Source organism: Macaca thibetana, chromosome 12, assembly GCF_024542745.1.
Source record: "Macaca thibetana thibetana isolate TM-01 chromosome 12, ASM2454274v1, whole genome shotgun sequence".
NCBI classification, from domain to species: domain Eukaryota; kingdom Metazoa; phylum Chordata; class Mammalia; order Primates; family Cercopithecidae; genus Macaca; species Macaca thibetana.
Genome location: NC_065589.1, coordinates 35,981,892 through 36,230,856, shown reverse-complemented (window position 1 = coordinate 36,230,856; position 248,965 = coordinate 35,981,892). Strand labels below are relative to the sequence as shown.

The 248,965-nt window shown below is 38.6% G+C and overlaps 1 protein-coding gene, 1 long non-coding RNA gene and 1 pseudogene across 4 annotated transcripts; 1 reads left to right on the top strand and 2 right to left on the bottom strand.

Moving 5' to 3' along the window:
- Positions 1–32,448: 32,448 nt before the first annotated feature.
- Positions 32,449–33,404, bottom strand: LOC126932003 (heterogeneous nuclear ribonucleoprotein A1-like; annotated as a pseudogene).
- A 23,743-nt stretch (positions 33,405–57,147) lies between these two features.
- On the top strand, positions 57,148–229,307 carry ADAM23 (ADAM metallopeptidase domain 23). Of its 3 annotated transcripts, none has more exons than XM_050752826.1 (26): positions 57,148–57,704; positions 58,928–59,145; positions 94,450–94,526; positions 139,153–139,216; positions 151,204–151,286; positions 152,459–152,522; positions 156,460–156,532; positions 157,307–157,380; positions 159,426–159,491; positions 166,740–166,811; positions 169,247–169,410; positions 170,419–170,503; positions 171,493–171,583; positions 174,300–174,348; positions 176,492–176,591; positions 179,995–180,066; positions 180,659–180,748; positions 182,045–182,125; positions 195,506–195,556; positions 196,276–196,339; positions 197,586–197,691; positions 200,767–200,886; positions 202,870–203,038; positions 204,188–204,299; positions 218,062–218,152; positions 225,761–229,307. In XM_050752826.1, the coding sequence occupies exons 1-26, from the start codon at positions 57,491–57,493 to the stop codon at positions 225,807–225,809; spliced, it is 2,499 nt and encodes an 832-aa protein (XP_050608783.1). In that variant the 5' UTR covers positions 57,148–57,490; the 3' UTR covers positions 225,810–229,307. The 3 variants fall into 3 exon arrangements, with proteins under 3 accessions (XP_050608783.1, XP_050608785.1, XP_050608782.1); XM_050752828.1 differs by lacking the exon at positions 218,062–218,152 and adding an exon at positions 213,932–214,022; XM_050752825.1 differs by lacking the exon at positions 218,062–218,152.
- Positions 86,066–95,594, bottom strand: LOC126933182 (uncharacterized). The gene is made up of 3 exons (XR_007718441.1): positions 95,449–95,594; positions 88,874–89,028; positions 86,066–86,319 (listed from the first exon to the last, which is right to left on the bottom strand). It is a non-coding gene; the product is annotated as an uncharacterized LOC126933182 (long non-coding RNA).
- Positions 229,308–248,965: the final 19,658 nt, after the last annotated feature.

Sequence of the window (248,965 nt, the reverse complement as noted above, 5' to 3'; positions counted from 1 at the left end):
GTCTCAAAGGATCAAACTGTTTCCAAGTAATTTAATTACAAGAACAAAGCTCAAGAATATTTACAGAAATATAGAAAAAATCCAGTACCTAACAAGATAAAATTAATGATGTCTGGGATCCAATAAAAATATTACCAAATATGCTAAGCAGCAGGAAATATGAGCCATAATGAAAAAAAGCAATCAATAGAAAGAGACTCAGTAGTAATATAGATGACAGAATTAAATAACATTAAAACAGATACTGTAATTATATTTCTTATGGTCAAGAAGGTAGATTATATCCTGAGTATGTTAAAAAGGGACATGAAAGATATTTTTTAACTGTATTTTTTAAACTGTTGTTTAACTATAAATCAAACTTCTAGAGATAAAAATATAATACCTGAAAGAAAAAATACATTGGATGGAATTAACAGCAGATTAGTCACTTTAGAAGGAAAGATTAATGAACATAAAGGCAGAGCAATAGAAACTATTCAAAAGGAAGCAAACTAAAAAGACCAATAAAAGTGAATACAGCCTCAGGGAGTTTAGGGCAAGTTTAAGCAGCCTAATACACACATAATGGGAGTTCCCAAAGGAAGTAAGTGGGAACAGGAAAAAAAATAATGGCTAAAACTTTTCCAAGTCTAATGAAACCTCTAAACCACACAGATTCAAGTAGCTCAGTCAATGCCAAGTATGAGAGACATGAAGAAAACTATGCTAAGTCACATCATAATCAAATTGGTTAAAACTAGTAATAAAGAGAAAAACAATAAAAGCAACCAGAGAAAAAGGACACATATGGAAAAAAGAATGAAGATTAGAATTATCACAGACTACTAACCAGAAACAATGCATGTTACAAGACAGTGTACAAACATCTTTAAAATACTTAAAGAAAAAAACTGTCAACTTAGCATTCTCCAGCCAGCAAAAATATGTGTCACACAGTAAAGGTGTATTGAACATATGGTTACCATGACATATCAATTTTATTCCTAGGTTTGTATTCACACAAAACTTGTACACAAATGTTCATAGCATTCCTAATGATTAAAAAGTGAAAACAATTCAAATGTTCATCAAGTAATAAATGAATAAGCAAAATATGGTACACCCATACAATGGAAAATTACTTGGCAATAAGAAGAAATGAAGTACTGATACATGCAACATGGATGAACCCTGGAAAAGTTATGGTAAGTGAAAAAAACAGTAAAAGATGACTGACTATTTTATGATTCCCCTTATGTGAAATATCCAGAAAGCAAGTCTGTAGTGACACAAAGTAGACTAACAGTTGTTTAGGGCTGGAGGTGGGAGGAGAAAATGGAAAGTGACAGATAAAACAAGTTAGGATTTCTTTATGGAGAACAGAAATGTGGCAATGGATGCATAATCTTGTGTATATCCTAAAAATATTGAAATATACATTTTAAAAGGGTGAATTGTATGGTATTTGAATTATATCTCAATAAAACCATTAAAATGATGATAAAGGTGAAATATTTTTTCAGATATAAAAAGCTGAAAGATTAATCAGCAAAAGACCTGAACTAAAATATTAAAGGAAGTTTTCAGGTAGAAGGAAGATGATACCACATGGAAATCTGAATCTACACAATGGGATAAAGAACACCAGAAATGATAAATAATGTGGGTAAATATAAATATCCTTTTCTTTTTTCTTTTTTGGAAGACAGGGTCTCACTTTTTCACCTAGGCTGGAGTGCAGTGGCACCGTGTCAGCTAACGGCAACCTCTGCCTGCTGGGCTCAAGTAATCCTCCCACCTCAGCCTCCCAAGTAACTGGGACTACAGGCATGCACCATCACATCCAACTAATTTTTGTAATTTTTTTTTTGTAGAGTAAAGGTTTTGCCATTTTTCCCAGGCTGGTCTCAAACTCGTGAGCTCAAACAATCAGCCGGCCTCAGCCTCCCTAAATTCTGGGATTACAGGCGTGAGTCACAGCACCCAGCTTCCTTTTCTTTTTATTTAAAATATTTCTTTTTCCTTTTTCTTTTTTTTAAATTTTGAGATAGAGTTTCACTCTCGTTGCCCAGGCTGGAGTGCAATGGTGTAATCTCGGCTCCACAACCTCCACCTCCTGGGTTCCAGTGATTCTCCTGCCACAGCCTGCTGAGTAGCTGGGGTTATAGGCATGTGCCACTATGCCCAGCTAATAGTGTATTTTTAGTAGACCCAGAGTTTCTCCATATTGGTCAGGCTGGTCTCGAACTCCCAACCTCAGGTGATCCTCCCACCTTGGCCTCCCAAAGTGCTGGGATTACAGGCATGAGCCACCACACCTGGCCTTAAAATATTTCTTTAAAATATGACTGACTAAAGCAAAAAAAGTATGATGGACTTTATAACAATACAAAAGTAAAATGTGTAAAAACAAGACCAAGACCAGAACGGGAAGAGCTGGAACTTTACTATTGTAGCGTTTTAATGTTATACATAACATGGTATAATATTAGGTGTAAATATTTAGATGTAAAATCTAAAGCAACCACTACAAAAACCATACTAGAAGTTATAGCTAGTAAGCCAACAAGGGATATAAACTAGAATCATAATTAATCCAAAAAAGGAAGTAAAAGAGGCAAAAGGGGACAAAGAATAGGTGGGACTACTAGAAAAGCAACAAAGAAGGTAGATTTAAACAGTCACATCAACGATCACATTAAATGTAAATGTTCTAAATTCTCTAATTAAATGCAGATAGTCTACTTTTTTTTTTTTTTAAAGCAAGACCACACTACATTCATGCATTGCTTAACAACAAGGATGCATTCTAACAAATGCCTCATTAGGCTATTTCCTCATTGTGTGAACATCACAGTGTGTACTTACACAAACCTAGATAGTATAGCCTTCTATATACCTAGGTTATATGATATAGCCTATTGCTCCTAGGCTACAAACCTGTATAACATGTTACTGTACTGAATACTATAGGCAAGTATAGCACAATGATAATTATTTGCATATTTAAACATAGAAAAGGTACAGTAAAAATGGAGTTTTATAATCTTATAGAACCACCATTGGTTCCATATATAGCCCATCATTAACTGAAACATTGCTATTTGATACATGACTTTATATGCTGCCTACAAGAAACTCACTTTAAATATAAAGACACAAGTAGGTTTGTGATGGCCTCTTATTGGGTTGACTTGGATTGACTTAACTAAATTTCCTGTAATTCCCCTTCCTGTATATACCCTATTAGAGTAGACCACAGGAAAGATTCTTATGGGCTATTTGAAGGGTAGAAGCAAGACAGCAGCCATTTGGTTGCTCACACACATTGTCTTTTATCTGCTAACTCACCACATTTATCCTGAAGCAGGGCTTCACCTGCAGTTGCTCTGCATTCTCCTGAATCATTCAGCTTCTCTGATTTCTTGGCCAGCTCTGTGTTGAAGAACCTAGCTTCTGCAGGACATCCATACCATCAAGAAACTTCAGAAACTAGTAAAAGAAGAGCAAACTATACGAAAAGGAAGCAGGAGAAAGGAAATAATAAGAAAATAAATGAAATAGAAAATAAGCAAATGGTATAGAAAAATCAGTGCAACTAAAAGCTGGTTTTATAAGAATATTAATAAAGCAAATAAATCTCAAACCCAACTGATCAGAAGAAAATAGAGAAGGTAATAATAAAAAAAAGAAAATAGAAAAGATATAAATTACCATAAGCATGGGTGAGAGAGTTGACATCACTATAGGTCATACAGATAAGAGAGTAATATATAAATATTGTGAGTAATTTTATGACAATAAATTCCACTTACGAGAAATAGACAGATTCCTTGATAGACTCAAACTAGCCAAACTCACTCATGAAGAAACAGATAACCAGAGCAGTCCTCTATCCATTAAAAAAATTGAATTTGTGGTTAAAAGCCTTGCTATAAAGAAAACTGCAGTGTTAGCTGCTTTACTAGTCAAGTCTACTAATAATTCAAGAAAGAAATAACACTAATTCTTCATGAACTCTTCCAGAAAACTGTAGAGGAGGAACTACATGACAACTTATTCTGAGGCCAACATTACTTTGACACCAAAATTAGACAAGGACATTGCAAGAAAAGAAAAGTTCAGACAAATACACCTCATGAACATAGATGCAAAAATTCTTAACAAATTTTAGTAAATTGAATCCAACAATACATGAAAGGACAATATGTCATAATGAAGTGGGACTTATCCATAGAATGGAAGATTGGCTGAATGGTTTCAAAAAAAAATCCAAGTTATTTATCTTATTAACTAAAAGAGGAAAACCATGGATCATCTCAACTGACAATAAAATGTGTTTGGAAAAATCCATCATCTGTTCCTGATTTTTTAAAAAAAACTGTCAGCAAACTCAGAACAGAAGGGAATTTACTCAACCTACAGGTCATTTCCAAAAACCTATAGCTAACATCATACTTAATGGTAAAAGACTGGATACTTTTTCCCTAAGATGAGGATCACATAAAAAATATATGTTCTTACTACTTCTATTCAATATTATAGTAGAGATTCTTCTTGCCAGTGAAATAAGGCAAGAAAAGGAGCTAAATTTGTCTTTATTCACAGAAGAAATGATCCTTTATGTAGAAAAAAAGTACAAAATATATTTTAAAGGCTATTTAAACTAGTCTGTGAGTTTAGTAAGATCAATTCATAATATTATACGATGAAATCATTTGTTTTTTTACCAATAATGAATAATCACACATTGAAATTTAAGAATACCACTTATAATAGCAATTAAATATATGAAATGCTTAGTGATAAATTGAACCAAGGATGTGCATGGATTGTAAACTGAAAATTATAAAGCATTACAGAGAGAAATTCAAGGAGATTTAACTAAATGGAGACCTATGCCATGTTCATGAATTAAAAGACTAAGTACTGTTAAGATGCCAAGTTTCCCTAAGCTGTAATCCCAATCAGAATTCCAACAAGATTTTTAAAAAAGTAATTGACAATCTAACTTTCAAATTTATATGGAAATACAAAGAACCTGAAATAACCAAAAACTTTGTAAAATAACAGGAAAGTTTGGGGACTGATTTCAAGACTTATTATAAAGATACAGTAATCCAGGCAGTGTAGTATCACCATAAATTTAAAAAACTAAACCAACGAAACAATATAGAGAGCCTGGAAATAGACCCATACATATATATGGTCAATTGATTTTTTGACAAAGTTGCCAAGGAAATTCAGTGGGGGAAAGGAGAGTCTTTCAACAAAATGGCACTAGAAAAATAATATAAAGTAGGGCATGGTGGCTCATGCCTGTAATCCCAGCACTTTGGGAGGCTGAGGCAGGCAAATCGCTTGGGCTTAAGAGTTCAAGACTAGCCCAGGCAACATGGCGAAAACCCATCTCTACAAAAAAATACAAAAATTAGCCGAGCATGGTGGCACACTCCTGTAGTCCCAGCTACTTGGAAGGCTGAGGTGGAAGGGTCAACTGAGCCCTGGAGGAGGAGGTTGCATTGAGCTAAGATCATGCCACTGCACTCCAGCCTGGGTGACAGAGCAAGTCCCTGTCTAAACAAAACAAAACAAAACAGTTGCATGGATACCAAAATAAACCTCATCCCTTATGTCATATCATACAGGAAAATAAAGCTGAAATTGATCATATCCCTAAATAAAACAATAACATTTTTAGAATAAAACATAAGAGAAAACCTTGGTGATCTGTTTTTGTTGAAGTTTTTAAAACATAGCATACAAAGCAAGGAATAAAAAAGGAAAGTTAATTATTTGAACTTCACCACAAAATTAAAACACTTTGTGCATCACAGGCATTGTAAGAATGTACAAGGGCAAACCACAGAATGAGAGAATATCTTTCTGAAAGATATCTGACAAAGATTACAGTATAAAAAGAACTGTTACAACTTAAGAATATGAAGACCAAAAAAAAAAAAAAGAAAAAAGAAAGAAAAAAAAAAGCCTGTGAAAAATGGGCCAAACGCATAAAAGTTGATATAAGAATGGCAGATAGGCCCATGGAAAGATGCTTTATAGCCTTACTTACGAGGGAAATGCAAATGAAAACCACCTCACACCCACTAGAATGGCTAACGTTATAAAACCTGGTAAAATTACAAAGTACTGGGAGGGATGTGGATTAACTGGAACTCTCCTATATCGCTGGTGTAAAATGGCACGATGTGCTGGGGAGACATTTTGTTGGTTTCTTAAGAATTTAAGCCTGTACCTACCATACAACCCAGTCGTTGTCCTCTATGCATTGATCCAAGACAAAATAAACTTATGTTCACAAAATAAAAGCCTATGTAGTGAATGTTGATAGCAGCTTTATTTATAATAGATAAAAACTACAAGCAATGGCCAGGTACGGTGGCTCACGCCTGTAATCCCAGCACTTTGGGAGGCCGAGGTGGGCGGATCATCTGAGGTCAGGGGTTTGAGACCAACCTGGCCAACATGGTGAAACCCTGTCTCTACTAAAAATACAAAATTAGCCAGGTGTGGTGGTGCATGCCTGTAATCCCAGCTACTCAGGAGGCCGAGGTGGGAGAATCACATGCAACTGGGAGGAGGAGGTTGCAGTGAGCCGAGATCACACTATTGCACTCCAGCCTGGGTGATAAGAGTGAAACTCCATTTCAAAACAAACAAACAAACAACAACAACAAAAACCCACAAACAACCCAAATGCCCTTCAGTGGGTGAATAGATCAACACGCTGTGATTCATCCATGCAATGGAATACTTTTCAGCAATATAAACGGATGGACTGTTGATCCACGTAACAGAATGGATGACTCCCAAAATAATTATGCTGCATGAAAGAAGCCGAAGATGAGTGCATACAGTGTGATCCCATTATATAAAATGCAAACTAATCTATGGTGAGAGATAGCAGATCAGTGGTTGCCTGGGAACACAGAGGATTATTGTGGAGGGGGGCAGGAAGGAGAGATTACAAAAGGGCATAGGAAGCTATTTGAGGTGGATGATATATTAATTATCTTGACGGTGGTTATGATTTTATGGGTATATACATATGTCAAAACTCAACATATCGTTCACTTAAATATGTATAGTTTGCTGTATATCCATTATACCCCCATAAAGCTGTAAAACAAAAGCCATTAGGCAGATCCAAACAAGTTAAGCAGTGTATAGAGGCAGGTTCAAATTAGAGTTTTGGGTGAGAGAAGGAGGGGGATGTAGAAAGATTGGACATTTACAGGATGATTCACAGAAGAGGAGCCAGGTTTTTCACTGTTGGAGTTGAGTACAATTACAGAAAAATAAAAGGAGACCAGAATGAACTTTGTGTTTTAGACTTTGTGGTATCAGTGTGAACCTCATGGTTTTTATGTGTGCAGATACAGAAATACAGAGAGATTTGATGTGTGTATACATTCATATGCATCCTAACTGTATTCACAGAAAGGGACTGGGAATAGTCATGCCCCAGCTATAGTAAGCACATCTAGCATCTAGATTTTGACTTGTTAATATCACTTTTCAATGAAAGGAAGGAGCGCTTCTTGGAGAAACATCAGATTCCAGGGCTGAGGCAGGGAATGTACAAGATGAACCTGAATATGCTTCTGTGCTAGGAAGCAAAGAAATTCTCAAATAATAATGAGGAGATAACAAAAGTTCTCAGAAGCCAGTTTAAAGAGGCTTTCATTGGCCACATCTGGTGATTTGAGCATCAAGATAAATAATGACAGTCACAGATTCTAATCTACTGAATAAAACACAAATATGTGGCTCCACACTGATAAAAGAAATAAATGAATAAATAAATGGGAAGGCAAGAGAAGCCTCCCTTACAGTAGAAAGCCAACTAATAAATGTAGAAAGATTGATGATATCAGAAAAATCTCCATTTGACAACTATCACAGCAATAATTAACATTAATGGATACCCAAACTAGTCAGTGAAAGTAGGGTTTAAATGAAATTTTACAGTCTCAAATTATCTCTCCAGAAAAATTTGCTAATTACAAAAGGGGAAAAACATGATTTTCTAGTTTTAGAAGCCTGGCAGACACTGTCTTGACCAAGAAAAGTTACCACCACCCGTAATGAGACTTTTATAGGTGCAAGATGGACCACCCCTCACCTCCAAAATTGGTTAAGATTTGAGACTGATGATGATACACACACACACACACACACACACACACACGCACTCACACACACACACACACCCCAAGAGGATAAAAAGAGATGTATTTATTACTCATATACTGAGGCTTCTGGGAAGAGTAGGGCAGGCTCCCAAACAAGTCTGGAAATGGCTGAGAAAGCACAGAGGGTGACTGGTTTTGATATTTTTATTGTGGTTAATGGGCTCTGGCTGGGGTGAAGGTTACCAGTTATGAGACAGGGCTCATGTACTTTGAACCTGCCATCAGCATCAAGCAACGAATCACCCGGGCTTTCTTATCAGCTTGCCAGGATGTAGGGCAGAAGAGAAAGAAAGAGGAGTGGGGCTTGAAAGCTGTCAGCAGTCACACGTAAAAGATAGAATCTGACTAGAAACAAACAGATGCCATGCTCCATCCAATCGTTGCAATGAAAAGAATACAACATCTGTGATATCCCAGCCAAAAATGTATTACCTGGGTCTAATTATGAGAAACATCAAACAAATCCACTGTATAGACAAGAATTAACATAGCAGGCCTGGGGCTGCTATCCTTAGAAAGGCCTCCTTGCAAGGTTGCCAGTGATTGGTATCCGGGAACTTGGATTTAAGGAGTGTTCCCATCACACAGTGAGTGGCTCACTCTGTCTAAACTGCTTGTACAAAGAATGTGGATTGTGTTGAATTCTGCTTTCCTTTGGGGAGTCTGGAATTTTGGTACTTGCTGGACAGACAGTGCCTCTGTGACCAGTCGCAATAAAAACCTTGAGCACTGAATTTCTTTTTTTCTTTCTTTCTTTCTTTTTTTTTTTTGGAGACAGAGTCTTGCTCTGTCGCCCAGGCTGGAGTGTAGTGGCACGATCTCGGCTCACTGCAAGCTCTGCCTCCCGGGTTCACGCCGTTCTCCTGCCTCAGCCTCCCGATTAGCTGGGACTACAGGTGCCTGTCACCAAACCTGGCTAATATTTTTTTTGTATTTTCAGTAAAGTTGGGGTTTCACCGTGTTAGCCCAGATGGTCTCGATCTCCTGACCGTGTTATCCTCCCGCCTTGGCCTCCCAAAGTGCTGGGATTACAGGCGTGAGCCACCGCGCCCGGCCAGCACTGAATTTCTAATAAGCTTCCTGGTAGGTAACGTTTCACATGTGTTATCAGAGCTCATTGCTGGGGAAATTAACACATCCTGTATGATTCCACTGGGGAGGACTCTTGGGAGCTTGCCTGGTTTTCTCTGGATTTTGCCCATCGTGCCTTTTCTCTTTGCTAATTTTGCTTTTTATTCTTTGGCTTTTTGTGGCCATCTGCTGAGTCCTGTGAGTCCTCCTAGCAAATCATCAAACCTGGGGTGATCTTGGGGAACCCAACACAACCACATTGAAAAATATTCTACTAAGTGATTGTCCTATAATCTTTAAAAAATGTCGAGGTCATGAAAAAGAGTCATAACAGCTGTAAACAATGTGAGATCTTGAACTGCATTCTTTTCTGTAAAGGATGTTTCTGGACAGTTGGCTAAACTTGAATGGCATCTCTGGATGATGGGTCCATGAAAGTTCTTTATGCCAACCTTGCAAGTTTTTGGTAAGTTTAGAACTGTTTCAAAATAAGATATGTATTTTTTTCTTTTCTTTTTTCAGGACAGGGTCTCATTCTGTCACCCAGGTTGGAGTTCAGTGGCAAGATCTCAGCTCACTGCAGCCTCAACCTCCCTGGCTCAAGCAATCCTATCACCTCAACCTCCGAGTAAGTAGCTAGGACTACAGGTGTGCACCACCATGCCACACTTGCCACACTTTGTTGTTGTTGTTGTTGTTGTAGAGACAAAGTTTTGCTGTGTGGCCCAGGCTGGTCTTGTACTCCTGAACTCAAGTGATAAGTGATCCACCCACCTCGGCCTCCCAAAGTGCTGGGATTACAGGCATGAGCCATCATGCCCGGACCTAAAGTATGTATTTTTTCCAAACTCTGAAAGCATTTTTTTATAGGCTGCATAATATTCTACTGCATGAGTGTCTATCATAGTTTCTTTAGCCTAGTGGTTTTCAACCCTGGCTACACATGAAAGCCACTTGGAGACTTTTTATACATATATGCCTAGGTCTCAGTCCTAGAGATTTTGATTCAGTTGTTCTGATATGAGGATTGGGCATCATTATTGTGAAAATATAGCAACCCAAGTGATTTTAATATAGAACCAGAAATGAAAATCAGTAGGCTAAGAAAAACTGTAATAGTAACCAATCTCTTAATGTTGATTATTTAGGTTGTTTCTAGCCATAGTATGTCAATAAAAATATTTGTGCATTGTGCATTTCCCTTATTTTGTATTATGTTCTTGGTACTAACCTCAGAGGTCAAAGGGTATGAATATTTTTAAGGCTGCTATTGGTATTTTTTCAAATCGATTTTAAAAGCAAATTATCCGGTGTCTATTCTATTGTATGTAGATAGAACATTCTCCATTTTAAATGTCTTTGTTAGTATGATAGAAAAAAGGTGTAATATTATTCTAATTTGCATTTTTAAACTTTTTTTAGAGGGTTAAGTATTTCCAAATTTTGTTGTGCATTAGCGTTTCCTCTTTGGGAAATAATTGTTATATTCTTTTATGTATTAGGAAGGTAGTCTTTCTCAGATAGTTTTATGTAAGAGCTTTATCATATATAAGTGCAATATTTCCCCAGTTTGTGGTTTGACTTTTAATTTTGGTCATTTTACTCTTTAAGAGAAAGAATATTTTCTTGGGAATGAGAAAATATGCTGCAGTAGCAAGAAGAGTTGGCAAACTCAAGGCTTGTTCTATATCTGGAAGAAGTTCCTAAGACAGAGGAGGAAAAAATACTGCAAGCTGTGGCCAAGAAGTTCTGTGTTTTGTATTCCTAAGGTGTTTTGAGGGTTGAGGAATATGTATCAAACCCAATAGGGTTTATTTTATTCTTATTCATAGGACTACGCGCCCCATTTTAAGTACCACCTTAGAGAGAACAACACATGTGAGAGTTATTTTTCTCCTTGGTCATAGAATATTTGGAAAATCAGATACTAAATTAGTTGTAGCACAGCCCTGAAAATAAAAACTTGCTAAAAAAAAAATGAGTTCACACAAAAAGTGTAGTGTAGGTTGGCAAAAACAGATAGAAACAAACAGATCATACTGTCTATTATGGAGAAGATATTCTGGGCTAACCCCACTCACAATCACTGCAGTATTCAGTGTAATAGGGCAAGAAGTCTTATCACAAAATGTTATTTCAGAAAAGAAGATAAGTGAATCACACATAGACCTGAGAAATCTAGGCTAGTCTGCAAGAAACCATTCACCCCTTCAGGGTTAGTGGAAGGCTTCCGCCACGTGGGGGAGCTCAAATCTCACGTCCCTCAGCTATTACTCCACCCACAAAGTAGTTGATTACTAATACTGGATTGGTCAAGTCCAAGAACATGGTTTAGGTCACTGTGCTTGGGCCTGGAACTTTCTCTGTGCTAAAGGAAAGGTTAAATATGGTTTCTAGTGGCAAAATTTCTTTTTTAGCTCATTTTGTAGGTTTTCTCCCCCCCTTTATTGGCTTTTTAGGAAAACTGGTTTCCTATTCAACCGGATGATGAAACACTTTGAGGGCTTTGCTGAGACCTTTGTGCCCTGCTGCCTCCTGGAAGGTCTTGGGGGGCAATGGATGGTTTCTAAGAAGAAGAAAAACTTTTCCTTATTTCCTTGCTTTAATTGCAATTTGATTAGAATTGCCTTTTCTTTCCATTAGAGCCAAACAATAAGGATGACTGCAGGCCAGGTAACATCCTCCGGGTAATGAGACAGAACTGATTGTAGTAGATTAGGAATTAATTTCAAGGGCAAAGGAAGGCTCATCTCAAAACAGACAGAACTTCACTGTCGACAATTTTGGACTGGTGGTGCTAGCATTGATGGACAAGAAGGACAATCCCAGGGTTTTGTTTTCCTTCTTATCTCCTTTTGTTCCACCTGGACTGAGATGAATCCTGATAATGGCAGAGATTTTTGAGCACTAAATCGATTCAATAAATCAGAGTTATAAAATTCATCACTAAACAAATGAAGATCTGTAAAAGCCATTTCTTTCTTTCTTCTCTTTCTTCCTTTCTTTTTGTTCATTCATGCTTCTTTTCCTTTTGGAGGTGGTTGCATTTAAGATTTATCAATAATTGCTTTTCCTATTTAAAATTGATTTTTAACTATATAAATGATTCCCGAATACTTTCTCCTTCCAAAAAACTGGACATCTACAGCTAAAGCTACCATTAAGTCCTCTTTGAGCACCATCCAACTACCCTGATGCCATATCCCAGGCATTATGATAGAGTAGTAAGGGAGGGTTGGAGCCAGATTGCTTAGACTCAAATTAAACTAATTAAACCCTGTGCAACTTTAGGCAAGTTACTTCATCTGACTATGCCTGAGTTTTCTTATCTGGAGAATGGATATTAATGCCTACCTCATAGAGTGATTTTAAGGATTAAATGTAATAATATTTGTAAAGCACTTAAATACCATATGGCATATAGAAGCACTTAATAAATATTAGCTATTGTTATTCTACTTCCTACTTGTAATATATATTTCTTCCCATAGATCATGCAGTGAGCTATGATCTCACCACTGCAGTCCAGCCTGGGCAACAGATTGAGCTGCTGTCTCAAAAAAATAAAATAAAATAAAATAAAAATAAAAATAAAAAAGTAAAGAAAAAAAAAGAAAAAGAAAAAAGAGAGAGAGAGAGAGTGATATGGTTTGGCTGTGTCCCCTCCCAAATCTCACCTTGAGTTCCCACCTGTTGTGGGAGGGACTTAGTGGGAGGTAACTGAATCATGGGGGCGGGTCTTTCCCATGCTATTTTCATGACAGTGAATAAGTCTCATGAGATCTGATGGTTTTAAAAGGTGGAATTTCCCTGCACACTCTCTCTCTCTCTTTGCCTGCCGCCATCCATGTAAGACGTGACTCGCTCCCCCTTACCTTCCATCATGATTGTGAGGCCTCCCAAGCCACATGGAACTGTGGGTCCATTAAGCCTCTTCTTCTGTATAAATTACCCAGTCTCGGGTATGTTTTTATCAGCAGTGTGAGAGCAGACTAATACAGAGACAGTGAGAGAGACAGGGAATCCTTAGGGGGAAATGGATATGGAACAACAGGAGTAAAGAGTTAGATTGTGTTGCTGAAGAAAAAGAGGTCAAGAGATAACCAATATTAAGAGTTTTCAGAATATCATTTTAGTATCATCTGTTTGTGTGTTTGACAAAATGGTGTTGTATGCATATTATTCTACAGCTTGCCTTTTTCAATTAGCAATGAGGTTCTGAGATTTACACATGTTGATACAAACAGATCTAATATATTCCTTTTAACTATTATTGCTACTAATACTTGTCTGTTACAAACAGTGCTGCCTGGAACCTTTGAATAAGTGTCTGCAAAGTGAATATGTGCCAGAGTTTCTCTCAAATAGAAATCTATATGTGGAACTGCTGGGTTGTAGGCTATGTGCAAATTGCTTGAACCAATTTATATTCCCACAGCAGTATCTGAGAGTACCCAGTTCCTGAAAACCTTGCAAAGACTCATAAATAAAATTAAACCTTTGTGCCAATCTAAGGGAGAGAAACAGTATGTCATTGTTTTACTTTGCATTTCCCTGATTTCTAGTGAGATTGAGCATCTTTTCATGTTTATTGGCCATCTGCATTTTCTCTTTTGTGAATCATCTGTTTATAATCTCTATTCAGATTTCTATTATGTTGTCTGATATTTTCTTATTAATCTATGAGATGATCTTTTGTTAAGTATGCTGTATATACTTTCTCCTAATCAGCTTTGCTTAGCTTTCAGCTTTTTTTTCGTGGAGTCTTTGGTCATACAGGCCTAAATATTAGTGCAATCAAGTTGATTGGTCTAGTTTCTCATTTTTGGGGGCTTGTTTTTCATTTTGCTTTTTGATTCTTATTTAAGAAATCCTCTTTACCACATATTTGTAAGAATATTCATTTATATTGATCTAAATACATCTCTTTCTATACACACACACACATACATATTTTAAGTGGACCCTTTCTATGCACGAATTTGTCATCTTGGAAAATATAAAGGCTTCTGGTGCCAGATCACTCTGGCTATAGATATCATATTTGCTGAGAGGCAGAAGAAAAACTACAGATGAAGAAGAAAGATTCAAAATCTGATAGATGATCAGAAAAGTATTGTTTGGGCTTTGGAAGTGGTGAGTCTGAAACATGAAGGCAAACGGGACCAGCTTTAAGAATAGACTTTTTTTCTTGAGGTTAAGTGGAAAGAGAACATACTGGGAAGGATGACATCAATCAGACAAGTGACATAAGCCTACATGTTGTAGAGAAGGAATGAGATTACTTCAGGAATAGGTAAAAATATGTGGGAAAAGATGTGAATCTACCCGAAAGAGATAGGGAATCTTAAATTAACTGGGAGTGGTAATGTGTGCCTGCAGTCCTAGCTACTCAGGGGCTGAGCAGGGAGGGTTGCTTGACCCCAGGAGTTGGAGGCTGCAATGAGCTATGATTGCTCCAGTCTGGGCGACAGAGCAAGAATGTGTGAGAGAGAGAGAGAAAGATAAAGAGAGATAGGGCATCCTTGGGGAAGGGGGGAATAGATACGGAACAACAGGAGTAAAGAGGTTGTGTTGCTGTAGAAAAAAAGGTCAAGAAAGCAGTATTTCTGTTGGTCTGAACAGAAGCTAGAAAACACAGAAGAAGACGTGTTGTTTTTTCCTGCACCGCTAAAGACTTGGGAAACATCACCAACAGTAACTCCACTTCAGAAATGTGTTGATGGAAGGATGCTCCAGCTGGCATAAGTGTGGAGGCAGAGGGAAAATCTAACCTAGGGAGGAGGATTGTTAGGATGAAACATTTCCAAGGTGTAAAACAGTAGCTTCTTCAGCATAAACGACATCGTCAGACTTAAAACAAACAAACAAACCATCAACCCAGCCAACCATGGTATCTGGTGGGAGTTAGAGAAATAGAGAGAAGCAGGAAATTGGGTCTAGGGGAAATATAAGGTCCAGAACATAGGGTGCTTGGAGATGCCTCTTCTAAATAGGCAAAGCACTGTTGCAAGAAGGCAGAGCCTGCACTCTTGGGGCTCCAGCTCAGTTTATATGTTGTGCTGCATTTGGGCACCAGGAATATGAAGATAAATATAAAAGCAAATGAAGAAGTTTTTAAAATGCAGAATGAACACAAATAGGAAGAAAAGAACCTAAGAAATTCCTGGGGATTGGTGAGACCCTCAATGCAAATTTCTGAATTGTGCAAGAAGAAGCACCAGTGTGTATAGGAGTGATAGACTTTTCAATGAAATCTGGAATTTAGTATCACAATTAATCTCCTGATCACGTTCCTTCTAACTGGGTTTAAGATCATGAGAGTTGACAAACAGGGACCCTGGACAACTGCATGGATTGATTGACATCCTGCAATCCTGTTTTGTCTCATTCCTCCTCTTCTTTGAATATCAGTGTATTAGAATCTTACAGTGAATATGTGTTTGTACATCATTCATTCCTTAGCTGACATACCTGCTACCTTTGATTAGATAATTTTTGTGTCTTTGAAAGTGGGGCTATCCTTAAGCAAAACTATGATGTTCTTCAATTTCTGACCCCTGATCTACAGATTTTTCTATAGCTACACCCTTCTTTATCTTCTTTCTATACCTCCCCATCAAGTGGTGTGTGTATATCTTTAAAATTTTCTTCTCTGCTCCAAACTTAAAAGACATAGCTGTGGAAAAAACCCCAAAGCTAAACATTTTCATGGGCCAGAAATGGAAACACTCAGTGGTAAGCTGGACTGCAGTATAGGCCTGCTGGGCTGTAGGTCCAGAAATAGGCAAAGTGAGGAGGGTGACTCCTACAGGGCAATGAAAACCAAAGTGGTGCACATGTGGTGGGGCACCAGAGCCAGCATCACTGTGTAAAACCAAAGGCTAGGTGGGCCTGCCTGACCATGAAAGGAGGTTGAAACCACTCTGATCACTGCTTGAAGCTGTGGCTTTATAAAGCTGAATCTCTGTAGGGAACGGGAGGAAATAGAGCAAGCCAAGCAGCAGGATCTATTTGGCTCAGTAACTAGATCTACAACAGTCCCATCACTCTGGGCTAGGAGCACCATATCTCCAAAGCAAGACCTGTTTCTGGATTTGCATGCTAAAGTTCTCCCTAGGGGCTGAGTGGAGGCAATTGCAAAACTTATACATAAGGAGAGGAGACCAGAGAGCAAGTAAACAAATACAACAAAAACAGCTCCACCCAAGATGAGTCTACCAACCCAAATATAAATAGTTCCATTAGGAAAACTACTACCAAAAAAGACAGTAACAAAATCGTCAATCAAGAGAATAATCCACTCCTAATGAAATACAAAACAATATACAACTATCAAGTGATTTAAAAATTGTGTTTCAGGTCTTTAAGGAGATAAAGAAGAACAAGAAGTGATTATTTGGACCTAGCAACAAAAGTTATATGTCAATGAATAATATTTTAAAAATTTACTGGGGAAATGGAAAAAAACTGAAATCTCTCAAGCCCTTATTGTATACTTAGATTTGACTGGCTAATTCTCATTCATTCAATCAATCAATTCTACTTGAGATGTGTAATGTGCCAAGTGCCGTTCTAGGTGTTTGGCATACATCAGTGAAAAACACAAAGAATCTCATGGCTCTTGAGCTTATATTCTAGCAAGGGTGCACAGTGAACAAATATACATAATTAAATCATCTAGCATTACGTTTCTAAAAGTGATAGTGCTGCAGGGGAAAAAAGAAAAGAAACAGGGTAAGAGAAGTGGGGAGCTCTGGAGTGGGTGGGTTGCAAATAAAAGTCTTATTTTATTCATTTAAACAGGTTCTACAACATGCACTGGAGCCTGTCAGGAGGGTGGGGAGAGAGAGTATTAGGAAAAAGAGCTAATGCGCTAATGCATGCTGGGCTTAATACCTAGGTGATAGGTTGATAGGTGCAGCAAATCACCATGACACACGTTTACCCATGTAACAAATCTGCACATCCTACACATGTACCCCTGAACTTAAAATAAAATTAGAAAAAAAAACCAGGTTCTAAAGAACCTGTATCTAATAAAACGTTAAGCCTGATTTAAGTTACTATATATATATTAAAGCAAAACATTTCATTTAAAAATGAATTCCATATTTTCATTCATCATGTAGGCTGTATTTAGCCCGAATTAGTGTCGTTTTCATGTTTTTCTGCTTTTCAGTTGAGAGGAAGTTTGTTGAAATCATTTTTGCTTTCAGAAGAATATGTGCATGGCTCACTAATGTATGCTTGTGTTTTTCTTAGCTTGGTAGATTCATAGCAAGGCAGGACTTGTCAGGCAAGCCATAGTGCTTGGAGCTGAAGGGAACCAATTACCACAAGACAGTGTCCTGAGAAATGGCCATCAAAGCTGGAAGTCCACCCGAGCCAGCAATCTGAGGAGACATGGTAGAGAGCGAAGGTCCACATGGAAGCCCCAGGATGGGCAAAAAATATCAAGAGATTTGGAAATAAAGAACGGAAATGTCAATGAAGAGTTCAACTCTTTGTTGTGACTGGTGGTTGACACAGCCCCCAGGAGATCCTGAGAACATGTGCCCAAGGTGGTCAGGCTACAGCTTGGTTTTGTACATTTTAGGGAGATACAAGACATTGATCAATGTGTGCAAGATGTACATTGGTTCAGTCCCAAAAGGCAGGACAACTCAAAGCAGGGGCTTCCAGGTCATAGGTAGATTCAAAAATTTTCTGATTGGCAATTGGTTGGAAGAGTTAAATTATTGTCTGAAGACCTAGAATCAATGGAAGGCAATGTCTGGGTTAAGATAAAGGGTTGTGGAGACCAGGGTTCCCATTATGCTGATAGCATCAATAGAAGGGAACAGACTGTGAATGTTTCTTATCAGACTTAAAGAGTCTGTTCTGTCAGTCTTAAGGTCTCTGTGTTGATGTTAATGCTGGTCAGCTATGCCTGAATTCCAAAAGAGCGGAGAGTATGATGAGGCATGTCTGACCCCCACTTCCCATTATGGTCTGAACTGATTTTTTAGGTTAACTTTGGAATGACCTTGGCTGAGATGAGGGGTCCATTTAGATGGTTTGGGGGCTTAGAATTTTATTTTAGATTAAAAGAAGCCAGAAAGTGGGAGAGAGAAAGAGAAAAAGCCATCTGTGACTGCTATTTACAGGGTCCTGTGGCCTGGGGTTTTGGTAGGGAAAAAAAGAGCTTTGCCCTGACCTGGATGTGTATATTCCCTTCTTGTTTAAAAAATAATACATAATCATCTTTCTGATGCAACTTGAAAGCAAGAATTTAAAAAAAAATCCACAAAAGGATTGCTCTAAGCATGGTCAGAAAAAGATGAATTCTACAAGGAAGGTGGATGCTTCAATTCTCTTGAGGCTGCTGCTTCTCCTGCTAGATCTTGATCAATAACGCTACCTGATGGGCAAAGCTGGGGCCAGTGGAATATACACATACTTCTGATATGATTTGAGGAGCAGCCAATGTCATCTCTGTCCCCAAAATTGCATCTCTGTCACTTTCCATCTTGCCTGAAATTCCAATTCATGTAGATTAAGATTTTTTCTTTAGAATATCACATTAAAATGCAATTGTGTCACATAAGAATTCATCTACAAATTAATTTGGCAAACAAAGAACAGAATCTAGAGACCAAGACATTGATCAAGAAAAAATTGGGGAAAGAGAATGGAAAAAAGAGACAAAAGTAAAACCAGAGCGAGCAGCCCAGAAGATGTCCCTTCCTGGGGAATTGTGACGAAGCCTTTTGGGACCCCGGGAGGATGTAGAAAATTATCCAAAGGGGGCATATAGGGAAATCTTACTAATACTTATTTCTGAACTGAACATTTATAGAAACTTTTTAAAAAATGTGGCATCAGTTTATAAACATTATTTTATTTTGTTATTTCTAGGTATTAAAAATATGTACTATGGAAATAAAGATAGAGTAGGCCTTAGAGATCCAGGAAGGACTATCGTATTTAACTTTACAACTTGCAAGAGAAGGTGCCAAGATCTTTGTTAGCATAACTTTAATTCCAGCTGGTCATAGAATGTTCCACGGCTTGGAAGTGTTTCTGGGACAGATTCAGCATTTAAATAAAAGGAAACTTACAGATCAGATAATCACTAGGGGGTATGGATGTTGGGAGGTTGGGAGTGATCAGGGAATGGGGATGATGAGTTTTTTCTGAGATTTTAGGCTGAAGTGCCCAGTAGCCAGTTTGGAAGACCTTAGCCTCAGGTAGAACCATGAGTCAGCAAAACATATAAATAGTAGACCAGTTAGGAATCAGATGATGGCCATTTCCTGAGGAATGATAGATGACTTAGTGTACTTTCAGCTAACGCATTCTTTGGAGTTCACAAAATGGTGAAATGTCAACTTAAGAAATTGTTTAAGTAAATATCCATAAGTACTTGAAAATCATTAACTTTTTTTTTTTTTTTTTTTTTTTTTTTTTTTTTTTTTTTTTTTAGACAAGGTCTCCCTCTGTTGCCCAGGCTAGAGTGCAGTGGTGCAATCATGGCTTACTGCAACCTCTGCTTCCCGGGCTCAAGAGATCCTCCTGCCTCAGCCTCCTGAGTAGCTGGGACTACAGGTGTGTGCCACTATGCCTGGCTAATTTTTGTATTTTTTGTAGAGATGGAGTCTCACTGTGTTGCTCAGGCTGATCTGGAACTCTTGGGCTCAACCAATCCACCCATCTTGGCCTCCCAAAGTGCTGGGATTACAGATGTGAGCCATCATGCCTGGCCACATTTTTTAAATGTAAAAATTACTACTTTTTTTTTTTTAATGGCATGTTTCCTTGACTTGGTCTGCTTATTGTCCATTACCCTGATTAAAGGTGGCTATGCAGGTGGAATTGGGAACTGGGTACCCAGAGTTGGCAGCTCATGGATACCTCAGCATTTATCCTCTTCCTTTTGTCTTTGTTGGGAGGAAAAGACTTCCTCTACCCTCTTACGTTCAATAACAGGGGCCTGCAAATTAAACTGACAAAAGACAGACAAACAAGAGGAAAAGGCTTGTTATTCATATACATATAGAACTAACAAAAGAAGTAGCTAGCTTGATAAATAATTGAAGTTTACATACCCCAGTAGGAAAAAGGGAGGTGGTAGAAAATACTTCTATGAAAAGAACAAATAGATTTCTTTAGGAAAGAAAAATGGGTTTTAGGAGAACAAGTAGGAGATAAGAAAGTTTATGATCACGTTTGTTCATGCAGGAACTCTTTTGTCTTCTTCATGGCCGTGAAACTCCTCCAGAGAGGAGGAGGTAGATGTACTCTCAGTTTTCTTCTTGGGAGTAGACTTGCTCTAAAGAAGGAGTATATGGAAGCCTCTTTTCCCACAAGTTGCTGCTTCTAGTAATGTAAGGGAAGCTCCTAGAAGGCTTCTTTCCACATCTGTTAAATCTCAAATATCTTCAGCTTAAAATAATTTTCATACCAACTGTGGGGTTCCAAGTGCATCCCCATATCCCTTTTATATCTTAGACTAATCCATAGCAACATCAACATTCCTCCATGTCTTAAAAATTTTTAAACGTCTTTATGTCAGAAAACTTTCAGTTTTAATCATAGAAAACCCAACTCAAAGAGATTTTAAGTATAAGGGAGAATTTCTTGATTCACCTACCTGGAAAGTTCAAGAGTAGATGTTACCAAGCTCTCTTTCTTTAGTTATCAGCTTTGCTTTCTTCTATATTGGCTTTTTTCTCAGGCAAAATCCCTCTTATGGTGGGAAGATGGGAAGGAAGCCCCTCTCTCAGTTGCTCTAGCAAATGTGTAGAATTAGCTTCAGTGTGTTTAAGTGAATAATAGACCCATCAATGGACCAATTACTGTGGCCAGTGTGGTTCCAACTAGCTAAGCCCAGGTTATATGCCCACCCCTGGACCACACTGTGGGCTCAACTCTTCTGAAGCTCCCCTATTGAAAGTAGGAGAAAGATGAGTTCTGAAAAAAGTTCACTTACCAGAAGAAGGTAAAATGGATTTTAGTGGCCAACACCAACAGAAGCTTTTTATAGTTTTTTTATTTTTATTTTTATTTTTAATGTTTGGTCTATAGTTAAATAGTGTCCTTAGGATTTATGTAAAGTTAGTATTTATTGGATGTTGGAGATGCAATATGATTCAGGCCGTGTGAGGCTATAGACCTGTCTGGGATTTTCTCCACAGCTAATGGGTAAGTACAAGAGCCTCCCAAAAGAAAACAATGGATAAGACTCCAAAAGATGAGCAAAACTGAATTGAAGGAAAATAAGTTCCATACGTCTAATACACAGCATGGTGACTAGGTGACTATAGTTAAAAATACTGTTATTTTATACTTGAAGTTTGTTTAGGAGTAGATCTTAAATGTTCTCACTACAAACAAAAAATCTATGCGAAGTGATGAGCATGTTAATTAGCTTGATTGTGGTAGTCATTTCTCAATTAGATACATATCAAAACATCGCATATACTGTAAATATATGTGTATATATATAATTTTTATTTGTCAGTTATACCTCAGTATAACTGGAAAAAAACAGGTGTGTTCCCTGAACACCTACCCACTGCCCTCCCAAAAAACCCAAACTGAATTGAAGGAAATTATATTTACAGTCTCTCCTAACAATAGTCTTCCTAATTATTATTGGGTGTGGTTTGAATGATGACAGAGTTACTGGAAAGGGGTCCAGATGCAGACCCCAAGAGAGGGTTCTTGGATTTCACGCAAGAAAGAATTCAGAGCAAGTTGACAGAGTAAAGTGAAAGCAAGTTTATTAAGAAAGCAAAGGAATAAAAGAATAGCTACTCCATAGACAGAGCAGCCCCGAGGGCTGCTGATTGCCCCTCCCCCCACTTTTTTTTTGAGATGGAGTCTGGCTCTGCTGCCCAGGCTGAAGTGCGGTGGCCTGATTTCGGCTCACTGCCAACTCCACCCCCCTGGTTCACACCATTCTCCTGCCTCAGCCTCCTGAGTAGCTGGGACTACAGGGGCGTGCCACCATGTTCGGGTAATTTTTTTTTTTTTTTCTTTTTCTTTTTTTTTTTTTTTTTTTTTAGTAGAGACAGGGTTTCACAGTGTTAGCCTGGATGGTCTCAATCTCCTGACCTTGTGATCTGCCCACCTCAGCCTCCCAAAGTGCTGGGATTACAGGCGTGAGCCACCGCGCCCGGCCCTGGTTGCCCATTTTTATGGTTATTTCTTGATGATATGCTAAACAAGGTCCTAAATTGGGCCTCTAACCCAATCTCATAATTTACCCGGGTACCCCACCACTTACCCCAAATCGGCCAATCAGTGCTGCAGTCTATTTCCTTTGGGGCGGGGGGTGGGCAGTTTCCTTCAGTATCATCCCCAACATGGTTCGTCCTAAAGATGTTACCGGACCCCACCACTCACTTTAGTCCCTTCAGTGGTTCACCAGAAAGAGGTTACTGGACCCACCACTCACCCAAGTTAGCCTTTCGGTCGGGGGTTTCCTTAGTATTGTTGCTTCATGTCCACACCGACCCATGGGGTCTGGCAACATCCTTCTGATGACAAGGAGGCGACAATACTAAGGAAACCCCCGAGCCAAAGGCTAACTTGGGTGAGTGGTGGGGTCTGGTAACAATAGGAGGGAGAAACTGAACTGGGCAGGAATTGTGAAAAGTACTGTGCCACGGGCAGGGACATATTAGGTTTCTGCAAAAGTAATTGCGATTTTTTTCCATTAAAAGTAATGGCAAAAACTGCAACTACTTTTGCACAAATCTAATTCTTCATATAACTGTTATCAAAGTTGAGTCCTGGAACTTGGTATCATGAAATCAATAAAGTTTCTTAAGTATCCATCAGTCAAACTAGGCTCTGACTTCCTCGTGTTATCCTAGTAACCTCAGGGTGTTTATTAAGGAAGGTGTCAGGAGAAGTAACACAATTAACAGGACTTTTCTGTACTGTGTAAACTGGTTCTCAGTAAGTGTGTGTTTTTTGTCTTGATCTGTCACTTTCTTAAGGAGATGGTATTATTCCCCTTAGATTTCTGCACATGGAAGGTGATTGATGAGACAAATGGATTCCTCTAATAGTAAAAAGACTCATTATCACACCTCTCTCTCATCACCGATTGACTATATTTCTGGACATCCTCCCTTCGGTTGAGTTATAGCCAATGTTAATTGGGATGACTCATATTTTACTCTTAGTATTTACCAGTGACTTTTCTACCTGACATACGGCAACTGTAGTTTGACTTAAACACAAAGGGCCATTCCAAATAATAACAGATAAATCCAGAATGCATATTTGACTCCAGTTCAGGTCATTATAACTTTTTCATTTCTTTCTTTTTTATTATTATTATACTTTAAGTTCTAGGGTACATGTGCACAATGTGCAGCCTTGTTACACATGTATACCTACATGTGCCATGTTGGTTTGCTGCACCCATTAACTCGTCATTTACATTGGGTATTTCCCCTAATGCTATCCCTCCCCCAACCCCCCACTCCCTGATAGGCCCCAGTGTGTTATGTTCCCCTCCCTGTGTCCTAGTGTTCTCATTGTTCAGTCCCCACCTATGAGTGAGAACATGTGGTGTTTGGTTTTCTGTCCTTGTGATAGTTTGCTCAGAATGATGGTTTCCAGCTTCATCCATGTCCCTGCAAAGGACATGAACTCATCCTTTTTTATGGCTGCACAGTATTCCATGGTGTATATGTGCCACATTTTCTTAATCCAGTCTATCATTGATGGACATTTGGGTTGGTTCCAAGTCTTTGCTATTGTGAATAGTGCCACAATAAACATACATGTGCATGTGTCTTTATAGTAGCATGATTTATACTCCTCTGGGTATATACCCAGTAATGGGATGGCTGGGTCAAATGGCATTTCTAGTTCTAGATCCTTGAGGAATTGCCACACTGTCTTCCACAATGGTTAAACCAATTTACACTCCCACCAACAGTGTAAAAGTGTTCCTATTTCTCCACATCCTCTCCAGCATCTGTTGTTTCCTGACTTTTTAATGATTGTCATTCTAACTGGCATGAGATGGCATCACATTGTGGTTTTGATTTGCATTTCTCTAATGACCAGTGATGATGAGCCTTTTTTTTTGTATGTCTGTTGGCTGCATAAATGTCTTCTTTTGAGAAGTATCTCTTCATATCCTTCGCCCACTTTTTGATGGAGTTGTTTGATTTTTTTCTTGTAAATTTGTTTAAGTTCTGCGTAGATTCTGGATAATAGCCCTTTGTCAGATGGGTAGATTGCAAAACTTTTCTCCCATTCTGTAGGTTGCCTGTTCACTCTGATGGTAGTTTCTTTTGCTGTGCAGTAGTTCTTTAGTTTAATTAGATCCCATTTGTCTATTTTGGCTTTTGTTGCCGTTGCTTTTGGTGTTTTAGTCATGAAGTCCTTGCCCATGCCTATGTCCTGAATGGTATTGCCTAGGTTTTCTTCTAGGGTTTTTATGGTTTCAGGTCTAACATTTAAGTCTTTAATCCACCTTGAATTAATTTTTGTATTAGGTGTAAGGAAGGGATCCAGTTTCAGCTTTCTACATATGGCTAGCCAGTTTTCCCAGCATCATTTATTAAATAGGGAATTCTTTCTCCATTTCTTTTTATCAGGTTTGTCAAAGATCAGATGGTTGTAGATGTGTGGTGTTATTTCTGAGACCTCTGTTCTGTTCCATTGGTCTATATCTCTGTTTTGGTACCAGTACCATGCTGTTTTGGTTACTGTAGCCTTGTAGTATAGTTTGAAGTCAGGTAGCATGATGCTTTGTTTTTTTTCTTGCTTAGGATTGTCTTTCCAATGTGGGCTCTATTTTGGTTCCATATGAACTTTAAAGTAGTTTTTTTCAATTCTGTGAGGAAAGTCATTGGTAGCTTGATGGGGATGGCATTGAATCTATAAATTACCTTGGGCAGTATGGCCATTTTCACGATATTTATTCCTCCTATCCATGAGCATGGAATGTTTTTCCATTTGTTTGTGTCCTCTTTTATTTTGTTGAGCAGTGATTTGTATTCTCCTTGAAGAGGTCCTTCACATCCCTTGTAAGTTGGATTCCTAGGTATTTTATTCTCTTTGTAGCAATTATGAATGGTGAATGGGAGTTCACTCATGATTTGACTCTCTGTCAGTCTGTTATTGGTGTATAAGAATGCTTGTGATTTTCACACATTGGTTTTGTATCCTGAGACTTCGCTGAAGTTGCTTATCAGCTTACGGAGATTTTGGGCTGAGACGATGGGGTTTTCTAAATGTATAATCATGTCATCTGATTATACTAAATGTATAATCATGTCACAGGGGCAATGTGACTTCTTCTTTTCCTGATTCAATACCCTTTATTTCTTTCTCTTGCCTGATTGCCGTGGCCAGAACTTCCAACACTATGTTGAATAGGAGTGGTGAGAGAGGGCATCCTTGTCTTGTGCTGGTTTTCATAGGGAATGCTTCCAGTTTTTGCCCATTCAGTATGATATTGGCTGTGGGTTTTTCATAAATAGCTTTTATTATTTTGAGATACGTTCCATCAATACCCAGTTTCTTGAGAGTTTTTAGCATGAAGGGCTGTTGAATTTTGTTGAAGGCCTTTTCTGCATCTATTGAGATAATCAAGTGGTTTCTATCATTGGTTCTGTTTATGTGAAGGACTACGTTTATTGATTCGTGTATGTTGAACCAGACTTGCATCCCAGGGATGAAGCCGACTTGATCGTGGTGGATAAGCTTTCTTGATCGTGGTGGATGTGCTGCTGGATTTGGTTTGCCGATATTTTATTGAGGATTTTTGCATCGATGTTCATCAGGCACATTGATCTAAAATTCTCTTTTTTTGGTTGTGTCTTTGCCAGGCTTTGGTATCAGGATGATGCTGGCCTCATAAAATGAGTTAGGGAGGATTCCCTATTTTCTATTGATTGGAATGGTTTCAGAAGGAATGGTAGCAGCTCCTCTTTGTACCTCTGGTAGAATTAGGCTATGAATCCATCTGGTCTTGGACTTTTTTTGGTTGGCAGGCTATTAATTATTGGCTCAATTTCAGAGCCTGTTATTGGTCTATTCAGAAATTCCACTTCTTCCTGGTTTAGTCTTGGGAGAGTGTATATGTCCAGGAATTCATCCATTTCTTCTAGATTTTCTAGTTCATTTGTGTAGAGGTGTGTATAGTATTCTCTATGGTAGTTTGTATTTCTGTGGGATTGGTGGTGATATCCCATTATAATTTTTTATTGTGCCTATTTGATTCTTCTCTCTTTTCTTCTTTACTAGCAGTCTATCAATTTTGTTGATCTTTTCAAAAAACCAGCTCCTGGATTCATTGATTTTTTGAAGGATTTTTTTTTGTGTCTCTATCTCCTTCAGTTCTGCTCTGATCTCAGTTATTTCTTGCCTTCTACTAGCTTTTGAATTTGTTTGCTCTTGCTTCTCTGGTTCTTTTAACTGTGATGTTAGGGTGTTGATTTTAGATCTTTCCAGCTTTCTCTTGTGGGAATTTGATGCTATAAATTTCCCTCTACACACTGCTTTATATGTACCCCAGAGATTCTGGTATGTTGTGTCTTTGTTCTCATTGGTTTCAAAGAACATCTTTATTTCTGCCTTCATTTCATTATTTACCCAGCAGGTTGTTCAGTTTCCATGTAGTTGAGTGATTTTGAGTGAGTTTCTTAATCCTGGGTTCTAATTTGATTGCACTGTGGTCTGAGAGACAGTTTGTTGTGATTTCTGTTCTTTTATGTTTGCTGAGGAGTGCTTTACTTCCAATTATGTTGTCAAGTTTGCAATACGTGCTATGTAGTGCTGAGAAAAATGTATATTCTGTTGATTTGGTATGAAGAGTTCTGTAGATGTTTATTAGGTCCACTTGGTGCAGAGCTGAGTTCAAGTCCTGGATATCCTTGTTAACCTCTGTCTCATTGATCTGTCTAATATTGACAGTGGGATGTTAAAGTCTCCCATTATTATTGTGTGGGAGTCTAAGTCTCTTTGTAGGTCTCTAAGGACTTGCTTTATGAATCTGGGTGCTCCTGTATTGAGTGCATATATATTTAGGATAGTTAGCTCTTCTTGTTGAATTGATCCCTTTACCATTATGTAATGGCCTTCTTTGTCTCTTTTGATCTTTGGTGGTTTAAAGTCTGTTTTATCAGAGACTAGGATTGCAACCCCTGCTTTTTTTTGCTTTCCATTTGCTTGATACATCTTCCTCTATCCCTTTATTTTGAGCCTATGTGTGTCTTTGCACATGAGATGGGTCTCCTGAATACAGCACACTGATGGGCCTTGACTCTTTATCCAATTTGCCAGTCTATGTCTTTTTAATTGGGGCATTTAGCCCATTTATATTTAAGGTTAATATTGTTATGTGTAAATTTGATCCTGTCATTATGATGTTAGCTGGTTATTTTGCCCATTAATTGATGCAGTTTCTTCATAGCATCGATGATCTTTACAATTTGGCATGTTTTTGCAGTGACTGGTACCGGTTTTTCCTTTCCATGTTTAGTGCTTCCTTCAGGAGCTCCTATAAGACAGGTCTGGTGGTGACAAAATCTCTCAGCATTTGCTTGTCTGTAAAGGATTTTATTTCTCCTTCACTTATGAAGCTTAGTTTGGCTGGATATGAAATTCTGGGTTGAAAATTCTTTTCTTTAAGAATGTTGAATATTGGCCCCCACTCTCTTCTGGCTTGTAGAGTTTCTGCTGAGAGATCCGCTATTAGTCTGATGGGCTTCCCTTTGTGGGCAACCCGACCTTTCTCTCTGGCTGCCCTTAACATTTTTTCCTTTATTTCAACCTTGGTGAATCTGACAATTATGTGTCTTGGGGTTGCTTTTCTTGGGGAGTATCTTTGTGGTGTTCTATGTATTTCCTGAATTTGAATGTTGGCCTGCCTTGCTAGTTTGGGGAAGTTCTCCTGGGTAATATCCTGAAGAGTGTTTTCCAACTTGGTTTCGTTCTCCTCATCACTTTCAGGTACACCAATCAAATGTAGATTTGGTCTTTACACATAGTCCTATATCTCTTGGAGGACTTGTTCATTCTTTTTGCTCTTTTTTCTCTAAACTTCTCACTTTATTTCATTAATTTCATCTTCAATCACTGATACCCTTTCTTCCACTTGATTGAATCAGCTATTGAAGCTTGTGCATGTGTCACGTAGTTCTCGTGCCATGGTTTTCAGCTCCATCAGGTCATTTAAGGTGTTCTCTACTCTGTTTATTCAGTTAGCCAATCATCTAATCTTTTTTCAAGGTTTTTAGGTTCCTTGAGATGGGTTCAAACTTCCTCCATTAGCTCGGAGAAGTTTGTTATTACCGACCTTCTGAAGCCTACTTCTGTCAACTCGTCAAAGTCATTCTCTGTCCAGCTTTGTTCTGTTGCTGGCGAGGAGCTACAATGCTTTGGGGGAGAAGAGGTGCTCTGATTTTTTGAATTTTCAGCTTTTCTGCTCTGATTTCTCCCCATCTTTGTGGTTTTATCTACCTTTGGTCTTTGATGTTGGTGACCTATAGATGGGATTTTGGTGTGGATGTCCTTTCTGTTGATGTTGATGCTATTCCTTTCTGTTTGTTATTTTTCCTTCTAACAGTCAGGTCCCTCAGCTGCAGGTCTGTTGGAGTTTGCTGGAGGTTCACTCCAGACCCTGTTTGCCTGGGTATCACCAGCGGAGGCTGTAGAACAGAAAATATTGCAGAACAGAAAATATTGCAGAACAGAAAATATTGCTGCCTGATCCTTCCTCTGGAAGCTTTGTCACAGAGGGGCACCCACCTGTATGAGGTGTCAGTCGACCCCTACTGGGAGGTGTCTCCCAGTTAGGCTACCTGGGGGTCAGGGACCCACTTGAGGAGGCGATCTGTCCGTTCTCAGAGCTCAAACACTGTGCTGAGAGAACCACTGCTCTCTTCAGAGCTGTCAGACAGAGACGTTTGAGTCTGCAGAAGTTTCTGCTGTCTTTTGTTCAGCTATGCCCTGCCCCCAGAGGTGGAGCCTATAGAGGCAGCAAGCCTTGCTGCTCTGCGGTGGGCTCTGCCCAGTTTGACCTTCCCAGCCACTTTGTTTACCTACTCAAGCCTCAGCAATGGCGGATGCCCCTCCCCCTGCCGGCTGCTGCCTTGCAGGTCAATCTCAGACTGCTGTGCTAACAGTGAGCAAGGCTCCATGGGCGTGGGACCTGCTGAACCAGGCACGGGATATAATCTCCTGGTGTGCTGTTTTCTAAGATGGTTGGAAAAGTGCAGCACTTGAGTGGGAGTGTCCCATTTTTCCAGGTACAGTCTGTCATGACTTCCCTTGGCTAGGAAAGGGAAATCCCCTGACCCCTTGCACTTCCTAGGTGAGGCAACACCCTGCCCTGCTTCGGCTTACCCTCTGTGGGCTGCACCCACTCTCCAACCAGACCCAGTGAGATGAACCAGGTACCTCAGTTGGAAATGCAGAAATCACCCGTCTTCTGGATCGATCACACTGGGAGCTACAGACTAGAGCTGTTCCTATTCGGCCATCTTGGAACAGCTCTCTTTTTTTTTTTTTTTTTTTTTGAAATGGACTCTCACTCTGTTGCCCAGGCTGGAGTGCAGTGGCACCATCTTGGCTTACCACAATCTCTGCTTCCTGGGTTCAAGCGATTCTCCTGCCTCAGCCTGCCAAGCTGGGATTACAGGCCTGCACCACAATGCCTGGCTAATTTTTTTTTTTTTTTTTGTATTTTTTAGTAGAGTTGGGGTTTTACCATGTTTGCCAGGCTGGTCTCAAACCCCTGACCTCAAGTGATCTGCCTGCCTCAGTCTCCCAAAATGCTGGACCACACTCAGCCACTTTTTAATTTATTTCTGATTGCCATAATACTTCTAAGCCAATACTGACTGAGACCTGTTCTGTACCAGCCATGGTCCTGGGAACTACAGATAGAAAGATGATTAAGAATATGGTATTTGCTCACTGTGATAAGTCCAATAAAGGATTCACATATGTAACCCAAATGTCTCCAACAAGTTTCTGGCTTCTGGATGTGATGATTTCAACTGTTTTTCCCTATATGCATGTTAATTAATAGCATCACTCACCTTACCTTCTCACCTTACCTCAATCTTTCTTCTCTCTGTGAATCTACAAAAATGGGAGTTTATTTCTCATATAGTTTATGTCAACAGCCTATGTCTGCCAGCCTTCTGTTTCGGCAGCTTCCCTCATTGTCCCTCATTAATTATTATTAACGATTGTCCACATTGTCCACATTGATAGTGCCTAACTCTCTATTACTGTACTTGGAGTGTGTACCCAGGGGAACTAAACTGTTTGCCATCTTTGGTGTTCACTCCTTTCTCTGGTTTGTTGGTTACATTTTTTTTTTGGCTCCACTCTTCAGTAGGGATTGGGACAACGGATGAGAGTGAGGTGGAAGAGAAAAAAGTTATCTTTCTGGCAGAATTGCTTAGGCTCATGATGATAAGGTTTTTTTTTAACTTTTTTTTTTTCTGATAATCTTGCTTTTTAGCCCCATAGTATATAGGGAACCAGGTGGATGGATGAGTGTGGCTTAAGTTGAGCCTCATTTGAACTCAGAACAAATGTTTCCATCTAGTCAACACTTATCCTCAGGCCTGGCTCACTGTGGCACACTCCTCTCTGCAGTCTGGCTTATGGTGGCCCTCTTCCCAAGCCCACTGGACATGCCTATATATTTCTGAGCCTTGGTTGTGGATAGGTTCAAACTCATTGCCATGGAGTCCTCAGGAGTCATGTAAATAAGTATGTTTTGATCATCTTTGCTGTTAACAAGTCTCTCTAAAACCTAGTGGCTTAAAATAAGCATCATTTTATTATCTCTCATAGTTTCATGGGTTGACTCAGGTGGGCAGTTCTGCTTGTTTCACTTGGAGTCTCTCATGTGGTTGCCGTCAGTTGGTGACTGTGGTTAGAGTCATCTGGGCTTTACTGGGATCACTGTGCCTGTTCATTCTCTAAGCAGACTCAAGACCTCTTCTGTTCTTATGACCACTCCATATGGCCTCTGTCGCAGAACTTCTTACGCGGCAGCTTAGGGTTTCTCAAAGCCAGCATTCCAAGATGCAGGAAACAAAATCAGTACATCCTTTTAAAGACTAGGCTTAGAAATAGTGTAGCATTACTTCTGCTTTATTCTACTGGTTAACTCAAGTCACAACCCAGCCCAGATTCAATGTGGGAGGGCTTTATGCAAGGATATGAATACCAAGTGCCATGGTACGATGGATGGCCATCCTTAGAGACTAGCCACCACAGTCCACCCTGTGTTTCTCAATGATGTATGTCCTTCCTCCATGCAAAATACATTTTTCTCCCTTCCAAGGCCATTAAAGTCTACTTATATCATGGCATTAGGTTTGAGCTTTAAATCCAGGATCATGTCACCTCAATCATATCTAGGCAAGCTTAAGGTTTCTTGGGTTTGGCTTAAGGTTTCTAAGGTTCTTGGGTTCGGCTACCGTGAACCTGAAGATTGATGAAGTAAAAAGACAAAGAATCTGCTTCCCACCCAACAGACAAATACAATGGCTAGGCAGTGATGAAAAATTGAAATAGAAATCCCATTCATGAAAGGGAAAATAGGAAGCATAGAGCAGTCGCTTGTTCATAGCAATTCTGAAATTAAGTTGAGAAAATGTTGCCAATTCTTTGACCAAATTCATTTCTACTCCCTAGAGTGGTCCTCTGTGGCTCTTGGTTCCACCACTTGGGCTTTTGTTTTCACCCTCTGAGTCATCTTTCCTTTTGCATAAGAAATGGCCTATATTTACAGCTGAGTAGCTTCCTCAGCTTTCTATCAATATAAACTTAGTGCCCAGCGACTTCTTTTCATTTTTTTAAAGACATTTATTCAGCATCATTATCAGACTATTACATTTAGCAATCAATCACATGGGTGCAAAAAAAAAAAAAAATCTACATTAAAATCCTTTGTTGGAATGCTTTACACTTTCCACAGAACAGAAACTAAAATAACCTGTTCTACAATTAGTTACAAATACAGTCCTCGAGTTTTTTGCCCATACACATGAGTATTTGTCTAAACCATGTCTTCTTTGTAGCAGCTAGACCATGCCACCACTGTGCTTGGCTGAGTTCACAAATCTGTTGTAACCTGTAGCTTCCCTGTCACTTCTCTGGCTCTCCTCTTCTGCTAAGCTTTGTTTCCTAATTAAAATCTTCTGCCACTGCCATAGTTACTGCTGCTACTGGAACAGCCATAGCCACCTTGGTTTCATGGTTTGGCTAAGTATTGGTCATCATCACCACAGGGGCCAGAGCTTCTGCCTCCAATCCTTCCTTCATGGGTCCAAAATTTGAAGACTGATTGTTGTAATTGCCAAAGTCATTGTAGCTTCCACCACCTCCAAAATTGCTTCCATCATTACCAAATCCATTATAGCCATCCCCACTGCCACCATATCCACCACCACCATGGCTGCCACCAAAGCCACCACAACCATTGAAGTTTCCTCCATGACCAAAGTTGTCATTCCCACCGAAACCACCTCCACAACCACCACCAAAGTTTCCAGAACCACTTCGACCTCTTTGGCTAGATGAAGCACTAGCCATCTCTTCCTTTGACAGGGCTTTCCTAACTTCACAGCTGTGGTCATTCACAGTACAGGTATTTCTGAATGACAATCTTATCCACAGAGTCATCGTCGTCAAAGTTACAAAGGCAAAGTCCCTTTTCATGCCACTGCCTTGGTCAGTCCTGATTTCAATCACTTCAATTTTTCCATCTGTTCAAAATAATCTCTAAGGTGATGTTCTTCAGTATCTTCTTTAATGCCACCAACAAATATCTTTTTCACAGTAAGTGGGCACCTGGTCTTTGAGAATCTTCTCTTGAGACAGCTCTCTTTGGTTCCACACTCTTCCATCCACCTTGTGTGGCCTTGCATTCATGGCTGCATCCACCTCCTCCACAGTGGCATATGTGACAAATCCAAAGCCCCTGGCGTGCTTGGTGTTTGGATTTCTCATGACCACACAGTCTCTGAGCATTCTCCATTGCTCAAAATGGCTCCTCAGGCTCTCACCAGTTGTTTCAAAGCTCAGCCCTCCAATGAAGAGCTTCCTCAGCTGTTCGGGCTCTTTGGGAGACTCTGATTTAGACATGACAGCAGGAAGAAGAGAGACTTTAATGATGCTTCTTTGGTGGCATCCACGGGCGGAAAGGAGCAAGCCGATGAACATATCTCAGACTTCTTTTCATTTTAAACTATGTTTGCGTCTTTTAGTCCAACCTGATGGTACCTTATGAGTACAGATTTCTTAAACTGTGCAAGTGTGCTATAAATCTTACAGGGTCACTTGATTAGACAGAAGCCACATGCACAATTGTTTTTGAGACAGACCCCCCTACCTTGGCCTGGGAATCAGGGTACTGTGGAACAACGTCTTAATATTCTCAGGAGCTCTATTGTCTGGGTGAGATTGTGTATAAGACATGCCATTTAAGGTTCTTAGAAGTCTTTCTGTGTAGATAAAAGAGTCTATGAGGAATATCCTCAACACTTCCTAAGGTCTCAACAAATTAGCCACCTCACTGATGCAAAATTACTCTTGGGATCATGTTTTGCCAGAAGGGTCCTGGATTTGGTCTTTGCTCTCAGGTCATCTCTTCCAGGATCTTTTGCTGCCTGGAGGAGCTAGAAAAGAGAAAGTTTTATTTTTGAATCCAGAAAGCCCTAAATTCTGTATATTTCTCCTAATTTTGTTTAAAAACTGAAGAATTACTTTTTTAGTTCATTTTGCTCCTCTTGTATGTTAACACAGGCAGCCAAAAGAAACCAGTTGGTGCTTTCGATACAGTCGTATGTGTGGGGAGTTGGTTCCAGGAACACTGCAGATACCAGAATTTGAGGATGCTCAAGTCTCTTATATAAAATGGTATAGTATTTGCATATAAACTATGCACATCCTTCCGTATACTTTAAAACATCTCTAGATTACTTATAATACCAGATACAATGTAAATGCTATGTAAATAGTTGTTGTACTGCATTTTAAAAATTTGTATTATTTTTATTGCTGTACTATTATTATTTATTTGAATATTTTCCATCCGTGGTTGGTTGAACCAACGGATGAGGAACCCATGGAGGCAGAACCCATGGATACGGAGAAGTTGACCACATTCTGACTGAAAATCTCCTAGCCAGAGCTATCTGTTTATGACATATTCTTCTTGTCTTCATGCTACAGGAGATAGTTTTGCTAATTGGTCTGCACATAATTCAGGTCATGTTCTCCAGTTTCCAATAGCAATTTCTTCGGTGTCCTTCAAGCCTTCCCTATTCATCTCCTCAAGGAGCTTTCCAGCTTCTGCCTGCCACTGAATTGCAAAGCCCATGCCATATGTTTTAGGGTTTTGTTATGGCAATACCCTACTTCTGTGAATCAAATTCTGTTTTGGTTGTGTATTGCTGTCTAACCAACTACCTTAAAACTTAGTGAGTGCTTTAAACAATAACCAGTTTATTAGCTCTCATTGCTCTGTGGTTGACTGGGCACAGCCATGAAGTTCTACTGGTTTAACTGGGGTCTTTCTTGTGGCTGCAGTCAGATATTGGCTGTGGTGGAGGTCACCTGGTGGCTGCAACTGGGCTCCCGAGACAGCTAGGTCTCTATCCTTCTCCATATGGCCTCTCTGTGTGGTCGTTCTAGTCACGCAGCTGTACTTCCTTCTTTCTTTCTTGAGACAGAATCTCACTCTGTCGCCCAGGCCCAGGCTGGAGTGCAGTGGCACGATCTCAGCTCCCTGCAGCTTCCACCTCCCAGGTTCAGGCGATTTTTGTGCCTTAGCCTCCCGAGTAGCTGGGATTGCAGGCATGTGCCACCATGCCCGGCTAATTTTTGTATTTTTAGTAGAGACATAGTTTCACCATGTTGGCCAGGCTGGTCTCGAACCCCTGACCTCAAGTGATCCACCTGCCTCAGCCGCCCAGAGTGCTGGGATTGCAGGCATGAGCCACTGCGCCCGCCGTAGTTACATGGCTGTACTTACACTGTGGCTCTGGACTCCACAAATTGGATGTTCCAAGAGGGAGGAAGAAGCAGCAGCCAGTTCTTTTAAAGGCTGAAATTGGTGCTCTGCCACTTCGAACACACTTGATTGGGAATCTTAAGTCAGTGTAGGAGAGAACCACACGAGGGCATGGATACCACGAGGTATGAAATTTGGTGTCCATCTTAGGAGACTAGTTACCACACAGTATACGTGGCTAGATATTTGCAATTTGAAGTCAGTAGGAATGGAGAAGTTTTCCTTAATTATGGATACAATTGTATTAGAGGATCTGCTGCGGTTCAGCTAGGAACATACCTACATACATTCAGGTATGTTTATGGATGTATGTGTGTGTGTGTGTGTGTGTGTAGACAGATATTAAAAATTTTGAAAATGCATGCAGTCATTGCCTAATAACAGATAATTTACAAAAAATACTTTGCTATGTGAATTAATATGGAGGAAAATGGGAAAGACAAGAAACAGCCTGGAAGTGAAGGAATTCCTCATCTAAACCAAAGATTGCTACAGTATAGTAGTGTGACCTTGGACAAGTTCCAGCCTCTCTGGCTCTTAGTTTTCTTATCTTATGAACCCTTTCCTGTTTAAAATTCTTGGACACTAATCACATGTTTTGCTCTTTCTCATATTTCAAGATTGAGCTGAAGTGCTACCTCTTCTGTGATGTCTTACTCCATATCTAAATCCAATCACTTCCTATGCAGAGTGATGTGATGTTCTCAGATTGATGGCCACCAAGTTAGCAAAAACGTTTTAAATGTTTCACCACATCTAGAGAACAAGGGATTTGTAAAATCAAACAGTAATTTGAATTATTTATCTGTGGGCTGAAAACATAGATTTGTCATTTTTTAAGCTTCTGCTTTTCATCATGGACATAACATAGGTGAAGTTCTCTATGTGGATGGCTGTTTCAACAGTTGTTTAAATAGATGTAATTATGGTCGTAGGGTAGACTAACTGCTGAAACAAAGAACCTCAACATTTCAGTGGTTTAATATAATAAAAGTTTAGTTTTTGCTCATGTAATAGTTCAATATGAGCATTTGTGGACAAGCAGTTCCTGGGTAGCTCTCCTCTGTTATTTCTTCACAGTTTTTCTTTTTCTTTTTTTTTTTAAATGTCATTGAGGACTTCTCCATTCAACTGGCAGGTGAAGCAAGAGAGACAGGATTGCACATGGAGGTTCTTCTGGTCCAGGTCCAGAAGTGATGTCTCTCTCCTGCTGGCATTCCATTGGCCAGAACATAGCCGTGTGACTGACTGCTCATAACTTCAGGGGAGGCTGGGAAATGTAGTTTACCTGTGTGCCCAGGAAAGAGAGCAATTAGACATTGGTGAGCAGCTAGCATCCTCTGCCACAATATCCTTTCTTCTGTTCTTCATATTTTACTCCACAGCCTTTTGACATTTATTCACCTGTATACACATTCTATTTTTCACTTTAATATTAGAGAATTTAGAAAATATAGAAAGGTAAAGAGAAGAAACCAATAATTGCCCATAATAACTCAGTGTTATTTGGTTATTTTGGGAATATTCTGGTTGAAATTATAATTTTATATCACTTTGTATTCTATTTTTAATCATCTAATAGTGCAAGAGAAGTACTTTCCTATGTCAACAAAACTCTCCATAAATGATGTCTAAAAAGCTTTATAAAATTCCATCACATGATAATTTACTGTATGAGTAGAAAGAATAGAGAGAAATGTTTGGACAGGTTTCAAAAGATCTAGTGTATCAATGAATCCCTGTGTTAATGGTAGAGCAACTCAGTGTTATACCCTCAGGGTGGGATGAGGGGAAGGAGACTTCTTGATACTTTCTCTGATACACTGCATGCTCCATTAGAAAAAAATCTTAGTTTCAAATGGATAATTCATTATCAGCTAAAATGCTGCTTCAGATTAATTTCTTCTTTTCACTGTCAGCACATTAAAGCACAAAGTGATTGGCAGATTATATTCCAAAAAAATGGAAGAGATTAATTTCGCCATTTGAATTATTTTGCATTTTGATAGCCTTCTTGGTTTTTTTTTCTGTTTCTTTTCACCCGTAAGCAGTCAGAATTGTCATAAACATGGAGCTGCTTATGTTCCAGCCCACTAGAAGTAGTGTCGGACAGTAACAGGGCTTCCTGATGCTCACACTATCAGATTTATGAAGCGGAAGAAAGATATTCCAGTAACAGGGCAAATTCACTTCCAGGGAGGAAATGCCAAGCAACCATATTGCTAGTTAACGTCAACATGGATCAGCAGAAAGAAATTCTCCCTGATTATATGCTAAAGGCTGTGTCCTTTTTTGGTAAACTCTCCACATCTGTCACTTCTTGACAAATGAATCTTAGTAAAACACGTTGAACATGAAAAAGACAATAAGGGGACATTGTATTTTTATTGTCTTTATGTCTGTTAAACAGTCTCTTGTTTCCAGAGATGCTTTAAATTTAAAAATTGACATAGCTGTGAGTTGTTGGAATAGAAAGAAAAGTCAGAGTGCCGAAAATGTCAAAGTTTAACTGCTGTTCTCAAGTCTAACAGTGACTGCAAGCTAGATTATGAAAATCGAGTTGAATGGGGTCTTTTTCAGCTACAATGAGACTGTTTTAACCTCACTGATGTTTTTGCCAAAGAGTTCTTTCTCGGATAATAATTAGGTCCTCCTCCAACTTAGCTTTCCTTAATCTTCTACTTTGAAAATTCTACCAAAATAAGCCTGAGTTAAATTTTGAACTAAAAAACACGGAATTTTATTGTTGTTATCATCATAAGATCAATACATTTTCATTGTTTGAAATTGAAAAATGCAGAAAAGTAGAAAGGAGAATGAGAATTGCTCAATCTTATTATCCAAAAACAACCACAGTTATTATTTTGGAGTTTTCCTTTCTAAATATATATTTTACAAATGTTAAATGTTGTAGTCATGCTATATATACAATTATGCATCTTAATTTGCTTACTGTTATAAGCATTTACTATCTCATTACAGATCCCATAAATATGATTTTACTAAAATATTTTATGATTATACAACTAAGGCAGCATTACTGTAGAAAATTTAGAAAATATAGAAAGGTAGGCTGAGCACGGTGGCTCATGCCTGTAATCCCAGCACTTTGGGAGGCCGAGATGGGTGGAATTACCTGAGGTCAGGAGTTCGAGACCAGCCTGGCCAACATGGTGAAACCCCGTCACTACTAAAAATACAAAAAAATTAGCTGGGTACACCTGCCTGTAGTTCCAACTACTTGGGAGGCTGAGGAGGGAGAATCACTTGAACCTCGGAGATGGAGGTTGCAGTGAGCTGAAGTTGTGCCATTGCACTCCAGCCTGGGTGACAAGAGCAAAACTCTGTCTCAAAAAAAAAGAAAAAAGAAAAGGGAAGGCAAAGAAAAGAAACTAAGAAACCAATAATTGTCGATAATGCTATCACTCAGTGATTATTTGGTTATTTTTGGAATATTGATGTGTATATATATTTTTTAAATGGTTGAAATTATAATTTATATACCACTTTGTATTCTATTTTCAATCTCCTAATAGTACAAGAGAAGTACTTTCCTATGTCACCAACACTCTTCATAAATGATGCCAATAAAACTTTATAAAATTCCATCACACAATTTATCTAATGCCGTATTGTTGTGCAAAATAATGCTATAATAAATATCTTTAGGTATAAATTTTTATTTTCAAGTCCAAGAGTATGAAAACATTTAGGTTTATAGTTCACATTTCCAGAATAGTGGCACCTGTTTGTGTTTCTACCAGCAATGAACGTGTGCCTGTCTGACACTGTCACCTGCATTTTATTATGTTTTTAAAAAATCCATGCAAATGACACATGAGTATTAACATCAAGTTTCTCTGATCAAGCTGATTCTGAATAGTCAGTACACTATTCTGAGGACTTCGGCTATTTGAATCCTGCACCTTCCATTCCCTGGGGTTAGAAGGAGCCTGTGTGTTCATGTATGTCTTTCTTTTTTCTCTTGAGACGGACTCCGGCTCTGTTGCCCAGGCTGGAGTGTAGTAACGCGATCTTGGCTCAATCCAACCTCCACTTCCTGGATTTAAGCAATCCTCCTGCCTCAGCCTCTCGAGTAGCTGGGATTACAGGCACTCCCCACCATGCCTGGCTTATTTTTTGTATTTTTAGTAGGGTCAATGTTTCACCATGTTGGCCAGGCTGGTCTCGAACTCTTTGACCTCAGGTGATTCACCCACCTCGGCCTCCCAAAGTGCTGGGATTACAGGCATGAGCCACCGTGCCAGCCCATGTCTATCTTTCAATAAAGATTTTTGAGTGCTAGAACCCTCTGCTAGATTCTAGAGAAAGAAATACAAATAAGCTCTGGTCACTGGACTTAAGGCAGAGTTTTTGAGCTGATGTGCATAGGCACATGGTTGTGCTAAGACACTGAGTTTCTTGGCCTTTGAAGCACCTAGGTAAGGACTGAGGTGGTTAGAACCACTGGGCTGGTCACTTCTGTCAGAGAGTGAGTGGACTTTGTTGTTTACCCCAGAGATTCATAGAAGTATTGTCATTCTCTATGCGGGCCCTGATGTGACAAAGGAGGGAAACACTGTCTCCCGATCATCTGGATGTTCTTCTAGGTCTTTGTCTTTCTCAGAACCACAGATTTATGGGCAAGAACAAATATTTTGTGAGTCAACTAGTCTTTCTTCATTGCCCTCCAACACACACACATCCCACGCTGCTGATGGTGGTGAGGGCACAATCACATTCTCTATGACCTACATACAACCTGGTAAAATACAATATTTCTTACTACGGGCTTAATTAAGCTCTTTGAAAGGCTGCAGGACTACCTTGGGCAAGATTAAAGGCACTACCTTTTATTTATTTATTTTTTAAATTTTTTTATTATTATACTTTAAGTTTGGGGTACATGTACACAATGTGCAGGTTTGTTACATATGTATACATGTGCCATGTTGGTGTGCTGCACCAATTAACTCATCGTTTACATTAGTTATATCTCCTAATGCTATCCCTCCCCGTTTCCCCCACCCCATGACATGCCCTGGTGTATGATATTCCCCATCCTGTGTCCAAGTGTTCTCATTGTTCAATTCCCACCTATGAGTGAGAACATGTGGTGTTCGGTTTTCTGTCCTTGTGATAGTTTGCTCAGAATGATGGTGTCCAGCTTCATCCATATCCCTACAAAGGACATGAACTCATCCTTTTTTTATGGCTGCATAGTATTCCATGGTGTATATGTGCCACATTTTCTTAATCCAGTCTATCATTGATGGACATTTGAGTTGGTTCCAAGTCTTTGCTATTGTGAATAGTGTGACAATAAACATACGTGTGCATGTGTCTTTATAGCAGCATGATTTATAATCCTTTGGGTATATACCCAGTAATTGGATGGCTGGGTCAAATGGTATTTCTAGTTCTAGATCCTTGAGGAATCGCCACACTGTCTTCCACAATGGTTGAACTAGTTTGTAGTTCTGCTAACAGTGTAAAAGTGTTCCTACTTCCCCACATCTTCTCCAGCATCTGTTGTTTCCTGACTTTTTAATGATTGCCATTCTAACTGGTATGAGATGGTATCTCATTGTGGTTTTGATTTGCATCTCTCTGATGGCCAGTGATGATGAGCATTTTTTCATGTGTCTGTTGGCTGCATAAAAGTCTTCTTTTGAGAAGTGTCTGTTCATATCCTTCACCCACTTTTTAATGGGGTTGTTTGATTTTTTCTTGTAAGTTTGCTTAAGTTCTTTGTAGATTCTGGATATTAGCCCTTAGTCAGATGGGTAGATTGCAAAATTTTTTTTCTCATTCTGTAGGTTGCCTGTTCACTCTGATGGTAGTTTCTTTTGCTGTAAAGGCACTACCTTTTAGTTGTAATGATTTGTGGGATTTCAGACTCTCCATAGCTGGGAAGGAACATGGTGAATTGCATTTTTCAGAGGGCACAATAAATAACTCCTCAGTTCCCTACCTAGGTTCTATAGAAGTTAAAAGACAGGTGGAGGCCAAAATATCACTCTTACTGATGGAGGACTTCTATTCTCTGTGGGTATCTCAATCCCAGTAGGAGAAAGGAAATTCCAGGTAGGAGAAAAGAAAGCTGATGTAAGCATGCCCAGTTTATTATTCTCAAATTTACCCATCAGCTAAATCACTTCTGTATACCAGAGACAGGGACAGTACAGGGACAGAGAAAAGCAGGAGTAGACTGCAGTAGACTTCCACCTCCTTGGAAAGAAGCATCAGGAATGGAAGAATCATTTCCTGCCAACAATATGTTAGAGCAGAAGGTACAAACTGGGAGATTTAAATAGGTAACCGTGGGCCAGACCATAGACACACTAAAAATGAAAGGCAGTAGAGACTTACTGTAGATACTTGAGAAGGGGCAAGATGAAGACAATTTAAAGAAAAGCATAAAACAGCAATAGATAAATTCAAAAAGATAGAGAGCAATAACAGACTGCATGTATTAGCAAAGGTAAGAGTAAAGGTAAAGGCTTAGGCATTGTTTCTAGAGGACATTTCAGGAACAAAAAGGAAATACATACAAAGAGTAGGGTTATTCTGTGTTGATCCATAGGACAGAATTATATAATCTAAAGTGGAAGTTGTGCCAATATGAGCTTTGGTTCAGTGCAGGGAGAGCTTAGGATTAGAGCTGCTGAAATTCATATTGGGCTATTAGACAGGTTTTTCAAGAGCAGAAGTCACTATGATGAGCCAGGTCTGGTCCACTTTCATGTTTTCTTTGACTTCAGGCAGTATTTAAAAACAGTAGAATGAGTAAATGCTGAAACATTTTAAAGTTATTCAAAGTCTAGATTTCAAGTTTCTCTTGAAAAATGGGAAAATCTAGTAGCACTGGGCCCATTTGCCTGAAGATGACAATTGAATAGAGCTGTGTAAGGGTGGCCTGATGTAGAAAGGCATGTGTTTTCTTGTTTGCCACAGTCTTCACCATTCCTTATTGCCTGGTACTTTTACTTTTTAAATTACCTGCCTAGTCCCTATAGGAATTCAACTTTTCAACCCTTGTTTTACAGGGAGTCTCCTCCGTTGGGAGGGAGGATGAATTCAGTGACTCTTGACTCAGAGCTTCTGTAACTATATAACCTTAGGCCATTTTATCTAACTTTATCTATTCTTAAATATGACCATGTTTCTTTTGTGATATGCTGTGTTTATTATACACATTTTATTCTAGTAATATTTCTTCTTGCTTGGGAACAACCATGTGAGGTTTTTTATCAGGCAATAAATGCAAAAATGGCCAACAGAAGCTGCAGACAGGCCTGATCCCAGGCCAAATGGAACATGTCCAAATTTGTTGGAGGCATTGTTTCTCTGACTCAGCACTCCCCTCGCTGGGAAGGAAGGGTCCTTTGGGTACTTAGGAGTTTTGTTATTCTAGTTTGTTCTCATTAGCCACAACTTAACATGACCTCACATCACCCTCCATGGCTCCTGGTTGGCCTGTTGAACTGCTTGGCATGGCTTAATTGATGAGAAGTGATCCCAAAGCCATTGGAGATGAGTGTATTCCCCATAGTCAGCCAAGGAAATCTGAGCCACAAGAGAGTAGGTAAGTCATATGGTTCTAGAGAATGCTAGGAAGAGATGCAGAGGATGGTGAGGAGACAGGAGCAATGGAGGAGGGCATGGAGGGCCAAGGGGGATGGTGGTAGGGAAGGGGAGGTACTGATAGGGGTGGGACAGAACAAAGTGTGAGTGCATTGCAGAGTGGGTGCAGGATGAACTTTGTCAACAAGGGATTCTGATCACTGTTGTCACCTTTATATAAAGTTTGTACTAGACTGGAGGTGGGTTACTTTTGTGTTTGCCTCACCTTGTTGACTGAGCATGGCTTGTATCTCATTTCTTTATAGTGATTGACAGCCAATAAAACATAAGAACCTTTGCTATTATGTTACAGCAACAAGGGGCCTTAGATGCTCCTTTATGCCATAAAGAATATGTATGTTAATAATGATAAAACCAGTACAATATAACCTAGATATATGCAGTGCTTTACTTCACAGGATGAAAGTTAGACTTACAAATGTTGCTGCATCTCTGGGAAATGTTCCAGAATAGGATATGCATCCTTGGATATCACCAAATTACAGCCTATGATCTGCCCGAAGGCTCATATTACAATAAAGCATAGTTTTCTTCTATGACATAAACATCATCAAAGATTACAGACATATGCCACACCTATTTCCATTTAATAATTTATAGTAACTAGCAAACAACATTTAACTAAATATAAATTCCCAAATATAATAATGATCATTTTGCAGTATGTTGCATTTTACCAAGTGCTTCCACATAAACCACTTTTTGAACTCCTCATAAGACTGATCCTGGACCCTTCGGTCCTGAGTTGCCTGGTCCTGCCACTGCACTTCACTGCCTTTCTGCTGCTCTCAGCAGTTCTCAAGTTTTGCTGAAATGCATTTCTTGTAAATTCTTTAATAAAACAAATCATCATAAAATGGATTGTGAATTCCCAAAAGAACAATGTTATAATGGAGGGTTGCTTTCTTGACTTAGAACATGAAATCTCATAACAAATAACAAAGATTTACTACCAATATTTCTTTTTAAAAGATAATAAAATTAAGTTCCATAAAGAGGAAAGGAGTATATATACATGTTGATTATGCAGTGGCTCAAATATGTTGTAAAGTTTATATAAAACCCAGAAAAGCTCTAGCTCTAATGATTTATTTAAAGTGAATATGTTTGCTAAAATGTGTTCTGCTAAATATGCAAGATAGACCTACATATCTTAATGTAACAGTGATTTAATTCAATAATGATAAAGTTTCAGGTTTTATATCATAACTAACCTTTAAGAAACTGCCACTTGGGTAGTTTTAGTTTGTGTTAAAGATGAATATCTACAATTATATGGTATTATAATGAAAAGTTTACTTTTTTTCATATACTTCAACCAAAATAACAAGTTAAATGCATGAGCAGATATGAAAATCCACCAGTCTTGTAATGAGACACTCAAGAAAGCAACTTGCAAAAATTTAAAATGTAAAAGAATCCACTCTGGCCGGGCGCGGTGGCTCAAGCCTGTAATCCCAGCACTTTGGGAGGCCGAGACGGGCGGATCACGAGGTCAGGAGATCGAGACCACCCTGGTGAACACGGTGAAACCCCGTCTCTACTAAAAAATACAAAAAACTAGCCGGGCGAGGTGGCGGGCGCCTGTGGTCCCAGCTACTCGGGAGGCTGAGGCAGGAGAATGGCGTAAGCCCGGGAGGCGGAGCTTGCAGTGAGCCGAGATCGCCACTGCACTCCAGCCTAGGCGACAGAGCGAGACTCCGTCTCAAAAAAAAAAAAAAAAAAAAAAAGAATCCACTCTTTTCACTATCCTTTTTCTTTTGCAAAATAGTTATTTTCATGAACATATATTATTTGTATTATTATATAATGGTTATTAATATTCAAAATCAATCAATACTTTAAAAAAACTATTAAAATATAACCATCAATAAAATATTTAGTAATCATTTTCTTGTCATTTTAGACTTCAAAAAACCTTTGGGCTATTGTTTTTATAATCTGAATTTTTTAGGGCAAAACAGAAAGTTGGTGCCTTTGTGGCAGGTTCTCTGGGAAGCAAACTTTGAGATGGAGTTTCACATACAAGATGCTTTATAGGGAATGGCCTTGGGAAGGAAGGAGGCAGGGGGAGAAGCTAGCTGATCTAAGAGCTATTTGGCACACCCCACAGGGAGCTCTGGGGTGAGAATGGCCATCAGAGTTGTGTTGCACTGGGGCAACATTACGGTCACCAGAGAAAATGCCGCACATTTGAATTCCAAATTCAAATTTTGAATGAGGTTTACTTAGAGTAAAAATCATTTATCGTTTATGTGAAATTCAAATTTAAATGGGCATCCTGTAATTTTATATGCTAAATCTAGTAAGCCTACTCAATATGGCTGGGCCTTTATATCCTCACCTCAACTGGTTATTAGCTGTGGCTCATCCCAGAAATGGTATGACCCTGGGGCATCATTGCTCTCTGCTACTGAAATAACCCCATACAAAGGCTGAGAGCTGAGGGCTGTCTGCTGACAACACTCCCCACAGCTGTGTCAATGAGCCTTCCTTTAGGGGCATCTGAGCAGCTCAACTTCATGTTCATCACACCATCCTGGTGCTGTTGTTTTTAATAAGTTTCTCTAGCAACCAGAAATATTAGCAACCAGAAATATTTTAAAAATCATTTAATTAACCTTATTACTATAATTAAAGTAGAGACTATTCTTTTTCAAAACTAGTCTCTGTAATGTTCAAATACTAGATACATAAATAAATACATAAAACAGCCATTGTCCAATCCTTGCATTGTTGTGTCTTTCAGGGACTCTTTATTGGTAAGGACTAGAAGGATCACACATCTGAGTTTGTCTGAGATATTTTTAGTTTATGTATCTTATCCTTGTCACTGCAAAAGCGTCATGGTTAGGTAAATAATTTATCTGCTCTTCCTAGCCAGAACCTTCTTAGTGCCACTCACTGCAGTAGATGTTATCCTCAACTTTTGTAGAATGGGAAACAGCAGCTGAGCTTTATATCCCATTGTATCCAGTTAAAAAAACAGTCCCATTGCACTCCAGCCTGGGGACCCAGAGTGAAACTCCGTCTCAAAAAACCCCAAAAAACAAAAAAACAGTCCCCAGTAAGGACTTCGCCCTAACTGAGCCAATCAGTTGTGGCTGGAAGATGAAGTGCCACTGTGAGTGGTTCAGCTTGTATCAGGCTCCTGACCCTAAATGAATGAGCTGTGATGGGTGGGTTGGGGGAGGACCTGGGGAACAAGGTTATGAGGGATAGACATGGACATGGGGACTTACTTTCTTATTTTTATTTTTTACTTGGTGAAAATAATGTTTATTATGTACATTATCTTGTATCACCAGACATCTAGACATTCTTTTTCAGCTATACTTAGAAAACTGTTTCACACAGATTAAATTACTACCCACTAGAGCTAACGATAAGGAAAAAATTAAAGTGGGATGTTCACAAATAATGTCTAAGTCTGTTATGGGAAGATCATACTTAATTAAAGGAAACAACACATGTAAAGCTATTCGCAGTAATCAGGAAAACAGTAAGTGTTCAATATGTCAGCTAATTATTATTATATTTAAAGAACTTCTGAGCTGATAATTTTGAGAGTTCACCTGAGTATATCTATGACTTTTCCATTCAGTATTTAAGGAGAAAAACCTGGGCCTACTTGTGATCTCTGAGCAGGGCGGGTTCCCCAAGAGAGGTCCACTACAAATTAATTCAGTACTATGTGCAGTATTGCTTGTTATTTGCTCACAGTATCTCTCTCAAATTTCAAATGCTACCCCTTCATTAAAATAGTTCAGGATTTGGATTGTTATGTTCACCTTATCTACACTGCTCATGATTATAAAGCCCTAGATAATATTCTCTCTCATTCTTTATCTTGCCAGATGGTACAATTCTTATCTTTTTAGATTTTCATCTGGCAGCAGCTTGTCGTTTAGAATGATTTTTCCTGGATTGCATCCAATTCTTTTATATGGCTTGTACATCAGAGTTTGGTGTAATTTTGATATTTTCTATTTTGTTACCAATGTTGTAATGTTGGCATTTTTTAGATGAAGTTGTTTTATCCCATTCAAGGAATAGTCAATATTAACTCCACAGTCTGTTTCCCATATTAGAGCTGACTGTGTGTGTGTGTTTGTGTGTGTGTGTGTGTGTGTGTTAGTGCCAGTTGTAATTTGGATAATAATCTATGTGTGCAGTGATGTTTCAAGGTGGGAATAATGGCTATTTAGATATGTAAATAGTTTAGACTACTTTTTCCAAAACTTACTTGTTATTAAAATTCTTTTATCAGCTTTTCCTTATGTCCTAAAACCTCAGAAAATCTGTTTATAGTTCATCCCAGTTCACCCAAACATTTGAAACCTGGAAGAACTTAATGTTTTTTTTGCATGACTGGGCATTTTAACATACAATCTTTTAGGTAATTTATCAAAATAGCAAATAAAAAGTCTTAGATCTAGAGAATCCTAGAGTTTATCTTTTCCTTCTGGAGAAGTGACTATTAGTCTCTCTCATTTGATGCCTGTCTTTAAGCCATGTCCAAACCCATGTCATGAACAGTCAAATCCCATGACAATCCAACAGAAATAATACAGATAGTTCAGCATTGGCCTATGCACTGGAATGCACTAAATGACATTAGGTGTATGAAAGCATGTTGTGTGGTTTAAGGAGCCATACAAATGTTAGCTGTTTTTTTCCTTAGGACAACAGCAGAATAAAAGTATTTAATTACTTCTATTCAGGACCTAAACTTTTACGATTATGTCTTTAGAAATCTAAACATCTTAATATGACAAAAGCTAATGTTATCTGATATGGGGAGGTGGTTAATAAATGTTGCTATTATAATTGATCCTATTAAATTTAATGGGTAGCTATATTGGTTAATTTAAAATTTAGAAAAAAGTAAATTATCTGGTAAGTGGAGATCTTGGTCTTCTCTTGCAGAGAGGTATTCCAATGTAAGAAACAAATTAGGTTTTGTTTTGGAATTATACAAATAACTGTATAGAATAGCTGCATTCAAAAATCTTTAATGTGAAGTTAGGAACATAATTCAGAACAGTTCTGTGTGGGGATGAATGTGTCAATGTTTTGTTTTGTTTTTGTTTGTAGACAGAGTCTCACTCTGTTGCCCAGGCTGGAGTGCAGTGGTGCAATCTCGGCTTACCGCAGCCTCTGCCTCCTGGGTTCAAGTGATTCTTCTCCCTCAGCCTCCTGAGTAACTGGGATTACAGGTGCACACCAACACGCCTGGCTAATTTTTGTATTTTTAGTAGAGATGAGGTCTCACCATTTTGGCCAAGCTGGTCTCAAACTCCTGACCTCAAATAATCCACTCATCTCGGCCTCCCAAAGTGCTGGGATTACAGGTGTGAGCCACCGCACCTGGCTGTGTCAGTGGTTTTGAACAGATAAAAATAAAGTGTAAAGTTGGTGTATAGCCAAGAACCATGGTTTCAAATGTTATATTTCCTTTGAAGACACTGTTTCAGGTGGTTTGCTTTGAGGCTGCAGTCAAATAGATTAGACAACATCAGTGTGTGTGTGTTTTCTTAACTCTAATTTTAAATGAAATTTATCACTAATGAAATGTGGAATTGGTAGAAGATTGAATTTTGCAGTTTTTTATGTGATTTTTATTATTACACTTGATAGATTGATAGTATTTGTGAGTCATTATGGTATGGTTGGGAGTTTATTCTTCAGAGCCAGGCATACACGGATTTCTGACCCAGCCCGGCTTGTTAGACTTTGGACAAGTTATTTACCTTCTCCAAGCCTCAGTTCTCTCATGAGTAAAATTGAGAGTAACATTAGTAGCTCCCTCATAAAGTTGTAAAGGGACTAAGTGACATCATCCAGCTAAAACATTTAACATAGCATCTGGCACACAGTAGGTGCTAGATAAACGATTCCTTTTCTTTCTCTGCCTTCTTCTTGTTATTTTATTTTGATTATTTCCTGCATTCTTTTGTGTTTCTCACCAAATTTGGTACTACCTAAAATAGGATTTAAGAAGCTGCAGTTGTTGAGTTTGTAAGCCATAATAAGGGTAATATAAGAAACTCATCTGATAAGAAAATTGTTCCTTGGAAATCACCTTGAGATCTTTTGTATTTGAGATACAAAAGACAAGAGAAGTAGGAGAAAGACAGGTATTTTATTTGGGTGGATTACCTCCAAACGTGGGAACTTTCCTTGCATACTGAGCTTTCTTCATGCTGCAGAATAAGACTATTTTATCCTGCCAAGTTGTGGAACTGGGCTTACAGGAATCAGTGATGTAGGGACCCAGACCTCACAGCTGTATCCTTCTTCTCTTTACAAAGCAGTGTCATGTGGAGTCACGTGGAAGACTGGAAGTGGATTACATGGCAGACTGACTGGGATTTTTCTGAGTCAAAACACTTTTTTAAACAAACCTGGTACTAAACACTATGGAAAGTACTGGAAAGCCAGAAAAAGGTTTGAATGTTAGTCCCAGCTCTGCACAAACTGTTGTGTGACCTTGGGAAACGAGCTGAAACTCTGAGCCTTTGTTTCTGTAATTGCACAACAATGAGTTTGGACTCCTAGATGATCTCGGAGGTAACTTCTGGCTCAAATGTTTTCTAATTCTATATATATATTTTTAGGTCCTCCAGCAATTATATTAAACTTGTTTTCTATCTTTCTTTATCCAAGGTTAACTTGTGATAAAAGTAGAAATAGGAAAGAAAACCTTGGGAACAGCACAGGATTCCAATTCAGGGTTTGAATTCCAGTTCTGATGCTGAGCAGCTATGTTACCTCAAGGAAATCTTTTTACCTAGTGTATCTTGACTGTGGTTGCACATTTTATTAATCTGGGAGGATTTTTAAAAACACTGATGTTGAGCCCTAGTCTTGAACATCCTAAACACTCAGGGATTAGTAGACTATCAAAGCTCTCTAGGTGCAAAATAAATTCACAATGAGATATCACCTCACGTCTGTTAGGATGGCTACTATCAAAAAGACAGGAGATAAATGTTGGTTAGGGTGTGGAGAAAGGGAACTCTTGTACACTATCGGTGAGAATGTATTATGTTGGTGTAAAAGTAATTGTGTTTTTTGCCATTACGTTTAATGGCACCATTACTTTTTTTGTTGTTGTTGTTTTTTGAGACGGAGTCTCGCTCTGTCGGCCGGGCTGGAGTGCAGTGGCGCCACCTCTGCTCACTGCAAGCTCCGCCTCCCAGGTTCACGCCATTCTCCTGCCTCAGCCTCCCGAGTAGCTGGGACTACAGGCGCCCGCCACCACGCCCGGCTAATTTTTTGTTTTTTTAGTAGAGACGGAGTTTCAGCGTGTTAGCCAGGATGGTCTCGATCTCCGTCCACCTTGGCCTCCCAAAGTGCTGGGATTATAGGCCTGAGCCACCGCGCCCGGCCGGCATCATTATTTTTAATGGCACTTTGGCACCAATCACATAGATTAGTGCAGCCATTGTGGAATACAGCATGGAAGTTCCTAAAGAAATTAAAAAGAGAACAACCAGCCGGGCACAGTGGCTCACGCCTGTAATCCCAGCACTTTGGGAGACTGAGACGGGCTGATCACCTGAGGTCGGGAGTTCAAGACCAACCTGACCAACATGGAGAAACACTGTCTCTACTAAAAATAGAAATTAGCAGGATGTAGTGGCACATGCCGGTAATCCTAGCTACTTGGGAGGCTGAGACAGGAGAATCACTTGAACCTGGGAGGCAGAGGTTGCAGTGAGCCAAGATCGTGCCATTGCACTCCAACCTGGGCAACAAGAGCAAAACTCCATCTCAAAAAAAAAAAAAAGGAGAAAAAAAGGACAACCATATGACCCAGCAATACCTCTTCTGGTTATATACCCAAACAAAGTGAAGTCATCATCTTGTAGTAATATCTGCACTCTCCCGTGGTCATTGCAGCATTATTCACAATAGCTGAGATATAGAAACAACTGAGGTGTCTGTAAGTGGATGAATGGATAAAGAAATTATAATTGTGTATGCATGTAATTTTTTTCTTTCTTAATTGCTGCACAACAGATGCATGTATTTCAGGGTACATGTGATTATTTAATACATTCATATAATTTGCAAAGATCAAATCAGTTATACAACGAAATTTTTATCAGAGTTAAAAAGCAAGGTGATCCTGCCATTTGTGACAACACGGATGAATCTGAAGGTCATTATGCTAAATAAAATAAGTCAGACACAGAAAGAAAAATACTGTGTGATCTTGCTGATACGTGGGATCTAAAAAAAAAAAGTTGAATATATGGAATCAAAGACTAGAACTGTAGCTACCAAGGGTGGAGGGCAGCAGAGGGCAGGATGGGAGGGAGACTTAGGGGAGATGTCATCAAAGGGTACAGAGTTGTAGTTATGTAGGATGACTAAGCCTAGAGAGCTAATGTACAGCATGAGGACTATTGCTATTCATATTGTATTGTATACTAGAAATTTGCTATGAGAGTAGATCTTAGGCTTCTGCTACACATACAGGAATGGGTAGCTATGTGAGTGATGAATATGTCAATCTGCTTGACTGTAGTAATCATTTTACTATGTATATTAAAGCATCACATTGTACACCTACAATGTATAAAAGTTTTTGTAAAAAAGCTCTCTAGGTGATTTGAATGTGCAGGGATTGAGGACCCCTGCAAAGAGCTGTGAGTCTTAGCATTCTTACCTCTTAGCTGGGAGAGCTCCTAAAAACAATAACGGTAACTGCCCTCTCTGTGTCACAATGTTGAGGATCACGTAAAATAATATAGATGAAAGCACTCTGCAGTGTGTAAGTGCACAGAATAATTAAAGCAAGCGCTGTTAAAGGACTTAGCCATTGCTATTAGGCAAGCGGAAGGGATTACATTAGCATATTAATTCTGTTTGCTGGGGTTCTAACCTTTTCATATGAAATTCAGCTGCTGTAGTTTAGCCCCCACCCCCACCCCGAGTAGGATGTGGTAATTTACTTCTATGGAAACTCCTAGCGCTGCTCTGTGACCCAGTGAGGACTTAATGATTACGTGTTGACTCAGTGATTACTCCTAATAAACACAATTCTTCCAAGTTTTGCAGAGCACATATTATCACCACGAATCACAAAGACATGCTCGTGTAACCCTTTGTGCCCAGCTTATAAACACACAAAACTGTTGGATAAGCAAGCCTAATGTTTTAGAGTGGGGGAAAAATTAACTGTTTTCAAATTTATCTTATACTATCTGAATTCCTAATTAAACTCTGTTTAACATAATTTCCTTTAAGAACTTAATTTTAGGTTTCTTAAGTGGTTATCTTTCTTCGGATATTTTCATGCTTGACATTGTAACACATTTTTGTCTGTTCAACTACTCCCCTAGAAATGTCTGTTGCCATTATTCCTTTGGTATTGAATACTTCTTCTTTTCCCAGTAGTGTTGAAATTAGTCACACAGTGACTTTTGAAATTGTCCCACTTTGGCCTGGTCTTCAGAATGAGCAGTGGTGTAATTAACACAGACCTGCAGACTTGCAGATTTATTTTCATGAACTTGAAGGTTGCCTATAACATGAGGTGTGGCTCTGTGTCAGGAGTGTGTATTCCCTGCCGCGTGGCCACTCTACAGGATTGAGTTTGAGGAACACAGGCAGATCCCAGTGTTGACAGGCTCTGAGAAGGACTAGAGTGCATGTGTTACTCCATTCTCTGACCACTCATGCTGTAGCATCCATTCAGCATCCCCTACTCACAAGAAAATATAGCTTGGAAAACAAAAGAAATGTCTAGAATCTCTTTGACATCTGTATTTTTTTGGTGAATGATTTCTGACTTTTCTCCCATTATCTACATCTGAGAATTGGCTCCAAAAGAAGAAACACTTCTTTCCTAAGGAATCCCTTCAAATGATGACCATCTTTTGAGAATTTAGTGACTACTTACTGATTAAACAAATATCTAAATTACAATGGGGAGCAATCTTTTCTAGAATTAGAGCCCTCTATATTGTGGCACATGCTTCCTTCCCTTTTTCTGCTTATATGCATAGGACATAATACAGTTGATGAAAAAAATTTAACCTTAAATATATATATTTAATTAATATATATTGATAGATATTATATATACACCTTAAATATATATTATATATTTAATTAATTTATTTAATTTAATATATATTAAGGTATATATAATATATTAATATATTTTATTATATACTAATATATATTAATATATGATATAGAATAATATATAAATATATAATAATATATAATATATAATTATATATATTTAAGGTGTATATATGGTATATATTTAAGGTATATTTAAGGTAAATATATATACACATATATGTATGTAGAGAGAGAGAGAGAGATTTTAAAATGGCTAGCTGACCAACCAGGTCCTGTAGGCTGCATGGTTTTCACATCCTTAAAGGTTTGTAAAGAAAAAAAAATGCAGCAGAGACCATATGGCCCACAAAGCCCAAAATGTTTATCATCTGGCCTTGTACAGAAAATGTTTGCTGACTCCTGAACCACGTGGCAAGTACCAATAATGAAGCCCACTCACTTTTTACTTTCATGAAGAAATGCATTGTCTTTTCTCCTTTGAAGTATCCACTTCCACCGGTAAAATCAGTTTTCATAGCTATTTTGAAAGGAGGCTGAGAAACCTTCTCTAGCTGGCTCTGTAACACAGGCTGTCCCAGCGAGCTCCTGGGTATAAGCAGCTCTTGAGCCAGAGCTGCTGTTTGAGGCTTGTTCGTGCTCTTGCTGTCACTCCCCAGATCTCTCTTAGTATCAGCACCATCCACTAATTTGCTGCACACTTTCTTTGACCTTGGCTTTTTGGGCAAATGCTTATTCCATTCCAATTGCTCTTGTGAGTCTGCTTTGCTACCTTCCCCTGCTTTTTTACTTTTTTTTTTTTTTTTTTTTTTTTACCTTCTGGACCTCTCTTCTGTCATCCCCTTCTACTTTCTCCCCCAGCATCTCAGCCCTCTTGAGGCCAATGCCTCCCACATCTAATATTTCTATTTCTGTCCTTTGCTTGCTCCCGTCCAGACCCAGTTTTCTCACTGGTTGCAAAGTGGGTCCAGTTCTAGCACTGGAAACAGATTTTGGCAAATAGAGACCTTCTGATCTCCTCCCTCACAAGACCAATGGACCATTTTTGTGGACAGTATGATGACCCTTCCTGGGTATTGCTCATATGCACCCTTCATGGTGCTTACCTAGTGTCCATATTGCCTGGCATAATTTCCTTCCCATGGACCTTCTGGCCACCTGCCTTCACGTATGACTGCAGCATTTCTCCATGTCTGCCACTTTGACTAGATCACTCCAATGGTCCTCTGATGGCCTTAGGATCCAACACACATTTGTAACCAGGGCCATAATAGCACTGAAGCTTCTGGTATATTTCTTTATTCTAGTCCAGCTTGCTGAATCCCTCCCTTTCCTACCTGTGAGTGCCTCTCTATGAATGCTGATTCGATTCCAGCTCTGGAGTCAGAGATGACCAAGATACAGCCTTGCTCTCGGTATTTTTTGATAGAAGAAAGATGTTATGCACATACATGAATACAGAGCAAAGCAGTAGGTGGTAAGTGATTAAGCAAGTCACTAAATGTTATGAAAGCACAGAGTGGAATATTTAGAAGTAAACTCTGTAACAATAAAAATTCTGAACTACCTAATAAGAATATTACTAACTCTATCAAGTTGACCAATTAAATTATTTAATCAGTTAATATCTGATTCTGTTTTTAACCTTCCCTTAAATATATGGTTTAAAGACTAAACTTCCAGTAAATTTTTTCTAAGTAATGTACTATTTCTCCGACTCATTATTTCATTTACTGATACCTTATCTTGACTCTAGCAATGTCTGTAACCATTAAAGTTCTGTAAATAAATGCAGTCTTTTGATTGTAGTATATAAAACAACACCCCTCTTTGTAAATACCCCAACCCCTTATTAGAAACTATATTGAGGCCAGGTGCGGTTGATCACGCCTGTAATTCCAGCACTTTTGGAAGCTGAGGTGGGTGAATCATCTGAGGGCAGGAGTTTGAGCCCAGCCTGGCCAACACGGTGAAACCCCATCTCTACTAAAAATACAAAAATTAGCCAGGTGTGGTGGCACGTGCCTGTAATCCCAGCTAATCCCAGCTACTCGGGAGGCTGAGGCAGGAGAATCGCTTGAACTTGGGAAGCAGAGGTTGCACTGAGCTGAGATGGCACTACTGCATTCCAGCCTGGGTAACAGAGCAAGATACCATCTCAAAAATAAAAAAAAAAAAAAAGAAGAAGAAGAAACTATATTGAATCTTCATTCAATACCCCAAGTGCATGAAATAATGTGTTGTAACTGGTGGGTGTGTTTGGTTAGTCCAGGCTGGCTGGTAGGTTTATTTATTGGAACAGACTTTAAGAGGTTGTCACTCAATTGCAAGAGATACCTTTCAAGTAACTTGCATCTGGGTGCTTTGCACCTTTCATTTCCCTCTCCCTTCTCATTGCTTGTGCATCTCCTTTCTGGCTTGCTTTCTGTCAGGCTCTTTTTCACAATGTATGTTGTGTCAAATATAAAATTGGAAAACCTAGCCAGAGCATGCTTGACTTGAGGGAGACACCCCTAAGAACACTGACCTGTAGTGGGCACTCTAGGGGGGCTAGAGTGTTCACTAGCCTGCCCCAAGTGTGAGTTCTGCTTGTGTGTACTACCCATTTCTTTATTCATTTAGTATATATTTTCCAAGTGATTTCTCTGTGCCTCAGACACTGTGTGAGGTCCTAGGGACACCATGGTGTGCAGAAGGGAAAACTGTTTTTGCCTTCACATGGGGGAGGTAGCATCAATTACAAATTTACAGGAATAAATATGTGATAATAATATCCTAGCTCAACATAGAAAGGAAGTTATCTCAGTATTTACCTAACAGTTCTGTAATGTGTGTGTGTGCGTGCGTATATGACTTTCTTTTTTCTCTTTGTTAAGTGTGAGTGGAGAAGATGGCTAACACTGAGTTCTGTCATGGCCATGGCACTTTATACCCACATTCTTTCTTTTAATCATGGAATTCTCCACCCCAGCCCTCACCCCATGGATGTCGGAGTAAGACAACATTGTTATGACTCGGATTGTCATTGGGAGGGTGAATAAATGAATGCTTAAATTATGAGAATTTGGGGACAGAAATATGCCACAGACTCTTACTTGAAGCCATCAGATTTAGTGGCTGCGAACCCACCGAAGTTGGGGATTTACAGTTTTTACAGTAACGACAGAAAATGTCCCCTTTCCTCTGCAGCAGTCAGGACTGGATCTCAACAGAAATGTGTCCTACTAAATGCGTGCCCACCCCCTTGGTTGACAAACAACGGATTTCCCAAGATAGCTGCCCCACACTCTTTCTAATCTCTGTATTGCTTCCCAGCCAGAATGTCTAAGTCCTTCCCGAATATGCCCAGTCATACTTTCTGAACTTTTGAGCAAACACCGTCAGGCTTCTTGCGCTTTCCTCAAAGACACCAGGCATGGGCAGGGAGGGCACAGGCCTGGGCGGAGCGCCCCTGCGCGGGGGATTCCTGCCACTCCGCGCCAGCCTACGGTGCAAACGCGCTTCTCAGCCGCAGTCCCACTCGCTGCTGGCAATCTGAATGAGGAGCCGCGCTATTTTTACCTCCCCGGCTTCAATCCTTTATATTTACATGCAGGAAGCAAATAAATAAGGGATTGAGAAGGGAATGCATGGCCTTAGTTTATCCAGATCAGGAAGGGGTTGGAATAGGAGGGAGTATGTGAAGTCTGGGGTGGTGGAAAAGGCATGTGGACTTCGGCTGGTTGTTTTCTCCCGATCATCCCTGTCTCTGGCCTGGAAGCCCCCGCACTCTCTTTCTGCCCCTCTGGCTTATCCGTGACTGCCAGCTCCCCCTCCACCGCCCCCATCTTTTGAGGTACCACCCGTCACCTCTGATGTTGCTTGGGCTGCTGCATCACTCTGCTGCTTTCCCCCCTTCCCCGCCCCCCAACAAAGCATGCGCAGTGCGTTCCGGGCCAGGCAACAGCAGCAGCACAGCATCCAGCAGCAGCATCAGCACCCGAAGCCCCGCTCGGGCGCGCTCTCGGGGGGCGGGGCGCACGCCCGCTCCGCGCGTCCCCGCGCCGCTCGCTCCCGCGCGCCGCCTCAGCATCCTCAGGCCCGGCGGCAGCCCCCGCAGTCGCTGAAGCGGCCGCGCCCGCCGGGGGAGGGAGTAGCCGCTGGGGAGGCTCCAAGTTGGCGGAGCGGCGAGGACCCCTGGACTCCTCTGCGTCCCGCCCCGGGAGTGGCTGCGAGGCTAGGCGAGCCGGGAAAGGGGGCGCCGCCCAGCCCCGAGCCCCGAGCCCCGAGCCCCGAGCCCCCTGCCCCCTGCCCGCCGCGGCACCATGCGCGCCGAGCCGGCGTGACCGGCTCCGCCCGCAGCCGCCCCGCAGCTAGCCCGGCGCTCTCGCTGGCCACACGGAGCGGCGCCCGGGAGCTATGAGCCATGAAGCCGCCCGGCAGCAGCTCCCGGCGGCCGCCCCTGGCGGGCTGCAGCCTTGCCGGCGCTTCCTGCGGCCCCAAACGCGGCCCCGCCGGCTTGGTGCCTGCCTGCGCTCCGGCCCGCACGCCGCCCTGCCGCCTGCTCCTCGTCCTTCTCCTGCTGCCTCCGCTCGCCGCCTCGTACCGGCCCCGCGCCTGGGGGGCTGCTGCGCCCAGCGGTGGGTATGGCCCCGTGCCCTTTGCGTTGGCTTTCCCGCGGGGCCCTGCAGAGGAAAACGAAGGGCGCGCGGGTCCGTGCGCTCCAGTCTTGTTCCCGGCTCGGCCTTTCCTTCCCTCCCTGCGTGTCTTTCCACCCTTCTCGTTCCCAAACCCCCATTCATCCCAGTTCACTTTTGGAAGTCCATTTCTGTTGCATTCGCTAAAAACCCATTCCAATTTTTGTTGGTTCCACTGGGAGGTGTTTAGTGGATCCTGGGTCCCTCAGCGATCTCTGTGCAACTTGCGGAGGGGAAACCAGTGGATGGGAAATACAGCGAGGGAGCAAGTTGATACTTGCGTGGTGGAGCCTTAATGTGAATGCGGGGAGGATGTAGTGATAATAGTGGCTATGGGCTGTTTCCTCAAATTTCCTACCCGGCATATTCAGTGCGGTTGGAATTAAGGTGGGGGAGGCACACTTCAGGGACCAAAGAATTAAGGTGCTGAAGACATACTTCGTGCACGACCTTTGGTTCTGATTTCTCAAAGTGCTTGTCATTATAAGGAACAATTAATATAATACCATGTTCAATACATTGATGATTGGAAATCACTGAAAGCAGAAAGCTGGCTTTGGCAGGAAAATAAAAAGAAATTGGAAAGCTGCCAGCATCTGTATCCCTACATGGCAAAGTATGTTTGCTCATCTCAAAGTTAAAAGAGAAGGGAATTGCCCATTTTGTTAAAAGAGTCAATTAACATTCGGTATCCATGAATTCAGTACTCAAGTTATCTTAGGAGCGTTCTTAGCTCTCGGATGGGATGCCACTAGGCAGAGTAGAGTTGTGCTTCTGTGCACTCAGAGAAGGGGTGGAGATCGGGGGCAGGACCCCTGAACATGTTCATTTAATGACTCTTCTTCCCTCAAGTTCATTCTACCCCCTCCCCCCCAACACTTAGAAGTGTGGATCTGAGTCTGACTGGAAATGTATATATAAGACATAAAACAAATAGTGCACAGTTGTATAAACTTTATTGGCTATTTATTAACCTCTCCAGGCCATTTTATTGTTGAAATAACTTGCTTTACTGTAGCTCTACTTCTTAACTGCTTATAAATGAAAACTTTGTGTTTGCAGTTAAAGGAAAAATGCATTTTAGTGCTTATGTATTTATGGGGTAAATATATGTGTGTTTGTGTATGTTTGTGTTTCCTGCTCCCCCAACCCGCTACCTCCACCAGCTCCGCGTTGGAATGAAACTGCAGAAAAAAATTTGGGAGTCCTGGCAGAGGAAGACAATACATTGCAACAGAATAGCAGCAGTAATATCAGTTACAGTAATGCAATGCAGAAAGAAATCACACTGCCTTCAAGACTCATATATTACATCAACCAAGACTCGGAAAGCCCTTACCACGTTCTTGACACAAAGGCAAGACACCAGCAAAAACATAATAAGGTAGGCAGGAGGCTGGCTATGCGAAAGTAGCTATCATGAAGAGTTTTCCTTTGATTTGATTTTCTGCCAGAATCTGATTTCACAAATTTTACTGCAGCATTTTATTAAGAAAGCAATTAATATTATGATAGGGGAGAAACTGGAAGGAATTAACTTGGGATCTACTGGGATAGGACTGTTGTTTCTCTTCTCTGACTAAATTGGAACTAGGATTTTCTGATACCTGAAATGATATCCATGTATCTTTCAGGTACATTGGGCACTGAACAGTGGTTAAGTGAATGTGTTTATGATTCTGACTTGTTTCTGTGAGGCTTTATGTAAGGGTGCAGTATTCTGCCTTGATATGAAACTGCCTCCCATGATATAAAAACTGCTTTCAATCTGCACATATAAGATTGCTTCAAGAAGCTATTTGGCTGCACTGTCTCCATCAGTTTTTCCACTTAGAAACTCAATGTTTAAACAGTCTGTTTCTTTAATCAGTAGGAGGAAAAAAATTTTTTTCTGTTGTATTTTCAATAGGTAAACAATTTGACATTTAAAAAGATTACGGTGACTAGACACAAATATTTGCATAATATGAAGAACAATTTTGGTTGGCATAGTTCTTCAGTACCTAATTTGTATTGATTATGAGCGGTTGCTTTACTTTCAGGTTAGTTCAGAAAGTGGGACTCATATTTACAAAGGTGTCAGTAGAAGACAAGTATGTTTAATATCCAAAGAGTTTAAGGGATCTTTTTCCCTGGTTACTATTCTTTACTTGAATTAATATTATTTTGAACCCCGAGCTGATTTACACAATGGATTATCAGTGCCTCTGTCGTTTATCTGGAGCAGAAAATAGAGTCTGTATGTTAAATGTTTCCTTTTGACCTGTACTTGTTCAGGTGAGAACAACAGTTAACAGTTAACTGTCTAAACATCTAGAATTTAAGAAAGTATCTGCAGTTTACATCATTGTTTTTATTAGTTTTCTAAAATATAGGTGAGTGGTAACAGTATTTATTCCCATTTTACAAATGGGGAGCTAGAAATGTAAGGCTTTTGGGTGATTTTCCTATGTTATAAAGCAGCTAATATAAAATTCAGGTGACCTGAATGTTTAATGTTTACTATTTTTTACAAGTTAGGTCTTTAAGAAAGTGCTTCCTTCACCTTGAGTATTACTGGAGAGGTGAACTTTCTTTCACATTCTTTTGAAGTGGCTGCTACCCACCATGAGATAAATGTGTCTCTGATCTCAGCCAGCCGTTTTCTCCATAAGCTCCTATATAACTTAATGGGCTGACTAATAGGTCATGTCTAACTCATTTGCAATTAAAGGAAAAATGCATTTTAGAGCATATGTTTTTATGGGGTAAATACATTTTATTGATAGGAGAAATACATTATGGGGTAAATACATTTATTGATGGGAGAAATGGGTGTTGTCTTTAAAGAAGAGAAATCCAGGGCCCTTTTGATAAAATGCATTGAGGCTTTTATAGCTTTCCTTATAAATGGGGCCTTTTAGAGTTGAATGGTTAGTTCTCAAACTCCAGCACCTTTGCTTAGGGTGCTGGCGAAAGGAAAAACAGCTGCCTCGAGGCCTGTTTCAAAGAATGCTCAAGCCCTCCTCAGCGGAGACTTGAAATTTCAATGGAACTTTTTAATAATTCAGATGTTTGAGGCTATGACTAATGCTTGCCTTATAGTTTAACCTTATGTGGCTGCTTTCTTTGGTGGGACGTGATTTGACTGTAATATACCTGACTTCCCATGATAATAAGGTTTGTTAAACCTGTACCCACCACTTGCCTAGAGGAATAGACTTCTCACTGTGGATCACCTGCTTGACCTTGGAATGATTCTATGTCTCATCCTCCCCCCTACCCTCAATTGTAGTTGGGTTTCTTTTATACTGTACTTTGAAAAGAATGTTTCTACAGAAATCATATTTGAAAGCATTTTTCTTATTAGTTTAACTCTATAAACATTTGTTGCACCTTTGTCATGTGCAAAACGGTATGCTAAGTATTCAAAGATAAGAGATAAAGGTTAAAAGGATGAAAAGACATGATCTATCCTCCAGGAGACAGGAAAATGAGATAAGCAAGATTCTAAAAGTGCTCCTGTACAGGTATAGACAGTTTTGTTTGGTGGGTGCCCTGAAATTACCCTTTGTGTTCTGTGCTCTCCCTTTTACTTCTGTTAAGCATCTCTTGAAGTAGTTGATAAAAAGTGTTCCATCTGCTTTCTGCTGTATCTTGGGTTGACTTGCTTAATAACAGTGATGAGAGACACTTGCCAGTTCTGCTGCTTTAGAAATGTTTCAGTAAGAAAGTATAGAATTTCATTTCTGCTTTCATGTAAAGAAGTTTTTATTTTAATATCTGTGTTATGTACCTTTTTTTCCCTCCCCTGATTTCATTGCACTGAAGCACATTTTAATGAAAGCCTTAGAAATGCTGAATCACTGTGCCTTTCTCATGGATCCCTAGACTGGGGGTAGAGGTGGAAATGGAAATTCCCAAATATGGGTTGCAAGGCCAAGCTCCACATTTATGTCTGAAGAAATTTCATAAATGTTCAGCGTTGATCAATCTTTATTACTTTATAGCTGTGAAAGTTAACATGTTTATTAACTCTTCCAGAATTGGTGAGTGTAAAAGCAGATTGTGCAAACCACCTCTTTGCATGCTAATGTTTCTGAATGCCTTAATGTTTCTTTGTCAAAGAATGTTGAAAAATCTTTTTTTATCTCCATAGAGTGATGTATAGCCAGTTGTCCAAACTGTGCCATTTTTTAAAGTAGAAGTGGACGCTGCTAATAATTATGCCAGGATAGTAGGCATAAACCAAGGTAGTCCAGAGCAGGTAGGGAGTTTTGACACCTTGGATCTAAATGCTATATTCCTTGATTTTTGGTGCTTACCCCAATTCAAGATTCTTTAAAGACAGTTTTATTTGCTGATGATTTATTATAAATTCTTTCTTACTAGCTAGGAAGTCAGATTCCTGCCATGTAGCAGTATTAGGGTCTGAAATGGAAAAATTTAATTTTGCTTTATGTGATACTGTGACATGTATTTGGTAAATATCCTGTTTCCTGGTACACAGCTTCGAAGACCCTTGGAATCTCCAGAGTGATGAGTGTCTTTCATATGCCAATGAGATGATGGGTGGCTGGGTGTCTCTAGATAGCTTCAGGATGGGAGCTGGTCACCAGAAAGACCAGCACATTATTAGAGGTTTAGGATTTGCGCCCCACAACCCCAAAGAGAGAGGTGGAAGGTTGAGTTGATCACCAGTAGCCAGTGATTTAATCAGTCATACCTACGTAAGGAAGCATCCATAAACATGCAAAAGACTGGGTTCCGGAAACTTTCGGATAGCTGAACATGTGAAACTTCCTGGAGGGTGGAGTTCCTGGGGACGGCATTGAAGATCCTTGCCCTATGTGTCTCTTCCATCTGGCTGTTCATCTGTATTCTTTGTAATATCTGTTATGTAAATGGTAAGTGTAAGTAAAGTATTTCCTGAGTTCTGTGAACTGCTCTAGCAAATTAATTTAAAGGGATTCTGACTACCCCAATTTATAGCTGATCTTTCAGGAGCACAGGCCTCCATATGGGGCTTGAGATTGGCATCTGAAGTGGGCATCTGTAGGCTTGTGGGACTAGGCCTTCAACCAGTGGATCTGACGCTATCTCCAGGCTAAGTGTCAGAATTGAATTGGAGGACACCGAGGTGGTATGTGATGGAGAATCTGCAGAATTACTTGGTGTGTGGGGAAAACCCTCCCATACATCAGACGTCAGAAGTGTTGGGTTGAGTGTTGTGTGAGACTAGAGAAGGAAAAAACATTGCTTTTTCTTATATCTCTTATTTTGTTATCAGGATCGATCTTTTTCACTTGTAGAGACTTTTATGGGCATAAATGGAATTGTATGATTACTAAATGTAAGCATTTTATTAACCATTAATGTAACATATTAATAAAATGGACTATACATTTTAAAAGCGGGAGGAACACTTTGGATTCATTCATTCATTCTGAGATAATCATATGTGGTCTGTTCCTAGGAAAGTTAAGGAACCTTTTCCTGAAACTTTAGTCGAAAACTACTCGTCCTGCTGGGCGTGGTGGCTTGCGCCTGTAATCCCGGCACTCTGGGAGGCCAAGACAGATGGATCACCTGAGGTCAGGAGTTTGAGACCAGCCTGATCAATATGGTGAAACCCCATCTCTACTAAAAATACAAAAATTAGCTGGGCGCAGTGGTGCACACCTGTAATCCCAGCTACTTGGGAGGCTGAGGCACGAGAATCTCTTAATACTGGAGACGGAGGTTGTGGTGAGTGCCACTGCACTCCACCCTGGGTGACAGAATGAGACTCTGTCTCAAAAAACAAACAAACAAACCACCCCCCTACCAAAAAACAAAAACAAAACAAGAAAAACAACAAAAAAAAAACCCTACTTGTCCTGTATCATGTTCCCTTAGGATTCTCTTCTCTTCTGGTTGGGAAGGGATTGTGGAGATGCACGATGCATAGCACTGGGCCTTGGGGAAAGCTGACTTTAGTTGACATGTGTGTGGCTCAGTCTTTTGTTGCTTTCTCTATTACCTACCACCCCAGGTTGAAGAGAGAATAGAGAGAAGTTTAAATGAATTTAGATCTCGGTGATCATTTTTATTTCCTTCTCTTAGAACAGGACTGGTTCCACATTTCTTGACTTTCCAGAAACCAGTCGTCCCATTGTTGTTGGTATGGGACAACAGAAAGAGAAACATGGGATGAAGAGTCCCACCTGTCTCTGCCATGAGATGTTGGCACACTTTTTTACAAATCTGGAACCTATATTTTTATGACCTTTATTATAAGGAATTAATTTAAAAAATCAATAGAAAGTTTTATACTGTGGAGCATGGGGAAAAGATTTCCCTTCTGGAAGTTTCTTTAGCAAGTCCAGACTTTATCTAAAGAGCTGCCTTTAAACAGCCTTCTCAAGTTTTCCAGGTCTTCCTAAGCAGTCGTTAAAAATTGTAATATATAGAATTCAGGCTTGTAATGATTTTACTTGTAATGCTTGGCATGTAGTAGGCCTTCTGTTGAATTAATTGATGATTGAACACTCATATGTTAGAGTATAGTGGTTCCCATGGAATTCATGTTATAATCAAACTGAAATTCAAAAGGACCCTCAAAATACTCTTCAGTATTTTTGGCACTGTGCCAGATCAGTAGGAGAGAGAATTTTGGTCTTGAGTTTTTAGCACTGCATAAGTCACACTAACTATATGCTTACACTACCTAAAGTAGCAAAAAATACCTATATCAACAATTCTTAAATAATGTCTCTCACTGCTCCTCATCATCAATGTGATAATCAAGAGCTGACTATCTGGTAGTTATTGTTATGGTAGAGCAAGATGTATCTTTCTACTCAAATAGTTTCCAATAAATCAGATTTACACATGGTAGGTGTTCAGTTTTGTTTGATTCAGCAAACATTTATTGAGTACTTCTTTTGAATCAGGTGCTGTGCTAGACTCTGGGGAAAATGAAGAAGACTAACACTTTGTCCCTATCTTTGCTCACTGGTAGAGTGTCAGAATCGAGGTGGCCGCTGACGTGTGGTTTATGTTAGTGCAGTTACTAGTGGAAGGAACAGAAGGCTGTAGGCATCCAAAGGAGAGAATAACCTTTGCCTAGGGAAGTCAAAGAAAACCTCGTAGGGGAGGAAACAATTGAGCTGGCCCTAAAGAGCAATTAGGAGTTAAGTGAAGAGGGTGGAGAAAGGTGGAGAAAGGAAGAGCCACAGAATCGGCAGAGGAGAGGCTCCAGGTGCAAAGGCCTGACTTGCTTGGGTAGTAGCAGGTTATTTGGGTGGTGAGTGCAAGAAGGGGAAACTCAAGTATAGGAAACTTCAAAGACAGGGTCTCGCTCTGTCACCCAGGCTGTAGTGCAATGGCACGACCTTGGCTCACTGCAATCTCTGCCTCTCAGGTTCAAGCAATTCTCCCACTTCAGCCTCCCTGACTAATTTTTGTGTTTCAAGTAGAGATGGGGTTTCACCATGTTGGCCAGGTTGGTCTTGAACTCCTGACCTCAAGTGATCTGCCCACTTTGGCCTCCCAAAGTTCTGGGATTACAGGCGTAAGCCACTGTGCCTGGGCTAGTGTAACATTTGTAATCAATTTTTAAATATCCTACTTAGTTCCTCTAGGAACCCAGTGACATAGGCATTTATAGATGTAGCAGTTGAGATTTATAGTTAGTATCTTCAGTAAGGACAAATAGCTAGTAAGTGGCAGAGAGAGTCAGGATTTGAACCCAGGTCTTCCCTTTGTAGAGCTCATGCTGGAGAAAGGTAGGGTGTTTTGGGAGTGGCAGAAAGTGAAGGTGGAAGATTGTGAAGACTGTAAAGATATGAGGGCTCTGGATTTATTCCATACCAAATTGTAAGTCCTGGGAAGTCAAGAGGTGAGCGCATATTGATTGAGCATAGATGAGTGCCCGTTACGTGACTCCCCAGTGAGCTTTACTTCTAGTAGGAAGAGACAGACCATAAACATGCCCAGAGCAGCAATGACAACCACACGAAGATTTTAGGTATTGACAAGTGCTTGCAGAAGATAAAAAGGCATGATATGATAGAGAGTGATGGGTGTGATGGTTTCTCTTGAAGAATCAGAAGGTTGGGCTTATGGCCCTGGGTGGGAGTAATTCACCTAGGGAGTAACCCACCTACAGGTAAGACGTGGCTCCTCTTCAGATAGAATGACGCATGCTATTTACTGCAGTGCCCTCATTCTTTGTTGCTAACACTAACCTTCTGCATTTCTGGCCCCTGTGGGCATTTGAGTTTGGGCCCTTGTCTTTGATTCTTCTCTTCCATAAAGTCTAGACCGTTTTTGGACATTTCATTCTGGTTTGGTCTAACTGCGACTGTGCTTTCCAGCAGCCTACAGCTGAGCTGTGCTGTTGAAAGTCTTGCTTTAGTGTGTGTCCCTAAATAATGCTTTCTGCTCACGGGTTGACTCATTCCTGCTAACTATGTAACTACTAGTGTCATTCTGTCTTCACTTATTCTCAGGCTTTGTTAACAGGGTGGATCACTGTCCTTCTCTTTACAGTTGGTCAAAAAATAACCCAGGAGGCCAGGTGCAGTGGCTCACACCTGTCATCCAAGCATTTTGGGAGGCTGAGGTGGGAGGGTCACTTCAGGCTAGGAGTTTGAGAGCAACTCAGGCAACATAGCCAGACCCCGTGTCTACAGTAAGTAGTGGTGATCTCCAGGGTTGGTGGCATCACCCAGTGTGAAGGTAAATCATGCAGGAAGAGAGCTCTCCTTCTGCCTTCCTCATCTTTCTCAGCCATACCCCTCTGTTTTCCCAGCCATCTAAGAGTGAACCTTGGGAGTCATCTTTGACTCCTCTCTCTCCTGCCTATAAATAGTCGCCGATTAAGTCTTGACGTGTCTCCCATGACTCCATCCCTCCCCCCTTCTCTGCATTGTGTTCTTGTCATCGCCTCTGGTCTCTCTCTGTCAATCCATCAGCCCCACTGCTGACAGATTCATCTTCATGGAACACTTACTTCATCATGTGACTCCCTTTATCCACATTCAACAAGCATAATTTCAGCTACATGAATTTTCCTTGTGGAGCAAGGGAGAGGATGTAAAATTCTCTTGAGAAGAACTGCTGCTTTCCTTCTTACACTACACATTTGCTGTTGCCTTCTCCTTTCAGCATTTTTCCAGGCCTGTTTACCCAAAGGTCAGTCCTTAGCAGGAGATAATTTTGGATGATTCTATTCATTTTTGTCCAAACCCTGGGGCTAGTTATAAAAAACCCCTGTGACCAGTGGCAAGAACCGAATCTATCAGGAATGTATTCTTAGGCTTTCAAGTCCAAATTCTATTAAATTCCTGCTTCAGAACATCATGTCATCTCCATTTCTAAGATCTGAGTAATTAATTGCTTCTACAGTATGAGTTTTCTAAATGAAAATATTTTATTCCCATCAAGAATGTATACAATTATAAGGCTTTATTCATACCAAGTATTCAGTTCACAGTTGATATGGCGCCCTTTAACCTTATGAAAGACTCTTTCATTCATATAATTCATTCATTCAGAATCTACTGAGTGAATTTTCAGTTTTACAAGGGAGTCTTTGTATTTAGAATTTGTATAAATTCAGTATGATTTTAATTAAATTTAATGGTAGAAATGCTATTATAAAAAGGCTAGATCCAGTATGTTTTACTCAGAATAATGAGAAATTAAAAACAATCATGTTAATTCATGGCCAATTTGAATAAAACTTTTGCTTTCTATAAAGTGATATGAGAGGTTCATTCTCCATCACAGGGCACCCCAGCCTGGGACAGATGTGAACCTGTGAATTAGCACAATGTTTCAAATAAAGTTTTGTTATATGGGCGTCCTCTCTGGCTAAAGAATAGAGAGAGGCTAATTTCCTCATCTGGAACATTACACATTGATAAATTCAAGCCCTGTGTATTGTGAAAGATGTTTGTTACCAAGTTTCTACCTTAAGATCTAAGTGTTCTGTAAGCCTTTTATTTAGAAATGTAAAGGATGGAAATTCAAACAAGTCTCCTCTGCTGATAGACACTAATTACAGAGTAGTTAAGTTTAAACAGACCAACGAACTGAAGTGTAAATAGAACTTTTGTATGAGTCCGTTCTCACACTGCTCTAAAGAACTACCTGAGACTGGGCAATTTATGAGGAAAAGAGATTTAATGAACACATAGTTCTACAGGTCATACTGGAAACATGGCTAGGAGGCCTCAGGAAACTTACAGTTCTGGTGGAAGGGGAAGAGGGAGCAAGCAAGTCTTACCATGGCATAGCAGGGGAGAGAGAGAGAAAGAGAGATTAAGAGAGAGAGAGAGAGGAGTGCCATCAGCCCTCGTGAGAACTCACTCACTATAATGAGAACAGCATGGGGGAAATCCGTCCCCAAGATCCAGTCATCTCCCACCTGGTCCCTCCCCCAACACTAAGGATTACAATTCAACATGAGATTTGGGTGGGGACACAGAACCAAACCATAACATTCCACCCCAGCCCCTCCCAAATCTCATGTTCTCACATTTCAAAACCAATCATACCTTCCAACAGTTCCCCTGAAGTCTTAACTCATTCCAGTGTTAAAAGTTCAAGTCGCGAGTCTCATCTGAGACAAGGCAAGTCCCTTCTACGTATGAGTCCGTAAAATAAAAAACAAGTTAGTTACTTCCAAGATACAGTGGGGGTACAGGCAGTGGGTAAATCCTCCCATTCCAAAAGGGATACATTGGCCAAAATAAAGGGGCCACAGGCTCCATGCAAGTTTGAAACCTAGCAGGACAGTCACTAAATCTTAAAGCTCTGAAATAATTGCCTTTCTCACATCACGTAAATGTCTCACATCCAGGGCACACTGATGCAGGGGGTGGGCTCCCATACCCTTGGGCACCTCTGCCTTTATAGCTCTGCAAGGTACAGCCTCTGTGGCTGCTTTCATGGGCTGGCATTGAGTGCCTGTGGCTTTTCTGGGTGCACGGTGCAAGCTGTCAATGGATCTACCATTCCGAGGTCTAGAGGACGGTGACCCTCTTCTCACGGCTCCAGTAGGCAGTGCCCCAGTGGGGACTATGTATGGAAGCTCCAATCCAAAATTTCCCCTCTGCACTGCCCTCATCGAGGTTCTCCATGAGTGCTCTGCCCTTGCAGCAGATTTCTGCCTGGATATCCAGGTGTTTCGTACATCCTCTGAAATCTAGGCAGATGTTCCCAAGCCTCTACTTTTACCTTCTGCATACATGTGGGCCCAATACCACATGGAAGCCACCAAGGGTTGGAGCTTGGACCCTCTGAAACAAGAGCTTGAGCTGTATCTTGGCTCTTTTTAGCCATGGCTGGAGCTGGAGTAGATGGGACAGAGAGCACCATGTCCTGAGGCTGCACAGAGCAGTGGGGCCCAGGCCTGGCCCAATAAACCATTTTTCCCTTCTAGGCCTCTAGATCTATGATGGAGGGGCTGCCATGAAGTTCTCTGAAATGCCTTGGGGGCATTTCCATTCACCTCCTCTTAGGCAAGCTTCTGCAGCAGGCTTGAATTTCTCCCCAGAAAATGGGTTTTTGTTTTCCACCACAGGGTCAGGCTGCAAATTTTCCAAACGTGTACACTCTGCTTCTCTTTTAAATATAAGTTCCAGTTTCAGACCATCTCTTCATTCACGCACATGAGCACATACTTTTAGAAGCAGCCAGGCCACATCTTGAATGCTTTGCTGCTTTGAAATTTCTTCCACTGGATACCCTAAATCATCTCTCAAGTTCTGTGTTCCACAGATCTCCGGAGCAGGGCACTACGCCTCCAGACCCTTTGCTAAAGCATAGCAAGAGTTATCTTTACTCCAGTTCCCAGTAAGTTCCTCATTTCCATTTCAGATCACCTCGGCCTGGACTTCACTGTCCATATCACTATCAGCATTTTGGTTAAAATCATTCAACAGGTCTGTATGAAGTTCCAGACTTTCCCACATTTTCCTGTCTCCTTCTGAGCCCTCCAAACTGTTCCAACTTCTGCTTGTTACCCAGTTCCAAAGGTGCTTCCACATTTTCAGATATCTTTATAACAGTGCTCCACTCCTGGTACCAATTTTCTGTATTAGTTTGTTCTCACACTGCTATAAAGAACTACCTGAGACTAGGTAATTTATGAAGAAAAGAGGTTTAATTGACTCACAGTTCCATAGGCTATACAGGAAGTATGACTGGGAGGTCTTAGGAAACTTATCATGGCAGAAGGCAAAGGGGAAGCACGCACTCCTTACCATGGTGGAGCAAGAGAGAGAGAGCAAGCAAGGAGGGAAATGCCATATACTTAAACCATCGGCTCTCATGAGAACTCACTCACTATCATGAGAACAGCATGGGGGAAATCCGCCCCCATGATCCAGTCACCTCCCACCAGGACCCTCCTCTAAAACTGGGGATTACAATTCTACATGAGATTTGCATAGGGACACAGAGCCAAATCATATCAACCCTCGACTGGTGACTATGAGAGCAGCCTGGGGGAAAACCACCCCCAAGATCCAGTTACTTCCCACCAGGACCCTCCCTCAACACTGGAGATTACAATTCAATGTGATATTTGCATGCAGGCACAGAGCCAACCATGTAAACCTTGGACCAGTGATTATGTTGTTCTTGAGCTTCGATCTGTAATTATATAGCTGGGCACACTCACTTTTGCTTATCTGCATGGCAGTGATAATCCTGCCACATTAAAAAAAAAATCTTAGATGGTAGTGAGAACAAGGTAGTCACATACTCCTGGACCACCTCTTTGTGCCCTCAGTGGGGCTGAAGATTAAATTTAGATGCAGTCAAATCCAGTCACAGCTAGAGACATCATAAAGAACATTCCAGAGCCATGGAGATAGAGGTTTTTGAGTATCTGTTTAATTCTAGTGCCTATTTTAGAACCTGCTTTCCCTTAGTGTGGTTATTTAAGAATTTACTGCATCAAGTTGTAGTCTGGATTGCTTTATCGGGTGCTTTGTGCTGTCTTTTAATTGTAAGCAGGCCTGCTAATACCATATACTATAATAGCTGTATTGCAGATGGGCTCCATTAACGATGTGAATCAATCAGTGCTTAGGAGAGTCCTCTCTCCCCATGGTTATCCTCGCTTTTTATGTTTTCAGATGAGTAGAATGCATGAAATCAGCTTCAGCTCAACTCTCCAATGCATTGGTAATCAATATAATACATAACCTTCCTATGGAACCTTATTGAGGCACTTTCATATCTATAATCTCACATGGTCCTCGCAGCGTAACTGCCAAGATGGTTATTATTTCTGTGTTCTGAATGAGGAAATGCAACCAGAGAGTGAGTCAAAAGCTCAAACAAGTCAGGTCAGTTTGCTGTAGGTCTTAAGAATTATTAGCGTGACCAAAATGACCAGGACTGCGGTTTATAGACTTCCGATCTCCGGTTCTTTTTTCACATGTCTGTGGGTTGAATGGGGAAGTTTCTGTCCTTTGTAGGCACCTTTCTTCTTGATGATAAAGACCTGTGAACTAACTGCAGCTGGACTATATGCATGTGCACACACCTCCCTTGGCCTTCCTCTGTGACCAGCTGGTTTTCTCATCTTTTTTTCTTCCCTAAATGAGTAATCCAGATAAATAACCTTGTTGAAACTACTAGCATTTGTAGAATATTTTGCTTATCTGCTTACCTTTCCTTCTTTAATTTTCATTTTCTACTAGCGGTTTTTCCTTCTTTCTTGTATCCTGAACAAAGTGGTCATGTTTGGTGTTTCCAAATAATATGTCAGACATTTGAACCATTCTAGAAGTAGATTTTCTTTTTTTTTTTTTTGAAAAATATTCTAATGTAGAAGTATGCTGCTTGAAGAAGTAGGTCTTCAAAATAAACTGAATTTAATTAGAACTGGTTAATATAGCCTTTATTTTTTACTAATTAAAGAAATGATATACACCCAATTTAAACTTTTTGTCAGCATGTGAAATGCCGTATAGCCAGTGTTTCTACATTGACATCATATTTTGGTGCAAAGCAAGGAAACTGGCATTTTAATGATCCAGTGTAGCCATTTATTTGTGGGATAAATATGATTGTGCTGCTAGGCTCTATAGAATGTCGGAAATCCCTTTGACTTCTCTCTTCTGGAGGAAGAATGGTTGGAGGTCAAGTTTCTGGAGGTCTGACAGATCGGCTGTTGCCAACTATCTGGAACTGGACAAGTTACTTTGCCCCTCTAAACCCCAGCTTCCTTATCAATCACATGGACATAATAATAGTGCCCATCCTAGAGACTGTGGCTGGCCTACATTGCATCCCCCATGTAAAGTGGTTTGCACAGTGCCTGGCATACAGGAGGTACACAGGAAATGTTACCGATGAATGAATGACCAGAGGCTTAGGGAATCCAAGTTGTGAACTGCTCTTTCGTGAATAAAGTATTTCTTTTATTAAAAAAGAAAGGAGATTTAAGGGTAATTGTGAGATAGTCGTGGAGAGGGGTGATTTTCAGGGTCTTCCTGGTTGTATGGCTGCAGATGAGCTTGATTGGTCTACCTCAGACAGAAGTGAACACCTAAGTAGGAGAGACTACATTAGGATGCACGTGATGTCTCAGAGACTGCAAGCCCTGGACCACATTGAGGCAGTTGTACCGTAGGAGTGTAAAGAAGTTTTCTGTAAACCTTTGCCTATAATCAGGGCACTCTAGGTCAGGCTTGGGTATTAGGCGTTTTAGTGGATTGTCAAGGTGAACCGTTTGCTTTTTGGAGCTAATTGCCAAGATGGGTATGGTATGGCCCCAAATACTTATACTATAAATAGCACATGTTCAGATGATAATTTCCCCAAGAAATATTCCAATTAGATATCCACCCACCTCTCCTCCCTTCCCCCCAACTCCCCAGACGAAACCAAACGTAAGAAATACTTTCATCTGCCTTTGGTAGTTTTCTGGCTTTGGAATGAAATGGAACAATCATAAAACCATGACAAATAGTATAGGACATAGACCTCCCAACCCAGAAGAAATTTAACAGCGTAGAAATATCAGACATAAATTCTGTTTTTATTTGGACACTAGGATAATTGAATATGTTATGACAAGGAGATAAGATTTTGGTCTTCGCATCTTATCAGTCTTAACCAAGAAGAGTTAGTACACTGATTCCCCTCTTCTTATAAATTACGGCTAAAATTATGAGAGTTAGTAAATTTGGTAATTACTGTAGATAGCCTTGTGTAATGTAATGGACTTTCATCTCTGCAGAACGTTTAGACTGTAGTTAGAAGCATTTATCACTGTTGGGCTGCATAAGTACTGTCACTTGTTCCCTTCAGAACCAGTGTGATACTGAGATGATGCCGTCTTATTATTTTTGGCTTTGCAGTGGTTTGTTAAACAGTTTTTGGAAATGGTTAATTATTATTCTTTACCCTTCTAATTAACTATAACTATATCCTTATTTATTCTTTTACTTGGGACATTAATACTTTTAAGACCTACTAATGCATTTTAGGATTATTACCCAAATAGAATATTTATGAATTATCTTGTCTGCCATCAGATCTTAAATTTGTTTTTCCATATAGTTTTTCAGAGTTCTTGGACTTCTATATTTTCACACCATAATGTGTTAAACATGTATTAACTTATTTGTATGAAGCACTTGTTTGTGATGTAATCATTTGAGACTCTCTATTCTTTCACAGGAAGCATAATCTCTTCCTTGATACACAGACCTACATATCCAACTATTTAACTTATATCTCCACTTGGATGTCTTATAGGCAACTCAAACTCAACATACCCAAAATGGAACTCTTGATTGTGCTGTCTGCTACCCTAGCCCGTCCCTCCCAGATCCTTCCCATCTGGTTAAATGGAACATCACCTTCCAGTTGCTTAGACCAAAAACCTTTTCCCTTCTCTTCCTTGCAAGCATCATGCCAAGCCATCAAGTCTTGTGTTCCCTTAAAAAACTATCCGGAGATCCAACCACTTCTTCTTTGCTGCCAACCTGTTCTAACCCACTATCTCTCACATGCACCATTAGAGTGTCTTCTTCTCTTCTCCCTGATTTTGTTCCTCTCCTATCACTTTGGTTCTCCTCTGTTTCACATATATCAGGCAGAGTGATCCTTTTAAATTCTGATTGGATCATTTCACTCTTGGCTCAACCTCCAGGGATTTCCCATTAACTCAGAATGACTTTTTTTTTCCCACCTCCAATCATAATATGGTCACTGAAGAAAATTAGGCTACTGTTAGTTGTTATAGTTGGTTGACAGGAAGTGCTCTTTATGTTTGTGTATTTAAACACATGCCCTAGAAAGACTAATGAGATATAAAAAGCTAGGCACTTGTAATTCTATTTTTAGTTTTTGGAGGAACCTCTGTAGCATTTTCCATGGTGGTTGCACCGTTTTATAATCTCCCCGATGGTGCACAAGGGTTCCAATTCTCCACATCCTTACCAGCACTGGTTATTTTCTGTTACTTATTTTTTAAAAAATATTAGCCACTCTAAGGAGTATGGAGTGGTATCTTTGTGGTTTGGTTTGCGTTTCCCTAATGATTAGTGATGTTGAACATCTTTTCATGTGTTTATTGGCCATTTTTACATTTTATTTGGAGAAGCGTCTATTTAATTATTTGCTCATTTTCTAATCCAGCTGTTTGGGTTTTTTTTTTTTTTTTTTTTTTTTTTGGTTGTTGCTGTTGAGTTCTAGGAGTTCTTTATATACTCTGGATGTCAATCCCTTACCAGAGATATGATTTACAAATATTTTCTCCCATTCTGTGGGTTGGCTTTTCATTCTGTGGATAGTGTCCTTTCACCATGTTGGTCAGGCTGGTCTTGAACTCCTGACCTCAAGTGATACACCCGCCTTGGCCTCCAAAAGTGCATGATTACAGGCATGAGCCACCGCATCTGGCCTGAGGTAGTTTCCTTCTATCTGCTTTTGCTATTTTATCTCATAACTTTCTTTAAAGGGGAGACCAGACTATGAGTAGAATAATTGACTGGCTGTGCATTAGAAAGCCAATTTTGGGTGAGACACTTATATCTGTAGATTTAAATTTCCTAATTTTAAAAATAAGGAGGTTGAATTAGATTTGGGAATCTCAAACTTTAGTGTGAGTTGGAACCACTTGAGGAAGTTGTTGAAAAGATTTTGAGTTTGTAGGTCTGTACGGGGTCTAGTGGTTTGCATTTTTATAAGTCTCAGGTGATTTTGATATGGATGTATTTGTTCTCTAGAACCCCGTATGGCTCTAAAATTCTGTGAAATATCCTCCAATAAAAGGCATTTGGGTATTTATTAGAGGACACGAAATGAGGGTATAGGCCATTGAATTAGGGATTGTTCGTTATTCCAAGCCATGGTTGCATTTGTGGACAAGCTGCCTCCTGAGATTTGGGCATGTTGGATGGAGAGTAGGAATTATGAAGTGAGGCATTTATTGTTTGAAAATGAAAAGAGTAGCTGGCTTCAGGAGTGACTGATGTGAGATGATTCAGGGACAAAAGAGCTTTTGCAAAATAGAAGCAGAGGAGAGGGGCTAAGGAACAGTGGTCAGCAGAGAGACTGCTGGGGGGATCACACTGCCTCCTTGATTTATCACTAGGAAGTCCATAGAGTCATGTTTTACCACCAGGAAGTCCAGAAACAAAGACAGTCTCTGGTCTGGGAATTCCAAACAGGAGTGCTGGTAGCCTAGAGCAAAGGAATGTTACTGGAGGTGAAAAACTGATGACCAATTTGCATACACATGCATACTTACACCTGTAAAATTAGTGTAAATATGTTGTATGAAATTAGTGGTTACTCTGATATATTTACTTACATGGTCTAAGAATTCAGAGTTCATAAAAATAAAATATGAAAAGTGAAAATTTCTCTTCCAGCACGCCCCAAAGGCTGTTACATTTCTGTTTTTAGTTCTCACAACGTTAAATAATTTATCTCCACCCTATTTTTAGATCCTTCAACCTAAGTACTATCTTTCGTCTGCCTGCTTTGAAAGGCAAAGCCTGTATCACACTGTGGTGTTCTTCCCCTTTGCGCCCTACCACTTTGATTTTTATTCTTTACTTATTTTGAATTTGCTGTGGTTTTAGCAGTCATTTTACATTTGAAAAGGACTTGGAACAGCGGGACTTAGGGTTAGAATTCTGTGTTCAGTTGTTGTCTTCGGCCTCTGGGGAGAAAAGTAAACTTGGAGACTCAGCAAGAACAGTTGGAACCCAAGTACCCCCATTTGAGGATTTGCCGGGAGCTCCTGCTTGGCATACAAAGCCTCAGAAAGTTGATGGTGAGGGATGAAGAGACATTTTGTGGAGGAAAAATTGCGTATTTCCTGCTCTGTTATTTTTTTTTTAAAGTTAAGAAGGGGCCAGAGGGTGAAGAGTCTATACAGATTTTGTTGTGGTTTGATCAGGAAGCCACTGATGGGTTTTAAACAAGGAAATAGCATTACCTGATTTATATTTTACTAAGATCATTATGGCAGCTCTCTGGAAGATGAACAGAACTGGGCAAGAGTGGCCCAGGGAGACCAGTTGGGAGGGGCTTGCATTTGTCCAGGTAGTGATGGTGTGGACTGCACTGGGTGATAAGCAGAGGAATTGCAGGGATGCAAGTAGATTTGGGATATATTTTGGATTATTGTAGGCTAGAAAAGGAGAGGAATTATAGTAGATTCCCCTAAAGATGTCCACATCCTGATCTCCAACACCTATGAATATGTTCTCTTACATGGCAGAAGACACTTTGTAGATATGACTAAATTGAGGCTGTTGAGATGGGAGCATATCCTGGATTATTTGTGTGGGCCCAGTGTAATCACAAAGGCCCTGATACACTCAGAGAGAAGGAGATATAATGTTGGAAACAGAGGTTTGAGTGATGTGAGGAGGAGCCCACAAGCCAAGGGATACAGACAGCCTTTAGAAGGTGGAAAAGATTAGGAAACAGGCTCTTCCCTAGAACCTCCAGATGGAGCCAGCCCTGCCAACACCTTAACTTTAAACTCTAGACTTTGATTTTGGGCTTTTGTCCTCCAGAAGTGTAAGATAATAATTTGTGTTGTTGTAAGCCCTGACATCCAGGGAAATTTGTTAGGATAGCAGCAGGAAATAATGCAGAAGTCAAAAATGACTACTGTGCTTTATCCTGGGGAATAGTGCTACTGTGTCCCAATGTGGGGCCGAAAAGGAAGATTTAGGAGGCTGACAGGAAACTGAGCCTGTTCAGCTCAGGAGGACTGTTGGTCATCTCTGTGCATGTGTTAATAACCTCGTTGTCCCAGGGCTCAGGGATAAGTCAGGATGAGATGGAAATGTGGGAGCCTTCACCAGGCAAATGGTATGTAGAGACCCGGGGGTTTCACCCACGGAGAGATTGTATTACGTGAATTGTGGAAAAACAGCTTAGTAATTTCCGTCAGAGGCCACATAGAGACCTGTTCCCTCTCCTTGCTTGCTGTCTAAATTATAGTTGTTTTCTTTTGAGTCATCAAATGACATTTCAAAAGATAATATGAAGCTGCCACTTTGGGAGAAAGAAAGCAATATTAAGCAGCTTTTTCAAAGATCAAATTTTTGGACTCTGTAGATAGTTGCAGTATTTCTTCCGTTATTATTTTTTGAAGGATACATATGAGCTCATTTGACAGATTTAAACCTGTAGTTTAATTTGGAGGGAAGGCTTCTATGGCTATATGTTTTTAAAAATCTAGTTCTTTTCAGTTGGAGTATATTTAACTGTTGAAAGAATGAAACTTCCCATTTTTGTTTGCATCAGTTACTTCTTACTGTTTTGTTTCAAGGGCCTTGGTGACAGCTGAAAATAAGCTTTGAAAATAAAGTTGAATTTTGACCGGGCACGTTAGCTCACGCCTGTAATCCCAGCACTTTGGGAAGGCAAGGCGGGTGGATCACCTGAGGTCAGGAGTTTGAGACCAGCCTGGCCAACATGGCAAAACCCCATCTCTACTAAAAATACAAAAGTTAGCTGGGCATGCCTATAGTCCCAGCTACTCGGGAGGCTGAGACAGGATAATCTTTTGAACCCAGGAGGCAGACATTGCAGTGAGCCAAGATCGCACAACTGCACTCCAGCCTGAGTGACAGAGCGAGACTGTCTCAAATAAATAAATAAATAAGAAAAGAAAGTTGGATTTTGTGTTGAGGCAACACATCTAGAGGAAGCTATACATACATCTTCTGTACATAGAGAGCAGTGGTTCTCAACCATTTTGCTCCCTGCTGCCAACGCTTCCCCATAGGACATTTGGCAGTGTCTGGAGATATTTTTGGTTGTCAGAACTGAGTGGGGGAGGCTACTGGAATCTAGTGGGTAGAGGCTAGTAATGCTGCCAAATGTACCACAGGGCACAGGGCAGTCCCCTAAAATCAAAGAAGTATTTAGCCTAACGTGTCAGTAGTGCTAAGGTAGAGAAACCCTGCAATAGAACTTATAAACTGATAAGTTTTGTTTCTTTCTGTTCTCTTTCTGTCACTCAGCATGGTTTCCTGCATTGCATCTAGTTGCTTGGTGAGCCAGCCAGGTTAGCTTTTTTCTGCCCTAAGTACTACAACATTTTCTTTCTTTGTTTTTCTTTGAGATGGGTTTTTGCTCTTTTACCCAGGCTGGAGTGCAGTGGTGTGATCATTGCTCGCTGTAGCCTTGAACTTGTGGGCTTAAGCAATCCTCACACCTCGGCCTCCTGTGTAGCTAGTACTATAGGCTCGCAGCACCATGCCTGGCTATTTTTTCTACTTTTTGTAGAGACACGGTCTTACGGTGTTGCCCAGGCTGGCCTCAAACTCCTTGCCTTAATTCATCCTCTGGCCTCAGAACCCAAAGTATTGAGATTACAGGTGTGAGCCACTTCTGGCCTACATTCTTGCAGATTCTATACTTTTTATTTTGTGGGAAATTGGCTAATTTAGTATTCACTGGAATAGGAAGCAGAAAGAAAAGAGTTTGCTTGAAGTCTTCATTTAAATGGATTTAAAAATTTTCTTTTTGCCAAGATAAAAGTGTTAAATTTATTATAGTCGTCTACTTTTGGAAAAAATTAATGTACTATAAGTAGCTTTTATTTTGAGCTCTTAATCAAGTATTAATAACATTATATTTTCTCTAATTGTGACTAACTGAATATTGCCGAGATATAGTTATTTGCTTATTTCAGGTAATTAAAAACATCATCTGAAATAACTGTAATTGAAAGAATATAAAATTGTAAAAATTGCTCTGTTTGTTTTTTATTCTTTGGCACTATTATAGTATTTTGAAGCATTGTGAATTTTTTAAAAATTCAAGAAAAGTCTCCTTGCTGTCATTTGATGACTTAAGTAGCAGCCCAGAGAACAGATGTAGGAATGAAGTGATTTATACAATGCTTCAGAATCTTTTTGTTCCTGAATTTCACAATATAAACTTCATGAAATTGGTAAGAGATTTTGAGAAACCCTACATTATTTAGTAGGATGTGGGATATACTTTTATTTCTGTGACTTAAAATGAGGCCTCTAAGATGGGAAATATAGTTAGTAAATAAAAATAATTAAGTTTATGCCTCTAAAAATTCCTAAAATGAGATACTGTATATGACAATGTATATGATGATGTATGCCTAAAAGTAGTGACATGTTTGAAATATTAGAAGCAGTAGAGATATTATGACTTCCAGAATATGGAAATGGACTTTTAGAAAATCAAAGATAAACATTATGTTGTTTCTTAGGAATGTTTAAGATATATACATTCATGCATGTGATCCATGTGGTTTGTTAGGGAGCTGCGTCTTCATTTGCTGATCATTCTTTTGAAATTTTAACATGTATATATAAGACATGAAAGTGACGCTCTTGGACTTGAATTCTTTTTGGGAAGCTTATAGTGCATAGTATCTCTTGGTTTTCAAAGTGACACTGTTCTAATTGAAAATGTTGATTTTAAAACCCAATGAGTATATTGCTTTACAATTGACTTCTGTAATTTTTTTTCTGTTATCTTAGGTTTCATATTTAAACTCTAGCTCTGTCAGATAGTAAGTTATCCATGGAATTATATACCCTCCTTTGTTCATTTACTAGAATTTTTTTGTCCCCAGTATGCCCTCATTTATTGACTCAATAATATGCCTACTCATTTACTCACTTGTCCATTACTTCGAAATTTAATCACTCAGTAAACATTAAAGGATATATCTTTAATTAGTGTATTAGTCTGTTCTCAAATTTCTATAAGGAAATACCTGAGACTGGGTAATGTGTAAAGAAAAGACGTTTAATTGGCTCATGGCTCTCCACACTTTTCAACAACTAAGTCTCATGACAACTCACTACTGCGATGACAGCTCCAAGGGGGGTGGCTCTGCAGGCTGTACAGAAGGCATGGCAGCATCTGCTTCTGGGGAGGCCTCAGGAAACATTTACTCATGGCGGAAGGCAAAGCGGAAGCAGGTGTCTTACATGGCAGGAGTAGGACCAAGAGAGGGGGGAAATGCGACACACTCTTAAACAGCCAGCTGTCATGAGAACTCGCTATTGTAACAACAACTCCAAGGGATTCGAGTGTTAAACCATGGGAAACAACTTACATGATCAAATCACCTCCCACCAGTCCCCACCTTCGACACTGGGGATTATAAATGAACATGAGATTTGGGTGGGGACACAGATCCAAATCATAAAATTCCACCCTGGCTCCTCCCAAATCTCATGTCCTTTTCACGTTGCAAAATCCAATCATGCCTTCTCAACAGTCCCCCAGAGTCTTAACTCATTCCAGCATTAACTCAAAAGTCCAAAGTCCAAAGTCTTTTCTGAGATAAGGCTAGTCCCTTCTGCCTATGCACCTATAAAATCAAAACCAAGTTAGTTACTCCCAAATTACAATAGAGATACAGGCATTTGGTAAATACTTCCATTCTAAAAGGGAGAAATCAACCCAAAGGAAAGGGCTTATAGGCCCCATGCAAGTCTGAAACGCACCTAAGCAGTCATTAAACCTTAAAGTTCTAAAATAATCTTTTTTGACTCCATGTCTCACATGCAGGGCACACTGTTGTGAGGTGTGGCTACCAAGGCCTTGGCAGCCCTGCCTCTGTGGCTTTGCAGGGTTCAGCCCCCAAGGCTGCTCTTAAGGGCTGGCACTGAGTGCCTGTGGCTTTGCAGGCACAGGGTGCGAGCTGCTGGTAGATGTACGATTTTGACGTCTTCAGGATGGTGAAGGTGTCCTGCTCACAGCTCAACTAGGCAGTACCCCAGTGGGGGCTCTGTGTGGGGGCTCCACCCCACATTTCCCCTCTGTGCTGCCCTATTAGAGGTTCTCCATGAGGGCTCCGCCCCTGAAGCAGGCTTCTGCCTGCACATCCAGGCTTTTCCATATATCCCCTTGAAATCTAGGCAGAGGTTCCCAAGCCTCAACTCTTGTACTCTGTGCACCTGCAGGCTTAATGCCACATGGAAACTGCCAAGGTTCATGGCTTGCACCCTCTGAAGCAGCGGCCTGAGCTGTACCTGGGCCTCTTTTAACCATGACTGGCCAGAGCTAGAGTGCCTGGGAAGCAGGGAGCAGTGTCCCGAGGCAGACAGCAGGGCCCTGGGCTTGGCCAATGAAACAATTCTTCCCTCCTAGGCCTCTGGGCCTGTGATGGGCTGCTGTGAGAATCTAAAATGCCTTGAAGGCTTTTTTTTCCCATTGTCTTGGCTATCAGCACTTGACTCCTTTTTACTTATGCAAATTTCTGCAGTCTGCTTGAATTCTTCTCCTGAAAATGGGCTTTTCTTTTTTCACCACATGGCCAGGCTGCAAATTTTCCTAACCTTTATGTTCTGCCTCTCTTTTAAACCTAAGTTTGAGTTTCAGTTCATTTCTTGACTTACGCATATGAGCATAGATTGTTTGAAGCAGCCACATCTTGAACACCGCTGCTTAAAAATTTCTTCTACTAGATATCCTAAATCATCTCTCTCAAGTTCAAAGTTCCATTTATCCCTGGGGCAGGGGCATAGTCCAGCCAAGCTCTTTGCCAAGGTGTAACAAAAGTGACCTTTTCTCTAGTTCCCAATAAGTTCCTCTTCTCCATCTGAGTCCTCATCAGCCTGGCCATCTCTGTTCGTGTCACTATGAGCAGTTTGGTCATAATCGTTCAGCTAGTCTCTAGGAAGTTCCAAATGTTCCTCCATCTTCCTGTCTTCTTCTGAGCCCTCCAAACTTTTCCAGCCTCTGCCTGTTACCCAGTTCCATGGCTGCTTCCACATTTTCAAATATCTTTATAGCAATACTTCACTCTTGGTACCAATTTTCTGTATTAGTCCATTCTCACATTGCAATAAAAAAAATACCTGAGACTAGTTGATTGATAAAGAAAAGAGGTTTAATTGCCTCATGGTTCTGTAGGCTGTACAGGAACCATGACAGCATCTGCTTCTGGAGAGGCCTCAGGGAGCTTTTACCCATGGTGGAAGGCAATGTGGGAGCAGGCATTCACATGGCCAGAACAGGAGAAAGAGAGAGGGGAGGAGGTGCTACACACTTTTAAACAACCAAATCTCATGACAGCTCACTACCATGATGACACCTCCAAGGGGTATAGTGTTAAACCACGAGAAACCGTCCTCCTGATCAAAATCCTCATGATCACCCCCTACTAGACCCCACCTCCAACACTGGGGATTACAACTGAACATGAGATTTGGGTGGGGACACAGGTCCAAACCATATCAATTAGCTTAAAGGATTTATTCTTTATATTTAACTGTCTATTCCACAACTCCACTTGGGCATGTAATGTGCATATCAAGCTTAGATTCAGAGTCCTGAATTCCTACCACCACCTTATTCTCCTGCAATCTTCCCCATCTTAATAAATTGCTTGCTCCTTCTGGTTACTCAGGCCAGACATTTTAGAGTTTTCTTGTCACCTCTATTTCATTTATAATCCACGTCTAATCTGTAAGTGAGTCCTACTGACTTTGCCTTCACTATCTTCCCAGAATCTGACCAAGTCTCATCAACTCCACTGTTATTCCCCAAGTCAAACCCCTATCACCTCCTACCTGGATTATTATTGCAACAGCCTGTTAAGCCACTCTGCTTCTCCCTTGCACCCTGACCACTTTAGTGCATTGTCCACACAGTAGCTTCTGGTGAACTTTAAAAAATGGAAACCTGATCATATCATTCCTCACTCAGAATTCTCAGCACATTACTATTTCATTCAGAATAAAAGGTGAAGTTCTTACAGTGGCCCACAAGGTGCTACACAACTGACCCCTTACTGGTTCTGTGACTCTTGCCTGCACAACTCCTCTAGTCTCCCTCCACTTGACCCACATTGGCCTTTTTATTGTTATTCTTCGAATAGACCAAGTGTGTCTCTGCCTCAGGGCTTTTACAACTAGCTGTTCCCTCTGCCTGGGATTCTCTTTCCTTGGGTATTTACCTGACTTGTACCCTCACCTAGTCTTTGCTCAGATATCACCTCTTCAAAGACTCCTTCTTTGACCATCCTATTTTTTTGTTCTGCAAACTCCCTAACTTATTTTGACTCTTATCTACTTTAATCTTTTTACCTGTGTCACTCATCATTATCTAACTTACTTTATATTTACTTGTTGGTCGTATTAGCCATCCCCCGCAAAACACGTACCCTAAAATTAAACCCTGGAAGGCCAGGGCTTCTGCTCGAAATGTGGTAGACACACATGATTATTTGCTTAATGAGTAAATGATTTCATGTATGATGTAGAAGCCAACAAGGCAATATGTAATCTGAGGAAATAGACATATTCCTCAGATATATAATAGATATATTCTATTTTTATTTTGTATGTCTTCAAGGCTCCATGCAATTTCTAGGTTCACATTTAGAAACAAAAATGGAGTTTTAATAGGCCTAAAACATTACATGGACATGGTGAGACCTGTCATTTGTGTACGAAAATAGGAGATTCTGCATAGTGGTCAGTATTCTAAATGTTGGTTTTAAAAATTGTGCAAATACAGGTTGAGTGGTTGATATTTTCCAGAGCTCTGTGGAAGTTCAATATTAGAGAACATGAGGTCGCCTATGAATATTAGCTTTTCTACATCTAGCTTTGGGTAAAGTATGTGTACTACAAATACTTGTTTTGAGTAAAATTGTGAAACAGGACAATTGTGGGCCTCTATGTCAAGGAACAGGCCTTAATCATGTTACTTAGGAAGTCTACTGGCACCTGCATTTTTGTAAAATGGAGAAATCCATTTTTGGCATGACTCCCAATTTGAAAGTTACTCTTTTCATCCAAAGGGGTAGAATGCAACCTATCCATAGTCATAGACAAGGTCAGAATTCAGTGCAAAGGACAGAGCCAGACATGGCTAAGGACTGGAGAACACTGAACTTTTCCTAATCTGTAGTTGTAGTTCTCTGTAGATAAAAGGGATCTCTGCCCCAGTAATATGCAACTTGCCGAGGGTTGTCAAGGAAAGCAAAGACCACTTAGGAATATCATTGTCAAACAGCTGTATATTTAACATGAACTTTGAGCAATCTCATAAGCAGAGCCTGAAAAATTCTACAGATGGAAATATCAGCTCTGGTATAGAGATCCCAACACAAATCACTGGGTAGAAACAGTATGAAACCTACCAGCAAGGATCAGTGAATTGAGGTATGTCAAGAGAAGAGAGCTCTGGCCTGGACAGATCTGCTCAGCCTTCTTTGATTACACGTTTTCAGTAATTTATTGATGAGGGAGAATTGGAGGTTAATATTTGAATCTACTCTATATCATTTATGGTTTGCTAGATACAACAATGCTCAAATGAACTGTATAATTACTATACCATAATTTTCATTTTGTATTTCAGAATTACTCATTCTTAACTAATCCTTATGTAGTCATCATAAAGACCCAAGTTAAAGAAACTTCTGTTGCCTTAGATTGATATTTGCATTGACATGAGTCCACTGGGCCGTTCCAGTCAAAATTTCAAGGACCAGAGTAGGCAGTCCAGGGAAGTAGGACTCTTTAGGAGGGTTGCCTCACATGAGGCTTTTTTTTTTCTTTTAGAATAGTATTCTTATTATGTAAGCAAATTAAAAAAAAAAACTGCCATGTAATGAGTCACAGACACTAAGCATGGTGCTTGGTGTCTTGCTTTCCAGAATCTATATTTTATTTCCATTCTTTTATTTAAATTATTTAGTGGGTGTTCAATAATTCTGGCTAGAAAGACAAAGTATGTTCTTGCTTTATGACACAAGCGTTAGCAGAGAGAGAAGTGTTCCTTGGAGTTCTGCAGTTTGGTGATGTAGGAATTGACGAGGAAAAAGAACAAAGGTGAATCACACCTCAGCTACTAGATTAATGCACCACATTAAATGTTACTATTCAGGAAGGCAGCCGAAAGAAACCGCTTCCATGGTAACTGTTGTCATAGTTGTATTTTTACTCATCTCTCAAAAAATATATGAAAGTGAAATAATACTGCTGTAGTGATACTTGTGCTGCTTTACCCATTTTAAATAGCAAGTGCTCCAAAGGCTTGTAATTCAGTCTTTCTCCTTAGTTGGCATTGCCAGTTAATATCCAGCAAACATTAATCACTAACGGTAAATGTATAGAAGACATTTCATATACCTGTCCAAGGATGCTTTGTCAGTGAAAGTGTATTGTTACAAAGTCCTCCAGGATTGCTAAATAATCACTAGGGAAAATCTTAGTTTGACCTTCCCCACACCCACCATAAGATTAAATGTACCTTCTCTTCTTTGGCTGGCCATGAAGATTTTAAAAAGAAATATTTAGTGTGGCTAATGTGATTCACTGGAATACGTATTTAGATTACCAGTGCCTACTTCCTCTTTCTCTTCAGCATCCATCTTTTGTATATTTAAGAGTACCTTGGCCGGGCGCAGTGGCTCACACCTGTAATCCCAGTACTTTGGGAGGCCGAGGCAGGTGGATCACTTGAGGTCAGGAGTTCAAGACTAGCCTGGCCAATATGGTGAAACCCTGTCTTTACTAGAAAAAAAAAATAACAAAAATTAGCTGGGTGTATTGGCGCACACCTGTAGTCCCAGCTACTTGGGAGGCTGAGGCATGAGAATCGCTTGAACCCGGGAGGCGGAGGTTGCAGTGCTGAGATCATGTCACTGCACTCCAGCCTGGATGACAAAGAGAGACTCCATCTCAGGAAAAAAAAAAAAAAAAAAAAAAAAAGGAGTACCTCAAACTGAGGTACATAAGAAAAGAGAGGAAGATGAATTTGGAATCTCTTTAAGACTGATTTATTTAGAAAAGAGCTCTTGTATAAGATTTGGTCAGAAGTTAAAATTCACAAATCCATAAATCCAAGCTTTCCTTTTTTCTGTCTCATCAGATTGCATAATCGAATATTGGCTAGGTTTCTTTTACGGTAGACGTTCCATCTTTTTCGGCTAGGTTGGCACAGAGAACAAAGATAAACAGTGATCTGCTTCCGTTAGTGGGAGATGTTCACCGTGGGTTGTGAGAAGAGTGTATTTTGTTGATGCTTTGGTCTTGTTTCTGTAATAGCCTTCAAAGGGTATGACTTAAGCTTCCTAATTTAGGACCAAAAGATAGATTGATTAACAAAATACATTAGCATTTTTGGGCATGTATGTCCTCCCCCTACTTGTCATTCTTGTGAAATTCTTTATTTTATGATAAACTGTCATGTTTAACTCACACCACAATCCACATTGCAGTATAACAGCCCAGAATGGAAGGCATCCTGGGTTTTACTTTAAAAGCATGTTTCTTAAGCATTTATTTGTTAGCAAATACTTATTAACACTTTATAATTTCGTTCTATTAAATAAATCCTGGAAGAGCTGTCTGAATTCTATCTTTAAATGAGGAGAAAGTCTTCCTCATAAGCCATTCTCAGCTCTCCCCAGCCCCCAGCAGACTCACTCCACAAATTCAAATACTTATTACCCTTACTCCAAATTTAGTAATTAATCATGCTTATATTGTATGTGGTAGCTTTACAAATAATATTTATGCCAGGTGTGGTGGCTCACACCTGTAATCCCAGCATTTTGGGAGGCTAAGATGGGAAGATTGCTTGAGGCCAGGAGTTCAAGACCAGCTGGGGCAACACAGTGGGACCCATCTCTAAAATAATAATAACAATAACGATTCTTATTATTTAATTGACATATTTTTCACTCTTTGCAGTTACTCATTTTATTTCCTTAACCAGATTATAATCTTTTCGATTTAAGTGTTAATTCTCGGCCAGGCACGGTAGCTCACACCTGGAATCCCAGCACTTTTTGGGAGATCAAGGGGGGTGAATTATTGAGCCTACGAGTTTGTGACAGCCTGGACAACATGGTGAGACCCCATCTCTATAAAAAATAAATAAAAATATTAGCTGGGAATAGTGGCACATGCCTGTGGTCCCATCTATTTGGGAGGCTGAGGTGGGAGGATTGGTTCAGCTAGGAGGTCAAGGCTGCAGTGAGTTGCGATTGCACCACTGCACACCAGCTTGGGCAACAGAGCGAGACCCTGTCTCAAAGAAAAACAAAAACAAACAAACAAAAAAACAAACAAAAACAAAACTAACTCTCCTATACATCTGCTCTAGTATCTTACATAAGTTCGGTATTTAATACAGATTTGTTGATGGTAAGCCCATAATACTATCAATTGGAACATGGTAGAAGAAAACATGATAATATTTTTCTCCTTCAAAGTACCTATTTAAATGCATCGTGGCAAGAATGTTCAGCAAATTACCCTAATTTGCAGTACTGCCTTCATGTAACATTTGCAGCTGTTTCACTTCTCAGGAAAATGATTCATATTATTTTGAAGACATGACAACTTGAACAAGGTCAAAGCATAATACATAATGATAATTAGCAATAAAAGTATAAAGTTTGCAAATTTTGCTGAGTATAAATGCACATTGGAATTTGCTAGATGGTGGCTAACTATCCTGGGAGGGAACTTTAGGGTGGAGTTGATTGATACTCTTCCAAAATGTTACTATATTCTTTTTTCTCTTTTTCCTAATTTACTGTCTCCTTCCTAAATGATTGAGCTCTTTCAGTGTGGCTGAGCTACATTGGCCACATTATTATTACTGCTGTTTTCTTTGAGACTGGGTCTCGTTCTGTCACCCAGACTGAAGTGCAGTGGCATGATCTTGGCTCACTGCAGCCTCAAACACCTGGGCTCAGGTGATTCTCCTGCCCCAGCCTCCTGAGTAGCTGGGACTAGAGGCATGAACCACCACGCCTGGCTAATTTTTGTATTTTTTTGTAGAGACAGGGTTTCACCATGTTGCCTAACCTGGTCTCAAACTCCTGGTTTCAAGCGATCCTCCTGCCTTGGCCTCCCAAAGTGTTGAGATTATGGTGTGAGCCACTGAGCCCAGCCGTCAGTTGCATTATTGTATTATTTAATCCTCACAAATATCATGTTGTTAAGCTGCTATTATTTGTATTTTAATGACCAGAAAACATTGAGGCTTGCGGATGTAAGGACTTCTGGCATAAATATGGCACTTTTTTGTCATTTAACTAAAACTGACACCTCATATTTCTTCCTTTGATGTGTGACTTTGGACAATAACATTACTTAATCTATCTGTGCCCTTTAAAAATGCTTCTCTTCTATAAAAGGGTAATACAAATGTCTGCTCTACCAACTGCATGGGGTGCTGTGTTCTAGATAGACATGACAGTACTTTGAGATGATTAAAATATAAGAAATATGAGGCATTATTATTTTTATCCTAACACAAACCTGTGCAATCACCAATGTATCAATTCAGAATGAGGGATTAGAACCAAATTATAATTAAACATGGTCTGTTGATATTTTCTTTTGGACTTCAAAACTTTTAAGATATATTTACATATTTGGATTTTTGCATTATACAGAAAAAAGATCCACAAGCTGGACTTTTATGTTTCTCCAGCTACAGTATAGGTCCAAACTAGTCCTCTTTAGAAGAACCTCTGTGATTAAAAAAAAGTGACTTCTTTTCCTCAAACTTATTTCAATTTAAAGTTGACATTTTCTTCTCATTGATATTTAATTATCTGGGGTGCTGGATTCTGTGCCTACTGTTTTCATATAAAAAGAAAAACATACCAAACAGCCATGCTGATGAAAGTCTTCCTGGTGAAGTGGACTCTTGTCCTGAGCAGCTCAACCCATTATGACAAAGGCGGGGTCCCTCTAGCATCAGATTAGCGGGTTTTCCTCCTCCCATCTTGTTAGTTGGTGAATTTTCAAATCTGTCTTCTCTGAAACATTATAAAATGTCCTGAATTTCAAAAAAAGATGATTTTTATATTCTCTGACCTTTCTCCACCATATTTCTAGATAATGGAGTAGAAACTCTTGAAGGGTCTATTGAAAAACTGTAAAGGTAAGGGAAAGAACCATATGCAACAAGATAAAGAAAATAAAACACTTCCTGAAAAGGTTGTGGTTACACACACACACTTACACACCTGCCACACATATACAATGTAGATGCTATATTCAGTGTTTTAACAGACATAGAATAAACGTTGTTTTTTCTATGTTAGAATAAACAGAAGACAGGCATCTGCTTACTGCCTTTTGCTCTCTCTAATGCCCTGTTTCCTGAAGCCCAGACCTGTAGCCCTCTTCTTTACGAACTCGAGTGTCAGTCATTCCATTGGTGTTTGCTCAGGCCTGCTTGATACCCTAAAGGGCTTCTTACCTCTGTTTGTAAAACATTTTCTTGTCTATTGATATTCCTCTTTTGGCCATGTTTCCTTCATTACTTAAATGAATATCTCCCTAAATAAACTTAGTATATCTTAAGATCAGGAAACCACTTCGAAATGCTGTTATGTTTTCCACACCACCTGTAGTTTAGAGCAGGGGTCCCCACCTTCCGGGTCACAGAGTGATAACAGTCTGTGGCTAGTTTGGAACCGTGCCACATAGCAGGAGGTGAGTGGCAGGTGAGTGAGCATTACTGCCTGAGCTCCACCTCCTGTCAGATCAGCAGTGGCATTAGATTCTCATAGGAGCACGATCCCTATTGTGAACTGCGTGTGCGATGGATCTAGGTTGCATACTCCTTATGAGAATCTAATGCCTGATGATCTAAGGTGGAACAGTTTCATCCTGAAACCATCCCCCACTCCACCCCATCCATGGAAAAATTATCTTCCATGAAACTGGACCCTGGTGTCAAAAAGGTTGGGGACCACTGGTTTAGAGCATACTAAAGTAAAATATATGTCTCAGAAGATGTGATCATCCATAGCATAGACACCCAGTTACCCAAGTTGCTCATTTTCTACTAAATTTTATAGTTTAGTAGAAATTCAGCCTTATAATATTTTTTGAGTTCTGGGAAAGTGTTATTTCCCATTTTCAGTTCCAGTTATGGGTATGCTCTACAGAACTCACAAATTCTTGCCAAATAGTGAAGAACACTGTTTGAACACCTATTATGTGTGAAACATAGTTGCATGAAAACATGTATATCCTGCACATGGCTGCTTTTTATTTTTATGATTAGATATAGAGTTATTTTTCTTCTTGTTTTTATGTCTATATTAGCTACTCTAGAATATAAGTCCCAAGAAAACATAGCCTATTTAATGCACCCTACACAGAGCTGGGCATGGATGATTGCTTAATGTCATAACATCGCTTGATGATAAGGTGCAAAACAAGTCTTAGCTGAAGAACCCAACAGCCTTCTTGAAGTCATTTAATATTATACCATTAGATGCCATCTACTAGAAAGAAAAAATACAAACAAAAGCACATTACGAAGACGTGTAAATTGTTCTCCAGTGAAGGAGGTTTGTGTATATAATTGAGTTTAATTGTTTTTGTTTTTAGAGCTCCTGTAATTTCCCTGTGCCAGATTCTGAGTTAAAAGAAAAATACTAAAGTGGTTAGGCAACAGCTGTTCTCAGTCCTTCAGGGTGGTAATTCTGAGCCCAGGGACGTGCTCATTCTTGTTGTGAAATGATGTTCTTTGTCTATAAAACCCTGCATTCTTCCACAGTGCTATTATAGTGAATGTCCTTATAAAAGCAAGGCTGTTTAACAGATATCCTGAAAGAGAAAATAACTGATTTTGACCTAATATGTGGTTCATGAACTTTTCTCTGAAGCATTCCTAGGATCTGATTTGTATTACTGAACACATTTCTAAACCTCACTGCATAGTTCCTTTGTAAAAGAAGAACAATACTGTAGGTAGTATTTGTATTTTTAGTAGATTTCAGTGATGCTGGTCAGTTAATTAACTCTAAAACCTGTTAAATCAACCAAAAATGATATGACTGTATATTATAAGACTTTGTACTCATCCCAGCCATTCTTCTAACTTTTCTACCATTTGGAAGAAGCAAGCCAATATTCTGTAAAAAAAAAAAAAAAAAAAAAAAAAAATATATATATATATATATATATAAAACAACAATGTGGTTTATAAAATAATGATGAGAACTCACTTTACATGGTTTGAAAACATATTTTAAATGGGCATATATAAAAACTGTATAATATTTTGTTAAAGAAAAAGTGACAAATTGAAATGGAATACATAGCATCCAGAAGTTAAACACTATTTTAATTGTGCCTAAGACAATTAAATAAAATGATAGGGAAAAGTAACACTTGTCAGGTATTTATTTTGGTATAGAGAAGAATCTGTACTGTATAGACACTTGTAGAATGTATAGCAATGGAAAGAGAAACAGAATGTAAGAAAACTAACATACATCAGTATATTTAAATGACTTAAAATGGATATAAATATATTAGATGAAACTAATTCCATTTGATACATTCACAGAGAAGATGAATATGGTGAGGAAATCTTAAATCATTTTATAGAAAATGTGCTTCCTCTTAGAATTAAAATATTAAAACATTCTTACAAATAAAGGTAATAAAATCAAATTCTTTTTTTTTCCAGTGGATAAACAGATATTTTGTTGCTGGCATAATAAATTGCTTCAGTTCTGGAGAGTAATCTGTTAAGATGTTTAAATCATGATAATGTTGATGATGATAATGATAATGATGATGGCATGTGCCAGAAATGGTGCTGAGTGAGCTTGAGGGAATGGTCATTTAGGGGAAGGCTCATTGTCTTGGCCACATGTTCTTGTTTGTGATCATAAATGTCACTGATCATGTCACGTGAAGCTTGCCGGTCTCCATCCCACCTTTTCAGATTCATTGTTTGACATTTCATCTGAAAACCATTTTCCTACAGGCCATATTCATTTTTTAAAAATTTAAAAAGCCTATTTTTCTCACGTTCATTTTGACTCGATTTTTGTAAATGTTTTCCTCCCTGCCCCGAGTGTCTTTTCTTTCCCTGACACATGGATTCTTATTCATCTTTTGAGTTTTTGTTCAAATAGCACCTTGTTAGTGGATCCTTTCTGTACCCCTCTGTGCCTGGGTGGGGTTCAGCTGTGGTCCCTGTCCTGTGGCCCATTAGGCAAGCTGAGGCTGACAGTTCTACCTGCCCCTCTGGAGACCATCACTTCTTTGAGGGCAGAAGCTGTGTCCCAGCTATCTTTACATGCAAAGCAGGACTTAATATGTTTGTGTGGAATGATTGAATGCAAAAGCAAAGGAAAACCCAGTATGATTGACTAGCTCTTTGATTAAATTCTATTAAACTGAAGCTAGTCACATTGACTTGGTATAAACCTATTTTAGCATTTATCAAATTGTATAACTCCTGAAGTTCTATAAAATGAAGGTACTACATTTACCACCAGATTACCTTATTTTGCAACAGAGTGTTGTCAGTGTTTGTACTTGTCGCATTACCTATTTGCTATGAAATAAGCTTTTTACTGGGTCATTGTCAAGTTCTTCTTAGTGTTTATAAAGATGTTCAAGGAGGTATATTTAATGAACTCATCTCTACTATATAATATTCTTAAGAGAAACTATACTAAGGATTTATCTTATTCTTAGGAATTAAATTTTACATACTTAAAGCTTTTTGGATCCAGAGCTGAAAAATCTCTCCTTGTACAAATTATTCATCAATATAAATATCTTTATGCAAAAATTAATGCTTCAAGGTACAGAATGAATTTAAAGACAGTGGATATTTGTATTGAATAGAGGTTCTGTTGTGGATAACAGAGACCACACTTGACAGAAGTTTCTTTCTTTCTCTCTCTCTCTCTCATAGTTGTATGGATACAGGAAGCCCACAAGTATGGTGACCCTGTTGTAGAAGGTTGTTTGGAATTCGACTTGGCGTCCTATGGCATTAAGGATTTAGGAGCCTTCTTTCTCATTGTTTTGTATTTAAAATTTAATATTTGTTAGTTTCCTTTTTGCATTGTATGGATTATTATTGAGTGACTATCTGATTTGGCAATGTGCTTGACTGAAAGTGTAAGTCATGGTTTATTTATAGTGTTTTATGGGTTTGGTATGACAAAAAGGTCTTGACAATGAATATTTGGTGAATTACTTGGAAGGTCAGATATGCTGGGGAAGAGTCATTAACCTAGACCTGTTTGCAAGACCCCTGTCATATGTGTTGTGGAGCTCACCACCTAGGGGAAGGATGGGAAAGGGAGAGACAGGGAGGAACAAATAAAGTGCTTCCAAAGCCCTGAGCGTGAAGATTGTGTGAAGGAAGACTTCCTTCCACTGCAGGTGGGACGCCTTTGAAGGATTAGGAGAGTTTCAGTCATCAAAAATACAGGGGAAGGCAAAGAGGAGCATGGGGTAGCACTGGGGGAAAGGTGGGAATAGAAAGTACTGGGAGGGGGATGCTTGGTATGTTCATGCTGGCGTCCAGTTACCATGCATGGAGCACTTCACAGATGATTTGTAGCACCCACTGTGCCTTAGGAATGCAATTCTGGAGGAAGGACATTTGTGAGTTAAAGGAAGTATGCTATAGGTGTTTCATTTAGCCTTGTTCTGATAGTGTGATAAAGGAGAGGTTTATGTTAGCTAATACTTTGACAAAACTTCATTGATTTGTTAATTTGCAATATTCAAGATGCTTCTGTGAGCTGTAATAATCTTTAACACCTAGTAAATAGGATTCATGTTTAGATGGAATTATCTTTGTATTTTGAATTAAGACAAAATAATGACAATATTTGTAAACATTTGACTCTTAAAGGGGGACATAAGCTCTCAGTATTCACAAAAGGCCAGGTTCTAAGTGCTTTCTGAAGTTAGAAGGTTGTACTTTCCTATTTTACTGTCATATTCTGCTGATGCATCGTTTAGAGAAAGTTCCAGAGAAAGTTCTAATTCCTGCTGAAGAGCAGAGCACTGACATGATTTTTCACTTAGGTGTGCAGAAAGAATTGGTTAGCTTTATGCACAAAACAGGCTGAAATCAAGCTTTAATTAGTCAGACTTTTGCATAATTCATCATGGTCACTTTGGAAGTCCAGCAGAATATGCTGTTGGTTTTTATCTTAGTGGTTTCATTTTCAAGGATGGGTTGTCTTATTAGCTCTTTGCTACCCAGATATTTAGATTTTCCTAGCAAAACCATGATATTGTACCTAGTCTCCTAAAGAAATGAATTGCTGTATAAAGATACATAAGGAAATGAACTGATACATAAAAGTTATTCCTCTTAAATATCATTCTTGATAATAATCTGTCTTAAAGACAGGAAAGTAAGTTAAGATTCTTCTGTCTTTTTGAATCCATAGGCTGTCCATCTGGCCCAGGCAAGCTTCCAGATTGAAGCCTTCGGCTCCAAATTCATTCTTGACCTCATACTGAACAAGTGAGTATTTAGACATAATCCTCTTAAGTAGCAGGTGCAATAAAGCTTTGTTTTTATAATATTGGTTTAGTCAAAATAATGTCTGTTGTTTAACAACTATTTTCTAGCAGATTATGTATTTTAGACACGTAAAGTATAAAATTCTGAACAGTGAATTATGTTTTTTTTCTGAAATAAAAGACATTTAACATGTTAAGCATCTCAAACACAGCACTTACATATTACAATTCTAAATGGAAAAAATATTTGAAGTAATACCAGTTAATTAAATGTTAACTATAATCATCACTATATATAAGAAGCAATAATAAATGTACTGATTCAAGTATAATTTGACTACAGTCTAGAAATTTCTTCCATTTACTCTTTATAATACAATTCACATGACTTCTGTGGGAAGAACAGAGTAAGTGATGACTTGCAAATACCTATTTTGAGAAGATTCTTTGCTTTAGAATTTGCTCTAATATGGTTTCTTAGAAATTTTGGTCCTGATGAAAATTTACCCGATTGTCTCTGAGCATGTGTTTGTTGAAATTTAAATGCTGTTTCCTAAGTTGGAATCAGTTGTACAGATGTCTTTGTACAAAGTGTGAACAAGAGCTGTTGACTTAACTAAGGCTCTTCAGCCTCAAATAGATCTAGCACTGAGCCTTTCTTTGGTGAAAGAGATTTTCTATATGGTTTTCTTGAGTTACAGAAATTATAGTCAGTATTTTAAGCTTTTGTCAGTATTTTGATCAGGACTGCATCTTTGCAAGAAAAATACCTGTTAATGCTATCAAACACTATAATGTAAGTGACCACAACCAATATTTGAGAAATTGCAAAGGATCAAAAAGAACAACTATTAAATTTCTTGTATGCCAAATTCTGTGAGCTCTGCAGAAAAAAATGCAAAGTCAGCTTGGGTGTTACTTACTCAAGTGTTATTGCAGCTTTAAGTCAGAATGAATCAGCATAACTCAGAATTGCCTGTGAAAAGGTATTGCAGGTTTTCCTCTTTGGTTGAATTCCGTTTTACCATGCTGTGTCAGCGGTTTGCCTGCCTAAGAGACTTGTCTTGCCAAATCTTACACTATGTTGAGTGGCAAGATAGAGCTAATTTTAGTGTAAGTCCTCAATTCCTTTAACTCTTACTGCGGTGGAGACCATCATTTCAAACTGTAGCAAGAGGATCACAACCAACACTGTTGTGTGTTTTGAGCAATAAAATATCTCAGCCATAGCAGAGCCTCCTAGTCAATTAGCACATGGCAGAGAAAGGGTCATATGGGATGGCCAGGGTACTTAGAGGTCTGGAAATGTGCCAGAAGTTATCAGTAACACTTAGCATGCAAAGGAATCAAGTTGAGCACCTATTATGAGCAGTCTCTGACTTGAGGAATTTAGAGTCTACTTGGGTTGACTCTAAAGGTTGATAGACAAATACATAATTTTAGAAGAGTATGAAATATGCTGGAGGTTAAAATGGAATGTTATGGTAGCACCAAGGAGAGGCAGCTCTCAGGCTGGAGGAGTGTGAAAAGGCGTCTTGGGAAAGGTGATGCTTGAGCTAAGTCTTGAAGTGTGTTCTAGGCAGGCATGTGAGATAGTATGTCTGAAGAGGCAAGGCCACGTTGGACTGTGGCATGTTAGGGGAGCATGAGCCTTTTGTTGAGCTTCCTCATAAATGACAAGGTTGAGACGAGGGAGATGAGTTGGGAGAGGTAAGCCTAGGGACAGCTCAGCTCATGGAAGTTCTGGTATTTCACATGTAAGTGCTGGGCCATTATCCCCTAGACTGAAAAATCAAGTCAGGGGAATAAACAGAGGTCCTGTTCCCAGGAAGTGCTAAGAGGCATGGAGAGGGAATACTTTCAATAAATCTGCAGTTGATAAAAATTATTAGGATTGCTCCATATGGATAACAAGAGGATAGTTAAAGTTAACAGAGGTACCTTGATTGGTTGGTTGGGTGGAGGGTGATGTCTAGCTAAAATGGGCAGTACCAGGGAACAAACAGGTTGAATGGTGAAGGGAAGAGAATGTGGCATCAGAAGAGACATGATTGATTTGAGGGGCTTTGGGACATACATGAGGCCATGTCTAGGAGGTAGCTGGATATAACCTCAGGGGAGAGATGAGAGCTAGAGAGTGTAGACTTGGGAGGTATTTTTATATAAATGTTAATGACCAACATGGCTGTGAATGAGGTTACCCAGGGAGGGTGGGTAGAGCAGGAGAGAGAAGCTGAGAAGACAGGTAAGAGGAAGGGAGAAAGCTGAGAAGACAGATAAGAGGAGGGGAGAAGATGAAGAACCCATGAAGGAGATTGAGAAGGAGTGATTGGAGAAATAGGACAATCAGGAGAATGATTAAACAGAGTTTCAAAATGGGAAGGTATGATTTACAGTGTCATCTGCAGTAGAGTGATCTACTGGCACATGCTGTAGAATAATCTAATGAGGTAAGAGGCAAAATTTGCTCTTTGGATTTGCCATTTGAGCAGTCACCGGTGGTCAGAAAGCAGCAGTTTCAGTGAAGCTCTGAGGTGGAGGGAATGAGAGGGGACAGAAACCAGGTTACAGTAGGCTGGGAGTTAATGAGAGGAGACGATGTGGAGGCAGCAAATATCCATTGAGGAGGTTTGGATGAGAAGAAAAGAGAGCAGAAGACACTGGGGTCAAGGCAGGGCTTTTTAGTGATGACAGAGCAAGTTAACAGAGCAAGTTGGTAGACTGAGAGATGGAACTGATAAGAGTGGGAGGTTGAAGATGCAGAAAGGAGAGAGGAGATAATCTATAGGGCAACAGCTGGTTAGAGACTGAAGGGAATTAGATCAAAGCACAAGGGCAGAACTTAGTTTTGAACCAGGAAAGACAGGTTGTCCTGCACTGGTATGAAGCTGTAGGGTGTGTGCAGGTGGAGACTGACTTGCAGATGAGGGGATGGAGTTGAAGAAACACATTTCTGAAGTTTTTTACTGTAGGGATTGGGATGGAGAGGGAGGTTGGGTTGGGCCTTGAGGAAAATGACAAAATTGTTGGGACGAATGAGCGATGAAGCCCATCAAGGTCAAATTCAAGAATGTTTGAGCAACCTTCATTAGAAATCATGTGCTGTGTGTTAGTCTTTGTGTATTTCTTTCTGGTGGTGTTTTTTACATTTTATTTTTATTATTTTTAAGAATCGGAGTGGTTTTTCACTGCAGAGTGTGAATGAAGGAGGCAGACTGTAGTGTGGACCCAGGGCTCAGTCTCTGTGGTAGCACAGAAGAACAACAGTGGAGGCAAAGCTCTTTGAATACTCATGAATAACTTGGGTAGTTAAGTATCAGGATCCAGTCTGGGTTAGAAGGGAGATGAGGTCAAGAGGAGGCTATGAACTGGGGACAGATGGAGGTCTCTGAAGGGAAAACTAGCTGCAGTGAGAGAGAGGCCGTGAGAGCTGCACTTGTGTGCTGTATGGTTTGGCTGTGTCCCTACCCAAATCTTATTTTGAATTGTAGCTTTCATGATCCCCATGTGTCATGGGAGGGTCCCGGTGGGAGGTAACTGAATCATGGGGACAGGTTTTTCCCCTGCTGTTCTTGTGATAGTGAATAAAGTCTCACAAGATCTGATGGTTTTATAAAGGACAGTTACCCTGCACATGCTCTCTTGCCTGCTGCCATGTAAGACATGACTTTGCTCCTCCTTCACCTTCCACCATAATTGTTAGGCATCCCCATCCATGTGGAACTATGAATCCATTAAAGCTTTTTTTCTTTATAAATTACCTAGTCTCAGGTATGTCTTTATGAGAGACATGAGAATGGACTAATGTAATACATCCCTCATGCTGTCCTGAGCTTTCTGAGTGCAACCTGAGTGTGCAAGGCTGACATGATGAACTGGAGACGAGGGAACTGTATTAGAACATGAGATGCATTGCTGGGGGTGGGCTCTAGTTTAGATGACTTCTGTCTGGGATTAACCAAAAAGTCTAAAAGAGGGACCTCATTTCCACTATAGGATGATCATTGCTATATTACAGGCAAAGGTGTTAAGTTATCAGAGGAGGGAAAGGTGTCTGGTAAGTATGTGGGCTCAGGGTGTGGAGGTGTGAGCACATAAAGATGTTACCATAAGTTAATCCAGGTGGTGACCATAGAATCTGCAGGGTTAGTGACCTCATCAGGCCCAGAAGCTCAGCTTGTGAGGACTAACCCGACAGGAGTTCCTGAGAGGAGAGCCTGGTTTGCATCTGGCTTGCAGAGGCATCTCATGGCAGTGCTGTGTTTTATTTTTGTTTTTGTTTTTGTTTTTGTTTTTTTTGAGACAGAGTCTGGCTCTATCGCCCAGGCTGGAGTGCAGTGGCGCAATCTCGGCTCACTGCAAGCTCCGCCTCCCGGGTTCACGCCATTCTCCTGCCTCAGCCTCCTGAGCAGCTGGGACTACAGGTGCCTGCCACCACGGCTGGCTAGTTTTTTGTATTTTTAGTAGAGACAGGCTTTTACCGTGTTAGCCAGGATGGTCTCGATCTCCTGACCTCATGATCCACCTGGCTTGGCCTCCCAAAGTGCTGGGATAGCAGGGGTGAGCCACCACGCCTGGCCCCAGTGCTGTGTGTTTTATTCATTTGTTCAGCAAATGTTGAGTGAGCATCTGCTATGTGCCTCTGGCTATTGTAGGTGCTGATATTGCTGAGAATAAGATAGACAAGACTTGTGCCTTCCCTTTTAGAGCTTCATTCCAGAGGAGGAGGCAGACAGTGGACCACCACATAAAGACATATGGGATGGAGAGGGACTGAAGGTGTGGTGTCCAGCATGATTTAGATGGTCAGAAGAAGCAAGAAGGCCTGTCCGAGGAGGGAACCTGAGCTGAGCCCTGGTTGTCAAAGAGGAGCCACCACACGTTGCTGGAAGGCTGAGGGTTCTGCACAGCTGGGACAGCAAGACAGCCAGAGCTGAGGAAGATGTGTGATGTTCAAGAAGGGCAGAGGACATTATGACCAGAGTGCAGTGCAGGGCAGGGGATAGTGGGAGAATGAGGAGACGAGATCAGAGAGGAAGCAGCTCTGTAGCCAAGCGATGAAGGACTGTGGTCCATGGTGAGGAGTGTGGGTGAAAAGCCATTGGATGGCAGTAAGCGTGGAAGAGACATTGTCAGATTTCTATTTTATTTAGCCCCAGAGGTCCTAGTTACGGCCTTAGAGGTCCTTTAATTACACTCCTCTCAGGGTGCTCCTCTTTAAAATTTTTGTTTAGTGTTTCCTCTAAAACAGCCGTTATTCCAAGTTACAGAAGGTTTTGAAAAGATCACTAGGGTAACGTTCTTGTCTTTCTTTCTTTCTTTTTTTTTTAATGTCAAACAAGCATTTTAGGTATTTTTAATTTTGATTTTTACTATCCACTTTATTGAGGTATGATTGATACTAGATCAACAATTCTTGATCCTGGGAAATCTCAGAAGGTCTGAGGATTGATTGTCTCTTCTCTGTGTGTGATTAGAATTATGCCAAAGCCTATATTACCCATATATTTGCTGGTGTTTTCAGCAAATGTTTACTGAGGATAACCGTGATCAGAGCGGCATACTGGTTGAAAGCATGGGTAACTCTTTGATCTTGGGCAAGCTTCTTAACTTCTTCCTTTCCTTCATTTTTTCCTCTTCCACCTATTCCTCCTCTACTTCCTCTTCCTCCTCTTCCTCCTCCTCCTTCTCTTCCTCCTCTTCCTCTTTTTCCTCCTCCCCCTCTTCTTCTACCACCTCCACCATGACCACCACCACCTATCACAAAACTCATTTTTCTAAAGTTTACCATTCAGTGTTTTAAAATTGTATTCACAAAGTTTTGCAGTTATCACCACAAACTAATTCTAGAACATTTTCATCACCCCCAAGAAACCCTGTACCCATTAGCAGCCACTCCCCATTCCCTTCTCCCTTAAGCCCCTGGTGACCACTAACCTACATTCTGTCTCCATGTATTCGCCTATTCTGGACGTTTCATACAATGTGTACCCTTTTGTGACTGGCCTCTTTTACTTAGCATAATGTTTCGAGGTTTATCCATGTTGTAGCTGAGTAATATACCATCGTATGGATATATTCTAAGCTTCTTAAGCTTTAGTTTCCTTCTGAAGCTGTAGGTTTTTGCAAGGATTAGATGAGATAACATGTGGTGCTTACACATGTTCGTTAACAAGGAATTTTATTACCTCAGTGAGGCAGTCACTGCGCTGAGATGTTGGGGGATTCTGCATTGAGGAGAACAGTCATTGATCTCATGGAGCTTATGATCTGGTGAGAGCAGCTCAGGTCGTAAGAAATGCTGCTCATCTTCCCTTTGGCTTCAGTCAGTCTTTTTCTGACTTTAGTAAGTGAGAAGGGAGGGGTGCACTATGTAATCTTTCTCTCTTCAAAGTGGGCTGAAGAAAAAAAAAGGAGACAATTTGGCAGGCCCTGGGTTGATACGTGCTTGAGGTAGTGGGCACTGGGGATTCAGATAACATATACTTCCATTGAGTTGAAAGCGTGCTTGCGAGACACTTGGTACTTGTCCAGTTTTCCCAGAGCTGCTCACCAGACATCCATTAGAGAACGTGATGTGACTTGCAGGCTGTTGCATTTATGTGGATATTTAAGTTTCCAGGCCATCTGACTGGTCTGAGGTGAACACCCAGGCCCTCAGCATGCTGTCCTGTTTGTTGTGCAGTGAAATCCCTGTGCTGCTTTTGGCCCCTGCCCAATACAGAGAGGAAAGAATTCTTAGGATGCATCAAGGGTAATGCCTTCTTGGTTAAAAAGGCAGCATTATGTTCCTTCTTAATAGAACACTACTCCAGCGAGAGAGTGTGGGGATGTGACACGTCTTTGTACGTTCATCTTGAATGATGCCCAGGGAGAACTCTGGGTGAAATCGATGTAAGACATCCACATTGGGTGACTGACTCCCAAAACTGAGGAGTAGACCCAAAACTTGGAGAGTAAGGTAGTTTTGGATTTAGGAAAAAAATCTTTGTTCTGATTTTCTGGGAATCAGAGGTGTTTGATTTAAGATGAATATCTAGAAAATGCTAATTTAAAGAAATACATGCATGCAGTAATTTGCTTGTTAAAAGCAGTTCACGCTGCGCTTTGGAAAGAAGCAGACAGCCACACTGATGTAGTTTCAGTTAGCTTAAATACAGAGCCCAACCTTCTTGCTGACTGGCATGGTTAATTCATTCTTCATTCAGTCAACAAACATTTATTGAGCTTCTCATTTGCGTAAGACACTGTGCTGAGCAACATGGGGGAATTCAGAGCCGTGTAAAAGAATTTCTCCTCTTCAAGAGCCTGTGGTAGAGAAATGAGATTACAGTGTATACGAACAGTGTTAACACATGATAGGAAGTGACTTGAGAGACTTGGTGATGAGAGGAGGCTTTCTGGGGAAGGTGGGATTACCTGGGAGTCCTACGGGATGCTGCCTTGGTTTTGGGTCCCCTGGTAGCAGACCCTGAGGCAAGGAGGAGGGAGCTAGGAAAGGGTGAGTTCTCAAGCTGTTTACTCCTCTGGGCAGCTGGGATTCTCACTGAGAGCTCTGGGAGTCTGTGGGCTCATGCCAGCCTAGAGGCAGGGAGCTGAAGTTTTGTCCACCAACTGTCAGGCTGTTCTGAGGTCTGATTCTCGGGGCAGTAACTGTTTACGACCTCCTCCTGGGTAGAATACAAAGCCTTCCGGTCCAGGGTCTCAGGCACTTCCAGTCAGCTGCCTTCAGTGTGTGGGAGTGAATGCCAAGGGCATAGTGGCAGGGCCCAGCGGAGCCCACAGCAGGTGCTTTAGACTTTGAAAGGCGTGGGAGGGAGAAAGATGCAGGCTCCACAGGAAGTGGCAGGCAGAGGTGTGGGAGCCCAAAAGCACCAAACTCCTGGTGTGAGTCAGGACTGATGAGGCCCCCTTTCTTAAAGAACTTGAATTACCAAGCTGGGAACAAAAGGCAAACTGCCTGTCGGGAGTCCCTGGATCCTAAGGGAGATACTTAGCTATGTTTGGCTAAATGTTTTTTTTCAGCTCTGCGGATTTGGAGATTGAACTTAAATATGGTTGTAAGAAGGAACATATGGAGAAGAAACAGGCCTCCTGCCTCATTTTTCCCTTGTGGTCGAGTGAGACCAGGACAGGAGTCAGGAGCTGTGGCTGGGGACAGCTTGAGGCAGCTTGACCCATACCAGCCTGAGCTGTGGTGTCGCTGTCTTACGTCTTGGTTTCTGAGTTTTCGTGACTCCTGAATCCAGACTGGCAGGCCCTGTGTGTCACTGCTGGCCTTTTTCTCTCCGACTAGCAGCCCATCGTGCTCACTGCTGACATTTCTCTTACATATCTGAGAGAGGGACAGGGAAGGCACTGGCCCTAGGAATTTGGAGTCAAGACTTCCAATCTCAGCTCTGCTGCAGAGAGCTGGTCACACACTCTGGGCCTTAGTCCGAAGGAATTAGGGGAGATGATGTGAACATTGCTTTCCGTTTCAGGAGTCTCGGGGTTTTGATGATGTTAACTCGAAGGTTAAGTGCTTTACTTCCCAGTTTCAAGAGATCTGCCAAAGGAAGGCTTTCTATTATGGTGATAGACACTGTGCCAAGATCTTTACCTGTAGTCTTCTATTTAAGTTCCTTTGATAACCCTGCAAGGAAGATGTGATTATCCCCATTTTACTGCTGAGTAACATGCGGCCTGGTGAGATTCAGTCACATGCAGGCACTCCAGCATGGGCTGCCTGCTTGGAGTCTCCTTCACCATGGCTGCTGTGGTCACAGTACTGGACTACCAATTTGCAAGTGAGCTGAACCTAATTCTAATGATTGCATATCTGTTCACATTAAGTGAGAAAAAGAGTGGAACTATTTTGGTCAATTTGTAACCATATAAGGACAACACAGAAGGTCCCACATAGGATTGAAAATAATGCTGTTTGTTGAGTAGAACCATCTGTTATGCTCTGAATTGTGTGTCTCCCCCTCCCCATTCATACGCTGAAGTTCTAACCCCTAGTACCTAAGAATGTAACTGTATTTGGAATAAAGTCTTTAAAAAGGTAATTAAGTTAAAATGAAATCTTTTGGGTGGTCCTTAATTGAATATGACTATTGTCATGAAAAGAGAAGGTTTGGACACAGACACTAGTGTGTTGGAGGAAAAACCATGTGAAGACACAGTGAGATGGACGGCGGCTGTCTGCAAGCCAAGGAGGGAGCCCTGAGAATGAAACCAGCCCTGCTGACACCTTGATCTTGGACTTCCAGCCTTCTGAACTGTGAGGAAATACATTTCTGTTGGTTAAGCTACCAGTCTGTGGTACTTTGTGGCATCCTTAGCAAACTAATACACCATCCTAATTCACTTATTGCTTACATATTGCAGTGAGACATTCAGTATTAAGTGCTGCTTGTTAATGCATAAAACTTTGTCCCTTATACTATGATTTTCAAGTGCTGTTTTGAGAGATTGTGGTTTCTTTTGCATTTAGGTACTTTAGGAAGATTGGAACTGTTTTGGTAGTTTTGAAAAAGTATGTGATGATAAAGAATCTTAAGAGGCAGGGATTCCCAAAGTTGCTGTAAATATTGATTGCCACTGTGCTATGTGCAATATGATGTAGTTGAATATTGCATTTTATATGTTCTAGAGGCCCGATAGTATTCTAAGCTTTCTAGCACTGGTAGGAATGAGTTGCTATGGATTTTTCTTTCCTGAAGCCATCCTTTCCTGTCTAGTTCTAAACATTTTAATTCTAGAGTGTCAGGTAACTCTTTTTGTTGCCATATTTTCTCCGATCAGGGTGATCAGATGTTTCTGGTCTGAGTCAGCCTGTATTGAATGCCTTGGGTATTACTTGCTTTTGATGACTCATCTTTATGCTGGTAGATCAGGTCCTGAAAATCTTGAAAACATGTAAAATAAAAGAAATATCGTCTAAATTTTAGTAGATTCTGATTCTATTTATTTGGGGTGTCTATGCAACCTACTTTCAAAATGGTTTGAGAATGACTTGCACAATTAGACATAATAACAAGATTATTAAAAATAAAGTCACAACCAAACCATTGATACTTATATACTGATTCTTGATTTTCATAGATGAACAAAATCTAGCATAACTCTTGAGTGGTGAAATTCAATGGATGTTTGCCCTCTGCCTGCCCCTACCCCTGCTTGCCTATTGACAATAATCATTGTGAGTGACTGGCACCCAGGGAAATTAAGCACCAGGCTAGAGAAATGAGGAGGGCCACAGGAACCAGGTTTAGATTTTCTAGGTTCTGGGAGATGAGGAAACTGGGATTGTCCAGAAAAGAGGACCCTGTGGCTACAGTTTTTAGCAGGAGAATAAAAAGTATGGCAACTAAGAATTTCTGGCAAAATCAAAAGAATTTAATTGTTGATGGGATCATATTACACTGTTTGTGTTATCTAGGATTTAAAAGACACCTCTAGTGAGTCAGGAGACTATTTCTTGACTGGTGGATAAAAGGAGACCCTTTGTGGGTATCCACCCCAATGCAGAATGTGGGCAAATAAAACCTGAACTTGACTCATTTTTCAAGCACTTCTTGGACTTTCGAAGACAAAGACAAATAATGTATAAAAATTCCAGCAGAAGTTAATTGTGACAAAAAATTAAAAAGCACAGAGAATTAGATGTGACCAAGCATCTGAGATAAGTTTATTGCAGTAGTTACTGAATTTAGATCTTACTTTTCTGGCAGTTGGGTTGTGTAATTTTCATTATCTGATTCAAGAATTTTATCTGTCTAGAGATATGTGTCCTTGTCAAAGAGGAATTTATCCCTAATGCCTGATGTAGTAGGACATTCAGTAGAATAATGGTTAATGTGTGCACCCATGGTTTTGCAAATGACTAGAAGTGTTTCTTAAATGGATTTCTCATATTGACTCTCTGTATTAGCCAAGTGCATGAAGTTCTTTCTAACCTCTGAGTTGATTGATAGATTTCCATTGACAGAAGCCGTTGATGAATGATTCCAAGCACTTTTATTTCAAAAATGTTTATGAGTGCCTGCTAAGTGCCAGGCACTGTCAAAGTTAACCTAGAAAAGTCCTTCCCTCATGAAGCTTATAGAACGGAGGAGGAAAGACAAATCTGTAGGCATTTAATGATAATCTGAGAAGTACTGTGATGGGGAAAATACAGGATGTTTTTATCCCACATAGGAGGGGTACCTAACCCAGATTAGAGGTGGAAATGGATAGCGAGCTAAACGTTTATGGAGCTAAATGTCTAAACTCAGGTCTAAAGTATGGTTAAGAGGTAGTCAGAAAAGGTTTGAAGGGAAAGAGAATGTGGAAGCCTGAAGGTAAGCAAGAAACTTGGGACATGAAGTGAGAGAAAATGGAGACTTTGAGAGGTGAACAGAACCACACAGCTAGTAAGTAAGAGAGCCAAGATCAGACCTAGGAATGCCCATTGTCAAAACCTTGGAAAGTCGATACATTATCTAATTCGTTTGTACTGCTATAACAAAATGCCATGGACTGGGCAATATATAAACAATAGAAATTTACTTCTGATGGTTCTGGAGGCTGGGAAATCCAAGACCAAGGCTTGATATCTGGTGAAGGATCTCTGCTTGCAAGATTGTGCCTTGTTGCTGTGTCCTCACATGGCAGAAGAGCCATATGGAAGGGCCAGGCAATTCTCCAAAGGCTTTTTTGTAAGGGCATTAATCTCATTGATGATCTGATTAATCTCATTAATCTCATTGATAATGCAGAGCCCTCATGGCCTGATCACCCTGCAAAGACCCCACCTCTTCATAGGTGGAGTTTTAAGTTTCCACATGAATTTTGGAGGGACCTATACATTCAAACCATAGCAGACATTTTTCAGTGATAAAGAAGTCTGACTGAAAATGTGTTTGAAAAGCTCTACAAAGGTGAACCTTAGAGAAATAAAAAACTTTATATCATTTTTGTCTTAACCTTGCTTTATTTTGAATACTACTACATATTGTATTTTAATATTAAATATTTTGAATACTAAATATTTAATATTATTAAATATTAAATATTTTGAATACTACTAAATACAAAATAAAGTACAAAATACTACTTTATTTTGAATTCATTGCCTAAATCCAGCCCCAAACAATAACTTATTAAATTTTCCTCTTGATTCTCTATAGATTTATATAAAGTAAGGGCTTGACATCACATGAAATGGCTCGTTAAGACTCTTGATGATCATCTGTTGCCAATGAGAATTGTGTTATTTTAGAACCATTTTTTGGATGATTCATACACTAGAATCGCATCATCTAGAGTCATTTCTCCTAATCTTTTAAAATTAATTGTAAATTAGAATCCCCAAATAAGAATCCTGACTATGGTTTATTATGGGCTGTTTGTAAAAGTACTCTCTTTAACATGTTCGTTCTAATTCTTCTTCCTTGATGATATCCATGAGCCTTAATATAATATTTAGGTTGTGTTTAAAAACAAAATAATCTATAATGGCTTTTTATTTATTTATTTTTTTGAGACGGAGTTTCGCTCTTGTCACCCAGGCTGCAGTGCAATGGCACGATCTCGGCTCACTGCAACCTCCACCTCCCAGGTTCAAGCAATTCTCTGGCCTCAGCCTCCCAGGTAGCTGGGATTACAGGCACCTACCACCATGCCCAGCTAATTTTTGTATTTTTAGTAGAGATGGGGTTTCACCATGTTGGCCAGGCTGTTCGTGAACTCCTGACCTCAGGTGATCCACCTGCCTTGGCCTCCCAAGTGCTGGGATTACAGGTGTGAGCCACCATGCCTAGCCTTTGTTGGCTTTTTAAATGAAGCAATTTCTACAAAAAGTTTCAAGTCCTTTAATATAATTACAAATATATATGTCCATTTTACAGGAATATCTTTCAAATAAGAAGGTGGAAATCTCTAACACATTGTAAAGTGCACATTTCATTTCTTCCTCCTTTATTTTTTGCCCAAGTGAATTCACACATCCAATAAATCAGACTAAACTACGTATGACCAGAAGGATCTCACAGCATAAGAATAGATATATCTCTTGTAAATCCCTAGGATTTCTTGTTTTTCTTAAATGTCCCCCTCTCAACTTTATTGAGGTATAATGGACAAATAAAAATTATGCATATTTAAGGTATACAAGGTGATGTTTTAATTTTTGTATACATTGTGAAATGATCACCACACTCAAGCTAATTAACATATCCATCACCTCACGTAGTTATCTTTTTTCTCTTTTTGTGCTGAGAATATGTAAGATCTCCCTTTGCAAATTTCAGTTATACAATACAGTGTAATTAATTATAGTCACCATACTGTATACTACATCCCCAGAACTTACTCATCCTGCATAATGGAAACTGAAACCCTTTGACCTACCAAGAAATTCTTAGAAACGTACTAGTGTCTGAGACTCTTCCTTATTACTATTCTTATTTATTCATTAAGAACTGAGCTAATACTTGACCCTAAGAAAATGTTTGCTCTTTAGAGCTGTTCAGTGGTAAAGTGTTTCTTTATATGATTGCTAGCATTTGCCCTCCCTGCACACTGTGCTAGCTCATAGGAAAAAAGAATAAGATGCAGTTCGTTTAAGGAGCCCATAATTTAGGATGGGATCAGGGAAAACTACACAGAGGAGGAGATGGTTGAGCTATTTTGAAGGATGAGTAATTTGAGGGTGAGTAGTTCAGTACTTTTGGGTGTGATGAAGGACAATAACTTTTTGAGCATCCATTTATTTTAGCTGGCCCTTCAATGGTTGATATCGAATGTTTACTGGATAAATAGAAGTGATGGATTGTTGATACAACTTAGCTATTTTACATCTTTTTTTCTCACTAATATCTCAACCTGACACAGCTTTAACAGCCAGAAGTTTTGTAAGTTGCAAAAATGAATACTACTGATATTTTAGCTGAGGTTAAAAATGTACATGTGATCTTACTCCTTTGAGAGGTTTAGTTAATTCTGTTGCTGTGAAACCACTAATGTTCTCATGTCTGAATGTAAACATATAGTGACAACAGTGCTTTTAGAAGTAAATAATATGTCTGTCTTCATGCAGCTTTGAATTCCTGGGTTCTTTGTATGCGTTTGATTCAGTGAACTATGAAAAAATGAGCAAACTGCAAGACACCGTGAGGTATTTTCCATAAAAGCAGTTTGAGACAAAGTTTCCAGGTTGGTGGATTAAAGGAATCAAACTGTTCCTGCACCCAGCACTGTGAACAACACCTGTACTAAATTTTTCTTGTTTTGAGTCTATCTCTTCTCAAGATAATGCTGTTTGGAAGTGTTTTTATATTATTAAAAGATTGCATGACTTGTTTGAAAATTTATTTTTGCTGGTTATTTTTTATGCAGAAAATTCTTTCTTCTTATAAGGCCCAGAATATAAGGCTAACTTAATGCCTGATTGTGTCGATCAGACACTAATATCAGTGTAGAAGATCTCGTACTCGTTGCATCAGATCTGTTGTCATGTAGCCACACCATATAGGAAGCAAAAGAAAACCAGTGTTTTTGTCTCTTTCTTTGAAGGCAACTTCCTGGTAAGTAATGATTTAATTGTATGACTCTCAAAGTACAAAAATAACACAGTTCCTTAGATGTTACTCCACATGTGTGTAGCATAGGCATTTCAGGTAGTTAGCCATGATAATGGATATTACGTTCATGACAAATGGGTGCTCAAAAGTAACTTTTAGGAGGGAAACAAAACCTTGTATATTAGTAAGATTTATCTCTATCTCAGCGGTGAATGATACAGGGTCTGTAATCAAAATGTTTTCATTAGTATAATTTGACTACTAGCTCTATAAGTAATATCTTTCACAGAGTAGCATGGATGCCCATTTCCTTTCCTTTGTGCACAATCCTGAGGGTTAGTCTTGCTCTTCCTCTGACCTTGGCATCAAGGGACCTCCAGGAACCTGAGAGTGTGTGTCTTTGAGCTGTATCTACTGCCATCTGCTCCCACCTGTGCAAGGGATCCCTGGTTAGCTGGGAGATACTTTCCTGCCAGCATTTTTATCCACTGTTGATGAATCACCCTCTCATCTGCCACCTCTGGTAGGGCTTTGAGTGTCACAACCTCATGCTTTTAATTATTTAGTTTTTTAGTAGAAGATATGGTTTTCTTACTGTTGAAGAAAGCATAGTTCAACTTCTTTTTTGAAAGTTGGGTTTCAGTGTTTTTCTGTGTTTAAAGTCAAAATATTAGAGAAGGCTAAGGGGTGAGCTACTCACTTTTTTTTTTTTTTTTTGGCTTGGTTAAGTGTGTAATGGTTGAATTGAGGGATTTATACAGGCTACTGAATTGAAAAGAGCTTTGATTGTGACACCTCAGTGAAAACGATTACATGTATATTTGTGTATTTGTTTTCTGTTTCCAAGAACAACTTGTAGCTTTTTTAAAAATGAGCTTCCTTTTTATCATTACCTGTTGGAGTTAGATAAATCTTTAAACATCCTGCAATATAACTCCCTAGGTGATTTTCGAATCTCTTCTTATCCCCGTTGAGAGCTCTTCTGGTGTATTCCTGAACACTTCCAGCCTCCGGTAGCTGATTCTTAAACTATGCCGACTGCTATCAAGTACTTTTTTCCCTGTCATTCTGTAATGTTTTATCCCCTGGTTTCGGTTTTTGCGCTTAAAAGCAACTCACTCATGGAGACTGAGCATTAGGCTACTTCATTCAGTTATCAGCACCTCCTGGAAATTGGTTCCTGACACTGCTGTTGTCCCAAAGATAACAGCCAAAGTTCTGTTCATATGTGTTTACCTAGAATACAAAATAAGAATACAGATCATTTTCCAAGAAAAGAGTGGAAAGTTATAAAAAGAACTTTTCTAAGGCATGAAAAATACTATATTTTAAGCACATAAGAAGCTATTTATAGTTTCTTCCTGCCAGTGTCCAGTACTATTAAACAGTAGGAGATTTTTATAGTCTGAAAAAGGATACTTTGAGTCTATAAGAGCTTTCTGCAAGGTGATAGCAATCTCAGGTTTAATTCTGCCAGATTTTTGCTGTCTCAATATGTTTTACAAATGAATTGAAGTTAATATTGTCTATTAAGAGAGAAGTTAATACCTACCCATTATTAAATATAAAACCAATGTGTTAAATATAATTTAGTTTTATTTCTAAAATTTCATTGAAATGTAATAAAATATTTTACCATTCTGGTTAGAATTGAAATGCAGCAACACAAATATGTTTTTAGTATCTTCTTTACAGAAAAGATTAGGTTATTGTAAAAATCAAATTTGATGCCAAAAATTAATTTGTATCTGATTGCATTGGGAAGAATAATGTCAAAAATGCACTAACTTCCTTTGCCTTGATTTGGGGAATGATGGTGGTGTATAAAAAATGATATAGAAACCATCAGTATGCAATACCACAATTTTGTGATTATTATTATTTCTTGTTATTCTTAACACATCTGTCATCCAAATCTAATTGAAAACTCTTTTTATGTGCACACAGCAGGCACTTGTGTATAAGGGCATGCTGTTTAAACTGGCTCTTTGGCCATAGTCTTTGTTCAAAACAGGTTACCTTTTGATAATTTTACCTAAATACACTTTATAATAACTGTAGTTATTTTCTCCTGTGTTACCTGTGAGCCAGCAGAAACTTTTCTTCTGTGTTTATGGATTTAAAAGAGTTTTTTGTTTGTTTTTTGTTTCATGATTATGACATGCAGCTTATTGCCTCTTTCATATGTAGTACAAATGTTGGCCAAAAATTGGTATTTTTCCATCGACTTTGAAGAACTGTAGAAAAGAAGTCGAACAAGTGTAAATCGTATGTTTTGGTGATTCTAAGTGATACTCTTTGGGTTTCCAATGAACTTCAGGTACAGAGGGCTATTGTTAATTGTCTTTCTCATTTATGCCATGTTATATCATTGATCTGAGCAAAGCCCCAATGTTGTTTAATGTTTTCATTATCTTTATCTCTCTCCAGTCCCCATCTTATTTTTCCTGCCCATATCCTAATGAGGCAACCAACCTGATGTGTTTTACATGATCTTTTTATTATATGTGTTCTTAAAAATTATAGTTTGTGGACATGTAATTTTATTGAATAAAAATAGTGTTATGCTATAGATCTCTACTCAATACAATGTTTAAAGGTCTGTGTGTAAACCTGTGTATATTTTTATATCTAACTGTGGTAGGGTACCCTATATTATGTCTCTAACTGCTTCATCCCCCAGGGGAGATATGTAGATTTCCTGTGGCTCTTCACAACCACAAGCCCTATTATAATGTATATGTATAAATCAGGATGGATAGAGCCTTTTTATACATATACATATACACTGGCTGTATAGGCCAATGGGCTCTATCCATCCTGATTTATACATGTACATTATAATAGGTTTTGTGGTTGTGTTGCTGGTTTATTGGGCCAGTGTATACTTAATTTGATGAAGTACTTCAGTGTCGTCCTCTAGAAGAGCTGCACTGATCTCCTCTTGAGAAAAGCATGATGTTCACTAGAATGTTCAAATTTCATATTTGCTTTTGGGATGAACTAAAGGACTTTTTTTTTCCCCCTAGGCATAGTTGCTCTCTGTATGTTGGAAAGCTAATTGCTTATTTTTACTGATTAATGATTTCACAAATGTAAGATTAAGCCTTATTAAGTGAAGCAGCATCTCCTTTAGTATAAATTAGTTCCCTTGGGACTGCATTAATTTGGTCAGGCCACGGTGATCCTTAGGGGAATGGAGTTTTGCTCTTCTCCAGCACTGTGTTGTCCAGTGTTGTCTGGTGGTAATTTGAAAAGTTAGCATAATTAAAAAGGAAGAGCGTATTTACAGGATTAGATCCATATTTATTTAAAGCTAAGTGTCATACCATGTACCAAAAGAGACCTTGGAACATGTGGAATAAGAGTACAGGTTTGAATGGATGATTTCTTATAGTGGACAAGAAGGTACTTGTCTGAAAGTTAAAGGAGAGGAGAAATGAAGTGAGAAAAGGGAGGGAAAAAGAAATACTTTGACTGTCAGCTCCTAAAAGTGGGCCTGACACAAGGTAGAGGGTCAGTCAATGTTTGTATAATGAGTGAATTAATAGTGTGGTATGGTAGATGTTTCAGATTTATAGCTAAATATTTTGACTTTCGTTTTGATTCCGCCACCAGAGGGAAATCGTGAGACCACTCTGAGCCTCAGTTTATGAAAATGTAAACTGAGATTGATGGAAAGGCTAAATGAGGTGCAGTATGTGAAGGGACTGGCATGTGTAATAGGCATTTAACGGGTGTTTCATTCCTTCGGCAAAGTATACCTTCTATTACATGACCAGTAATAATCAGTTTCTTCTGCAGATATTCTGTCATAAGTCACTTCTAGTTTTGGCCTTTTTGATGGCTGCTGTAAGGATTTGTGAACAGTCTGTTATTTCCTATTTTGCTATTCATAGAAGCATTTAATTGAAAATATAGTAAGGTTTTACTTAAAGGCCACTCAGAGTTATCATGGCTTCACTAACACAGTTGTCTATGCTGCAACTATGTAAATTTTGACCTAATTTTTTCCCCATCACCTAAAACCTATAAAAGACTATTTTGAAAGGTCTTATATTGTAAAGCCTCATTTATACAGGCTTCTGGGAATGGATTTTTACACATTAAGTGGGTTTTCCAGGTAACTCAAATTTATTGCTTGGTGTAACTTTTATATTTCCTTGGTATATCTTTGATATATTCCTTGATATATTCATGATCTGTTTCTTGATATAACTTTATATAACTTTGATATATCTTTAATACAACTTTTAAAAAAGGTGCCATTTAAAAATCCTCTATAATATGTTAAAATACATTTTTTCTTGGATAGAATATATTAAGATGTAATTTTACTTTTTTAATATGCAAAATTATTGTTTTGCCTGTTTAATCAGCAATATGATAGACTTTGTGACTGTTTTCTTGTTGTATAGGTTATCATTTTTCCCCGAGTGAACCTGTTGTATCAGCCCAGCTCTTAACTAATTTGTTCCTTTTTAATGTGTTAGAGCCAGAATAAGAAATAACCAAAATTGGTAGCATTTTATGTAAGTCATGGGTTAGTAACCTTGAATAAAGACTTGAGGTCTTCTCTGGCCAAGTGTAAGAGATGCCCTGCCTTGAAAATAGTGCCTTTGAAGACTCAACTTTGTATCCTAGATGCTGGCCATGTTCCAGGTGCTTAAGAGTATCATGAATCTGAAATCTGGAAAACAAAGGGCTTTATTTCACTTTTTAGCAAAATAACTTTAGAAATGTAGCTATTAATTTGATACATACTTTGTAGAGTTACAGAGTTTGTACCAAATTCCACCATCTACAGGTGAAGACCCAGAAATTTAGTAGTGGACTCTTTTGTCCAGAGTCTCCTTGGGATATGTTGAACCCTAGAACCCAGGACTCTGGACTTTCAGCCCATAGCTCTTGTCATTCTCCTTTACTAATAGGGACAGTATTCCCTGTAGGGCTCTTATGTGTGTAAGCTATAGACTATGTGTGTAGAATTATTAAATGTACCCTCTGTACCTAAATATTTCAGAATATTTAAATAGTAAAGACTAAGTAGAAAGAAGAGTAACTATGTCAAAACGTTAATGAAGATTCTGGGACTGAGAATATGTTTTGAGGTCTTCAGTACCAAATTTGATTGCTATAAGACTTCCTCTCCGGACTTTGGTAAGAGCCAAGTGACTTACAGGGGAAGAAGGGATATCAAACCTGTTAGCTATAGAATTTGCCAGGAGGTATGTATTTGCAAACTAAAGCTTCTAAAATCGTAGTTTAGATTTGGTTTTCACCTCCAGAATTATCAGCAAAAGGATAAAAATTTTAGCTCAAAGTTAACAGGGCCTAGAATCCAGGCAAAATAACACTAATAATCAACTTAATCACTAATAATCTACACATATCCAGTGTGTGTTGTAGTATCCAAAGTGCCTTATATGAACTAACTCATTTAGTTCTCACAGCAACAGGGGAGATAGTTACTATTTGTATTAGTCTGTTCTAACATGACTATGAAGAAATTCCTGAAACTGAGTAAGGGTTTATGGAAAAAAGAGGTTTAACTGGCTCTTGGTTCTGCAGCCTCTACAGGAAGCATGGCTGGGGAGGCCTCAGGAAACTTACAGTCATAGCGAAAGGTGAGGGGAAGCAGGCACGTCTTACATGACCAGAGTAGGAGGAAGAGCGAGAAGGGGGACGTGCCACACACTTTTACACAACCAGATCTTGTGATAACTCACTCACTGTCATGAAAACAGCACTAAAGGGTAAATCCTCCCCCATGATCCAGTCACTCTCCACCAGGCCCCACCTTCAACATTGGGAATTACATGAGATTTGGGCAGGGACACAGACTGAAACCATATTACTGTTATTATCCCTGTTTGCAGATGATGAAACTGAGACATGGAAGAGTTAGATCCATGGAGGAGTTAGATCTTGAATGTTAAGTTTGCACATCTTGTCGATTTGATCTGCATTCTGGCTCTGGATCTCCACTTACTCTCTAAAGAGGCACCCCCATCTAGCTGCAAGTGCAAAGGATATCCACATTTTCACTGGGCTTTCTCCTCTTCTTTAGAGAGAGAGAGTGTGGGATTTTTGTGGGTGACACATATTTACATTAGTTCTTGGAAAGGTCCAGCCTTTTTTAGTTGTGTGTTGACACTTTATAGAATGGATCATCACATTAAGAAGGGTTAGATTTAAAGTCTCGAGTTCTCAGACAAGACAAAATAATTTATTTCCTGTTAAATTAACATATGCCTCATAGAGGCTACCAGGTTTCATGAAATTTCTTACCAAGATTCTGGACAAGCCTTTTGTTTTTTCCTCACCACGACAATTTCTGCAAACAAAAGGTGGTCTTTTTCTACATGATTATTCTTTGTCATATTTAAGCAACTTTTGCAGAGGAAAAGGCTTATGGGTGGGGATTCATTACCATGTGCTGACCCTGGACCCTGTAGGATGGTGGGAAAATAAAGTGGAAGCGAAGCAGAATAGGGATGCAAAAAGTAGTAACTTCAGCTGAAAAGTGAAATGTAGTGGGCTAAGCCTTTGCTCTCAAGGTTCACCAAGTGGCTGATGTTTTGCTAGGTAAAGGAAAACTTCAGTTTAGGAGTTTTTCTCTAGGCCTTCTCCACCTACTCACACTACAGGCTGTCATGGACCTTAACATTCCTAGGTTCCCACTCTTTGGCTTTTATTCTTTCAAGCATTTCGTCAATTATAGCTTGAAATCTATATTTGCATATCAAGGTAAACAGAGTACCTTCATTTGGATTTTATCTTCTAGATTGCAGATCTAGTCTGTTTATTTTTATGGGTGTTTGCTCTTTGAAGGATAAAGCCTGTAATGCTTTATCATCATTTGGATTTTTTTCTTAACTTCTCTGCTGTTAACAAAACAGTCTAATTCTTTAAGCAGGTGTGTAGTCATGTCCCTTAGTTTCGTCTAAGTAAAATGAGAAAAATCTTGTTTTCCAATCAATTATACTTGCATTTTGACATGAAACAGCAGGCATTTGTCAAAATTAATTGTTAGGTAAGCCTAGAAGTATAAGTGAAAAAAGACTGGGATGGCTGAAATCATTTTTAAAAATGGAAAAAGGTGCTCAGAGGATCTGAAAAACGTTATGGGATTGGATTGTACCTTACCTTGCAATAAAAGGAGATTCACATCTATTTTAAGGACTCTCGCTTTTCAACATTCACATAGTGAGATATAAATGCAGGGCTATTTTTTTTAACTATAAGAAAGTATATTTAAAATTTGACCGTTGAGAAAACCATGATATCCCATATGACGAGTTGCAGTCAGACGCTTGCATGGTAGGTGATATGATTTGGATCTGTGGCCCCACCAAATGTCATGTCGAATTGTAATCCCCAGTTTTGGAGGTGGGGCCTGGTGGGAGGTGATTGGAGCAAGGGGGCAGACTTCTCATGCATGGTTTAACACTGTATCCCCCTGGGTACTGTCCTCACAATAGTGAGTGAGTTCTAATGAAATCTGGTTGTTTACAAGTGTGTAACACTGCCCACCTTGCTTTCTCTTCCTCCTGCTTTGGCCATGTGAAATGCCAGCCCCCCCTCCTTCACCTTCCACTGTGATTGTAGGTTTTCTGAGGCCTTCCCAGAAGCTGAGCAGATGCCACCATGCTTCCTCTATAGCCTGCAGAACGGTGAACCAATTAAACCACTTTTCCTTATAAATTACCCAGGCTCAGGTATTTCTTTATAGCAATGCGAGAAAGCACGAATACAGTAGGATTTATTGGCTTTTTCCCAGGTGCTTCATCAAAAAATATACTTTTCTTAATGAGATTTTGTCTGAATGTCCACTGTTGTGTGTTTTTAAGGCATAGTCTAATGCTTTTGTTTGGTCTCACTGATACAAAAATGCAAACTTGCCTTTTAAGTTTATAGGTGTCTTTAAGCTTTTCAGGAGTCTTTTATTTCCTGATAGACTTTATTTTAGCCCCTAAATTTGTAGGCTGGTATTCGATAATGATTGTAGAGCACAGATCTGCAGATCAGTGGTTCCATGCAGCCTGCTTGGGCTTCCCTCATTTCTAGGACTATCTTCCAGTGGAGGTAAGGGTATAATGAAATGAAGAAGAGACAAATAGTTTTTCTCCTTTCTAAATAAATTGCCTAGTTCACTTTATGTCACTTTACTGACAGGTCTTAGAAAAGGCTAGGCCAGGCACAGTGGCTCACACGTGTAATCCCAGCACTATGGGAGGCCGAGGTGGGCAGATCACCTGAGGTCAGGAATTCGAGACCAGCCTGGCCAACATGGGGAAACTCCGTCTCTACTGAAAATACAAAAATTAGCCAGGCGTGGTGGTTCACGCCTGTAGTAGCAGGTACTCAGGAGGCTAAGGCAGGAGAATTGCTTGAACTCGGGAAGCAGAGGCTGTGGTGAGCCAAGATCATGCCACTGCACTCCAGCCTGGGTGACAGACTGAGACTCTGTCTCCAAAAAAAAAAAAAAAAAAAAAAGGGGGGGGGGGGTGGAGAAAAAGAAAAAAGAAAAGGAAGGGGCTCAGTAAAGCCCCCTGCTTTTCAAATATCACCTAATTAAGCTAACAATAGCATGCATTGAATACCTACTAAGTTCCAGGTGCTGAAATAGGCATTTTGTATTTGAGTAGTGAAGACCTTGTCTTATTTCTGAGACGTCATCAACAACATAAGACTTGTAACAAAAGCATCTTGGATAATTTTCTCAATTTTTCTCTCTGAGATCACTGGCAAAATTTAGTCCAAAACCAAGGATTCATTAAAATGGCAGCTTGTCATGATGAAGCAGTGAATATCCCAAGTTACTTGTTCATCCTCAATAGTGATCTGTTGTCACCAAACCATCATATAAAAGGAAGATAGCAATAGATGTTTATATTAGTTTCTTTTTCATTGTCAGAAGTCTTTATACTTTTGAGACATACAAGAATAGTTGTTAAATCAAAAGCAATTTTTTTTGTAAAGAGATAATGTTTTTGGAAAAGTGACACTGCTCATTATAAAATGTCAAGTCGATACAAAAAGAATACAAAGAAAAAGTGAAAAACAGATTCGTTTTCAGAAGTAACCATTATTAATATTGTTAAACCTAATTCAGAGAACTCTGTATGTATACTGATAGAAGGCTTGATAGTTTACACATATGAGATTATTCTATAATGATATTTTAAATATAAATGATTAAATTTAATAAAATTTGAATACAATATTAAGTTTATTTTTCAGGGGGAGATTATTTGTATTTTCTTTTTTCTTTTTTTTTTTTTTGAAGATGGAGTCTTGCTCTGTCACCCAGGCTGGAGTGCAGTGGCTTGATCTTGGCTCACTGCAACCTCTGCGTCCTGAGTTCTAGCGATTCTCCTGCCTTAGCCTCTTGAGTAGCTGTGACTATAGGCATACGTCACCATGCCCAGCTAATTTTTGTATTTTTAGTAGCAATGGGGTTTCACAATGTTGGTCAGGCTTGTCTGGAACTCCTGATCTCAGGTGATCCGCCAGCCTCGGTGTCCCAAAGTGCTGGGATTACAGGTGCCACCATGCCCAGCCTGTATTTTCTTTACCTCTGTATTTTTGACATTGTAATTAACTTGTATTATTTTCATAGTTAAAATTATATAATAAAAAATAAACTAATAAGTTTTATATAATAAAGACAAGTATCAGTAGTGGCTATGTGACACATGAGTGATTCCTTCTCTCCTCCTGAGCCCGTGGCTTTAACATTACCTAATAGTTGTGGGAGTCTTTCCTTTGGATCCCAGACTTGACCTCAGAATCTTTATCAACATAGTTTTGTAGATAGTCAGAGCCAATTGACTGCAGTTAGTCTTGAGTTGAGATTCATTTCCTAGACTTGTTCTCTTTAGTTCCTTCCTAGTTTTTGCTTTCTAATTATGCATCATAGTTATGAAGTGCATATACTGTGCGTGAAGTCACATTAAGAGGAATTACACGTGGAGGACCTCATGGTCTGTGATTCTAATTATGAGCACCTTCTTTTGGGGCTTAATAAATATTAAATTTAAAAGAAAAACAAGTGAAATGAAAGGAATTGGTGAAGATCAGATGAATACTGTATTTCTTCATAACAAAAGATATTACTTGCTAAAAAAATCCTACTAAAGTTATGAAGAACTTTCTTTGGAGTCATTTAAAAAGAAATGCCTAAGATTGTATATTTAAGATGAGAAGAAATTTATATACTAAGAATTCTTTCACTTTTCTTCATTCTTACCTGTTATAATATTCTTTTTACATTGCCAAGAGTTATTAAATTTGCATTTTGTTTAGTAACCACAATAAATATCAATTCTTTACTTAAAATAACTGGGCCCATCATGGGTCTTTTTAGCATGGTTTCTCCATACTTCCTGGATTGTGTGTGTTTTGCTTGACTGGAATTAATTAAAAAGCAGATTGTCCAAGAAAGACTTTTGAGTGTTGTATTTCATGAGTTCTTCAACAGTTGGAAAATGTTTGAAGAATAACTTGGCTGGACATGAAATTTTGAATCATACTTTCCCTGGGACTTTATAGAAATGGCTCCACTGAAGCTGGAGATTTACTCAGGGGGTGTGAGGCCACCTAGGTTTTCCTTTTAGAGAGCTTGCTTTTTCAGCCTTAGATGGTCGTATGATTTTTCTTTATCAGTAACTTCCAGGTGTACTAACACTGTTTATGTTCATTGTTTTACCAGTTTTTCCAGGAACGTGGTCTATTTTTTTGAGCTGCAAATTTAAGTCTTTCTGTGATTTTAGGAAAGTTCTGTTCTGTTCTGTTCTATTTTTACCTATTTTTTCTCTTCCATGTGTTTTATTTAGGAGTACCAACAAGGTGTATCTTTTATCTTTTTTTGTCTGTCATCTCTATACCATTTTATCATTGATTCCTGACTATATTTTCATTGTTTTTCCTTTTTCTAATTTGGTTTGCACCCTGGTACTATTTATTTTTTATTTCATTTTTTTCTCTCCTGAGCTTTGCCAGCTGCTTTTTCATGTTCTTTTATGATGTCTTTTTGAACTCCTTTTACAAAAGAGGTTCTTTCTATAATTTCTTTGAGATCAGAGTATTTAAACGTTTCATCTGTTTTCTTATGATACATGTCCTTCACCTCCCCTGCACTTTGCTACTTTCCTTCTTTCTTTTCTTCCTGGTTATCTGTATTATATTCTTTCTCATTATGATTCTTCCATGCATGGGGACAGCTATTTGCTGAAGCAGAGTGTGGGGAGGAGAGCCAGTGGGGACAGGGAGGGAAGAGTGAGCCAGGGTTCCACAGCTTGTTTGGAGTTTGTTGTTTTGATCATTCTTCACCAGTCTGTTGTTCTCTGCCTTGGAGGGGTGTATCCCTCCCTAGGGGCATGATCAGGTCAGTGGAGCTCTTAGCAGAACCTCCTTGGAGCTCTGTGTGGCAGGCAGGCTTTTGAACTTTCACATTTCTTCACTTCACCTATGGGAGGTCCTCTGACCTGTTGAAATTCTGGGGATGCATGTGTTGGCTTAGACTTCTCAATATTTAACTTTGCAGTTTTTAGCAGCTTGAAATTGGAGTCATTTCTTTCTATAGGGAATGTGTAGTAGTTTTTTCTTCTTCTTTTTTATTCCTTTGTTGCTATTTATGAGGAACTTATCTGTGCACGGGATCCAAATAAGGAAAAATTAATGATAGTCTAAGACAGAAAATGAGAGGGAAGGAAACATTTTCATTCCGTGGAAGTATTTTGACTGTTACATATTTCTGTTAGGTATGTTACAGTGTCAGTGGCCTTGGATGACGGGGTAACAGTGAGGTTCTGTTAGCTAGGAACATTCACTGAGTTATTCAACACTAGGTGGAGATGACTGGGATTTGGAATATTTAGAAGCTAGTGTCAATGACACATATAGTGAAATGTAGGTAACTATAGGAAATGGTGTAATGCTTAGAATTCACATAAAAGAGATAAAAGAACTGATATCCATATGCTTATTTAATGAGATTATGGGTTTAAAAATTAGAATTATTTTCAATTTTCTGAACAAGCTCCTTAATATCCTCTTAAAGGATGAACAAATTTAAATTCTTCTCTAGTTAAGAATTGTAAGAATGATCATGCATGAGGTACAGAAAAAAGGAAAAAAGCCTCATTATGCTATTCACTCATCATTTCTGACTTTGAATTGCAGTTTAGTGTGGATATTTAAATTGTTAGCTATTTCAAAAATGTCCTCTGGTTTTAGATACTATAGTCAGCTGAAAAGGCTACTGAGTGCCGTTACATGGCCTCAAGATTTAAAAACTTTTGTGTCAGAATGGAGCAATTTTTAATACTGATCTGACCTTCTGAGCATGCATGTGAAGACATTCCTAGAATAACCCCTTTCAGAATTATTGGATGTTCTAAATAGTCTAACACTGTAATGTATTGTCTTTGATGGAAAAATAGAAACTCTGAAAAAGACTTTATGTTTTTGAGCAAAAAGCATCTGGAAGTGCCTTGAACTATATAACATGAGTGCACAGACATACCTAGTTTTATATTCTTCCCTTAATTGTGCTTAGCAGATATTGTACTCCTAACAAGTTGAAGGTTTTTGGGAATCATATATTGAGCAAGTCTATTGGCACAACTTTTCCAACAGCGCATGCTCACTTCACTGTCTCTGTGTTGTATTTTAGTAATTCTCACAGTATTTCAGACTTTTTCATTATTATTTAAATTATGATGATGACCTGTGATCAGTGATGTTTGATGTTACTATTATAGTTGTTTTGGGGGTGCCACAGACTGTACCCGTAGAATCCAGTGAACTTTATGGATAAATGTGTATGTCCTGGCTTCTCCACCAACTGACCATTCCCCTTTTCTCTCCCCCTCTGGCCTCCCTATTCCATGAAACACAACAATTTTTGAAATTAAGTCAGTTAACAACCTTATACTGGCCTCTAAGTGTTTAAGCGAAAGGAAGAGTCACATGTCTCTCACTTAAAATTAAAAACTAGAAATTATTAAGCATAGTTTCAAGGCATGTTGAAAGCTGAGACAGGCTGAAACCGAGGCCTCTTGAGCCAGTTAGCCAAGTTGTGAATGCAAAGGAAAAGTTTCTGAAGGAAATTAAATGTGCTGTTCCAGTGAACACAGGAATGATGAGAAAGTGAAACAGCCTTGTTACTGATATGGAGAAAGTTTTAATGTTCTGGATAGAAGATCAAACCAGCCAAAACATTCCATTAAGTGAAAGCCGAATCCAAAGCATAACTCTTCTCAATTTTATGAAGACAGAAGATGAAAAAGCTGCCGAAGAAAAGTTTGAAGCTAGCAGAATTTGGTTCATGAGATATAAGGAAAGAAGCTGTTTCCATAACATAAAAGTGCAAGGTAAAGCAGCAGGTGCTGATGTAGAAGCTGCAGCGAGTTCTCCAGAACATCTAGCTAAGATAATTAATAAAAGTGGCTACACTAAACAACAGATTTTCAATGTAGATGAAACAGCCTTCCTATTGGAAGAAGACTCCGTCTACGACTTCCATAACTAGAGAGGAGAAGTCAAAACCTGGCTTTGAAGCTGCAGAGAACAGGCTGACTCTTGTTTGGTGATAATGCAGCTTGTGACTTTAGGTAAGCCAGTGCTCATTTAGCATTCTGAAAATCCTAGAGCCCTTAAGAATTATGCAAAATCTATTCTGCCTGTGCTCCATAAATGGAACAACAAAGCCTGGGCGCCAGCACATCTGTGTACAAGATGGTTTACTGAATTTTTTAAACACACTTTTGAGACCTATGACATAGGACAAAAAAAGATTCCTTTTAAAAATATTACTGCTCATTGACAATGCACCTGGCCACCCAAGAGTGCTGATGGAGATGTACGAGATTAGTGTGTTTTTATGCCTGGTAACACAACATCCATTCTGAAGCCCATGAATCAAGGAGTAATTTCAACTTTCAAGTCTTACTATTTCAGAAATACATTTTGTATTACATTTTGTAAGGTGATAGTTGCCATAGATCGTGATTACTCTAATGGGTCTGGGCAAAGTAAATAGAAAAACTTCTGGAAAGGATTCACCATTCTGGATTCCATTAAGAACATTCCTAATTAATGGAAGGAGGTAAAAATATAAACATTTACAGGAGTTTGGAATAAGTTGGTTTCAACCCTCATGGATGACTTTGAGGGGTTCAAGAGTTCAGTGGAGGAAGTCACTGCAGATGTGGTAGAAATAGTAAGAGAGGTAGAATTAGAAGTGGAGCCTGCAGATGTGACTGAACTGCTGCAGTCTCATGATAAGACTTGAATGGATGAAGAGTTAAGTAGTTTCATCAGATGGAATCTGCTGCTGGTGAAGTTGCTGTGAACATTGTTGAAACGACAGCAAAGGATTTAGAATATTACATAAACTTGGTTGGGCAGAGTTTGAGAGGATTAACTCCAATTTTGAAAGAAGTTCTACTGTGGGTAAAATGCTGTCACACAGCATCACATGCTACAGAGAAATCTTTCATGAAGGGTCAGTCAATGAGACAAACTGCATTGTTGTCTTATTTAAATAAATTGGCACAGCCACTCTAGCCTTCAGCAACCACTGATCACTCAGTTCAGCAGCCATCAACATCAAGACCCTCCACTGGCAAAAAGATTACTACTTGCTGAAGGCTCAGGTGATTGTTAACGTTTCTTAGCAATAAAATGTTTTTGGATATAATGCTATTACATGCATAATAGACTACAGTATAGTGTAAACCTACCTCTTATGTACACTGGGAAACCAAAAAATTGTGTAACTTGCTTTATTGTGATCCTTGCTTTCTCACGGTAGTCTGGAACAGATCCTGCAGTATCCCCAAGGTATGCCTGTATCTCAGTATAGTCGGGATCATAAGCTTTGCTTTTCTTTAGATTCATTGTTGGTGTTATCATCCATGAATTTCACCTTCCCGTGCACAGACATCTCTTAATACAGTAGGAGAATATGGGAGTCAGAAAAGGAAGACATTTATTGTCATTATGAACTCAGAAATATGTTTTCTAGTGATCATCAAAACAACTGAGATTGACATTATCCAGCCATGGCAGTTTTGATGATTGAAAACAAGGTCTGTTTTTTAAAAATCAAATACAAGTTTGCAGATTCTTCCAGAGAAGGGCATGGGATAATTTCCCTTGCCATTTTATTTTGAAACCAGCTTTGTTATGGTTGCATGCTCCATGGGATTTGCTCCGTGTTGTGCCACACACAGTCTTTGCTCTTCTGTGTCCTTCCATAGAAAAAAACAGTGTGGGGAAGGATTTGGTTTGTCTCACACTTTAATCTTCTGCTCCTGTACTCTCTGGTCTGAGAGTTCACTATTTTGGTAATAAAGTCAGATATAGTTCAAATCCTGTCTGGTCTATTATTTCGTGACATTTTTGAACTTTTCCATACTTTGGCATCCTCCAAGAACTTCTTTTTCCTAAGTTTTACTCTTTTAATAGAAATGGACTCCTACATGAACACTGGAGTCTAAAAGTGGCCTAATAGGCTTGCTATTTTTAGAGAAGGAGAAAGTTGCCTTTTGTTCTCTCTGTGCTTTTCGCCTCCCACATGTTCTTTAGAGTTTTTTTTTCTCCCCCATTCTGGTCTTAGTAGTGACAGCTTTCTAATTCCAGAGGCTCTTTCCTGGGTCTGTTTCTGGCTCAATTTGTCTCATACTCAATATTTTTAATGTTAGAATTGGACTGGGGTCTTCTGTTTCTATTATCTGTAAACATTTTAGGTTTCTTTTCCTCTAATTTATGAAAATTATGAAATATACACATAAAGGAGTGGAAAATAAATTCACCCAGTTTAAAGAAGAGCAATAAAATGGGCATTCCTATATACCCACCATCCGGGTTGAGAAATAGAACATTGCTTGTGTCTCAGAAGCTCTCTGTGTTCCTCTCAGTCATGTCCCCCACCCCTACTCCTACCCAAGGTAACCTCTCATCCTGAAGCTTACATGGAAGATTTGGGCATTTTTATTAAAAAAAAAAAAAAGAAAGAAAAAGCCAAGTAGTGTTAAAAAAATAGTAGCAGTAGAATTTTCAGGAAAAAATAAAGATAATATAGATGCATTTTTTTTTCTAACATTCCACAAAAGAATAATTTGTTTAGGATTGAGGAGAGAATTAATGCTTGTCTTAATTTGCTCAGGCTGCTATAGCAAAATTTCATCAACTGGGAAGCTTCAACAACATTTATTTCTCACAGTTTTGGAGGCTAGGAAGTCTAAGATCAAGGCACCTCGAGAATTAGTTGCTGGCAAAGACCCTCTTCCTGACTTATAGCCACCTTCTTGCTGTGTCTTCATATGGTAGAGAGAGAGAGGGAGAGACAAAGTTCTTTGGTCTCTTCTTAAAAAAAAGTACTAATTTCATCACGAGGACTTCACCCCTTTGCCTTCATCTAAACCTAATTACCTCCCAAAAGCCCCATCTCCTAGTACCATCACACTGGGGGTTAGGGCTTCAATATATGAATTTTGGGAGGGCACAGACATTCACTCTTGAAGGATTTCAGCTATTCATGCTGTGTCACTGAAATTAAAACTAGTGTAAAAAGTTCACATACATATAATGCAAATATTCAGTGAGCTGGCACCCAGCCCACCCTTGTTTGATAAGGAATAATTGGAAATTTTCTATTTTGGCCTAGCAGTTTGAGGGCAGACAACTTCTTCTGACCTCATTTCCTCCTGATCTTTGTGGACATATACCAGCAGCATTTCCTTGTCTTACTATTTGTTATAACTTGCTAAAATAAAAAAATCACACACACACACACAAAACATACACCTAAACACACATATGCACTTTCTTTGTAAAGCTCTGTTTGAAATAATACTAAAGATGACTGTTGCTGAAGTAATCTTGCAATCATGTCTGCTCTCATCCTTTGTTCTTCTTTCAGCCACACATTCCCAGTCTTCATGGGCTGACTGCCTGGGATTGACTTTTGCCTTCACAGATACTGATCTACAAAAGATAAGAGACAGAAAGTAGCCTGAGTCTCAGTTTTCTTGCTGCTACTGCCGTGTGCTATCTCAGACCCCTCATTGCTTACGCGGAGGCTGAGCCCTGCCTCTAGGACCCTCAGGTTCCTGTGGATTCCTGTCTTGAGTATGATGTGCCATCTTGTTTTTTTCCGAGCTTCTTGACTTGTTGACTCTTCATCAACAAACATTAGAATGCCTACTCTGTCTAGGCAGCTATACCAAGAACTGTGGATGCAATGTGGTGCCTGTCCTTTTTATGGGATGGTTATTTGGAAGAGTCTTGTTTGCTTATCTAGTGTCCACAGGCTGGTATGATCTCTAGCCTTTATAGGCATTTCTCTTGACCCAGAATTTTGACTCTACTAGACCACAAGCTTCTGGGTTTTTCCTGGAGTGGCCACTTCATTTTTCTACCCCTGTCATGAGTTACCAACCTTGGTGTGGCTTTCCTGGATGTGAATCAGTTCATTTAGGACTTTTCTCCTATCTTCTATAGTCCTAACCATTCTGGTTCCTGGAACTGATACTGATAGTAAATTCGCCATAATGGATGACATACAGTTAATGCTAGCATTTCTACCAGGGTTCTAAAAATGTCTGGTTTTAAGATTAAATTAAAAATAGTCCCTCTGAAAGACCTAAATAGAATAGTTTCTCTCTTTTTCTGTGTCAGTCTCTTTGGGATTTGGCTGCTTCTGGAATCTTATAAAGGTTTTGCTTTTGATCCAAACACTGCAAGGCACTTTGTGAATGTGAGTAAGATAGGCTACATGGACTGAAAATTTAAGACCATTTAATGAAAGTTGTCTGGCTGTAGGAAAAATGCTCATTTTTACAAATTGTCTTAAAGCCTTGATTTATAGATCTGTTGTTCTGCATTTTTCTACTACCACTGATTTGATTTTATTACTGGTACATTATATTTAATTAGGATAGAAGGAATATGTGTGCTTATAATTATTTAAAATGATTTCAAGACATATATTTAGAGAATCTAGTGCAAATGGTTAATAACAGTTAAAAGATAAAAATTCAGTTTTAGTATTGTGCAAAATGTCTAGACTCTATAATTAGCCTGGAGTAGATTAAATTATGCACCTCTAATCACTATTTTATACATGTCTTTCAAAGTGACATCAGTTGTCATCAAATTTGCTTATTATAAGATTTTGCTGGATGAGTACTTATATTTTCAGTATATTTGTTTTTTAGTGTCTTTATGATTAAAAACATGTTAGCATGACTCTTAAGTTTTTTTGAATTTGTTTTAGTTACAGTTAAGTGATAGTTTTGTAATGTGTTGTCTGATTTTGAAAAGACCACTTAAATAGGTTGGTGTTAATGCAACTGAGGCTTTAGCAGATCTTGATCATTAGCTCTCAGATTAATTTCTATGTAAAGGAATTTTGTTATCAATCTAATCTGTAGAAAGAGTGTATCACTTTACATCTCGGTAATTGAGGTACAGTCTTTTAGTTGAGGTACATAGAAATACGTAGAATTAGAAGAAAAATTCAGCAGCTCCTTACAGCATATAAGCAATATGAGTGGAACTGTTCTTTCAGCACCTTCTGAAAGAGATGGGCCTGAAGTCATCCCAGTATGCAATAGCTGATTATTTGACAAAGCATGTATCAAATTGATGAAATTATCAAATAGATGCGTGTGTTAATAGTCCTCAACTTCCAGTTTATCATAGGTGTATAATTAGGGTAGGAGATGATGACAGTCATACTCATATTCACTCTTTTAGACTTAGAAGTTTCCTTAGAGACCCTATAATTCAACATTCTTGGTTTTTGTAAGGGAGAAGACTAGTCTTACAATGTTAGTTACTTCTCTGAGACCTCAGAGATGGTCAGCTCCTGGGTGCCTGTTTAGTGCAGGCATTCCCCTGTGACTGGGGATATGACAGTGAGCACAGTGAAAAAGGGCCAGTTAGCACTTTCGTAAACCACACTGAATCTGAAAGTTCACACTAGCTGAAAGAATTCTCCTTTCCAAAGAAGTTACAAATGACTGGTAGTTTTTCCAATAAATTCTGTAATTTTCAGAGGTATCTTAGCTTGTTATTATTTTTAAATGGTACATAATTCAGAAGAATGAAAATTCTGTTAGAGAAATTAGTTGTACTTTAGGTAAATCATGACTTTTTTTAAACATTGGAAGTCCCAATGAGTAATTTTTGTGATGCCATGAAATGTGCTCAGAAGGTGGGCTTATTTGAAGGTCCTTTTTCTAAATGGCAATTTAAAAAAATAGGTGCCATTTTGTATGATAATCGTCTTGTACCCACATGAAGAAAGCATTAAAAATTCTCTGTTCTCTTCCTCTTCTTGCTAGGTTATGTTCTTATCTACCATAATGGTTTGAGATTACTGTAGAAGCATGTTTCTAATTGCTGCATTGTGACAATTACTTAAGCATATCTACTATTTAAGAAGAACCAGCCTGATAAGATGGCTTATGCTTCTAATACCAGCACTTTGGGAAGCCAAGGAGAGAGGATTACTTGAGCCTAGCAGTTGGAGACCAGCCTGGGGAGGATAGTGAGACTCCATCTCTACAAAAAAAATAAAAAAGATGAGCCACGCATGGTGGCACATGCCCTTGGTCCCCAGCTACTCGGGAGGCCATGGTGGGAGAATTGCTTGAACCTGGGAGGTTGAGGCTGCTGTGAGTCATGCTATTTCCACTGCCTTCTAGCCTGGGTAACAGAGCAAGAGCCTGTCTCAAAAAATAAAAAATAAAAAGGACCAAGATTATCATCTCTAAACATTCCTGTGTTATATGTATGAAGGTTACCATGATTGCACAGAATATTGTTTTCTGTATAGTACAGAGAAATCAAGGGTGACAACTTCAGATGCCTTTTACTTTACAGGGCTGTGCAGACGTGCCCTTGGTCTGTCTCTTGGGGATTTGCTCTACAGAGGCCCCCTGTCTCAGTTCAGCCAGTAGATATGTTCCAGGCTCAGGTTTTGGTGATGCAGTAGAAATCAAAAGTTGGGCTTCTAGGTAGGACAAAAAGAGAGAAGGAGAGCACACAAAAGACAATAGTAGTTGTTCTACAAAAATCTTACTCTTCCTTTATTAAAGCAGTGTAAAATTGCAAAGTACACATTAGCATTTACATAATAAATTTTAGGACAAACATATATAATTTACAGTGAAATAATTTAAAGAAATGGCAACATTTAGGTAAAAACCTTTATCTTTGTTAATCATTGCTTTAATTTTCATATTTTTGTTTTTTTCTCTCACTCAGTCTCTTTGGCCGTTAATTGAATGAGTGGAGGACAGTTAAGGCCACATGTTTTCATATGCGGAGAGGCTGCTCCTTAATGTCTTTGCTGGTTTCTTGCCTTCTCTCCTGCTGCTAACATTAATTACTTTGCTGATGGCTCTAATTGACCCAGTAAAAGAATCTTATCTGTGTTCAGCCCTTCCCAGGCCCTGAAGTCTTTCCAGCTTCTGCTTGCTTTCAGTCTTTATAAATAGCCTTTCAAGTTCTGAGTTCTGGTCCTAGAGTTCCCTTTCCTTTGAAAGTCCTAGGCCGGGCCTGGTGGCTCACGCCTGTAATCCCAGCGCTTTGGGAGGCCGAGGCGGGTGGATCACGAGGTCAGGAGATGGAGACCATCCTGGCTAACACGGTGAAACCCCGTCTCTACTAAAAATACAAAAAATTAGCCGGACGCGGTGGCGGGCGCCTGTAGTCCCAGCTACTCTGGAGGCTGAGGCAGGAGAATGGCGTGAACTCGGGAGGCGGAGCTTGCAGGGAGCCGAGGTCGCGCCACTGCACTCCAGCCTGGGTGACAGAGAGAGACTCCGTCTCAAAAAAAAAAAAAAAAAAAAAAAAAAAGACAAGAAAGTCCTACCCCTTGCTTAAGCCTGTGGATCACTGTTTCTAAACCCACCTTTTCAATACTGTTGCCCCATATCACTGATGCCCCAGCTCAACTGGACTTTTAGCTCTTCCCTGAATATGCCTCTTTGCCTTTTCCTGTTTTCATGGATTTGTACACAGTGGCCCCTGTCTATAGGATCTTCTCTTTCCTGCCAATATTTCCCTGTCCAAATTGTATCATAGAGACTGCCTAAGCCCTGCTTCTTCACTAAAGGGTTCCCTCATCATATTAATTGAAATTAATTTTCTCCTTGAGGGCTGCTTGATGCTTTGTTTGTTATTTATGGTCGTAGGCTAAATGCTGCCTTGGCGTATTTTAGCAATGAGATTATAATCACCTTGAGGGTGAGAGGCATTTTGTTTCTCTTTTTGTCTTCATCTACTCCCACCAGCGGATGTTCAGCGAACATCCATCTCATTGAGTTTAGGGGATGTAGGGAAAGCCTGGCCAGCTGCTGCTCCCTGTGTGGTAGGTGGTGGTATTGTGAATGTCTGTGGTTCCCGGCATTTCCTGGACCCGAACTTAATCCTTAATTAAATAATTCCTTTATTAGAGGAGCTATGCTTCTTTTCCCTTAAAAATGTAGCTTGTATTATGGTTTCTTCTTAAAATGGCAGTATACATTCATTGTAAAAATTTTAGGTAATACAGTTAAGCAAAAGAAAGAAAATAAAAACTATTGAAAGTTCTGCAGGAAACAGTAGCCCAGTGCTATATTTGGTATACACCTTTTCAGACATTTTTCTGTATGTGAATGTGTACATATAAACATACTCCTAAAAAGTTGCCAAGCATAGTATTCTTTTACTTTTCTTCTCATTGAATGATGTTGTGAACATCTTTCAAAGTGTCTGTGAAAGCACTAGAAAGCTGCTGTCACCTACATCATGCATGTTATTGTTTTTGTCTAGCCATTTCCTCAGGAAACCCTTATGAGTGGAACTTGTGGAATAAAGGGTGAACATGCTTTCAGGGCTTTTGATACCTATTGCCAAATTGCCCTCTGCTTGCCAGTTTTCCTACATCCTTGCCAGCAGTGGCTACTGTCATTCATTTTTATTTTCTAAAGTGATGGGGGAAAATGATCTCTTTCATGATTTTAATTTACAGGTATTTTATTGCTAGTGCAGCTGTAGGTTGGTATGTGATTGATCACCATGAATATTTCTTTTGTTTTTTTCACGAGTTACATGTTGTATACATATTTCTTCATGTTTATTTAAATCCAAGTTTATTAGTAGGTTATATATGTATGTAAATATGTATGTATATTCATATACATATATCTCTGTATACATTATACATATATAAGTAAATCCAACTATATTTGTACACATATAAAATTTGTTGTTAGTAGAAATTTTTCCACCTAGATTATTTTTAGATTTTTTTTGTTGGTTGTACATGTAGAAATGTATTTTGTTTTTGCATATTTATCTTGTAACCAGCCACCTTACTAACTGTTATTATTTCTGATAGTTTTTCTCTTGGTTTCTTTTTTATTCTTTTGGCTATTTTATATATACCTAGGAAGAATAGAACACCATATAAACAGATGTGCAGTTTTTCTGTATAGAATGAAAAATGAAAAAAGTAAAGAATGAAAAAAGTTAAAAATGAAAAGAGTTATTTTCCTAGAATGTGGCAAAAACTGGACTTGGAAGAGAGTAGTTTCTTCTGTACAAGGTTACCAGAAGGCGAGGGTGATCATGGATCCTCTTCTGTTCTCTGCAATTTCACTATGTGTGATGCTTGCTTTGTAGTTATGTTAATAAATATTGGATGTATCAGAAAAGAAGCTGGATTAGCAATATTCACCAACTATGTTCATTATTAGCTTTGAAATTTGTTCATCATAGCATTTCAGTGATGTGTAACTATGTACAGAAGATATGCCTTTTTAATTTGGATCCAGTTTTCCTTATGTTTAATTTTTTTTTTTTGGGTTTTATGACATACAGGGGTAAAACTACATTGTGAAAGTAACCATGATTCTGTCATAAAGGAATCTCAAAATTACTGGAAACTTGGAAAGACACTGATAGCCACAACTAGTAATGTGTTATCCACTTCATATGGTCGGGCTTTAAGTTAAGGGGAAGAAATGAAACATCTTTCATTTTTTATTTAAAGATTTTTCTTCTGATACCACCCCGCTCAGAAGGGAACTCTCACTGGCTTTTATCGGCTGATCAAGCCAGCTGAGTGAGGGTTCTCAGCTTTTATATCACCTCAAGTCTCCTAACTCCTCCTTTCTCCACTCTACAATTGGCTTGCAGGCCTGCCTATGTTTCTTGTCCTTATTATACTAGGGTTTTCTAAACTTCATTATGGTTAATGGGACCATTACCTGAGATGCAGGAGTACTTACACATTTACATTTCCACTGCAATTTCTCATGTGGTTTAGGAGCTCATTAAATTTCTCTTGTTACCCAAAGAAAAACCTCTACACCCTATTCATGCTAGGAACATTCTCTGCCTGCAGTTCTGTTCCTATGAAATATGCCCACACTTGCCAGCCCTTGCCTGGCATGCCATCTTTGTCTGACTTAACACAAAGCCTCTATGCAACCTATAATTATTTTCACCCACTTAATATATCATTGCTATGTGCTTAAATCCCAGCCTCTCCATGTTCTTGATCTTTTAACGTAGCTTAAAAGTCTTACTGTATTGTTTACACTCAAAGGAGTATATATTTTTTAGCTGAAACAACTTTTGGTATAAAAACTATTTTGGGTGGTATGAGTCTAAATTTTTAAAACTTTAGGAAAGTAATGGTTGAAAAATTGTTATACTTTTAAAGTCTTCTGTTACAAAAAGAAAAAAGAAAAGCAATATAAGCGCAAGCATAATCATAGGTTACAAGCTTATGTTTATATGAATATATTGAGTTTAAATTCTGTGTCTGTCTTCATTACCACTTACAGTAATTATCTAGTGAATTTAAAATATCTTACGTGTATAAAAGGACAAAACAGAGAAGCTTCTAATGGAAAGAGGGAGCGGGCGCGGTGCTTCACTGTGGCTTCATGGAGCCTTGGGCATAACAATGTCACTATGCTCGAGGCTTCATGAAGTTGAGGGTCTCCACAGTGACAGCATTGGTTGTCATTAAATGAATACAATGTGGACCTGGAAGGAAGGGGTGGTAGGAGACTTCTTGGATGAATGTCAGGGCTCATTTGGGTGTGATTAGGATTCCCAATACTGAGAAGTTACGCACTGTCAAGCAGAAGATAATCAGATGACTGACTTTGCATGAGAAATATGAGCATCTATGGTACTCCTTTTCTAGATATCATTTAATTTTTCTACTGTTTGTTTAACTTCTGTTCCAGTCCCAATTTGAACACATATGGAAGTAACTTACATGTTTTACTACTGAGAATTGAATTAGGGTATTTGTGCTACTGTTTACTTAGGAACAAAGACGTATGGCAAGGTGCGTGACTGGTCACCACCTGACAAGTTCAGTGTCTTGCAGTGAATGTGATCTCATAGCTTCCTGACTTCTCCATCTTATACTGCTGAGTCCTCTTGCCCAGATCTGCCTACTGATGTTGTGCACTGAGAGAGCCTAAAGCACCTACTCAAGGCTTTCCTAAAACAGTGGTTGTATTAGTCCATTTTCACACTGCTGATAAAGACATACCTAAGACTGGGTAATTTATAAAGAAAAAGAGGTTTAGTGGACTCACAGTTCCACCTGGCTGGGGAATCCTCACAATCATGGTGGAAGGAGAAAGGCACATCTTACATGGTGGCAGACAAGAGAGAATGTGAGCCAATTGAAAGGGGTTTCCCCTTATAAAACATCAGATCTTGTGAGACTTATTCACTACCATGAGAACAGTATCGGGGAACTGCCCCCCATGATTCAGTGATCTCCCACTGGGTTCCCCCCACAACATGTGGGAATTATGGGAACTACAATTCAAGATGAGATTTGGGTGGGGACACAGCCAAACCATATCAGTGGCTGTGTGAAACATGATGACAGAACCCAAAAGCAACTGGAGGAGAAGACATACTCACAGACTGCTTGCTTACTAGAATCTCAGCTTTTGAGTATTTTCTACATTGTAGACCAACCTGACTTTCCATGTAGAACTCGAAGTGTATACCTTAAATTTGGCCTTTTGGTGCCTTTTGATAGGGTGACCATATGCCCCAGTTTTCCTACGACAGTCCTTCCTGGTTTATGTGTGTGTGTTGTCCTGGCACAGTGATTAATATGCCTCTTTTCTTTTCCAGAAATGCCCCAGTTTGGATGATAAATTATATGGCCATCCAGTTGCTAGGTTTTGGTGCTTGCTGCTGTTCTTCTAGACTTTTTTTTACCTAGTTCTGCTGGTGAAGAAATGCTGTGTGGGCCTCTGGGTTCCTTCAGACAAGCTTGTTCTCAGCAGCTCACTCAATTTCCTAGTTAGAATTAAACTGAGTGCTTAATACAAAATTTCAGAGAATATAGATTTTAGAACTAGAAAGGAATTCTAGTTCATACACTTTTTACAATGAAGTAAATGATTTTAAGTCATGTAGAGAAAATGATTTCCTTTGTGGTCCAATGTATGTCTTTTCTAGTAGTCTTCCTCATAGCCCAAGGCCTGGTTGGCCACGTTGTTTTGTTCTGAGCAGTTGTTTTCTTTGATCAGCCCACCCCTAAACTTCCCTGACCAGAATTGCTCCAAAGAGAAGCATTTTTGTTTGTTTGTTTTGTTTTTTTTCTGAAATAGAGTCTTGCTCTGTCGCCCAGGCTGGAATGCAGTGGCGTGATCTCGGCTCACTGCAACCTCTGCCTCATGGGTTCAAGCAGTTCTCCTGCCTCAGCCTCCTGAGTAGCTGGAATTACAGATGCGCACCACCACACCCAGCTAATTTTTGTATTTTTAATAGAAATAGGGTTTTAGCATGTTGGCCAGGCTGGTCTCAAACTCCTGACCCTGTGATCCACCTGCTTCAGCCTCCCAAAGTGCTGGGATTATAGGCATGAGCCACCGTACCCAGCCGGTTCTTTGTTTAAATTAAGGGGTTAAAGTTATTTTCCAAAAAACCTGGAATCTACCCTTCTTGGTTAATAGCTTTCATAGGTACTAGGGAATCTTGGTACCTAACTTTTCCAATTATTAGAATTCTTGGCTTCTCCATATGGAACTTCTTTGTAATGGAAGATACAAACTTTTGGGAGTTTTGACCATATGGCTATTTATGTGTCTACTTACATTAGAAACATGAATCTCATGTTTAAGGATTCCAACAAATACACACACATACACACGTCTATACACATACACACAAAACCTTCCTGAGGTAAATCTCTTTTTGTGAATTTCCAATTCCTAAATATAATAGCAGCTCTGTTTGTGTATTTCCTGATAATTGTGGAATTCTTTGAACATAGATTTCTAAAAGATAGATTTGTGATAAATCCTGAAATTAGGATAGTTTAGACAGTGTTTCAGTGACAAACATGAAATCTGAGACTTCAACACTATAATATGTTATCTCTTCCCCACACTGTGATCTAGGGCAAGTTGAGCAGCTCTTTTAGGCAGCTCTTCTCCAACTCATGATGAAAGGGGCTAGGCTGCATTCATATTTCAGTTATGCCATCTGGAGTATGTGGCTCCCAGGGTTGCCATGAAAGAGAGGGCTTAGATAATCCTGCAGGGATTTTAGTGGTCACAGTAGAAGGGCAGACATTACTTCCTTCATCTCTCATTAGCCATGATCCATTGTCTTGGCCCTAACCTAACTGCTGCAGAAGCTGCAAAATGTGGTCTTATCAGGATGCCAGGAAGGGGAAAATGAAATAGCATTTGGTGGACACACAGCATTATTTCTGCCACAGTTCCTTCATTGACCTGATTCTTGGCTCATTTGTCATGTTTCAATAGTTTTATATTCTCCTGCTCTTACATGTTCTTCATATTTTGAGTAAAATCATATTTAGTCTGATTCTAGAGTCACTACTTTGGTGGCGCAGATTCACCATGAAGGTGCAGAGTGAGTGGGTTCAAGAGTTTCCTTGTTCTAGTTCTTCCACTCTCTTTCACTGGCTTTCAACTTCCATCCTACGTTTATCCATTTACTTATAAAGGTCACTCCTCTTTCAACAGATAACCTGCGTGAGAAGCATGGGAGTAGCCACAGAATACAGCTTTTCTGTAGCTTCAGTAATTGAAAAAAGATGTTTATTTTAGAACTTAGGATGTTCAGAGTTTGCCCACAAGTTATTAGCGTCTTCAGAACCAAACATCCAATTGGCTGATCAACAGAGTTAAATGCCAGTTTATGTTTGGGTCCACAATTGCTAAACAGATGAGTATTAGCATTTCAGAACATTCTGTTTCCAACAGGAAATTGTATTAGGACTACAGAGAGCAGAGGTGGAGGAAAGGACAACTCATCTTCAGGCATATGGAGATGTAGATTACCTTTTCCTTCTCGGCTGGGTGGGGCTGGAGACACACCACTGCACAATCAACTGTTCCCTTCTCCCTTTTCAGTGTTTTTTGTCCATCATCAAAAATTACATTTCAATATTATTTCAAAACGTTTATAATTAATTAGGTTACATTTCAGTTGATGTAATTCACTCTCAAGGAAATTACAAAATAATATTTTTGAGTGAGGTGATCAGTCTTGCATGTTTGTGCTGATTTTGCTTAGTTTCAATTTGAGAGTTGCATTCTTCATCCTGTTTCCAAGCCCATATAGCAGGTGTTGGTAGAAGTTTGCTCGTTCAGCAGATATTGATTAAGGGCCTGCTATGCATTAGGCATTATGCCAGGTGCTAGGGATACTGTGATGAGTGGAAGAATTAGTTTCAAGGGAGGCTAGCTGTGGTCAGACAGAAGGAAAGGATGGAGTAAATGGGGATGTGTGCTATTTATAGGAAGTAGAAGAGTGGACTGGCATGGTGAGGAGGGGCATATGGTGGTGTATTTGTCTCAGTGTTTGCCATAGACCTCCTGAAAAGTAGCTGTTTTTCTTCTTTAAGATTCTAAAATGCCAGAGATACTAGAAATAGGTATGTTCATGAGAAAAAGAGACCCTTAAAAAGAGGGAAATAGGATAATTAAAGTGACTATCCGATTTGAGAATTCATGGTTAGAATGCAGTTCTCTGCCCCTGTAATTACAGGCAAAATTAAAATAACGTGGTTTCCAACTCTTAGACATGCTCCAATGATTGTATAGTTGAAAATCATAAATTACCTGTAGAGAGACACAGTTAGAATGCAGTTAGGGAGACCTCTCTGCCTCCTGGTATTGCAGAAGCTTTCCACAGAAGAGTGGTACCATCACCAGCTCTGTCTGTATATCACAGTGCTGGTAGCCAACTTAATTAACTAGCAGTGAAAGAAGTTTCTGCACCCTGTGAGATATTCCCCATGTATACAGAGTTCAGTAATTGTCATTACTTTTGCTATCTGAGGTTTTTTAAAGGGAATGAGTAGACATACCACAATTTAGTTTCAAGAGTGGAATTATCCTTCAATACACATTTGATTTGTGATTTTAATGGGAAGCATGTCTAAAGTTTAAGCATTGACTTCCTTTCTGTGTTGGAAAGGTTGTCCATTAGCAGACACAGGGCACTATGCTGGACATACCCAGGAGGCCCCCAGTTACTCTGTTGACTGGTGCTTTACGCCCCTTTCCAGCCCTCTTCACTGAATCATTTTTAGAATGCATCAGATGCAGCTCTCAAAGTGATGCAAAATCATTGAGTCCTCCCATTCTTCAGCTAAAGAAGTAGTGTCATGGTTTCCTAACAAGAAAACCTACTATGAGGCAAGATTATAGAAAATCAGAATAGCAGAGTAGGGCAGGAGCTGAGGAATCTTCTGCTTTAGCCCTTCATTTTTACATAAGAAGAAATAAAGACCCAAGTTTAGGGCATACAGCTGACTCAGAGTGGGACCTACTCCTCCCCTTCAGTTCCCATTAGGATTAAATGAGTTAATACCATTATAGTCCTTATAATAGTACCTGTGCCATAGTAAGTGGTCAGCAAATGCGAGTTATCACTTGTCATTATTCCTAGTGGTAGAGCCCAAACAGGAACCTAGATGCCCTAATGATGCAGTGCTCTTCAGGAGGCACATATTTTATATTTCCACGTTGTAGAGGGAGAAATATGTTTTAAGAAGTTGAGTTAAAATAGTGACCACCACAGTGCCCATTTATGTGTACCTACTCAGCATACTAGTACTTAGTCTGTACTGGGTAAGTACTAGGCTAAGTACTGCATTTCTTAGCCCAGTACTGCATAGTCTGAGCTAAGTACTGCATATTCATGGTTTCCTTTAATCCTCACAGTGTTCTATGAGATTCACATTCTTGACCATCCCCATTTGACATACAAGTTGGGAAACTTGCCCAGGGTCACACCACTAATATGGGGCTGAACTAGGTTGTTTTTTTTTTTGAGACCTCTACCTCCCAGAGTGCTGGGATTACAGGTGTGAGCCACCATGCCCAGCCTTGTTTTATGTATTTTTAATAGTCGAAAAAAATCAAAAGAAGGATAATATTCCATGACACATAAAAATTATGTGAAATTCCAATTTCAGTGTCCATACAGTTTTGTTGGAATACAGCCATGCTCATTTGTTTACATATTGCCCGTGGCTGCTTTTGAAATATAATGGCTGAGCTGAGTAGTGTAGTTGAGACCGCATGGCCCACAAAACCTGAAATATCTACTCCCTGGCCTTTATAGAAAACACTTGCTGACTTTTGCTTTACACTCTTCCTTGGTGATTACATTTTATGACATTCCAGCGGTTTAGGGCATAATTGTGGAGTTTTTATAGGATCTGTCTTCTCGTGTTACTTGCCTTATGGTTTGTTCCATATTAATTAACATATGAATCAGATCCTGAATAGTGTGTATAAAAAGAGTTCACCGTTAGATTGTCTATGTCTTGTCTTTTTTTCCCTATAGATTGGGGAGTAATTTATTCCTGGATACTGTGTGAGACTCTTGATGATAACCTGTTTTTGTTTCTGTACTAACCATGGATTGCAGCTGTTTGTGATTTGCATGCCCCTCACGTTCATTTATTGAGCCGATTGTTTTTAAACCTCCAAGTGTCTTAGATGCAGAAATCACTCTATTTTCTTTCCTTTGTAGTGGTTTGTTGTCTTCTGATTATGTGGAGATTCACTACGAAAATGGGAAACCACAGTACTCTAAGGTATGGTTACTGGCGTCGGCAAGCTCTGTAGTGTAAGTGTACCAGTCATAGAGTTGATCAGTGCACACTGCATTGTTTTGATGTCTGTCTTGGTAAAATCACCTGTGCTCTTTTACAATGATACTATTTTTAGTGAGGAGAAATTTATTAAAATGTACAAATGTTTGAGATAACATTAGGTATTCAGGACAAAAAATGTTTATTGTTTTTATTATACATACAGTACCTTTTGTGATAGTATAAAGAGCTATTCAGTTCCATATCAGCACCTGAAAGTAGTCAGTAAAGAAGGACGAGGCTCATGGCCATCGAATCTGGATTAGAAGACTGGATGGGCTGTTAGAATGATTCTTTAGTGCAAATGACTTTGCTGCCCAAGAAGGGCAGGGGAAGTGAAATTTAGGTAGTACTTTTTCTCTAACCGTCATAACAATTCTGTGAGGTCAATGTTATTATTCCTGCTGTACTACGGAAGAAATTAAGGCAGAGAGAGGGCAAATAAGCCTGCTTAAGGCCATGGAACATTGAATATGAGGGTACTTGGGTATCTGATTCCTTCATTTGGAGATGAAATTTCTTGTCTTCAGGAAGGATTAATAAACAGCAAGTGAATTTGGATTAAAGCAAGAGAGAGAGAGAGAGAGAGACAGATAGTTTGTATATAAGAAACAGTGACCTCCGTCAGTCAGGGTGAAGTTCCTCAGAATGGCTACAGAAAGAAACTCTGACTTTTAGGGAGTCAACAAGTGCCATTGAACCTGAGCAGTGTCCTCGGTGTTCCGGATACTGGGGCACAGGAAAGGAAACAAAGTGGGGAAACATCACTAGATTTGTTGTTTGTTTGTTTGTTTCCTAGATTGTTAACACATGTCAACATAAAAGTAGCACCTTTCCCATGTGTGGACTTGCGCAATATAGGTAACTGGGATTTTCAGTGTGATGGCTTCTCAGCAAATATTTATAGGCGCCCTTCATTATAAATACTGCCCAGGAGGCCCTGGCATGTCTCAGGATTTATAACATTCCAATTTGTAATAGGACGTGTTTTCCAGCCTTTGGTTTTGTGCCACAGATTAAGAACTTTCATGTATCATTAGTTGTCAGTTCTTGCCTTAGGTTGCACTTGGGGGTTGTTGAGTCTCCCTAAAAGTTAACGCTGTGGAAAGTGAGCAGAAAAGCTAAATCAAGCGCGGGAACGAGCTTCCTGGCATTTGTACAAACTGAAGCTTCTGTCAGCTGTGCCAGGGCCCTGAGCACTGCGGATGCTGAATCATGAGCCTGGAGTAGACAAGATTGCAGGGAACTTTATAGACTCAGCAAATGAGCCACCTTTGCAGGACACAGAAACCTGATCCAAACTTTTCACTAAGGCACTAAGTTAGTTTTTTTGTTTTTGTTTTTTTTAAAGAAACAGAATAACTAATTGGCCTCCAGAGGTCATTTGAGGTCCCAAAAGGAGACTTTATAATTAATAAGATATTCCAAATCTGTTATCAATTGTAACTAAAATTAAAACAAAAGGTATTTCAACTCTAGCAAAAGAAATTGTATTCACTGCAGTTTGTTTTTGTGTTCACTGCTTTTCTCTCTTTAATGACCCATTTTCTCCAAATAGCTCATATGCCCAAACTTATGTGCTTCATAGATAATGAATTAAGTCTGTTTTTTATGTGTCTGTATTGATATGGTGCACAGTATTTTATGTCAAGATTTTTCAAATGTAGCAAAATTTTAAATATTTTAGCATGTATTAAGTAATCTTCTAAACCTTTAATTTTTAAAAACTTCATATTATTTCTAATTCATTTGTTATAATTTGTTTAAAAATGCCATGGTGATAGACATTTTGACTGTTTCCAATCTTTCACTATACGAATAACTTCAAGGGAAGGGCCTTCCAGATACATTTTGAATACATCCCTTATAATTGCTTCAGCGTTAATTCTGAGAAAGGAATTTTCTGGGTCAAAGAGTTGGTACAATTTTTTAACACTCTTCACATATATTAACAATTTTTCTTTCTGAAAGTTTGTATAAATTCATATTCCCACCACCATTACATATATATATATATATATATATGCATTTGTAAATAAACTTCATGAAGATTGTCTTTTATGCTGTTTCAGAAAATCTTTGTCCAGAGTACCAGAAAAGGAAATTAATATGTAAGAATGACTAGGTTAAACTTACTTTCACATAATGCAGCCTTTTTTCCCCCAAATATCTCAAATTGTTTGTTTATTTATTTATTTATTTTTTGAGATGGAGTTTTGCTCTTATTGCCCAGGCTAGAGTGCAGTGGCGCAATCTTGGCTCGCTGCAACATCCACCTTCTGGTTTCAAGCGATTCTCCTGCCTCAGCCTCCCAAGTTGCTGAGATTACAGGCGCCTGCCACCACGCCTGACTAATTTTTTTGTATTTTTAGCAGAGACAGGGTTTCACCATGTTGGTCAGGCTGGTCTCAAACTGCTGACCTCGTGATTCACCGGCCTCGGCCTCCCAAAGTGCTGGGATTACAGGCGTGAGCCACCATGCCCGGCTCAAAGATCTCAAATTGTTTAGAGAAAAGCACATGCACACATTGTACACACACACGTAGACACACAGTATTATCCACATAACTAAAGAACAGTCTTATTTGGCTGTGAAGTTAAATATGAAGGTGGATATTGACAGTATCCCAGGAATTAGTTGCAACCGCACTTTGAAAAGAGGGTTGCCTAGGTTCTCCCATTTCACCACTACCAAGCCCCTCCCTCATTCTTACTTCTCACTAAGAAAAGATTAATGTCTTGGCTTTTACTTTTATTGCATGCATGTGGGTTAAAAGTGCTTCTTTCCATGTGAAGCAAATATAGGAGCTGGAGAGGTAAAAAAGAAGCGTGTAATATGAATGCTGGGCATCAATCTGTGAATAAGGAAGAACTTTTGTTCTGCGCTTGATGGAGCAATAGCCTTTGTTTAAGTTCCTACAGTGCTTTGCACATAATATATAATACAACTATTTTGTTGATTTTTTTTACAACTTTAAAGGTAATTTATTTACTTTTCTTATTTTATTAACAAATTTATTGGGATATAACTTATATATCATAAAGCATATAATTGTTTTTAGTATATCTACAGACTTGTGCATCCATCAACATAATCTAATTTTAGAATATTTTCATCGTTCCATAAAGAAACCTTACACCACCTGTTAACAGTTGCAGTCTCTCTTTTACCAACTGTAGATAACCACTAATCTATTAATACTTCCTATCTCAATAGATTTGCCTATTCTGGACATAAATGAAATCGTATAATAGGTGGGCCTTTGTGACTAGTTTCCTTTTTTGTCCCTAGCTTTAATGAGGTATGATTGAAAAATAGAAATTGCATATATTTAAGGTATATAACTTAAACTGTATATATAGGAATTGTATGTATTATACAAAACATCATGTTGATATGTTTATACATTGTGAAATGGTCACCACACTCGAGCTAATGAACATACCCATCACCTCACATAGTTATCTCTTTTTTTGTAGTGAGAACATTTAAGATTCACCCTCTTAGCATATTTCAAGTACTATATATTTGTTGACCAACTTTGCTGATGAGCCTATTTAAATAAGTTAATTTTTAGCATTTCAGTTATTATAAAAGAGTAAGCATCAATATAACACTATGAAAGTACTTTTCAAAATTAACATATTTCTGTTAGGTCTTTTTTGGTGAGCTGCTAATACATATTTGTAAGTGCTTACTAATACTTTGATTTCTCTTCTGCTTATGAAAGGAACTACTACCTGACCAGCAGTCATGATGAATAAATAGATGAAATGCCTCCATCCCAACTTCCCTCTACCTTATTACTATCATTATTAGGTGGGGAAAGCGTCTTTTCCTAGGTCTATTTTCTCACCTTGGCTTCTTCCTATTCCCTTGCTCATTCTTGCTCAGGGAAGGAAGAGCAGTTTGCTGGGAAAGTATGTCTGTGCAGCCAATTCCTCCCTCCCCTGTTTTTTTTTTTTTTTTATAGGATCCACCTTCCTACAGGAAGAATACATTCTTTCCACCTTTCTCTTCTCTGAATTGTTCTGTGGCCACCCCCGTGTGTGTGTGGGGGGGGTTGAGTTGTCCCACATTGTCTCTGCCTGGATGGGTAAGGCTAGCTAACTCCTGGGTGCAGCATTAGCAGGCCTATTAGATTCTCAACTAATCCTCTCCTCCGGTATAGCTCTATAATAAATGAAGGTGACATTTTTATGTTTCATTTCTATGTCACTCTCTCATTTAGTTTTAAACTTGGGTGGGCACCAATTCATACCCACGAGGATGGCTGTAATAAAAATGATGGACAATAACCAGTGCTGTCGAGACTGTGGAGAGATTGGAACCCTCATACACAGGTTGTGGGAATGTAAAATGTTGTGTGGCTGCTTGGCAGAACAGTTTGGCAGTTCCTCAAAAAGTTCAACAAAGAATTACCGTATCATGCAGCAGTTCTACTCCCAGGCATATACTCAAGTGAATTAAATATATATGTCCACAAAGAAACTTGTACAGAAATGCTCATAGCATTATTCGTAGTAGCCAAAAGGTGGAAACACCCTAAATGTCCTTCAGTTGATGAAGGAATAAAGGAAATGTGGCATATTCACATAGTGGAATTACTATTCAGTCATAAAAGGAATGAAGTACTGATACATACTACACCATAGATAAACCTTGTAAACATTATGCTAAGTAAAACAAGCCATATACGAAGGGGTGCATATGATATGCTTCTGTTCATTTGAAATGTCCAGAATAGGCAAATTCATAGGAACTGAAAGTAGGTTCATGATTGCCAGGGCCTGGTGGAGTGCAGGGGAGGAGAAATGGGGATTGATTGCTAATGAGTACAGGACTTTTCTTCTGAGGTGATGAGACTATTCTGAAACTAGATAGTAGGGATAGTTATACAACTCTGTGAATATGCTAAGAAAAACACTGAATTGCATACTTAAAAAGGTAAACTTTTTCTAAACAACCTTTATGATATCTAAACGATAACAAAAAACCCAGGTGGGGAATAAGAGTTTATTTACCCACCCTCTTCATCAAACAAGAATCCTTTAAGATTGGTCTTGTCACATATGCTCATGAATAAGCCATTCCTGTTCATTCATTAAACAAATATGGTTTTACCGTATAGCATAATGTCCTTCAGGTCCACCCATATTTGGCAAATGCCAGGATCTCCTTTTTTAAGGCTGAATGCTATTCCATTGTATGCACGTGTGTTTGTGTATGTGTGTGTGTGTGTGTTGAAATAAGCCAGACACAGAAAGGAGAATGTTCTGTGACCTCATTTATGTGTAGAATCTAAAAAAGTCAAATATATATTTAAGTTGGTGCAAAAGCAATTGCAGTGTTTGCCATTGAAAGTAATGTCAAAAACCACAAATACTTCTGCACCAACCTAATAGAAACACAACAGTGGTTAGCAGGTGCAGGAGGTGGAGGGGTGGGAGTGAGGTAGTGGGTTGGAGAGATGTAGGTCAGATGGTACAAAGTTGCAGTTATGTAGGCTGTAAGTCTCAAGATGGAATGAATAGCATGAGGCCTATGGTCAGTCATATTGTATGATGGGAATTTGCTAACAGAGTAGATTTTAGATGCTCAAGCCACACACTTACACAAAAGGTAACTGTGAGGTAGAAATAAGACATGTTAATTTGATTGACTATAGTAATAATTTCACTATGTATATCAAAATATCATGTTGTATATTTTAGATATATACACCTTTTTTTTTTGAGATAGTATCTCACTCTGTTATTCAGGCTAGAGTGCAGTGGCACGATCTTAGCTCACTACAACCTCTGTTTCCTGGGTTCAAGTGATTCTCCTGTCTCATCCTCCCGAGTAGCTGGGATTAGAGGCATGTGCCACGACGCCTGGCTAATTTTCATATTTTTAGTAGAGATGGGGTGTCACCATGTTGGCCAGGCTGGTCTCGAACTCCTGACCTCAAATGATCCACCCACCTCGGCCTCCCAAAGTGCTGGGATTACAGGCGTGAGCCACTGTGCCCGGCCTGATATATATAACTTTTAAAAAACAAAAAAGCAGAAAAAATGTTGATTTAGCTTGTACCGTGACCTAGTTTAGGTCATAGTTGCTGTTCTAGGTACTAGATATGTATCAGTGAACCAAACAGATAAAAATTCCTGCCCTTGTGGGTCCTGTGTTCTCTTCTCACCTTTATTCTTTTCTTTATCAGTATAACTACATCACCCTTTTAGAATGTTCTTTGTGCTTTCCTTATCAAATCATCATCACAGGTCAGCTCAAGCTCCCTTCTAGGAGTGAAGGCTTTTTGGCAGCAGGAGAGCTTGGATTATGGTCGGTGGAGTAGGTCTCTGTGCGCATGGCTCCTGGCTGGGAGGTAGGGTTGATGCAGAGTGCAGGAGATTGGAGGAGTGCGTGTTCTGAAGACCTTGTCTAGTGTGTGAGTAAGGGAGGCTGGGCCCTGCAGAAGTCAATCAGAGTCTGGCCGAGGTGCTCTGTTGGAGCCAGGAGTGTTTTCAGACACACAGGTCTGCCTGTCTTCCATTTTCTGAGTGTTTCCCCACTTCTTTCTGCTTCCTTTCCTTTATTTTTCTCATTCCCTTTTCCTTTAGTAATATTTTAATGAAATTTTCAGACTATTTTTAAAATCTATTTTCCCTTCTTTTTTACTGCCTCTCAACTTGCCATAATTCGGTTTAAAAAATCATGTTTGTGTTGTTTCTAACCAAAGAGTTAGATAACTTAAAGTTTGTATTTCCACTCCTATACTAAAAATGACTCTTTTACTTGTGTATACACTAGAATTTTTTCCCTAGTCTTTGAATTAATTAATAGCCAGTTTTTAAAAACTTTCTTACCACTGCATAAATAATAAACAATTTAAGCAATAGCAAGGAAAACAAAACTATCCACACTAAATCACTTAAATTAGATCCAGGATTATCAGTTATTTGAATTTTGAGTATAAAGTTGAAATTATTATTAATCATTCAAAATATTGCCCTTCCTGGCAACATTCGGAGTATATTATAGAATATGTAAGGAGCCCGGGGTTAAAATATGCCCCAAGAAATCAAGATAGCAGATGACACTAGCTCCTCACAAAGCTATTTTAAGTTGGAATAGTATAATTTATATGAACTATTAAAAATTTACATAGCATTGGGACAGCCATACTGTTCTAATACTTTATTAAACTACTGCAAGAACATTTTCCCTATTAAATTTAATGAAGGTAAATAATTAAACAAATTATTTAATAATTTAACAAATTATTTAATAATTTATGTGTTGGGGTCTCAAGTTCCCCAATTCTCCAAAATTATTATTTTTATTTCCTTATTCTGCAGTAGTCAAAATCAGGTATACATGTCCCATTATAGATATCTTTTTTCTATTTCTCATTTGTTATCAGCTCACTGATTATTAAAATAGTTTAGCATATCCTAGTAGTTGATAAGCTTGAAAAATTTAAAGATATGTATATAGAATAATCATTTGAGTATAATGTCAGTAGTTTTTATTATTATATTCAGAACCTAGATATCATAATATACACATTTTCTAGTTAAGGGCTGTGTAGTTTCTTTTCAAATGTTTATCCTGACCTGCAGGAATAGATTGAAAATATCAGTGTGTGGTCACTATGAATGTCCAGGTTTTTGGGAGTTTCATAAGCAATAAAGAACTGGCTGATGGAACTTTACCATGCAGATAAAATAGTTAGACACAAAGGTAGGGTAATTTTAAAAACCAAATTGAAACTATTGGTTCTGTTTCCACTGAAATGAGTAGAATCAAACACTTCCTGTTGTTATTACTATTATTATTATCATCATTATTATTTTTTATAGAGGCAGGGTCTTACTACATTGCCCAGACTGGTCTCAAACTCCTCCTGGGCTTAAGCAATCCTTCCTCCTTGGCCTCCCGAAGTGCTAGGATTACAGGCATGAGCCATGATGCCTGTCCAGTTCCTGTTATTAGATTAGTAACACCAGGGAACCGGATTTTTTTTCCCCTACAAGTTGTTATCACTAGAGTCACAAAGTTATTATCCCCAGCCGTTTCTGGTTAGGAAGTGTTTTTATAAGATGGACATGGCTTCAATGTGTCAGTATATAAAGAGGAAGCCTGGTAGGTTCCAATGGGATTCTGACCTTGGAAACCTTGTGGAGCAGAGTTATTATTTGAGCATGATCTGGCTTGTGGAGTGTTCAGCTGTGTGCAAGTAGCAGGCTGAGAAAGGTAGGGAGCATACTAGGATTTTTAATTTCCTGTGACTAGCCAATAACTTCCACTTATCAGATGCTCCGTTTTTGTTGAATTTAATTAACTGGCAGTTTTGGATCTGAAAATGCTGATGTCTATAGGGGTGCACAGAGACTTGTGTCATGGGCTGAATTGAGCCCATTTTGGTTCTCCTTTCTGCCATTTGCCACGTCACAGGTCTGTGACCCACTCCTAGGTGGTCAGGGCCAGCCCTCTTTAATTGTCTCAAGTCTTCCTGACTGGAGAAAGAATCATGGACTTGAGAACCTGAAGATGTGGGAATCAGTTTGTCCTTTTGTTATTTTTAGAAGAGCCTTTTGCACTTTGTTTCTGTCCCCATATGGGTATATGGAGACAGCAGTCACTGTGAGGTAATGGTTGGTGAAGATGGCCAGATTCCTGGGTGGTAGGCACCCCTGGAGCTGACTGTCCAAAGTCATGATTGCCAGTGCCCTCTAGAAGTGGGCTGCCTGTACTGGCCCACTACTGTTATGCTTGGCACCCAAGATGGATTGCTCCTTCTCTCTCAGGATTTATTTTATATGATATAACTCAAGATGTTACTTTGCCGTGGTCTGAAGTGTTACCAAATAATATTTGTCCATAATACTTTTTAAAAACTTGGTATAAATTTAGTAATAAAAATCTCAGAAAATCCTCTAATACCACTACTACTGATATTAAATTGGAAGCTACCAAATTGCTTATAATGCTTAATATAACTACACAATGTGGCTATTAAAACTTTCTTATGATGATTGGATATTGCCTGAAGTCTCATGTAAGGTTCAAAAAATGCAGTGATTCAAGGCCGGACACGATGGCGCATGCCTGTAATCCCAGCTACTCAGGAGGCTGAAGCACAATAATTGCTTGCATCTGGGAGGTGGAGGTTGCAGTGAGCTGAGATCATGCCACCGCACTCCAGCCTGGGCGACAGAGTGAGACTGTCTTTAAAAAAGAAAATAAAAGAAAAGCAGCCCTTTACTGTACACACACACATACATACAGTTGATCCTTGAACTGCACGGGTCCACTTATATGTAGACTTTTTTCAAGCAAACACAGTATTCGTGGGATGCAAAACCTGTGTGTATGTAGGGCTAGCTTTTCATATATGTGGGTTTCACAGGGCCGACTGTGAGACTTGAGTATGTGCAGATTTGGGAGTATGTAGGGGTTCTGGAACCAATCCCTGACCGTCTAAATATATATTTATCTCTTTTTTCTCCCAATAACCCACCTAAAGAACAGTTAGGGAATAAAAAAGGATATGAACCCACCAAGACAAAGACAGGAGAAGAGAAAACAAGCAGGTGAGACGTAGCTATAAAATTTCAGGAGGTGGAAGGTGGATGAGGGTTGACTCTTACCTTTGAGCTTTTCATGCTCTGCTAAGTTCGTTTGGGGGGAAACCAAGAAGAAACAAGTCAACTTATGTCACTTATCCCAGAAAGGCAGAAATAAAAGCATCTGAAAAAAGAAAAACTGGTTGAAAGTAGATGTAGAGTAGTTAAGTCCCCAATTTACTGCCTGCCCCGTGCAGCCAGATAACCAGATAAGAAGTCGGGGACTTCCCTAGTCTGGTAGGAGCTCATGTATGGAGAAAAATGGAAAGGAGGGAATTCTCAGCTATATTTTATAAATAATAAATATTATTTTTTATTATAAATATTCTTTTTATAAATAATAAAAATTATTGTTATTTATAAAAAATAGCTGCCCAGATCTGAAGTGCATAGTTTTCTTGATTAAAAGGCATCACAGCAGGAGGCTGAGACAGGAGAATCACTTGGACCTGGAAGGCGGAGGTTGCAGTGAGCCGAGATCACACCATTGCACTCTAGCTTGGGCAACAGGGCGAGACTCCGTCTCCAAAAAAAAAAAAAAGTGTCACAGAGTACCCAGTACAACAAAGGAGCAAAAATGCTTTAAAAAAAAAAAATGGAGCAAGAAAGAAAATACAATAATTATTAGTGTCAGAGCTGTGAACAGTATTTGTGTACACATAAACAATATAGATTTAACTAAAACTGGTGATATGCATTAGAATGTATTGGGGATGAGAGAGATTTTCAAGATCCTATATTAGGTAGATAATTTCTAACATGGAATTAGTCAGGACATAAAAATATAAACTTTCAAAAATATGTAGCCAAACACCAGAAGAAACAGCTTAAAACATTAAAAATGGTTGCCTTGGAGGTGGAGGGGAAAGAGGGACAAAGGAAACTGCTGTGTTTTTTTTTTTTTTTAATTTTTTTATTATACTTTTAGGGTACATGTGCACAACGTGTAAATTTGTTACATATGTATACATGTGCCATGTTGGTGTGCTGCACCAATTAACTCGTCATTTACATTAGGTATATCTCCTAATGCTATCCCACCCCCCTTCCCCCACCCCACGACAGGCCCCGGTGTGTGATGTTCCCCTTCCTGTGTCCAAGTGTTCTCATTGTTCAATTCCCACCTATGAGTGAGAACATGCGGTGTTTGGTTTTCTGTTCTTGCGCTAGTTTGCTGAGAATGATGGTTTCCAGCTGCATCCATGTCTCTACAAAGGACATGAATTCATCCTTTTTTATGGCTGCATAGTATTCCATGGTGTATATGTGCCACGTTTTCTTAATCCAGTCTGTCATTGATGGACATTTGGGTTGGTTTCAAGTCTTTGCTATTGTGAATAGTGCCACAGTAAACATACATGTGCATGTGTCTTTATAGCAACATGATTTATAATCCTTTGGGTATGTACCCAGTAATGAGATGGCTGGGTCAAATGGTATTTCTAGTTCTAGATCCTTGAGGAATCGCAACCCTGTCTTCAACAATGGTTGAACTAGTTTACAGTCCCACCAACAGTGTAAAAGTGTTCCTGTTTCTCCACATCCTCTCCAGCACCTGTTGTTTCCTGACTTTTTAATGATTGCCATTCTAACTGGTTTGAGATGGTATCTCATTGTGGTTTTGATTTGCATTTCTCTGATGACCAGTGATGATGAACATTTTTTCATGTGTCCGTTGGCTGCATAAATGTCTTCTTTTGAGAGGCGTCTGTTCATATCCTTCGCCTACTTTTTGATGGGGTTGTTTTGATGGGACAAAGGCGAAAAGTTTCAAGATTTGATGGGGTTCCTTTGAGGGACAAAGGAAACTGCTATGTTTTTTTTAAAAAATAAAATTTGTAGTTATTATGTGACTTTGAAAACTACATTCATGTATTGTTTCTAAAATGTTTTAAAAGTTAATTTTTAAAGGTAAGAAAACAAATAAGATATTGTATAGTTTTCCATCAAAAATGATTATAAACAAACTTTTGGAGCCTCTCTTCAGTCAAGTGGAAGTCCTTGTTCCGTAACAACATCGGAGAAGTACCTGTACTCCTATAATACATACTTAAGAAATGTATGTTTTATTAATTACCTTGGTGTCATTGTTTTTTAAAGCCTTTTCTCCTTCATTCAATTTAATATACACATGCTTGTTATAAAAAAGTTGAAAAATTGCCTAGTCTTATTTGCAGCTTTAAGAGGAGTTTCTAGGGTTGTTAATGCAGTGCACATATATGCCCATCCTTGCATTTCTTTTTGCTTTATGGAAGCACCCAAAGAATTAATCATGATGCATAAAATACAACCAATCAACGAAACCTTCTGCTTTCCAGGGCGGAGAGCACTGTTACTACCATGGAAGCATTAGAGGCGTCAAAGACTCCAAGGTGGCTCTGTCAACCTGCAATGGACTTCAGTAAGTGGGAATGTCATTGGCATTTTATTCATTGACCCTTTCCAGTTTTCCTTTTATGGATATATATATTTTATATTTATATATTATATATATACTAAATATATATATATATATATTTATTTATTTATTTTAGTGACTCTTCTGTGCCAGTGCTGTGTTAGGGACTGCATATGGAGTGGTGCACAAGGAGGGCAATGTCCCTGTCCTCTTGAACACTTAGTGTTTGTAGGAGATTCAGAGATTAATCAAATGATTACATAGGTGAATGTTTAATTACCATTGTGCTAAGAGCTATAAAGGGGAAGATAGGAGCTTGTGGAGTGGCAAAACCTAGTCCAGGAAGGTTTCCCAGTGGCATATTCCGGAGGCATGTCAGTTAGACCTACAGCTAGACTTGAGAGTCAGTAGCCCTTAGATCTAAGAAACTTAGACCTAACAGTAAGTTGGAGTTAGCCAGGCAAGGGTGGGGTGACAAAGAGAGGAGTTCTCACATTGACCTAGGTGTGGGCTCTAACAAAACCATGTGTTGGCACCTTTTAGACCTGAACACAGTAGCACCTCATATAAAGACTTAGTTGTGGCCATGTGATGACAAAGAATCTTGAAACTTTTTGCCCTTTTATAAAAAACCTTATGTCCCTGAAAATTAAATGTAATTTGTATGACATAGAGTCATACTGCTTCATGGCAATTTAGAATTTGTAAGCATAAAGATACCACTGTTTGCTTCTTCAGAAACAGATGGTTTTAGATTATTCTCATATTAAAGAACCTGTTTTCTTACAGATGATATTGAATTTGCATAACTAGAAGTTTGTATAGTTGTACACGGTTCTGGAATAATTACTTTAGAGACTGCCACTAGTGAATAGTCCTATCCCAGAGTAGTTTTCCAATCTATTTGTTGAATTTCAAACATCAGTTATATCAGGTATAATTTGCATGCATTTGATGCATACTTTTATAATTTTTATAGCCTCCATGCTGCCTAATAGAGTGCTGGGGCCACAGTGGGACTCTATGCAGATATGTGAATTAAACTTGTGACAGTGTAAAGGGATTTGTTCAATTATACTCTTTATTTTGAAGACACAATAATGAAGCTCACTTGCTATTTCTTGCCATTTCCTGTGTTTGTTTATTCCTTCCTTGTGTGGTTTCTTTTGTGCTAGTGGCATGTTTGAAGATGATACCTTCGTGTATATGATAGAACCACTGGAGCTGGTTCATGATGAGGTGAGTCTATGCCATCAGTTGCCTGATGGCGTTCTACTCCTCCAGCATCTTTGCCTTTGAGCAGAAAAGAGAAAAGAATGTAGATTTCAAAGTGCCTTTGTACATGTTACCTTATTTCAAATTTAGAGTGGTACCCTCAGTTTTGAAGTTTAAGTCGCACATGCCAGGCCCAAGTACCAGTAAGGGATAATAACAGGCATCAAACATAGGTTTTCTGAAGCAAATCCTAGTCCTTCCCAGTCTATGAAAAGAGCGGGGAGAATATTTTGTTTTATACCAGCCAGCCTCCTTGCTTTAAACTAGCTTTCATAGAAGTCATTATACAAAAAAGATACTTGCACACACACACGTTTATAACAGCACAATTTGCAATTGCAAAAATATGGAACCAGCCTAAATGCCCATCAGTCAGCAAGTAGATAAAGAAAATGTGAGAGAGGGATGCACACACACACACACACACACACACACACACACACACACCATGGAATACTACTCAACCATAAAAAGGAATGAAATAATGGCATTCACAGCAACCTAGATGGAATTGGAGAGTATTACTGTAGGGAATTGGAGACTATTACTGTAAGTGAAGTAACTCAGGAGTGGAAAACCAAACATTGTATGTTCTCACTCATATGTGGGAGCTAGGCTGTGAGGACACAAAGGCATAAGAATGATACATTGGACTTTGGGGCGTTGGGGGAAAATGGAGGGTGGCGAGGGATAAAACACATTTGGGTACAGTGTACCCTACTTGGCTGTTGGGTGCATCAAAATCTCAGAAATCACCACTAAAGAACTTATTCATGTAACCCAACACCACCTGTTCCCCAAAAACCTATTGAAATTAGAAAAAAATAGCTTTCATTCTTAACTGTCATCTTTAGAAAATTGTGTGACTATAAGAATGTACTTAACTTTTATGAACCTGAAAATCTTTAGTGGGGAAATCTGTGAGCTGAACTATGATTACATTATAGAATACTTAGTTTTCTTTACAGATAGGGAGGAAAATAATGTTTAGAGTCATGCATAAACCAGTGATTTAGACAAGAAATCACATGCTCTAATAGTGTTGCTTGCTAATAGAATGCAGTCAAATTTAAAATTTGATGTATATTCAGTAAATATTGTATTGAGGGCTTACTACAAGCTGGGTATTATTTTAGGTTCTGGGGATACTTTGCTGATAAAATAGACAGAGACTGAGCCAAATGGGGCTTACAGTCTATAGGGGCAGATAGGGATACACAGAATGAATAAGTAATTACATGTGGTATGTTAGATAGTGATACATGGTAAGGAGAAAAAGTGAAGCCAGGAAGGTGGAAAGTTAAATTTTTATATATACACAGTTCAGGGAAGGCCACCAAGAGAAGACAAGTGGTGAATAAAGAATTAGGGAAATTAGAGAGCTGGAAGAACATTCTAGGAGATGAGCAAATACAAAGGCCTTGAGGCAGGAGTGTGCCTAGGGTGTTCGAGGAACTTTGAGGAACCTGACAGGGTTGGAGAGGAGTGACAAGGGGAAGAATAGGAGTAGATTAAGGTACTGAGAGTACGGAAGTCAGATCAGTGAAAATAACTGAGGTGGTAAAATAATATTTTGTGACTGACAGAGTCAGAATATTGCAATATTTGATGGGGAACAGAAAACATTTTTTATCTTTAGGGATTTCAAATTTAGATAAAATTGGGCCGGGTGCGGTGGCTCACACCTATAATCCTAGCACTTTGGGAGGCCAAGGCGGCAGATCACGAGGTCAGGAGTTCGAGACCAGCCTGGCCAATGTAGTGAAACCCTGTCCCCACTAAAAATACAAAAATTAACTGGGTGTGGTGACAGGCGCCTGTAATCCCAGCTAATCAGGAGGCTGAGGCAGAAGAATCGCTTGAACCTGGGAGGCAGAGGTTGCAGCGAGCTGAGATCGTGCCATTGCACTCCAGCCTGGGCGACAGAGCAAGACTCCATCTCAATAAATAAATAAACAAATAAATAAATAAATAGTGAAACAGCTAATAGTCATGTAGGCTACTGATAATAAAAGCTAAACAGACAAACTTTTATTGTCTTGGTTGTGGCAGTGTTTGTGTGAATATGCGGTAAATTTCAAAGTTGAAACAGAAAAGTTTTAAAGGGTCGGTGTGTGAGTAAACCTCTGTCATTTTTCAACTAGTAACTATAAAAATTATCAGATACTGAAGACAGCCCACTTGGATAAAGACATTTTGATTAAGTAAAATGATATTTTTCTCACTCCAGTAAGGAAAGATAATCTGTGTACAGCAAAATTATTCAACTCATTCAGCAAAAACTCTGACTTTGATTTCTGGCTTTAATGATTAATGGCCCTGGTACCCTAAAAAAATCCACAAAGAACAAAACACAGAATCCCACATAATAACTATTTATGCTTAGAGTTTTTTAAATGTATAAGATGAGATAATTTTTTAATGCATTCATAGTAGGGTGATTTTGTAGATTTGATGAATTAATAAATGTAGGTGACAATGTCTATTAAACTGTCATAAGGATTTATAAATATAAACTGTTGTTATAATGTTTAAAGCATTAGTTTTACATTGATCATATTTGCTTATGATCATAGTATTCAGGGCCTGATTGTTACATGCAAATCGCCTTCTCTTTGCCTTCCTTCCTACTGCCATAAACTTTTGTTTATGCAATGATTGTCCTCATCCGCACTATGGGTAGAAGAAAGGAATAGTGCTTGAAACTTTAAATTAGTCCGTTTTTAAAATTGTGTTGCTGATCCCATTGTTCATTTCATTACTACCTTTTCACCTTTTACCAGAATTTAGAGCTTACTGTAATTAATTTTAGATATTTTGATGTTTAATTTGTTATTATTGATTTTAGTATGCTTTGCGATAAATCAAGTAATATGCATGGAATATTTCTAATGAGAATTCATGTTATCTCTCAAGTAAACGAATAGCAAAACTGTTATAAGTCTTATGTAACCTATTAAGTTTCTTTTTTATAACTTTTTCTCGTTATAAAACTAATATAGGAAATTTGGAAAAGCAAAACAAATACTTAAATAGTAATTATCCATTATCCTGTCCCCCGCAAAGATAACTTCTTGTCATATTTCAGAGTATGTTCTTCCAGTTTTCAATGATATAGTCCCATATATTTTAAAAAACAAATTGGACCATTATTTTATAATACAATTTTAAGACAAGGATATATCTCTCTGAGCCTCAATATCTTTGTTTGTAAAACAGGGATAAACCATGCACTATATGGGATCTTTGTCAGGACTAAATTAAGTAATGCGTACATTAACAGTACCTGGTACATACTATGCACTCAGTAATGGAAGCTAATAGTAATAAGAATAATGGTAATAGACATTCCTAAAAGCATAATTTCTAGGGCAAAAAAATATAAATGTTTTCACGTTTGTTGATAGACCTTGCTGAATTTCTCTCTCAAACTGTGCTACCAATTTCCTCTCGCCAGCAAGGTGTGAGAATGCTTTTGGCCTTGCAATGGTAATTAACTATGGATATCGTAATTTTTAAACTTCACCAGTTTTATGGCAAAAGTTGGTGCTTCATTAAAAAAAAAATTGCATGTTGAAGGCATATGAAAGCATTCGGCATGTTTTTACATATTTATTGACTTTTTGTGTTTCTTATGAATTTCCCATTTATAGCTTTGAAGAAAGCTAAGATTTAAGAGTAACCAATAACACTATGCTTTTATCTAAACTGGGGCAGTTAGATGCTACTCTTTTATGTAAAATTAAGATTTCAATAAGACATACTTTTCACTTTTGATAGCTAAAAAACTGACATATAAATATTCCCATTTTAGAAGGACGTTAGAGAAAGTTCTAACACTGTTTCATAGAGGCTTGCTCACATCTTGCTTTCTAAATTGCCTACAATTGTTATGTTTCAGAAAAGCACAGGTCGACCACATATTATCCAGAAAACCTTGGCGGGACAGTATTCTAAGCAAATGAAGAATCTCAGTAAGTTTTAGTTAAAATAGCGGTTATATTTTATGTAGTAGGAGCTGTTACTTGGTGGAGCTCAGTAGATATGCAGGCTTGTTGGAAGTGGAATTGGTCTGATATCTGGGGTGAACATCGTGGATCAGCACTGGAATGAACGGTGGCTCTCAGATAAAGAGGCATGGAGAGTCATTTCCAATGCAAAGACTAAAACATGAAGGCTGTGAGTAAAGCTGCCTTGGGAACCAGAAAGTGTGGCCAAATTTAGTAGAGTCATTTACAGTGAGGTTCATCCTGAAATTTTCCTGGCAGTTTGCTGCTCTTGAGCCAGCTTGGATTGCCTCCCTCTCAAGCTCTGCTCCAGACACATCTTAAGTGTGCTAATGTTGGCAGGAGCTTCTTTTGGATTGTTGGGGCATGTGATTTTATTTCTGTATATTACTGCTGAAAGTTTTTAATAATTTATGCAAAAGCTAATGCCATATATTATTTTGAATGCTAAAATGAATTAGACATAGTAGAATTCTCTCAAATTTTCAGATATTGTCAAGTGGTTATATGTCAAATATGCATTTTTTAATGAATCTTGAACATTATGTTTTCTTGATGTTTGGGGCAAAATTACATTTGAACCATCTTCATGGTCATGAGAGTGAAATATGATCAGTGTGCTTTTTTTTCACCTTAGTTTGACATATATTATCAGTGCCACTGTTTCTTCATGCAATGTTTTAAAACATACTCCTATTGAAATAAGCATAAAATTTTGATACTAATTTTTCCATTCCACAGCTATGGAAAGAGGTGACCAGTGGCCCTTTCTATCTGAATTACAGTGGTTGAAAAGAAGGAAGAGAGCAGTGAATGTGAGTGTGGCATTGAGCCTTGGGTGGCGCTGTTTTACTCAGTGAAGTCATGTGCTTATCATCACATAGTATCTAAGTGTACCTAAAACAGTTTAGATTTTGGAGACTGTTGTTTAAAAATGAAAACAATAAACCAAAAAACCCAATGATTTGAGCCTTCTCAGCACACTGCTTTTTATTGATCTCTTTCTGTTAGTGATTCAAACTGATGACAGTAGTCTCTGAACCCTGATGTCATCTAAAGAATGTGTTGTTTTAGCTCTGTTTTCAAGGTGTTTTCTGATGATAATTGCAGTACGTTTTATTTTCTGTTTAAAGTACAGCAGACTTTTCTTTCTATATGGCTTATATAGTGTCATATAAAACATTTCTGTTAATAAAAAATGTAGGGAGAGGAGTTAGGTTTTGAAATGTTGGCTAATCATGCTTATTTATATTACTTTCAAATTAAAAATTCTGTTACACCAAACTTTAAAACTGTATGTGTTTTTCAGAACACAATGAATTTATTTGACTATTAGCAATATAACAGTTTCTAAATAAAAATCATATAATTGTATAATCAACTACTGTTATATACTTCACATGTATTGATAAACGTATGGGGGCTTTGTAACTGAAATTATGTTTCTGGTCTTTTCATAATAGGCTAGAAAGCTGTAATGATGGGGACTGTTTAGTAATAACATGGTGAATGCTATGTAACTGAGAATTAATTCCACAGCTTATACATATCATGGTAGTTTACTAGATAACTTAATGAGTAATTATAGTAGAAATCACACATTTTAGATAATGTTTTGCTGAGTGTATTTTTTTGTGAAAAAAAATAGACCACCAGCCATCAAAAACTTAGTTCCAAGTTAAATTGTCCTCCCTTTCATGAAACTCTTATTATGATAATTATGGATACATTTATTATATATTATATAAGTTATTATAAGAGTTCTTTTAGCTCATTCATAAAGATGTGGTTGGTAATAATAAGTTTTACAATGGCTGCTATTCTTTCACTACAGTCCACTCCATCAAATATAAAGTGATCAATGACTATGTACATAAAGAAAAAAGAGCCACCATTGTAATTTTCCACCTATGAAAAAGAAAAGTCTAAATGAAGGCTAAAATACTTACTCTTAAAGGATTATCTAGTTAATTTAGAAGACTTTAGAATGTAGTAATTGCCAATATTTGTTCCTTTGAGAAGTTGAGCAGTTAAGAATTAGTGTATTATTTTTAGAATTTCACTCTCGTGAGTTAATATTTCTATTTAACTACATTGATACCTGTATCAGCTATACCTGGAAGTAATTATTACTTATGCTGTTCTTATTAAATGAGTTTTACATAGATTTTCATTGACATTTTAAGTAAGTATGAAAATCTTATCACATGTTAATGTGAAATTGAGATTTATTTATTTTAACAGAATTATGCTATAATTGTGCTCTAGAATATTTTTACATATAAAAACCATATACAAACAACATGGACTGTTTTTTTTTTTTTTTTTTTTGAGACGGAGTCTTGCTCTGTCGCCCAGGCTGGAATGCAATGGTGCGATCTTGGCTCACTGCAAGCTCCGCCTCCCGGGTTCACGCCATTCTCCTGCCTCAGTCTCCCGAGTAGCGGGGACTACAGGCGCCCGCCACCACGCCCGGCTAATTTTTTGTATTTTTAGTAGAGATGGGGTTTCACCGTGGTCTCGATCTCCTGACCTTGTGATCCGCCCGCCTCGGCCTCCCAAAGTGCTGGGATTACAGGCGTGAGCCACCGCGCCCGGCCGTACATGGACTGTTTTCTATGTTGATAAGTAAGTACCTTGATAATAATATAATATAGTTATTTTCTAAATACTTAAATATATACCCATATTTTATGATCACTTTTTAAAATTTGCCTGACCAACATTCTTCTAAGGTGTTTATAAAGTAGGCAGCAGAGAGTTGTTCTGAAACTCAGAGTCTTATCTACAACTTAACAGTGAGCGCTAGAGAGATTTTATGTCAGTTACCATTCTGACCATCTATTTTTATTTTCCATAGCCATCACGTGGTATATTTGAAGAAATGAAATATTTGGAACTTATGATTGTTAATGATCACAAAACGGTAAGAATATAGAGTCAGTGGGTGTTAGACCAGATAGCTTACTTAAGAAAGAATACATTTTACTTTATATTTAATCATTACTTTTTACTTATTAACCCCAAGATATTTAGACATGTTGAATGACTTGATTTATTTCTTGGTGTTTGGAGACTCCGAGTTTTACAGAATTTTCATAACTCTAAACTTTCCTTATGTTTAATAATTGTAATTAATAGATTTAACTATCTGGCATCTTTTGTCTTCATTTAAAATTCTTATTCTCTACTTTTCTTCATCTATGTACTTGGTCATTGCTTTCTAATTTTATTCCATGCTTTTGTCCTGCTAGTATGTTATTTTTTCTTATTAGTTAATTATGATTATGGTAGATATAATTGTAGGAGGTAAACATATAAAATAAAGGTGTATCTAAAGTGAGTATCTTTGATGACTTATCGTCTTTAAATATTGGAAAGATGAATAATCTCGTGTTAACTTCTGTGGAAGTAAAATGTGATGGAATATGTCATTTCAGTAACACTTAAAAGATATACGAAAAACATTCATTGTTCCTCATTTTCCCCTCTTGAAGATATAATAGAAACTCTGTTAACTATACTTAACCATTTCCTATATAAAATTACTTGCCTGAAGCCCAGAAGAGTCTTGGTCAGTAGGCTACATACTAGTACACCCAATCCTAGTGGTGTGCTGGTAAATTTTAACACCTAGCTCTCTTGATTTATAATGTTTGCTGATATCTGTGGTGTAAATATTGCCACCATAGCTGATTTCAAGCTATCAAAGTGAGATCACTGATAAGGAGTTAGGAGAGGATGTATCTAGTTGGCTGTTGTGATCTGATGGGAGCTGGCTCCAGCAACCACTGCCACATTCCCCAGACTGTTTAGGCCAGTTGTAATCTCTGTTGTAGTTATGTGATTGAACTTTAAAAGTTGTATACACTAAGGCAAAAAGTACTTGTTTTTATCAAAACAAAGTTGCACTTCTGAAAAGACTATATAGATGAGAATCTTTTAAAAATGCATAGAAATCAGGTATTGGTGACAAACTTATGAAAGATTGGAACAAAAATTGAAATTGCTTTGCAAGTATCTTTAAGTCCTTGTTTTACTTTAAGGAAACCAAAATTAGATTAGTACATGATATGATAAGGTTGTGCTTCATGCTAAAATGATGTGAAATTCTAATTAGCAGACCCTACTCAGAGAAGGCCTTGAAATTATAAATTTAAAAAAATAGTGACTTAATTTATATTTAAACTTTTAAGTTCCTACTTTAATGGATGTTTTCCATTAACTATCAGTTTAATTGTGTTGAATATAAAGTTTTTCAATAGAATACCTCTGACTTTTGTATGCACATTTATTTTCTATTCCAGTTGCCTTTAAACATATTGCTTGAGATGTTAGTAAGAAGCAAAATTTATCAGAACACGTATAATTTAAGAGAGGTCCTTTTTGGTAGAAAGGAAAGCTAGATGCATAGGCAGTCATTTTAGACAATAAAGGCTAAAATATGAGTTTCTGAAGGACTTTAATTTGCTTGAAACCCCAAGATAGTTTTTTTATCTGAATTATTTTTGTTGATTGGAACATTGAGATTTTTTTTCCCAGCTGATTCTCAATCTTGAGCATTGTGGCATGTTGTGAAATTATGGCTTTTGAAGCCTAAACTTTTTTCAACATTCATTATATAAATACTTTTAGAGTAGTGGAAATAATAATTAAGATATATACAATGTCTTTGAATACACAGAGTACATTCTCAAATAGCTGTTAATCTGTAGAATCTGTTCTCAAACCTTTACTTGCAATTCCAAATCTCTTGTTCTACCATAATATATCAGGAAAGTACATGAAGCTATCAATCAAAAGAGCAAATCTCAGTAACTGTGCAAAATAGGAAACAGTTACTATTAACTGTTAACTACAATTAAACAGTTACAGTTTTTTGGTAATTGTTAAAACAACATATTTTTTGAATTTAGTTTTTAACCCTTCTCAATGGTAAACATTTAAATAACCTTATTCTTATGAATAATAAAATAGCACACTTCTTTTTTTTTTTTTTTTTTTTTTTTTTGTGAGACGGAGTCTCACTGTGTCGCCCAGGCTGGAGTGCAGTGGCCAGATCTCAGCTCACTGCAAGTTCCGCCTCCCGGGTTCACGCCATTCTCCTGCCTCAGCCTCCCAAGTAGCTGGGACTACAGGCGCCCGCCACCTCGCCCGGCTAGTTTTTTGTATTTTTTAGTAGAGACGGAGTTTCACCTTGTTAGCCAGGATGGTCTCGATCTCCTGACCTCGTGATCCGCCCGTCTTGGCCTCCCAAAGTGCTGGGATTACAGGCTTGAGCCACTGCGCCCGGCCTCACACTTCTTAAAATACTATTTTATATGTAGAAAATTTCTACACACTATGTCACATGTCCTGTGATAAAGTTCCTTATTTAGGCTATCACATCTTTTAAGGGTAAATTTTGATCATTCATTTTATTATTGTTAGTAGTATTATTATTGTTACTATTTTGAGATAGGTTCTCACTCTGTCACCCAGGCTGGAGTGCAGTGGTCCAATCTCAGCCCAGCGCAACCTGCACCTCCCCAGCTCAAGTGATCCTCCCATTTCAGCCTCCCAAGTAGCTGGGACTATAGGCGCATATGACCATGCCTGGCTATTTTTTGTATTTTTTTTTTTTTTTTTGTAGAAACTGGGTTTCACCATATTGCTTAGGCTGGTGTTGAACTCCTGGACTCAAGCAATCCCTCTGCTTCAACCTCCGAAAGTGCTGGGATTGCTGGCATGAACCACCATGCCTGGCCTATTATTATTATTAAAATGGGTGAGAAGTAGGCTTGATATGGTCATCTGTTTTTGAAACAAGAAAAAAGAATTGTAATTTGTACTGATAAATTTAGAGGGAATAGATGTTTAAAAAGAATAAAAAGGCTGCTTGTGGTGGCTCACACCTATAATTGCAGCACTTTGGGAGTCCAAGGCAGTTGGATCACTTGAGGTAAGGAGTTCGAGACCAGCCTGGCAATAGTGAAACCCCATCTCTACTTAAAAAAAAAATATATATATATATATATTTATATATATATATTTATATATATTATATATATATTTATATATATAATATATATATAAAAAATTAGCTGGATGTGGTGGTGTGTACCTGTAATCCCAGCTACTCGGGAGGCTGAGACAGGAGAATTGCTTGAACCTGAGAGGTGGAGGTTGCACTGAGTCAAGATTGCGCCACCGCACTCCAGCCTGGGCGACAGAGTGAGACTCCGTCTCAAGAAAAAGGAAAGCTTTTATTTTTAAGTGGTAATAATGCCTAAAATGGAAATTACCTAAGATTTCTAGTAATTAAAGAAATAGTACTTCTTGGCAGATAGAACTAAATATATTCCTTTTGAAGCTTTAAGACAAAGTTACATTCTAATCCATAATAGTCCCAAATACACATGTCATTTTATAAGAATTTTTTTTTTGAGAGCTGAAAAAAATGTTTTTGAGGTATGCTTTCTATGAGATGAAGGTTGTTTTTAAATTTGATTGCCACTTCGTAGTATATCAGAACTTATTGGATCAAATACTTAAATTCATATGTTGAAAGTCAAACCAAACTAAAATAATTAATACATATGTTTCTGAATATTTGGAGATTTGCTGCTGGGCTTTAGGATAATCATTTCACTGAGAGTACTTATCTTACAATCTTTATACTGTATGATCCAGAATAGTTATTTTGATAATTCTCACCTTCGAGTTGAAAATCAAATTCTAATTAATTTTTTTTCAAAAGACATTTTTCTTGAGGATTGCATGTGTTCAGGAAGGAAAAGCAAATTTTCCAGTTTAAATAAAGATTGTTTTAAACTGATCAGAAAATGTGAAAGTAAGTTTTATCATAAATGGTGATTACATATTTTTCTTTATATGCAAAATTAGTTCTAATTCACGCAGGAAATAGAAACATTCTGCCTACATTTGCATTCAAGCTTATCCCTTTAATTCAGAGTGATTTAACATTGGCTGTCTGAAAAAAAATGCAGATATCTTATTTTTAATAGGTGTCACATTATCAGTGGCTTTCCATTAGAAAAGAAAAATCCCTCAATTTGGTAAAAAGCATCTTAGTACCTGGCTGGTAGAACCTCATTTGCAAGCCCATTATAGCCTTGATAAGAGTCTGCAAACATGTCTTTGAGCCGCTTAAGTTAAAAATAAATATTAAAAACCTTATTCTAATAGAAAATTAGTTGAGATTTTTAAAGTGCATGAAAAGCAAATGTTTTGCTTCCGTTTTTTGCTACGTTCTTAACTGTGCATCAATAAATGTAAATATGTGAGGATAATTTAAATATTTTTCAATTTAAACCTCACTTGGTTTTCCTTACTTAAAAACCATTACATTTTGTAAACACCTAACAAATGTTGAGTTCTCATTAATAATCATGATTTGTTAGGAATATACATGAACTGTTTAATAGGAATTGTTAACTGAACCAGCTTACCTCCTCTCTCAACCTAGAGACTAGAAGGATTTAAATTCTAGCTGTGTGATCTTGAGTAAATTATTTGGGGTTAGCAAATAGTTGTTTCAGGAGAAACACTTGCAGTTTCTACTAAACCCTAGGTGTCCAATTAAATGGCACTTCAAGTTAACAAATCTAGTGGTCATTGTTCTGTCCTTGTCTTACTCTCTCAGCGGTATTGGACACAGTTGATTACCCTTTTTTTTTGAAAATTTTGTTTCATCTCTTGGCTTCTATGACACAGTGGCTCTCTCACCTCACTGGCTATTTCTAACAAATCTTTAAAATCTGACATCTTGAATTATGTGAGTGCCCCAGGGCTTGGTTCAGGGCTGTCTTCTGTTTCTGTACTGTCTACCTAAGTAACAACTTCCAGTCTCAAGTCTTTAAGTGGGATCATGACTTTAAATTCGTTACTCCCTACTTTTAGCTCTAGCCCTCTAAATTCTGTGCTCGTGTATAGAACTGCCTGTTTGACATCTCTACTTCAGTATTGATTTGAATAGAACTTCTGAATCAGAACTCTTAGTTGCCTAGTCCTAAACTTCTCTTCTCCTAGTCTTTCTTCCTATTGTAAGTGGCACCACAATCCCCCATCTATTTAAGTTCAAGTTCACAACCTAAAAATTATCTTTTAATTCTCTTTCTTCACCTTCCACATCCTATACATCATCCAGTTGTGGGAGCTCTACCCTTATAGTGGTTCTTGAATTCACTAACTTCTCTCTACAGTTGTTTAGCCTCCATTATCTCTTACCTGGACTATTGCAGTAGCTTCCCAACAGGTATCTCTGCTTCCATTCTTGGCATTCTCTAATTTACTTAACAATGGCAGGTAAAATAATTTTTCTAAAAAGAAAATCAGAGGATTGAAAATTACAAATATGAAATAAATTTAAAACATTACACTTTGATAGACTTTTAAAAGACCTCATTTTATTAATTTATAAAACTTGAAATGTTTTAAAACTTGTCATGTTTTCCATGATCATTATACTATAAAAAGAAATCTCAATAAAATAGCAAATACTCAGAAGCAAAATAAAATTCATTTTAATAGGTGGATAACACCACTGCATTAGAAGGATATATATCAACTAATATTTTTTCTTTCAATCCACATTTTCATCACCCCAGAGGAACTTAATGTTAATATTTTTGCTTTTACTCTTAAGTGTATCTTGGAAAATTTTCAGCTTGTGGAATTTGCTAGGTAACTTAAAATGCTGAGCTATCTATAGAAACTTCTTTACGCCAAGTTTACAGAATGTGTTAAATGCCTGAATAATTTTAGATTAATAGGATGTTTTATGACCCAGTTATATGTACACATTTACAGTTTACTTTAAAAGAACACAAATACAGACAATTTGGGTCAGATTATGATGTACAGTAGCAGCAGTAACATGAACAGTAATAGTAATATTATACCAACAGTTATGTATTAATGAATACTATAATACTAATAGCAGAATATTTATTTAGCATTTATTATGGGTAATCGTTTCGTTGTTATAAAAAATAAACATTAGATATGTAAACATTGAGATATGTATATTCTTTGTTTAAAAAACATAGAGAAAGAATGAAATGAAGGGAATCTGACAAAGTTACAGGGTGCGAATGGGCAAATAAAAGAATTTTCTAATGTAGAAATATTTTGAATCTTTATGAAAGATGCATTATTTTCATAATTATAATTGAAGATAAATGTCAAAGACTTGTGCAAACCGGAATCAGTGGTTTTAAGTAGGTTTTTTTTTCCTTAGTGTTGTAGAAATAACAGTAGCCTCATGGACCAGTAGAGGGCATGATCTTCCTGTGGTAGACTTCAGTTTTCAAATGTCATCTTAAAGACATACTAAGCAAAGTGTACTACTCCTTGCTTAAATCGTAGCCCTCCAGATGTCATTGTAGAATTACTCTATTAATTTACTTTTCTTTATTTCTTAAATAAACATAAACAATCATAAACTCTCAGCACACTTCATTTTTACTTTTTGTCTTCTCTTTGTGTTGACTTTGAGCAGTCAAAAGCAAATAGCTTCATTTGGAGGAGGCATTCCTCTGAAAGGATACACTAAATGCCTGGCAAATGCTGTCCATATCATGGACAGTATCTAAAGTGCTGAACAAAGACATTTTCTTGATCTGTGCGTGGCCTTGAATTTAAAGTGAGAAAAGTGGGTTAAGCCGTTTGTGTGAGCTACAAAATGTTATTTCAATGAAAACAAAAGGATTGAATTTGTAGATGTTAGGATGAAATTAAAAACTTACTTTTTTAGGTATAAAGCTTCTCATATTGATTTCTATAGGCCCTTACTATTATTCAGAACATGATAGGTTTTGTTGTTTTTGTTTTTGTTTTTTTTTGAAAAACATGTTGTAAAGACACGGATCTCACTGTGTTGCTTAGGCTGGTCTCAAACCCCTGGCCTCAAGCAATCCTCCAGCCTCCACCTGCCAAAGTGTTGGGATTACAGTTGTGAGCCATGCTGCCCAGCTAACATCATGTTTTAGATAGTCAAAGTTTTGCCACCTAACAGAGAAATAACACCACCAAATCCAATATACTGCAAACTAAATTATATATTTTTAAATCAATATTTCTACTATTGCTGAGATATTTCTGCTTTTACAGAATTTTGAAATTTATTATTCACTTATGATTTGGCAGTGACTGGTATATATTTCCCCCCTAGTATAAGAAGCATCGCTCTTCTCATGCACATACCAACAACTTTGCAAAGTCCGTGGTCAACCTTGTGGATTCTGTAAGTATCCCAGTTTTCTTGAATTTGTGTGCCAAGATGGAATGGTTTATCTCTGTTTGCTTACTTGTACTTTTGGTATTTCTTGAGCAAATTTAAAAATACAATCCTGAAACTCATCTGGCTAAGGAATTATAGGATGGTCCACTTGACAGAGTAGTGCTCTGAGAGTTTCAGATGACTGAGTTATTCCCGGAATCCCAAAGGTACATTAGTGTTGCTTCTAAGTCATGTCTGTACATTATTGCCCCCAACCTATGGAGGACAAAAACAGTGGAGAAATAGCTACCAAAATCTATTTGCTATTATACTTGGCAAATGAGACTTTTTAAAGAAACAATTGGGCTTTTCTTAAATATATGGTGGTAACAATGGATTGAGGCGGAGTATGTTTGGAGAATATAGGTAATACAAAAAAAAATTTTTTTTAAGGACACAAATATATTTTCTTAGTGTTCCCATTGATGTGATGTTTCACACTTGATTTCTAGATGATGGAAATAAGTGCAGTCCCCAAATACAACTAATTTGGAATAATAAAGTATATATCTCCTTACAAAGACTTCTAACTGTACAAATCTTTAATATTGATATGTTTTCCTCCTTATTTTGTGAATTACAGAAAATGGTTAAGGTTTTCTTCCTTTTTCCTGTCTTAGGTTAGAACTCTATAGATATGAACATTATACATTATGTTCCAATGAATAATTCAGTTGACTAGTCAGAAATTAAATATAGAATACTACTTCATATGTTGTAATATAAAGTGCTATTTTGCTCAGCTAAATATATTTTTATCTGGTATTTTATTGTGTGTTCCCTCTTAAATGGGGGAAAAAACCCACCATTTTTTATAAATTGCCAAATATCTAAATGATATTTATTTACTCCAAAGAGCTGCCTTCTTTTCTGCCTTTTAAGCAGTCCACAAACCTCCAATCATGTAAATACTCATAACACACATATGTTATGTACCTGGTGGGCACAGCTGCACAAAAGTATAACATGAGTGGATGTACATCGAGTATCTCATATAGAGTTAGGATTGTATCTCAGAGCCAATTTACACCCCATTTATTAATTTTCTTTAATTTCAGCTCTTGTCTGTCTTCTCAGAGGAAAACCACAAGTGAATATGGAAAAGAGAATCTTAAACACATCTTTTCCCCTGCAAAAGCTGTTTACTTGGTAGCATCTCTGAATTAGTTGTTTCAAGATGATTGAATAGAATCATGTCATGCAAAGTGTAGTTTTTATTTTGGGTGACCACATAAGGTTCTGAAACTGACCATTGATTTTTAAAAGACATTACATTTAACTTGTTTTTGTTGTAAAGTCATTATATAATAGCTTCAATTTGATTTAGGCATAATGGTGTTCCCCTTCTTCGGTGTGTTCAAAGATCATCCATCTTTTTTTTTTTTTTTTTTTTTTTTAAGACGGAGTCTTGCTCTGTCCCCCAGGCTGGAGTGCAGTGGCACGATCTCGGCTCACTGCAAGCTCTGCCTCCCAGGTTCACACCAATCTCCTGCCTCAGCGTCCGGAGTAGCTGGGACTACAGGCGCCCGCCACCACACCTGGCTAATTGTTTTGTATTTTTTAGTAGAGACGGGGTTTCACCGTGTTAGCCAGAATGGTCTCGATCTCCTGACCTTGTGATCCGCCTGTCTCGGCCTCCCAAAGTGCTGGGATTACAGGCGTGAGCCACCAAGCCCGGCCCATTGTTTTCTTAATTAGTTTGAAAATAGGGCAAAATGACAGCATTCATTGAAGTGGCTTAATTGTGTGAATTGTTTAGCTACTGGGCCAAAAGTAGAAACAGAGCAGGAAGGGAACAATTTAAATATTGTGGGTGATGCCACCCTGTGGTGAGGATGAGATGAGTGATAGGGATCTGCTTTTTTTTAGCCTGAGATCATTGAGTCTCTCTCTCAATCTCTCCCAGTGCTATTTTACTTTTCATATAATATGACCTCCAAGGGCATGCCAGCTATATTGTTTGGTGCTTATCTGGAGATTTAGTGATCCATGCCAATCCAGCAGGAATAAATGGTTGCAATGCACTTACTCAGAACTGGTATATCAGGCTCCAACCTGTTACCTGATATGAGATTTGAAAGGATGATTTTATGAACGATGTTTTAAATTTATGTCCTGGCTTTAGAATCCTTACTGTCTCTCCCTAGGATGGTGAATGTATTGCTCTGGGATCAAAATAACCCTGTAGGAGAGTTGAAACCAAATTGTGTGATTGTTCTTTCTTTATTTTTGCTCTTGGAAAAAAGAAAGGAAAAGAAGATTCTATATATCGGGCTAATGATGACCCCATGTTCTCCTCTCACCTCCCCCTTCCTGTCCTTCCACTGACTCTGACTCACTGATCGTGCATGTTTGACCCAGTGTTTTCCTCCTGCACCTGTCCTGTTGTATACCCTCAGATTTACAAGGAGCAGCTCAACACCAGGGTTGTCCTGGTGGCTGTAGAGACATGGACTGAGAGGGATCAGATTGACATCACCACCAACCCTGTACAGATGCTCCATGAATTCTCAAAATACCGGCAGCGCATTAGGCAGCATGCTGATGCTGTGCACCTCATCTCGTATGTACTCATTTCAGCCTTTATTGTAGTCTTTGGTCTGACATTTGTCCTTATCCCTTTTTTGGTTCAGTTAAGTTAAATATCAGAAAATAGTGACTTGAACAAGATTGCTGTGGGTTCCTTTGTCTGTTAGATAAGAAGCATGGAGTTAGGATATCCGGTGCTGGGGTGCTGATGGTTCTGTAGTCATAATATCTACCTTTAGAGCCCATAACTTCCATCCTGAAGGTCAGCTCACAGTCTAGGATGCCGTCTGGCCCTCCAGCCTTCATTACTGGCAGCGGGCATGACATGTCGGGAGAAGGACAAAAGGGTACTCCTTCTAGCCGAGCTGACTGCTGTAAAGCAAGTTTCCTGAAAGCTTGCACATGTCTGTTTCATGAACAAATCATTTGCTAGGTGGTAGTCACATGGGCCACACCTAGCTACAAGAGAGGCTAGCAAATGTAGTCCTTTTAGATGAACCATTCAGTTGAGTTTCTACTACCAAGGAAAAGGGGTTCCATACTTTCTTTTTAATATAATAAGCTATTCTCTTCCTCAATCATGGCAAAGCTATTTTCAGATAGTCCTCTAAGGTTCTGTCCTGGAATGAAACCAACCAAACTACTCCTTCTTTTTCTCCCACCGTTACCCTTTACTTCCTGTTTTTTCAATCTTTAATCAGCAATTTTTAATAATCAGCAATATTAATTCCTTTTAATCACTATTAGATATTCGCTACTAGAAAAAAGTCAAGAGCTGTGTCTGTTTATCTTGGTGTTTTTAATTCCTGTGCTACTACATGATGCTTAGTAGGTACTTGGTGCTTGCTCAATTGAAATTATTTAACATAACAAATTTAAAGGTAATTATGTCATAAATTTTAAGGTATTTGGAATACAGTTTTTGATTTCTTGGAGGAGGATGTTTTGGGGGTGTTCCATGTAGGAGGGTAGACATATTTTGGGAGAGTATGAAATGATGGTCCACCACGTTGGTTTTCTCATAGCACTGCTTTTTCTTAAGGCGGGTGACATTTCACTATAAGAGAAGCAGTCTGAGTTACTTTGGAGGTGTCTGTTCTCGCACAAGAGGAGTTGGTGTGAATGAGGTAAATTTTACCAATTAAAGTAGAGCTTCATCTTTGTTCTCTTTTTTCCCTATGGCCCAGTTTACATCCTTTCTTGTGCTTGTTTAGAATGATGACATGGCAAATGTAGCATGAGTGGCTTATGTTATTAATAAATAGAACCCAATGTGGTCCTTTTGGTTCATAGTGATGTATTTTGGTATCATAATGACAATTTTTCCTATATATCAGGCAAATGCAGCTGAAGATTGGCCTAGAGACTTTTAGGCCTCTATAGATGAAGATGTTAAGTTCTTATAAGCTTATTAATCCTTCCTTGACTTTTTTTTGTTATAATGCTCCTCTGTCCATGTTAAATTTAACTCATTAAAATCAAAGGATTTCTGATATCAGTACTGTAGCTTTTTTTCTCCCTATGTATATGTTTTCATTTTCATGTCTTCTACCTACCTATCTGTAGAATGAACTCAAACACCTATTTCCTTAATCTCATTGTTTCGATTTTAATACTTTCAGTTTTATAAAGGAAATTCTTAATTGGTAACAGCACCAAAAAAGCATACCCAACTATATCTAAACTCTTGTCAATACTGGAATATATTATACCAGGTTATCTCAGTAGCCTACAATTAGCCTGGAATAATATTGGAGTATATTATACCAGGTTATCCCAGTAGCCCATTTAGTGGGTACCTCTCTTGACATATTTTAGTAAGTTGAATTTATTCTTAGTTTGGTATAAGTTGAATTGGAGCACAGCCTTTTGTGACTTGTATTTTATGTTTCAATGTGAGAGCTTCAAATTCTGAGAGATATCACATAGTAAGAGGGGCTTTCTGCTTCTTGGGCCCAGTTGTAAAGAGGAGGGGTGAAGTAGCATATGCCATCTTTAGATACTGACAGGCTCTTCTTAGGGAACTGAGAAGATTTGTGGTAACAATTAAGAAATAATAACTAGCTTTGTGCACTCTCTCAAATGTCTCCCACACACTTTCAACTCTGAAAAACAGTATGGTCTTCCAATGGCAGTGGCACAAGTATTATCGCAGAGCCTGGCTCAAAACCTTGGAATCCAATGGGAACCTTCTAGCAGAAAGCCAAGTATGTACATTGACCTTCTTACTCACTTTCATGTGCCATTCTGTCTGTATAATGCATGTCCAGTCAGTAAATAAATATTTTTCATTCCAGTCATTATAGTTTAATTGTAGGATATCTCCTTCCTCTAAAATATTTAGAAAATAAGCAACTTAAGGTAATTTTTAATTTGTTTAGGTTGTAAAAATTTCCCTTTCAAAATGCATAAAATCGTACACAGTTTCTCTGGGAATGAGTCAGCTCTTTCTCACACTGCAGAATGCGGGGATGGGAGCAGGGAATACTCTCACGCTCGGGGTTCTAGCAGCTGAGCAGACACACAAGGTGCTAGATTAAGCTCCATCACAAGCTTAATAAGTTCACATTTGGATTGGGAAATAGCTTAGATCTAGAGTCAAAGAGAGCTCATCTTTAAACTCTAATGAAAGTTACCCACCTAGTCCCATCAGAAAAGTTGGAGAAAAAGGCTTTGCAAGGGAAGACCCTGCCCCAGGGCTTTTTAAGCCTGGAAACAGGCGCTAGAGGATAGGATTCTCCTCTAGTGGGCCAGGCAGGTCCAAAAAGGAGAGCAAATAGGGCCACACATCCCACCCGTAAAAAACATAGCTGGTGACCCTTAGGTATGACTTTTTCATTAATCAGATGAGAGGTAGATAGAAAAAGCTAATTTTCTAGTGGGCAAAGGGTCTAGGGCTCACAGTAATTTGAAGGGTCCATGAAAAATGTTAATTTCTTTTAAAATCAGAATAAAATTCAACCCAGATTGTATTTATCTTTATACCAACGCAGTGGTAAAATATAATTTTTAATACATTTTTGTGGCAGCGGACAACAACCTAATGCAATCCCGTGAAAAGAGAGACCAATGTGTTCACTCATATTATTCACTTAACTAGAAATTAGGTGAAAGTCCCTTCATATTTTTTGAAAATATGAGACACTGGGAGTAAAGGTCTCACTTGTCACCCCAACCTCCCCAGAGAAGAAAAGGACAAAATCTACCTTAATATTATTCTGTATTTTATATTCTTTTTTCATTAATGCATAATATTGTGGAAAATTGAAACAAATTATATATACACAGGCTTCTCAATTCCCTTTATGGGTACATTAAGATAGTCATCACAAGTGTCTGGTGGCATTTCACAGATCTCTGCAAACTTCCATTGACTATCTTGCTCAGACTGTTTGCTTTCCCAGGAAACACCTAGTACACATTAAAGGAAGTGTTGAGAGTTTCACCATCTGGCATATTCACCTTAAAACCAGAAAGGTGTATGACCAGGTTTATGCCCTTGTTTAGAAATCTTGGATCTGGAAAGAGGCCAGTGCTAGAGTCAGCTGAGAGGTGTTACTGAGTTGCATGGTGAAATGGGGTGAGAAGTAGAGTTCATTACTAATGCCTGCCATAGTTCCCTCCTTCCTAAAATTCTTTATTTTTTTGTGACTTGTTTGTTTAGGTAGCTATTTCATTGGTTCTAAACTGAGTTTTAAAAATCCATTTGGAAGCCTATCTTTGCATATACCTCTCTCTATATATACATCGATATATATCACTCTCTCTGTCGAGATATATACATATATATAGAGAGAGTGAGAGATGTATAGAAAGGAGAAATAGGAAAAAATTAATGAAGAGCAGAGCCCATCACAATATCAGTATGTCAGTCTCTGGTATCGAAGTTAAGTTATAAATGTTTTTAAGGCCGGGCGCGGTGGCTCAAGCCTGTAATCCCAGCACTTTGGGAGGCCGAGACGGGTGGATCACGAGGTCAGGAGATCAAGACTATCCTGGCTAACACGGTGAAACCCCGTGTCTACTAAAAAATACAAAAAAAACTAGCCGGGCGAGGTGGCGGGCGCCTGTAGTCCCAGCTACTTGGGAGGCTGAGGCAGGAGAATGGCGTGAACCCGGGAGGCGGAGCTTGCACTGAGCTGAGATCCGGCCACTGCACTCCAGCCTGGGCGACAGAGCGAGACTCCGTCTCAAAAAAATAAAAAAATAAAAAAAAAGAAATAAATAAATGTTTTTAAGTGATTATGTACACTTCTGTTTTAGATTGCTCTCTTTTACTAAACCTTTTAGCATAGTGTTCATTCAGGTCTCTTGTTCATCCTCACATAAACTCTTACAAATTGAATTCTCTTCTCTACGAGCATTCTCTGTTAGAAAACTTCAGTGATGATCCGTTGTGTTTGTACCACACAGCTTTATAATTCACAGAGAGCACATAGGTACACCATCTAGTGTGAACCCCACAACCACTCTGGAAGATAGACAAACAGGTGTTATTCCCATTTTAGAGGCAGAAACACTGAGACCCAGGAAATGCTAAGTTACTTGCCTGTGGGACTCTCTCATATGACAGAACTTGGGCTAGAATTTAGGCTTTCCGATTTGTAGACCAGCGTACTTTTCACTAAACGTTGGAACTAGGAACCGAATTGAGTTGTCAGAGTTACAAAAATAATGAAGAGAGGCACAGTTTTATTTCTTGCCAGCTGTTTTCTTAGGAAGTAACCTATAATTCTGGAAAGGATAAGGAAATATTGATTTAAAAGAAATAAATTTTGTTCTGTAAGACTTCACATTCCTTGTCTATTTGACTGACATGGAATTGGTAATAAAGAATTATTATAGGAGTTATAATACCAATTAAATATGTGACTTTCTTTGTTTCCTTTTTCTTCTGTTGCTTTTATTGTTTTATTGGACCAGAATGTGACTGCACAGAATCCTGGGGCGGCTGCATCATGGAGGAAACAGGGTAAATTTTCATTATGCGTGCATTTGATATATGCCTTTTGTAAAATTGCTGCGTAGAATTAGAAACAAGGTCTCTCGGGTATTGGTCTTTCAGGCTAAGCACAATATAAAATCAATAATTAGTTGTCTGATATTTTTAAACTGAAAGAGCTAATTCACTTTATATTTTAATTTTTTATTTAAGGTTGGTGATAAAAGTAAAATGTATTAACTTGTACTTCTTATTAACCCTTAAAGGAAGCACATGATTAAAGGCTTCTAAGTTTAGTGGAGGCATTAATTTTTTAGTACACTTAGATTAAAAGCTGGTTGTCTACCTGAAGCGGTCAGTGAAATCAATTTAGTCATCAATTTACATTTTAAAGAACTCATAAATATATATGTTTACAGTAATAAAAATTATACTATACTGTTTATAAATCAATAAAACTTTTTAAAAATTAAGACAGACTCACCGTGTCTAAATCAGGTAGTCTTCTAGTGATCGACATTTGAACATTCCCTCACTTTTCTTTTGTGAATACTTTGGGAACTAGAGCAGCTTCCCCAGAGCTGCTGTTGATTCAATGAACCAAGGCCTGGAAATATTGCCCTCTTTCCCAGGGACCCCTGCCTCATGGGAGCCACTGCCCCCAGGCCCCCTAAGCCATAACCTACTCCTAGTAGAGGGGAGAGGTTTACTCACCTGTGTGCCTCTTTTGCTTTCTTTGCCATGCCAGACACCTGCTCAACACACCAACCATTTCTGGTCCTACCTGCATTCCTCTGAGCCCTGGTTGCTCAAGGCCCTGACCTACTTGGACAGAGTCCCATTGTTTTCTTCTACCAGCCCTCCTAGGAGTCCAACTCCTGGGGAGGAGTGTGGGCATGAAGGTTTGCACAGTAGGCCATTATCCCTGCTACTTTAGAATGCATTTCTAGAAATAGAGTTTAAACGTGAAACCCTTAGCTTCCACGGTTCCCTTACTATTACTCCATAGCTTAGTAATTTATGGCTTAACCAGGCTTTTCTGAGGACTGCTATAAGAAGGTAACACTTATAATATTGGCTCTATAGGGAGATGTCTTCTGTCTTCTAAATTAATCTCTGGGTTTTTTTATAGTGTCTCTTTATAATATATATGAAATATATAAAATATTTTAAATGAGATATAAGAAAATGTTTTAAAGTAAATATATATTTTCCCAAGAATATATTTCTATATAGTTTTTCTAAGAGGTTCCTATCAAAAGTGGCAGGTTTTACCTACTTCTGTAAACTACCTTCATACATCAGAATGCATAAAATTATTGAATTGCTTCCTAGAATAAGTGGCCTGTCACTCGCAAGTTCAAGCACTGTTACAATCACACACTGTATTCCTGAGGAATAGGGGTGTGTGTGTGCGTGATTCAGTTTAACCGTAACCATGTGTATAATATTCCCCTGTGTTCTTACATAGAGGTATTATATTTGATTAAGTAATTCACAGAGAAGCTCATTTTCTATTCCTGATTAATAATGAATATCACCAAATAGATTTGAAATTGAGAACAAAGAGCTATTATTCATGGGAGCATACCCTAATTCTATTGTCACTGTGCATATACATACTAAAAACATATGTACATATACATGTATGATCTAATACAGCTTTTTAGGGGTTCCTTGTTTACCTAAATTGCATTGTTGGCCTGCATGATACAGTCTTTAATAAACTGGCCCTCACAACTCTCTCCTCCAATGTAAAATCTAGTAAGTTCATGAGCTCCTTTTATTCAGAACAGAGGCAAAAAAAAAAAAAAATGCTTGACTTTAATGCGATATAGCAAAGAAAAATGAACAAACTTTAAAATACAGCCTATTTGAAGAAGTTTTGTAATGAGCTTTTTAAAAACCATTTCAAGCCTGGTCACAAAAGGGCTTGACTGCTGAGGAGGTTGTAACATAGCCCTCAAATCTTTGATTTTCTTTGAATTTCCATCTCTGCAAACTCCACCACATATACTTAAGTGGCAATTTGAACATAAATGCCTTGTCAAAATTTGTGTAGATTCATTTGGATCCAAAGTGAACATTTTGTTCCAATTTAGGGGTTTTAATTTTCTTCTCTGATGATTGCTTTTGGTAAATTATTTACATAGCGGATTCTTTGTCTCCTCAGGGTGTCCCATTCTCGAAAATTTTCAAAGTGCAGCGTTTTGGAGTATAGAGACTTTTTACAGAGAGGGGGTGGAGCCTGCCTTTTCAACAGGCCAACAAAGGTTAGTAACTTAGAAAGTTTACTAAGAAAGTGTATTATTTCTCCAGTGTTTTATAATGGAACAGTGCTGGATATCAGATGCCTGTCTTGGAAAGCAGGTTTCTTGTCAGTCAGATTAATGTTTAGTTATAAAAGTCCTTATCATGTTAAAGATTGAGTCCTGTTTAAGTTAATGACAAAACCATGGATTCAGTGTTCTTGGTCTCTGGTTTTTCAGTGCTAGCTAGAACTCAAAAGTCCTCCCTTCCAAAAAGCAAACAATCCTTCAATTAAAATATCTTTGAGATTTTCTTGTTAAGGTTTTCACCCTGCTGCTAAGAGATGGTGGGTTAAATTAAGATAAAATATTATTTTAATCAATTTCTCTGATAAAAATTCCATTTCTCCTTGACATTCTTTCTAGGGACAAGTATTAGTCCATTTTCACACTGCTATAAAGATACTACCTCAGACTGGGTAATTTACAGACAAAAGAATTTTAATTGACTCACAGTTCTACATGGCTAGGGAGGCCTCGGGAAACCTACAATCATGGTAGAAGGTAAAGGGGAAGCAGTCACCTTCTTCACAAGGTGGCAGGAGAGAGAGAAAGAGCTTGAGGAAGTGCCATACTTTAAAACCATCAGCTCTAGTGAGACTCACTCACTATCATGAGAACTGTATGGGGGAAACCACCTCCATGATTCAGTCACCTCCTGTCAGGTAGATTCCTCCCTCAACAGTGGAGATTAGAACTCAAGGTGGGATTTGAGTGGGGACCCAGAGCCAAACCATGTCAGGGCCTAACTAATTTCTTGACTTTTTTGAGTGGTTTGTCCTCCTGGGACATTAGTTCCTTGTAAATATCAGCCAGACAAAAAATCACCCAAGGTATTTATGGTTACCATAAATACACGTATGTGTTTATAATGCATTGTCTCTTTACCTGGGGAGGGCCACATTGTCAATTGGCATTTCATCAAACTTTGTCTATATAGTGTCACACTCCTTTATTCACGTATTCTTAATTCAGAAAATGGAAAATTTTCAGAAGTGTTTTTTATGTTTGTGGAAAACACATTTGACAGTAAAACTTGTTCTAAACTGAAAAATATTTATACCTCATAAGGTAAATATTCATAAGTCTTGCTGCAGAAGTATTAACGGATTATAGTATATGTCCCAAGCCCCTCAGGACTATTACATAGAATATGGTAAATGCATCATACTTCTCTAAACTTCAGCAAAGCTGGAAGTCTCAAACTCACTGGCTTCAAAGCTTTTGCATAAATCGGGGCTGTAGACCTGCAGTAGCATGTTTGGAAACGAAGCCGCTCAGCAGGCAAAAGATAGGATCAATGCTAATTAGCAGATGGTATAGAAATTCTAACATGGCAAATTTCGTATTTCTTTTTAAGATACTACTTCATGAGTCAAATATAGCTCATTGCTATGCAAAATGTTTAATACTGTGCAAATTGAGAGAGCAGCAAAATAATGTTAACCTTTTTTTTTAAATCAGTAACTAATGTGGTAACTGACAGGATAATTTATTCCTAAACCCATAATTCAGCAACACTACGTAGTCAGGAGATGGTAGCTTGATGCCCGACATGTGTGTAAAATCTCAGTACGGCTGTGGAAAAAGAAACAGGACTTTTAAAGTGACCTTACATCGTTAAAGTCAGTTGCCTGCCTTTCATAACATTGATCTCAATGCAACGGAAATCCAGAAGCTTCAAAGTGTTCAAAATGGATGAAATAAGTAATAATGAACTAATGTGAGCTGCTGGCATTTTTGAATTGCATGGTACATGGCTAATTTTACCCACCTTGCAGCTTGCCAGCTAATTATAAGCATCATGCCTGAGGAAACAACTCTCACTTGTTTGGAAAGGTTAAGGTTTCTAGCATATGCGTAAGGATCTGTCAGTGGATTTCTGAAATTGTCTGTGAGTTAGGAGAAAATTATTCCAATAAGTTGGAAATGAAATAAAAATAACTATAAATTGTCTGTTTTAAAAGTTAGTAAATACGGAATTATGTCTTTTTAAACTACCTAGTACAATGGTTAATAAACAACTGTGGATTCCGGTGGAATAGTTTATATGTATGTATCAAAGAAGTGACTTTTTCCCCCAAGCATTTTGAATGTATGTATATGCATGTGTTGTGTGTGTATTATTTTTACACTATATCTGTGCATATTTTCTGTGCTTTGGGAATCTTCCCCACTGCCATGTTTTCCACATGGTTAGATAGTGACCCATCTCAGGATGGAGGCAGCGTCCTAAGAAGGAAAGAACGGGAGCCTGGTATAAAGTGCAGGCCATGTTCTAGTCAGTCCTTCCCTTTTCCAATGTCTCCTGCCTCCTGATCAAAATAACACAGAGATATGCAATGCTCATTTTACTCATAGGACATTTCCTCGAGGGGAGTCCCACCCAAGTAGCCTGGAAACCTTTGCTTTTCATAATAGTTTTGCCTTCCTGGAAGTGGAAGGAGGATCAGTTCTTTCTCAGGTGAATTTAGCGGAAGGCAACCCTTCCTTGAGGTGTGTTCAGCTGCTGCGGATGGAGTCAATTTCTGCCTGTCATATTCAGGGCTCAGACCATTTGGGTTGTAATGTGCTGCTCCAGCCTTCCTTTAAGGTGTGATGATTATGCCCAGAGAAATCCTGTCCCCCTCCCCACCGCCCCTGGAATGGGAAGTAGGCATGCTTCTCATAAACAGTCAACTACCTTTACGGTTGCTCTATAATATAGTTTATCTGGCAAGCAAGGTCATGGCACCAGTAGACTAGATTATTCTAGAAATTGTACTCTTCTATTGCCCTAGGAATGACTGAGAGATTTCTATGTATCCATACATGTGTCTTATGCTTTCAGACACTTGGGATTTCTTTCCAGTGGAATGATGGGCTTGGATTTCTAGCAACATTTTTTCCCCTATGTTTACTTGCGTTTACTTGATTGTACATACCACGTTTGGCTATGACTGAAGCATATTTATCTTTTTGACAGTTTTTATGGCTTCTCAGCTGTCTTGAGACAAGTCAGCAAATTAGATATCCGTGATTCTTATTAGCAATGCATTTTAGCTCCATTAGCAAATATGAAAAGTGATCTATTCCTCTTGACAGCTTATCTCCATAAAAAGTAACTCTAATGCTAGAGGTCATCTCTGGAGCCCACGGCCAGAGAATCCCCCAAGAGATATCGCCCCATTTCAGATATATTTTTTAAGTGCTATTAATAAATGAACAGTATTTCCCATAGTCATCATTTATAAAATGCCATAACAACAGATCATAGAAGAATATCACATGATAGCTGATTATACGGCCCTTGTATGTGACCTGGTTGATGTGCTGATTTTCTGTGATAAATTGAAAAATTTTTCCCTTCTCTCCCTAATCTCCTTAGCTATTTGAGCCCACGGAATGTGGAAATGGATATGTGGAAGCTGGGGAGGAGTGTGATTGTGGTTTTCATGTGGTAGGTATAAGAAACCTTCTATACTTACAGCACAGATCTTGCTTGGTGCAAACAGATATAGCATGCGTGAGAGGCCAGCTCATTGATTGTGGTCTTGCTGCCTTTCTTTCTCATCTCTCTGATTAGTGCTTAATTCAGCTCAGGCACGTTAGAATTAGTCATGTCCTTATGGCCTTGTCTGAGCAAACCTAATGGATTCTTCTGATTGAATTCCCTACCTCTTAAAAATTTATAGCTCATATTCATCTAAGTTTTACCAAATCATAAAACATTCTTTCTGTGTTGTGTATTATTTTTATCTTTATAAAATAGATTGGGCATTAGAATGTAGTGGAGCTAACTGGAGGAGAATTGCCTGCTAAAAATTAAGCTTTCTCTTTGGTATTGAAATCCTTTCATAGAAAATCTTACTTTGCTAAGAAGTATTGCAGGAAGGAATCTATCCTTGTTTAAAGTAATTAATTATTTCCCAGAGTATTTGCTTACTATTGTATAAATGTACTCATTTGGAATATGCATGCCACGTGTGGAGAGAAAATGACTGACCAGCTGGTAAGGCTCTTCGCTTACTCACGTGAAGTGTTTTCTCTAGGAATGCTATGGGTTGTGCTGTAAGAAATGTTCCCTCTCCAACGGGGCTCACTGCAGCGACGGGCCCTGCTGTAACAACACCTCATGTCTTGTGAGTGTTCTGACAGTTTCATCTTTCTTTTAACTGACAGATTAGCCAGATATCTCAGTGTGTACACTGAGCATTTGTATAGCTTGTCACAAATTTCTTGGGTACAGTGTACATATTAGCCTGGCAGTTTTATAGAATCGATAAATCTCAAATTCTGTGAGCCGCAACATTTATCTCTACTATTATTCACTACCAACTGTCTTATCCTGCAATGCCTCATTAAGAAAATATACCTAAACTGCTTCCAAAAGAGTTGCCCTACTAACACAGATGAAATCCATATTAAATTGTTAAATAGAGGAGGGACAATTTCTGTGGTCTTTTTAATAATATGACCTACTTATAACATTTTTCTTCAAAACGTACCCTAATTTATTTTAGACCTGAACATAAAAGCTAGTGCTCATATTTTCCCATTGGGTTTAAAATCCCCTGTAAAGGCAAGAAAGTGAGATAGGAAAGTAACATCTGAATGCATACTCATATGAGTATATATACAGTTTTTGTGTGTGTGGACATACACAGTCTTCCATCCACAGAGACCACCAGTTATTTTTGAAAAGTCATTGTCATCTTCCCTTTTCTCATATATATAACTTCTAATATTCCTTATAACCATAGAATTACATAATTTTATGATTTTTTTCAATATTAGAGGGTATTATGCTTTATGGTATTTAGAAGATCCTAGCTTAGTTTCTCCTTGCTTCGTGTCCCCAACTAGATTATAAATTGCTTGAGGGTAATGGGCTCTTTCCTTCACCTTTTACCCACACCCTCCTCAAATAAAATGCTTTGTATACAATAGGCATTCCCTGGTATTACTAAAGGTAATTCATATGAATTTATTAAAATTTGATTGTCTATGTGTAGCAAAGGCAAGTTTAATATCTATGCTAATAGGTAATTCAATGAAGGTTGGGTATATATGTGAATTTTTCAGAGCGATCTTAAATGTTTATCTTGTAGTGTTTTGCTATTTTGTCTTAAGCCAAACCAGAATTTCTTCTTTAGGTGATTTCCATCACATTGTTTTCTGAAAATAGTACTCTGAGACAGTGGATTTTGAAATCTGAACATTTAAAGCTTTGGTTGATGATTCATCTTTAGTATAGACGGTAGCATCTGGGCCTTGTTTCTATTCTGCAGTAGGATATTCTGTCTTGCTAATTCTTAAAAAGAGTTTGGTGTTAGTTATGTGAGAGTATAGGCATTGTTGGTGAGTCTAAGAATGTTATAATAACTCTCTGAAATATTACATAATCCTAACTCTTAATATTGAATTTTGATTTGCAGTTTCAGCCACGAGGGTATGAATGCCGGGATGCTGTGAACGAGTGTGATATTACTGAATATTGTACTGGAGACTCTGGCCAGGTATGGCGCACTGAATTTTCGGTAATACATTTTACTTGTAAGTGCAGGTTGAGTATTCCTTATCCACAATGTTTGGGGCCAGAAGTGTTTCAGATTTAAAATTTTTGGATTTTGGAATATTTGCATATTCATAATGAGGTATCTTGGGGATAGGACTCAAATCTAAAGAAGAAAGTCTTTGATGTTTCATATACACTTTATACACATTGCCTGAAGGTAATTTTATGTAATTTTTTAAGTAATTTTGTGCATTAAACAAAGTTTGTGTACATTGAATCCTCAGAAAGCAAAGATACCACTATCTCAGCCACCCATGTGGACAATCATTGGTTGTTCAGCATCGCCATGATTCCTGAATCTAAGTGCTACCAATACACAATTATTCTCCTGTACTTATTCACACCTAATTACTTAACAGTAAAAAAAAATTGGACATACCATTAAGACATTGAAAAAATAATGTGTTCAGGGTAATCAAACAGCACAGTAGCATCACCCAAATAACTGTATCAGCTGTTGAAAAACAGCAACAATGAAAATGGCAGGCTTTCAGTCACCACTTAGGATGCTGTGTTTTAAACCTTTGAAAAAGTTACTGTATGCTGTATTTTACTTTTTTTTTTTTTTTTTTTTTTTTAAGAAACATCAGAAGCAGTGGAGGGACCAGGAAGTGGGTCCTCTAGGGATAAGGGGGCATTCTGCTGGATGGATTTTTAAAATGGTTCCTCCAGAGTCATCTGCCTCATTAACAGAGTTTTTGCTTAGAAGTCTCTCTTTGATTTTATTAGATTGGTACAAAAGTAATTGCGGTTTTTGCCATTGCTTTTGATGGCAAAAACCATAATTACTTTTGCACCAACCTAATATAAACTGGCATGATTTCTTGTTCTGTTATGAATGCACACTGGCTCTAATTCTTCACGAAGTCCATCACACACTTTCACCATATATCCATAGGCACTTCTGCAGTGTTAATGATGTCATCTTCATCATGTCAACACTCAAAACGTTTCAGATTTTGGAGCATTTCTGATCTTGGATTTTTGTTTTAGGAAGCTCACTCAACCTGACTCAACCTGTACATATTTTAAAGCTTTCAGTATAGATTGCACATGTGAATATTCTTTGTTTCCTTTGTTTTATGTTTGATTTTGCTTGGTTTGTGGTTATTTCTAGCTCTTTACCATACCTTCATTTTAGGAAAGTTTGGTGTGGTTCTCTTTTTTTGTGTGTGCGGGGTAGGGGCCTAAATCTTTTTTTCTTCCTAATTTCTCCTTCATAACTAGTTCTCTTTATATGATTTGTATCCAACTAATTGATTTTTCTTTTCTGGTCCTTACATCTTAAACAGTACGTTCACACTGATGAAGCACTAATGTGCTGTTTTGAAACATTTTAAAGCCACGAAACCAGTTATTAGACAAAATTTGGATGGATGCCCAATGTAGAAAATAAGGAACAAGCAGCACTACTCTGGCTGAAGTGGGATTGGGAGCAGAAGTCCACCTTTCTTAATTCTCCGTTGCCACGTCTGTTGCACACATGTAGCCCTGGCTTCATGGCCTGTGTGGTTTGGCATGATCTTCTTCCCATTAAAATTATTGCCACATAATTAATATTGCCCTCTAAAATTCCTTCTTTGTATAATGTTTATGTTTTTAATTTACCTATTATTTTATGTGTTTAATTTATACACATTATGTCTTTATTTGTCATTCAAGTGAATATTTGTTGAGGGCCTACTGTGTGATAAGCACTGCTCTAAATACTGGGACATGGCCTTACTTTCATGGAACCTACATTCTGCTGGGTATAGAAAGGCAAGTAAATAAACAAAAATGTCAGATGGTGATAAGTACAAAGCATAAAATAAGGTGAAGTGGAAAGAGTATAGGGTAGGATGTGATAGATAGGGTGATCAAATATTTCTTCCTGGAGGAGATGGCATGGAAGCAGAGACACAAATAAGAAGGAGCTCATCAGTAAATAATGAGTACAGAAGCTTAGCTTCTCCATGAAATGGAATGAAAGCAAGGATAGCTGGAGAACAGTGGAAACATTTCAAAAAGGAAGTCAAGAATCAGGGCAGGTAGGGACATGTAGGCCATGGAAAGAATTTTAGATTTCATTCTACCTTCATTTTAATTCTGACATTATTTTAAAAGCATTTCCCCATGCTATTATACAGTTTTTATAGGTAATTCTTTTCACGATTGTATGAGAGTCTGTCGTGTGGATTTATCAGTTGATTTATACCCAATGTGGGTATCTAGATTTTGGCAGTTTATTATTAGTAGTATAGAAGTGAACATTTTTGTGCATTTTTACGAGAGTGTTTCTTGTTCAGGGTTAGCTCCTCAGGACAAGTTCCTAAAAGTGGGAGTTACCTGTTGCTAGGCATTGTGCTTTCCAAGAGGCTCCCAATAGAGTACACTTGGCAGTCAAAATATCACTTTTATTATTGAAAATGGCCAAGTTGAAGGCTGTAGCTTAATGTGAGGGCTAAAAAGTTATCTTTAAGATCCCGGTTCAGGCTGTAGCAACAGGTTACTGACAAAATTGGGTCCAGAAGGACAATGTATGGCACGGGGCAGCAATGGACAATGCATAGTTTATGTGGGTAGGCTTGCTTCTAAAAGAATGGCAGAACTGAGGCAGAATGCCTAGTTCTTCTTCCCAAGCTTATCATTGGTCAATCACTCCACCTCCCAATGATGGAAGTGAGTAAAGAGGAGGGGAGCTGGGGTTACACTAAGTTCCTTAATCAGAAGGAAAAATGAGGAGAGGGAAAGAAGGGTTCTAATTAACATTTTTGTAAAGGTGTTGATATATATTATTTGAAGCTCAATTCAAATGGATGCTGTTAAATAGATTGTACCGTGAAATATGTTCAGGCCATGTTTTCATTATTTTTATGCATATCTGTTTCTTACGTTTCATTAAATAGGTTTTTTTGCAATTTTCTGTAATACAAAGTATGAGAATTGTAGGTTCTGTGTTTAATGACAAGTGTATTGACAATCCTGATACACTGTTTCACTGAGTTATATTTTTAGCTTTGTAGAATACTACTATTTTTATATTTACCATATGTGGTTTTAGTTCTGTGTAGTGAGCCCTTTTTTTTGGCCGGGCGCGGTGGCTCAAACCTGTAATCCCAGCACTTTGGGAGGCCGAGACGGCGGATCACGAGGTCAGGAGATCGAGACCATCCTGGCTAACACGGTGAAACCCCGTCTCTACTAAAAACTACAAAAAACTAGCCGGGCGTGGTAACGGGCGCCTGTGGTCCCAGCTACTCGGGAGGCTGAGGCAGGAGAATGGCGGGAACCCGGGAGGCGGAGCTTGCAGTGAGCCGAGATCACGCCACTGCACCCCAGCCTGGGCGACAGAGCGAGACTCCGTCTCAAAAAAAAAAAAAAAGAAGTATAGTTTTTTCATTTCAATTTTTAACTCTTTAAGTGCCATAGAATTTACTAGAAATAAGACTTTTATGATGAGAACTCTTTGTTTAACCTAATATTCTATTGTCTAAGTAAAACATTTTTTTCTTTTTATAGCATGTGTCTAAACTGAAAATTACACTGTTAAATTAATTTCACAGTAGCACATTAAAATAGAATATTTTTGCTAATATTTTTCTAGCATGATCAGGATGAACCTAAAATAGAGGTAGAGGGACTTAAAACCCCCCAAAAATCTTCTTTTTCTCCTTAAGAAATAATGAGCCTTGATTTTAATTAATACCACTAATCATTAAGAAAATGGAATCTCTGCAACTCTGAGAATCAGTATTTACAGGCAACATTATGACTTTATCTCTTTTACCTCATAATGTATTTATCTTAATTTTTATATTAGCATTTTTATATTGCCTCAGAGCTACTTATTAAACTTACAATTTATAATAGAATAAACAATACTTAAGAGAAATCCTTGACAAACAATACTGGTAGATGTAATACAGATATTTGAAAGATAGGAGAAATATTTTTTGTTAGTGCTATGAAATATGTCATCTGGGTGGGTAGTATAACATAATTTAAAGTAAACACTTCTAAATGCTATTGCACTATTGAAGCCTGTCTGCCTCGAGTGAACCATCCTGTATAGCATAATGTACAAGGAAGGTTCTAGAATGACATTTAGAGACTGAATCCAATGCTCTGCTCGTAAGCAGAATAAAGTGCACAGATTTATGGTTCTCCTGTTTTAAATGTGCGCAGAGAACATAGAACGTTCCCTTATTTCTCTGGTTAAACATTCCTGTGATAAGCAACTGTCTTTTATTAGCCTAAACTAAAACCAAATAGATTAGAAATCTGACATGTGGCTGTGCCAATTTAGAATAAGGGCATTTTTTTTCATTAGTGAAGAATTGTACAAGGTTTTTTCTAACTGAAACATCACAAAAGTAAAATCTGACAAATTAATTTTAGATCCTGATGTGCTTATTCTAATAGCAATATTGCTTTTGCATTACTGTTGACTGAGGTTGTGTTAGTTTTATTCATTTTTTAACATTACAATTTATTTATTTTTCTGTAAGTTATTGGGGTGCAGGTGGTATTTGGTTACATGAGTAAGTTCTTTCATAGTGATTTGTGAGATTTTGGTGCATTCATCACCTGAGCAGTATACACTGCACCATATTTGTAGTCTTTTATCCCTTGCCCCTCTCCCCGCTTCCCCCTAAGTCCCCAAAGTCTGTTGTATCATTATTATGTCTTTGCGTTATTACTTAGCTCCCACATATCCGTGAGAACATATGATGCTTGGTTTTCCATTCCTGAATGATACCTCTTAGAATTAATAGTCTCCATTCTCAGCTAGGTCACTGCAAATGCTGTGAATCCACTCCTTTTTATGACTATGTAGTATTCCATCATATATATATATGTGTATATACACACACACACGCTACAGTTTCTTTATCCACTCGTTGATTGATGGGCGTTTGGGTTAGTTGATGGTCATTTGAGTTGGTTCCATGGTTTTGCAGTTGCGAATTGTGCTGCTATAAACATGCGTGCACAAGTATCTTTTTTGAATAACAAAGTCTTTTCCTCTGGGTAGATACCCAGTAGTGGGATTGATGGATCAAATGGTAGATCTACTTTTAGCTCTTTAAGGAATCTCCACACTGTCTTCCATAATGGTGGTACTCGTTTACATTCCCACCAGCAGTGTAGAAGTGTTCCCTGTTCACCGCATCCACACCAACGTCTACTGTTTTGTTTTGTTTTTTTATTATGGCCATTCCTGCAAGAGTAAGGTAGTATTGCATTGTGGTTTTGATTTGCATTTCCCTGACCATTAGTGATGTTGAGCATCTTTTCATATGTTTGTTGGCCATTTGTGTGTCTTCTTTTGAGAATTGTCTATTCATGTCCTTAGCCCACTTTTTGATGGGATTTTTTTTTCTTATTGATTTGTTTGAGTTCATTGTAGATTCTGTATATTATTTCTTTGTCAGATGTATAGATTGTGAAGGTTTTCTCCCACTCTTTGGGTTGTCTGTTTATTCTGCTGACTTTTCCTTTTGCCATGCAAAAGCTCTTTAGTTTAATTAGGTCCCAGCTGTTTATTGTTGTTTTTATTGCATTTGCTTTTGGGTTCTTGGTCATGAAATCCTGGCCTATAAGCCAATGTCTGGAAAGGTTTTTCAGTGTTTTCTTCTAGAACCTTTATAGTTTCCCGTCTTAGGTTTAAGTCCTTAATCCATCTTGAGTTGATTTTTCTGTAAGGTGAGAGATGAGGATCCAGTTTCATTCTCCTACATGCCGCTAGCCATTTATTCCGGCACCGTTTATTGAAAAGGGTGTCCTTTCCCCCACTTTATGTTTGGTTTGCTTTGTCAAAGATCAGTTGGCTGTAAGTATTTGGATTTATTTCTGGGTTCTATATGCCATTGGTCTGTACGCCTATTTTTATACCAGCGCCACGCTGTTTTGGTGACTGTGGCCTTATAATTTGAAATCAGGTAATGTGATGCCTCCAGATTTGTTCTTTTTGCTTAGTCTTGCTTTGGCTTTGTGGGCTCTTTTTGGTTCTATATTAATATTAGAATTGTTTTTGCTAATTCTGTGAAGAATGATGGTGGTATTCTGATGGGGATTGTGTTGAATTTGTAGATTGCTTTTGGCATTATGCTTATCTTCAAATATTGATTCTACCCATCCATGAGCATGGGATGTGTTTCCATTTGTTTGTGTCATCCATGATTTCTTTCAGCAGTGTTTTAGTGTAGAGGTTTTTTGACCCTTTGTTGGGTATATTCCTAAGTTTTTTTTTTTTTTGCAGCTATTATAAAAGGGGTTGAGTTCTTAATTTGATTCTCTGCTTGATCACTGTTGTTGTATAGAAGAGCTACTGATTTGTGTACATTAATCTTGTATCTGGAAACTTTGCTGGATTCCTTTTATCAGTTCTAGGAGCTTTCTAGAGGAGTCCTTAGGGTTTTCAAGGTAAACAATCATATCATCAGCAAACAGTGACAGTCTGACTTCCTCTTTACCAACTTGGAGGCCCTTTCTTTCTTTCTCTTGTCTGATTGCTCTGGCTAGGACTTCCAGTACTATGTTGAAGAGGAGTGGTGAGAGTGGGCATCCTTGTTTTGTTCCAGTTTTCAGAGGGAATGCTTTCAGCTTTTCCCCATTCAGTATTATGTTGACTGTGGGTTTGTCATAGATGGCTTTTATTACATTGAGGTATATCCCTTGTATGCTGATTTTGCTGAGAGTTCTAATCATAAAGGGATGCTGGATTTTGTCAAAATGCTTTTTCTGCACCTATTGAGATGATCATGTGATTTTTGTTTTAAATTCTGTTTATGTGGTGTATTGCATTTATTGACTTGTTTATGTTAATCCATTCCTGCATCCCTGGTATGAAACCCACTTGATCATGGTGGATTATCTTTTTGATATGTTGTTGGATTCAGTTAGCTAGTATTTTGCTAAGGATTTTAGCATCTGTGTTCATCAAGGATATCGGTGTGTAGTTCTCTTTTTTGTTTATGTCCTTTTCCTGGTTTTGGTATTAGGTTGATGCTGGCTTCATAGAATGAATTAGGGAGGATTCCTTCTTTCTCTGTCTTGTGAATAGTGTCAAAAGGTTGGTACCAATTCTTCTTTGAATGTCTGGTAGAATTCTGCTGTGAATCCATCTGGTCCTAGACCTTTTTTGGTTGGTAATTTTTAAATTATCATTTCAATCTCACTGCTTGTTATTGGTCTGTTCAGGGTATCTAATTCTTCCTGATTTAAGCTTGGAGGGTTTTATTGTTCCAGGAATTTATCCATTCCTTCTAGGTTTTCTAGTGTATGTGTGTAAAGGTGTTCATAGTAGCTTCAATGATCTTTTGTATTTCAGTGGTATCAGTTGTAATATCTCCTGTTTTATTTCTTAGTGAGGTTTTTTTTGGATTTTGTCTCTTCTTTTCTTGGTTAATCTTGCCAATGGTCTTATCAATTTTATTTATCTTTTCAAAGAACCAGCTTTTTGTTTCATTATCTTAGGCAGTTTGTTGTTGTTGTTTCAATTTCATTTAGTTCTTCACTGATCTTGGCTATTTTCTTTATTCTGCTGGGTTTGGGTTTGGTTTGTTCTTGTTTGTCTAGTTCCTTGAGGTATGACCTTAGATTGTCTGTCTGTACTCTCTCAGACTTTTTGATGTAGGCATTTAGGGCTATGAACTTTCCTGTATTTGCTGTATCCCAGAGGTTTTGATAGGTTGTGGCATCATTGTCATTTAGTTCGAAGAATGTTTTAATTTCCATCTTGGTTTTGTTTTTGATCCAATGCTCATTTGGGAACAGGTTATTTAATCTCCTTTGCATGGTTTTGAAGTTTCCTTTTTGAAGGTATTTGCATGGTTTTGAAGGTTCATTTTGGAGTCGATTTCCAGTTTTATTCCATTGTGATCTGAAAGAGTGTTTGATGTAATTTCAGTTTTCTTAAATTTATTGAGGCTTGTTTTATGGCCTGTCACATGGTCTATCTTAGAGAAAGTTCCATGCACTGTTGAATAGAATGTGTATTCTGCAGTTGTTGGATGAAATGTTCTGTATACATCTGTTAAGTCCATTTGTTCCAAGTAATAGTTTAAATCCATTGTTTCTTTGTTGACTTTCTGTCTTGATGACCTGTCTAGTGCTGTCAGTGGAGTATTGAAGTCCCCCACTATTATTGTCTTGCTGTCTATGTCATTTCTTATTTCTTTCTTTGTTTCTTTTTCTTTTTTTTTTTTTTTTTTTTTTTTTTTTTGAGACAGAGTTTCCTTCTTGTTGCCCAGGCTGGAGTGCAATGGCGTGATCTCAGCTCACTGCAACCTCCGCCTCCCAGGTTCAAGTGATTCTCCTGCCTCAGCCTCCCAAGTAGCTGGGATTACAGGCAGGTGCCACCATGCCAGGCTAATTTTTGTATTTTTCGTAGAGACAGAGTTTCACTGTGTTGGTCAGGCTGGTCTCGAACTCCTGACCTCAGGTGATCCACCCGCCTCGGCCTCCCAAAGTGCTGGGATTACAGGCATGAGCCACAATGCCTGGCCAACATTTCTTAGGTCTATTAGTAATTGTTTTATAAATGTGGAAGCTCCAGTGTTAGGTGCATATACGTTTAGGATTGTGACATTTTCCTGTTGGACAAGGCCTTTTACCATTATATACTGTCCCTCTTTGTCTCTTTTAACCACTGTTGCTTTAAAGTTTGTTTTGTCTGATATAAGAATAGCTACTCCTGCTTGCTTTTGGTGTCCATTTGCATGGAATGCCTTTTCTACCCCTTTACATTAAGTTTATGTGAGTGTTTATGTGTCAGGTGAGTCTCCTCCTAAAGGAGCAGATGGTTGGTGAGTTCTTATCCATTCTGTGCTTCTGTATCTTTTAAGTGGAACATTTAGGCCATTACATTCAATGTTAGTATTGAAATGTGAGGTACCATTACTTTCATCATGCTCTTTATTGTCTGTGTGCTTTGGTTTTGTTTTTTGTTTTTGCTTTAACTTGTATTTTTGTTTTATAGATCCTGTGTGATTTATGCTTTAAAGAGGTTCTGTTTTGATGTTTTTCCAGGATTTGTTTCAAGATTTAGAGCTCCTTTTAGCAGTTCTTGTAGTGGTGGTTTGGTAATGGAAAATTCTCTCAGCATTTGTTTGTCTGAGAACGATTGTATCTTTCTTTCATATATGATGCTTAGTTTCGCTGGATACAAAATTCTTGGCTGATAACTGTTTTGTTTGAGGAGGCTGAAGATAGGTCGCCAATCCCTTTTAGCTTGTAGAGTTTCTGCTGAGAAATCTGCTGTTAATATGATAGGTTTTCCTTTATAGTTTACCTGGTGCTTCTGTCTCACAGCTCTTAAGATTCTTTCCTTTGTCTTTACTCCGGATAACCTGATGACAATGTGCCTAGGTGGTGATCTTTTTGCGATGAATTTCTCAGGTGTTCTTTGTGCTTCTTGTATTTGCATGTCTAGGTCTCTCACAAGGCCAGGGAAGTTTTCCTTGATTATTCCCTTGAATATGTTTTCCAAGCTTTTAGAATTCTCTTCTTCCTCAGGTATACCAATTATTCTTTGGTTTGGTTGTTTAACATAATCCCAGACTTCTTGGAGGCTTTGTTCATATTTTCTTATTCTTTTTTCTTTTTCTTTGTTGGACTGGGTTAATTCAAAGACTTTGTCTTCAAACTCTGAATTTCTTTCTTCTACTTGTTCATTTCTATTGCTAGGACTTTCCAGAGCATTTCACATTTCTATAAATGTGTCCAAAGTTTCCTGAATTTTTTATTGTTTTTTCTTTAAGCTACTATTTCCATGAATATTTCTCGCTTCACTTCTTGTATCATTGTTTGGATTTCCTTGCTTTGGGCTTTGCCTTTCTCTGGTCTCTCCCTGATTAGCTTAATAACTAACCTCCTGAAATTCTTTTTCAGGTAAATCAGGGATTTCTTCTTGGTTTGGATCCCTTGCTGATGAACTAGTATGATTTTTTTGGGGGTACTGAAGAGCCTTGTTTTTGTCATATTACCAGAGTTGTTTTTTTGGTTCCTTCTCATTTGGGTAGGCTCTGTCAGAGGGAAAGTCTAGGGGTGAAGGCTGTTGTTCAGATTCTTTTGTCCCACGGGTGTTGTACTGTCCCCTCCTTTCCTATGGATATGGCTTCCTGTGAGCTGAATCGCAGTGATTGTTCTCCCTCTTCTGGGTCTAGCCACCCAGTGAGTCTACGCAGCTCCTGGCTGGTACTAGGGGTTGTCTGCACAGAGTTCTGTGATGTAAACCATCTATGAGTCTCTCAGCTGTGGATACCAGCGCCTGTTCCAATGGAGGTGGCAGAGGGTGCAATGGACTCCATGAGGGTCCTTAGCTTTGGTGGTCTAATGATCTATTTTTGTGCTTGTTGGCCTCCTGCCACAAGGTCACGCTTTCCGGAAAGTATCAGCTGTAGTAGTGTGGAGAGGGATTGGCAGTGGGCAGGGCCCTAAAACTCCCAAGATTGTATACCCTTTGTCTTCCACTATAATCACCTCTTCAGTTTGTGTGGGAGCTGCGTGAGGCCTGTGACTGCTGGCTTTCCCCCACTTTGCTGACAACCTGCATGACTCAGCAGAGGCAGCCATAATCCTCCTAGGTAGGGATCTGGGAATCTCACCCCCATCCCCCACAGCAACCACAGCAAGACCCGCCCAAGGAGAGTCTGAGCTCAGACACACCTAGTTCTGCCCCCACCTGATGGTCCCAGCTTCAAGAAAAAAGGGCTTTAGTTCTCCCCCGGCCTGTGAGGTCTGCACACCCAATTGGTGCCCTCCCCGGAGTGATGGCCAGGAGGCTTCTCGCCCAGTTCAAATTGTTACAAAGTTCAGCTAGAGAATTCCTGCTCCCTGTGGAGTTTTACTCCTGCTCCTCTGGCCACCCTCCCGACGGATCCCTGTGGTGTCTGGCAAGAATGGGCTGCTCGGGGACCTAGTGAACTCCCGAGCCTTTCTGCTGCTTCCTCTACCTCTGTATTTGGCTCGGCTCTCTAACTTGACTCAGCTCTAGGTAAAGTCAGAAACTTCTCCTGCAAACAGACCTTCAGCTTCTCCAGTGGGGGTGTGTGTTCCCCCTTCCGCAGTTGGGGCACTCACAGTATTTGGGTGTCTCCTGGGTCCTGCAGGAGCAGTCTGCTTCCTTCAGAGGGTCTGTAGGTCCTCTTGGGATTGCTGGTTTGTTCTTGCAGTCGATCTGGAGCTAAAGTTCACACTGCAGGCCTCCGCATGCTGCTCTGTCCAGAGCTGCAATCTAGTCCTGCCTCCTGTCCACCATGATCCCTATCACTGGTTGCATTAGTTTTAGAGTGAGTGAATAATTAATGATAGTTGATTAATGAGACAGTGATTGCATTTTGAGTGACTCTGGATGGATGAAAGAAACCACAGGTATTTCTGTTTTTGTGTAGTTGTGTATTTCTGCTTTTTAGTGCTAATCCCTTGAATACTCACCAGATTGAAAAGCTGTGGCGAATGAAACTTGTATGAGAGTCAGTTATTCTTTAGAAAGGTGTAGAACCAAAGCATTTGCCTTGGAATGTTTGTTAGGAAATTACTGCTTCTTAGGAACGCTAAATCAGTTCTGTTATCTTTCTGTGGTGAACTTGGTAAGTGGCTCAATATGTGCAGCATAGAATAACATAGTCGTATCTGGTTATTGGGCCATGCGTTTATGTTCTCTGGCAGTTCACAGTACTTGCACACCTGCCACATGCCTGGTGGTGGTGTAGGTAATAGGGCAGCAGTAGGAAACAAAACATAGAATCCTGCCTGCATAGAGCTCATATTATGATGGGGCAACAATGAACAAACAAGTAAGTAAAACATGAATTGTCAGTTGGTGATAAGTGCTTTGGAGAAGAAAAAAAAAGAAAAAAGAAAAAGAAAAAAACTTGTAGACTTCTCTAATAATAATAATAAAAAAAGAAGCCCTTAAAGCCCTTATCCTAAATTGGCACAGCCCCAGAGAGTGCCAGCATGGGAGGGGCTGCAGCTTTGAAGAGCATGGGTTCTACGAAGGCCTCTTTGGGATGATGATATTTGAACAAAGCTCTAACAAAGGTGAGGGAATGAGCCATGCAGAAATCTGGAGTGACAACGGGAAAGCAAAGGCAAAGGCTGTGGGTGGCAGCATGCCTGTCGTGTCCACATGGAGTCACATCAGCCATGAGTGAGCAGAAAATGATGTCACAGAGATGACAGGATGAGAGAGTGTAGGAGCAAATCATGTTGAGCTTGTAAGGTTGTTGAGTAAGTTGGGAAACAGAAGATCGATGTGATTTGTTATTTACCTTTTTAAAGAGATCACTCTGATAGCAATGTAAACTCTAAGGTGACTAGGGTAGAAGCAAGGGACTCAGGTGGAAGGCTATTACAGTAATCCAGGTGAGAGATGGTGGTGCCTTGGACAGGGTATGAGCAGTAGGGGTGGAGAAAAGGGGTCAGATTGGCATTATATTTTGAAGATAGAACTAGCAGGATTTATGGACAGACTAGATGGAGGGAGAGTGAGAGAGGAGAGGAATAGAAGATGACTATGGCCTTTGGCTTGAACAATTGGAAGGATGGAACATCATTTACTGAGAAGGTGAAGACTGAGGGAGGACCTCGGTGCATACTGCTGTTTCTTATTTATTTGCCATGCCTGCATATTTTTTTCTTTTTGTATTTGTTTTAAACACTGTAGCAGACCTTTTTACATTCTCTTAAATGTGGTCAATAAAATGTACAGAGAGTAACTTTGGGGGGAAATGAAGTATTTCTTTTAAAAATGATTTGATACATAGACCTATAAAAAGAAATAACCATCACATCACAGACTGTTCTAGTAACATGTCTGTAGTTTGAAGAGGTCAGAACTATTAATATAATGGAGATATAGCACTTACTTTGCTTTGAAAGGCAAAGTATTTCTTCTGTTTCACTAAAGTAGCCTATAGGTAAAATGTCATGATGTCAAATGCAGATTTGACATTTTCAGAGAGCTGAGCAAGTTCTTGTAAATTAGTTTCTTGAATGTGTCCCTTCCTATGTACCAAGCTGATTCATTTCCTTCATTGTCCATTTTAATCTCTTCTACTTTTAACTCTGTAGGCAAGTGAATGTGACTTGTTATTCTGGTCCACCTCACCATAAACAGAAGAAACATAAAATGTATGCACTATGTGGCCCTTATTTACTTATTTTACCAATAATAGCATAAATAATGGGATTAATAATCTAAGGAGTTGCATGTGTTTTTCTCAATGTTTCTAGTTATGTATATCCACCATGCTTGCATTATATATAGTATACACATTATCTGAAGGTACCTAGCATGCTGAATATTAACTAAAAAGATAATATTTTGCAGTGCCCACCAAATCTTCATAAGCAAGACGGATATGCATGCAATCAAAATCAGGTATGCTGGGCTATAAATTTCAAGTGTAATTTAAAAAGGATTCGTTGGAAAGTTTTTTTCCTTTTTTGATCAATATTAATATAACTTCGAAGGGAATTTTACTCAAGTAAATGATTATAGTGGGATTCTAATTTAGAGTTGCTTCATGTGATGCCAAATATTAAATATATTTACCTCTGGTGACAAATTGCCCAGATTAAGAGAGAGGAAAAAAAAAAAGAATGTAGTGGCTGAAGAACTGGGGGTCTCATTTATTGAGTTGTGACCATTTTTCAGTAATTTCAACCTGCCTGGTGTGGGAAAGAAAATATGACAATCTGTCATGAGTTTTTTTTGTTCCCTGAAGCCATATTATAGCCTACAGGTAAGTATCATGATATCAAATGCAGATTTGATGTTTTCTAACCATCCATACACAAAAGAACCTAAAAATCATTTTGGTTCTTTCACAGAAATATACCAGTTTTTGTTTACTGTAAAATTTCAAATTTTAGATGTTTAGTTTACATTTAGAGAGCTGTACAATGAGTTCTGTTTAGAGTTTTAAATTTTTAACTGTTATTCTGAAGATGTTTGTGATTCTTATTGGTCACTATAAAAATATTAGAGTATGAAATGAAAAAACTTTATCCAAGTGAACCAGAAGGAGACATTGTAGTAAAAATGTTGGGGAAAACAAACTGACTGTGTGTGCCTCACATGTGTGCTCCTGTCCCCAGGGCCGCTGCTACAATGGCGAGTGCAAGACCAGAGACAACCAGTGTCAGTACATCTGGGGAACAAGTAGGTCGCATCTCCTTGCTTGGTGGTTACACATATCATTTTCTTTTATAGTGTTCTTCTCTGCCAGTCTTGCTGAGATGCACAGCTTGGAGTGATGTTTTTAAAAAAAATCTAGAAAGGATGAGAATAAAGAGAACTGTGAATCTTAGTCACAAAAACTATAGAAAACAACTGCTTAAGTTGGGCACTTGTCAGAACTGAGCAGTGCCATTTAGTGGCTGTGGCTCTCAGAGAAGGGGGTGTTGCATTCATTTGCAAAGATTGGGTTGAGTACAGTGTGATTATCCAGCCACTTGTGTGATTTATTTTGTACCTTGGTTTTAACATTTGACCCCCTTTTTTCCATTAACACACACAAGTTAGCTTTCTGGGTTTTACCCCGGGAAAATACCAGACTTATTTTTTAAATTTTGTCATTTACTGTCTCACTTCAAAGTGAAGAGATGCATGTACTTCCTGAGATGCAGACAGGTACATGGCTATGATTCTTAGTACATTCCCTAAAAGTTCATGTGCATATCCTCTTCCTGACATTTACATTGCCTCTATAATAATATCAGTTCATGAGGGCCAGATGGGGGGAAGAATGAGAAATGAGTCTGCCTTTCTAGCCAAGGCCGGGTTCACCCCAAAGGAAAAGAAAGCACACAAAAGGAGAACAGGGCTCCGGCACGAGTGATTTTAGAGTTTGGCAAATACCATTTCTTTGACTGATTTACATTCAGTGCTTTAGTTTTGACAGAGAAAAGATAATGGAGACATTTGTATTTTGAAAGGTTTAATTATCAAAACTCAGGTGCCGACATAAAACCTCAATGGGCTACAACTTTGTAATTAATTTCCTAATATTGATATAAAACAAGATTAAGAATGTTAGTTGCCTGTGTGTCACTTCACCAATTCCTGCTGATAGACATTCGCACCTTCCATCCTCAAACTCACCAACAAGCATTGGAGAGAAATTTGTGTCTCAGGCTAAAACCAGTGTTGTGTTGGAACTTTTTCGTATTAGCTTGCAAGAGCCAATTGTTAAATTTTTAGGAATTTTGCAAGCCCATGGACATCACATTGAGTGTGAAATCAGCCATGGAGAATTTATGCCATGGAAACTTGCAAATGCTACAAATCAGGATGTTCTTTTTCCTTGTTCTGGAGAATCAGGTGTGAAACACTTACTGGCACATTACTGGTTATGGATAACAAAGAAAATGAGAATTAATTTTCTTCTCTTGCCTATCTCCAAAAGAGGCTGCAGGGTCTGACAAGTTCTGCTATGAAAAACTGAATACAGAAGGCACTGAGAAGGGAAACTGTGGGAAGGATGGAGACCGGTGGATTCAGTGCAGCAAACAGTGAGTGGTCAGCTCGGAGGGCATCCTCACTGGACTTGGAACCCCTTACTATGCAAGTGCAAAATCAGCACAAAATAAATGCTAATGATTTTTTTCTAAGTGTTCACCTATTCCAAAATTTAAAGTATTTGTTTGTAATAGATATTATTATATCTAGAGGCAAATGGCTATAGATTAAACTGTTACTATGCTACAGAGTCATGCCATTTCCACAGAATTCAGAAAATTTCTCAGGTGCCATATTTTACTTCATTTTTGTTCTGATGAGATACTTTGCCAGAGCATTACAAATTAATACTAGCTTTTAATTTTCTACTTTTACTAGAATATATGGCCTATGAACGTAGTAGTATACATGTAGTTTAAAAGCAAACTATGTAGACCATATATATTTTTGCGACGAAAGTGAAATCTTACTATTTTTTTTTATCATTTCACAAGTGTAGTAACATTTGATTTATTCAGATATCTAATATTTACACCAGAGATTTTTTTTCCTTTCCAAAAAGCATCTAGTTAGTACATATTAAAGGCATCTTTACTCAGGAAATGAGATACTTTCAGAGCACAATGATATTTCTTTCTGTCTGTCTTTTTTTTTTTTTTTTTTTTTTTAAATTGAGACTGAGTCTTGCTCTGTCGCCCAGGCTGGAGTGCAATGGCGTGATCTCAGCTCACTGCAACCTCCTCCTCCTGGGTTCAAATGATTCTCATGCCTCAGCCTCCTTAGTAGCTGGGATTACAGGCACCTGCCACCACGCCCGGCTACTTTTTGTATTTTTAGTAGAGATGGGGTTTCACCATGTTGGCCAGGCTGGTCTCAAACTCCTGACCTCAAGTGATCCACCCTCCTCAGCCTCTCAGTGCTGGGATTACAGGCTTGAGCCACCATGCCCAGCCTGATATTTCTTTGATTAGTTGAGGAAGGTTAGAATTCTCATTAATTAGGTTATTAAGGTTAATTCAATTACTGTGGAACAATGAAATCATCCCTTCTAAAGCAATGAAAATTCTCCTAATTTTGAAGCAGAGCAAGAATTTAAGGGAAGCTTTATTCTCAGTTAATGATCTCTGTTATATTTTACGAAACTTTGCAATTCCATGTAGTCTTTGATGATGAATGAGGCCATAGTAGGCAACAAATCTTTGACTATAATTTTTTAAAAATTAAACCAAAATAATAGAGAACAGAGCTTCTTATCTGATGTCTCATGAGTGAAGCACAGATGTTCCAAGATGTTGATCCTCAGTCCTTGAGGTGTCAGGGAATAGGAGCAAGGGGAGCCTGAAGTAGTCAAAATCCATGGGATTGGACACCTTGAATTTGATTAGCTTTATTCATTCACTCCATGTCCTAGAGAATCTGATTATCTCTCTCTGTTTCATGACCTCAAAAAGTTAGAGAGGCATTGGATTAGATTATTGTAAAAGATAGCTTTTTAGTATCTGGTAATAGAATACCCAATCCCCAATAAGGTAAGGGAAATTAATGTGTTTGAAACTTGAAAAAATTGTGAAATATATGGCCAGACACGATGGCTCCTGCTTGTAATCCCAGCACTTAGGGTAGCCGAGGAGAGTAGATCGCTTGAGTCCAGGAGTTCAAGACCAGTCTGGACAACATAGTGAGACCTCATCTTTGTTTTTAAAAAATTGTTAAATGTATAAACATAAAAATAAACAACACATAAATATACATTTTACCAAATAATTATGAAGTGAACTCCCATGTCACTCCTACGTGGGTCAAGAAATAGAACATTGCAGCATCATCCCAGAAATAGTGCAGATACCTTCATCCTGACTTTTCTTTAGAGTTTTACTGCCTAAGTTTTCATCCCTAATGCTTCATGTGTTATTTTGTATTTTGTTTCTCAGTTTCTCAAGTCCAGCATTTTAAGAGTTTTCTGTGGTGTGTATAGCTGTCTGTTGTTCATTTTTATTATTTATTTATTTCACTTTTATAAATGTACAAATAAATGGATATACTATACTTTAGTTCTCCATTCTGTGTTGATGAACATTTAGATTGTTTTCATTTTTTGGCTATTAGGCATCATGCTGCTATGAATATTCTTGTATATGTAACCTAGTGCACATTTGTACCTCTTTCTGTAAGGCCTGTATGTAAGTAGAAAATTTGCTAAGTCATAGGGGATGTTATCAGTGTTACCAAATGATGTCAGACTGTTTTCTAAAATGGCTGAACTAGTAAATTCTACCATCAGTATTATGTATATAAGAATTTTGTTATGCCATATTTCACCAACACTTGGTATTATCAGACTTTTTGCTTTTATCTGTTCTGGTGGGTGTGACCTGATACATTAGCATGGTTTTAATTTGCATTTCCCCAGATTACAAGTGGAATTTAGCACATTTTTGTACATTTGTTGGACATGGATTTCCTTTTTTTGTGACGTGCCACTTTAATTCTTTGCCCATTTTTTAGGAGTCATTGTTTACTTAACAGACTAGAGGTAGAGGTCCTTATGGTGCATGAATTTAACAAGGTCACCAAAGACCCAGATAATTTCTGCCCCTCCATCCTGCAACCCTTAGCGTGTTGGCTTTTTGTCCTTATGCTTTGTGAACTCATGATTGTGAAGAGGATGCAAAAGCTACACATTCAAAGCTAGGAAGTAGGGATAGGAGCAAGAGGTCTTCTCCTTGTCAGTCTCTAACCTTTTATCCCAAAAACAAAATCCTCCCAGTCACTCCCTAGCCAGCTTTTACTCACGTCTTCACAGCCCAGGGGCCACTTTTAACTCTAAGAAGAGGAGAAGGGGGAATGGATAGGAAAGTGGGTGTCGAGAATGGGAGTACCAAGAATAGATGAGACAGCAGTCATGATCCATCTTTCAGGGCTGGGCACTTTGCTGTTCCAAACAAAACTGTGATCCTCTTAGCAAAGAAGGAGGGGGTTATCACCTACCAATGATATATGATCAAATGTTTTTGTTTAGAAAGAAAGAGAATATTTTAAAAATTTGAATAAATGTGGACCGAATCGTTTGGATTTTTTAAGCTTGATTCCTCTTGTCTGGTCTGTTTGTTTTCTTTACACATGTTCAGTGATGTGTTCTGTGGATTCTTACTCTGTACCAATCTTACTCGAGCTCCACGTATTGGTCAACTTCAGGGTGAGATCATTCCAACTTCCTTCTACCATCAAGGCCGGGTGATTGACTGCAGGTAACATATTAAATGTTGGAAGACCTCATAAGCCATGAGAATTACACATTTCAGAAAATCAAATTTCAAAAAAATCAGAAATCAAAGATTTTTCTAGTTTTTACAAGAGGAAAGTTAACTTAGATTTTATTATCACCTTTCATGTTGACAGTCACTTAAAAAAAACAAAGTTGTATATTGACTTGCAGCTTACATTTGCTCAAAGTTATACTAGTTAGTAGTAATATACCCTTCTTTGTCATCATAATTTTAAGAGCAGAATTATGGTGTTCATTCTAACCCATTATTAAAGTTTTAAGCATTAGAGTATGTCACTATTTGAACACTGTATGTGTTTTTTTTTTTTTATGACTGAAAAGAAAAAGAATTTAAGCTACAGTTTATGTAGTTTATGTCTGGTTTGGAAGATGGCTTAACAAATACCTAATCACATATAGAAAATATTTATTAAAATAGTAGGTAACCTATAAGCAAACATTTGATATCCAGTTGTCTGTGAGTACAAGGCATGTAGATACAAGGCTTATTTTTGTTTATCCAGGGAGTCATATTATATTCCAAATAGGTATTGTTTCCTTCAAAGTAGTCATAATTCTAAGATACTAGTTTCTTACTCAATGTTGTTGCTAAAACACTTTTGGCCTTCCGCCTACAGAATTGCCTTCAGCGTCTGCAAACTTTTAGTATCCTTAGAGTACCATATCTTCACCTTAAGTGAGATAATACAAGATATGGGATGATCCAAAAGTAATTTTAGGAAATTTATTGGGTACTAAATTGGATAATGCTGTCTCGGTCAAATGGTTACTTCTTTCCTGGCTTTTAAATGGCTCTGAAGACAATTCTAACAGGGTCTTGGACAGTGAGAGCCCTCCTGGAATAAATTTGTAGTCTCTAAAGCTAGTTACTTTGATGTATACAAGCTTTATTTGAATGTATGTTTTCATGCCTTTAGATAAAATAGCCTTGTTAAATTATATTGTTGTATATACTAAACTAGCATATTTGTTAAATATTCAGCAAGATATTCTGTTAGTGACTATAGCATTATCATTCAAATTCAAATTATTCCCAACTTTGAAATTTTAGAAGTAAGCACTAAAACACATGAAATAATCTTATGAAACCACTGTCATATATGTGGTCTGCCATTGACTGAAATATTTTACACAATGGTAAGTACTTGCCTATCTAAACATATCTAAACATAGAAAAGTCATACTGCCCCTTTTCTCTATTTACATATGTTTAGATAGGCAAGTACTTACAATTGTTTTATAACTGTCCACAGTATGCAGTACAGTAACATACTATACAGGAGTTTAGCCCAGCAGCAATAGACTAGACCATCTAGCAGTGTCAGTGTATAGTAGGCTATACCATCCAGGTTTGTGTAAGCTCATTCTATGACATTTGCACAAAGACGAAATTGACTAATGACACATTTCTTAGAATGTTATCACCATCATTACGCTAGGCATGTCTGTAAATATCAATAGGAAATAACTGGTTTGCTTATTTTTTTCTATTATGGATAGTCAGATCTTCTGAAGTAAGAATAATATTTTTCAAAATATTTTTTATTTGCTGTTTTTGTTCATCATCTGCTTTTTTTTTACTATGCTACATCTGAAAGCCTTGGAGAGCTACTAATATATTTGCTTCTTTTGTTCTCATACAGATAATTCTCCTTTAGTCTTAATGTTGGGTCTTGAAAACAAGTGAAGATTTAGAATATACTTTGTGCAAATGACATTTTTCTTGTTGATGTGTTTTCTAATAATGATTATGAGTTTCTTTTTCATGCTCTTTTATTAAGGAAAGGTAGGGAAAGGGGAAGAAGAAGAGGAGTAAGAAAATGCTAGGAGAAATCCACATCCACTGACAGCCTCTTCAGTTTCATGAAGAGCAAGTCTCATTCGTGTTGATGTTATATTTCTAAGTGTGGTGCGACTGGTTATATGGATATCTTTCTTGTTTTAGTGGTGCTCATGTAGTTTTAGATGATGATACGGATGTGGGCTATGTAGAAGATGGAACACCATGTGGCCCGTCTATGATGTGTTTAGATCGGAAGTGCCTACAAATTCAAGCCCTAAATATGAGCAGCTGTCCACTTGATTCCAAGGGTAAAGTCTGTTCGGGCCATGGGGTAAGTAGGTATCAATGTGACAGCTGGAACCTTCATGGTCTGGCATGGTCACAGTGGCTGGACTTTCAGCCATTCTCCTAGCCAACATGGTGAAACACCATCTCTACTAAAAATACAAAAAATAGCTGGGTGTGGTGGTGGGCACCTGTAGTCCCAGCTACTGGGGAGGCTGAGGCAGAAGAATCGCTTGAACCCGGGAGGCGAAGGTTGCAGTGAGCCGAGATCAAGCCACTGCACTCCAGCCTGGGCGACAGAGCAAGACTCCATCTCAACAATAATAACAACAACAACGACGAAAAGGCCACATTCAGCCTTGTTAATTGCAATCATGGCATTAGAATATTTCAGATTAAAAAGCTTCCTTGTTTGATTTTATCATCTCTAGTAATCTGTCCCTGAATGTATTTCTCAGGGAGATAAGGGTTTAAACATTCCTGTGTCTAGTTTGCTGATTGTTATTTATTTCATCTAGATTACAGTTCCATTCCAGCATGCTGGCGGGTCCCTGGAGAAAGAGGGAGGAGACAAAGATCACTCTGGGGTCCTCAGCTTGGCTGACTGAGAAAAGAGGGTTACCAGGGTCTAGGGGTGTTGGGATGGGGTTGGGGGGAATGCTTGTTGGGCAGGGAAGGTGCCGTCAAGTGAGTTTGGTGTTGGACATGGTGATAGTGAGGTCATACAAGGCATTGGTGATTTATGTCTCCTGGCCTTTATCTCCAGCAATGCTTTTGAGCCCACTATCTATTAATTTATTGAATGAAGTATATATGTTTTTAAAGTGTGTTCCTAGAAACAGCTACTTCTGAACAAAGTAGGAAAAAGTATCTTATCAGACATTTGTATACTTAAGTAATATCATGATTCAGTTTAAGAATAACATGAATAATTCAATTTAATTTGAGAATAATAATAAATAATTGAAGAATTTCTTCCTTTTAATCTTTTTCTTTAATTAATGGAAAAAATGTTACACAATATGATCTATGCATTATTACTTCATGTCTAGTGATCACAACCATGGGAAACTTTAAAAAGAAATTCCAAATAGCTTTTAAAGCTTCCTCCCTGCCCCCATGTCTCTTTTACATCTATCACCATTATTCTACAAAATACAGTGAAAATGCTGTATCTGTTCCTTTTTCTTCACAGGTGTGTAGTAATGAAGCCACCTGCATTTGTGATTTCACCTGGGCAGGGACAGATTGCAGTATCCGGGATCCAGTCAGGAACCTTCACCCCCCCAAGGATGAAGGACCTAAGGGTTTGTGTGATTTCGGTTTCAATTCATGGAATACTGAATTCATCGACACTGTTCCAATGCATCAATATAACATTCTTATCGACTTAAGAGGAGACACATAAGGATATCTCTTTTTGCCTTTGAAGTATATAATTTATGTTACTGCAGAATTAAGGATTCTGTTATATCATATTTTTAAAATGTGTTTGAATTACTTCTTAGTCCAGAACTGAGACTGGAAAGAAGTAAATATACACATTTTCTTTAATACAGTATTCTTTTTCTCTTTCAACCTTATTCTCTTTCCATAGTCACAAATTATTTTGTAGTTTGTCTAAGCTATGCCATTTTTCTAATAGATCAAATCTTTTTGGCTGACATGAGACTCTGGTTACTTTTCAGTGTCGGAATCTCCCCAGAAGGAAGTTGTCACCTTCCAAGCTCTTTTTGAACACTCTCTTGACTAGGAAGGAGTTGGAATTCTTCACAGAACTTTCATTCTTCAAAGAAAATGTGAAAGATCTGGACCTTTGTTTTAATCAGTCATTAAGAGGAGATAAATTAGAATTTGGGGATTAGAAAGAGACTCAGGGGCCACTTAGGACCACTCTCTATTTTTGCAGATGAGAAGGCCCAGACCCTGAGGTCAGGTCACTTACTGTAGTCACTGAGGTAGTGAGAGACAAGGCTGGGACCAGGACCCAAGTCCCAAGTGCCTGATCTCAGACTCTTGTTCTCTGCCCATCCATTATATCATCTTTTTTTTTTTTTTTTTTTTTTTTTTTTGACAGGATCTTGCTCTGTCACCCAGGTAAGAGTGCAGTGGCACAATCATGGCTCACTGAAGCCTCAAACTGTAAGGCCCAAGAATCCTGCCACCATGCCCGGCTAATTTTTTTATTTTTTGTAGAGACAGGGTGTTGCTATGTTGCCCAGGCTGGTCTTGAACTCCTGGCCTCAAGTGATCCTTCCGCCTTGGCCTCTCAAAGTGCTGGGATTATAGGTGTGAACCACTGCGCCCGCCCCTCTTACATCATCTTTTTTTTTTTTTTTTTTTTTGGAGACAAAGTCTCGCTCTGTTGCCCAGGCTGGAATACAGTGGTGTGATCTTGGCTCACTGCAACCTCTTGCCGCCCGGGTTCAAGCCATTCTCCTGCCTCAGCCTCCTGAGTAGCTGGGATTACAGGCACCTGCCACTGCACCTGGCTAATTTTTGTATTTTTAGTGGAGACAGGGTTTTACCATCTTGGCCAGGCTGATCTTGAACTCATGACCTCGTGATCCACCCACCTCGGCTGGGATTACAGGTGTGAGCTACCGTGCCCGGCCTCTTACATAATCTTATAATGTAGTCTGTGTTATCAGGAGTATGGTAATCATTTTTCATTATTCTCCCGATTCCCAACCCCTCATACAATTTTCAAAGATCTAGAAAAACCATCAGTCACAAACAGGCTTACTACAGCATCTGTTACATTGTACCTGAGAAGCCAAGGAAATACTAGAACCAGGTTTTATATACAGGGATGACATTGTACATCAGCTTCTTTATCATGGTACTGCTAACAGTTTTTTTTGTACGTAACTGCCATGCTTTTCTCTGACAGGTTGGAAAATGCATATAGGATTAGTACCATTTTGATCCGCTTAGTTTTGGATGAAAATTTATTGAAACTCTCTGAACGTCAGTATCGTTTATGTGGGAAAAGATGATTTCAGATGCAGATAAAACTCTGTAGTCCTCAATTCCTGAAGAGATTTAGGCTGATTCAGACGCATGTGAATTGTTCAGTAATAGTGGGTGTGTTAAAACACATTTTATGCATTTGCTTAATATGCCCATGATATTAAAATTCTGTAAGAATCATAATCACACCCTCACAGTCTATTTCTGTTCTCTTCCTTCTATTTCTAAAAGGGAACGTATTCCACTTTTACACTTAGTCTTTTGTTACTTTAAAACTAGAACAAAAAATTCTTGGATCCACCTTCTGAAGTTAGATTTAGAGAAGATTTAAGCTGTAACAAGAGGAGCCAAGGTTCATTCTTTCCAGATTTTCTCTCCACAGTGTGTCTGTGATTTTTTTTTTAAGATCTAGATGCTGTTTCCTCAAGTGATGTATAAAGATGCCTCAAAGAGTCTAAGAGCTAAATTTACTTAGACTCTGCCTTTTTTCTTTAAGTAGGGTACAGGATTATTAATTGTCTAGTTCTATAATATCTATTCCCTGTTCCTTCACCCACCCATGCCTAAAAATCTTTGGAGGCATTCAGTAAAGAAAGCCACGTTCTAGAGAAAGAGTACTCATAGCTGCCTTTTGTTTTGTTTTGCTTTGCTCTCTCCATTTAATGTGGTAGCATCCCACACTATCTTTAAAAAAAAAAACAAACAACTTTTTTGATCCTTCAAGGAATACATAACTTACTGAAGAAAAATTTGAAAATACAGAAAATATTAAAACTCAGAGGTGCTCAAGATAAGCATTATTGGGCCTGGTGCAGTGGTTCATGCCTGTAATCCCAGGACTTTGGGAGGCCGAGGGCAGGTGGATCACCTAAGGTCAGGAGTTTGAGACCAGCCTGGCCAACATGGTGAAACCCCGTCTCTACTGAAAACACAAAAATTAGCCGGTAATGATGGCACGTGCCTGTAATCCCAGCTACTTGGGAAGCTGAGGCATGAGAATTGAGCTTGAACCCAGAAGGTAGAGGTTGCAGTGAGCCAAGATTGTGCCACTATACTCCAGCCTGGGTGACAGAGTGAGACATTGAGTCCCCTACTCATCCCCCCCAAAAAGAGGCCAGGCAGGGTGGCTTACACCTGTTATCCCAGCACTTTGGGAGGCCCAGGCAGGTGGATCACCTGGGGTCAGGAGTTTGAGACCAGCCTGGCCAACATGGTGAAACCCCATCTCTAGTAAAAATACAAAGATTAGCTGGGTGTGGTGGTGCATGCCTGTAATCCCAGCTACTCGGGAGGCTGAGGTAGGAGAATTGCTTGAACCCAGGACGGGGAGGTTACAGTGAGCCAAGATCGTGCCATTGTACTCCAGCCTGGGTAACAGAGCGAGATTCCATCTCAAAAAAAGAAAAAGAGATAAGCATTCTGGTATGCTTCTTTCCTGTTGCATGTTTTCTTTTTCCATTCTTAATGAAGACAGTGTAGTCACTGTAAAGGTATTCATTGGTTCTAAAATTATTAAAAACCTTATGAATCTCTAATAATTTTGATTAAATTGAAAATAAGTCATTAAATGAAATAAATGACCTAGTTATTTTTACAAATGTTTAGATTTCCAGAAAAATCAAGCAATTTTAGTACAAGTAAATAATAGCTTTTATCTATAATAGCTATCTGTATCTTTTTAACCTCTTTTAAAAACTCTATTAATCTACTGGTAAAACAGAAACTAAAAAACTTTGTTGTAGATTATATTGTTTTGTTTTTGATTGTCAGGTTAAAAGAAGATTCCAAGTGATAAATTATGTGCTTTTCTTTTTATTCAGTTAGCAAATATTTATTGACTGTCTACTATTTAAAAGATAACATATGCTTGGCATACAGACACTTCATAAATATTACACTCTTTCAAAATACGTAAAGGAAATGAGATGCGACATGCTAGTGCCGCTTTTCAGTTTGTCCATATTCATTTGTTTTGTTGCCTTGCTGAAGAGTAATAGGTAATGGACTCAAGTTATTAAAACAATCAGTGTTTTATTGACTGTAGGCTCAGCAGTGTGTGGGACACTAAGATTTTTCTCAAAAACTGCATATTGTGACTGGGCGTGGTGGCTCACACCTGTAATCCCAGCACTTTGGGAGGCCGAGGCGGGCAGATCATGAGGTCAGGAGATCGAGAGCATCCTAGCTAACACGGTGAAACCCTGTCTCTACTAAAAATACAAAAAATTAGCCGGGCAAGGTGGCGGGCGCCTGTAGTCCCAGCTACTTGGGAGCCTGAGGCAGGAGAATGGTGTGAACCCAGGAGGCGGAGCTTGTGGTGAGCCGAGATCACGCCACTGCCCTCCAGCCTGGGCAACAGAGTGAGACACTGTCTCAGAAAACAAAAACAAAAACAAAAAACTGCATGTTGTGTCTTTTTTCTCATGATCCAACTGGTTTGATTGGCGCCTGCCTGATTGAGCACAGTGTTTGGGCCCTCCCCAAATGCTTGCCGTTTATAATGGGCACCACCCACAGTGGCCAATCATATCCATAGATGAAGGTTTTCTGTATAGGTGCAGTAAGAGTATTAAAAATACTTAGTTTTATTTAATTTCAATGTGCTTCCATTATATAGAGAAAAAAATTCAAGAAGCATAATGAAAATATGGCCTTTTAAAAAATCATGAACATGGACATAAAAGATAAATTGTACCCGACTGCCCTTTGGATCAAGACCAAATTAGTAAAAATGAAGGCGAATATTATGACTCCATCTTCATTGATTTGAGAATGTCAGAAATGAACTGACGTGTTTTGGGTATTTATTTTAACTGTAAGTTCCTGGAAGAATAGGAAATTCAACCTCTCCTGTGTGGGGACTGAAAGCATACCTGAAAGCATTGCCACTGGAGTCACCCTGTACTTGCTCCAGTTGTCCGCTATGGACCCATAATTTAAGGCCTGCTAGATTATTCACACCAACTTCTCAAACCAAACTATTGAAAGACAAGAAATAGGATCTCAAAGCACAACCCATGTGAGCAAGGATTTTTTTAAAAGGATTTTTGTCACGTTACTTTATTTTTTCTACATTGTTGTTTATTTCACATACAAAAACCCTGTCTTAATTTTATTTTTAATTTTTTATATTTTTAAAGCCTAGTCCTTCTCTCAACTTATTTCCACTGAAATCATTATAGAAAATTATTTTGCTTTGTTCTACAAGGACAGAATGTATTTTAACTCTGTTTAAAAGACCTAGAAATCTCTCCTGTTACAGGGAGATCCACATCAAGTACCCTAATTGTTGTCTGTATATAGACACCTTCTCAAGGTGCTTACTGTAGAATACAGTGGATATTTTCTCATGTGATAGTTTACATCACCATTGTAAGAAGGAAGAGAAACTGGGACATAGCTGATGTTTTCAGTGGTATGTGTGGGCAGAGATATTATTCCTGGGAAGCTTTGGTCAGACCTTTTTATCACAACCACACTCATCAAATCAGAGATAAAAAGGGCCTTAGAAACAATTCAGTCTAGACCCCTTGTTTTACAAATAAAAAACTAAGTTTTCAGGGTTAACAGTGAGTGAGTGGCAGAGCCAAGAATATAGCATAATCACCTTATCTTGAGCCAAATGCTTTTTTCTGTTATTTCACACTCCTGTTTTGAAGTTGAATTATGAGGCTAGGCACAGTGGCTCATGCCTGTGATCCCGATCACAACACTTTAAGGAGGCTGAGGTGGGCGAATTGCTTGAGCCCAGGAATTCCAGACCAGCCTGAGAAACATGGAAAAACCCCATCTATACAAAACAATAAAAAAATTAGCTCGGTGTGGTGGCATGTGCCTGTAGTCCTAGGTACTTGGGAGGCTGAAGAGGGAGGATCACCTAATCCCATGAGGCAGAGGTTGCAGTGAGCCAAGATCACACCACTGCACTCCAGCCTGAGCAAGAGAGTAAGACCCTTCTCAAAAACAAACAAACAAACAAAAAAGCTGAATGTTAAGTTATTCTACTAGTTCTTATAGCATAATAGCTAGTAGAAAGCGAAACAGTGACTAGGTAGTAATCAGGCTTATTAGCTGATCCATTACTTGTCAATGGTGCTTTTTATGGAATTAGATAAGAAAGGAAGTATTGTATTATTAGCATTTAGTATTTTTAAAACAATAGTTTTGAAATCTTGCTTTCTAAAGTATTAACCTTGAGGAGTATTTAGTGTTTACATTTACCTTTTGCAATATATCCTTTTGGTGACTATCTTTGTCAGTGCACAAATCTTTGATTTTATAATTTAGATGATTAGATATGAGAAGTTATCCTTATCATATATGATTATGCTTATGTATAATTATGTGCTACTTGGATTTTTTTTTTCAAATAACAATGGCCTTATCAATAACCCAAGGATATATTAAGTTTAAAAATTTTTTAATACCTGTGAATTTATTTTGTTTCAGTTCAGAAAAACTATTTTCATTGACAGCATAAACTGAAATATATCCTTACATGAAATTATTTATTTTGCAACCTTTTAGACATTTGTCCATGTGTCTAAAAATGAACTTGTTGTTTTCTTTTTTGGAAAAGAGTAAGGAGATCTGATTGTACGTATAATGTATTGAAATATGGAGCTACATACCAATATTATACACTAGTACATAAAGAGTTTATTTAGTATTTACTTTTCTAGTCTTGAATTGTAGTGGAATAATAAATCCCTGAAGAAAGAACTTTGGTCCATGGAATACAAATGATGACTCTGATGCCTCCTGCCTGTGAAGTATTAAAAGATACAGGATTTTAACCCCCTTTGGAATCACGTGGGAAAATAATGCACCTTCTTATTTGAGAAACTCTCTAAAAATAAGGGGGAAAAAACCCACTCAATTTCAAAACAGCACATTTTCAAAATGTCTGTAGCATGACTTGTCTATAAAGGAATTCTACATATAAAGTAGAAAATCTTAAGAAAAGGATAAAATTTATAGTTTTTGATATTTTATACTTACCAAAAATTCTATCTTTTAGCACAAGTAAACCTAGATAGCAGGGACCAAGACTAAAATTAAACCAACAAGTAATGGAAATAAGCAAGTAAACAAAAATGAAAACATTCTGCTAGGTAATAAACAGATTCCACAAACACGTTATACTGAAAAGTAAGTGTATCAAAGAGTTAGGGAGCAAAGTTAAGTTCATAATACAAGGATTGTGTTGTCAGCTAGAAGCTGTAAGAGTTCCATCTCCAGGTTTGGTAGGATGAGAAGGAAAATAAGATATATCATCGTGTGTCCAGTATAGTTCCTTGAACAACAACAACAAAAAAGATAGTAGTAGGTAATGAATGAGTGAATTAATGAATAAATTACAGAATAGATAAATTAGTATAGAAGTAGAATTTTTTTCCATGAGATGATAAATTCTTTGTAGCTATAAAAAGTAGCTGCAACCTTCATTTTCAAATATGTCCCCTGTAAAAATCCACCCACCCGTGAGCTACTCAGTTAATTTATGTCGAGGTGATGCACAAGTTCCTACTTGCCACAACAAAGTTCAGCGCTCTCTAAAGGAAGAGAACAAAAGCAAAGCAGGATAGACAAAAAGAAGATCTTCACATCTTTAAGAGATAACCATGTTCAGTACAGTGACAAAGAATCAAATGGCACTTTACATGTATTTGCAGGATACTGTGTAACTCAAAGTAGTGGAAGGGAGAGAGAACAGGGAGGGTAGGGATGCTTTTGAGAAAGCTTTTTTTCCCACTTTTATCTTGCTTTAGCGTTAAGAGTACTTATCAGTTAAGAATGTAGAGATAATTATTCTTTCTCATTGGAGATTACAGACTATATCTGTTCATCTTGAACATCCATTTGAAGCCTCTGTAGAAATGTCTTGTTCCTCTGGTTGTATTTCTAAAACCTACATGATTTTGTCTTGTTTCTGCAGTGAGAAATTATATCCATAGCAAAGACAAAAGCCTTTTTAAATTATTTTTATTTATCTTTCATATAGTTCTTACAATTTCTAAAAAATTAACATTCATTTAGTATCACAGTTTATGGGAGAGGGTTTTTTCCTATTATTTAGCATACGTGGCTTATATAAAAATTGCAGAAGTCATAGGACTGTCATGTATTGCAGCTCTGAGAACCAATGCCTAAAACTTAAGCAAAAAAAAAAAAAAAGTTATGGCCAGGCACAGTGGCTCACACCTGTAATCCCAGCATTTTGGGAGGCCGAGGCGGGCAGACCACGAGGTCAGGAGTTTGAGACCAGCCTGGCCAATGTGGTGAAACCCTGTCTCTAAAAATACAAAAATTAGCCAGGCGTGGTGGGGCGCACCTGTAGTCCCAGCTGCTTGGGAGGCTGAGGCAGAAGAATTGCTTGAACCCAGGAGGCAGAGATTGCAGTGGTGCAGTGAGCTGAGATCGTGCCACTGCACTCCAGCCTGGGTGACAGAGCAAGACTCCATCTCAAAAAAAAAGTTATAAAATATGTATTTTTAGTATTCTGAAAGCAAGGGTTTTCTAAGGTCTTTTTAAAAATGAGGCCTCATATTTGGAATGCCTTTCAATCCCAGTATTTGCCTCCATAACTTGAAAATCAGAGTAGTTCAGGTGATTTTGAGTTCTAACATATTGTCATAGTGGGGAAACATTGCTGCCACCTTCAGTGTTGGTCTTCTTCCCTTAGCCTTCAACACTCTCAGGGGACTTTTCTGTTCTCTGTTGTGTCCCCATCTTTTTTGTTTGTTTGTTTTTTTAAGAATCCAGGTTGTGCTTAGTCAATGATAAAACTAGAATTTCTCCCTTACATTATTATCTTGTGATAAGATGAAGCAGTATACAGTTGCTTAACAGGGTTAGAAATCCAAGATTCTCTCTCTCCCTCTGGGAGAATATTTAACTGAAAATGTCAGTGAGCCCAATTGTAAGCCTTAAAAAATGGTGGCTTTGAGTCGTGGATCTTTGTTTTGTTTCACTGTCTCAGAGCACACAATACACGTGAAGGGCAGCCTTGTTGAAGCCAATCTCTGTTTTCATGGAAAAGGTGATCTGAATTTGATTTCTATAGAAATACGAGATAAAGTGTATGTATGTCCACACACTTGTGTGCACACAGGCACAGACATACAACTGCAAACAATGTGTCTTCCAACTTTAACACCAAACTTCATTTTGCCTTTGAAGGGGGAACCTTGGGGACCCCCACTCATTCCATGCCCATTTTCCAGGATAGGAAAGCTGTACACAGAAGCAGTGACATAAAGTTATTCAGAGTCTCACTCTGGTAGTCATCTACCACTTGGTGGTCTGAAGCAATTAATATGGTTTCCCAGAGACCCTAACTTTCTATCACAGCATAGTTTATCCACTTGAGACTACTACTAAACAAAAAACAAAATGTCCAAATACTATGACAGAAATCCAAACATTGCAGACTTATTTGAAATATACTTTTCAATAACTTCCCAGGTAAACATGTATTTACTTTTAAAGCTATTCTGTCTTGAATTTCTAAGGATCTTCACAAAACTGAATGATATATTCTGAATTTTGAAAAGATGTAGCTTCTTAGGCATATTTTACAGTTTGAGAATTTTATAAACAATTACCACTGGCTTATTACTTTTGTAATTAAAATACAGATTTGCTGTTATGCAATTTAAATTACTTTTTAATTTTACCTCACATCTGGTAGGAACTATAACAGATTGAATTATTTGTGTGTTTATAAATATGTATAAGATAATTATGTTTTTTAAAATTAGGATGTGCGGAGTTTGAAGGTAAATTCACAGTTATCCTCAAATATCTTCAATGTGTATGTAGATCTTAATTTCAAATCTTATAGCAAAAAAAATTCAATATTTAGCCAACTTTCAAAGCATGTCCTGAATAGATTATTTTGTATGTTAGTGAAATTAGTGTGTCATTTCCTTTGTTAAAAAATCTCCGTTTTCCCTCCACACAGTGAATATGGCCACAAGCAGGCTAATAGGGGCCGTGGCGGGCACCATTCTGGCCCTGGGGGTGATTTTTGGAGGCACAGGGTGGGGAATAGAGTAAGCATCCTTGCCAGTTTCAGAGTGTTTCTGTGTGGTGCCTGGTGTGTGAGGCGATGCCTCTACCTGACCCCATGTCTCGTCCTGTTGACCGTGTTTCCTGTGGTAGTGCACCTTGTGGTGTGACTTGGATATTGCTTGTGTCCTGTGGTTTTCTTTTGTCCTGTAGAACCTTCTCCTGTCTGGAACAATGTGGGGCATAACATAACACTGGGTGTGCTTCCGATATCGTCACAATTAAGGCAAGAGTCCCAACACTTCCATTGCTCCTCCACTTTGTAAAAGTAATTTTAAAATACAGACTTTTTTTTTAACCATTTATTGGCAAAGATACTTTTATGTGTGTGTTTTCTTAGGATTCTTGTAATAAAGTTAATCTGTGCCAGTCAAATAAACTTACATATATAACTAGAAATTATCAACAGTTATAGCACCTTTTAAAGGTGATAAAAATGATAACTACTAATGTTTTCTTCATGTATTTAGAATGACATAGGAGGCTGCAGCTTAACTTTTTAAAAAGGAGATATTTAGCATACTGCCTTCCTATTTTTCCTGTAAAATAGGTTAATAATTCAAAATTGAAGTCTACATAAATATTTGGAAGCAAGGAGCATTAAGAATGAAAAAAATATTTAATCCAAACCTGTATAACCATAAGTGAACAGCTGCAAATCACCTGGTGGGTTGGTCTTAAAAGTAGCCAGGGTGTAAATAAATATATTGTGTGCCACTTGCCCATTAAGCTGTCACAGAAATACAGTTCTCCTGATGCTTTGATTTAGGGTGCTCTGTACTTGATCCACATCCTCAGAATAGCTGTCAGTTCTCCATGGGGCACTGCTTCCTAAGATTGCTAATCTGTAGATTAAAATATTATCATGATTCTTTTCTTCTCTCTCTAATTAGAAAAAGAATATTTAAGAATGGCAGACATAACCCTTTACACAGTCTTTTCTATCTACTCTGGTGGTGGTGACACTTCAAAGTGGCCCAGGAATGAATTATTAGTATCTTCAGGAATCACTAGATATCTTTTACTCAGCCACCCCAAATCATGGGCTTATTGTGAATATCAGACAAGTTTTTCTTTAGTTCCATTGGTTAAAACAAATGGGTGCTCCTCTTACATACTGGAATTGGGAGACCCAGGCACCAAAATAGCATTAAGAGGGAAGCAGGTTCATAGGTCACACCTTGTGTTGAAGATGACATGAGTCTTCTTTCTCCTGGATTCAGGGACTTTGACCAGACTTTGATCTTCCAACTCACAACTCATCGCTATGGACTGTGAAGCTGGTTAGCACAGGGGAAGCTAGAAATACTAGAAAAGAGATTTTGTTTCTCCTTGTGTGTTAGAAAACAAAGACCATAACAGGGATAAAAATATTTAGAGACAAGAACTTTGTCCTGTAAAATTTCCCCTTGGATCTGTTGACTGGGTTATATACAGAAGAAACATTCCTCTTTCAGGGCCAGCTCCATGCATGCATTTATGTGAAATTCCTCCTTGACAAATGTTAGTTTTCTGAAAATCATCCCAAATGCATTTTTTAACATTATACATTGGCTGTAACTTTGGTGTCCTTAAATGTACTAATAGAAAGGATGAATTTAATAATCCTTCCTTTAAGTCTTAGAGATAGGTAAAATCAAAGAGGCCTTTCTTGTAACATATAGTCCTTGTTATCAGCATTTGTTTTCATCAGTCATTTCCAGTTTTGTTCGTTTGTGACTATTTCTAATTGTGACAGGTAAGTCTGTGTAAGTGTATATATATTTTTTCTAAAGATAGATTTGTTATTCCTAGTTTATGAGCACTAGTTGTCTCTTAGCTTACTGATTTTTTTCCCTTCAAATTCCAAGTTTTAGCATAATTGCTCAAGGAGTAAATATAGTTTTTAAAAAATAATGTAGTACAATATAGATTGTCTTAACATTTCTTAGTTTAACTGACAGAGTAATGTTCATTCAGTCACTAAGAATTCCATGGGCAGTTTTTTGTTTTTGTTTTTTTAATTTCTACTCCTTAGTTTATAACTCAGGAATCATTTTTCATGAGTTATGTATTGATTCTAATCCTAACCTATGTTTTCTGAAGCTAACTAAGTGTAAATCATATCCAAAGCATAGAGTATGTACATGGTTATATATTTTTTAATGTTTGTTTTGAAATTTGATTCTCTGTTGAAATGTGGGGAGGAAATACATGTAAATGGAATAAAGTTTCATTAAAACAGAAGTTAGCAAACTTTCTGTAAAGGGCCAGATGGTAAATAGTTTTAGCTTTCAGCCTACAGGGTTGTCTGTCACAACTTCTCAACAATGCTGTCTTAGCATGAAAGCGGCCATAAACAATATGTAAATGAATGCGCATGGCTGGGTTCTGATAAAACTTTTTTGCAAAAACAGACGGTGGGGCTAGATTTGGTCTGTGGGCTCTAGTTTGCTGATCCTTGACTTTTAGGATATGTTTTAGAGTCAAACAAATCTGTGTTCACATCTTGCCACTATCACTCACTAACTTCTAGAAGCTTCTGTTTCCTCATCCATTAAACAAGGATAGTCATAGTTCCTACCTCATATGATTTTTGTGAAGATCAAATGAGATACTATATGTCAAGTGCTCAGAACTGTGTCCAGCACATAGTAAGTGCACAATACAGTAGCTAAACTATTTTTATGGCTCTCATTATTATTATTATTGATGTATCTCTAAAGGCAACTGGGATTCGTTCTCTAGATGGTCATTGGTTAGTCTTAAGAGCATGTCACAAGCCCAGGAGCCTGAAGAGACCTGCACCCCTGAGACTGTATTGCAGCTGTTCTCTACCTGCCCACCAAGCCCTGGGTGGTCTCTGAGTAAAAACACGTTATTCATATGCAATTTGAGTGCCGCCAAAAGTGACATCCATTTATGTACACAGTTGAGGGCACTGATGTGAGCAGAAAAGAGAATTTTTTACACAGAAATGAATGTATACACAAAACTCAGGGATTTTAGAGAAACTGGCAACATTGGCTTTGTGATTCTTGGAGCAGGGATAGATAGGACTGAAAGTATTTTGTTGTTAGGGGACATTGTACCTGCATATTAGCATCCTGAAGGATGGGATATTTAAAGTAATTATTATACTAGGTTTAAAGTTGCTTAGATTTTAAAATGCTGAGCTTAAGGAGAGTGAGTGAGTGAGTGGACAGGAGTTACTAGAATATGGATTAGCTCTTACCCTTAGCAATTGATAAAAATGCCACCTTATCTTTTCTTTCTTACTGTCCTTTGGCTCTCTGCTTTTTTATATCTCTAAGCCTCAAAGTTCTGTTAATAACAGTGGGAACTTTAAAGCTATTCTCAGTTGAATCTAAGGAATCTTTTTACCATTTCCCCAAAGTTACCCAAATGAGATTTATGCTTCCTTATATCTTGCCTTTGGAACCCCATTTTGGTCTTTACCACTGTAAGGACCGTGAAGAAGTGTATCTTTGAGAGCAAGGCTTCAAAAGTCAGATCTGTAGTGATGACTTCCTTCTGACTGCTAAATTTTAACTGTCTCCAAGTGGGGAATTAAAAAGTTAGCATTCCGACCACTTTTAGGTGCTTTTTGGAAGGGCATTGTAGCAGAATGTGTTTCCTTTCCTCCATGCCCCCATTTGTCAGTCAGATGGAGCTAATCTGAATGCAATGGTGTTCTCTATGTGCTTTTACTTATTTGACACATGATACTTGGAAAAGGGAAGAGAAGAAGGATGTGTAAAGACAGTAAGTGGGGCCTATTTGCTTCCAATTCTGTGAAAGGTGAATTTAATGGAACTGAATTATCAGTGGTACAGAAACTTTAGATTTAAAGGCATGTAAATCCAAGTAACGCTCACCATGGCATCTAAAGTGCAATTAAGCTAAGTAAATAAAGGCAATTTTAAATGTTTAGCCGTCTTTTACACAGGATATTTACTTCCTGAAACTGCTTAACTGCCTTTCCCTTGTGGTAACGAAAGTGGTTGGTTCATATGACTCTCTTCCCATGATCCTTTGTCACAGGTCCTAGTGCCACCAATCTCATAATAGGCTCCATCGCTGGTGCCATCCTGGTAGCAGCTATTGTCCTTGGGGGCACAGGCTGGGGATTTAAGTAAGCAATGCCGCATGTCTTCTTCTCAGTGGCTCTGGCACTTCTCTTTTCTGCTTACATAACCAAGTTTTGAGTTCCTGCTACAAGAGCTTAGGTTCTATCAGTCAAACTACAAAATGTAAGTCTTTTTATTCAGAAATGGGTTAGAAGTGAAGAAACACGGACCCTTAACTGTCATTTTTCAGGCAAGTGGGAAATGTAGAAGGAATTCATATACACTGATTTTTAAGGAGAACAAAGAAGTTCCTCAGTAGAAGACAGTCCAGCTTATAAGACCAGGCACTCTGAGATACATTCATTTCTACACAGGACATCGAGGAAACCATGTAGTTGGAAATAAGTGGATGTAAATTGCTTGTATCTGTTTAAAACTTGTTTGTAGTCCACTGATATTTTGAAATTTTCACCACCTGAGTAATCACGCAATCATTACATGTATTTTTCGTATGTAACATAGTATATGTAGCTTTGTGATTTGAAAAGCTTTATAGTTTAATAAAAACAGATTTTAAAAGTATTTGTGTAATCCTCAACCAACTGAATTGGTTTTAAATCAGAATTTGAAAAATATGGCTTTGTGACACTTAATATTTTTAATGAAGGACTAAATATTGACCTGATAGGTAGGCCTGGTGTGTTTTGTTAGTGACCTTTTAGTTTGGATTGCACACTGCTTACTGAACTAAGATTATTTAAATAGGCACACTGGGTATTCACAAATAAACTTTAATTGTGATCAAAATTTTGAAACGTGATTTATCCAGGCTGGGATTTCTACACTCCAGAATCATTGTATAATTGCTTTTTATACCTTTTCATGCTATAGTGGCTTGATGATTATGATTTGTAGGTAAGGCCTCCTATGCCTTCTGTGATCAATTAAGTTTGAGCCAGATTTACAGAAACAAATTTAAGTGGGAAATAAGACCATTACCCAAATTCAAAACCCACTTTGCCTCCATCTGGTTACTCAAAAGAGGAAGTTTTTGCCCTGAACTATCTGAATAATTGCCTTAATTATAAACTTTATATGTTTTATATTTGGGATTTTGGATTCAATATGTTTCAGCCAGCTAAAGTGTTATTTTTAGAAGCTGATTAAAGAAACCAAAGATGATTTAAATACATTCAACATTTTCTGCTAATTTGTTATATTAAGATTTAATGAGTAAGCCTACAGTTTTTGAGTGCCTTTAACTTGAAATAGTATTATAAAATTATACATCTTTTCTCTTAGTATATTTATAGAGTTGAACTTGTTTAGTGAAATAGTTTTGGCATCAGTTTCTTTTCAAAAACACACACATAAAATGGACAACTCATATTTACATTTATTGTTTTGGTATTAATAAAATATTGCCCACATAGTAAGTCATGCATGTGGCATCTAGTAAGAAATATATTTTCGTTTGGGCGGACCTAATTCAAGCAAAATTTTTCTTAGTGTTCCACTGCTACAAAAGTCATTGAACATTATAGTACTGTCATACTCTTATTTTATAGTGCTTCCTTGAACTTTTTCATAAGTATGCCTCAAGAAAAATAAATTTGGATCATGCCCAGGCTTATGCCTCATTTGGCATTAAGAAATCCCGGTTTCAAAGGCCTGGAAAACAGTCTATTACACATCTTTGCCATCTAGCCACATGCAATGCCAAATTTATCATTGCAGTGTTTGGAGAGAAGAGCACACTATTCTGTAGCAGGACCTCAAAACAGTGGCCTGGCCTAGCTCACAGCTTGAATTGCATGTTTCTTTGGGGAAAAATGGAAAAGCCTTTATCACTGTGTATATAAGTGGATTAGGCCCTGTAAAGATTATTTATATCTGAGAGAGAGAGAGATCTCATTATCACAAGAGCAGAAAACAAAAGGTGGGGGATCAACACTTGGTGAGATGAGAAACAGCTGTTGTTGACTGTTCCCTGGTTGTTGCTGTGTAGGGACCTACCTGTACTGCTGAGCTAAGCCAAAGCCCCTTCCTGTGCCCTATAACTCTAATAATCACTTTCAGGGAGAATTGTGTGGAAAGCCACACAATAGGGTGAGGTATTTCATGCCCTGAAGCAAAGAAAACGATGAAGAATAATTCCAGAACATGTAACTTTAGGAGTTTAAATTTGGAGAATGTGCTACTCCTAGGTGTTGCTACGTGAGGATCTTAATTTGCTTTAGATTTTAGTAGTAGCTGTGTGGTTTGTGTTCAGCTTTAAATAACACTTCTACCTCGTAATAAAAGGCTTTTGGTGCTGAATGATAATGTTTAGATTTTCCCACCACTTGGACAGTTCTGGAGATTACTAGTCTGGAGACAATTCATAAGTATAATTATTTGCTATTTGAACTGAAAGTCTTTGAGCCCAATGTAAATGTTTAATAAGAGATTCCTTTAGAATCAGAAGTTGAAAATAGTTTGTACAAAAGATTGTTCTAAATATTGCTATTGGGAATGCCTCCTGATATCAGGTTTTTATTTCTAGAAGAAAAGTTGGTAAGGTAACCTGAACAATTTGAGGGCGTGTCAACTTTTTGATTAAAGGAAAATATAGTAACTGCTCAGGGAAAATACTAAGTTTTCCTAATGTCACATTTCTATAGGTGTACTAGTGAGCAGTTTAGATGTAGAAGTATCATACTATACGTGACCTGCCTAAGTGTAAATGAGAAATACAGCTATGCTCTAAGCCATGACCTTGTCTGCCATTCTTTAAAGTTCTTTCCTTAAACCATTGTTTCCTCCGAAATAGGTGGTAAAAAGCATGAAAATGTGTGAATGTGTGCACATTTATGTGTGTGAAGTGATAATAAAGATGTATCAAGATTATTATAATCTGAAAATAATACAGATTTAAATTACATACTTCCTTTTAGTAGAGTAGTTGAGTCAGAGAGCTTTGGTTAATGCAAGCAAGATTTCCACAAGCAAGGTTGTGGATTTCCTGAAGAATTTTTAAATGCTTTATTTGGTAGATTTTTAAAAAATATTCTGATTTTTAAAAAATACTGTGTAATATTATGGGTAGTAACTTTACTTAATTTCTTTTCTTTTCTTTTTTTGAGGTGGAGTTTTGCTTTTATTGCCCAGGCTGGAGTGCAATGGTGTGACCTCGGTTCACTGCAACCTCTGCCTCCTGGGTTCAGGCAATTCTCCTGCCTCAGCCTCCTGAGCAGCTGGGATTACAGGCATGCACCACCACACCCAGCTAATTTTGTATTTTTAGTAGAGATGGGGTTTCTCCATGTTGGCCAGGCAGGTCTGGAACTCCCGACCTCAGGTGATCCGCCCGCCTCGGCCTCCCAAAGTGCTGGCATTACAGGCGTAAGCCACTGCGCCCGGCTAACTTTGCTTAATTTCATACTCTAGAAGTATGAGGTTACTAAGGGTATGATTAGTCTATAGAGTCCCAGGTATTGAGGGTCTTAGGATTTTCCCTATGAAATCCTGTGAAAAACGAACATAGGCATGTGGCACACCAATTTGCTCTACTTCTGTATCTGCATTTGTTTTCATTCACCCCGTGCTCCTGTTCTTCCCCATCACCCACACACACAGAATAAAGTTATGAGCTGTGGTGCAGAGGATTGCAAACCTCTGTCCTAGTTGACTCATGGAGACTCATGATACCTACCCAGCATGAATAATAATACTGCTTGATTCGACTGTTAGAGCTGTTGCTTTTGCTGGACATTAGAAAAAGCTGGACCATTTTAGTAGCATCTTCCCTAAAGCTTAGGAAAGGTGAAAAGTGTATGAAAAGAGAATTTTATATCTCCATTTAAAAGTGAACAGGATTGCCTTCAGCGCCTTAGACATTGCTATTTATCTGATATTCCCTAAATTTGAATGTAGGGTTTTAGATGTGAGCAAAGTCATTTATACACACATTAGTAGGTGATGGTGGTAGGAAATGAGAAACTCTAGGTGAAGGTAGGAAAAGAAATGAAGGTAGTAGTAACATGGTTTGTTGAAAATTGAAATCAAAAGGACTACAGGATGAACACAGAGTTCTTCCAATGATACTGTAACACCTCAGTCTGTGGAACCCCATCACCACATCTTACTCTCCCACTACTTGCCCTGTCCATGGGATTCAGTGGCAAAGTGGATTTCAACAGTGGCCGTACTGGCCTGGCATAGCTACTCCTTACATTAAAGTGTTAATTCTGTGTAAGTATCATACGTGGTTCCTTCTCTCTGAGAAGTTATTTGTGTTAAAAGCTCTTGCTGAGCCTAACTCTGGATTTAAGAGATTCTGTCTGGCCTGTGTTCCATTTTATTGGACATGTTAAAGAAAAGGTATTTATGTTCTCACACAAAATGGAATTTAGAGAGGTATATCTAGACTATTACCAGCAAAGTTAAGAGTTATCTGAGGCCGGGCACGGTGGCTCATGCCTGTAATCCCAGCACTTTGGGGGGCCGAGGTGAACGGATCGCCTGATGACAGGAGTTCGAGACCAGCCTGGCCAACATGGTGAAACCCCATCTCTACTTAAAATACAAAAAGTAACCGGGCGTGGTGGTGCACACTTGTAATCCCAGCTACTCGGGAGACTGAGACAGAATCCCTTGAACCCGGGAGATGGAGGTTGCAGTGAGCCGAGACCACACCATTGCACTCCAGCCTGGGTGACAAGAGCGAAAAACTCTGTCTCAAAAAAAAAAAAAAAAAAAAAAAAAAAAAGTTATCTGAATTCAAGTCAGATAAAATTTGAAAGGAACTTAATATTGCTAATTATATTTTCTCAAAAGAGTAAACACCATTTTTTGTGGGGGCCTTTTGATTTTTATAGGATTAGGAAATGGAATTAAATTTGGCTAGTCTTTCCATGAGGAGGATAGCCAGACTGCTGCTTTTTTGAATTCCATGATTATATCCCTGTCCAAAATGAGAAGCCTAATTCCCTTAATGCCTGGGACTCTTGGGTTAGGCACTTTCTCTTTCATGGTGCCAGACAGGCCAGGAAGATCAGTGCATTTCCCTGCCCCAGCACCCCAGGGAAGTGAGCTCAGTGTATGGTGGCCTAGGAGGGGTTGGGCTAGGGGCACTTCATCAGGGGGTGACTCAGCATAGAATGATAAGAATGTGCTAACCATGGATAAATATATGCCCTTGAAAGAAGGTCTAAAGGCTTTACAGCTTTGAAATGGTTATTGTTACGCAGAGAGTCTTGCTTTAATTTTGTGTAGATGTTTATGTGTATAATGTATATTGTAGACAGAAGTCCAGATTATTTCAGAAGTAGTAAAAATTGATGAAACCTGTGACAATGTAAGCTTTATGGATTATGCTGGTGTTTTATAATGATCCAGAAATACCTTACAGGTTATGAGAAAGTTAATTACCTTCAGAATCCTAGTGAGCAGAGGGTATTCAGAAGAAACCGTTATGGAAGAAAGATAGCAAGGACCTGCCCACAGTAGTTGTACTTTCACATTAAAATTGAACTGCAAGAATATTTTTTTCATAGAGAAAATTCAGACCGTTCTCAACATAGAGTGGCCATGGTGGTTTTACAATTGATGTGTGAGGCACCTTCACAGCCCACTTGCCTCCGGAGTGTTCATCTCTGTCCTCATCGTGGGGTTGCTTCCCTTGTAACTGAGCTCACCTTCTCCCTGCTGGGACATCAGTGGAAGAGCTAAAGTCCTGGAATGCCCCATTGGTGTTCAGAGTCCATTTTCATCCAGAAAGATACAGGTCTGCAGGATGGCTTGGCCTCTCGGTCTGACCTGGGAACCCAGTGATCCTATAGAGCAATATTTCTGTAAAAAGGTGCAACCTGAGCTTCAAAAACCAACTTTTAAAAAGAGCACAAGCTTTTGGACACCAGCGGTTGTCTGTGTGCCAGGATGAAATGGAAATGTCCTATCTCTATTTAAAAGTGGACTGCATTGCTGTTATGACCTTGGACATGGCTACTTATGGGTCATTCCCGAATTTGAGTAAAGGAATTTAGATGTGGGCAATATAGTCATTTACATGCACAGTGCTAGTTTGGTTTGCCCTTTCCTCTACATTTGGATTTACTGAGGAAACTTTAACATTTATCTTGAGTTCTAACAATACATAGCTTACAAGATTGGGGCCTCTTGTCCTTCAGGGTCACTTCACAAGGTCAGGCAGTCTCAGTTTTTCCTCCCTGACTCACAGAGTATGGCTCCTTAAACCTCTGCCTTCCAGGGATATGAACATAGGTGGCAGATGGAGACCCTGTGGTCTGCAGCAAACTAACTTGGTGGAGGATGCGTTATGGGATACTTGCCTTTTGGTCTCACACTGGTTTCTTGGGCAGCATCACCAGTGCCCGCTTCCAGGAATGTTGACTTAAAAGAGGGCTGGGTGGGAATGATGAAGAAAAATAAGCAGCATTGTTGCAGATAGTGTTGGCTGCAATGGTTGCCTGCTAGGCCAATGAGTCACACACTTAGGTCACTCATGAAGATGTTTTAATGTAAACTTTTAAAAAGAAAAGACAAGTTTTCTTTAAAGACTTTTATGTTGATATTTCAAAAGAGAAGCATCAAAGTGACCACCTTGGGAAAAATAAGAACTTTGCAGGATGCCTTTATACTTATTTTGAGCTTTGGTTTTGTTTTTATTTTGAATTACTTGTTGGGGAGGAGGAATATATTGCAATGGCTTTGATACTTAGGGCCTGTAAGGGTATCCAAGCTGGCCCTGAGTCAGTGGGCAGGGGAATGAGGGCTCTGGGGACTCCTCAGTCTCCAGTTTTGCATGATGCCTCGGTGGCAGCAGCATTGCACCCGCCCAGTATGCAGACTAAATGCATGAGCCCCTTGCTTGATGCCCCACATAAAGCCAGACCATGGGGAGGTTGCAACCAACTTTTATTGTTGCCTTGTAGTGTCTTGCTGGTTCTTTCTTTTCTCTTTAAACATAGGAGCCACTTTTTAGGAGACTGGACATTGTGAGCAAAGCATTTTAACTTGCCAATTTTCAACTAAGCTAAATTCTGCATTTGCTTAACTAACCTGAACCTGTGTCCACTCTCCTTTGAGTGCACCGTCTTACTGTGCACTCTGTTTTCCAACTTTCTAGATATGAAAAATGCTTGTTCTATAGTAGGGTAAGAGCTCACACACCCAAGGCAGCAAGATAACTGAATAGAGCAAGGCTTTTTTGCCACTTTGGCAAAGGCCAGTCCACTGCTGTAGAACTGGTATAAGCCTGAAGGGAAGTAGCTACGAGACTTTCCATTTTTCTTAATTATCCCAATAGGCCGCTTCACGGAAGAGGCCTCCCTGTAATAATTTTCACCTAATGAATTAGCAGTGTGATTATTTCTGAAAGAAGACAAATTGGGCCGCAGAGTCTTCTTGTGATTTAAAATGAACAACTCAAAGTTTCTTTTGGTCTTCATCAAAGGACATACTCTAGGGGGTATGTTATGAAGACATTCAAAAATGTTAGCTGTTCTATCTTTCAATTTCAAGTTATTCTGGAGACTGCCTCCATGTGAGTTAATTACTTTGCTCTGGAACTAGCATTATTGTCATTATCATCACCATTCTCTCATCATCATCTGATTAATATTGTGGATTTTCCCCCTCTGCTTGCATCTTCTTTTGACGCACTCTGGAAGAAATGTCAAGAAGAGAAGGTTTGATCCTACTCAGCAAGGCCCCATCTGAATCAGCTGCGCTGGATGGACACCACCTTGCACTGTTGGATTCTGGGTATGACATACTCGCAGCAGTGTTGCCGGAACTATTAAGTTTGCAAACAAAACCTTTGGGTGGTAATGACTACGGAGCTAAAGTTGGGGTGACAAGGATGGGGTAAAAGAAAACTGTCTCTTTTGGAAATAATCTCAAAGAACCCCTTTCACCACCTGTCAATAAAGGGGGAGGGGGCAAAAGACCATGCTATAAAAAGAACTGTTCCAGAATCTTATTTTTTCCCTAACGGACGAAGGAACAACAAACACACACAAATTAAGTGCAATAAAGGAATCATTAAAAAACATAGTAAATGATTTTTTTTCCCTCAGCCTGCTGGCACTTAATATCTTCTAAATGATTTGGCATGATTTTTTTTTCTTTACTACCGATGACAAACTCCAGTGGCATGAAGATCTAATTTTCGAAAGGGTAAAAACTGCATGGCATATATACAACAAGCTAGCAAGCCAATTCTCAGCAAAACCTGCAACAGAATTCCTAAGGTGAAGATGACAGATGAACACACAGAAGCTGCCTGGGCCTCTTCACTTAAACACGTCCCCACACCCCATCCTCTCGGAGCCCCACTACTTACCCCCCACCTCCCACCCTCTATAATCCCCACTCCCCACTGGAGACCAGACCAGGGCAGAACTCCACGGACCTTGCTCTTGTTGATTCACTTTCCCCATTGTGTTTTCTCCTGGACTGAGCATCCTTTGGAAATGGGAGCTGGAATTTGAACAATGATGCTATTGTATAGTTGTTTTATAAATGTAAATATGGAAATAAGAGATTTTGACACATCATTTCCACTTGTCTGTATTGAGATATTTTCCTTGTAAAGGGTCTCTGTAAACTTGAGTTTATTTTTTGCTCCCCATCTTTTTTGTTTCTTGTCTCTCTTTCTCTGTCTCTGTCCTTCTCTCATAATATGTTATACAATGACTCTTGGGCTTGCTTAAAAAGACAGATGTAGCCACAGATGCAGGGAGTTTGGGCACAAAACAAGTGCAGTTTAAAGTTGGTGTGCATTAAACCAAAAATAAACAAAAGGGGGGGACACAAACAACAAAATAACCCATATCAAAGACACAAAATTAAGTAAGTGGAAATATATGTACTAGGTCTCAAAAATTTTTTGATGTCATTATAAACCTATGTATATAATGTAAGAAAGTAGACACCCTTTCAAATTAATCACAAAAGTGCCAAGCTCATGATTTTGGTTTTCGGTGTTGACAATTTTCTTTCCCTGTCTTTAATGTGAAAGGAGGATAAACTTAAAGCCTTAAATAAAAAAAAAAAATTTAAATGTTAAAAGCTTGGAAAAAATTAAACTTTCCATTTTATTTGTGTTTGTTAGCGTCAATATTTCATCCATGCTTATTTTCCTGCCTCAAAATATATATGGTAGAACCCTATTGGAAAAGTGGTAATGGGAATAGAAGGAGCAGTTACCTTTGTATCCACGTTGTTAACATAGGCTTTTATGCTGTGCCATGCTTTCAAGAAACCTTGTTTGACCTCCGGCATTTTACTGATCAGTGGACCATTGCACTGGATTGTAATGGGATTCTACTATATACAAATCCACATTCTTCTTCTCCCTCTAGCCAGATTTGCAGATGTAATCTGGGCTTTCCAAGTCCCTCTGAGTTTCCTTCACTTTTACTGATTTTTTTCTTCTAAATATGGTCAAGATAGCTTCTGTCACATGTTAAATAAATAAGCTAAAGAAATTCGGTCCCAGCTTTGTTTTAATGTACAAACCTGTATGTGATCACTTCAGTGAGCATCCATCTATAGATGGGCTTTAGTAAAGACTGTCCCAAAGAGCCCCTACTTCTCTAATGCCCTTTTTTTTTTTTTTTTTTTTTAAGGAAAAGGACATGCAGTTTTACTCGTCACTTCTTTATGACACCAAATCCATTGCTAGATTTAGCTCTTGGTCCCTTTTCAGCAAGATTCATGTTATCAGTCTTACAACTTTGATTTTGGAAAGTTGGAATGCACTGCTTAACACAGTGGATTTTTTTCCCCCGAGGTGTCTATCACTGGGGAAGTACCACAGTCATAGAGCAGAAACTTTAATTTCTATTTTCTACAATAGACCATCACCAAACATCTTACTATGTTGTTGCTTTCTGAGTAATAGGTGCTATACAGGTAGGCGGGCTTTCTCTAGGACTAGCTGTACATTTATATTGTAATAACAGGGCTATCTACAAGGCCTCTCAGCCTTACTCCTGGCTTCATAGGACACAGGTAGCATCCCTCTAGTTAGCGGCAATGGCTCTTTCAGCTCGGAGGAAGCTTGGAGGAAACTCAGATTACTTGGTATCTTTTCCTGTTGCTGCATTGCTTAGTGTTTCCTTGTTGCTGGTTCCTACTCTCTAGTAGATACTAAGCTGCTGCGAAGTACACCATACACATTTCACTGAGATTCCAGAGGCACCATGGTGACTTAACAGAAATAAAATCGTGGTGGTTACAAAACAATTTAAATCTCTATTGTTAACTTTTAAGCATTTCACAAACAACATTGTAAATGTGCGATGTTATGTTTTAAATCAGACCACAGTGGTCCCCAAATATTATGTACATATGGCAAATGTCAGTGTAACTTTTTGTTACACTGGCAATTTCATAGGTAATCGAACCTATGCTCCAATGTTAAAGTATTTGTGTATATGTAAAATACACAAGCTTTAAGCTATGTGTGTATGAATATGAAAGATAATGCAACCATATCAATCGTAAAAATGGATTATAATTATTTTTGATGGTATTAGGTTATGTAGTTTCAAACTCTTTGCTGTATTTTCTTTTGCACATGCCATTCATTTGCTAATTTTTGTGGTGTGGAGATTCCTTTTTATTAATTTGAGCCCAAAGCACAAGTGTATCACTGTTTAATGTTACCCAACAAGAGTTAGTGTTAAGTGATGATCAAGTTCCCATTTCACCTGCTCTACTTTTGCTGCGTTAATTAATGACACCTGGATGAGGAGACATGCGCTAACTTCATTGCTCATCTGGGATAGTGCATGAGCCCATTAGAGCTACTCCTACTAGATAACTGAGCAGTACACATAAGTGCATGTTATGAAACATGAATCACATAGAGCTGTGGAGTTTTACCAAGTGGTGTGTGTGGTTTTTGTTTTTTACTATGCAACGATGGGAAATGCACAAACTTTTCAAAGACTAGTGTCTGAAGAACTTTACAAACAATACTTGAATCCTTTCTTTAAAGTTATCCCATCATGTTTTATAGTCATTGTTGCTTCCATTGTTAATTTCCATTTTTAAGTGCTTTGTAATTTTTTTAACTGCACTACCTGAAGTTTTGTTTGAAATTAATAAACTCATTCATATCTTGTTGGCTGCCTATGAATGGAGATTCAGTAGTCATTGTATGCATCTTTAAGTCAAATGTGTATTAAAAGTTTCATTAACATAGAATGTCGTAGCTTTATACTTTAATCAGTTCTTTTAAACCCCTTTTCTGTGTCGTCTTACATTGCTGATTAAATGGCTGTGTGCCTGATATCATCAGAGTTTTAGCATGGATCCAAAGGCTCACTGAAAATTTAAGCAGTCAGTGGCACAAAACAAAATCTCTGATTATTGATAAATATATGCCTGATTAGGATTCAGTTTCATTGGATTCATTGGACTCTTTTGCTTCTTATAAATCAGAAAAAACCTACCTTAGGATCGATTAGAGGTTTTTTTGTTTTTAGTGTCTCCCTTCTGAGTTTTAAGAATGGATAGCTAGTAATCACATCCACACTTTGAACCTGGTACCAAATGTATGATCAAGCACCAAAGAAAATAGAAGGAAATCTGGTTATATAAATTGTACTGTAGGCCGGGCGCGGTGGCTCAAGCCTGTAATCCTAGCACTTTGGGAGGCCGAGACGGGCGGATCACGAGGTCAGGAGATCGAGACCATCCTGGCTAACACGGTGAAACTCCGTTGCTACTAAAAAATACAAAAAAAACTAGCCGGGCGAGGTGGCGGGCGCCTGTAGTCCCAGTTACTCCGGAGGCTGAGGCAGGGGAATGGCCTAAACCCGGGAGGCGGAGCTTACAGTGAGCTGAGATCCGGCCACTGCACTCCAGCCTGGACAACAGAGCGAGACTCCGTCTCAAAATAAATAAATAAATAAATTGTACTATAAAAAACATTCTAAGGAAGGCATTTCTTCACAGCTCCCATGGAATTGGTCACCAAATTATATCCTTTCTTCAAGAATGTCTTCAATATGTCTCCTCTCCATCCCATTGCCATGCCTTGATTTGGCCTTAACAGACACATATATCTCACATGTATCTACAGCACTGACACACAGTTGCTAATCTGACCACATCACTCCTTTGATTAAGCATTGCAGGGCTTTTCATTTCCTGTAAGTTAAGGCTCAAACTTAATAACACAACGTAAATTCCTGCCCACCTCTCATGATCTCAAACCTGTTTCTTTTTGTAGCCTCATTGACTCATCCTCTTGTAGTTGCCTTAAAGGCCCCCTAGAGGAACCTCTTGTACTCAAGGCCCAACTATCTTATTTAAATGTTACATCCGTTACCCATAATTCTTTTGTTTCCATGTCATTTCATGTAATAAATATAGAAACACTTTAAAATAGCATGAATATTATACTTAAAATTAGAAAGCTTATTAGAGTATTTGAGTGTTGTTTATGTTTGACTTTAAATGATTTGTTTTTGTGTGTGTTTTCCTTTAAGTCATTCTGTTTTTGAGGATGACGTTGAAATGAGTTCTACTCCATGCTTCCTTGGTAACTGGTTGAGAAAGGTGACCCAGAAACTCCCTAGATAATAGAGCAGCAAACCTAGAGTTAAAATTTGATGTGAATAAATAGATAATCCATATGCTTATGCTGGAATTCCCAAGTAACTTTTAAAATTTAAAATAAGTGCCCTTTAGTTTAATGTGCAAAGGTTAGGGAGTTCCACTCACTAATTTATTCATTCAGCATATTTATTATGTCTCTATGCTATGCCAGGAACTCCTAGGAACTGAAGGCACAAAAGAAATTCTTGGCTTAAAGTTGCTCACAATTTAGCAGGAAGAGACATGTTTAAAAAATTATTTTCTAGACCCAAGGTGATGAGTAAACTAAGCTACTCTTGTGCTGGGAGTAAAAAGAAGAGCAGTGATGGGTAGGTGGGTGAGGGATGCAGAAGCCTTTCTAAAAGAAGTGAGTTTGGAACTATATTGAAACGTGACAAGAATTCACCAGTCTAATAAAATGGGAAACATACTCAAGGTACAGGAAGCAACAAGTGCAAGACCCAGGAGGAGGCGCCCAGACCCTTGGGTAAGTAGAGCTAAATGTCCCATCCGTTCAGCCTCAGTTTCCTCCCACCTCAGTTCTCTCCTTTCTTCCTATCTTTCTACAAACTCTTGATCTGTAAGAATCCTACAGTAGTCAGGCTCTAAGGACACATGATAAGCTCAATCTTGTGAGCCAGATGCAACGTACTATGTGGCAAGTGCCATAATAAACACAAGTATAAGGTGCTTCAGAAGAAGAGAAGAGCAAGGCTTTTTCCCTGATCTTGGGGTCAAGTAGAGTTTCACAGAAGAGGTGGCAGTTGAGCAAGAGGCTGTGCCTGTGCACTTGGGCCTAGTACTGTGATCCCTTATTGTGAGTGAGATTTAACCAGGGCTTGCTCATTTTGGTGGTGGGGCTAGGGGAGTCCATTCATAAATGCCTTGCAAGCACAACAATGCGTAATGCTCAGAATTGTCCTCACCACATCTCTGAGTGTCTTTTGTTTGTGTGAAGATTATGATCTCTATTAAAACCTTACATTTTTAGACAGTTTTCCACTGATGTGCTCATGATGGATCAGTCTTAAGTGCTTGAGGCTGTCAGTAATGACAAAGAGGGCTTCTTGACCTGGCCTGTGAGCCTCTAATATTTTCTTGGCATAAAAATTCCTAGCTAATCTCAGTCTGGAGTGAGGGGATGGGTAAGAAGAACAATAAAAGGTTTTAAAGCATCATTTAGTGTATCCTTCCACTAATTAGGGGTCAACATTTTCTAAGTGTAGTTGAGCTTCTGGTGAACCAAAATTAACATTTGCCTATCTGCTAAGCTTTGGAGAGAAGGTTATCATTCCTCAAACTTTTCAGAAGCCCATCCACAGGTCTGGCTCCTTGACTAGAACAAGTTTTTGGCCATGTATGTGACTTCTGGAGAGAAATGAAATGCCTTGATTCTTCTTCACGTGAAAACAGATTTCCTGCTGATGCTCCTTTGGCAGTTGATTGCTTGTGCACACACGTGTCCTGGTGTGATTGTAAGGACTGTACTTGTGGCCCTATGGAGTCCATCCTTAGGAGAACATTTGTCTGACTGTGATGATCATTGAAAGCCAAATTCGCCCAGTAAATCAATTGGTCCTACAAAAACAAAGCAAAACAAAACAAAATCTGAATGATCAAGAGTATATGAAGAGTTCTTCAGATCTCTTTGGAGCTTTAAATAGCTTCCAGCCTTCAGGAGGTAAATGAGGTTGCAGCAGAGGTTCTTGCTTCTTTAGACCCAGAACTCAGAGTAAGGACAGAAAAAGGTAACTTGGATTATAAATGACATCAGGGAGGCCTCTTTTCCAGCAACAGACACAACCTTGTAGAGCCACTGTAACTCCTGTAGAGATAGCAAATGGATTGCATGCAGTAGCTTTAAACTGCTTTTCCTATATAGATGAAGTGGCTACAAACCAAAGGTCATAAATGCTAAAGTCTACAGGAGCCAGTCAGTTACTAAAATGAGCCAAACAGGGCAATGGAGGAGATGAGAGGGCTGAGGGAGGCTGAGCTGAGTTGGAGACCATACAACTTGTCCTGAAGGGAGCAGTCTCTACTCAGCTCTAGAAAATTGTCACTATGAGGGAAAGTGGGCCAGTCATTGCCCATTCCATTTATTTTTCTAGAGAAGTCAGAAATCTAGGCCCTTATATAAAATTTCCTTTCTAAAAAATTATATTTTTTAAACACTGTGGATCAAGATGGTGAAAACAGAACCTGTCTTCACATAGGATTGGGTCTACTGGCACCTAGTGGGGTAGCTTCTACATAAGATAATAGGGCATTTTTATGTCTGCCCTCTGATAGCTCCAATGAGTATGCAGACATGGCCTTGCTTCCAGTGAGGGTTACAGGGTGCCCTGTGAAGGCTTGGGCAGACGTCCTCATGAATTGCCACTTACAGTGTTGACTTAACTATTGTTTTGTGTGGATAGGAAGCAGTCACTGAAAGCCACCAGTATCAAAGAGAGCGTGCCTAAACATACTTTCTTATGGTGGTGCTTTGTGTAATAACTAAGCTTACTCAGATATGCTAATTTATGGGAGATGAACTAAACCTACATTGGCAAATTGAGGCTCATTCCTCAATGCTCATTGAGGCTTTGTCTCAGTGTTCACTAAGGCAGTGTAGTGGCTGCCTGGATCCTGAGCCAGTGATTAGAGAAAATGCTGTGGTTGATTTTGGTTGTCTGCTACCTGGCAACCGGAAGTACCTGACTAGGTCCGCATAAATCTTAAAATGGTGTTCCTTTCTGTCTTTGATTCTCAAGGATATTTGCAGATAGGGATGAATCAGTAGAGCTAACTAATCCAGAGGCCCCACATAGTATACTGGATTCAGGGAAATAAAGGATTCTTGAACAAAGAAATACAGAAGCTGAAAAATCCAGCAGGAAGGAACAACTGTTTTTTTTTTTTTTTTTGAATTATTGTTGTTTTCTGATAATTATGAAATCCTACATGTTTATTGGAGCAAATTTGAAAAACCGAAAAATTTAAAGAAGAAAATTGAAATCATTATCATCACCACTTTATAATCTCCATTAACAGTATGTTAATTTCTTGAACTCATCATTTTCTTGGTTTTTCCCATGAACACAAAAGCAACCTACAAAGTAGGCAGCCAGTGGTTCTTGCAGGATTTGTGTTGACTCCCTTGCTCATGTGTGTGTGTGTGTGTGTGCGCACGTGCACATGCGCACACGCATGCCATGTGCCATGTTCTGCTGGCTTCAAAAAAGGATGGGACAGTATCTTCAGGGCAAAGACGTACTTTCTAGCCTCTTGGTTTTTGGCTTAATCTGTTTATACTACTAGGAAGACTGCTCTTGCCCACCACGGCCCAGTCAAATTCTTATGCATCCCCAAGTGTCACTTCAAATATGTACTACCCCTTCATGAAGTCTTTCCTGATCTTTTTAAAGCTTTCTAGAGAGCTTTAAAAAGCTCTCTACAGAGAACATGGGAGCTCCAGTTAGTGGTAGAGCCGGGATGAAATCCCAGGTATTTTAGGCTCCAGAGCCCATCCTCTAATTACATCAGTTTATTGCCCTTCTTTTATTCCCATTTTATTGATTGATTGATTCATTGATTGATTGAGACAGGGTCTCACTCTGGCACCCAGGCTTCAGTGCAGTGGCTTGATCATAACTAACTGCAGTCTCAAATTCCTGGGCTCAAGGGATCCTGCCACCTCAGCTTCCCAAGTAGCTGGGACTACAGAGCACACCACTGTGTTATAGCCAATTATAGTTGAAAAAACTCACAATTGGAGAGGTTTAGCACCTTTTTTGAAATCACCATTCTAGTAAGTGCCAGGGTCATAATCATGCCACTGGCAGTCTGAATTCGAATCCTTTTCTGGACCCAAGAGAACATGGAAAATAGCACTTATGACACCAAAACATGCACAGTAGGGGAGGAGCAGTAGATCCTCAGAGAGAATCTCTTGCTGCCTACTTTTATGAGCTGATTCTGCTGGAACCATTATTTATTGTCACCACCAGGAGATCTGTTTTGGAAAACCTTAACTCTCTAAATGTAAATTCTAGCCTTTTGTTAGAACAAGAGAGAGTGGGTGTGTGTGCACAAGACCCAAGGAAGGCTGAAAATTTATTCGTAGGCCACTCCACTTGAGAGGGAATATGTTAAGCAGCTTGAAATGTCTCTAGGGATCATTGCAAGAAGAAATGGGATTTTTTCTGTTACCTCTGATGAGTGAAAAAGTTTTCTGTTACAAAACCGATGAGTGAAAAGTCACAGGAATGCCACTTTCAATCTCATATTAAAAAGAACTTAATGCAGTCAACAAGTAGTAAAGATACTTACCAAGTAAAAGACTTTGCTGCACCTGGTGGGTCAGAAAATATTATACCCAGATGTCCTACCAGACATTACAGCTTTGGTAAAAGGGCTAAGGAATAGGGGAAGAATTTCATTTATGATGAAAGTGTCACTCTTGGTAAGGAAAATACAAATAAATAATTATGAAAAGCCAACAGAGGAACCACCTCAATATTCCCACTCTAGGGGTGCAGGGAGGAGAGCAAAGAAATTCTATGGAGGAGGTAACATTTGAACAATTGGTATACTACAGGTATAAGGAAATGGAGAGAAAAATGTTGCAACTTGAGCTAGGTAGGATACGCAAGTTCAGCTGATGTAACGATGACCAAAATAACCAGAGGTTTAAAGAAGAGTGAAGATTTCCCTCTCCATGATGAGCAGTCCAGAGCTGGTAGGGAGGCCCCACACACCTGCTGGCTTCTTGCTGTGCAATCCTTTGCACCAGCCTTCACCTCATGGAACGAATGAGCTGTTCCAGCTCCCCTCAGCCTGTCTACCTTCCAGGAATCAGGAGGGAAAGGAGGAGACACAGGAGGCCTACCAGTTCCTCTGGATACCAATCTGGCAGTTGAGAATATCACTTTTTATCACATGGATTGCTTAGAACTTAGTAACATAAGCACATCTAGTGCAGAGAGGCTAGAAAATGTAATGGGGAGGAAGGGGTATTCCTAAAGAAAAAAAGTTTAGAAAGGGGCATTGAGAGACAGCTAGCAGCCTGCCACTGAGCTTAAAGAAAAGTGCCAATGTGAGATTGTGAGAGTGGAAGGGGGTAAATGGATAGGTGCCATGATGGGCGGAATGAAGGAGTTATATGGTGTTTATTTCTCTATCCATTGGGAGTGTCAGGGAAAGATGGGCATCTGCAGTTGGCCCTTTTGGGGAATCTGTTGAAGAAAACTGCCTTCCTCAAAGTAGACTGCACCCAATGACTATCAACGTGGGGGTCTCAAGGCCAAGCCCTCTTACCCCAACTCAGGACATCTGTGAAAAGACATCCCAGCTCCAAAAGCTCTTCCTTTGCCAACAAATTTCCTGCATGGAAATTCATCTCCCTCCACCCAATCCTGCCTCCTTCCTTCTTTTCCACAGCTGTAGAAAAGCACTCCCAATCAACACTGCCTGCTAATCTCTGCCCCAGAGACTGCTTCCTGGGAAACTCCATCTGGAACAATCACCAGTTTGTTTTTAATCACCAAATAGTGTATAAAGGGGGAAGGAAGGAAGTGAGGAGTGAGCTACTGTACCTTTGAGTAAGGTTGTAGAGATCCTGAACAGTAGTGTGGACTTGGTTCTGCAGGCAATTGTGAGCAGGTTTCTGAGGATCAGAGTAATGGAAGCTATCTAGTCACATGTAAGATGGACTGTGGGTAAGAGAGGCAAGAGGTGCACAAAACAGTTAGGATGCCAAGGCCATACCACAGGTCCGAGATAATGAACAACTGACACAGGGCTCTGGCAATGCGAAATGAAGAAGGGAAAGATCATATGAGTAGAATCGACAGAACTGTGCATTGATTTTGGGAAGCAAGAGGCAGGGAAGAGTAAAAGATAAAGGCCAGGTTTGATATCTGGTGATTGGGCTGATGGTGACTTTATGGAAGAGATCCTGATCTAGGGAGCAGAGATATATTCCATTTTGATCTGTTGGAGTTGAAGGGCTAAAGGGAATCTAGGTGACGATGTCCAGCAGGCTATTGAAAGAATATGGAACTCATCAGAGGGGCTAGCACATAAATATTTACTTGAGAACCACATATAGATTCAAAGTTTAAGTCATAATTTAAGCCATAATAATTTATGCTATAAAATAATTTAAACCAGAAAAACTTGAGGCAATTTCCAGGGGAAGTAGCATAGAAAGAGAAAGCAAGGGAGAGGTGAAGAGAGGAGACTGAAGAGACTGAGAAAAAATATAGAATAAATGACCTGAGAGACCATTATTTCTGTGAGATGGGCACTGTGTGCTAAAAGATAATTGACAGCAGAACTGAATTTTGTTGGTTCCAAGAACAGAATTGATGAAGAAAGGATGAATCAGCTCTTTTCACTGTAGCCATGATTCCAGTTGATGGGGAATCCGTAATGGACAACATACGACCCAACTACCAAAGACCTGGGAACGTTAATAGGATACCTAAAACACTTTCGAGGGAAACTAGGATGTCCACACTTAAAGAAGTGTTTGATAATATCTCTGTGTTAGAAAAGAATGATTTTAAAAAAGAAACATTTACTTTCATTACTACAACCACAATTATACTTTCTTTAGGCTGAAACTGAAATTGCAAGATTTTTGATCTTCCAGGAACAAGAGATGAGAATTACACTCCTGTACTTATTAGAAACCAATTTTGATTTATCTGCAGAGTAGTTGTTTGTCAATAACTTCCTAATAGCTTTCCACAGAAAAATCTTATTCCTGGGCCACTATGACAAAAGAGCAAAAGGTCATCACAGGTAGAACACAAAGAAAGTTGTGATTGTTCTCAAGTCTCCAAATTATATGCTCAGTGTCATACAAAAAAGAGGTGAGACACTTAAGACATTTCATCAAGCATTTAGTATTTTGAGAAGTGTGAGTTGAGCATATGAAATGAAAGGAGGCAATCCAAGTAGGAAGGAATGGGTGCAGCTAACCAACATGGCTCTAGTTGTTATTCATCAAGTTCTCAGAAAGTTGTATAACCTCTCCTTTCTTGGCAACCTCTCCTTTCTTGGAGACACATTTAGTTTGTTGTGATTACAAATAAATAAATATTTCTTTATTAAAGTTAAAAAATATGAGGCCTTGTATTCACATATTTATATAAGACCAAATACTCAGATGAAAGGAGGAAAAATGTAGTCAATTCAGTTAATTTTTGCTTTGTTCTCAGCATATGTACCGAGTGGGTAGCTGCCGATATGGAATAAAAAGCTTTTTGCTTTTTCAGATGAATGAATTACAGATGAACATCTTTGAAGGAAGTCCTTTGACTACATGTATGCAATTTCAAGTTATGCAGAAAGGCAAGCAATTGATATATCCACAAGTCACATATCACTTATATTAGTGGACAATTACGAATATTTTGTAACATAGGTCATGTCTCTGGCTGACTCATGTGCAATATTTTGATAGTTAGCTAAGTAGCTTTGCAATTCATTTGGTTACCAAGTCTTGCATGTATTTACTTTTATTATAGTGCAAGATAAAGATAAATTTTGAATTGCTTGTACAAAAAGTGGTCAATATCTGAAAGAGAACTCCTTACAAAAAATGTGAGCGGCAGCTAAAAATAATGGTGAAATCTTGCTTTTAAAAACAAGTGATGTTTTCCACCATGGAAAAATAAAGTCCTGAAAGCATCCCGAAAGAATAATCCCATCCCTTCATAATACTCTTCCTGCCTCCAGATACGGGGGCCTGCGAATGCTTCCATGCCTACTATTCAATGTGAGAAGGTTGTTCTATAGAATGTGTGGTGGGGCTGACCCTTGTCTTGGGAACAATTTTAGAGAAAGGGAGAAGTGTGGTATCTGGAAAGCTGCCGGGGACTGTGGGTCTCTACACAGTGTGCTTAAACTACAGTGATTTAGAAAGCAGGGGGGAGGCGTCACACCTCAGTCAGTAAATATGACTTCTCAAAAGTGACCAGAGAAAGGGGGCTTGGATCTATTAACAGATGAGCATGGCTTTAACTCTGTTTGCTGTTTTAATTTCCTCCCCATTCTAGACTTTTACATCTGAAATGTTTATAATTGGAAAAAGTAAGCGTTCAACAGTCTTCACAACCAGCACCAACAAGCCATCACAAACACTGCTGGGTGTTTATGAAATGCCTAAAGCAAATGCTTCTAGTGTGGGTTATTGTGTTGTATCCTTCTGGTCCTGAAAGGGATTGATGCAATGATTGTGTAATAGATCCCCTGAACAGTTCCATCACTTGTGCTTGTTACCCAGTAAGGGAAAGGTGTTGACTAAAAAGTCAAGAAGCTTGTTCCAAAATACTTTTTTCTACTGGGGAAGATAAGCTATGCTGTATATCAAGGGCAGATGTTGTGTTTGAGAGCAGAGGTAGTCAGTTTTCTCAGAGTAACTCTAGATCAGGTCTATGAATTGAAAAAAATTACAAACTCATATATCAGCAGAAGATATATAGGAAATTGTAAACTTCTCACTAAAACTTAATCAGCACCTTGGTTGATGTCACAACTCTGTTAGAGTCTAGAAGTTTCTGCATGATTATTATTATTATTATTTGAGACAGAGTCTCGCTCTGTTGCCCAGGCTGGAATGCAGTGGCTCAATCTCAGCTCACTGCAGCCTCTGCCTCCCAGGTTCAAACGGTTCTCCTGCCTCAGCCTCCTGAGTAGCTGGGATTATGGTGTCCACCATCATGCATGGCTAAGTTTTGTATTCTTTTGGGGTTTCACCATGTTGGCCAGGCTGGTCTCGAACCCTTGACCTCAAGTGATCCACCCACCTTATTCTCCCAAAATGCTGGGATTACAGGTATGAGCCATCGTGCCTGGCTCTGCATGATTATTAAATCAGAGTGACATATGGATGGCTACCTCAAGATGTGCATTAGGTAAGAAACTTAGTCTCGATATAGGATACACAGATAGGATGGAGATTATTTGTATGAATATTTGAATATATAACATATCTTTGAACATGTAACTTGCCTTTAAAAATCTGTGCTTATGTATATTCACATACATTTAAATTATCTTAGGGTATAACCCTCAGACATGCAAGAAGCATGGCCCTGTTGAAAGAAATGGACTTTTCTTCAGTTGCTGCTAGCTATTGCAGGAGAGTAGGGGGCACCAGTCATCCTGAAGGTTTTCAAGAAAGGGGAGGGTACTAAACAGGAGCCTGATTGCAGAGTGGCTGAATGGTGAAGAGGTTTAAGTTCTCCACATACACTTTGGTTAGGTTTCAGTGGTTTCAGATGTGCATGCCTAATGACACTTCAATTTGGATAATACAAAATTCAATTTGGATGATCCATTTTATAAACAGAAGGAGTTGTGATTTTGTTCAAATGAGCATTGATGCAATTTCAAAGCCAGCATGGATTGAAGATCTTCAAAAGTTAGGAGGACTGAAGTTGTTTCTGCTCTTAACGCAATGTTTTTCTCCTTGATCTCTATCATAATACATGCTTGTATTGTCTTTGTTTTACTTGTACTGTTTAAAATTATCTTGTTGATCTATTTGTTCACTTAAATATTGTTAGTCTTCTCCAGGAGAAATGGAAGTTCCTGGAGAGCAAAGACTTTGCTAACTTTATCCATTGATATATTCCTTTACGTCCATGACAGACGGCGTGTGTGTGTGCATGCACACATGTAATATTAAACAAGTGAATTGCTTTTGCTTGTGCATGTGTGTCATTATATTTCAGTGCCTTGTACTCTGTCTGCTCTTGTCTGCTGTGTTCTCCATTAGCTTGTGGATTCTTCAGTGGTTTAAAACATATCTTGATGATCGTTGATGGCACCCAGTAGAGAATGTGCTTTGAAATAGCAAGTATTTAGTCATCTCAACAATCTTCTCTTTGCTCAGAAAGATGCTATGGATGACCCCTCACATCTCACTGTCCTGACCTCACTTCGGTGAAGGAGCAGGGGTGAGACTGGTGGTCACAGAAAATAGACAGTGACTGTTGTCTTCCCTGTTGGCATCCCAACTAGAGTTCAGGACAGTGTGTGATATATTTCCAGTTTCCCTCCTTGTTTTATTGACATGAGTTAAATGACTAGGCTCTTTAATAGAAGACATCCTAAATAGCCAAGAGAATTCTACCATTTTTGATGAATTAATGTTTGCACCATCTGTTTTACATGAGGAATGAAGAACATTAGCTGAGAATAAAGATGTTCCATGGGCAATATGGACTTCTATTTTTTTTACTTGAAATATAGGTGCACAGAATGGATTTAATCATTATCCCTATCATTGATATACCCTATATTTTGATATACCCTATCATGATTCCATTGGCCTTTCATATGCATATATGTGTTTATATACTTACGTATTTATTTAAAATCATACATATCCATGAGTCTACCACTCAACATAATAATTAGAACATTGACAGTAACTAATATTGCCTATGTTAAACTCCTCTATCATGTTCTTGGCCTCCTCTCCCCTAATGTAATTAGTACCTTGATTCTGGTAACAATAAACATACTTTTTAAACATAATTTTTATTATTCTAAATAAATGTGTTATTAAGTTTTAGTTGTCTTGACTTTATAAAAAGGGTATTGACATTCCATATATAGTCTTTGGGGACTTAATGTTTTCCTTCTCAATATTATATTTCTATAATCCATCCGTGATATTCCAACTAGCTGTACTTCATTCATTTTAACTGCTGTGAAATAGTCTATTGTGTAAATATACCACAGTTTATTTATTCATTTCCTACTCTTGGAGCATTTGAGTTCTTCCCTGTATTTTCCATATGAATAGTGTCTCTGTGAATGTTCTTGTGCATATTTCTTAGTGTACAAGTGTAAGAATTTCTCTCTCATTTATATCAAGGAGTGTAATAGATTCTCAGGAGATACATCGATGTTTAACTCTTTTCTACAGTGATCTTACCACTCTAGTTCTTAATTTTAATAATTTGCTAAACACTAGGATTTCTAGGCATTTATTGAATTAATAGATTAGTGTCACAAATCATGGAATAATAAATTGATAAAGCAAGAAAAAATTCTGAGATTACCTAATTGGACCCACTCAATTTATAGAGGAGAACAATGATGCATAGGATAGATGAAATGATCTGCTTAAAGTCCTAAAAATGATGGACTTTCACATGCAGTCCCAAATAGTTTATGCAACCATCATTGCATTCTTACCAGCATCTTCTATTTCTCAAATAAATAATGTTTGATGAGTAATAATTAACTTTCATTTTTAAGAGAATAAGTCAAGCCCTAAGAAAATAAAAAAATAAGCAGAAAAGAAATTATTATAATATAGGGTTAAGCTTGAATTTATTCAATGCATGGTTTCCCATCAGCTCACATTACCTTATATTAAACTTGCTATCTCCAAAGAAAGCCATTCTCAACTCCTCGGACAAAGTACTTTACTTTCTCCCACTGAAGGTCTTTTTGCCTAAACTTGTTTGCATCTCTTAATTACCATGTGATTTAGATATAGTTCATGAATTTCAAGCCCATGTCCACTGTTGAGGGTTATGAAATGCGTTTAGTTTCTTTCTTAAAAGCGGGTAGATGTGACTGGGCTGGAGCAATCCTTCCACTTGCTTCCCACCTGACGTATAGATTTTATGTCTGGAGCTGTGGCAACCAACCTATGGGTTTAAGAAAGGTCAAGAAAATTATAGAAATGTAGGGCTAACATCCTTGGACCCCTGAACTAACATCAGCAGCCACATGTAGTCAGTTTTTCTGTTACTTACAGCTTAATGCATTCCTAGCTGATGCACCATGTTACAAAAATGATCTCAAACTAGATTTAAAATATTTCTAGTTTTCTAATGACATAAATTTAAAATCTTATCATTGGATATGAATTTTTTTTCTTCAGAGAAAAAAGGTTTTATACTTTTTTTATACCTGCCATCTACTTTTCAGATGATAGTCTTTCAATCAGAAACTTCATTTTAGAAAATGTGTTCCTAATCACATCAAAGCAGCATCCTCATTCAGCGAAAGTGTAATTAACATTTTGGGCACTGGATGAAGAAAACAACCTCGATTAATTGACTGACGTTTTTACTTCACTGTCCAGACATGTGAAAGAAAATTCACCAAAGTTCATTAATGACACTCACATCTCCAGCCTCAGATTCAAAAAGGGGCAATTCTCATATGTAAATTCAACCAACATTGAATAGGACATTATCATACATGTTTTGGGCTCTAAGACTGAGAATGGTTAAACATGGCTCCCACTCTGAAGGAGTTCATAGTCTAGTTTAAGTAGCAGTGGGAAGGTGAGGAGAGGCAGATAGGCATGTATAGCAATTAGAATACACTAAGCAAATAATGCAAGTATGAACAAAATTGTATAGTAACATAGTGCACAGCAGAACCAACTCCCTTAGACATACATGAATCAAGGAAATCTCCTCATCCCGGAAGCCCTGCTCAAACTGTAAGAGGTTTTATGCATTCAACATATAGGTCTACATCCTCATTTTTCACAGACATTTTCAGCTTGGCAAAAGTCCATGACTGCCATTGGACTCCAGGCTTTGTGAATCCTGCTTCCTATATGTTAAAGTAGAAATTTTATGGTTTGTTTTAGTTTTTTTTTTTCTACTCCATCATAATTGAAGCCTTAGGAAAAGGAAACTTACAATTCTAAAATCGTAGACCTTTGTCATTGTTGCCTTGGTATATAAACCAAATTGAAAATGAATTAATTATATTGTAGTCTTTTTTGGAAATCAGTAGGACAAAAAACAGGACAATTCTGAAAGTCGATGTCTGTAACAGTCACTCTTGAACTGCTGGGATAATTGCAAAAGGAAAAACCCAACTCTTGCAAAGCCAAAGGAATCCCTATGGGTTTTGAGACCTGCTTGAAAGAATGGTCAAAGAATGCAAGTATCTTGATAAGCACCCTGGGGGAAAAAAAAACACTACTACATCTATTATTACAACTACAGTGTCTTCAGTTGGACAAGCAGAAAAAACATGAATGAACTATTCCTGTATCCCCAAGTAACTTTCCTTTTTCACACATTTTGTAGTCAATGTCCGATATCATCTGACTACTTCACTGCAACTTGTCCGTATAAATTTGATGACACTTTAAGAATGACTCATCCACCTACCCCAATGAGCATTCCAGGAAATTGTCCTTGTTTATTGCCATTTCCAAATGATGGAAAAGCACAAAAGAATGGAGAAAAATAATTATTTTTGCTATCTGATCCTAAATGTTAAAGAAGCACCCAATTCTTAAAGGTTGTCCCCATCATTTGCAAATTAATGCACCGCTGAAGATGCAAACTATCTATATAACTGCTCTCGAATTTCATTAAAACTAATCAGAAGTCCTTTTTAATGTCTTTGAGAATTGCTTCAAGTGGCAAAAATCAGAAAATCTACCCATGGGGCACCTTCAGCTAATTGCAATTTACTTTTCAACTAGTCATCCTAAGCCCTAGGCTGCAACGGCACAAAGCTGAAGCAACTCTTTGGGTGACAAATGCCAGTCAAACCAGTTATTTAGCATCATGTAATTTTAAAATGACCATTGGTTTTCTGAATATTTTTTAACAAGTCAGGATGATGTTGTGATGAACTGAGTTCAGATGAATATTGTTAAAATTATTTTCTCTGCAGTTGAGAAAATTGTTAAAATTTAACGATTTAAATTAAAATTGAGAAATTGAGAAAATTTCTCTGCAGTTGAGAAAATTGTTAAAATTATTTTCTCTGCTCCTTCCTAGTTGATATTGGGGGGCAAGTAGAGGAATAAGGATAGACTATATGCTAAAGTTAATAGAGAGTGACAGACAATGCACATTACTTAGGACAGATAAATGACAGTGAATCAAGCTAAGTTTTAGAAAAGGAACCATCACTCTTAATCAACTAAGTGACCCAATGAAAATCCCTTAATGGGAAACAGGAAGGAAAAAAAAATGGTGTTTTCTTTGACGTCACCTGAGACCATGTATATGAAAATAATGTTTTGTAAAATGTAGGTGCCATCCAAATGTCAGCCTTTGCTAGACAGTCTAATCTGTGAAAATGAAACCACAAAGATAAGACATCAAACTAAGCATCCTTATGTGTTCAACAGAATATAGAGTGTTTCAATTAAATGACTTGGTGGTGGCTTTCTTTTTATCTAAATGCAGGAATTGGAATGCCATGTTCCTCTCGCAATTATCAAGTTGAGAGTGGGGATCCGGATTAAAAAATGGCTGGAAGTGGTGTCTCAGGCCTGTAATCTCAGCACTTTGGGAGGCCAAGGCAGGTGGATCACGAGGTCAGGAGTTAAAGACCAGCCTGGCGAAGACAGTGAAACCCCATCTCTACTAAAAATACAAAATATATATATATATATTAGCCGGGCATGGTGGCAGGTGCCTGTAATCCCAGCTACTCAGGAGGCCAAGGCAGAGAATTGCTTGAACCTGGGAGGCGGAGGTTGCAGTGAGCCGAGATTGTGCCATTGAACTCCAGCCCGGGCAACAAGAGCAAAACTCTGTCTCAAAAAAAAAAAAAAAAAAAAGCCAAAACAAACAAACAAAAAAACCCACATATATTCCCCTTCCCAAGAATCTTGCCAAGTTGCCCCAATAACCAATAAATATAAATAGATGTTACAACAGAGTATGTAGTGGTTAAGTTCTTATTCTAAATTTAAAAATTCAATAAGATGATTAGTTAATTTACAAGTGCAAGTTGGTAACTTATATTTATGAGAAATGTTTAATCAGGACATTATATTCCAGGGTGGCAGTACAAAAGTATACTGAAGGTCAAAACTTCCTGTCCCAAGTAATTACTGTCATGCAGTACTTAACGTTGGGGATACTTTCTGAGAAAAGTATTGTAAGGCGATTTCGTTGTTGTGTGAACGTCATGGAGTGTACTTATACAAATCTAGATGGCATAGTCTACAACACACTTAGGCTATAGAGTATAGCCTATTGCTCTTAGGTTACAGACTTGTACAGCATGTTACTGCACTGAATACTGTAGGCAGTTGTAACACAGTGGTAAGTATTTGTGCATCTAAACACAGAAAAGGTACAGTAAAAAATATAGATTATAATTTCATGGGAACACCGTCTTATATGCAGTTCGTTGTTGACTGAAACATCATCCTTATGCAACATATCACTATTATATTGAAAAGAAAAAAAAGCATATGAGCAGACACCAGCTAGACATAAAAAATTATCTTTTAAAATAATTTTTACTCCCATTGTCAAGAGCTGCTCTAGGCCATCTGATTAGGATGGTGATGTCACACACCTTCAGCTTCTATGAAACAGGAAGACCATTTCAATTCATTATTTTCAGACTTAAAAGAAAGGTGGTGCTCAATTACAGTGGGCTTTATCACTTCATCTTAGCCACTTATTTCAGTGGTTGTGCTTAGGATTCAGAACACAAAGATGGGAAAATCTCCACCTCTGAAATCTGAATCATGAATCGCCCTCTCCTGCCTTTCAGTATCCCCGCTCCTTACTCCACTTACACCTGTTTTCTCTGCCTTCAGTGAGACTTTCAGTTCCCCCACTTTCCTCCCAGTCTTTCATGTCTCTGCCTGCAGCCGCTCCTTTTTCTAACCTGCTTACGCCCTTGATTCCTTTAATCAGTGGCATAATGACCATTCTTTTCTCCTCCATTCAGTCAGATAAGCATTGTAGAAGAAAAAAAATAATATTTGTCTAGTCTTGCTACATTTAGCACCATTCTAAGTGTTTTCTGTATATGATCTCATTTTATCCTTACTAACCATGAGGGACATTTCTGCCCATTTTACAGGCAAGAAATCTGTTTCACAAAGATTAACTAATGTGCCCAAAGCATTATATCAAATCAAAAGCACTTGAGTATATCAAATTGTAGACATCTCATTGTTTAAAAAAAAAAAACTAAAAGAAAATGCTGCAATTCTAATTACAAGGTGCCATCAGTTGACAGATACAGCCTGATTTCAGTGGTGTTAAATGTGCAAAAAATTGCATCTAAGAATCAATGACATATAACAAGTGAGGGATCCATGGCATGATAGTCTATCACTATTATGTTATTTTACCTCATAAAAGCCATACAAGCATGCAAAATGATTTATGACAAATTGATGCAAACTTTACCTGGGATTTGAGTACTGTTCTTTAGTCTATCTCCTCTTTCCTCTCTCTTCTCTTCTTTCCTTCAAGGATTATTCACAGCTTTTCTGCTCTTTTTAAGCTTCTTACTTAACACCTACTCTCATTCACTTTTTTTGTGGATCACTATGCATCTTCATTGAGAAAATGAGACCATTGATCACGTGTCTCTTAACTTCCGCCCCCTACCCACCACACTACCTGCAGACATATCCACATCAACAGAGAGCCTCCCTTTCTCCCTCTATTTTCGAGGGCAAGTGTTCTGCCCTTGTGTTATAGGCTGGCTCCTCCTTATCTTCTTACCTCTGTTGCTTATTGTTTCCTCTGAGGTTACTAGTCATCCTTCTCTCCTAATCTGCAACCCCTCTCTCTCTATGAGTTTCTCTCCCTCAGCCTGTAAACATGGCCAAGGCCCAACTCCTAACCTTCCACTACAGTCTTTCTCCCTCTTATTTGAACTTCATGGAGAGTGCTCCACAGGCACTGTCTTCATTTTCTCACCTTCCATATCTGCTTCAGCCCACCACAACTTCTTCTCCCTTAACATTTAGTTGAAATTGCCCTTAACAAGTTTCTCAGTGACCTGCTTTTTTTTAGATCCAATGGAATTTTTCGTCTTCATTTTATTGACCCCGTTTGCTGAGTTTGTGTGATATGGTTGATTTATTCTTTATGCTCTACCTTACTGGCTTCCAAAGCAGCACACTCTCCTGATTCCTCCTATCACTTTCTTAATCACTCCAATACTGACATTTTCCAGGTTCTATCCCAAGGCTACTATTGTAGCCACTTTCTACACTTTTCTCTGATGGTTCAAAATATTGCCTACATGTTGACGAAATCCCAAATCTGGACCTCTTTCATGAGCACTGTATCCCAAATATTTATTTTAAGTTCCCCCTTCTTCCCTACCTACTAGGAATTTCCATTTGGATGTCAGTCATCTCACACTCAACATGTGTAAAACCAGAATCTTATTTCCCTTTCCTAAACCTATTCCTCAAACCATTTCTCCTTCCAGCTGATGGAAATTCAAATTTCCAATTACTTAGTCCCCAAAACTTGGTGTCATCTTCAACTTCTCTCTCTCTCTGTTGGACCTTATATCCAGTTCATCGACAAGTCTTGTCCCTTCTACCATCAAAATATATTCAGAATCTGACCACTTTCATCACCCTCTCCACTGCTGCCACCCTTATCTATTCCACCATCTTACCCACCTTGATTGCAAGCTCCTAACTGAGCTCCCTGCCTCATCCCTTGCTCCCCTCTGGTCTGTTCTCTACTGAGCAACCAACATGGATTTTTGGTCACTTCTCTGACTTCAAGTCCTGCAACTATGCCTCAAAAACATCCTTCTCACACCGCACTTGTTCCAAAGCCATCAGACTAGTTTTCCCCAACCCCAGCCTGAAGCATTCTTTTACTATGCATGACTCACCCTCTCACTTTTTTTTAGGTCTTTGCTCAAATATCTTCTTATCAGGAAGGGCTTCTCTTAGTATTCTATATAAAATAGCTCTTCTCCATCATCCTTTTCCCTGCTTTACTTTTTGTTGATGACCCTTTTTTTTTTTTTTTTTCCACAGAGACTCGCTTTGTAATCCAGGCTGGAGTGCAGTGGCATGATCTGGGCTCACTGTAATCTCCACCTACTGGGTTCAAGCGATTCTCGTGCCTTAGCCTCCTGAGTTGCTGGGACTACAAGTGCGTGCCACCACACTAAGCTAATTTTTGTATATGTATTTGATTTTTTTTTTTTTTTTTAGTAGAGACGGGGTTTTACCGTGTTGGCCAGGTTGGTCTTGAACTCCCAACCTCAGGTGATCCACCTGTCTCGGCCTCCCAAACTGCTGGGATTACAGGCATGAACCACTGCGCCTGGCTGACCCTTTGTTTTTCTTATCACATCTGACATTACTCGTATATTTTTTCTTTGGCTTCAGAATGACAGATAAACTTTATTGACTCATGCATGGCACTACTTGTTTATTTAATTAGCTAGTTGTGTGTTTGTTTTTGATAGATAGCTGTAAACTCACCATTCAACATAGAAACTAGAAGCCATAAATCATT

What these genes read in the sequence shown, in the direction of transcription:
- ADAM23 (XM_050752825.1), top strand. Translation starts at nt 57,491, where the DNA reads ATGAAGCCGCCCGGCAGCAGCTCCCGGCGGCCGCCCCTGGCGGGCTGC. An exon ending in GAAGGAAGAGAGCAGTGAAT is followed by an intron (nt 157,381 to 159,425) that starts GTGAGTGTGGCA and finishes TATTTTCCATAG; the next exon opens with CCATCACGTGGTATATTTGA. An exon ending in TGCATCATGGAGGAAACAGG is followed by an intron (nt 174,349 to 176,491) that starts GTAAATTTTCAT and finishes TTGTCTCCTCAG; the next exon opens with GGTGTCCCATTCTCGAAAAT.